The sequence below is a fragment of the Natrix helvetica genome (genome assembly GCF_964273705.1).
Source record: "Natrix helvetica genome assembly, chromosome: 2".
NCBI classification, from domain to species: Eukaryota; Metazoa; Chordata; class Lepidosauria; order Squamata; family Natricidae; genus Natrix; species Natrix helvetica.
Genome location: NC_138552.1, coordinates 57,470,480 through 57,732,781, shown reverse-complemented (window position 1 = coordinate 57,732,781; position 262,302 = coordinate 57,470,480). Strand labels below are relative to the sequence as shown.

The following is a 262,302-nucleotide window of genomic DNA, read 5'->3' as shown; positions in this document are numbered from 1 at the left end:
GAATGTTGTAGGTCCCATCCCTGAGGGAGATATACCTGGTGGGACCCAGCCTTCTCCGTGGTGGCTCCCTCTCTCTGGAACATCATTCCCTCAGAGATTAGAATGCCCACCACTCTAATATTCTTCTGGAAGGCGCCAAAGACCTGGTTCTGCTAGCGGGTCTGGGGAACCCAGAGTGGGATGGAGCCTATTAAATGGCTTGTGTGATCTGCGATCACCGGGGTGGGAGGTGGGGGTGATTTTGTTATGCTATTGTTACTATATTAATTTATTTGATATTTTTTTGTTAGTTATATTATTTTTAATGTGGTTTTATATTCTGCAAGTCTCATTGGGTTTCCATGGCTGAATAGGCATTAATACCAATTCAATAAATAAATAAATGCTACTACAATATCCCATCATAAATCTTCATGATGTCTCTCATATCAAAATGTACTTTTTAAAAGCTGCATTTCCATGTCAATTTCAGTTTATTATTTAACATGCTCACAAGCTCTGGAACCAAAACCTATTTGTTGAAGATGATTAGAAAATGGCCACCATCCAGTATGTTGTTAAGCACATTAACTCCCATTGTGTTCTTTTTATTTCAAAGGAACTTAAGCATCCTTAATTGTACATTGGATCGTTGCCTCTTCCTGGGCCCTGTTCAAAAAATGTAATAAACATTTTACTTGCACACTGCACACTAAAATGAAGAGCAAATAGAAATCTTGGTTTGCATAGTCTTCAGTTAACCCCATTTCTTTAGATAAATAATGCATGATAAATCCTGAGATCAAAATTAATAAAATTACGATGCTATGTACTGAGTTTGAATCATCAATTGGAATCAGTGCAAGTGTTACAGTGAAATATACTATTTATCATGGCAATCTATAGGAGTGGTGCAATGGCCTAGAGGCGGAGCTCTCACCTCACAAACAGGACGCTGTGCGTTCGATCCTAGGTAGAAGCAGATATTTCTCTCTGGGCACACTGAGAATATTTCTGCTGAACAAAACTCTGTATTGGAAGGCCATCCGACCATTAAAACACTCTGCTAGCTCCATTCAGTTACCCTGAGTCCACCCCAAAAGGGATTATGGGGTCGTTAAATGAAGATGATGATCATGATAATCTGTATAAAGTTGGCTAATATTTCCTTCTCTGCAATATTTTGGCTATCATTAAAATAAGTACTTGGCATCTTGTAACTATCTCCAAACAAATCACTTTGTTCCACATTTCAATTTAATACTAGTTCACTTCATGGTAGAGGCAACAGGCATGAATGTTGACAAGCAATTCCCAAAGAGATGATATTTTCCTTTGCATCAGTAGCAGACATCTAGTTTCTCATTGTTTTCTTTGGTATCCTTCATAATAAAATGATGTCTCTTCAACCAATGGGTCCCAACCTTGGCAGTTTGGAGGACCAGCAAGGGGAGGGGGGAACCCTGGCCACATGAGCCAGGGTCAACAAACATATGCCTGTGCAGAGCTCGACTTGCTGTGGGCGGGCCGGGTCTGTTTATTCTTGTCTGGTTGTATTTTACTCCTTTGATTTTATCTGTTATGGTGTATGAGTGTATGTATGCCCTGTTTCCCTGAAAGTAAGACCTGCCCAGATAATAAGTCCAATCGAGCTTTTGAGCACATGCGCTAAAATAAGCCCTGCTCCAAAAATAAGCCGTCTCCGAAAATATTGCAACACAGCAGCAGCCATGAGGTGACCATGCTCACAGCCTTCTGCACCTCAAAAATAATAAGACCTCCTTGAAAATAAGTGCTTATTTTGGGGAAACACGGTACCTAAATATACATTTTTTAAATATTTTTTTAAGTTGTAAATCACTCAAAATTGTTGGGAGTCAGGCAGTATATAAGTTTAATAAATATTTTAAATATATCAGGATCTTTATGAAAAAGTAAAATTAGACACAGTATAAATTTTATAACTATCCTTTCCTACTTTGCATGATTATACTGAAAAACTCTTCCATTTGGTTTACTCCTCTGAAATTAAGAGAACCCAACTATAAGGCGTGTACTACAAAGTCAGACTATACAGGGCTATATGAGCCATGGTGGAGCAGTGGTTAGAAGGCAGTACTGCAGACTACTGCTGATTGCCGGCTGCAGTTCAGCAGTTCAATTCTCACCAGCTCAAGGTTGACTTAGCCTTCCATCCTTCAGAGATGGGTAAAATGAGGACCCCCCCAAAAATATTTTTCTTCTTGCACAAAAGTCCTTGAAACATATCTGATTTAAACATGTTAAGAACAAACCAGCTTGAAATGCAGCAAAAATATTACAAGAACCTCACAGGGCCTCTAGTGAATATCCAACACCCACGCCCACCCCCGAGTTCAAACGATGCAGACTACACAGTCCATAACGTAACTTCTCTTTGGATTTATTGCACTAAATAAACCTTGCAGAGACACGTGGTAAAGCATCTGCAGAAAACCTGATAGGCATCTTAGTATTAATACTGCAAAGTCTGGAGAACCTTATCACAAAGCATGTAGAAGGATGAATAGGTTTCTATAAGCTACAGAAAAGTCAAAATAACTGATAAGACCAAGTTCTTCAGCAAGATCATCTAAAGTGACCAAATTAATCTCAGTCCCATATCTCACCTGAAAGTTGCTTGAAATAAGTCTACATAATCAGTAATATCCAGATGTAGCCTAGAATTTTTTTTTAATAAAAAGTGTATTGATTTTTTTTAAAGAAAGAACAACTTCATCCCATAAAATAGTATTTCTCACTTCAGTGGGATAACTCCTCTGGGATAATGCAGGGATCAGCAACCTGTGGCTCTGGAGCCACATGTGGCTCTTTCAACCCTCTGCTGTGGCTCCCTGTCGCATATCTGCTCCACAATTGATAGGACTTTCAGTTAGGACAGGTAGAGGAAAAGGGGTGCCGCGCTAGGTGGTGTCTATGGTGGGGGAACCGGACTTCTGGTCGGCTCAAGAATTGAACGGGAAGCTTCCAGTTAGGACCTTGGTGGCTCTTTGAGTGTTTAAGGTTGCCGACCCCTGGGATAGTGTTATGGAACAAGAAAGGCAGAGGAAAACAGCCTGATCATCTTTACCGATTCAGATACCTATCAATATCCTCAAGGTTTCCAAGTCAAAGAGAATCCTAAACCACCTCCAAATGACTTCTCCTGATACTGGAGCCAAAATAATTGTGGATCATTGTCCTCCAAAAATTAAGCATCTCTCTCCCCCTTTCTATTTATATGCAACACATGGAAGCTATCTTAAGAATAACAATCCTTTGAAATAGGTTGTGCTTAGAGACTGAATCAACAGAATGATTTGCATGGCTGAACATGGTTTTTGAGGCTGAGCCTCCTTGTTTCTAATCTTACTCTTCTGTGATTACATTAGACTGATTTACAGAAGAACATCAGTGATCTAATCTGAGAATAATGACAAAACACCATTGGTTTTGAATTTTCTTCATTGCTGTAGGTTATATATCTTCTTTTTCTTTTTTTTACTGGTCCTCCTTTTATTAACAACATTCATTTTTTTTCTAAATTAATCTATGGTGCCCTGAATCCACTGAAAATTGCCAAATAATGAATATCTGCAGTTCTTCCCAGCACAACACTTATTTTATTCAGCTGGAATTCACATCAGACTAAACTGATCAGATTAAATCGTAGAACTGCAAGCACAAATGGATTGGATTTTTTAATTATTATTTCTTGAGGATATGTTTCCATGCACTATTACTGAGAGTAAAGCCCAGTAACTTGTTTTCTAGGCAATAGGTGCATAATTATAGCATTAATGTTGCTATAGCAATATCATGTATAAGCACTATCTTGGTTTTTATTAGTGTGTTGATATTCGTGCTTCATTTTTTTTTGTTACATACAAAACATTATAGTTAGGGTAAATTGCCCATCTGACAAACTCTAGTTTTCCACATTTCTGTTGAAAATGTCTAGCTGTAAAGAGCCTATTTTATTTTTGCGAACAATCCAAAGTTCATAAGTGACTGTGCTTCATAAATCACTATACAAATCGTCATCAGAACACTTCTTATTGTATTTCCTTCCTAGAATGAAATACTTCCAATTATACATAATTTGGCATCTCTCATTTCTGCTACTGCTGATTTTTAAAACGCTCCATAGAGAAAAATTCCTGACTGCAATATTTTAAAACAGGTATAAGAGTTTACAAATGTAGTTCAAACAATATATTCACTATTTCTACTTAGAAAAATATTTCTGTTATAAAATATTAATATAATTTCAAAATGACAACCAGATTTGACTTAAAACTGTCTCTAAATGTAATTCTTCTGAGCTTTTTGTTGTTCTGTTTACTGTATTTTAAACTTGCAGTTTCTAGCAGATAACAATAAGAACGTCATTGATTTCTTATGCTACACCGGTTTATAAAGCTGACCATTAAACCAATAGCAGAATTACAAATGATAAGAGAGAGATTTTCACAATTTCCTAAAACTTTTATCAGAACAAATAACCAAATGAGCATGCTCTCCAAAAATGGGTTATACAACTCCCCCAACACAATGAAGGAAGAATGCAGTTTTGAAATGCAACTTTATAAGAATGTAATGCTATATTTTATGTTTAATTCTTTGATGACTTGCCAAAATAGATTTTAAAAGAATTTATGCCACAAAGAATTTTAAGTAGATGATCCAGTCTCAAAGTATTTTTCCAGAAGGTTTGAGCCCATCATGTTTGAAATTAAGTAGTAATACATTTTCCTCATACTATACTTTGATGTCGGAAGCACCAAAGAGCTTCCTGTGGTGAAAGGATTAACTGGTGATATCTCCGTAGCCCAGGGGACACCCAGTTGGGGGCTCCTTTCATGTTCACCGTTAGTGAGCCCACCAAAGTGGTACCTATTTATCTCCTCACTTCCTCACCACTATCATCACCAGTGGCCCCTCCCGCAGAAGTCATGAGAAGCGATGTTCAGGTAAGTATTAACGTTCGTTTGCATGCTTTTGAACTGCTAGATGGGCAGGAGCTGAAGCAAATCACGAAGCAGCACTCAGGCTTCGAACACGGGCTTGCAGATTATCAACCCAGTAGGCTAACCATGTGATCCACTGTACTCCTATAAAATTTCCATAATATTGGAGACGACTTCCGGCAGCCGAAGGTGACGGATGCGTGCGTCCGCCTTTTCGCTGCTTCGGTGGGTTCCCCTGAAGTCTAGGGGGAGCACAGGATGCCTTGGAGGGGTGCCCTGCCGTAGGGGCGGCTTGCTGGGACCCCCTGGAACGGCGGCAGCTGCGGGGGGGTCTCCAGCTTTGCCCCAGGAGCCGGAGAGCGTAGGGAGCGCGCGGAATGCCACCGCACGCTTTGCCGAACGCAGCCTGGAAGGAAACAATTAATTTGAACGAAACAGCTGAAGCGCTGTGAGGTGAGGCGTCTCCCCAGGTCTTTTAGTGTCTTTGCTCTTTTGACTATTCTGCAGGGTTTTTTGGGGACTTTGTTTCAACCTCTGGAGGAGTTCAGATTGGAGGGGGGGAAATTCCACCCCCCTTGGAAAAGCGGCACTTGGAAAATCTCTCCCTTTTATGAGGGAGAGAGAAAGTTTAAAAATTTCCAAAATATTACATGAAGTAGATCTGTATAATTCTGATGTTATAAATTGTTAATATTTATCTGGTAATCTTAATTTTAAAAAGTTGTAACTTGGCTTATGAAATCATTGAAACAGGGATAGATAAAATCTTCAATATATTCTATTGAAGATTTTTCATTACTGTAATAAAAACTAATGCAAGTTGTATTCAGAAAAATAAGGGAAAAGAAAAAGAAGAAAGAAAAAGCTCAAAATAGGTTGAAGAAAAAAGAAAAGAAAAAGATAAAGAAAATACAGTGACTTCCACTTGACAACAAATATAAACAAGAAAATAAATATATTGTCTTCCCATAATCTATCCCTTATCCAACCTCTTCAAGATTGAAAACTCTTCAGAATTTGGAAGCTTTGTATTCACTGAGTGAGCCTTTCTTTTATCAATTTAAGAAGAAAAATAGTCGTTGCTAGTTTTGTTACATTTTATTTTAAATAAAAATTGCAAAAGAGGATGATAATGTGGTTTTAGTTTTTAAGTACTAGGAATTTAGATGAAATTGATTTTAAAAAAGATGTAGAAGTCAACTAAAAATATCCTTTCCTGTGGGAAGAGTGACTGCTTATAAATTGCTCATAAGAAGGCTTTGAAGACTTCTTCTAATGTCTTCTAATGAAGACATTAGAAAACACCAGATGGCCTCCTTAAATAAAATTTACAACTGATGGGCTCAAGAATTATGTGAGTTAGTTAACTCTATTGTAACCAAAAAATGTTTAAAAGAATCAAGGTCCTTTGAATAACATTGAATGTTTCTCTTTATTTCTCTTGAAGCCTGCTAAAGCTCCAAAGTCATTTAATTGCTTCATCAAGTATTCTATACTAGTTTTGGTGTCTCACAGAAATGTAACTAACTCATCAGCAAAAGCCCTCAATTTATAAACTTCCTTTTTAATTTTTGTTATTTTCTTATCATGTCTAATATCTCTTGCCAACATTTCCAACATTGATATAAACAACAAAGGAGATATGGAACATCCTAGTCTCATGCTCTTTTGAATTTCACATGGTTTATTTAAGTCTCCATTAATAATATTTGCTTTTATGAAGTTTAAATCACTGTAACTGCTTGAATAAATTTCTTCCTGAAGTTCATATCTTCCAAGATTTTAAATATAAAGACCCAATTTAACTTTTTAGAGGCTTTCTCCACATCCAGAAATATTAGAGCTGTTTTTCTCATTGTTGTACTGTAAATATTCTATATCATTCAAAACAGTTCTCACATTATAGTATCTCTTAGTTGTCCTTTTAGCAAAAAGCCAGATTGATCTTCATGAATACAAGACTAAAACCTTCTTCAATCTTTCTGCCAATATTTCAGTAAAAAGTTTGTGTTCATTATTTAATAATGAAATTGGTCAATAGTTTTTTTTTATTCTCAAGGCATCCTGATCCTCCTTTCATAATAGTGCTATGTTGGCTCCTTTCCAAGTTTGAGACATCTTTGCTCCCTGTAGTACACCATCCATTATATCTTTAATGTATGTAGGAATTGGTCGTCAAAACATTTATAGTATTGACTTGTGGTTATCTGAACCCTAAGCTTTGCCTGTTTTGCTTGTTTAATAGTATCTGATACAGGGAATCCTTGACTTATAATCATTTGTTTAGTCATTGTTCAAAGTTAACAACGGCACTGAAAAATAATGACTTACAACAATTGCAGCACGGCCATGGTCGCATGGTCAAAATTCAGGCTCTTGGCTCCTGATATTTATGACCATTGCAGTGCCCCAGGGTCATGTGCTCCCCTCATGACAAGCAAAGTCAATAGAGAAGCCAGATTCACTTAACAGCCATGTTACTAACTTAACAATGGGAGTGATTCGCTTAACAAATGTGTCAAGAAAGTTCATAAAATGGGGCAAAACACACAACAAACGTCTTAGCAACAGAAATTTTGGGCTCAGTTGAGGTGATAAGCTGAGGACTAGCTGTATTTTAAAGGTAGTTTACTGGTTCATTCACAAGTTGTCTCTAAGCTTGTAGGGAAGTAGGTAAATGGTGTCTTTGTAGATAATCATCTATTTTTGTGTGTGTCTAGTTCCTGATTCTTATAAAGATTGGCATAAAAGTTATGAAGATTTTTAATGAGGTCATTTTTATTAACATGTCACTTTCTTGGAAGTTCTCTATCACTTTCTTTTCTATTTCTTTTCTCAATTTGTGAGCCAGCCATCTTCCTGATTAATTGCAAATTCAAAATGCTTCTGTTTCACATAATTCATGTTAGTTTCTCTTTGTCAGACTGTTAAGATACATAATCGTTGGTAGAACAATTTAATTTGATGTAAGATTTTAGAATCCATTGGTATCTTTTGCAGTTTGATTTCTTTATTACTAATTTCATCCACTATTTATATATTTTCCAGGATTTCTTGTTCTCTAAATGGTTATATTGTATAATCTCTTGTGACTGCTTTATTAGCATCCCAAACAGTCATTAGATTTGTTCCTTTGTCCAAACTATTACCAAAATATTCATTTATTTTTTTTATAATTGATTCCTATTGTAAAATAGATTCACTTACTCTCAATCTGCAATTCAAAATATTTTCTGTCTATCAAAGAACTAGATTATGTTATGAAAAAATTTAGGCAAAATATTGACAAACATTTTATTTGTGAGGTTTTTAGAAAATCATATCATATCAATTCTTGAGAATAATTTATATCCTTCTGAAAAGAAAGTATATTTTCCGACAAAGCCATTTTAGGCCTCCATTTCATTAAAAACAATTGCAAGGATTGTTTCAGGAAATCAGGCAAAAAATAATTTGATGTTTCTGAATGATGCAAAATCAAAAAGATATTCAAATATTAAATATTCACATATTTAATCAATATCCCTATCAAGGAACTACAAACTCAGATGAACTATCTAACAATAAACAGCCTAATCATGAGACTACCAAGACCACTCCCACCAACACTGACAGGGCAAACCACTAATATATATATAAAATGAGAGCATATCCCACTACCTTCTAGCAGTGATGACATTACCTAGTTTGGTAATGCAAGGTTTCCTTAAAGACATTTGAGCTTGGATGTCTGCAAGGAAACATCCAAGCTCAGAAAGCATCAAAGAACCCCACAAATCTGAGATTTTACACTACGGTAATCTTTCATGGTAATCTTTGACCTTCTTTAGCATATATTTTAAGTGCAAAAATTTGCAATAAATATGGAATTAAACGCAAAAATATTCATCAACAAGATGCATACAAATGCCCCCTATTCAATTTTGATGATGCTCAATCTTAGAATTGAGCATTGACAAGATTTCTGTTTCCTTTATGACCATGTCTAAAAAACAGATACCAGAGAATATGAAAGGGTATATTTGAAGGATTCACCCAGGCCCTTACTAGATGCTTTTGAAAATTTATCACTGATCAAATGAAACCAAACCATTAAACAGCTTACTCAAACATATGATGGATAGGATCATGCCATTATAGGGTCTGTATTTATTTAAAAGAAAAGTTACACTCTTTTGTCTATTGTAGAAGAAATATAATTTTCTCTGAGCAGTGTTTCCATACCACCCAAATAATTTGTGCATATTATAATCAGAGAAGTGATTACTTCACTTTTAAGCTACAGTATACTTCATCAGAGACATAATAAATAGGCCTTGTTTAATTCAAAAATTACTGCTTTACCTCCTTATCACTGGAATACCTATAGATCATGGTTTCTTTGCTATGACGCCTAGAGAAACATAACTTCAGATAAGCCAAATAAGTTTTTTAACCAAAATACCGTGAAAAAAGTACCATCCACAGATTCCACCCTTGAATTTTTTAAAACATTAACACAAATGTTTTAATTTGTACAACTGGATTATCCATGAGTAATCAGTGGATTTTCCATTTTTCAGGATATTTAGTTGAAACTTCATAATCAGTTTATGTTAGTTTCAGTTGCTGACATCACCTCCCCTTTTAACTATTATGAGCTCAGTAAAATCATTTACATTCATTGTTTTGATTATAAAGAATCATTAAGTATGCCAGATGACAATTTTATCTATATAATGAACTTAATTAAGTTGTTATTACTTTCAACTAAAGTGTTATCTGTCTAGTTGAAACTATTAGTAATTTAACCCCCAATTTTAATTACAGTTATCAACTTTTTGCAATCCTGCTATTTTAATAATTATTTTACATGAATTAGGACAGTTTGTATATTTGTTTCACTATCTTCCCTATTCTGAAAAATTCTGTGCTTTTTTTTTCAAAATCAATTTTTACAATAGATTTTTCTACTATATGAACTTCATTAAAGGAATAATTAGTAATTCTGGCACAACTATTTCACTTTCATATAGTCTATATTTTGCCTTAGCTACACACTTAAAAGACCTCTTTCTTAGTTCCCTCCACGGTTGAGAAACTCAAATCCATCTTGGCAACGAGATCAAAGTAGTCAGTTGTTTGTTTCCACGATCTTGATCTGTCAGTTTATGCCATGACTAAATGGATTGATAGTTCAAGGCTTTCAACAAATGACAAAAGCAGAGTCATTCCATCACAACATAAGCTCCTCCTCATTTTAGTAAACCCAACATAGCACAACCAACACAATCTATAAAAAGGATAACACTGCCATGCATCAAAAATGTCTCTGAAACGACCAACACACTATTATAACCACATGGAATTAGTATAGCACACAAATCAACTAAAGATGTCCAAAACATACTAAATAAACCAAAACACCCAGCCGCCTTAGAATAAAAACCAGAGGTCATCTACAACATACAGTGTAAAGACTGCAAAGCCACTACGTAAAACAAACAGGCAGAATACTAGCAGAACGTATCTATGAACACCAACTAGTAGTTAGAAGACAGCAGCAGTAGTTCACAGCATATGAGAGACCATAGTTTCAAATGAAAAACACTGACCATGCTAAACCAAGGCAAGTCCAAAACTGCTAGAGAATTCCTGATCACCTGGCAATCTGAAAAATTGGCCATCAATTAACCAAATAGACATAAACAACATCTACATCCTCTACAAAAGAGACAATAAACTAAAAAGGGAACCAAAAAACCCAAAACACCTTCCCACCAGCAATCAACACCCAGAAGGCCATAGATTAACAAGATTAATATCAGACCAACAATCAAGAAGTAAACAATACCCAAACAAGCTAAAAGTAAACAGCCCCCCAAGACCATTTGCACCAACAGTGACAGGATAAGCCACTAAAATATAAAATATAGAGAGTAAACCCATTCCTAACTAGCAATGATAAGGTTAGCCAGTTTGGGTAATGAAACTTCTGAAGAAAACAACCAAGCTCAGACAGCACCAAGGATCCTCTCAGTATTTATCATATGATTTTTAAATGACTTTTCTGCTCTCAGTGGCTGTGTTCACATAACAGGCTGTTAATTGAATCATGACTTATCTGATTCTTTAGATTCATATAATACATTGAACAAATTAGTCACAAGGGATGGGTTTATATAAGATTAATGTAAAATATTCTGTAGTTTGTGGTTCACTGTATTGGACAACGAACCGCAGATCTTTAAGAGCATTTTATAACTTTCTGTTATGGTAACTAGTTTTAGCTCTTAGAATAACAAAGAGAGAAAACAAATGAACTGTATCTCTTTTGAATAACTGTCCTTTTAAAACCAGTTTTCTCCAGGTCTTAAACCTTCTGTTGATCCACAGTGATAGGTGTGTAATAACAGAATTAGGTCAACTGCTGAGCTAATCCCATGAGTGACTGGAAAAAGCCTCCTGTAGGGACTATTTCCATATGATGGTTAGCTCACATAATACTTAAAACACATAGCACTGTAATTTGTAATCTGTAGCTTCAGATGAATAAATTTAAGTAAAACTAAAAATGCTTTATGTGACATATGCACTATTAATCAAAATGCAATATAAAATCAATCCTTATGTCCCAGGACATGAGCTCTAACACAATGACTTTTTTCTAAGCAATTTATATTCCCTTGTTTTGTGGAAGTTGTAGGCTGAAACTGTGTGACAAACAAATACACAGTAACGTAATCATAGATTTAACCTATAATATTTCTCAAGCAAATCCTCTTGCAAATTCTGGTTAAGAATAAACATCTGTTGTCAGATACCACTTCACATACAACTCGAAAGCTTTTGAGAGGGAATGCTGTTGGGCAAAGAGCCAGGAAAAAAACAGCACCAGTTCTGCAAGATGGGAAAGTCAGAGCAATACACTTCCATCTACTGACAGAATGTGCCTCCTAGGAATTCTTGGCAAGTAAATTAAAATCCCTGATTTATTCACAGCAGCAACTGGAGAAGCTCTTATTTCTTATCATAAACAACCAAAGCCAGTTGCTGAGTTTTCTTTAGTGTATTTCAGGTATGAGGACAATAACTCAGGTAAAAATAATCACTTATAACAATCCACATGACAGTTAAATATAGGCTCATGAAGAGCATGGCTCATGTGGTTAGGATGCTGAGTTGACAATCAGTAACCCGCATTGGAGACCCAAGTGTTGCTAGGTGGTGGGTGAGTTCCTGTTATTTGTTCCAGCTCATTCTGATCTAGCAGTTCAAAAGTGAATAATCACGAGTAGATCGATAGGTACCACTTCAACGAGCACATTAATGGGGACATGAAAGGACACGCCCCTAACTGGTCCCTGGTCAACAGTAGTATCATCAGCTAATCCTTTCACTGTGGAAGTACCTTGGTGCTTCTGACATGAAAGCAGCCGCAATATATGGTCATTGGTGGAAGAATCAGTGATGGGATTCAAAAAAAATGTATTACCGGTTCTGTGGGTGTGGTTGGTGGGCATGGCATGGCTTGGTGGGTGTAGCTTGGTGGGCATGGTAGGGGAAGGATACTGTAAAATCTCCATTCTCTCCCCACTCCAGGTGAAGGATACTGCAAAATCCCCATTTCCTCCCGATTAGCTAGGACTCGGGAGGCAGAGACTAGATGGGGGCAGGGCCAGTCAGAAATGGTATTTACCAGTTTCTCAAATTTCCGCTACTGGTTCTCCAGAACTGGTAAGAACCTGCTGAATACCACCTCTGGGAAGAATGATTTTTGTACTTTTTAAATGAGAAGAGAATCCAACTTTATTTAATTTTCTGTATTACACTCTCTTTCATTTTTGCTCAGCCGTGTCCCCAAGAAAAAGATCCTTTTGAGTGTATTCTGATATGTGAAAATGGGTTCTCTAAAAGTCTGCATTCTTTATCTTTGGGTTCTCTTCCTTTTATTACACCAATATAGTCTAGGTTTGTGTGCCACGTTACGACTCAAAGTTATTTGCTTTATGATTTAACATTTTACTTGAATTATGGTAAACCTTTGCGCCTCAGTCAATAAACCATGATTTAAAGAAATATGTGATAAACCGAATGTGTTCTTGTAGTTTCTTGAAGCCCAATTCAAGTATTTTAAAATGTTTAACTCAATATCGTGAAAGGGAATAGGGCTCTGCCAAGTTTGATATATCACACACATCAAAGTTCAAATCCTGGAATAAAAGTGAAATAAATATCCTACTGTAGAGATTTTCATCCCTTCTGGAGCTGAACTCCTGCAGCTCATTTGCCTGGATTTTTCAGCACTCACTTTTAGCAGAATATGACTAACTGTTCATTCTCTTTTGACTTTTGAACCACATTTTGTGTTTAGACCAGTAATTTCCAACTTTTTTGACTTTATGTTTAATGTCAGACTGCGGTATGAAATGTGCTCAATTCTTTTTTAACTATATGAGTTCATTCTCATTTGCTCTATCTTTTCATTTCACTACATTGTCCTATTTCTTCTACAAAATTTCCCACAATATGTGAATTCTGCTGTGTGACTCAGCTCATACTCAATATGACCCAGGAATGAATCATACTTTTTCCACCCAGCGGTTTTAGACAAATGTGTTAGACAAAGCAAAATTCTCCAATTAAGAAATAGCTTGGTCCATCTTAAGTGTTTTCCCAGCTGTTTCTAATGTTTGCCATTTTATGTTGTACAAGTTCAGGTTTTCATCTTTTTTCTGACATTTTAAAAAAATCTATTTCATATTCTGTTTGTGAAATTTTATAATGAGTATGCCAAATGTATAATTTAGATTAGTCTGCAACATGGCTATAGAACAACTTGTGATACTGGTATCTACCTTTCTGCTTTGATTAGATAATTGTATACCATCTGGGATAAATTGGTTTTATGGTTGTATAACTATCTCAGCTGGTACAGTATGATACAGCTTTATTATTCACTCCTTATTTCCGTGCACAGTGGAAAATTGGCAAAGAGAGATTGCCTGAAGACTGAAAAATACTCTGGCAAGCTATTAACTTTAGCAAGTATTAGATCAGGTCCAAAATGAGCACACACTGTAATGTTATTACTAAAATGCTGAAATGTAACCTTTTGGAATACTGTATCAAAGTCTATTTATTGGATGGTACTTATAAAAGATGAATTGGACTAAAGATCAAAGCCACAGAACAGCATAACCATGGCATCATCAGAACTATGATGACAGAAGTGCATCTGCACAGCTGACCAAATTTTTTTTTCCTATTCAGTGGTAATTCTTCCAAAGCAATGTAGCTAAAAAGGAGCATTTAACCATGAACAAAGAAAAATATTGTATATGATCAGACCAAAGACTAAAGTGTACTTACTCTTATGTTTTGCTTACAGACCAAAGACTTTCTCATCCTGCCCATAGTAACTAATATTTAAGGGGTGGGGGGGTGGGCATAAAGGTGCTTTTTTTTTTTCCAAAAGGCAACTGGACTGTTTTTTCCTTAAGGAAGAACAAGAAAATATTTTTCTTCTCATCCAAGAAGCTTGATCAGTTCTGATGGATCATTGAGACTCGATGGTCAGGTGATGGAAGGATATGTTTTGAGATAGGATGGTGAGGGGGATGGGAGGACTTTATTTCTTGCAGTCATCTAGTCATTAGCATTCTCTGAAGGCTGTTGAGGCCACTTGGGAGTGTATTTGTCCTCTCAGGTTCAGCTAAATAAGGGTGCAATTGGTTGTGGAATCTTATTGGAACTAATGCAAGGACTGCATTGTAAAGTGGAGATAAATGGTGTCTTATTCCTCTGCCCCCCCCCCATGTTGAGGGAGGGGTGTTCAATTCTAACATAGATGGTCCTCTCTATCCAAAATGTGGACTTTTCTGTCTTCAAAAGCGTGACCTTTGGCCTTAGTGTATTCTTGGGTTTAAAGTGTACATGTATGTTGTGTTGGTTTTATCCTTGAGGTGGACAAGCTCCTGCCTTAATGTATTCTTGTACTTTCTTCAACCCCAAAAATACACTAAGGCAGAAGTTGTCCACCCCAAGGATAAAACACCCAGATGCAAAATGAGCAATGTGATACATGCAATACAATGCAGTGAAAGATGTGCAGATCTGTACATTGGTGAAACAAAACAACCACTTCACAAGCACATGGCACAACATAGGAGATCAAACCCATCAGGAGAAGTTTCATTGGTTCGTCTGCATTTGAAAGACAAAGGCCCCTCTTGAAGGCAGCGAAGTCCAATTCTTAAGAGCAGCTGTGCTTAGTGGAGATGTTTTTCAGCATTAAAGAGGTTCGGAACTGATAAATGAAACAAAATATTTGCCAGCAGGAGGATTGTGCCAGTTTTGAAACTAGCAAGCAGAAAGCTAAAAATATAATTCTTTTTACCATGTATTTCTAGAAAGGGGATTTTTAAAAAAAAATTTATAGTGTGAAACTGAAGAGGCAGAATGATGTACTCATTACTGGCTAGCAGAAACACCAATTAGAAACAGTACTTGTCTGTTGGCAAGAAGGACAAGTTGTTACCAACCATTGATTATGAGTGAAATAAACTCAGTAAACAAGCCCATTCTGATTATTTAAACAATCAGGAAGGCTTGCTGAAGTTATATTTTATTTCACAGGACTGAAAAGACTGGCCTGAATTCACCTGGTGAGTTTCAGGGACTGAAGCTTGACTTGGGACTGAGTCTCTGTGGTTCCTAACATATGCCATGGTGAATCAGCTGTTACCTCTTTTCAAACAAACAGGTAAAATCTTTTAGTGAACTGCAATGTTATGGGTTGCAGGAGTAACCCAAACCTTATAATAACTTTACAGATGTCTCAGGTAGCTAAAGGAGTCTGGTATAGAGCATTTCACTACTTTTGCAAGTGAGACATAAGAGAGGATATGATCAGGGGTGGGCTGCTGCAGGTTCACACAGGTTCGGGTGACCTTCTAGCTAAGGATCTGCCCAGTTCGGAAAACCCATAAATCCCACCCTGGCTGGCCCCAGGCATTCTGCCCCTCCCACCCCACCCTGCCCCACCCAGAAGTCCACGTGGCCCATTTGGGATGCCAGGTAAGTTGGGGAGGGGGAAAAACACACACACATATACAGACACACACACACACACACACACACACACACATTCATATTTGTAGACATAGAGAAAGAGAGTGTACAGGTTTTTATAGTTTACTGGCTACTCTGGTTTAATCAATAAATCATGATTAAAAATGAATTGCTTGTTATTCTTAGAGTTTCACATAACAAGCATTTTTAACAACCCTGTAACCCCTTGCATTGGGACAGAATCAGTGTGACTGAGTGGAACTGAGCATTTGCTGACAAGTTGCCCTTCCTGACACCTATGCAGAGTTCACAGCAGACAATTATTCATTGCACTCAGAGAGAGAAATATATGCCGCTACCTGATTGTAGGCAGAGGTGGGCTGCACTTACCTTAACAACCGGTTCGCTGGTTGTGAGCAGGCGCAGGGCAGAAACGGAGCTTCAAACATGCAGCTAATCAACTCAGGCAGTTCCAGTGAGTACAGCAGGTAAGGCGTGGAACTCAGCTGGGCAGCATGGGCAGGAGGAACGAGCCAGTAAGTTAGTTATAAATGGAGAGGATAGCGCAGCGGCGGGTGGGCAAGCCCAGCCAGTGATCACAACTACTGGTTCGCCCGAACCGGTCCGACCAGGCAGCAGCCCACCATTGCCTCCAGGCCACCATGCTGTTCACATAGGCATCATTAATGCCAACTGAACAGTGCTGAACAACTCAAGAAGAGCTACAGTACAGTGTGTAGGATTCATCTTTAATATGAGAAGGAGAAATGATGCTGCCCATCATTTCCCATATAGTCCCATATAGTAAATAGTTGTGATTTATCAGGTTTAAAGCAGCAGTAAATCAGTCGGGCCTATTTCAACATCATAAATTCAGTCCACATTTCAGGCACACCCTATCAGGCTCACCAGATAGAATAAATTTGAAGGAGGAGCAAGGGAAACTAAATGAGGGAAATGGTATCTAGGAATTCTACAGCAGGAATTAGTAAGGTTTTCATAGAACAGCATTCCCGATTCCAGGTTGTTTTCTAAATAATTGCTTATTCTGCCTGATCACAGTTGGCTCAGACCTGGCTCCAATCAGCAACTTACTGCAATGGAGCCTTGCCAGGTTTGCTTGAAGAATAAACATCCCTGTGCCACCTTTTGATGACTTCTCTTCAGTGCTGGCAGTATTGAGGGCTGGGAAAAGGAGATAACGGTTCCTGGCCTGGATCAATTTCCACTGAGTCCAGAGCCAGAACAGTGAAGCTAATTGCTGATTCAACATTTGCATGACCTCAATTTTCACACTGAACAGAGTGGCAGGTGTTCCTACTCCCCAAATAGCACATTCTGTGTCTACTTGCCTATTGTTTTTCGGAAGCCCTACCGAGAAGCTTCCTAGGATAAAGCAGCAATTAGAAATTCCTTTGGAGGGAGAACTCAAAAGGCTGCTTTTCCTCACACAGAAGAGTGCATGGAACAAGAAAAAGCTGAATTGTCACCAAAGGAGGCAAAATGTCTACTATAAATAAACTAAGAGCCTTATTACTCAATCTGTATTTCAGTAATTGGACCCTGAAACAAAAAGATGGAAATACACTTTTGTTTCCTTGTAAAATGAAATAAAGATGTTTTGTTGTGGGCAACAAATTGGCCTCATCTAGATATTTATTTATTTGCTAAAAGCATTAACATCTATAATATCTAAATATTTAAACCAGTGGGCAATTATCCCAATGTTACTTAAGTGTATGTAGCTGGCATTTTACAAATGCTTGGATGACATGCCACAGAATAATAATGCAGGGCTTATATTTGAGTCCTGTTTCCACTAAGAAAAAAAATAATTGAAGCAACTTCAATTTAAAAATGCACAGATATATGGCTTTGAATATACATCTCAAATTACATGATGAAAAAGAGTTTGGGGGGGTGCATAAAAAAAATGGAACTCAAATCATCTTCTTCAGCACTAATTCAATAACTAGAATGGGAAGAAAACTAGGAATAATATAAAAATAGCCACAAACATATAGTAGAAATCACCTAGTTAGCCCTTGAGGCAATTTTTTAAAGGTAGACATCCTTGAGCTGACTTTGATTTCCTTGACTGCATGAATTACAACAATATGAAGATATTTTGCCATTCAATTTTTTTAAATGTCACTGTCTCATGTAAAATACTAAAAAGCATGAAATAGGAAATCACAGGCAAAATAGTCTTCTATAATAGGCATTTAATCATAACAAACATACATAAGTTATGGGGAAAAAACGCAAAGAATTTACTTCTTTGAGTTAATGCTGCTAATGCTGATACTATACTAAAATGGCAAATAATATTTTTTGTTCCCTTCGTTGGCATTGAGTCATTACCTGACTGTTTTCCAGCTTTTCTCATAATGAGACAATGCTAACTTTTCTGCAGGACCGGATATACTGAGGATGTCCTTGTGGACCTGCACCATTACAATGTTATAGAATTCAACTGGCATGCAAAGATCTTTCTTGGCTCCCTGCTTTCTCTGACCTTTAACCAGATAGATAATGTTACATTTTAAAAGTGGAATTCTGGCATGCTTTAAAGCAAAATGCCAGCTTTCTGTATCATTAAAGCACTCTTCTAAGGGGGAGGGGGGGGAGTGATGAGTATAGGTACTCTAGTGTTACCTTTGGAAGAGTATAGCCCTCCCTCCCCAAAAAATGCCCCCAAACAAAACAATAAAAACTAGGAGGCAATGTATTTTTGGTAACCGTGAACCATAAACTCTCAATCAAGATTAACCCATTATGTGGGTTAAATGCATCCCGGGTTGTTTGGATGCATACTCATGCAAAGCTATGTAACTGATTTGAGTAAAATATGGTTATAGAAAAATATTATCCTATAGTAGTAATAAAAGCACAGTTAAAAGTATGTTGAATGTAGGATGAAGTATTCTGAAGAACATGGAAATGTTAGTAGGAATCAGATTGTGATTGGTTATAACCATTGCAGAAGACGTTTCAAATCCCAGCTGTCTCAGAGGTCCATATGACAGGTTTTCCCAGCATGGAAATATAAGAAAAATTTAATGTTACATAACTATCATTAAGTTGCTGAAAATAGGCTAGAATTGAAATTGAAGCTTTGAACTCTTCAATAGTTTTTCCCATACTAAGGTCATGTCAGGTATTGTAAATAACAGGAAGAGGCAAATAATACAGATATAGATTTCAGATGTCCCAGAAGACATTCTATACATCTCAAAATTGCTCAATATATTTATTTCAGTGAAAATTCTGGTTCTCAATTTATAAGTTTAAAGATATAGATAGCTCATCCCAAGGAGGGTTTCTCTGCAATAAGGCCACGGAAGATCTACAACGCTAGATAGAAAGATAATGTAAACATATTGGAGACTGAGCAAGGCATTTGACTCCACTTCTGAAGATCACTGAAGTTAAAATTAAAGGTAAAGGTTCCCCTCGCACATATGTGCTAGTTGTTCCCGACTCTAGGGAGAAGTGCTCATCTCCGTTTCAAAGCCGAAGAGCCAGCGCTGTCCGAAGACGTCTGCGTGGTCATGTGGCCAGCATGACTAAACGCCGAAGGCATACGGAATGCTGTTACCTTCCCCCCATAGAAAGGTGGTTCCTATTTTTCTACTTGCATTTTTACATGTTTTCAAACTGGTACAAGTAAGGGGAGCTCACTCCATTACGGAGTGCTAGGGATTCGAACTGCTGAACTGCCAACCTTTCTGATCGACAACCTCAGCGTCTTAGCCACCGAACCACTGCGCCCCTACCAAGCTAAAATTAGTTTCCCAGCAATCTTCATAAAGGAAAATGAAGATTGAAAACCAAGAGGAAGGATTATTCTCCTCACCCCCTCAAGAATTGTATAGCGTGATGTAATGTGACTTGTCTGAGGTGAGACCAAACTTGAAAAAAAAAAGGAAAAAAAGAAAAGACTTTCGGAAGACTGAGAGTTGTATCTGTACATACAGTATGTTGGTGAAAAACAGATGATTTATCTGAGAGAGTCCAAACTAAGTCTTATCACCCACAAATGACACATCTGAAAATGGAAAAGCAGCTGAAAGGGAGACAATTTGGAGTAAAAAAATTGGAGGGAGGGTGGATCCGATTACAGCTAGTTCGGATGACCAAGGGATCTTCTGCAGAAAGTAAGCAGATCCCTTAAGGGATTTCAAGAAAGCCTGGGGAAACACCCTCACCGCCCGCTTGCAAGGGCGATCGTCATTTGCACACCTCTGTCTGCGCAGATGAGAAGGTCCTTAATGGAGCGCAATGACGGGAAGCTCACTTGCGCTGGCTAATCTTTTTGTTTAAACCCTTCCTTCCCCACCCCAGTAGCCGTTTGGGCCATCTGGTTTTGGATGGCCGAGTAGCTTCTTTGTTCACTTTCGTTAGCTGTGCGGGGAGTCCGGTTGCTAATTCGCCTGTAAAGTGAGGATACCCACAGCTGTTCAAAACTGAAACTTATCCCTCCCTGCGCGGAGACCGAATCGCACCTGCTGCTGCTGCTTTTAAGGGCAGGGCTCCCTTTCTTGAACTTTCCCGCCGCGCCAGTAAGGGGCGCTGTGGCTCCTTCGCTCCGAAAACGACGAACGAGAGACGGAAGTGAAGCCATAGGGTGGAGGCAAACGCTGCGCCTTCCCTCGGCGGCTGGTTCTTGCGTTCCGGCATGCCCTCTCCTTACGCCTCCCGGTTGCTAAGCGGCGGCTGAATTGAAAACGAGTCGGAAGCGCGAAAGAGCTGCGGGCCGGCGGGACTGGGAGGAGGAAAACCTGCCTCCTGGCGTGGCTCTTTGGGTCCGATAAAGGAAGGCGGCTTCGGACGTTACCAGTTGTGCTTGCTGCTTCTGGAGCGGATAAAGCCAGACTTTTGGGCTCGGTAGCCGCTGCCCCGAATTAAAATGGGCGCTAAGTCTGACCAGCTCCTCATTGTGGTTTCTATCTTGGAAGGTAATGTTTGAAGCAGTTCCCTCGGAATATGATCGATTCACCGAGGACGAGTATCTGGAGAGGAATTGGTGGGAAAGCGATCGCACCCCTTCTCCTGCATGCGAATGCCGCCTAAAAACCAACCCTGTCGCTTCCAGATTTTGAGATTTTAATAGATTAACAGAGTTGGAAGGGACCTTACAGGTCATCTAGTCCAACCCCTCGCCCAAGCAGGAGACCCTACATCTGCCTCTACCTAGGATCGAACTCACAACCTCCTGATTGTGAGGCGAGAGCTCCTGCGGTTGGAGAAGACTTTTGAAGGCAATGGTGGACCATCTTGGGTTTGGGTAACGTTCAGGCATTAAATCTGCCCTAAGGGTAGTGGCAGAAACCACAATGGGTGCTGCTGTAGTGTGGCAGTAAATAATTAGGTTTTTATTTTCTGAGGTTTATAGAAAGAAGTCTTCCAGTGCCGTGAAATACTTTGAGGAAGCATCTGTACCATCTGCAAATATTCCACATTTTTGCATAGATCTTATGGGTACCTCATCTGAATAAGCCAAGCACATTCTAAAAAATTAATTCTTCGGCTTGGAACTGTCCTGAAATATGTGTTATGTGAGGTAATGAGAGGGAACACTCTGAGGAAATCTTTATTTTACCCAGAGTTATTGCAGGGTTGGGCAGTTTTGTATATTTAATAAAATAATTTCCTACATAGCATCTATAAGCAATAATCTTTCCTTTCTCATATTTGATCTAGATGTTGTTCAGTGGTTTCCAATGGTTAAAATTTCCAATGGTTAAAATTTCCAATGGTTAAAATTGTCCTCACATTTTTCTTGTTAATGGCAGATTTCTGGTTAGTGGGTTTCTGGCCAAAATAATTTGTACTATAAAAATAAACCCAGAGTAGGCTCTATTGGAAAAAAAAAACCTATGAAAACACGATAAAGATGGAAAAATACATATAGTGGTGTTTTTTGTTACATTTTCCCACTGTAATTCAGACTTTACTATTTCAGAGCTGATATAATTGATGTGTCCAATGTATGGGAGATCATTTTGGAACAAACATTACTCAAAGCAATACATTGATTCTTGTCACTCTACAAATTGGTAAATAAGCATGATCTGAGGTCACATTATTTAAACTTTTAGGCAGGTATTGATTTGTTCATTTTTCGTTTAGTTACTACCCTAGAGTTAAGCATCAGGAATTCTTGTTATATTATGGGTTTCCACAATCTGGTAAACTCATGCTTCACATGATAGTTTTTGTAATGGCAAATGCTTTACTAAAACTTTATTTTGTGGTTATATATTACTCAAATTTTGTTGGTAGGTTGATCTATAGTGCATTTATTTACAGCAGAGATGAATCTGACTTTACATTGCAGTGGAATTTAAAATAGTATTTAAAATCTGAAATGTAACTATTGAAAAAAAATTAAAACACAACTACAAATTCTTCATACTATATGAAGATTATGAAATATATTTGATGTTAACTATATTTCTCCTTGGCTTTAATTTCCTTTGCTAGCAGGTCAGAATAAACAATCTATCCATGTTTATTCACAAATAATTTTTGAGTCCTAAATATACAAAAGATTGCAGCCATAATATGTGTACATGATCGTATCATTTCAGAATTTTATAGATTATGAAACTTGGGCTTGGCAGATGGTTTGGATTTTCGCTCATGGGGATGCTAGAAGAATCTGTCTGATACGTTTTTGTACATGTGCTCTATAGAATGAGGGCTGATGAATAAAATAGCTGCAGCAAAAGAGAGTTCCTCTTCCCTCTGCTCCATAGATTATCTGCTTGATTTGTGTGCAGCCCGAAGATGTGCTGACTTGCTTCCTAGCTTCATTTGGCAGCTGTTAAAATAGGAGAGACATTTTTAACCATTTTCTTGATTGACACATTGGAAGCCCCATACAAATAGATAGAATGCCATGTTTACATTGGTTATTCTTATAGTTCTTTGCTGTCCTAGAGTACGTTATCAGGCAAGACTTATATTCCAGAGGAAGCAAAAATAGACTGACACTTTTCTCCTGCAGGAACCTTTAAGAAATTGTAGGACAGTGATGGTGAACCTTTTCGGCACCGAGTGCCCAAACCGGAACGTGTGTGCATGTGTGCGCGCTGGAGTGCCGGAAACCCAAAGACCAGCTGGCTGGCGACACATGCCTGTTTTTTGGGCATTTTGGCCAGTTTTTAGGCTGTTTTCAGGTCATTTTGGAGGTTGTTTTCCAGCACTCTGGCACTGTGAAGACCAGCTGGTGATGGTGCGTGTGCCCACAGAGAGAGCTCTGTGTTCCACAGGTTCGCCATCACGGTATAGGACAATAATGGTGAGCTTTTTGGGCTCAGAATATCAAAAATTTGGCAAATGCATAACTTGACTCTGCTGACATATCACACCCAGAGGCACCTTAGGCTAGGTCTAAAGTAGATGGCTTGTGTGTGTATTGATGAACACTGATACATCACCCCCAAACATTGTGGCATATTACTACTGGCATGTGTCATTACTGCCGTAGAATATGAGTATGGGCTAGTCTAGGGGTCAGCAACCTGCAGCTCTGGAGCCGCATGTAGCTCTTTCATCCCTCTGCTGCAGCTCCTTGTCGCTGGTCGGCTCTACAATTGATAGGGCTTTTGGTTAGGACAGGTAGAGGAAAAAGGATGCTGCACTAGGAGGAGGTTCTATGGTGGGGAAACTGACTTTCGGTCAGCACATGAAAAAGGACATCATGCTAGGAGGAGACTGATGGGAGAACCGGACTTCCAGTCGGCTCCAGAATTGAACAGGGGGGCTTCCAGTTAGGACCTTTGTAGCTCTTTGAGTGTTTAAGGTTGCCGACCCCTGGGCTAGTCTATCTGAGGGATTGGGAGTACAGCCACATACATGCATTAGTTTTGATATATTGTGAAGCAGTCCATGCTGCAAATTCTGTCAATGTTTTCCTTAACATTGTATTTCCCATTTCTCTTTAAAGAGTGTAATCTGGAGCATTTAAATATGTGAGTGCTATAAACCTGGTCCCTAATTGTATTTGTACTTCATTCTTAATTAGAATTCTGGCTTAGTATGAATGAATTTGATCTCTCCCACTTCTGCAAGCGTAAGTAAAGAAATGACCCATGGAAGCTTTGTGGTTTGTAGCAATATGCACAAACTGGAAAGTTGAAATCCAGGAACTCCTTTTATTTGATAAAACAAATAAAGCAGCATTTCCTGTTAACATTTTATGCTAAACAAAATACATGAGTTTTTCTGTTAGCTCAAGAGTAACAGAGAAATGGATTATTTATGCTGTATGCTACAGCATGCTACCTATTCCTTTTAAACTAGAATTTGGCTTGCCAGAATATGTAAACACAAACATTACATTTTTGAACCAGTCATCCATCTGAGTTATTCTCTGTTGCAGACACAATCAAGTTTTGCTATAATTGGGATAAGCTGTTTGTAATTTATTTGAAACCAATCCACGGAAGATATAATTATGCAGTGGTTAAAGAATAGTTTTTAAATATTTGAATTATATTTCACAATACAATTTTTTGTTTAACAGCTTCTTACATGTATTTTTCTTTTCTTTTTTCTAGGGCGTTATTTCCCCAAACGTCCAAAGCGTATGTTGGTGGTAGAAGCAAAGTTTGATGGCGAACATTTAGCTACAGATCCTGTAGAACATACTGATCAACCAGAATTTGCCACGGAATTAGCTTGGGAGCTTGATAGGAAAGCACTTCACCAACACAGGTTATTTCTCAAAAAGTTGTGAATAGGTTAATTACATGGACCTGCTTTAGGTTTTTTTAAAATAATAATTATAGTGTGTTGATCTGTGATAATGCTGTAAAATTCAGAGACACAAAAGATAAAGATCAGTTGTTTCCCATGTTTGTTATTTTTTTTTAAATGTCTTTTCAATGAAGGAAATAAATGTAGTAATGGAATATGTTAACTATCACCATATATCTAAAATAAAGATAAATATTTTATGTTTCCAGTTTTATTTTTCTTTTAATGTGAAGGTTATCATAGATTTGCTTAGAACAAACCAATAGATCTGTTTTCTTCTATCCATTCATCCTTTGGGGAAAGATTATTTTAAATACTAGATTGTATTTCTTGTGAATAAAAATGGTAGTAAACTCTCTTTGTTCTTGTGAGAGAATACTTTTTATTAGTATAGTTGTTTCTGAAATTATATGTAAAATATTAAGATAATTGTATTCAAACTCACAGAAGAAGAAAAATATATATGCTAACAATTCTTACATGGGATTCATATTTTGTGCAGATTACAGCGTACGCCTGTCAAGTTGCTGTGCTTTGCTTTGGACTCTCTATCTTCAGTTAAAGAGACGATAGGTTATATTGTGCTAGATTTAAGAACTGCTCAAGAGAAAAAGCAGGTATTCGTAATTCTGTATCTGTCTCATGATAAAATAGGTTCCCTTTCTGGTATTCCAGATTTAAGTTGTTTTGATTTGGATTAAGTAATAATGCATTACCAGACCTAACTTTGCACAGAGTTGAATGTATATGTTTGGATTAACACCATTTCAGAGTATTGTTGAGCTTTCAAATAACTGATAATTTTCCATAAAGGAAAAAAAAAATCACGTAGATACAGGAAAGAATGTGATTTGGCTTTCTATCATTTAGCTTTTTGAATGGTAGAAACTTTCCTAGTACAGGAGTTTGGGATTCCACCTGCAATAAAGCAGCATAGAAAAGATATTGCTTTATTCTTCAGTGAACCCAGGCTTTAGATTCACTAAATTACACAATGTGCATACTCATACAGTATGCTACACAGTAATTTAACCAGAGTTTATTGAAGCCCATAGTTATGTTGCATAATATACTTAACTAGTAACCATAGAATTCAAACTATACTGGATTTACAGACTGAAATACAAACAAATATGGATAATCATAGTTTAGTGTGGTACATTGTATGATTTCTGAGCCATATTTATGGCTTCGTTTAGCAGGTAAGCTCAGGCATATGTGGCTTATTTTACAAAGCAAAGCATACAGAGTATGCTATATAAGTATGGTCATAGACCAGCTTTACTAAATCTTTTTCCTATAACAGAACCTTAAGATCTAATGTACTAATACTCTGTGCTATTTTGGAAGAAACTGTCTGTTCTTAGAAAATTTTCAGTATTAATGGAAATAAAAGCTGATGAAATATTAAGCTTATGCAAAAATGGAGTAAACCACGATAAAACATTTTTAGGTCTTTCCTCTCCACTAATAAATTCAATTGATTCGTAGCATGCCTTGATAACCGTACCAATATGGAAAAACATTTCAATTTTCATAGATCTTTAATTTAAGACCATAATAATAATATATTCATGTTGCGTAATTGTTTTTGGTTTTTAGAAATTGAACTAAAATCTGATACCCGTAGCACAAAGAATAGATTAATAAATGCCTGTACACTGATGTTTTTTGTCATGTAGTTATTGTAATGAAAAGGATATAACCACTTATAATTATTTGTTAATTTTATTTTTTGAACTCTTAATATATTCCTGCTTAACTGCTTAATTTATCTTGCTGCATTGCAAATGTATCATTTTATTGGCTCTTCCTTATTGCTTCTTTATTGTAAGCATATTATTTATCTTTTTCAATAAAATTGCTACAGCCATCAAAATGGTATCCTTTACTGAGCAACAGATATACAAAATTTAAGCCTGAATTGCAACTAAATCTGATGTTAGAAACTGACACCAAAGCATCCATCGATGGTTTTAAAGCAAGGGAAGCACCTCCCAGAGAAATGGCAGGTTAGTAGTAAAATAAATGCTTTTTTTTCATAGAAAACAGCAAAAATTCTGTGACTTGTGATAAATCTATGAATATTCTAGGTCCAGAAATGGTTGGAAAATTTGTCATAAAAATGTCTTATAAACTTGTTTTTATTTATTATTTCTATTGAATATGTTATTTTGTGCCTAAAACAACTTGTCAGCTTCATGTATTTACACTAGTTTATTAATTTTAAATATGTCTGTACAATTTTATTATTTATTTGATTTTACTTAAATTCAGGTGGTAGATCTCCAGATTAGGTTAAGTAAAGTAAAACCATTAAGTCAACAGTCTGCTCTGTCCAATTGGAAAAGTTTTAGACCTGATTTCTGACTGTTTATAAGTGCACAGCATTATATATCCAGAAAATGAAGCAATCTTGGTTAATAATTGTTATTTAAAAGTTTATATAGAGTTATATTTCTTTTCTGGCTAAACTGATATATTTATCTTGTGAATTCATTTCATTTTTAATGTTTCTTCAAAGTCAGAAGAGATTCCTTTGCATTTCTCTTAATGGTAGTTCTAATTGTCTCTTCCTATATGTCAATATCATATTCAGACTAACTTACTTTAAAAATTAAGATCTTAGAATTATAAACTGGTCGCATATCTACTATTTTTGTCTGTATTGAAATTTTAATTTTTTTGTCTTTATAACATTTTGTAATATTTCTTCTTTGTCTAAATTAATCATTCTTACTGCTATTTTTAAAATCATTTTTCAGCATGTGTAAAGTTACTCTACTTAAACTTGATTCAACAGTTTTACTCTTCATACTTTTATATTATTCTCTGTCCTAAATATTTTTTATATTCTGTTGTAAATTTTAGCAAAGTATAATCTTAATGTGTACTGTATTTCATATGGTGGAATTTCTTTTCATCAATATGCTTCATAACATTTTCTTGCACTCTTTGTATTAAGTTTGTTTGATTTATAGTTAGTTTGTGTAACCTAGTAAAGACAGTTTATAAAACCCAGGCATTGTGCCCACTGTATATGAACAGAGCTATAACTTCTGTTTGCACTCATGACCTTCAGTTAAACTGATAGGATACTTCATTGCAGTCTTCCTTGGTCGTTCATGGGAATGAATAAATGGAAATGCTTTACAATATAAAAACTCAGATTTTTAGGAATCATTTTCAACACCAAATTATGCTAAATTATTCCAATTTGATAAAGAACTGACCGATTATGAATTATTAAAAGGAAGTCTTTAAAAACGTTATGGGTGTGTGTAAGTGTGTGTGTTTATGTACTGTATGTAGACAAAATGTTTAAATCTATCTATCTATCTATCTATCTATCTATCTATCTATCTATCTATCTATCTATCTATCTATCATCTATCATCTATCTATCTATCTATCATCTATCTATCTATCTATCTATCATCTACCTACCTACCTACCTACCTACCTACCTACCTACCTACCTACACATCTATCTATCTATATGTCACCCTGAAAGACCGAAATTGGTGAATGTCGACATTCACCGGTGAATGTTGGTGAATGTCGACATTCACCGGTGAATGTCGACACATACCAATTTCGGTCTTTCACGGTGACATATATAACGAGTCAGCGTAACGCTTTACTTTTGCTTTTCAATTCGCGGTCCTGGAAACTACTCGTTCTAATCGCGCAGGATCGCAGGTTTTTTTTTAAAAAAAGTCCGCGAATAGAAGACGCTTAAAAGGAAGCGAGGAGCCGAGGTATTAGGGTAAGGGTATTAGGGTAAGGGTGTCAAGAGGATAAGGACATACACCAAGCGACTATGTGAATGTCGACATTCACCAGATTTCGGACTTTCATTCACCGGTGAATGTCGACATTCACCAGATTTCGGACTTTCACAGTAACATATACATCTATCTATACATCTATCTGTTTATCTACCTACCTATCAAACAATAAATAGTATGCATGCACACACATAAACGCATACACTTGTGTAATAAATTTATACAGTTTTTTTATATCTACTAGGAAATGTTTTAGCTTCCTTGAGGCACAACTTTTGTAAACTGCAGTGACCAAATTGGTATTGGGTGTGTTCACAGGATAAAAATCTATTAATACTTCTGTTATCTAACTTTCAGATCAATTTTTTTCAGAAAGTCCAAGTCAAATTTCTTCTTGTTTAAAGTATCTTTTCAGTTTCCTGGATTGGACCCCAAAAATCTTATACCTGTGCTAAATGAAGAGGAAGGATATCATCAAATTGGACCAGCAGAATATTGTCGTGACTATTTTGTTTTGTCAGTTACTATTGCATTTGCTACACAGTTGGAACAGGTAATACTATTGATTTTTGTTTTTAAATGGGTTGTTGTAGTGAATGCATATTCTTATTTGGTTACCATCTAGACGATGTTATAAAGCATGATCTTCAGAGTGCATAATGATTTTGTAATATTGTCAAACTTGGGATTCCATATATTCTAATATAAAATTATTAGAAAGAAATATTTTGGGCCTTCTTATGTAACACACAGCTGTGCTCATTAAAGCTGCCCATATTTTTTTTCAGCTGTCCATGTAACTGAAGAAAAGTTGTGACTGCTTTGTGTTTCATTAACATAAATTGCTTCTTTCAATGGGTCATATTGCTTGCTCAGAATTAGACAAGCTGCTTTAATGAGCATTAATGAGGGACTGGGTTATGCAAATTGTGAATCACTTCAAATCATATTGGCAGTATGCATGGTCCTATTATCTGTCTATCTCTTTCTCTTTCTTGCTCTAAAATCTAAAAATATAAATTAACTGTATTCTGTCCTGATGGGAGTAGCTTAAAAATTTATGAGCAGGAGCTAATAGTTACTCTTATCTTTGAGTCCTCCAATTTTATATTGGCTAAATGCAAAAATGTCTAAATAAATTTAGTTAAATGTGGAAGAGTCTTTATAGTGGAAGTGCAGATGAATGCTCATAGTTCCAAATAATCAGTCTCATGATGCATAATCTATTTTGTGTTTCTCTCTACAATCACAATAGTTAATACCTACCACAGTGAAAATTCCAGAACGAAAGCCTGAGTTCTTCTTTTATTATTCACTACTTGGTAATGACGTTACCAATGAACCATTTTCCGACCTGATGAATCCAAACTTTGAACCAGAAAGAGCATCTGTTAGAATACGGAGCAGCATTGAAATTCTAAGAGCTTATTTTTTTGCTCACTCAAAGTTGCAGGTAAGCATTTTTACAATGTTTGTGACAATTTAAACCTTAATAGTTCTAGAATCTGAAATAATCCTGTGGACTAATCACAATCCAGTCTGGCATGCATGCAAAAGTTTTGGCCCTACAGAAAAGCAACATTATAATTCAATAGGCTCATGCATCAGCAGAATTAGAGATATTCTTGTTATACTTTAATGTCAGGCAGCATTTCCCTCTACTTGAGGGGTGTTTAAGTAGAAATGATCCAGCATCTACATGTCTCTGCCTGGTTTAGTAGTACCATTGATCTCTGGATCAGTTTTGTTGTCCTTGTATGGGTTGGGAGTTGTGATTCATGTCCTATAACAGCGATGGTGAACCTTTTTTGGCTCGCGTGCCATAAGTGGGGGAGCGCAGGGGGGTAGTGTGCAGGCGTGCTGCACCCATAAAGCAATGCGCGACCTCCCCAGTGCACATGCACGCACTACAAGTGCTCCACCCCATTTTTTGCATGCTTTTTTTGCTCTACCCAGGCTCCAGAGGCTTTATAGGAGCCTGGGGAGGGCGAAAACAGCCTCCCCCACCCCGCCGGAAGCCCTCTGGAGGCTTGAGGGACCTTCAGGATGCTTCCCTGAAGCCTCCAGAGCAGTCAAAACGAAGCTCCGAGCAAACTGGAAGTGACTTCCGGTTTGCTCAGAGGGTCGTTTTGAGCGCTCCGAAGGCGTGAGGGATCTTCAGCTCCGGAGCAGTCAAAATGAACCTCTGAGCAAACCGGAAGTGACTTGAGGGACCTTCAGGATGCTCCCTGAAGCCTCCATAGCAGTCAAAACGATCCTCCGAGCAAACCAGAAGTCCGTTCCTGAATTTCTGGTTTGCCCGTAGGGTGGTTTTTTGCGCTCCGGAGGCTTCAGGGAAGCACATGAAGCATCCAGAGGGCCTCGGGGGGGGGGGTGTCTTTTCGCCGTCCCCAGGCTCCTATAAAGGCTCTGGAGCCAGGGGGGGGGGGAAATGGCTTTAAAAAAGGGTGAATTCAGTTGGCCAGTGCGCACATGTGCACTGATCAGCTGACAGGGCAGCACCTTGCGTGCCTTGACAAATGACGTGCCATAGGTTCACCATCACTGTCCTATAATATGATTATTTGAAGCTATTGCTAAATTGTGACTTGAAACATTCGGGATTTTAGAAAATAAGACACTCTGAGGAACATTAAATTCTAGGGAATTTGCTTCCATAAGAAGTTAATCTAAGATTCATTACGAATACATGTGCATTATATTTAAGGAATAGTGTTTGCATTTGGAGGTGATTGTGTAAATTCTTTAAATATGACTAATTAGTATGATCTATTTGTCTACTTTTTCTCCTCATAATACTTTTTTGACTTCTAGATTCATATCTGCTGTGGGGACCAATCTCTTGGAAGTACTGAAATTCTTTTAACTAGCTTATTAAAGAAAGGAAGCGCTGAAATTTGCCAGCATCCAGTAGCTATAGAAGGAGCATTTATTCTTGTTCCACCTAATAGAGCTCGGCAAAAACTGCCACCCATGCCTTTGGATATGGCACCTACTGTCGGGGTATCAGTTTCACTTCAAAAGGATGGCAAAGTTTGTCAGGTGCAGCTCATTTTTTTGTTACTTACTTTGTGTTACTACTTAAAGTGTAGAATACAATAAAAATATACTGATGATCACTGTTACATGAAAATGAAATTAAGGCTAATCATAAATCTTGCTTTTGGTTTGTTCAGCCTCTAATCCAACCAGCTGCAAATGCTGAGACTGAAAATGTGAAAAGAGACTTGTCTCCAACACATGATAAAGAAAGGAGACCGGAAAATGGCTCTCAAGATATCCTACCTCAGACACAGCATTCTCCTCCCATAAAAGAAGATGCTACAGAAAGTGAAGTAGAAAGTATTCAGTATGACAAAAATCCAAAATTACAGAAAAAAGGTAATAATTGTACAGATCCTATTTCTTGTAACTTAATTATTTTCTCTACCGCAAAGTTATTCTTGTATTGTATCTTGTTTTATAGCAGTCTCATAGAAAAAAAAGTTACTCTGCATAATGATTTAATCTAATTTAAAACATTGTAAAAGCGCTGAGTAGTTGAAAAGAGTCAGCAGGTGATTATAATCTACTTATGGAAGCACTTTATGTTTAGTTTGAGAGCATCATTTGCTTATGGTTGTAGGTTTCATGTTTCATTTTAAAGTAGTTTGTTAGTATAAAAACACCAGTTTTTTATGTGTAAACAGAATACAGTAACTGTGATTTATATGATTTTTGCCCTTACATGGAAACCTTTTGAAATCTCGAAATATATTTTGTAAATACTAGTCTTCCAGAAATTTCAGCCTTAATCACACAAATTGTCTTCAAGATGCCACATGGAATATTTTGTGTGAACATCTCCCACCGGAGTGGTACCTATTTATCTACTTGCATTTGTATCCTTTCCTACTGTCATGCGGCACTCAGGTGTCAAACGCGACTGTCTGATTTCCAGCTGACAAGTTCAGGGTCTCTAACTGCTGAGCCATTGCACCTTAGACTAATAGTAACTTACACTTATTTAAAACGGTTGCAACAGTATATCAAAGATTGAGAAGTCTTTATTGGAAGAAAAGCTAAGACTTTTAAAAAAAGTTAAGACTTTTAAAAAAGTTAACTTTGTGTTTATATTTGCAGCTTTGAAAAGTAAAATGCCTGCTTCTCAGACTCAACATCCCAGTACTTCTGAATCCACTACAGGACAAAAAATTGCTGTTCCTGCATCATCCCATCATTTTTGTTTTTCGGTAGATTTACGAGCTGTCCATAATCTGGATGCTGGATTTCCTGTTAATTGTATGTTAAGGTATGAAAGCGTTACACTGTAATTCATTGGGAATGAATGATTTATGGGCATGATTTATTTTTGTTATATAAAACAATGTAAAATCTTAGGATATAGATCTAGATCTTAAGTAAACACTGTATGAAAAAAAACTATTTTATTGGAGTTCCTTTGTTTGGAGAATATTTTTTTGTTAATAAATTCTAAAACCTTAAGTATATTGTTCTCTTCGAGAAATTTGAGATTGTTTGCATTCATCCCTTTCTGATATATTGTAAGAAACAATTATTTTTCGATAAGTGTGTCTTTGCTGGGATTCCAGACATTTTGAGATTAAAATGAAGTAAATTGGCCAGTCAGGATAATTGGAGATGTGGTTTAACAATGGAATGATATATAAGGAAAATACAATAACAATGTTTTAGTCATCGCTAATTGCATTTTTCTTTAACCAAACATTATTTTGGTTTGGATTTCTCATACTGTGGCTGAGTTTAATTAAGCTAAATCATGATATTCTTTGCTAGATTCTGTTGTAGAATATTATATGAGGCATTACTAGTAGTAAAATATAATTTATAACTTAGCAACTGACATCATCGTTGCCCAGGGAATGCCCAGTTGGGGGTTCCTTTCATATCCTCGTTAATGAGCCTCACTGAATTGGTACCTGTTTATCTACTCAGGTTTGCACACTTCCAAACTGCTAGGTGGACAGAAGTTGGAGATTTTTTAGGAGTGACCGGCTTTAATCCTACCCCATTTATAGGGAGATAACATCCCTTCAAAATGGTGCAAAAGATCACTTTTATGTAGACTGATTTTATATGTCTGACTGCACCATGGCTTGTTGAATAAACCACAATTGGTTAATTTCATCAATGTCATAAAGCTTGCTATATTTGATTGACAGATCACATTAGGCCAGAATCAAATAAACTGCGTGGCTATATCAAGGAATCCCCATTTCAAAAATAGAATTCTGTTCAATCTTCTCTAAATGTATTGCAATAAAACAAGACTTACATGTACAGATGTCTAGTGAGGTTACTATTACTTCAGTCTCCCTGACAAATTTTGTAATTAATATTGAATATTTCAATTTTCAAGTGCAGAGATTTTATTAAGCTATTAGTACTTTGAATTTATAATATATTTCCTGAAATTTGCTTAAAATTACTGGTCAGGTTGATTTGATAATAATTTTGTCTTCTTCCATAGGTATTCATACCCATTTTTTGGCAGTGCTGCACCCATTATGACAAATCCTCCTGTGGAAGTAAGAAAAAACATGGAAGTATTTCTTCCACAGTCTTACTGTGCGTTTGATTTTGCAACTATGCCCTATCAGCTTCAAGATACCTTTTGCAGGTAACTTATGTACTGAGATATTGTTTTAATAATAGATACATTAATATATTCTTTTTTATGCAAACTAAGTTTCCCATACTAAGATGTTTACCATTTAAAATTTGTTCTAAATCACTTGTTTGTCAGATAGCATATGTATCTTGTCCCTACGTTTGTGCGATGTGTTTTTAAAAAGAAATTATGGTTCTTTTAAAAGTATGTGATCCTACCTTTTTATGGGGAGCAGAATGTACAACTTTATGCCAATCATAGAATTTACAACATAATTTATACCAATCATAAATTAACTAGCAGAAAAAAAATAGATCAAATTGTCATCATAGACTCAGCCAGGTGGCAGATAAGAAACTGGGACCCTAATTGCCTCACAGAAGTTTGTGATATTACTTTCAGAGATAAGAATATGTATACCGTTGCAGAAACTAATAGAGGTTTTTAGTTTTGTAATGTTACAATGAAAATGCAGAGAAAGTATTGAATTTAATTATTTTATTTAGTTGTTAAATTTATGCACCACCCATCTAATCTAAGTGACTCTGGACAGTTTACACCATTATAATAAAACCATTTAAAGACATGAATAACAGCATAAATTAAAAACAATGAAAAACAGGTGAAAACTTCCCAAGTACAGATCAAATTAAGTTACAAAATTCAATTGCACCAGCTGAAGCTACTGAAGGGCAGCCGCCCATAGTGAGTGTATGAGTGACTGTAAGTAGAGCTTTGCATTCCAGGAAGGGACACAAGTGATACACAATACGAAGCTGTGCAAAGTAGGAGTTGTGAATCTAGAAGAAACCCATATTGCACAATGGGTCTGTCTGAGGCAGTACCACTTCATCAAGCACCAAGGATGGTAAAGTCCCAAAACCAGAAGGTCTCCAAATTCAGAACCAAACAGTCTGGCCAGAGTTCAGCTGAAGCTTCCCATACAAACTCCTGCAACTTCCTACACTATGACAAAATGTCAACCACATATCTCTGCCAGGGATAGAGATATACTGTATAACTGAATATCATCAGCATTCCTCACCTCATGGCAACAAATTATTTCACTCAGCAGCTTCATTTAGATATTAAAAAGGATTAGAGAGACTACTATCAAGCCCAGCAGAACTCTACATAGGTCAAGGGCAGGACCTTCTCACTCCCAATTAACATCAATTGATACCTTCCCCACAGAAAGCACATAAGCAGCTCAATACTGTGCTGCCCACTGCCAGCTCCAGAGCCCAGGTAGTATTTAATAGTGTCTTCATTACTGATTGAAATAGTATGCATATCTTACCATTGCTCTAGTCGGCAAGATCAAATAATTTTCTTTTGTATCACTTAGATAGCAATGTCCCACCCAGTTTTTACTCTTCACTAAATGTACACTTTACTTTACAATTTATTTTTTTACATCCATATTTTAAAATCTCAATTTCTCTTTTCTGTCTGGACCTCTGACAAGCCAGGAAATCCCTGACTTATATCAGAAGAATCTTAAATGGCTAGAGTTGCTATTTCAGTTAAGTTCTTCAAGCACACCCTTATTGGGAAACATTATTCAGTCTATTTCTCCTACTCATACCACGTATTTTTGTCAGTTGCATAGGAGAAGGCCCGGGCTACTACTTTTGGCTGTAATGTTGGTTAATCCTTTTTTTGAAGCCAGATGAATTGGAGCAGCATAGTGGAGAATATTTCCCTCACCATGAGATTGGTGGGACCACCCTCCATCTGGATTTCTGTTGCTAGATCGAGTTGCTACATGAGTAATCTTCCTTGAATCTCCCTCTGATCCCAGTATTCTTTCCCCGGGGATCTGAAAGGCAATTCCTTCTTTTTCTCTGGAAACCGTACATGTCAGGCAGATGATTGTACAGGACATTGGCTCAATCTATTCAACATGAATCTTGGAGAACAGATCCTCCAACACTACTGAGATCACCATGAGGTTTGTCAAGCTTTAAATAGACTTCTTTGCATTGCTAGTCAGCTGCAAGTTGTACCAATTCATTTCCCGATTCTTCATAGAAGAAACAGCCTAAGGAAAAGGTAAAGGTTCCATCATGAATAAATGCCGAAGGCACACGGAACATTGTTACTGTCCCACCAAAGTGGTCCCTATTTTTCTACTTGCATTTTTACATGCTTTTGAACTGCTAGGTTGGCAGAAGCTGAGACAAGTAACAGAGGCTCACTCCATTACAGAGTACTATGGATTCAAACTGCCAGACTGCTGACTTTTCTGATCGACAAGCTCTTAGCCACTGAGCCACCTTCAACATTAGCCTAGGATGCTCTAAAAACAAATTATCAAAATTATCTACTATGTATCTTCTCATCACTCCCCTTTCTACAATATCTGGAGAAGGTAGAAATCATCCTGGTGACTTCCAAGTGACCCAGAAGACTTTTACATTTACAGCTGTGCATGGGCTCTCCACATCAGGCTGAGCCTTCTCAATTGGGGATACTGTTTCACCTAAATCAAGTTTCGTTTTAGCAGTCATGTTGTAGGTTGATTACAAACACTGTCGACCATAGATTGCAGTGCAGCCCCCATTCAAACTGTTTTAGCCTCTTGTTTATAGTCCAATTGTCTGGATTTTCAAAACCATTAAGCTCACATTTTGTTGTGCTTTTTGCCCATTGTCGTTGCAATTTCTCAAATATTGGCTTTTTAAAAGCGAGCCTGATGATTCAAGTAACTATTCCTATTTGCATAGAGGTATTTAAGAATAACATTAAGGCTAACCTAAACACATTCACTCATCAAGGGATTCTTACACGGAGTTTCATGCTCCATACCAGAAGCTTCCAGGGCATGCCATCCAGAGCAGGATTCTGTATTTTATCATGTTGTGACTCAGGTTAAACAATTGAAGGCTATAAAACTAGTAATGCTTATTTTAAACTGAATGTACTTTTAGGAAATAATACTTGTTAATTGAAAAAGTAAATATATCAGAGTGTGTTTATGAACCCTGACAGCTGTTGTGACAATGCAAATATGTTACAATGAGCTTTCAAATGTCAATAGTTAAACATTTTGGAATGGAAAAATTCAAATAACAACTACATTGAAATTCCAATCTAGAATTGCCTCCTATTTTTAGAATTGTAAAACGTAAAATGGCAGATGAAGTCTAAAAATATATTATAGTACTAGGATTTCTTTTAGAACAAATTGCCATAGCAATTGGGTAAATCACAAATATGAGTATCTTTAAATTTCAAGTGATTGTACTTTTAAAGCATTTTTGCATTTACTTGTGGTTCTTTGTTTATATTTAAACAATTTAATTAAAATGCTTTAACTTGTGGAAAAATATAATTGTTTACTGCATTCTTGTGTTCTTCTGTATAACTGGTTTAAACTACTTATAGCTTTCGTCATAATTCCATACAAAGTGGCATTTGAAAAATAAAAGATGCATACTTCCACTGAGACAAGTAGGGGAAGACATACAAAAAGTGGTAAATTACCTATTTTCTTCCTGCATTTCAGGTTACCATTGCTGGTGGAACTGTGGCATAAAGATAAAACAACTAAAGACTTGCTTCTAGGAGTTGCAAGACTCCAGCTTTCAAAGGTTTTGTCCATGGAAAAAACACGTTTTCTAGGAGGAAATGGCGAGCAGTGTTGGCGTCAGACCTTCAGTGAAACTATTCCTTTTACAGCAGCACAAGGGTAATATTTTGAAAAATTGGGGTTCCTGCAATAAAGCCAATTCTTTATAATAGCGTGGATCAATGTTTCTCATCCTCAACAAATATGATGTATGAACTTCAGTTCTCAGCTTGGCTGGAGGAATTCTGGGAGTTGAACTCCATATATCAACCAACACTGCCAACAACCTATTCTGCATTATACAGTTAGTGCTTGTTTAACAATCTTCCTTGCTTAGCAGCAGCTTCAGTTTTGATGGTATTGAAAAATAACTTCATCACCGATCACACTTAAGGCTATTGCAACCTTCCTCAGGTCATATGATCAGGATTTGAGCAGTTTGCAATTGGAAGGCATTTATAGCTCTCAAAGCATCGTCCCCAGTTACATGATTGCCATTTGTGTTCTTTCACAATTGGCTTCTGACCAGGGGCAGATATGGTGGGGGCCAAGGGCCAAATTATGCCTGGGGGACATGGGGACGCTGTTTAAGAGCGATTGCGCATTCCGACCCTCATTGCCCCTCTCGCACCCCTGGGTGCTCGAGATTATAGGACCCTGGTCTCCGGCTGGTGTTGCTTAACGCCAGGTCCGTGATACATAAGGCTCCCCTCATTTATAATCTCATACAAGAGGGGAGAGCGGACCTGGTGTGTATTACGGAAACCTGGTTGGGCCATGAGGGGGTGTTCCCCTCATGGAATTATGCCCCCCCCCGGCTTCCGGGCGTTCCACCGGCCGAGAGCCCAGGGCAGGGGCGGGTGGTGGCTGCGGCGGTTATTAGGGAAAGTCTTGGACCTCAGGAGGTCACTGTACCTCAGATAGGTTGGTGTGAGTCCCTTTTTGTGAAGTGGGGCCTTGGAGCTCAGGTGGGCCTTTTTGTCACGTACCTGTCTCTCTGCTGTGTTTCATCGGCCCTGCCTGAGCTGCTGGATGTGTTAGCCGGGCTGGCGATTGATTTCCCCAGGCTTATGGTCCTGGGGGATTTCAATCTGCGTCCGAGACATCCGATTCAGCTCGGGAGTTCATGGCTTCCATGACGGCTATGGACCTAACTCAGTTAATTCGAGACCCCCACCCATAACAAGGGACACACACTCGACCTGATTTTTGTCTCTGGACAGTGGATGAATGATCTAATTTTAGGGCATATTGTTATTCAACCCTTATCATGGTCTGATCATTTCCTCCTCATGCTTGATTTCTATACTGCTATCCCCTGCTGCGGGGAGGCAGAACTGATTAGATGGTTCCGCCCCAGGCACCTGATGGACCCTGAAAGGTTCCTGATGGAGTTTTGACCTTTTCCTGAATCCCTTGCTCACAGCTTGACCGAGGTCCTAGTGGAAGCCTGGGATAGGGGGGCCACTGGGGCCTTGGACCACGTTGTGCCTTTGCGGCCTCTGACTCGGTGCCGATCCCGGGTAGCTCCTTAGTTTACTGTGGAGCTCCAGGAGATGAAGCGCCGGAGAAGACGCCTAGAGAGTGGTTGGAGGATCTGGGTGGGGATGAACAGGCTCAAGTTTAATCCCTCCAAGACTGAGTGGCTGTGGTTCCCGTCATCCTGATTTGTGCATCACGTACCATCTTTGATGATTGGGGGATAAATTTTAGCCCCCTCAGAGAGGGCCTGTAATCTGGGAGTCCTCCTGGATACACAATTTAATTTAGAAGAACATCTTACGGCCGTGACCAGGGGGGCCTTTTACCAGGTTCGCCTGGTACGCCAGTTGCGCCCCTTCCTGGATTGGGATGCCCTATGCACAGTCACTAACGCCCTCGTCCTTTCTCGTCTGGACTACTGTAATACTCTCTACATGGGGCTGCCCTTGAAGAGCACCCAGAGGCTCCAGCTGGTCCAGAATGTGGCTGCGCAGGCTGTCATGGGGATACCTATGTGCTCCCATGTTACACCCCTTTTAGGCGGCCTGCACTGGTTGCCGGTTGTTTTCCGGGTGCGATTCAAGGTGTTAATTATGATCTTTTAAGTGCTTCATGGCTTAGGCCCAGGGTACTTGTAAGATCGCCTACTGCCACCGGTAGCCTCCCACCGTCCAGTACGATCCAACAGAGTTGGCCTCCTCAGGGTGCCATCGGCCAGGCAGTGTCGGCTGGCAACTCCCAGGGGGAGAGCCTTCTCTGTGGGAGCGCCTTTCCTTTGGAATGAGCTGCCCCTGGAGCTTTGCATAACCCCCAACCTCCGCTCCTTCTGGCGCGCCCTAAAAAGTTGGCTTTTTCAGCAAGCCAGCCTGACCTGAATAAAATAAAATAAATTATTAATTTTAAATTGTCAATTTCAATGTAATCCTAAATTTGATGTAAATTGTCAATTGAAGGTTATTGGATTTCCTATTTAATCTTTTTAAACTTTTGTCATATGTGTTTTTATGTTGTACGCCGCCCTGAGTCCTTTGGGAGAAGGGCGGCATATAAGTCCAATAAAACCAAACCAAACCAAACCAAACCAAACCAAGAGTCAATGGAGAAGCCAGCAGTAAAATTGTAAGTTGCTTTCATGTGATGACTTCCTTAACAACTGCGGGTGATCTGTTTAACCATCATGGAAGTGAGGTCGTAAGCCCATTACTGTCACACGATGTCTCGCTTAATGACTGTAGTGCTTAGCAATGAAATTGGTGAAAGTTATGGTCATTAAGCAAGGAGTACAGTAGCTTTAATTAAAATGCAGTGTTTAGTTTTATGTAGGATTATACTGAACCTTTTACTTTGTTTTTCAAGCTTACAAATCTGTTTTTAAGGATGTAATATTTATTAAATTATTTCATTGTTTAATATTCATTTAATAACTTAATACAATGCATTAGTACTTTGCACACGTTTTTCATTTTAAAATATGTTTGAATTACAAATTTAACGTAGTTGATCATTCAGATTTGATATTCTTGTATTGCTAGTAAGATAAATCATGAATCGCAGTGTAGCTGAATATAATAGCCACTAGATGGCACTGCTTCAGATCTAATTAGCTTTATAGCCACTGAACAGAGAAATAATTATTTTCTTTAATTTTCTAATGCAATGAAGTGAGTATAATTCTCTGCTTAGGTTGGACTATTTATATTTATAATTTTTCTTATATTTAGATACTCAATATTTTATTGTACTTGCATTATTAGGTATTAATGAAAATGAGTGGGGAACGTAAACTGCAAATAAAGATTTTGCTGAGTGAGGATTTCATTGTTTTACTCAACCAAAACAATTAAAAGAGCCTATTATTCATCAAGATTTGCCAACCTACATCCATACTTGACAGATTTTACAATTGGTTTGGATTTTTAAACTGGTTTTCCTAATTGTTCAGGAAAAGAAATAGTATCTTTAAAAGGCTAAAACTTTTGTTCTTAAAACATTAGTACTCTTATATGGACTGATTAAATTAGGATGTGTGGCTATATACAAGTGAAATATATATGGACATATCTAAGATAAAGAAATATTAGTAGAATTAGAGGATATTTGATACATTATTAAAATACTAGCTAATATAGAAGATTAATAGTCATCATCTCAGTTTCCTAATGAAGCATGGACAGGAAATGTGATGCAAAATAATTCGCTACTTTTTGTTTAAATGTAACACATCTTGCAAATACTATTGGTCTTTCAGCATGTACCAAGTTATCTCAATTTTTTTAAAAATCAGGTCAAGATATAAAAACCTGAACTTTTAGAAGACTCTGGGTAATTCTTAAGAACAACAATATAAAAGAATGAAATTAAGAAACAACATACTTCCATGATTAAGAGGGAAATCCTGCGTAATGATAGCTATGTAGTTTTATCATTGAAAAATGTTTCTGTTTCTCTTTATTGTGAAATTTCAAGAACTTTATTTCATAGCTGAATGAAAAAAGAAATGTGTTATTGCTTTACAGGCCAAGCAACAAGATTGCAGATCTTTCATATATAGTGACTCTAGAAGATTATGGACTGGTGAAAATGCACGAAGTACTGGTGTCTGATTCTTCTCGGGTAAATAAATATGTATCATTTTAAGTTAAGAGAGAAAGCATTTCATTATAAATCATTTGAAAATATTTATTTTATCCCATGTTTAGTGTTTAGGTGCTGATGAGCTACTAGGTGTTCCTAAAGTACAGCCTGAAGTCCATACTGAACCAAGAGAAACTCTGGAATATAAAGCAGCACTTGAGCTAGAAATGTGGAAGGAACTACAGGAAGATCTTTTTGAGAATCAGGTTATTTCTTAATTTTTACAGCTGTTAACTGTGGATGTACTTAAGTCGATGGAAAGAAATAATAAACTCCTGTCCTTTAGCTACATCATACAACTGAGTTTGCTATAACGTTGGGCAAGCACAGTGAATGAAGACTTCCCGAGGTTTGGAATTCTATAATATATATTAAAAAAAATCAGGCTGCTACATAAAAGATAGCAAAGTATCACAAGCAAAGAGGAAAAAAAAAACATTAGTTGTGATAACACCCAATGCAGAAGGCAAGCCTAGAAGCAGAAGGCTCTTAATGCAATGTGCCTATAAAGAAACATCAGAAATATCAGATTATTCACAAAGGCTGTCAATAAATGTAGAGTAATTTACAAAGTAGAGATAAAAAGCACAGAGGAGAGCCAGTGTGGTGTTTTGGTTAAAGTATTGGATTAGGATCTAGGAGACAGAAAGGTTTAAGGCCCGTCTTCAGGCATTGTAATTCACCGGGTGATACCACACATACCAAAGCAGCAGATTGCTTTCATACCGGAAAAAGCATACTGAAAAAAGCAGTAGGATCCCGCAGATTCTATTACCAGATACTATCCCTTGTCCTCCAGGATTTGTTATGGGAAAAATAGAAGATATTCACGCATGCCATGAATATATCTTTACCGCTTAGAATGTAAAGCAGGATACAAATCTAACGGTTAAATGAACTTAGACATAACCAAGGTGTGCTAAAACAAAGATCCATGATTCAGCTCTAGAGTACAAATAAGAGCTTTTGAAGACACTGACCACTTGATTAATGTGGGGTAAAATTACCAAAGCTATTCTTCCAAGAGATAAATAGGCAGAATACATAAAACAAAATGACCACGATAGATATCCAAGAAATGTTTATTTGCTGTTGCTTCAGGATTTGACCTTCTGATTTAAATTATCTAATTTAAGATATTATCATAAATTGCTTAACCAGAGTAGCGATTTAGATGGGCAATTTCTCTTACAGATCATGGATTTTCATTATTATACAATGTACATTAACAGTAATATTCTGGAACACTCAACGTACACATTGAAGGTCCAGAATACAACTGTTGATGTTTTGAACTAACTGCTCAGAATCTCCTATTCATGGGCTTGCTTATTATGAAACAATATAAGCTACATATTAAACAAAGTAGCAGAATGAAATCCAGAAAAATACAAATTATACAGTGTGTGTGCACATGTATGTGTCAGTAATGATCTCATGTCAGTAATGATCTCATTAGTTTTAGTTTTTCACCTAGAGCAGGGGTGTCCAAACTTGGGAACTTTAAGACTTGTGGACTTCAACTCCCAGAATTCCCCAGCCAGCATGCTGGCTGGGGAATTCTGGGAGTTGAAGTCCACAAGTCTTAAAGTTCCCAAGTTTGGACACCCCTGACCTAGAGGAACTATCCATTGGTAATGTATTTTCAAATATAACATAAATATTTTTTGTTATATCAGATAACTTGGACTGTACATGATATCATAAGTAGAAACAACAATCCAGAGATTAATGATAGAACTGTGTGTCTTCCTCCCTCCCCCCCCAAAAAAAATAAAACCCACTTCTTGTAGTTGAAGAAGAAGGAGTTGGCTCATATGCAGGCACTGGCAGAAGAGTGGAAAAAAAGGGATAGAGAAAGAGAAGCCTTGGTAAAGAAAAAAGTAAGTGCTTTCACTTTAGAATTCTCATATGTCATTGTCTTCTGAGACCATTTACCATGATAAACTTTAAATAGAAGCAGTGCCAAGAATTTTCTGTAACTGATAAATTGCATAAAAATCTCATTTTGAATCAGAACAGACTTTATTACTATTCACATGTTAAGCTGCATTATTCTTTATTCCTCTTAAGTGTGTAAAAATGACAGCTGACATGTATATTTTCTCTAAACCATAACAAAGATGCAGGGAATCTATTTCTGTTGTCCAGTCATCCATTTCTTTGTAGTATATATCAGGTTTAACATTCAAGTAATAAATGTTAAATATTAAAATATTTTTAATGTTGAATGTTAAAACGTGTCTCAAAGTCTAATATGTGTGAACTCTTCTTCCCAGAATATAGCAAATTCAGGATATGGCAACATACGCTTCAATGAAGCATTATTCTCATTGTAACAACAGAATTATTTATTCATTCATTTTATACAAATGCAAAGGGTTCACCAAGTCTGAAAGACTGTTAAATAAATCATACGTAGAATTATAGTCTAGGATCCTTTGATTTATTTTTTTTTTGATACAGAAATTAAGGTAGTCTGCCATTGTTAGAAAAACAGTATTGACACTTCAGAATTCAGTATGTATGGAAGACCCTAATTGTGCATCTTTGCACAATTGGCTCGCTGTTGATATTATTAGTTTTCCTCAACAAAGTTCAAAAGCATAAATCCTCTTTCTGTATTGCTTCTTCAAACTCCAGCATTCATTAAAGTATCAAAATTATGAGACATACAAACTAAAATAGTCAAGTAAAAGGGCAATATTTAGGTTATATTTTTAGAAATATTTCAATATTTTCCATTTTGTCCATTTTACTTTCTTCTATATATCCCTTAGGTTGCAGAGTATACAGTTTTGGAAGAAAAACTTCAGAAAACTTTAACTGACTTAGAAAAACGTGAAAAACAGCTGGTCAGTGCTGAAGCTGAGGTAAATGGATGCCAAACTATGCTATCCATTGTACAGTAGTTTTTTTAAAAACCAATATTTTTGTCACAATGATTTCCAGTCATTTTAGGTTTTTTATTACTATAATTTTTGCCAGCAATATGAATTTGGGTTTTTGTCTTCGCACATCCTTTGAAAATTGGCATAAAATACAATGTTTTATTTTCTATGTGTAACTTTTGCTGATTGACAAAGGTATAGCTTTTTATTAAATGTTCTAAAACCTATTTCAAGCTCTCTGAATGAAGATAACTGGATAAAGTGATATTGTAGTTTATTAAAAAGTTAAAATTAGCTACATGCAGTGATTTTGAGAGCACAAAGAAACAAATGGACACATTTATAAGGTAATGCCAAATGTTAAGTTGTTCAGATGTGAATGCGTGTTTTCAAATTGCTTCTATAAAAACTCATGTTAAGCTCCAGCGGTTAAAGAAGGAAGTCCAAGCAGAACATGAACGAAATCAGCAGGAAGTTCAGGATACAATACGACGAGTCAGACAAGAATGTGCACACCAGATTGAGCTGGAAAGGGCGAGAACTAGGCAATTTGAAGAGGACAAGATCCGTGCACAAGAACAAGTACGGGTTGTTTATATTTTCCGACATAGCTAAATTATTAATATTAGAAATGGATGTAAAATTTAAAAGTAAATGTATTAGTGCTATCCGTTTGATTAATGGATGTCTAAATCAGCAGTCACCAACCGGTGGTCCCCGGGTGACAATTTTGGTGGTCCGCAGAAAAATGATTTGCATTTTTTATATTGCACTAAATACTATTTACCTTTTTAAAAGATATTAGTGGTCCATGGGATTTAAAATTATGAATGTAATGGTCCCTGAGGTCCGAAAGTTGGCGACCCCTAGCCTAAATTGTCTAAGAATTGTATCGCTTACTGAAACATCTTTCTTTAATTCTGAAGATCAACTATATATTTAACACTGGTTTCTCAATTGGTCAGCATCAAACTCTGAGGGGACTTGACATTAAAAACCTCATGGAGCAGCATTTTTGTATCTATTACATTTTTGTTTCTTGTGGTCATGTGAATTGTATCCACATTTTTCATTTGCTACAGCTTTTCCATCTGTGTGTGTGCACATGCATGTGTATAATGGGGGTAGCCTTGTAGGCATTATTTTTTTTTTCCTAGTCCTATGTTGTTTTAATCTTCATTGCAGCCATTCATAATCAAAGCCATGCATTGTTTTCATAGTCAGTAATTAAATTATTAATATAAAATGTAAGGATAAGACATACAATGTCAGCTGATGGTAACAAAAAGATAAAAGTCAAGCAAAAAGCAGTACATGTTTTCCTCCACTTGAAACAAGAGCAGAAATCCTTCATATTTTCTGAGAAAAAACTTCCACGCAAAGACAACGTTAAAAATTGTTTTTAGCGGTCAAGCCAAACATCTGGCTACACTATCCATAATACAGACATTAAGTTAACTCCCACATTCTCACCATAACATTTTTATCTTCAAATATTTGCTTCCTTTTTTACACACTAAAGAAGTTTTGAAATTCTCTGATTTGACTTCAGATATCTCCCCCTCCTCCCCCCTCTCACTCTGTTTTCTAAGTTGTATCATGAAGCTAGTGTCTTCTTGTGCATTTGGAGACAAAAGATATGCTTCATATGCAAGTAAGAAGCCTTACTACTACTGCAGAAACTAAACTATAATGCTGTAAGTTAATCAGAACTGAGATTGATGAATTAAAGCCTTTTTGTATTTAATTATCAGTGTTGTTTTGTGGCAGAAAGTCCAACAGCATGTATACACATCAGCCACAATATATCAAGATTCTGTTGAGTTTAACTTGCAGTTAAGTAACTTTTCTAAGCAAGGTATATGTACTGTTCCCAAGAATGGTTTTATTCCACCCAGTGATGAGGAAATAATGGAGCTAAATCCATGTTACCAGAGGACTTTTGACGCACTATAATTTTCACTTTCTGTTTTTCCTCTAAATCTGTTCTTCTGGAGGACTTCATAAGGTTTGGAGACTATAAGCATATATTATAAATGTAATATGTGTTGTGTTGGCCAGAAAAATGTTTCTCTCAGCTCTGTGTTATCCAAGTGTTAAATACATTCAGGTTATTTGTTTTTGAAAACAGCTATATGAGACAGAAAACAAGCATAAGGCTCTGGAGAAAGAATTTCAGCAATATAAGGAACAACAGAGTAACCGACCGGAAATCCGACTGCAATCAGAAATAGGCATTCTAACTTTAGAGAAGGTACAGCTATCAACTTCTAATCCCACCTCCTTTTCAATTGTATTCATTCTAAAGCACATCATGCATTAACTGCATTGTAACTCACTTAAGAAAATCAGCAAATCAATTTTACATTTGACGGCAGCCAAAATGTGGACAAAGCAAAGTAATACTTACTGTACAGAGAAACTGCCAGTGATAGTATCCTTCTGTAAGCTGTGATTTATTTATTAATTTATTGGTGTATTTTTCAAATTATTTTATTACTGATAACTACAAAATCATGATTCATTCTATGTCAAAGCTTTGTTTTGATGACTTAGGACATTAGTTTTCTAACTTATTAACCTAATATTAGGGTCTATAAGCTACGAATAGTATAATTCAGTTTTTCATAGCTAAAGCAGAAGTATGTTTAAGAATGGACTATTTTAGAAGTTCAAATGTCAGTATTACTATAAGAAAGAAATCAAAGGGAGTACCACTTTCTGTTAATTTTGAAGGCAGGTAGTCATTTATTACAGAAATGTAATCTTTCATATTGAGGATTTAACCTTACAGTCTGAACAAATGGAAAACAAACATTAACTGCAATTCACTGATAATACATAGAAAGACATTTCGTACTCAATTAAGCTAAAAAATGAATAGCTGGTGTGTATTTTACAAAAATAAATGTTATCTAACCCCTTTGAAATATTTAAAAACTGTTTATATGAACTGTCTTGGAATGCAAATCAATCTAGTTTTGCTTTGTTTGACAATAAAAATAAGGTTCTTGCTTAAACAAGAATATTATTTTATGTCACAATATTTATATCAAGTTGCATAACAGTTTAATGGTGCATATTGTGCTAAGCAGCTTTTGGAATCCAAATTCTGCGTATCTGATTGTGTAAAGATTATTTCAGGTTTTTTTTTACTGTACTGTATATTAATAAAATTATTTTTTACTAGGGGGATCTTGAAAGAAAGTTGGAATCGGCTACTAAAGCAAAGCTACATTACAAGCAACAATGGGCACGAGCTTTGAAGGAACTAGCAAGACTAAAACAGGTGTGTAATAAAAGTAAAGTAAATAAATGCACAAGGGATTTCTCCATAAGGGAGGTAGGGATTGCTGGATAAATCTAATAATTGATTTAGTCAAGCATCCATGATTATTCTTTTCATCAGCTTTTAATTTTCACATGCTATGGAATGAAAAGTTTTATTAGATTGTACTTCACTCTACTTTTCTGAAATTGCACATTTGATTATACTCCTATACTCCTATACTTCAAATGTATCCATTTCCTTCTAATTTCTGTTGTAGAGAAATTATAAGTGGTAGGATGTAAAATGTGGTGTCTAAAGAAAAGATGGCTTGCCATCTTTGAATTTGTGACAAGAAATTTATCCTTTCAGAGGATAAATTTCAGATATCTTTCAGAGATCCTGAAGCATTGGGGAACTGCCAGAGGACTGGAAAAGAGCTGATGTGGTTCCTATCTTCAAAAAAGGGAAACAAAATACACCCAGGAAACTACAGACCTATCAGCCTGACCTCAATACCAGGGAAGATTCTGGAAAAGATAATCAAGCAATGAATTAGCTATCACTTAGAAGTAAACAAAGTGCCAAAAGTCAACATGAGTTTGTCAAAAACAGATCATGCCAGACTAATCTTATTGCATTCTTTGACAAAGTGACAAAATTAGTGGACCAGAGGAATGCCGTTGATATAATTATCTTGGACTTCAGTAAAGCATTTAATAAAGTAGATCATAACCTACTACTAGATAAAGTAGAAAAATGTGGGTTAGACAGCATCACCACCAGATGGATTTATAACTAGCTGACCAACCGCACTCAACATGTAGTCTTCAATGGAACTGCATCTACATGGAGGGAAGTATGCAGTGGAGTACCCCAAGGCTCTGTTTTAGGCCCAGTACTCTTCAAAATCTTCATCAATGATTTGGATGAGGAGATAAATGGGGAACTCATCAAATTTGCAGATGATACCAAGCTGGCAGGAATAGCCAACACTCCAGAAGATAGGCTTAAGATACAGAAGGATCTTGACAAATTTGAACATTGGGCACTATCTAACAAAATGAAATTCAATGGTGAAAAAAGTAAGGTTCTACATTTAGGCAAGAAAAACAAAATGCACAGGTACAGTATATGGTACCTTGCTCAATAGTAGTAACTGTGAGAGGGATCTTGGAATCCTGGTGGACAACCATTTAAATATGAGCCAGCAATGTGCAGCAGCTGCCAAAAAGTCAACACAATTCTAGGCTGCATAAACAGGGATAGAATCAAGATCAACGTGAAGTGTTAATACCACTTTATAATGTCTTGGTAAGGCCACACTTGGAATACTGCATCCAGTTTTGGTTACCACGGTGTAAAAAAAGATGTGGAGACTCTAGAAATAGTTCAGAGAAGAGCAACAGGGATGATTAGGTGACTGGAGGCTAAAACATATGAAGAACAGTTGCAGAAACTGGGTATGTCTAGTTTAATGAAAAGAAGGACTAGGGAGACATGATAGCAGTGTTCTGATATCTCAGGGGCTGCCACAAAGAAGAGGGAGTCAAACTATTCTCCAAGGCACCTGAGTGTAGAACAAGAAGCAATGGGTAGAAACTAATCAAGGAGAGAAGCAACTTAGAACTGAGGAGAAATTTCCTGACAGAACAATTAATCAGTGAAACAACTTGCCAACAAAAGTTGTGAATGAAGTTAAGATGATGTTGGATAACAATTTGTCTGAAGTGGTATAGGGTTTCCTGCCTAGGCAGTGGGTTGGACTAGAAGACCTCCAAGATCCCTTCCAACTCTGCCATTCTAAATTTTCTAAATTCTAAATTTTTCTAAATTTTCTAATTTTTTTTCTAAATTTTCTATTCTTTTTTCTATCCAAGAATAGATATAGTTGTGCCTTTCAAAACATAAAATTCTAAACTTTAAAGAAAAAATATAGACAGTAGTCTTGATAACATAACAGTAGCAAGAACATGCTTTCCTTTATATTGGTGGAACCAAAGCTACAATCCACAAAATTACTTTATTGAACAACCTATTGGAGGTACTAGCAAAATAATGTTTAAAGTGTTACAATAGATTTCATGGTTGGAGAGAAGAGCAGTGCCTACTGACATCCTGTCTGTGCCAAAACTCAATATAGAATGGTGTATTTTTATGAGGCAAACTGTAATCTGGAATATTGTGTCACTATTGAGTTTTTTTGGTTAAAATTCATATTAAACTCAATTGATATTTCCAGGACTGTGAAATATGGAAATTGAAATTCAAAACATTTGAAGAATCTTATGTTATTAATCTGTCTTAAAATGGTAATTTGATAATGTAATTCTGATGTGCAAGTAGATTTGTTACCTGCAATTTCATTTATTGCATTTATTGCAGACTTAAACAAATCAGACTTTGTTATCTGTGGTAAATGTATTTACCATTTTGGATGTCATTTTATAGCAAAATAGTGAACTGAATTTTGCATATACAGTAGTATTTCAGTACTAATTATTAATTGATTCCGGGAGGCATACTGAGTACCAAAAACAATGAATATCAAACAAATTTTCCCATAAGAAATAATGTAATGAGTCACAAGGCAGCTGAAACCAACAACTTGTTGCTTATGCATTGAGTACCAAATAAATAATGAGTACCGGGACAAAATGTTCATGTCAAAATACATTGAGTATCAAATTCAATGAATTTCAAAGTAGTTGAGCATCAGCTACCACTGTATATAAAGTATATTATTAACTATATTTTATTTATGGTCTTGCCATTCATGGTTGTTTGGCTGGACTAGAACTGCAAATAATGAAGGCCGCTTGTTAAAAATATTGCAACACTAATTGTCATTGGGTGTGTTTTTGAAGTACAATCTGGACACAGTACTTACATATGTAAACTACTGCATTTTAGAAAATGAAGCTTTCAGCTACTGTCTTTCTTAATTATTTGAAGCATTATAGTACACAGAGATCAAATGAAGTACTGCATGTTTGTTAGTGTTTTCTCTGCAATAATGTGTACGGATAATTAAGGTTTTTTTTTAACTGCAGAGCAGATTTTCTGGTTCCAGTAAGCTTGTTAGCTTTATTTCGGCCATCAGTTCCTGAAAATTGCATTGTATGGGCTGTTATACTTAAAGTTTATTTTTTCTGGATCTAGTAGTATGCCTAATACTAAGACTCCCAACCCCAGCCCCGCAAACCGGTACCGATCCATAGCCTGTTAGGAACCGGGCCATGGAAGCAGCGAGTGAATGAAGCAAAGCTTCATCTGCACATGTGCAGGATGCAGGTTGTGTGCAAAACCATGCCCCTTCCCTTCCCCATCCGTGGAAGACATTTTTTCTTCCATAACTAAACCTTCGTGCCAGAAAAGCTGGAGGCCACTGCCTAGCACAATTATAGTTAACCTATTTGATGTAATTTTAACATACAACGGAAAGTATAAATTATATAAATATTTGTACGCTTAACCAATTAAAATAAGTTTTTTAAAAAATTTCTGAGCATACCTTTTTCTTTTCTTTTGAGTTTAGGCTAAAGTTAAGCTTAAAGATTCTTCTATTATTGAAATTCAAATTTTGTGGATCTTAAGGAATATTAAGCCTGCTTAAAGTTTTGTTATTTGTGTCTGTGTGTTAGTGTTTAATTTGGGTTAATATCATTAATTTCACATTGATTCCCATGAATAGCCAGCAATTTTTGCCAAAAATGTGTCACTCCAGAACTCTCTGGAGATCTGCATAAAACATTTGTATAGTAAGAATTAGACACAGAAAACAGTATCTTGGATTGTTAATAAATATTAATGATAAAACCTAGCTGACAAAATTTTGGAAAGGGGATGAAATGCTTTGTGGCTACTGCCAAAGAACTGTTTAGAAAGATTTCTAATAATAAATGAAAGGCATAATAAAGATATGAGTTACAGGATATCATGTAAAATATGCAAGTATTTTGCATAATACTCTTCTATATAATTACTAGCTTCTACTCTCAATTTTCTATGCTGAGGGCAATAACAGTCCTTTCTACTTGGAGTTATTAAAATATAAATATAAAAATTAAAATTTACATATTTACACTGCAGAAATATGTAACATAATGCTAGTGTTAATTTAGGCAGAATTACAGCAATTAGTTTTAAAAGTAGGTGTCAATTAAATAACTATAGTCATCTGTAATACTGAGACAAGATTTTAAACCTTGATTTACCGAATAAGCCAAAAACAAACAACATTATGTAGGAGTCAGAGATAACTGATGTACAGGTAAGTCTGCATTTTCTGGCAGGAAAACTTAGATCCCTACTATAGGAGGAGAGCCATGTAAATTTATAGCATCTTTTCCAACTAACGAATGTTATTAAAATGCGTAAGCTTTTGAGAGTTACAACTTATTGAAATGGATCTGATGAAATGACCTGAAACTCATGAAAGTTTATGTCTTAATTTTTTTAAAAAGTTGAAAATGGAGGCACTAGGCTCCTGATAGATTGCTACAGAATTGAAGCTATTGTATCCTTAGGGATGGGAATGACATCACAGAATGCATACAGAATACTTCCAATATTTGTTTTCTCAAATTGAAGCCTTCTAGATGCATTGTGGTGGCAACTCTTAGAATTCTCAACCAACATTAGGCAAGAGAAGTTGGAAAAAGCCTAGATGTTCATGAAATTGCTCTCACAAATTGTCATGGCTTACATGATTTGAGAATGGGGATTGGAATTTGTATAGGCTCATGCAGAGTTTTTAAGGATATGGAATACGATGGGTCTTGAGGTTCTGATCTAGGGCTTGCCATTTCCTGGTGTATCCTGGCTTGATCCTTGTAATTGTAATAGCGTATTAATAAAATATAGTGGATAACTGACATGGTTCTTATTTAACAACTACGGCCTGCCCTGCACCAACGTTGGGCAAAATTATAAGATAATAAATCAACAGTAGTTGGCCAGCAGAGTAAGGCTGGAGAATACAAAAACATATTGCAGAAAAGTTGGTATTTAAGACAATTGTGCCAGATACATTCTGGAGAAAATGGCAACCATTCCCTTTCAAAATTTATATGTTCACACTGCTTAATACTGAGGCAAGGTGATTAGATTTACATTTTGAATCTGTACTCTTTATAGCAGTTGCAGAAATTACTATTTTTCATTATATGATGTTCCTGTTTGTCTAGTGCAAGTGAACTCATGACTAAAAAGGGGGACTTCCACTTGGGACATAAAAAGAAATCCTCAGATAATCAAAGCGTGTATGTCAATACGTAAAATTAAATTTATTGCAGAATGTACATAATCAAAATATAATGGATTCTCATATGCATATTAATATTCCAGTTTGAGTTTTTGTCAAGAAAGTTACTTTTGTTAATATAAGAAACCTTAAAATTAGAAAACTTACAGCATATGGCTTTTGAAGTTATAGCTAGAAAGAATGTTGCAATCCAGCTTGGTGATTACAGAAGGATCTGTCTGGATTTTGAATGTTTCTGTAAAAACTCAAAAGTATGTACATTTGAGATAAGTGGTTATTAAAGAGTTTAAGTCTTACCATTTTTGTACTATATGGGGGATTTGTCTGCAGCACAAGCAGCACATTTGTTTTAAACAAACACAGACTTTATTGGCTGACACTGTCTCTATCTTGTCCAGCCTCCTGCTTATCCTCTCAAAGTAATTAATGTGATTAATTTACAAGTAATTTAGCCAAGAAGAGGATGTAAATCTTTCCTTAAAAAAACAGTTAGAAGTCCAACTCTTAGTTAAAAACTGTGTCTTGAAACCATCCAGACCCTCCTACTAACTTGTCAGCTTTAGGTTATTTTCAGAAAACTTGAGTTGAGTTGCTGCGACTTATTTGTACAGGTTTTTTTCCCACAGATTTTCTTTTTTGGTATGTGCAAATGGGAGACAGAATAGTCACTGCTATTTAGCCATTGTTTAGTCTAGTGTATGTATGTTTACATCTTCCCTCTGGATTTATAAGCTGCTATGAAAAAATAAAGATTGTTCTCAATTGATTATAGAATTTTTTAACTAGGGCACCTGGTAGCGTGCAAGGATGTTTCTAGAACTGTTTTTTTTAACATTAGTAATTTTATTATATGTTTAATTTGTTGTTGTTGACATAGAGTCTAGAGGTCCAAATGAGACAGATGAGACAACATAAAATATCTTACTTTGTAATTTTGTAAATTTACTGCTAGTTAAATAGAGAAAACATTAGAAATATAACAGAAGTATAACTAAAAATATTATTCTGCTTCTTTCTATAGAAATAAAGAACCAGTGTCTAGTTAGTGTACTGCATACTTGCCTTCAGATTTTATTTTATTCTAACACAGTAGGCTAGAATATATAGGAAATAATGGAGAGAGAGAGAGAGAGAGAGAGAGAGAGAGAGAGAGAGAGAGAGAGAGAGAGAGAGAGAGAGAGAGACTGTGTTGTTTAGATATTCAAATGAAAATTCATCTGATTACAAAACTTCCTTTTTCTGTTCAATCCTTTTGCAACTGACATGTGCCATTATTGAGAGTTTCTTCTGTAATATTTTCTATCAGGTGATGCAAGTTGCTGGAATGAGAAGTGTTTAAATATGTGTAACACCGTGCTTCTGCAACCAAAGAATTTATCTGGTGTTTCTGGTGTTACTACATGTTGATAATGCCACTCAACAGTCTTGAATCAACAATTATTTCCATTCTTCAAGTTCCATTCTTCTTCATGTAATGAAAATGGAAATAATTTCTTAGTCTTTTAAGAATTACAGAAGAATCATGGATTATAGCTCTGCGGGGCAATAAAGATACTTCTGGAAAGCTGCTAGATCAGATTTGATAGCTTTTAATGTTTGCGGACAGCTCTAAAACATTGAAACAGCAAGTTTTGGGAAATTAGCATAGTCAGTAACTATTTTCTATCAATATGTGATAAATAAATAAATTTTTAAAAATACACATATTCATTATTTTTTATCCTGCTTTTATTATTTTTACAATAACTCAAGGCAGTAAACATACGCAATACTTCTTCTTCCTGTTATTTTCTTCACAACAATTATGTGAGGTGGGTTGTTTGAGAGAGACTGATTAACTCAAAGTCACTCAGCTGGTTTTCTTAAGATGAGACTAGAACTCACAGTCTCCTGATTTTGAGCTTGCTGCCTTAACCACTAAAGCAAACTGGCTCTCCTGAGATCACTGAAATGGCTTTCCAGAAGTCATTAGTTTGAACACTAATGTGTGTATAATAAATACACTGCACACATAAGAGTGTACTCAAAATTTGCAATATTCCAATTGGGCACCATGCTAGCATAGGGGACAGTGGCAACTTGACACAAGAGTCTTCCTTTTTTCCTTAGGATCTCAAAAATAGATGAAGTGGTAATCCATATCTGACATTCCCTCTACATAAAATTGGCCCAAAGAGCAACGTTTTTAGAAAAATTCAAATAGGAAATACTTTAATATTTATACTCCCATTTGCAAACAATGGGAAGAGATTTTTAAAAAAAATCATTGCTCCGATTGCCTGGACCAAGAAACTGAACCCAGCATGGCTTCACTTCAAAAAAACCTTGAACAGCTTAACAGAAAAATAAACTTAATTGGCTATTAGTTTGAGGTTTATTCCTAACGCACAGTGGGCATTTTTGATATTTGGAAGCCTCCTTGCCAGATTAACAGACAAAGCAACATTACTTTATAGTATACTGTGCAGTTTGAAAGTTGAATATCATAAGGGCACATGTTTGCATTTGACAATGGAAACAAAATCCTAGCATACATAAAATGACAACAATATTATGTAATAACCCATGAAGTCTTAATTTCCCCATACAAGAACTTTAAAAGCAGCAATAAAATATATGCACCCAGAAATGCTGTAGTAGCTGCTCAATGTTTCCTAATGAACTTTTTGCTTAACTCACATTCCCTTGAGCAGTCTGCCTCAACTAATATTGGATGGTGCACATTCTAAATCTCTATGACTTAATTTTTTAAACAGCTAGTTGCAAGATATCAAAACAATTGAAATGGCAACAAACTAGCCTGCTTTTGTCCCAAGAGAGAAGACAGGGACATGATGTTTTGTCCAAGTTTGAAATAAAATAGGCTTTCTATACTTTGTACATATGCTTTGCACATCCTTGCCATAAATATGTGGAAAAAAAATAAACCATATGTGCTTTCGCAGTTAGATTGTTAAGACCTTCATTATTGTATAACCTTATTGTGAAAATGTATACGTTATTGTTTACAGCAAATTTGAAGTGGAGTTCAAGTGACTTTGAATTGTTGTCCATATAATTAGGACACTTGGCTAGCGTGGCTGCAAGCCTCTAAGAATACCTGGAAGGGAAACAAAAGTTGTACCGTATGCAGAGGCAGCCTGGAATCACAGTTTGGTTGGTGCAGTTTTCAGTGATTTAAATAGTAATTGAAACAAACTTCGGGTGTTTGTTTTCTGTAGTACATTGTGTGAAACAAAGGTATCCGGAAAAAATTCTCTGCTGTAATGGCTCTCATTTCAGTACCAAACATGGATAAAAATCTTTTCAACCAAAAATCTTTCTTACAGACAGTTCATTCTTTTTATAAACCTCTACTCTAATCATCATAAATCATCTACTTCAGACATAGTCTGGGAAGTTTAGAATGATTTGGATCCTACAGTCCTATCAGACATGTAGAACTCTAAAGTTGAAAGCTGGCTAATTACTTTTGCTGTTTTAACAAGAATATAGCATGTGCCTAATATCATGTATCACATGCTTTCTAAGAAAATTATTTTAGTCCTTATAAGGGCTTACAGGGCAGACAATTTGTATTTGGCTTATTCAAGCTTTGAGCAGACATAATATCTCAGATTCAAAAAAACAAAATTTTTGTTTGGATTATTGAAAGAAAGAAGACCAGCAACACATGTTTTTAATCCAAAACCAGATACTTTTGCAATGGTTTCAGCAATGCAAAACTATTCAGCACTAAATCCTATTGAGTTCAATGGAATTTGCTCTTATTAATGTATCCATAAATTTGTAGCCAAAGTGTGTGTATTGTGTATCAGGCAACACATGACCTGTTGTATCATTTCAGAGACATTTCCTTACCAGATTCCCCAGTGCCTTCAACAGTGAGAGGGTTTCTAATGTACTTGAAAAGTTCTTAAAAATTCAGAGGAATGTATCTACCTTGAAAGTTGAATACTTACACCATCTTCAAACATCAGAATTGGCCATTGAAATGTTTTATGACACTTTACCTTATGTCATAAAATGCTTTATAATAATTTTATATTGTGATTTCTAAAAAATGAAAGTTGCCATATGTGAATTCCACAGGAGTCATGGGCCCTAGATTTTGGACACACTGTAAGATAGCTCATTTCAAGGTATCTTGGTAGAAAATATTTTGCCGTATGATGCATGAGTTAAAAGTTTGCAGACATGAGAATTTTAGTAGAGTATCAACAATTTAATAAAACTTTTTTTCCAATACAATTAGTCCTTATGTAGCAACTGTAATTGGAAACAGCAATTTGGTCATTGAATAATGCTTGTCATTAAGTGAAACTACAACTACTAGTGGGTAGCCCTACAAATTAATTAAATTGTCATGTATACCTTTTAATAAATGATTAAAAGGAAGAAATGTACAATTACATGGATTTTAAGTCTCTTTCTATGGTATCCCTATTTCTGTATGTAACTCATATAAATGGTTTCAACTCTTTAAAAACAAATGTAGATCGTAGCTTTTATTATGCTTTCAAAGCATTTCCTTATTTCCTATCTCACTTGCAATGCACAAACCAAATCCATAGTTCCTGATTAAATAATATAAGCTGTCAAATACGGTGGAAATATTTCTGTAAAATTAAATGTAGTTGGCTTTTCCTTAGCGTGAGCAAGAGAATGCTATGGCCCGTCTTAAAAAGCAGCAGCAAGAACTTGAACACATGAGACTTCGGTACCTTGCAGCAGAAGAGAAAGAATTAGGGAAGACACAACGGCAAGAGCTAGAGGATATCAGAAACGAACTGAACAGGTATTGTACCATTTGCTGGATTTTTACTTCTGCTGCTGAATAGGTGAAGGTTCAGCTAAGTCAAATTTAATTGGCTGTCAGTCCTGTAAAAGAACACAGCTTTTTGTCCCTTAGGTAATATTTGCCCATTTATAAAATGTAGCAACCTTGTTTTATAGGAAATCTATGCCAAAGGCCACCAGACCTAGTTTTTTATCTTGACTGTAGCAAATAATACAGCAAGATTTTTTTTTACCTCTGTTCTAAGCAAACCTTTTTGCTAGATAAAAAGACATATTAATAGTTCTCACATGTCTCGTGAGCATAACACTTGCTATTTTAAATGGCTATTTCCAGTACTTTTAAACTATATATTTTTGAATGTTTTCAAACTCTTTAATTCTTAATCAAGATCACTCAAATTTGTACTCTTGAGAAAAGCACTTGTGTCTTCCAGCAGAGGGGTTATGCAATAAAATTTGCATTGAGACTCTTCTAATTAGATAATAGTGTCTGTTTCTTTTCACTTTGACTAATTTCAATAGAAAGCTGGCTTTGAAAAGCAAAAGAGCAGGATGTAGAGTACAACTCAGTGTAATTTTTCCTCTTAGATTGAAACAAGAAGAAGACAAGAAAAAGTCACAAGATGGCCAAGAGTTGTTGGGAGTCCAATTGCAAAATGCTCACACTGGGAAAGAAGACGAGGCTTTAGATGACTACCTTGCACGTCTAATAGAGGAGAGAGATACCTTGTTGAGAACAGGTGTTTATAATCATGAAGATCACATCGTAAGTGAGCTTGATCGTCAAATCAGTGAAGTGCTTATAAAAAGAAATAGAAGCAAGTAGCAGGACTCAGAGAATTGGTCATATATATATGTGTGTGTGTGTGCGCATTTTTTACTTCCAAGATTCAAGTTTCAGCAAATGGTAGATTGAATCAGATTTTGAAGGATTTGTGTATATACTCTTCTGTCTCCCAAGACTTACTGCTGTATTAAAACATCACTACACTACTTTTAAGAAATGAGAAGAAGCACTGACTACTTCAATTATTTTATTATTTTTTAACCTATTTATTTATGTCAATTGGTCAGTATTGCAAAAGCTTTTATTTACACAGTGGAAATATTTCTTGTCAGAATTTTTTGCTTGCTTATTTTATTACATGCCTGCTTTTTTAATACATTTATACGTAATATTTATAATAAAATTCCACTTCAATAAAACTGCATTTAGGAAAATGTCCTACAGTAATTTGTAGTAACTTTTAAGCAAAATTGAGATTACATCGCACCTTGACATTTAATACTTTTCTTCATACCACAGATTTTGCTTTAAACAAACTACTATACTTATTCAGATGATTGGTTGTTTAACAATAGGTTGTATGAATAAGCCCTTATTTAGATTGAAAAGCACAATTCTTACTGACAAGTAGCTGGATCTTAACCAAGTTATGTTGATCTCAGTTTTCTGTATTAATCACAATTCAGTTAAGATCCATCAAGCAATGGCACCTGGTTTATCTGGTCCATATTTGTACTGAAGTAAATGGTGGAAGAGTATTTGGAAAATTTGGTAGCAGATGGCCAAATTTGTAAGTCCATTTCTCTGATCTGTAAAAGGAGATGGGTTACTTAATATTACATCGTTTATAAACACTGCATATCAAATAGTTGTCAGGATAGATTAATGTTTTCCTTACACCAATATTATTTTCATCCATATATTAAAATTTATATACGGAATTAAGTGTAGGGTTATCTGTATATCTGGAAGCTACTGCCTATATCAGTTGTCCAATCTAAACAAGCGTGCAGTTGTTTGGATATTACTATGTATACATCTCATTACACAGTGATTTTACATGTGTAGGATTATTCAAGACAGATTTTGTGATATAAATAATCCAACATAGCAAACTATGGCTCCATGCTTAAAATTGGAGATGAACCGGAGATGAACGAGGACGGCCCTTCCTCTTCCCTCCTCAAAATTTAAAAGAAAAAAGAAAAAAAAGAAAAAAATGGAAAATAAAATGGTTAATTCAACAGTGTAATTATCCATATAGTGGATTTAATTATTTAATTAAATTTAATGATTAAATATCCATCTCTTTAAAGGATATTTTAAAAGATGTTGGTAATTTAGGCTATAGAAAAATGTATCTCCTATGTGATATGTAATATACACATACATACATACGCTAATCCTAAATTTTACTTTATCGTGCTTGCCATCTTTTATTTATATTTTATTGATATTTCTGCTTGATTGTTGTGCGATGCCCAGAGTAATTGTAAGTTGGGCAACATACAAATTTAATAATAATATATTCACCACCAGGTAAAAAGTAACAATGGAGGAAAGTTTCAACACAGAATTGATTTTGGACTCAAAATCATATCATGCCATTTGTTTCTGCCTGAGTTAGCCATATCAACTTTGGTAATGCATAATTCTCAGCAATATGTTCAGTGCTTGTTATGGATGGAGTGTCAAATGTGCATGTGAAGTATGGGATTGTTTTATTCTGTGGTTTGGATGGGAATCTACATCTTAATTCTTTCCTAGATACTAGTCTGAATGTTGCCTGACCTCACCATTTCTTTGTGCATACAAGTGAAAACATTCACAAGGCATTTTTCCTCTCACTAATTAATAAGAAACTTGGTTTATCTTTTATTTTACATCCATAGTTTAAAATAACTGAGACTGCAGCGTAGTCTTAATCAGGATGGTGCCAGAAGTGATAGAATTCTGAACGTGATGATGGGCAGAAAGAAAATGGGAAAATATCACCTTAACGCTGAGCAGTGTGTCTTCAATAATAGACCCCTTTCTTTTTCCAGTTTCTTATCTAATGAGGAATTCAAAATAATTTAAAGATTTGTAACTTTAAATGTTGTAATATAAACATTGGGTTTTTTTCTGATGACAAATTATTTTTTTTTGTAAACTTAAAATATTTTATATTCAATATTGAATATATGAAAGTAATGTGAAAGTTTACTTAAAAATTGGTCTTAAAATGGGATTTTTTAAGTTAAAAAAAATCATCTACTACATGCTGGTGATGAAAGGAACTCAATTTTTTCCGCATTTTGAGACAAAATAGATTTGTATTTTCCACACATATTCTGTTAGAATATTTTCATTACACTTCAAATCTCGCTTCTACACTGAAAACCATATATTTTACGTTATTTGTGGCTTTGTTTATGTTAAGGATTTTAAAAGGTATTTAAAACTATATTTACATTGTAAATCTAGTCACACTGTAATTCATTTTAAGTAACCACATTTGTGCTGATTATTCTTTTGAAGGACTGAAAGGGGAAAAAATTATTCAGTTAATTTTCATTAACTGCCATTTGCATTTAAAGATTTTGTAATGTTGAACAGTTTACTGCTATATGTGATATATTTGCAATAAATCACTTTCATAATTATTATCCTAGAATTTAAATAATGCAACAGTGAGCAATTATAATTTGTAAATAATTTAATTTATTGCATTGCTAACATGTCATAAAAGAAAATGCCAATAAACCTGAAATATTCTTTTATGTTTCGTGCAGTTACATTGTATAGGTCTAAAATGTAAATCAAATATTGAGTTTGCAACTAACTCTCAAACACTAGAGGGGGCCTTAACATTAAATAAAGGCCATTTTTTCAATCTAAAATGTATTTTAAGGTTTGGTGAGCATGAATTCAACATAAACCTTGAAATACGTGTTATTTAACTCCTTTTAAAATAGCATTAAACATAATTTCACATACATTCCTTTAAAGATAAAAATACCCAAATGGAGTCCATTACACTTTCTAAGTATCTTCTTAAGTATATCTGTGAAGCTTATGCAGCACTTGATGCTTTGCAGCTCCAAAGATGCCTTTTCACAAGGAACCGGATAGCAAATCAAGTTTAACCAAGTCAGTTATCACAGGAGAAAGTGAGCTAGTGTCTATTGGTTTCCAATTTTTCTCCACAAACCAGGTGATGAATATGGATATATTTGGTTCCATTGTAAATTTTTATTTGGTGTGGAAGGGATCCCTATGTGTGCAGGATGGAACATTATTTAACACTTGCAACATTCCACTTCGACACTTCCTAATAATCTGTAGGAGAGCCAGTTTGGTGTAGTGGTTAAGGCATCATGACGGAAACCAGGAGACCATGAGTTCTAGTCCACCTTAAGTACAAAGCCAGCTGGTTGACCTTGGCTTAGTCACTTTCTCTCAGTCCTAGTAAGGAGGTAAGGGCAAATCACCTCTGAAAAACCTTGCCCAAACTGCAGGGACTTGTCCAGGTAGTCTTCTTAAAAATGCAACACAATTAAACAGAAGGAAGCAAATAGTCTGTAATGAAACAATAAGTATTCATGAATATGTTCTTGCTATTTATAAAATTGCTTTGCGTCCTTTATTGACTTGATTTTCACTCCAAACAGCAAAACAGCACTTAACTCAGCATTATCTGATTCACTTTTTCCACCTTCATTGTTAACAGCTACACACATAGACAAATAGTAAGAGAGATTAAGTAGTGTAAATAGAGGCAATAGAATTTATTTTTAGAAAAGAAATGTATTCTGGGGTAGTCAAATAAGAAATCCCTGCTTAAAGTATAATTATTTGATTATGCATGTTGTATCAAATAACGCCTATTCCCTAGCAGAAGATATTATAGGCAAAATAATTTATATTTCATTTTATTTTGCTACTGCTATTTCAAAATAATCATGACCTATCTTTAGAATGGGAAGTCCCAAACATGCTATTGTTCAAGGAAAACCTAGAAAATGATGGCTCCATATGCTTAGATCTTATTTCATTTACTTCTCTGGAGGGTTGCATTTCTGTTTTCATTAGAAATGTTTTTACAGATGTTGGCTCTCCAGATATGAACTCTCTGGTGGAGAGGTGGTCGGATATTTGGCATCTAGAACAAAAAAGAAAAGAAAAGAAATCCGCTCTTGAGAGCCTAATAGAGAGAGAAATAATTTACTGTCTTTATGATGTATAAATGTATAACAGCTCTACAGAGGCTTTAAGACTGAGTAATTGAATTTGAGCTAATACAGAAATATTTGCAATTAGTCTTTTAAAACGAAATATATCATTCATCATGATAAAGGACTAAAAAAGCAGCCATAAATAACACTTCTGGAAAAGTTGCACCCACTAATTTATATTATTTTCTTTTTCATTTGAAATAATTATATTAATTTGAATATATATGGTGTATATATATATATATATATATGTATATATATTATACATACACACATACAGGTTGTAATACACATAATATATATATAACCTGCCATCTTCAAGCTTGGGCTTAAAAGCTTAAATTTATACATACATACATATATACATACAAATTAGTACTTTGACCTATGTTACCAGTGTGGCAATGTTGATACACGTCAAATATTTGAATCCAGCATACGCATCCTGAGAATACCTTTTTTTGGTGGCAGTGTTTAATTTTACTAAATAATCAAATTGGAACAAACATCTCAAACAGTGAAGGCATTCAAACTAATTTGCGCTCCAGAAAAAAAAAGCATGTTTTGAAAGGCTGAGCAGGAGGATTTTGACTTCTTTTGTGTATTCTGTGAAGTGATGACATCTATTATTCAAATTTCACTTGTCTTATTTCTAACTGAAGCAGAAAACTTACATTTCCTTTGGATAGAATAATGTTTACCATTTCAGATTCCAAAACTATTAGTGATACCCAATATTGTGTGAACATACTAACTCACCATCAGCTTTCCAACTCTCTGGAGCCAATTTGTAATTAAAGGAAGTTTCAGAGATGAGAAGATGGAATATATATACCAACAGGATCTCTTCCGCTGGCCAAAAGAAACTGAATTTATTGCTTAAAATAATAGAAATGAGTTAAATATAACTCTTAAAAACATATCCAGGCCATTGTCATTGTACTTTTATGGAAGTGACTTGCTATTGACTTCTGCTAATACAATTCTCAACATTCTAGGCTACTAGCAACTATGGAATTCTCATGTCTTAACTATATACCATACTTAAACAGAAGTTGATTATAGTTTTATTCCCTATTTATGCTTATTTGGGATTTGGGTTGTGCAAGGATTGCTTAATATATTTGTGGCCAGCTAGGAACAATTTGTTTCTGTTTCTAGTGTTCACTGCTTTTCCAGAATCTAATGTGCAAAATATAAATGTTTAATAGCTTCTATAAGTTTATTAAAAAAAGGATGATATTTTCAGGAAAGTTAATGATAGGCTGATTATCTGAGCAACAATTCTATGTAATAAAATTTAAACCACAATTATTTGACCATAGCATGTGCTTATTTCTGTAAGACTCCCATTCCAACATGAGGATACATGTAAGGACTTGGACAATCTCTCAAGGGTAATTCCCTAATATACTGTTAATATAGTCAGAGCTATAAGAGGGAGAATTTTTTTAAGAATAAACCATAGGTATGGTTATTATATTAATTACATTATTATTTACAATTAAAAATAAAAGTTAATAAATAATGATTAGCAGAAAAGATGAATTAGGAGAACTAGGTAAAAGAAACTACTACAATTTAAGTGTTTATATATGTAAATCAAATGCATAAGTCATCTAACTCAATGGTTATATAAAAACATGACCAGTACAATGAAAACAAAGAAGATGATTATATCTGCCTTTAAATAAAACTAAGCTATGTAAGGAAAGGGAAGGGATGAGAAAAGAGAAAGGAAAAGCTACATCAACTTAACTGAAAAAAGGATTAGATGAGAGTGGAAATGAGGATAAAAATATGGATATGATTTGCAAGTAATATTGCTGGGAATACAACTATATGAATGAAAAAATTGAGTGTGAAGGCAAGCATGAATATGCAACTTTCTTTTAGCCGTGCTCCTCTCCACAAAGCAGAGTCACAGTGACATCAGATCAATCTGAATTCACTACTACTTACTTCCACTTAGAAAATACGTGATTGGGCTTCTGGAGGAAGAAATGGTGGACTGAAGACAGCTCCATGAAAAGTGGAGCTGACAACTGCAGCAGAGAACGAAGAGCCAATGGTAGACTGGCTTTTCAAACTTCTCCAGACAAAGAAGGGATGGGAGATCGCCCAGAAGTGCTCCGGACAGTTGCTTCTCATGAAGTAACTGCAAACAACAGCAACAGTTTGCATGGATTTTAAACATGGGGGACAAGGGAATAGTCATCAGTCAGAAAGCACTGGGCGAGTCTGTCTTCAAACCTTAATGAGATAAAATTTTAATTACGAGCTTAACAACTAAAATAAAAAAGACTAATCAGGAAAAAGCTAATTAAGACTTTGATTCTAAAAGTTATAAATGGATTAAGGGTCCAGTTAAATTTGAAAAAAGGCTTTGAAATTATTTTTATATACTGTATATCACATTTTCATGCCACACAGATTTGGAACAAGCACATGCTTTTCTCTCCTCTTCATCCACATGAAAAAAATTCATAATTTTGACTCTGAGGCAACAAATTATCTCACTGAACTTACATGTTAGTACTCTTCCACTTTCTTCACATTCACTGACTCCTGACATTTCTGTGTGGGAAAAACAAAGCTTTTACCTTCTGAACAGAACCAAATAAATACTTTTATTTGGAAAAATGGTCAAGAATGTGTGGGGTAGCTTTATTTATTTTTAAACCTTCAGCAGCTTTTTCTTACTGAAGTGATGCTGGTCACTTTAGCAGGAAATTATTGTGATAAACTTAGGGAAAAATGATTCCCAATGTTCTTTCATGTTTCAGTTTTTCATTATAGAACTGTCTAATTGAAAATAGAGAAAAGGGTATTTAGGTTTTTCATTCCAATCAAGCTTATTGTTTTATGGATATAGTTACAGTTTCTAAATGAATTTAGTATCCACAGATGTTGCGGACCTTTGTTTTGTACTGAAATGTAGACTTATTTTTTTTCTAAATATTCTGAGAAAGGATTATTCCAAAATGCTGAGGACACTGGATGTTTGGATGGACCAATATTGCTTTTCTTATTGTGAGGGGCAACCTATTGGCTGAATATAATTTGTTTACATCCCAAAATTGTGTGGCTGAAATTCAGTGATAAAACTACTGATTTGGGGCTATGCAACTTTGGTTTGACTTGTGTTTTTGTGACAGAAGGACAGGGAAGCTGGAGGCCTCTGGAACAAATATCCAACTTTAATTCACTCTCATACAGCCCATGATCTGAATGTTGGTGAACAGTTCCAGAGACTTTTTCAAGGTGGGAATAGAAGCAAGTTGACCTCTGACCTATCCCAGGCTCATCTACACCCAGTGATGTCAAGTGTGGTCAGAAAAATGAGTTCCTGCCCCCCAATCCTGGGAAAGTTGCCTTTCCCTGGCCTAGATATTTAACAAATGACACAATGGCTGGTATTTAGTTTTTCTCTGAAAGATGTTTCTGACCTGATAAAGCAAACAAATATATACAAATCTGCAATTGCTAGGGAAGGATAGGCAGTTATGGTTGGTGGAGTGAAGGGAGCTCTGTTAAGTAGTAATGCCTGAGACAACTTAATATTAAAAACCCAAAATAATAACCACTACAATATTAAACAGTATATATATAACTACATATTTACTACATACTACATAGGCAAAAAGAATAAATAAATATTGAAGTTGTTTATCTTACCTGTTTCTCATTTTGTTATTAGCAGATAATAGAAGCCACATTTTACAAAGTTTATAAATCCACAATATACAAAGTCAGGTTGGTAAAATAGTCGTAACATTGTGAATGGCATGTCTATTTTAATTTCTGACATTCTATAACATGCCCCTAAAACCACACAAATAACTTTCATACCCCACAATTCATGATCCAAGAGAGAGAAATGTATGCACAGGGTCATCTCCTTCCAATTGTCCCAAATGTATGCAACCTGCTCCTGCCTCACCAATAAGCCAATGAAGCAACGATGTCAATTAATTTTTTTAAGTAATGTATTGTTCATTCTCAACAAAAATACCAAAGTAGAAACTCATCATGGATAATGCAGATCAGGAGGCAAAGGATCATCATCACTATTAGTAGTAGTTGACCATCAGGAGATCAGCTATATGGCCAGTTTTGCCCTACTTGGGGCTTTATCTGGCATGGGTAGCCAGATACTATTCTGGGCTTCAAATCTTCTATCAGGAACTGAATTTATTGACATTTGCATTTTATATGACTTTATACAGTGCATTAGCTTTAGGACCTATCAAGGTTCTGGTGCTTAGTGGTTGCAGGAACTGATATAGAATCTATCAAAATTGTGGTCTGCTTTCCATTAAGTACTTAGGGCAAAGAAATACAGATGTTATTTTACATTATATAGTATTTACAAGAGTTACACCACCCTACTGGAATGTGGTCCATTCCAATAGATATTATTACTAATGAAGACTGAAAAGGTTTTCAAACTATATACCAGGGATGTCAAACTCTATTTCATTGAAGGCCATATCAGGGTTGTGTTTGACCTCGGAGGAGGGAGAGGGCGTAGATGGGGTAGGTGTGGTCGGGGGGCATGATAAGCTCGATGTCACTCATGTCAGGGGCACCTGTGGTGGCCAAGGAGGGACTGGGGGAACCCATTGTCTCCAGCAGAGGAAAGCGAGACCAGGTAGATTGCCAAACTCTTGTCCTCCAGAGGAGCCTCGCCGTCCCTCTCAGGCCACATGGACCCCTGGATGGTGGCACAGGCTGTCCAGAGCCCTAGGCAGTGGAGTACAAATTTCCAGCCTGGCCCCCGAGCTCCCGGGGCACTGGGACCCCACAGCTCAACCCAGCCCTGCTTCCCCAAGGGGGCACGCATCCCCCCCTGAGTTCTGTTTTCACTGGCAGAGGCACCACGGGCCAGTCCTTTGCTGTTTCTAAGGCGGCCACTTGGGCCAGATCTAAGCACCCTGCAGGCGGGATCCAGCCTGTGGACCTTGAGTTGGACACCCCTGCTACACATAATATAATAACACATTACCATATGAAAAAATAGCAAAGCTTTTAACCAACAACAGTATCGCACAGATATGTCAATGAAAGATACATACTTATTTTTTTAAGATGAGAAACATGCGTGAAAATTCAAGTTGTCCTTTACCAAGATGTCCCTGTCTATAATCCGTGCCAATGTCACAAATCCTAATGATAAACCGCGAAGTAAACTTTGAACTGATCATGTAATAATTTATTGAACTGTTCCATTACAGAACAGATTGCATAGATTTGGAATAAAGGCGCTACTACCCATCACTGTTTTATGTAGTCTCAAAACATGTGACCTTTTCTCCCCTTTACAGTTTCTTAGAGTATTTGATACAGTGAGATTAAAAAGGATTCTGTATTCCATATTCATTTGTTCTCATCAATAAATTTTAAGGAAACAATTTGAACTAATTTTCTTCCATTCCATTTTTGCTATCATAATAACTATTGTAACGACTATTAGGCTACAACATTCATGCCTTATCTTTGTCAGTTAATGTATTTAATTCCACCATTCCTGGAGGGAATAAACCCTGAAACTAAAGCCTGCAATATATTACAGAATCAAAAACCGCTTAGGCAGAACAAACAGGGGATTTGGCTTGGATAAACAGCAGAAGGCCCTGGTCTTTTATGTCCAGAGCTCAGAACACAAAGTAGAAAATGACTATAAATCATTCTGGTCAAGCAACATAACATGAATGTATGTTTATTTAAATCTCCATACTATCATTTATCTGGCTATTGTTGAGTTTCAAAAAATACTCTGCTACAGTGAAGCAAGCAGTGCATAATGCAAACCATTTTACTGTAATAAAATTAGCTTATGAGAAATGAAATCATTTAAATGGATTCAACATAGCTTGAATCAAAGCATCAAGCAGTGCAATAATTCAGTAATAACAAACTTAAAAGATTAAACAAACTTTAAAAGTTCCTTTTAAATATCACAATTACATTGGTCTGGAATCTAAAGAAGCAGCGCTATAAGCTCAAAACGTACAAGGAGTATAATGCTGTTTTCTAAAACTGAAATGTCAACTTTAAAAGACTTCTTTAATTTATTTTTTAATTAGCAACTGTAAAATAATTTAAACTGGATAATAAATCTAATGTTATTTATATTTTCTTGGCATGAGGTGTGAGCTTAGATGGACTCCAGAGGGTGGAAGAGGACAGGAAGGCCTGGAGGAACGTTGTCCACGGGGTCGTGATAGTCGGACACGCCTTCGCAACTAACCAACAATATTTTATTGTTTACACTATTTGTGTTTCCTTCTAGAAGCTAAAGGTGTAGCTTCTTCCAATGAGATGAAATAGGCAAAATGATAATAATTAAGTTTACTACATAACAGCAATAACTTTACTGTCCAAATAATAAATCATTATATAATAGTCATAACAGATTAGCAAACTTATCAGAGAGACAAAATACATTCTACCATTTCACCAACTTTCAGAGACATAGCTAATGTGTTTATCTGCATAATTTTTTAAACAATAAATGTCATAATATAATGGAGCCAAGCACATGTTTACTCATTCTATTTCAGCACATTAACCACTGCCCTGCAGTGGTTCCCACTTCAACAGCAGAGTTCATTTGAAATCAGACTTACAAGTTTTGCCTTGTCAAAAGTGATGGCAAGCAGGTGAGTAGAATTTCTACTACTTATGAATTGCTGTGGCAGGAAGGTAATATTACACAACGTCAAATCTGGATACCTCTCAATGAAAATGCTGATGAAAATGCAACCCTCGGATTGGTCCCTGGGACAGAGTTTTCAGCAGGATTAGCTCAAGGCACTTTCAGGCCTGAAGGGAAGAAAAAGACAGAGAAGTCTCCTATTTTGATACGCAGACTTTGGTTTGGCTAGCAACTGAAATTCATTTCAGCGTTGGCTTGCACTGCTTTTCACCATTACATTAAAGATAGCCTTCTTTTTCAAGCCTTGTTATATATTAGGTATGTCAATTGCACTGGTTTGCAAACCAAATTTAGGTATCAATAATCTTCTATAATGCCATAAATAGATGAGGATCTAAAATCCATTTGTCCCTTAGGTAGTTGCTTCTGGATTAAAATCTCATTAACTATCTTCTTGTATTTTCTTACCAAAAATGTTAGGAAAATGACTTAAAGACTTTTGAAAGGCAGCGTCCCACTTCTGGAAGTTCCCATGTAAAGCAATGAAAATATTTCTGTTTCACCTATATTTTAATAGTTGAAATGAAAATTAATATGAAATTAAAAACAAAAGTACTCAGTTGGTGGTTTAATTGGATAAATCATGGAGGTGGGTTTTGGAGTAACATGCAGGAACTAAATTGTAAGGTAAAAGTAAAGGTTCCCCTCACACATATGTGCTAGTTGTTCCAAACTCTAGGGGGCGGTGCTCATCTCCATTTCAAAGCCGAAGAGCCACCGCTGTCCGAAGACATCTCCGTGCTTGTGCGGCTGCCATGACTAAATGCTGAAGGTGCAAGGAACACTGTTACCTTCCCATGAAAGGTGGTTTCTATTTTTCTACTTGCATTTTTACATGCTTTCGAACTGCTAGGTTGGCAGAAGCTGGGACAAGTAACGTGAGCTCACTCTGTTACACGGCGCTAGGGATTCGAGCCACCAAACTGCCGACCTTTCTTATCGACAAGCTCGGCATCTTAGCCACTGAGCCACTGCGTTCCTCTACTAAATTGTAGTTAATGTTTATTGATAAAAGTTATGCTGTCCTTAAACTCTATGCTGAAAGCCTCTGTCCATTTGCTCAGTGCTTGATTTGCACAGACCGTGTAGATAACATTTGTCTCTGTACTAATGCTTTTAAGTTACAGTTGGAACGCAGATAAGGTCACACACCAAGCCTAAACCTGAAATTCAGCTTCCCTTCCAATCCTTTTTTGACCCAGAAATCTCTCCTCACACAAATGCTTGCTACCCTTTATTAAATCTTAGCCTGGTTCACTCCTACCAAGTATGGTAAATTCTGGACATTTTTTTTCTCTTTTACCAAGTGCAGCTTGATTGTAAATACTACCTAGTTGAGAAACCACATTTTCAAAGAGGAAGCGAAAAATAACTGAGCAATGTGTGTGCTGGAGAAGGCAGGAATAGCACACACGTAGCTATCAGTAGACTTAAGAATGGTGTCTGGAAAGCTTCAGAGGATGCTAATCTCAATTCAGGTTTTACTTTTAAGGAATAGCAATAAAAGAGGCTGGTGAGATAGGAGAACTGTTTACATCCATTTTGTGCACATCACTAACGGACTTTCCTTTAAAACGTCCAACTATGTAATCTCATTGAAACTCGTGCAGGGAAGAAAAACCTGACATTCTGAGCAAGGTGTCTTACTTTGTTGTTGTGAAGAAATAATTCTGTTACATCTCAACAGTCTCCATGTCTTGCTAGATTTTTAGAAGAGGATGTATTAGTAGTTCTGATGCTATTGAGGGTGGTCTGTTCTTGCTGGATTGTTTTCTGTTTTCTTCTCAAGGGAAAATGGGCTTTCCAAGTATAGCACTTGGTAAAATACTTTCAGCCAAACTGGAGTGTAAAATCTGCAACTGATAGCATTGTGGGCTACCGCTAGCTCTACCAAATATATTTCTTCAATGTATTTATTTAGCTGGCCTAACAAAGCAATTGCAGATGAAGCGTCCATTAAGCTTAACAACAATTAACTATGCACTCAAAAAAAAACCCCAACCCTTGTGTTGTTAATGCTGTAACTAACACTTAGATAAAGATGAGCCAAAGGAAAAGCTTCAACCCTGAAGATTAGGAAGGTTGAAATGGGTTAAAGCAGTCCTTAAATTAACACAGGCTGTTTCTGCAGTGACCTTAATTTATATCATATCTTAGATAATGCCAGCACTTAAGAAGTGAAAGTTTTGTTTCCTCCAAAGCGCTATTTGCATAGGAAGATTTCAGCTTTCTTGCCTTCCTTCTTCCATTCTTATTTTCAATGAATTTCTGGCCCCATTCCCTCCCTCCATCAGATATCTTTCTATGACCAAATATATGAGTTTGCTAAATTGCATCAGTTAAAGAGCCAGGATAAAGCACCCAATTCAAAAAAAAAAAATCTCCCTAAGTCCTATTATTGCAGTACATTAGGGTGTTTAAAAATATCATGATGAATGCAATCCTGAATGTACAAAACACTGTAATAAACTGTGGGAGCCTTGATATGATCTCAAAGAACAAGAACAAAGAACTTTAAGTGAAGGTCCAAGAAATCTAAAGAAGGAAGAGGTATGGATAATTATCCCAATAGAGCAGGATAATGCCAGCAGGAAATTGAAAATGGTGCCTGGTGACTCACGTTTTTCTTCCATCCTTGCATTTACAATGTTTTCTGGTACGTGACCAAGATCAGCAATTATATACTGGTGAAATTTTACACAGTGCATCCAGTACAATTCAAATGACAAACAACATGCATTCCCTCAAGTTAATCGCTTAAGAAGTATTTGTGATAGGCACTGAAATGTTTGGCTAGAAAGAGGACAGCTCATCACAGGCAGCTTTGTTTCTAATGTATACAAATGCTGGAATGCCTTTGGTTTCATCATGAAAGCCGGCGAACATGCATTGGTTGCAACCTAAATAAATGTACTATTTTGTCCCAGAGCTTGGATAAATTCATCATGCTTTAGATATCTCAGAAAAACACTCCAGGAAAAAAAAAAAGATTTTTACGATCTGAAAAGTATGTGCGTGAGAGAAAGAACTTCATATTCTGAAGATTCCCAGGAAGAGACTTATTATGGATTAGGTCCGAAGAGTGAATCGGGAATTAGATGGCTTTTTTCCCCTTCTGAAGCTAGAATTTCATAAGATTTACATTAGATCCTTTATTTCAATTTCTCACTTCTGCCATTAACAATAATGAGAGGTATAGATTTCATAATATGTATTACAGCAAGTTCAGATTGTCTATGTCTAGAGTTCACTGTTTTAGATTAATGGAGTGGCCCACAAATGGTGGCCAACGTGACCAATCATTTTTTGACAACTGCCATGTGTACTGGTAACCTACAAATGGATTTCCCATGGTGTGTAAGTGTATTTCACTTCTGTCAAAATCTATGGGAAAAAAATTCAATTTTCTGATATGTCATGGGAAGCCATTTTACAGAATCCCACATCTGTACGGATGTATCATTTCCTGTGGGTTGCTTTGTGAATCATTAGGATCATTGGGATTCATTTTTTTTACTACCAGTTCTGTGGCCATGGCTTGGTGGGCATAGTGTGGCTTGGTGGGCAAGACTTGGTGGGCATGGCAGGGGAAGGATACTGTAAAATCTCCATTTCCTCCCCACTCCAGGGGAAGGATCCTGCAAAATCCCAATTGCCTCCCAATCAGCTGGGACTCAGGAGACAGAGAATAGATGGGGCGGGGCCAGTCAAAGGTGATATTTACCGGTTCTCCGAACTACTCAAAATTTTCGCTACCGGTTCTCCAGAACTGGTCAGAACCTGCTGAATACTTCTGCTTTCACTGAATACCAATGTTGTAAGCAACTAGATTCAGAATGAAGGATATGATTTATTCCACTTTTTCCATCGAATCTCCACTACTCAATGCCACTTACATGGACACTTTTTTTTTTTTTAAAAGACTGTTGGGCTACAATTACCATTGTTACTACTACCGATCTCCCAGATTATAGGTAATGGGTGGGTGCCTCTACTATAATAGTCCATTCCTATATGTACACATACACCCCATCCAAGTAGCCCTGTAACACAATTGCTATATATTTCCATCAAGAAACAAGTAATGTTTCTCTAAAATAAACCATCCTCCTAAGTTAGGGTAGAAAGTGGCAATTGAAGAGTTTGGTATTACTCCCATTTCTTTTCACTTGTCACACGGGCCGCAATTATTTCACTAAACAAAATCCATCATGGTCTTCTAAGGGTGTCCTGTTAGATGTTCATAGCCTTTTGACTGACATGAGTACAACCTTTGCATATTGCCTCAGACTCTTTGTTCAGATGAACAATATACAAGGAAGAAAAATAACCTTATAACTAAGAGCAAGAACTGTATTAAGTTTCTGTTTAATTTCCAATTAGATGTTCCAGAATCTGCAGAGCAACTTTTTTTTTTAGTAGAAAGGGTATGTATGTGGAGGGGAACCCAAATGCTATAATGAAGACTCAGCTGTGCAACAAAAAAAATCTACCTTTCTTCTAAGCCCTTTCTCCTTTACAAAAAAACTTTTAGCTCCCTTTAAATGCATTAATGCAAGCACTCATGTTTGGCTGTGAGTTCAGTAATGCCAGAGTTGCTAGAAGGGCATTTACTGTATATTATACTCTGTCTTCTGTATCTTTCATAAGGGAGTTATTATGTGTCACTTGGAAATAGTGGATAACACTCTTTATTAGCCTCATGATACTGAAGCCCATCAATACCTGTCTAAACCTGATGAGATCATGCTATGATTGTTAATCAGACTGAAAGAAAAAAAAAGTGAGAGGATAAAAAATACCTTTAAGGGGAAAAATCAATTAAAAATGGTAGAATACAGGTAAATATACTGAATTTCCTGCATAAAGTAAAAGACAACTGGTCTTTATGGTTAAAATGAAGCAGAGTTTTAGCACTGGAGCTACAGCATTAATTCAGTGCTGGTGGCAGAACATGTGATTTTGCAACAGTGTTTTATTTCCATTAAAAAAATACTGTTGAGTCAGGGAAATATTTCTAGTTGAGCAGTGGCATTAAAATATAGTTGTGCTCTGGTTATTACTGTCTTTAATTTAATGGATATTTATAAAACTTTGTGATATAAACATTCCTATGTAAATGTCCCCCACTTTTCATCTCTGTGCAATTCCTTTCTGTTCTCTGGATCTGCTGTACCAGTTTTCATCTCCATACAAATTCAAGAGAAGGTAAGATCCCCTCGCACATGCGTGCTAGTCGTTCCAGGCTCTAGGGGACAGTGTTCATCTCTGTTTCAAAGCCAAAGAGTCAGCATTGTCCAAAAATGTCTCTGTGGTCATGTGGCCAGCATGAGAAGGAGCATGAGAAGGTATATAGCTTTAAACTTTACTTTTCTGGAAGAGTCCAAAGCTCAGTTCACACAGCATGTACTGGGCACACCAAAGGAGACCTGAGTTCTATATTCAAGTAGCTGATAACCCAGCATTGCCCATGTGTTTATTTATAGGGGGAAAATATCTGGACCAAACATAATTTCTAATGTTGGATTTTCCCCCTTACCAGATGGATCCCCTTGTGGAGTACTGTAAAGTCATTACCATGGCAACTCCACTGTGCTGCACAGTAGTAGCCATTTTACGGCAGTACAGTAAAAGCCATTTTAAGGCACAACAGGCTGTATCTTAACAGAACATAAACCCCAAGAGGTTTTAGGGATGTCTTATACCCACAATACTTTTTTTCCAGAGGGTAAATCAACTGTGTACCAAGTTTGATTGAAATTGCTTGAGGCGTTCCAGAGTTATGCTGGAACACACACACACACACACACACAGGCTCAAATGCAGGAAGAAACACTTTTGCGGGAGGATCTGTGCTATCTAGAGATGAACCGTATGGATTGCAGTGTGTGCCTTTCCTTACCATATTCAAACTTCTGCTAATACTTGAACTTCTACATCCATTCCCACCATAGCAGCTATTCTGTGAACAAACACTTTTTATGATAGCCATTTGGAAACAGTATTACTATATTACCCTCAAATTAATCTACTGGCAATCCTTGTAATCAGAACCCTCTAGGCAAGTTAAATCAATCAATAAATCAGAATTCAACTTTAAGTTGATAAACATATACAGTAAATATAATACTAAAAATGAATGGCAGGAGTGTTAATGTAAATAAAATCAATACAATTGGATTTCACAGCAGAATCAGATCTTGATGTCTTCTAAATATCAGAATCTTCTGATCTTTATACATTTACAGAAATATAAAAAATCCCCCAATATCATTTTAAGGCACAACAGTTCCTGAGTGCTTAGACAGTAAGCATTCAGGAACCTCTCCAAAGCAGACATCCAATCACTGAAAAGTCCCATTCCTTCTAAACAACTTTTCCACCTTTTAGCAATTCAGTTAATAGTGGTAGAAAATGAGCAAATTCAAATGGGATGAAGCCACACTGATTCCTCTTGATCATTCACACTTATCCAGCCACAAATCACGATAACTCCTACAGCAAGAAAATCTTACATTTTCAACAACAATAAAGGATAGAAGTCAAAGCCTACTGCAGGGGAATAATTAATAATATAAAATAATTTCCCAGATAAATGTATTCATCTGTCTATGAGATTGTCCAACTACATTCCAAATTAATGAATATGCTTTCTCAACAGTCATAATGGTGCAGTGGTTAGAGTGCAGTATTGCAGATTAACTCACTGCTCACTGTCAGGAGTTGGATCCTGACCATCTCAAGGTTGACTCAGCCTTACATCCTCTTGAGGTCAATGTCAGGGATCCAAGTAACACTCTCAATGAAAGAAGACTCTGAGGCTTGAAGTTCCTCAAAGTTCCATTTTATTAGAGATGTCATATTGGCACATCTGGAAAAACCTGAATCTAAAAGCTTCCAGGTTTTCCCCACCCAAATGAAAGTCCAAGTCCCTGCCCAGCGCCCACATATCCATCACATGGCCCAATCAAGCATCCTCCAAACTGGAGATGCCTCCCAGTCATACCCTTCCAGGTTCAGGGCAAGATGTCCTTGACTCTCTGAGAAAGGAATATTATTTTGACTATATATCTCTCAAACTCCATATAAACCCCTTCCCATTTTCCCACAGCATTAAAAGTGGCAGGCTGGAAGGCCCAATGCAAAAGATGGCTTCCTGGCATACAATCTGTAAAATTATTATCCACATTGTTAGAGAAAATATGCTTTGTCTATAAACCGCTTAGAGAGGACTGTAAAGTACTATGAAGGAGTATTTAAGTACTAGTGCTCTTGTTGTTGATATTATTAGTACTTTGGAATATAAATGTATTGTGAACTCTATTTCATGAGTATTGTTTCACTTAGGTGGTTTAACTTAAACCAATATGATTTTAAGGTTCTACAGCATGGATTTTAAGGACAAATTGTCATTGTACATCATATATACAACAAAATCGGTTTAGCTTCTACTGGTGCAATCCATAACAGAAAATACAAGACAAGATGAATAGTATATACTAGAAAATAATCCTTATACAAGTAATTTTGCGGGGGCGGGGGGGGGGGAACTAGTCACACGTTTCCATATGTATGTGGAATGATTGTGATTGTGTTTAAGAGTCTGACAGCCCATGGGTAGAAGCTATTTTTAAACCTGTTTGTCCAACTGGCTATACTTCAATGACTTCTGCCCAATGGTAAAAGTGAAAAAGACACTGGCCAAGGTGTGAATCATCCCTAAGTATCGTCCTTACTCTGCTGAAACAGCTGGACCTGCTGATGTCATCCATTGGTGTTAAAGGGCAACCAATGGTTTCTTATATCAATTGATCACTCTCTGTAGTGCCTTTCAGCATACCAGTAGTGGGTTACTCCCGGTTCGGCCTGGATTGGGTGAACCGGTAGTAGCAGCAACAGGAGGCTCCGCCTACCTATCCAGATGCTTCTGCGCATGCTTCTGTGAAGAAGTGTTGTGCGACCGAGCGTGTGTGCACACACGAGCAAACTGGTAGTAAAAAAAATGGAAACCCACCACTTCAGCATAACATACTATTATACATTATGTGAGGACACTTTCTATTGTGGACTGTTTCAAGAGTGCAAGGGAGGGCCCTGGGCCTTATTTCCACAGGTCCCACAATGCCGAAGAACTTTAAGCATGTTAATGTGGTACAGATTCAAACTTCCCATCTCCTTATAACACTGTCCCCCCCCCCCACACACACACAAAAGGCCAATAGATGTATTATATAGTATTATGAGGCATACCTATATTGGGCCAGTAATTTATTTAATTAGCGCTTCTAGACCACCCCCTCTCCCAAACGGGACTCGGGGCGGTGTACAGTCCATATCAAAAACATCATAAATAAAATTTAAACAATTAAAATTATTAAATGGATAAATACATAAATAAGAGGAGGATAAAAATAGACAGAACTGTAATTGCTAAGTAAATAATTTAAAATATACAGAATTTAAAACCCCAGTGTCCTATAAAATTAAGTCCCTTAAAAAACCAGTAGGAAATATATATGCCAGGAGGTAGACGTTAAAAATTATGCCAGGCCAGCCAGTCGGAACAGGTGTGTCTTCAGTTTCTGCCGGAAGGAGCGGAAGTCAGTGGTGATTCTAATGTCGGGGGGGAGGTCATTCCAGAGGGTTGGGCCCATCACAGAGAAGGCCGTACTCCTTGGTGTTGCCCGTTGGCATTGCCTAGTGGACGGCACCAGGAGAAGCCCCTCCCTGTGAGAGCGAATTGGCCGCAGGGATGTGTGTGGGAGGATGCGATCCCGCAGGTAACTAGGCCCTATGCCATGGAGCGCTTTAAAGATGGTGGTCAAAACCTTGAAACGCACCCGAAAGACCACAGGTAGCCAGTGCAGCTCGCGCAGGAGCGGTGTTACATGGGAGTACCTAGTACTCCCCATGACTGCCCGCGCGGCTGCGTTCTGGACTAGCTGCAGTCTTCGTGCGCATCCCAAGGGAAGCCCCATGTAGAGAGCATTACAGTAGTCCAGGCGAGACATCATCAGTGCATGAGTGACCGTGCGTAGGGCATCCCGGTCCAGAAGGGGGCGCAATTGGCGCACCAGGCGAACCTGGTGGAACGCCCCCCTTGCCACGGCTGCCACATGGTCATCCATTGACAGCCGGGCATCTAGGAGGACGCCCAAATTGCGCGTCCGTTCCACAGGGGGCAGTTGTTCGCCCCCTATGGCCAGCGTTGGAGTCAGCTGACTGAACCGAGGTGCCGGTAGCCACAGCCACTCAGTCTTGGAGGGGTTGAGTTTGAGTCTGTTGTCCCCCATCCAGACCCCGACGGCTTCCAAACACTGGGACATCACTTCGACAGCCTCGCTGGGGTGATTTGGGGTTGAAACGTACAGCTGAGTATCATCAGCGTACAGATGGTATTCAACCCCAAAACCACGGATGATCTCCCCCAGCGGCTTCACATATGTGTTGAACAGGAGGGGCGAGAGGACCGACCCCTGCGGCACCCCACAAGTGAGTGACCTCAGGGTCGACCTCTGCCCCCCTGTCAACACACATTGCGACCGGTCGGAGAGGTAGGAGCCGAACCACCGTAAAACGGTGCCTCCGACTCCCATCCCCTCCAGCCGGCGCAATAGGATACCATGGTCGATGGTATCAAAAGCCGCTGAGAGGTCTAATAGGACCAGGATAGAGGAACAACCTCTATCTCTGGCCCTCCAGAGATCATCAACCAGCGCGACCAAGGCTGTCTCTGTGCTGTGCCCGGGTCGGAAGCCGGACTGGCGTGGGTCTAGATATTCGGATTCGTCAAGGTGTCGTGGAAATTGCTGTGCCACCACATTCTCAACAACCTTCGCTAAAAAGGGAAGGTTGGAGACTGGACGATAATTAGCCAGCTCCATTGGGTCCAGTGAAGGCCTCTTGAGTAAGGGCCTCACCACTGCCTCTTTCAAGGCAGTTGGTAAGAAGCCCTCACCCAATGAGGCGTTCACCAGGACCAGAAGCCAGCCTCGTGTCACCTCCCAGGATGCCAGTACCAGCCAGGAGGGACACGGGTCCATTAAACATGTGGTGGGTCGCAGCCGTCCACGCAACCTGTCCAAATCTTCGGGGGCAACAGAGTCAAACTCCTCCCAGAATGGTCTCACAAGACTCACTGTTGACGGCTCGTCCGGCCCACTGGAGGGGGCCCATCCGCTCCGGATCTGAGCGACTTTGTCCTGCAGATATTCCCCAAACTCCTCTGCTCTATCCTGCAAGGGTGCCCCCCGCGTCCCCTGTGACAGGAGAGAGCGGGTCACCCTAAACAGGGCGGCAGGGCGGTTATCCGCGGACGCAATAAGAGCGGCACAATGTCTACGTTTGGCCGCTCTCAATACCACAAGGTAGGTCCGTAAATAGGCTCTTACCTGTGTTCGATCAGACTCGGAGCGTGAGGATCTCCACCTGCTCTCTAGACGTCTCCTATGGCACTTCATCACCCTCAGCTCCTCGGTGTACCAAGGAGCTCGGGTGGATCGCTGCCGCAGGAGAGGTCGCAAAGGCGCAACCCGGTCCAAGGCCCCAGCCACCACCGTATTCCAGGCGGCCACTAGGTCCTCCGACCGAGCGCGGGTCAGGGCTACAGGTAGTGGCCCAAGCTCCGTCTGGAACCTATCCGGTTCCATCAGGTGCTTGGGGCGGTACCAACTTGGACAGGCTAGCTCCGCCTCCTCGCGGTGGGGGGTAGCAGCAGGGAAGTCGAGCCGGAGACATGAGTGATCTGACCATGACAGGGGAGTAATAACTAAATCCCCTATTCCCAGATCACTCGTCCACTGTTCAGATACAAAAATAAGGTCCAGTGTGTGACCGCCCTCGTGTGTGGGGCCCTGAATTAATTGGGTCAGGCCCATGGCTGTCATGGAAGCCATGAACTCCCAAGCCACCTCAGATGCTGCTCCCGTCGATGGCAGGTTGAAGTCCCCCATGACCAAGAGCCTGGGGATCTCAACCGCCGTCTCTGAGATCAGCTCGAGGAGCTCGGGCAGGGCCGCTGATGTATAGCGAGGAGCCAAGTATACAATCAGCAGGCCCAACTGCTTCCCTGGGCCCCATTTCACACCTAGGGATTCACAACCGGGTATCTGAGGAACAGTGAACTCTCTCGGTTCCAGACCATCCCATATAACTACCGCCACCCCACCACCCTTACCCAGGGCCCGAGGCTGATGGAATGCACGGAAACCCGGTGGGCACATTTCCACGAGGGGTAAACCACCCTCGTGGCCCAACCAGGTCTCCGTTATCCCTGCAAGGTCCAGCTCCCCCTCGGAGATCAACTCGCTAATGAAGGGGGCCTTGTTGGTTATGGACCTTGCATTGCAAAGCATCAGCCGCAGGCCCTGGCTCTGTAGTTCCTGACCACCTAGGCTGCGGGGGTTGGTACAAACGACTGGGCGTAGCCAACAGCCACGGTCTCCCAACCGACCTTGTGATCTTCTCTTGTCCTCGCATCCCCCCTCCCCGCGATCGATGTAATAAAACAACCCTCTACCGGAATAATTTGTTCCCTGTCCCCCCCCCAACCCGCTCACTTCCCTCCTGGACTCACCTGTTCGTCTGGCGCTGGCTTCCCTCCCGGCCTGGTTAACCCACCCCCCATCCCTGGAACCCCCTAAAAACAATGTAAAACATTTGGCTAAAAATCCCCTCAGCTTCCGTTTCTTCCACCTCTCGGGGTTCACAAACCCGTCATCAAGGCAGGCCCTTGTAAGAGCCAAGGGCCATACCTGCGAGAGAGGGGCCTCCCGCAGGCGGAGCAGGTCTAACCTTGAATAAATTGATAGAATATTGAAGCCCAATTGGGTAAGGGTGCTGGTGGTAAAAGTCAATAGCCGGAGGGCTAAGGTCTTAATAGGGAGCTGGAGGCTTTAGTATCCAGATAGTACTTGGAAAGAAGGCGGGGGGGAAATGTTCAAATATTCCCAAATAGTGAAGCAAGGCAGAGATGTCATAAAAATGGGAGACAATCTAAGGTGGTTGAAGATAGATATAATTACACATGTGGGATCCTTAGTGGGTAGGGGGGGGCATTCTGGGCCCAGCTGTTCTTAATCTAGGCAGTCAGGCCCATCCATAGCCCTGAAACGGGCCTCCAGTGGCCTCTAAAGTTCTAGGCCATCCCCAGCCGTTGTTTTAATTCTTCTCCTCACTTCTGGTTCCCCAACACATTCAGCTTGGTCCCCCATCCGGCGCCTCAGTGTTCAATGCAGTTTGGGTAAAGCTCTCAAAAATTATAAGAACATTCTCCAGGTTCCCGGGAGCATGGGAGCAGCCAGGCTACGGCCAAATGTCATAGAGGAGTCCCTGGCTGCAGCTCTTTCCACACCTCCGACACTGCAGCCATCTCCCTTTGCCGTTCCCGACTGCCTCCCTGATCTGCTCACCTCTCCGGTGCCTCCAGTGCCTCGTTGTCTTCTCTGGTGTCGTAGGGTGGCTCTGGTACCTCCAGTGCCACCTTGTTCTCTCTGGTGCCATTTTCTTGCTTTTTCCCGGTTTTTTTCGCAACGCAGTTTAAACTTCGTGCCGTGCTGCGCGCGCCGCCGCCATTGCCTCATGGCTTCCTCCTCAGCCGCTTACAACTGCTCCGCTCCTTTTACTCTCCGATCTTCTCCGACCAACCCTGGTGGGCTAAAACGAGCCCAAAGCAAGCCAGGGTGGTCGGGCTGCCCAATTCTCGGCCCTCCGATGACATGAGTAATCACTGATACATCTATCTTCTTCTTTTCAAAATATCCAATTCCTGCTTACAGTTTTTATTTATCAACAAGTCTTAAAGGAACCTTTGCTGTGGGCAATGTAGAGCTGCTAACATAAGTACTGTATATGTTACCACAAAAATAACTTGTTCTGCGAATCATTAGTCTTGCCTTGAATGGATTGTCTTAATCAGACTGACTTAACTGTGAAAAGGTTTATTTCACTATTTCTATTTTCTTAAATAGTTTAATCACAAAGTTTTAGAAGTAGACCCTTAATGTGGCCGGCTATATAATTTTATGTGGGACTTGTCAAGAGTGCATTTTTTCGGTGTCCAACTGTATGAGATGCTTTATCACAACTAGAGGGTTCTTTTGGTTTCTGCTGTGTTAAAAGATACATTTGGTGAGTCAGCGTCTTCTGGGATGTTCATATTTTCCAAAGCATTCCTCAAGCCTTGAACAACTGAAGCAAACTAAAATGGAACAAATGAAAGCTGAAGCATTGGCTTTAAAGAAAAATAACCAAGATTGATAGTTTAAGCACAGTTTTGTTGAAAACTATGTGCTAAGTTAAATGTAGTTAGTATTAATTATAGAACATTGAAATAATCTATGTATATATTCTGTCAAATGCTGTAGTCTTTAATTATGTTGGCTATCTACCTGGGAAGACTATTTTTCATGGCCTTCATCCTTCAACCCCAAATATCCAAATCACACTTCCTCGAAGAAAAGCATTTCAGAATCTCAGATTAGGATAAATCTACATTCCTTTGGGCATCCATAATTCTATGTGTTGGAAATATTAATGAATAATCTGGAAAATAAACTATTTTTGCCAGTCTGTTCCTTCCATTTGCTCACCTCCCAATGTGAAGTTCACACTGCAGAAAATCTAAGGGGACAGCTAGCAATTCATGCATGTTAAGTCAAGATGACATCAGACTAATATATTCATAATATGCAACACCAGGCAGGAAAGCAGCATCTAAAATAAATAAGATTGATAGGCTGCTTTGGGGCTCTTTTAGAGAGAAACTGTTCATGTCTCCTTTAACCTTTAAAGCAATTTAACCCCTAAATGAACAACAGGTAGAAATATGAGACATATTTCTGTTTACTAATTGCCTTTATAGATTCCATTCTTGCAGTTTATTAGGTCAGTGTTCACAGAGGAGGGGGCAAAGTCACTAGATTTTGAAAGCTGTCTGTAAGAATTCTGCTTAGAACTAATGGGGCAATTGATTTCACCCTTGATTTTATTTTCTCAGTGTGTCTTCTACACAAGTTCCTTTCTCAGTCAATGTTTTCTTTGTTTTATATCTCCTTTCCTTTGGCAGCTTAAGGTACTTCATTTTATCTTTCAACACAGCCCTATGCTTTTGACTGAACTGAGATAGACAGTTCAGGGTTTCAACATGTCACTAAGCTAAAAGAAATTGGTTTGTTTATGTGGATCTAGTCATTCTGGTTTGTCAACCATAGTTTATAGCATCATGTGATATGTGACAAACCTTGATGAAAGGAGCAGACACTAGATATAATTGCAATAGTTGCATTAGTTATTGAAAATTTGCTTCATAACAATGTAAACATTTAAATGACCAAATTTAGCAAAGTGCAAAGCTCCTCAAACCAAGGATCAATCCTCACTATCTAAAAAGAGTCCTGAAAGATCAGATCTAAAGGCCAGTTTTATTGAGTATTTTCTGTCAGAGTTGCCCTCTACCTACAAGCCTGCAGTGTATGCTAAAGGATGATGGGTCTTATGAGATTCATTATTCACCATAGTCCTCCCCATCTCTGCTGCCCTATAGCCAAAAGAGTTTCTTGTATTATTCTTGGAGATGTACACAATTAATGGATTGATTAAGTCATTCCTGTTTATACTGTACAATGCTGTATAAGTATGTTTTAATTGTGAAAAGTAGCACTTGGATTCTCCTTAAATGGCTGCTGATGGGTGTACCTCAAGTAAAGCTGCACAGCACTTCCGATTCAGAGCTAAAATGTTGTTTAGAACATGTGAGGATGTTCAAATAGCATTGATCTGCAACTTTTTAAAGCAGCTGTATTATTGACAACTCTATGCTTCTTAGAAAGTTAATTGTAAAGCAGGTTATTGTGTTACAGACAGCCAATTTGATACAATGTTTAAGGCACCAGGCTACGAACTGAAAAAGAGGGAGTTCTAGTCCCATCTTAAGCACAAAGCCAGCTGGGTGACCTTGGGCCAGTCCCTTTCTTTTAGTCCTTGGAAAGCGGTAATGACAAACCACTTCTGAAAACTTGCCAGAAAAAAACCCCTGCAGGGACCTATTTAGGCAGTAAATTGGAGTCAACACTGACTTGAAGACACCTTTTCGCAAAGTACTATAAGCAACTAATGCACTGGTTTAATATGTTTATCTCCATGTCCTTTCCTGCCTGTCTTTTGTGACTTCTGTAGTGATATGAAAAGATCTCTGCCTACACATGAACTTCCTAGGAAGGAAATTCTAATCTTTGTCCTATAAAAATCACCAAGCTGTTTTATGCAATAGACAAAGAAGGTCATGCAGACCCTGCAAAAATAAATATACCAGCAACAACAATTTATTTATTATTTTACTATTTCTCACACTTATATGCAGCCTGACTCTCAATGACTCTGGGTGTTCATAACAAACAAAAAAATTACAATAAAATTAATAAAAAAATTAAAAAACCACAACATGGTAAGCACAACAAACATGAGAGAATGAAGCAAGAGGCGTCACTGTAGCAGCACAGAAACAGAGGCAAGATGAACAATATTTTCTCATCATTTTTCATATGTAAATTCCATTCAGAGTTTTATAATTTGAATTGAATTCAGAATTTGAATTCTAAGTCTCAGTGGGAGAAAGTTGCCCCACACATGACTCTATTAGGTGAGCTTCTTTCTTATTGATATGTAGCCCAGGACCCAGAGGCAACCACAAAGGATGTCAAAAAAGTCAAGATTTTGGCTGCAATCATACAACTATGGTTTCCAACTGGACTTTTTTTTAACCCTCCCTCCACATGCATACCCATCAGACGGGTGCCTTATCAGAACTATCTGCACCTTATGAGGTGTGTCTGTTTTGCTGCTAAGTGACTTTCTCAGACTGGTAACTGTCTCTGATGAATGTTCACTAACAGGGAAAATCCATTATAACTTTCCATTATTGTGTAGAAAACTATCACTTAAGAATCATCCAACTGCTCCTGCTGTTTCTCTCTCTCTCTCTCTCTCTCTCTCTCTCTCTCTCTCTCTGTGTGTGTGTGTGTGTGTGTGTGTATGAGAGAGAGAGAGAGAGAGAGAGAGAGAGAGAGAGAGAGAGAGAGAGAGAGAGAGAGAGAGAGAGGGAGATCCACCCACAAGACAGAGATATAGAATTGTTGATCCTTCAGTCATTGCTGAATTATAATTCCTAAGACTCCTATCTAACATGATCAATGAGAAGAGATGATGAGGATCATAATTCAGCAGCCTCTGGGAGACCATTAGCCTTCTGGATGGCAATAGAAACTAACAGAGGATCCTAGGCAGTAGGAAACCAGGGAAATGACTTAAAAAATAGTTGAGACCACCCAGAAACAAAATCACTTTATATGACGATGGAAAAACAAACAAATTATTTTCCATTGTATTTATGTACAATACAGATGCTCAATCTCGTTGTGTTCCATATTAAAATAAGTAAAAGAGAAAGGTGCTTTCAGTTAACACTTGCAACATTTCCAGATTCTATTTCTTCTTCCTTCCCTGCTTTGTTTGCAATTATTATGCTACCTAGTTGGGTAACAAAACACTTCAAGCACACAATCAGAGCTTCAGAGAGCTCCAAAAACTCCACAGTTCAACCCTGAGGTGTAGATGTACTCTTGTATTGTTTGTCTTTTTTGTACTGTACAGCCTAGGTTGCCTGTTTACATATTGGTGTTACTTTGCAATGAAGAAAACACATTTAGAAGCCCCATATTTGCTGTCTTCCTTCATATTAATTTGTTCTAAGCCCTTTGGTTTGGTTCTGAATTGATACAAAATTTGAGCTACAATATTGAGGCTGCTAACCACCACTTTCTCCTAGGTTAAGACTTTTACTTCCTGAACGTAAAGTTGCACTTAAATATCCAGTATTTCCATATGGAGTGTAGAAAGTGAATGGGTAAGATATTTCTCTCCACTCTGATTAGTTTTCCTGTGTAAAGGCTCTTCTTACCATTTAACAACTACACTGCCTTGCAAGAAAGTTAATAAAAGGATGATAAACAAGAAGAGTTAAGTAAATTGTGGCTCCCTATTGTTTCCAAAGCCATTTTTGTGGGCCCTGGTACATCTTCTAATCCCTGTTGTTAATTTAGATGTCCTGCCATTTTTATGTAACAATTCCCTGAAAATAGAGTGGCCCTTACAATAATCTTAAAAGGGAGAAGTAAAGAAAGAACAATGAGGAAGAATACCGTTTCTAACAACCAATGCTTCTCCAATTAAAAAATAAACCTGTAACAATAAAGAATCATGTTAAATGTGTGCCCACAAGCCTATTCATCCTACTGATAGAAAAGAAAATTTACAGCTCAGGGTTGAGCAATGGAGTCCTTGATGCTCTCTGAACCTGGTTTTTGTTTTGCAAACATTTCATTACCAAACTAGATAACATCATCAGTACTAGAAGGGAATTCAACCTTTTCAACCTTTACATTGCAGTCCACGTTTTTATACCCCCCGCCCCATGTTAATGGCGATGATCCACAGTAATACAGACATTACGAAGTACAGCTTCATCTAGCAGTAGCGGGGAGGTGGGTGGGTTCCTACCCAGATGTGGTAGCTGTAACAAAATAACCCCATAAATCATGTTTCAATTTGTCTCCAAGTTATTTCAATATACATATTTGGTGTTAAGTATGTAACAGTATATTATTTCAGTGTTTTGTTCTTGTAATTCATTCTCAAGTAAATATTTAAAGTGTAACTTTATTATACTTTATGGGTGAACGATCAAACCTTAGCACATAAAAATTAAAAGGTCTGTAACACAGCCCAGGCCAAGAATGTAATAATAAAGGATTGTTCAGTTTATTTATGTTTTTCAAGAGAAGGGAAAAAAAACTGGTAACAAACTCTGTTTATATTCTCTGTCACATCCTGTTTTACCTTTCTCCTGACCCATGCAATACCAATTAATGTCAGTTTAAGGACACACAGTTTCTCTGGGGAAAAATTCCACACCTTAAAAACATGGGAGACTGGGAAGAAGAAAAGATAACTGACATTTCAGCCACTGTTATCACCACTAGTGCCCAGGGAGTTTAATGTGTGGTCACTGTCAGTCGATCATCCTCACGCACCAGACAAGCAACCATTACTTTGTTGCTCAGCAATTTTACACGCAGGGCATGTTTGTGTTTCTCATTAATTTGTCAGCTTCCATTTTAGAGACATTCTTGTTTAATCAGTGAAAGTCAGAAGGTAAACCAAAATATTTTTGCAGACTCTATCTAATGAGACTATTTAGTTAGCTGTTGACAGCAAATGTCATGAATGACAGGAATAGAAGTAGATGCTAGAGAAGTTTTATACCAATTTATACAACCACATGCTGTGTAACCCATTCTAGCTACCTCCTCGGTGAAACTCCAGGCAGAAAATGCCACCACTTCTACAATTTAGACTATACCTACTTTGTTCTCAGAAAGTCGCGGGCTATGTAAGTGGAGCTGGAAGAATTATTTCCTGGTCTTCTGTTGTGGACTTCTATTATCATACTGCCAGTCAGGATGAGTAACATTATGTCAGATGTACCAATGGTCTAACTCAGTATTAAGGTGGCTTCTTTATGTTCCTGTATCCTTTTTTGAGCTTGTGATTAAATAATGAATTGATGCTTCCAATACACAGCAGTACCTGTCATTTACCTTTGAAATGATTATTAGGTGTTCAAGGTTGCCATACTCCCATGGCGCAATTACAATAAAGATAATGTCACAAGATATGGATACATGGCAGGGAAATTGTGACAAGCTACCTCATATACATCTAAAATTGTACGTACATCATCACCTCAATGGGACAGAAAGACTGTGGACTAAACAGGATTGAATTCTCTGCCCCATTGCAGAAGAAGTGGAGAAAAAAACTGTGCACAAAAAACTGCATATGAATTGCTTTTATATGATAACGGAGTTTTGTGCTTTTAAGACATTTAACTAAGTGGAAACTTAAGCATGTACAGTAATTGTTTTTTCTGGCTATAGAAAGGATGTAAGGAAATGACAAGAACAATAGCCAGCATATAATTGTGGGGTGTGTTGTGTCTCATCCATCCATCCATCCATCCATCCAGGACAACAGGAGTGATGCAGTTATTATTTTCACCTGGCATGATTGCCACCATATAGCTTTACATTTTAATTTTGACCTTTTAATCAGCAATTAGGAGCAAGGCCAAAAGAATGAAAATGTTTTTCTCTTTGTGAATAATTGAAACCAAAAAAGAAGAAGAAGAAGAAAAAAATGACAGTATCTTGATAATCAATCTGAAGAGGCCTATGATTTCTGAAACATATAACCAGATTATAACCCATAAACTGGATTAAAATAGTATTTGGAGTTTAATAGTATCTTGAATATGTAGCGAGGAGAAGAAAAAAGGATTCCAGGGGTCTTGCTTAAAGAAAGTAACAGTAGGCAGGCCCATCCAAACTATATCAAGAAAATAAAAATTGGAGAAAGTTTGAGCATAGCCAAACATTTCAATCTGCAATCAGAAATCTGGAGGCATTTGATTTTCTTTCTAAATCTTGAAATATTTAATAGATGGTTGTGGGCTCAAAAATATTTCCTTTCTCTCAGCTAGATATAAGGAACAAAAGTATTGAGTAAACTCTTCCCTGGCTATTTAACCTTGGAGTGGAATTGTATTTGCTCAGAAATGTAGTGTTTTCTTTTGTAAAAAAAGTTTTTATTTTTAAACAAACATAGACAAACAAGACATATATAGCATAAAAACATCATTATGTACAGTGTGTCGATTGGCTAGAAAATTTTTGTGCATCCTTTCCATAATCATCGCTTAAACTTTATATAAAGTCACATGTTATCAATCAGATATATTTATATACATTATTATTATAGTGCTTCATTTATTTAACTTTCACTATTATTTCTTCGTTTTAAACGAGGTATTCTAAATATGAGATGTAGTGTTTTCTTAAGTGGTAGTAGATGTGATAAATGCAGAAGGTATAATAGATGTAAAAGGGATTAGGTTACATGTCAGTTATGTATACATTCTCTAATAGGGAATTAACTCTGGAAACTTGCCGTAAGAGCCTGTTATGTAAGTTAACTGAGATCTGTATATTTTCAGACACATTATTTATCATATGGTGATTGGGAACAAAATCTTACATGTAGGCAATGAGAATCAAAATAAACACTTTGCATTTTCCTGAGCATAAATAAATGTGTGCAGCACGCACGCACTAATCTCTCTCAAGGATTACAAATGCAATGTCAGGAAGCGAGGATTCCTCTAGGCAACTTAATCCAGGCTTAAAGACGTCACTTTGGTACAACTTCACATTTGTTTATTTTTATTGCCATCCTTGGGACTCCAATCATCCTGTAAGTAACAGATAACTAAATAGACTAGTATTTTGAATATAAAAGAAAGCTCTAGATCTTCCCAATTAGGTATTCTGTAGCTGTGTTGGGACTGCAATTCCCATCATAATAGGAAGTGGTAGTCTAAGACATCAGCAAGGTGGGGAAGTGGTAGCTTAACACATCAGGCTTGGAGAAATTCCATCTATTCTAAAATCCTTGGAATTTGGATCTCCAGCTCAGGTCATGATCTAAATTCAGGAATGTCAGTTCTGATGCAAGATTACACATATAGCTTGTTGCTGAAGTTTTTCCAATATAACAGCTCTGTTTTAGCAGTAAAGGCCATGAAAAGCAATGTTTTTAAAAGATTAATGCTGTACTAACTGTCTAATGTAAAACCTTGTTCTGAAAAAAATTGATATGTCATTTTGTGAGCCTTAGGGTAAAATTTCATTTCAAGGCTGTCTTTTTCCCAGACCACGTACAAAAGAGATTAATGTCTGAAATTTTAACTGTATTTGTTTTACAAATTTGTCCAACTCCCTTGAGAAGAATTGTCTTGTGTAATTTGAATACTAGTAATTCCATTGCAATGACCTCTGGTGTTATAATTATAGAAAGCAAACTTGCATAAAATCAGGCAAAGTGAAAATTAATAGTTTCCCTCCTCTTTCTCCCCACCCTCTGTGTGTGTGTGTGTGTGTGTGTGTGCGCGCGTGAGAGAGAGAGAGGGGGGGGAGAGAGAGAGGGAGAGAGGGAGAAGGAGTCCCTGTGCTGCTATTGCTATGCTGAAATGTTTGCCAAAAAATGCAATGTATTGTGCAGTTATAAGCATTAGAGATATTCTTGAACAGTCGCTTCTTTCCTGGAGCTTAAAAACTACTATTTTATCATACCATTCTTTTTTATGACCATACAGTAGTATAATAGTCAGTCGTTGTGATCTGGCCTTTACCAGCTTCATGAATAGTTTATTAATCATGTTTGTATAATATAAGCAAATGAAATAGTACTGCCATTGGATACTAGAAAAGATAAACAAGAGCAAGTCTGCACCATAAATTGCTATTTTCCCTTTTCCTCTTTGCAGATTATAATTTCATCACACGCCAGAACCAAACCTGTTTCCAAAACATTATTCAACACGTTAACATATTGCTTTAGATAGGCACTCAAAATTTACCAGATTTCTTTCAGATGAAATAGATGGAAATGTCTGCTATAGTCTTGCAGAAGGTTAGTAAATGGTTAGGCCTTCCCCCAACCCCCTTATTTCAACAACTGTATTCTTTCCCAAAGCTCCCTTAGAATAAAGACTTCCTGAACTAGGAAATTCTTGATTTTAGGTACCAATATTTCTAAAAGTATGATAAACAGAGGAAGTCATATATTAACATCACGGGGCATACAGTTTTTCTACTATCATACTACTTAAACATTATATTAAAAAGAACAATATTAGTATTCTGGCCTAAATGGTACAGAATAAAGTATGAATGCAATGGATATAAAATTGAACATAGAACATCATGGTCTAAAAGTGTTATCAATTTATTTTGAATGAATCCCAGATAGGTGGAAACAAAATCTTTAATGGATCCCTTATTCTAGGTTTTGATGAAACAAAAACAGAAGGATCTCAAAAGACTTCTAGGGCAAGTAGGGCAGCCATTTCCTCAACTTTTCCCTCCCATATTCCTCAAGTGATGTAGGTGACGTCTTGCCCAATATTCAATGGTGACATATCTGCCCCCTATTCCTCTCTTCCCTTTCTCACTTCAGCCACCATGGCTGCAACTTCCAACTAGCAATAGAGCGATATACCACAGCCTCACTTTTGAAGTTTGAGATGTCATAGTAGCATTCTGGTTGCTTGCTCTTTCTTAATAATTAGCTATGCGATGTCATGCTTATTCATATTGCATTGCAGATTATAGAGTTTAGATACTTGCCTTCTCTTCTCATCCATGCTTTATCAATCACAGCATTATATATGTTCTTCAATGTCATGTTTTCTGTCCTTTTTAACCAGATCTGGAGCCTCAACAAGTACCCCAAAATACCAAACCAGAAAGCACTGAATATAGGGGGGGAAAGATTTGCAAAGCATCCACATTATCCAGTCATTGATCTATACTTAATGCATAAGAGCTGTGTCTTAGTGGTTAACTATTGAGATAAATTCATGGTGTCAGTAAGCACACCCATTCAAGGTCATTGCTTTCCCTATCACTGATCTAAAAGAAGCAAAAGCGTTAGTCAACTAGAACACATATCATGCACTTCTCCAGATAACCTCTTGTTGATAGTAGCTCTCCTGTCAGCTTTCCTGCAGGCATTTACATATTTAACATTAATGTATGTGGGACAGAAGCCACACTGATTTCCACATGAGCCAGGACTAAGTTCTGCTTACAAGAAAGCCAATGTATTGTCTCACTGTGATTATTCTGGATTATTAAAACCTGAATTGGGCTTCTATAATCCAATACAATCTTTTTTTTTTCTTTGGCAATTTAGATGAACAATACCCAGGGCCGGATTTAGATGAAAAGAGGCCCTAGGCTATTCCACTTATGGGGCCCTTTTACCTCCCATTTTTAAGTTTGTAAATTACATGAGAGATAATAAAATACATCATTACGGTGATATATATCAATATATTAAATGAAACATGTTGTAATTGGTACTAACCTTTATAAAAAACGTGGCATGGATAATAAATAAAAATAAAAGGCCCCTCTTGATCTTGAGGCCCTAGGCTGAAGCCTAGTTAGCCTATAGGAAAATCCGGCCCTGACAATACCCCTTCAAGTACTGTTGAATTTCAAGTGGCACAGTCAATTGTCAGAAGTGTTTGACATTTGGACCACCATATATTTTCCAGTAAAGCAGTTTTAGGTTCATTTCTGCTACAGAAAACGTTTGTTTTTGTTTTATGGAAAACCTCACATGGATCCACATAGTGCTACATTAAATGAAAACACTTTGCATACACTTTATGATATTTTGTGAAAAATTTAAATCGAGTCCAATGAGCAGAGAAAAAGAAGACCATCTCCATGACGTTTGTATTGAGTACAATACGCTCATAGGAAGAGCCCTGCTGAATTAGACCAAAGATTAATATACTCCAATATCCTGTTCTTTACAGTGGTTAACTGGTTAATTAGATACCTATGGAAAGTTCACAATAATTTGATAAATGGGGCCCATGGTTGAATGTACTAATGAAATTAAGAAAGCCATACCATCACAGGAATTTTATTAATACCAATTAAGTTGATATATTCTGTTCCAGTTTTTAAATAGCATTTATTTTAGATGCTGTTCTAAATTTGTGTGACTGCTGCTGCTATGGGTATTTTGATTCCTGCAAATGCCAACCATTCAGAGCTTGGTGGTTTTGAGAATTGTATGCCATGACCCCACACAGACATTCTCAATACTAGAACTTGGAAAATCAAAAATTCTCCAGGAGATCATGAAGAAAGAATGTTTTTACTTGATGTATATGTTGGAAAAAGTATGTAAAGTCTTGGCTGTGTTAACATATTTGACCTAACAATTGTTCCCATAGCTTGATACTCCTGAATTCTCACACAAAGCAGTAGGAAGTTTGAGCAAGGCCAAAGAATTTAAGGTTTGGCAGGAAAGAAAAGAAATATAAAAAATAATACTTTCGTATTTGGTCAAATTCTTTGTTGTTTCAAAAAACCGAAAATTGAGATGTTAAGAAGAAGACATCATATTAAGAGAAGCCAAGCAGGAAGAGAAATCTTAAAAACTATAATAAATGCAAACCCCTGAAGAATCTTTGCTTAATAGCCCCACTGTTGCTGGAGAATTCGGTATCTCTTCATATTACTGTTGATGCTATACAATCTAGGGCACAAAACCTAAATATTATATTGTGCAAGTTAGAAGCTGAACAATGTTTTTGAAGTTATGCCCAAAGGGGAAAATGTTAAAGGAACTTTCTCAGCCGTATCACTACAGAGGAAGCAAACAGTCCATTAAGAATAGCAGGTGAATAGCTATTGCAATGGAACTTGTGCAAAGGTTGCAGCAGAGGTGGATTTCTACCAGTTTGCATCGGTTTGGGCAAACTGGTAGTGGTAATTTGGCCTTGGTCGCAGAACTGGCAGCGATCCAGTAGCAAAGCATGCATGAAGCAGCCCGGTACCAACGCCAGTAGTAACCCACTCCTAAGTTGCAGCTAGTGTGTTCACCTATAAATTAAGCAGGGGTGGGTTCGGGCAGGCACTACTGCCAGTTTGCTCATGAGTGTGCTGCACGCCATAAAAATTGTTCTGCGCATGTGCAGAAAACAAGAGAACCAGGTTGGGGGCATGGCTGGCCTGGGTCGCTGCTGGTTCTAGCGACCCAGGCTGCCAAACCACTACTGGTTCAGCCAAAGCGGTCTGAACTGGTAGGAACCCACCACTGAGATGAAGAGACCAGAAGTGAGGACTGGTAACTGCCAGCAGAACATATGAGCCAGAACAACAAAAATTTAAAGTAATACCTCTTTATCTCTCTACAATCCCAGTTGTGAAGATCTGCTCTGTCTCTCTCAACCTAATGTTCCATTTTCATGTTCATACAAGGCGCCTATGAAGATTATGTAGTTAATATATCATTGACATTATTTAAGTGATACTTTTGCATCTCTTTTCTTTTTATCTTCACCCTACTCCTCACTAATGGCAAGAATTCCAATTTCTAATAAACAATGTATTGTAAAAATTGAAAAGTAAAATAACAATCAGGGTTTTTATCATGCAACCTAGTAACTCATCATGCCAGTTTTGAGAGCTTGAGGAATATTATTGACGATACTTTATTCGTGGAGTCTAAATATTCATAGCATATGTACTATAGATTGCTGTAGCCAATGAGCATGACGGGGAGCATTTTGGACATGTTCATTTTTTTCCCCTACTTTGCACAAAAGTGGCAAATCCTTTTTCTGGCAGTTCTTTCTTTCTTTTACTTACTTCAACTGCTTCTTGCCACATTTTGGATTATCTAGAATCTGATCATACAAGTACCCCCACAGATAATCTTGTGTGATTGGCATATCAGGAGGGGATAGGACCATCCTATTTTTTTCAGGTGGCCATGCTTAGATATAAGCATGTTCTCACAGTACCTTATTTTGTTTTAGTTGTTGTCTAACCCTCCCAATAAGTGGGACAAGAGACGGAACAATAAAGCTTATCCTGGGCCATGGAGTGCTGTTATGAATTTCTTCTTTTCTTAAATGATTCAGAATGAAGCAGGTTTTCCCTTATTATGTATGAGTTAATCAGAAAAAACACGCTTTCATTAGCAATGGAAATCATAACTGATTCATAAACTGGAATTTAAAATAAGGCTCCATATTAACTTAAAAGTCAGCCTCATTAGAATCCAAGGGATGTAATTTCAAAGAAAATATTTTGAAATGAGAACATTAATATGAAATACAAAGTTATTTCTTTTGGAGAAATCCATCATGAGACACAAACCATGCTCCCTCAATATAGTGTCACGATCCAATATTAGGACATAAACGTGATTCCGAATCTGTCCTTTGCATCATTAATTTAAAATCTGATCTAAATGTATTTACCATAAGTCTTCAATTGTCTTGAATCAAGGGTCATACATGTCTTAACGAATAATTTATCTTCAGAAATCATTTTAGTTGAAATAATGCTTCTGCATAATCTATGAGTGGGCTTTGTTTAAATAAAGTACATTAAGTGGAGTTTAATATTGGTTTGTAAAGAAAAAAATATGTGAGCCAAATTAATCTGATAATTTATTTGCAATGAATATGCAACACAGCCAGCACAGTTCCTCTCAATGTCCAGCCACAGTCATTGAGAGTAACGATGACAGGAAAATGATCAACCCTGAACAGTATTGTCCTCTGCCCATAATTCAAGTGTTTATATCGTAATGGAAATGGAACCTTAAATTATGGCTGGATGGCTGATTGGAAGTTGCTGTACCTGTTTTCAAAAAATGTTGTAAGTAAAAATTGATGGAATTTTGAAAATGGAAAACTATTGTATGGGAGTCTATAGCACTGAAAGAGCTCATTGGAATAGGGCCATAAACTGCATTTATTTGAGTCAATTTTGCATTAATCAGTGTGTGTTGAAGATTACGTTCTCTCTTTTTATATTTAGTGGTTCATATATTATCAAAAGTGCCTTTAAGTGTTTTGAAGAAACACATTAAAATACACTGTAGTGCTTTGGCAGCTGACAATTTTAATGTATAACAGGTACAACTTGCCTTTGAAATCTGAGTTATCTGAGAGATTGTATTATTATTTTAATTTTTTTAAAAAAAATCAGGAAACAAGGAATTCATTACACTCTAAAATAATAATAACTTTTTTCAGTAAAGTCACTAATAAAAATAGGATCTGAACTATGTCATATAAACCATATTTGTCTCCAAGAAGTAAGAAATAGAAGTTTGTCATGTTTGGGATAATATGTAAAAAAATTGCAAAGACTGAAAAGATGTGAAACACATATAAAGCTATATCAATTCTCTAAAGCATATATTTTCCTTGGTAACTCAATAAAATAAATCTAACATGTCAGAAAACTGAATGTACCCAAACAGTCATACATCTGCAGTTTTGTCTACAGCATTTTCTACAAGAAGAAAAGCTGTTCCCAGATCACAATAGTAAGAAAAAGCTGTAATTTATGTTATTTAAAAACAGGTACATTACTCTGCTATTGTTGAACCTATTTATAAAGATGATTCCCATTTCTCTTATATTTCCAGATTGTTTAAACATACACTATATTGCCAAAAGTATTTGCTCACCTGCTTTTACTCGCATATGAACTTATATTGGCTCCCAATAGATGTTCAGGTGCAATTCAAGTTTCCTGGTTATTGCCTTTAAAGCTTTAGATAGCATAGAACTGAGCTACTTGCCGGACTACCTGCTCTTCTCAACCTCTGCCTGCCCCATGCATTCCCTTATGGACATGCCTCATGTTCCAGATTTCTGCTGACTGATGTCTAATGGATGTTGGTACAAATTCTCAACCCAATACTCATATTAATACAGAACAGATAAATGAAAATCAGTCTGATAAAATCCAGACTAACTATAATTAGCACAAAGCATAATGAAAAAAGTCATTAAGTTGGAGAAGTCATGTTATAACTGATATGCATCTGTAGGATAATAAAAATGAATGGAGTATGGAGTAGACTAAGGAAATAACTAGCCACATTATGGGCACTAATGCAGTGACAGTGACTCAACAATGAATCCAAAGGGGGAAAAATACTAACAGCAATTCAGTCGGGAAGACATAATCACAGGTTAAATACTGTAAGTTCATATGTGAGTAAAGGCAGGTGAGCGAATACTTTTGGCAATATAGTGTATAAGTAGAATTGAAATTCTGCTTCTGGGTAGGGTAACACTCCCTCGGACAGATCTCTTGTGCTATGTGGCGGTCTTCTTGGACTTGCAGCTTTTGATAGAAAAAAATAGGTGACAGCTGTGTCCAGGGGAGCCTTTACATAAATCCATCCTGTATGCCAATTGTACCCATTTCTGGACCACGTGGTTTTGTTCATAATCACTCCTGGCTTTAGTCACCTACTACTTAGAGTGCCATGTGCTCTACACCATCAGAAGCTGCATCTAGTTCAATATACAGCAGCTCACGGTTTTGTGCACCCTGTGGTTCACCCAAATAACATCACTGTTGCATGAATTGCACTGGCTCCCCGTTGCTTTCTTGGTGCATTTCAAGGTGCTAATTAGCACCTTTAAAGACTAGAGGCACAGAGCCAGGTTACTTGTACTCCCCAAGAGTATCTGCTCATCCTGCTAGGTTAGAAAGGGGGTGTTGCCACCTGATGAGACCTCTGAGATGTGCCTTTTTGGTGGTCACTCCAACCGTTTGAAACAGCCTCATATTTCAGATCCAAGAGAGCCCACCCTTTCAGCCTTTAGGAGGCCCATGAAGACTCTTTCCCCAAGTGTTGGACTAGGATGGGAGTTGAGTTGGGGTGCTAGTTAGCACCTTGAAGGAAGGGTACTTTTGATTTTAGCTATGTTTCAGTGGATTATTGTGAGCTACCTAGAATCTTTATTGAAGTAAGCAGCCATATAAACACTGTAAGTAAGTAAATACTCAAAGATGCTTCTGGTGCTCATTCCACCACTACTATTAGTGCTAGTCTTGTGAAGATTGCCAATGATATTAAATCAAGAGTGTATGATTGCCTCATTTCAACGCTATTTGTTTAGCTAAGTTTTCTGGTGTTCTAATTGGTTTTTCTTTATTATTTCATCTAAGCAGGTTTTGTTCACTTTAGGTTTTATGCCCCATGGATCATGTCCTAGGGCTTCCAGTCTTTATTCAGGCAAAATGCCCATCAGGGTTTCAAGACAGATTTTGCCAAAACATAGTCTGAATAAGAAGTTACATTCACAGATGAAATTATCTTTGATCTCGCCTGAAACAATCGCTGATAGATCATAATTTGGAAGAAACCAAAAACAAAAATTGCTTCACAAGTATGTTTGTTCTACACCAAATGGATTTTTACATCATGAATACAGAGTGAAGAAATATGGCATGTGTAATATATTAGGACAAGGCAGTAGGTAAACATGATCAGTCTGGGAATAGGTTTGTGTGAACAGACCAAGACCACACAAATTCATGCCAGTGACAATTCTGTGCAAGTGCATTACTATAATAATTCATTACATGAAGTCAAAGTTATCAGTATTTGGCTGGGTTCCTGACCCATAAAAATAGTGTGAAAATAAAGTGTATTTCTTTAAAAAACAATCACATGGACATGGACAGACAGAATTTTTCACTCAACTTTGGGCTGCCACAAAACAATGTTGGCATTAATTTGCTGTTCCTGTTGCCGGTCCTTATTGCACTTCTGCCTCTGTTCCAAAACCCTGTTGAATGGTGTCCTGATTGTGAAGGTGCCAGTCATTAAAAGGACTTTGATTTTCTGTATCAGCAATGCATGGACAAATGACACCACCTGCATAATGATGTAATCATAAAAATGTCACAGTGTACTTTTATTAGATATTCCAATACTACTAAGCTCAATTACATCCTGATGCAAATATGTAATATCAGCCTTTGTATAATTACATCATGATGGCCTATGATTTTGGCATCAATGATTTGCCATGCTAATCCTCTCCTTTGCTTAACCATTTTAATACATCTCCAATCAGTGAAGGAAAGATCAATCAATGAAGGCCCTGAAGCATGAATAAGGAGGGTCCAACTCTAGGGTTCACTTGGCTGGTTTGACTGCCCTTCCTCCCATATCCATTTGGGCATCTCCCAAACAATAATTACATATAAAATAAAGAAAAAATATGGAAAAATACTGAAACAAATATAGAGGAAAGGAGAATAAAATATAGAGGAAAGGAGAAGGAGGAAAACAGCTTCTGGCATGATTGTGCAGACAATTAAATCCTGAAAAGAATGATAATTAAAACTCATTAGCAGCTTGACCACCACATCTCTTTCTTAAGGAGATGGAGGGTGATCAAAACCAATGGAGATTGGCAAATGAGCAACAATAATCCAGTTTTTTTTAATCAAAGGTAAAAAATAAAAGGTACAGATAAATATTTTCACGAATAACATTTAGAATGCTCTTAAATTTGAACTTTGCAAATACTGTATTTCTTCTCCAGATAAAATAGTAGATTTCTCCCCCCCCCTTCGTCTATTTTGTTGATGGCTTGGACAGTTGGGATCTAAAAGAGAAGGGGGGAGACAAGTGACTACAGGAATAAGGGGTTGGCATAGCTCACAAAGTCTAGGGATGCAAGAGCATCACTACTAAAAGTGGAGTTAGGGGCAGAGAAATAAATAGGCAGGTGATATCACTTTATTTGCAACTTTACAGAGAATTAAGATTTTAATTTCTACGCTAATTTGCACAAGTTTTCCTGCAGAGAAATTCTGATGGGTAGAGGTGGGCAGAGAGCAATGAAGGAAGTCTGGAATCCACATACCTTTTTTGCTCTGACATAAGCCAGAAGTGGCGCAGTGGTTAGAGTGCAGTACTGCAGGCTATTTCAGCTGACTGCTAGCTGCAGTTCAGCAGTTCAGCAGTTCAAATCTCACCGGCTCAAGGTTGACTCAGCCTCCCATCTTTCTGAGGTGGGTAAAATGAGGAGCCAGATTGTTGGGGGCAATATCCTGGCTCTGTAAACAGCTTAGAGAGGGCTGTAAAGCACTGTGAAGTGGTCTAAGTGCCATTGCTATAAGAAGAGAACATAGGAAGGTTTCAGTTGGAACATGATAACATCAGCATGCTCCCCTCTCCACATAAGTAAGATAATAAAGTTCTTCAAAATAAATAAATAAGTGAATGGTGCCTAGTTTATTCTCAGGTGGTTTAAAAAAATAGAATTGTTACTAAATGACTCAGAGTTATATAAAACTTAAGTGTGTGTACACACATGCACAAACATGTCTGTTTAATTTTCTTAGCATTCTATTCCCCTGGATTATATTTTCTTAATTTATTGCTACTCTCTTTTCACAACTAATATCCTTCCCGTGCTCCATATATTTCTATTTTCAATTCTGGTCCATGATCCTAATCAAATCCTTCTTAACTTTAAACATTGAATTATGCATGTTAAATACACTTAGCAAAAAAAAAATGCATGATTTACATAATTTATTCTGATCACATAATTGAGCCCTAATAGCATGGAATTCTAGATCTCCACCTGTCCCAGAGTTCTAAAATATGTTCTCTGTTGCAGTAAGTCCTAGTGAAGTCTCATGCCATTCTGTCTTTCGAAGAACAACTGCAAAATTTAAGCTGCCAAATGTTAAACATTTGGTTTTGTGCAATTGATTACTAATTTCAGCAGGAGAGTTGGCAACCATGATAGAATGGGATAAGAAGAAGCAGACTGACTAAAGAAAAACATGAAAATCAATTTTATGGAATTCTCAGAGCAGTTCTGTTTTGGCTTTCATTCTCAGACTGCTCTATACATAGGAAGAATGTGACTATTTCGATCTACATTAATTCTCTCCCCCTCTCCCTCCCTCTCCCTCTGAGTGTGTTTGTGTCTGTGTAAAAAAAAATAAGAGCATTGCAATTTATAGTACATTACATAAATAGCAATATACTGTGAGTTATAAAATAATGTATAAGAGTGCCCCCAAAAGGGAGAATTTGCCAAATATCTCTTTCTGTTTCAATGCTCCATTCCCAAGGTGTAATTGAGGCAGGGGTTACATCATAACATAAGATCCTTGTGGAGGGGGAGCAGCAAGTGCTGTGAAAACCTGGAATCCCTTCTTTCCCTGACATACTTTTCCCATCTCTCTTTTCACTCTCTTTTTATTTTTATTTTTATGAATATCCAAGACCATTGGAAACCATTGGGATACTTGTTGAACTGTTTCCAGAGTTTTGAGTCATTGGGTTTTTTGATATTAGGCCAACGATCATATGAAATCAAGGTCGCCCACTTCTCTCTCACCCTACATGTTTCTCCCCATCTATCCTACTAGCTCTCCTCAGGCCTTTTACCTGCTCCCAACCCAGCCATTCATCCAACAAAGGTGGCCGAAGGCAGCAGAAACTACCAGCATGCGCAGGACTGATACAGTTTGCAGGCCAAGGCAGGGGTGGCTGCTATGGGTTCGCCTGGGTTCAGGAGAACCCGTAGCTAATGTTGTGGCTGGTTCAGAGAACCTCCAAATCTCACTCCAGGCTAGCCCCCCCCACCCCACCCTGCCCCTCCCAGGAGTCTCCACACAGCCTTCTTTGGATGCGAGGTAAGTGCAGGACCCGCATGGAGGCTCGAGGAGGTGGAAAAATGGGACCTCCCAAAAGTTCCGGAAGGCCAAAAAACGGCATGTTTCTGGCCTCCAGAGGGCTTCCGGTGCTCTGGAAGGCAGTTTTTGCTCTCCCAGAGGTTCGAGGAAAGCCTCCAAAGCCTGGGGAAGGCGAAAATGGCTGCTTCCACCATGGTGCAGGAGGCCGACTAGGCCACACCCACCATAGCAACCCCTCACCCAGCAACCGGGCAGAGAACCCATAGCTGAAATTTTTGAAGCCCACCCTTGGGCCAAGGCATACTTCCCACCCAACTATCCAAGGAAGCCTAAAGTCACCCTAGTTTGTTGTTGTGACTCAGAGCAATGTGATGCATGCTATTCTCACAAACCTGTAAAGTGTCCTTGTTTAATGAGGCTCCATAATAGCATGTGGTTGCCACAAGGAAGCTTCTTTGGAAAACTAGGCTTCACATTGCATCAGTTGGGCACCTCTCTGCAAAAAAACAAAAACAAAAATAGAAAGGTAAGTTGGGTGCAGTTGTATTCTGGAGCTGGCTAAGGAATAGACCAAATCCTGCAAATCCCTGGTTGGTTTCTGCTGTCAGCTTTAGTCTCTCTTAGGTGACTGAGTGTTGGGGAGGATGACTGCATCAGGAAAAGAAAAGCAGGGGTGTCATTAAGTAAGGTGATCCCACTTAATGACCATCAGAATTTGTGACCTCAATGGGCAGGGTCCATTAGAGTCGTAACTTTAGGACTACCTTCATTTTATTCTAAGCTGCCCAGAGTCACCTACATGAGACGGGCAGCTGTATAATCAAATAAATAAATAGTCCAGCTTCAGTTTGCTTTGGCTGGATAAATAACCTGTCATCTAAATGAAGTCAAATAAAATACTTTGTTTGTTTCCCATCCCAGGCCTAGATCATCCTAAATTAGTGGCTCCCCTTCTATTAAAGCTTCAGCAGGTGACAGCGCATTGCTGACCTTGTCAAGGCTTAGAAGCTAAGCAGGCTCTGGCTTGGTTAGTATTTGGCAGGAGACCGCTATGAAATACCTCAACTGAAGGCTAAACTAGGAATCAAAAACATATTTCAAACTGTGGCCAATTAATGTTTCTGTGAAATCAGTAGGTGGAGTTAATAACAAAGGACACATACTTAACCTTTATTATTTTTTAGGGGCTTGAAATATATATAAGGAAAAATCTGAAAAATAGCAGGTAATGCTTTTTTTGCTGTTATGAGCATTAACAATCAGAAGAGTGACAGTAGATGAAACAATGAAGGAGGAGGAGCCAAGAAGACCCTGGGAGAGAAAGACAGGTGACTCAACAAGATGGATGAAAGGGTGACCCCTAAATTCTGCAGTTTGGGGACGTGTTTCCATAATATAAAGAATGGAAAGTAGGTATTTATACTTCCTTTCCCCAAAAATTACATAGAAAAGAAAAAAGGATTCTATTTAGGATTAAACCATTGCATTGGAATAACAAGTCAGTTCCAGAGGAATTTGGACTTTACTGTATCCAGATTCTGAAAACATTCATAGAAATTATTTTCTTTTCTTTTTTCTTTTGCAAACAGAATACCGTATTTGAATTACTTAAGGCAATGACCTCCAATTGACCTTTAAGCCAATGCTCAAATACTGACATTCAGTTCAAAAGTCACCCCTATGACAATTTGTGTGCAATTTCTGAACATATGAACTCATCACATCTCTCTATTATCTGTTTTGTTATTAAAACAAAAAATTTAGTCAGTTTATTTAATTAAAAGCAAACAGGAAAATAGAACTTTGTATATACGATCCAAATTTTTAGAGTTTCCCAGCTGAGATTATTCAGTGATTTCTAACAAGGTTTTTAATTCTGTCTTGATTCTAGACAGAGAAATGAAATTTCTCTAGCATATTCTAACACTTATCTGTTTATGGCTAGCTTGAAAGAAAATAAGAGCATAAAAATGTCAATAGCAGTTAGAATTAATTTCTGTTCCACATCTGGTACCAGTTAAATTTATGTACAGCGGAATCATTTACTTTTCTAAAGAATCAAATTAAGCATATCTAATTAAAAGTACATTTGTTAGTGATTCTAACAACCAAGAGAAATACTTTAAAAATATTGTCGATGATTTTAAAGTATTGTAACAAGTTCTCAAGAATCACAACAAGAAGAAGAGATAGTAGGCTCTGAACTGCTTCTTCCCGTCAATATTCCAGAACTTGAGTTTCACAGGTAAAAAAGACCCTGATAGGGGTGACATTTTCCCCATCTGTTATATTTCTGAAAAGAAATTGGACCTCAAAAATGGAACAACTTTATTAAATGGGCTAATGAAGAAAAAGGAGAATTTCTATCTTAAAAATAAATAAGTAAGTAATTAATAGAAATTGAATAATGCCAGCTCTGCTAATCTGTTGAAACTGTCTTTTTTATTTTAGCTGTTCTGGAAATTCTATTGTGTTTCATCTCAGTTCTTTGAAAGCCAATTTATTCGTATTTTTCTATGCTATTTAACCTTTTCCTTTTGCATTTTCTGATTATGATTAGTACACACAAGCACACAACACTGAATTCTATGATTTACCAGCGTGAACTCAGGTTTAAGAAAAAATTCATGTTTATTTATTGTTTCAAATCTGGGGGAAAAAACCTTGTACTTATATTTTTATGAGTTCTGAATGGTTGAACGATAACAATTATTAATACCAATTTCATATCCAATATAAATTAGGCTGTTGGTTCTTACCAAATATTACTAACGATTTCCTTTCCTTTCCTGAATTTTAAGAATAACATTAGAATAACCTTCACTGGGAGCTTTCTTATTGGAAAACAATGTCGTTGACAGAGATAAAGTGCACTATTGGGATCCACGCAGCCCATTCTGGGTTTCATGGCTGAGTGATTTAATGTTTGTAGCAAAGTATCCAAAACTTGGTTATTTTCATTGCCAATTTGCTGGAAAGGACAATCGGGGAAAGCAAATAATTCTATTAACTGATCCTTAGTCAGATCCATTTATTTATATTTTAAGTCTCAGCTTTATTGCAGTTTTTTTTAAAAAAAGTTTTAATGTACTTGCTGAAGAAGTATTAAGCTGCTGTAGGATTGCGGCTTACTTTTATGAAGTTAAATCTGTCCTCCCTGAATCTTTTACTTTCTATCCTGGGTTATATGTGCACCTTTTTGAGGCATGTGAAGTTAGAAAGCAAGGTTTTGGGATCCTGGAAATGAATGAGGACAAACATTGGCCTTCAACTCACAAACTGGCAATGCATAGCTCTGTTAATTATACTACCAACTTGCATAGTGTTTCTCAATCTCACAAACTTTAAGCAGTCTGGACTTCAACTCCCAGAATTTCTCAGCCAGCAAACTGAAGTCCACACATCTTAAATTTGCTAAGGTTGAGGAACACCAACATAGACTGCTGTACCCACAAATACAGTACAGTTGTACTTTTCGATTTTTCCCCATCACAAAAACATTGTATCCATTCAAGCTCTAAAACATGTAAATATATCCATATCCATATGTATATTTCCCAATGCTGCTACTGCAGTGATGGCATGATGATTTGGTTCTGACTTGAAGTGGGTTGCATTGAGTACTGTTAGCAATTCATTTTTTTAAAAAGGAGGGTGAGAATAAGAGAATTAATGAGAAGAAGAAAGGATAAAAGAGCAATAAAAGACCAGTTTAAAAAATTGCCTATCATACTGTGCACCCAGAGCTCTGTTAATTATACTACCAACTTGCTCATTAAATGCAAAAAAAATCAGTTCAAGATTTTTTTGGAAGTAGGGAATCTTTGTGTCCATGTATAACAATATCAAGCAAGAGTAGTAGATTTAGTATATTTAACACTATTATTTTAAGGGTTAATCTTTTTACGTCAATATTTTTTTTTAAACAAAGTTTTATTGTTTTTTTTTAAATTTACAGGGAAAAAGGTAGTGGAAAAGGTATACAAATTTTGGCAGTTGCGAGGTGCGGTAGGTGCCCCCTCCCTCCATACTCATAATATACATCTAAACAAAAATCATTAATACATAGTAGTATATAGTCAGCATATTAATTCAATTGGTAATTTCGATCAGTTTATGTCAAGAAGATTTTCTTGTTCATTTTTGTGATCTGAGCTTTCTTGGTATTGCCCCATCTCCCTCGCCGACAGAGCTCCGGCCCCTCCCATGTCCTGCGTGTCTGTTGTAGGATCATCTGTTTTTTCTAGGTGTGCTTTGTTTTTTTCCATAAAGGCCTGTGCCTCTATGGGTGTATTAATTCTAACTCTTGTCTTCTCCCAGAATATTAACATACCTTCAGGCATCAACCATCTGAACCACACCCCCTTCTGGTATAATTTATTCGCTAATTGCAAATAACTTTTTCTTTTTCCCCTCACTTTCTTGGGGATCTGCTTCAGAATGGTTATTTCCCTATCTTGGTATGTCAAAGCTTGCCCCCTTTGTGCACTCAGAATTTCATCTCTTGTACTTTTTCTAAGAAATTTAATGTGTACCTCCCTGGGTACGTTGTGTGTTCTAGCATAGGCTGAATTCACTCTATAAACCAGGTCTATCTCCCACCCCATCTGTTGTTTTTCTTTCTGAATGTATTCAGCCAAAATACTTGTCATGATGTCCCTTATATTTTCATCATCTGCCTCCATCACGTTTTGGAATCTAAGGTAAAAGGACATTCTCTCAAACTCTATTTTCATCTCTGGGTATCAAGTTCTTTGTTTCCCTTCTGCACCCCTTCCACCCCCTCCCTCATCTCAGCCATCCCACCCTCCAAAAGATCCAGTCTCTGTGAGTTCTTATTGATTTGAGCCTGATTCTCTTTAATTTCTTCTTTCATCTCCTTTAGTTGTTTCTTGATTTCCTCTTGTCCCTGTAAAAGTTGCTGGAACATTTGTTGAAACTCCGTCTCTGTACTTTTAGGTTGCATCAAAGCTCTTATCGTTGATTGTGTACTAGGACTGAAGGTTGCAGATGTCGGGGCAGAGGTAGCAGAGCCAGGCTTTCCAGGAGGTGGTCTTTTAGGAGACATTGTTTATGGAATAAAGAGTTCAGTCAGTGTAGAGAATGGTCAGTAAGAGCGGCAGAGCAGCCAGATGAGTCCAGGGGGCAGAAGGTCCAGGCAGAAGAGAGTTTCTCTAATCACCCTGGCAATAGAGCAAAGTTTTTCACTCCAGGGAGTTCAAAAGGTAGCAATCCACAAGAGATTTGTCTGAGTAGCACGGAGACAAAGACCGGAAGCCTGACATTTTAAAGGTGGAGTCAGGTTTCACAGTTCATAAAGACAATGGAAGTGTGCCATCTTGCCCTGCCAGCTTCGGGTTTAGTGGCATAACAAAGTTTTCAAAGTTCAAAGTTCCCAAAGTTCCCAGATCATCAATATATTATGAGGTTAAGTCCGAAAAAATCACTTTTAGCAAGGGCGTGACATCATTGGTTGACTCTCCCCCCTCCTCCTTCCCCTGGGGCTGAGAGAAAAATTGTTCCAAGCCGCCTGTCTGAGGGAGGGGGGAAATCCCCCTCCCTCCAGCCGCGCCTCTCCAAATCAGCCAAAAGGAAAAGTTTTGAGCTGCTGGCAGTTTCTCCAAGTTAGTAAGGGGAATGGAAAGGAGTCTATGCCTCACCGCACCGCAGCCGCGTCCTTCTGCTTGCTCATTCTCCGCACAGCCTCGCAGCGAAGATGCCGGAGTGTCTCCCCATCATGCTCCCCAGTGCCTGGAGCGAGGTGGGGGGGCCCCCACCGGCCGCCGCCGATCCCGGGGGTCCCCCATGGTGCCGCCCCTCCGGCAGGAGCCTCTACGGGGCATCCTGTGCCCCCCAAGGAGTGGGGAGCCCACCGGGGAAGCGCGGGGCGAGCAATGCTTGCCCGTCACCATCAGCCGCCGGAACCGGAAGTCCCTTTTTACGTCAATATTTATGTGGCTTATGTGTATGCAGTATAGTAATCTAGTTGTAAAAAGGCTGCCCATGTCTGGCATGAAGTGGTGAGTGATCCTGAATTCACAAAGCAGAAGTAAAATGTAAAATAAAAATGCCCAATGAATACTTCATTCTTTTGGGTTGGGTTAGAACTCCAACTTCCAGAATTCCCACCCAACGGTGGTTAATATTCTGCTGCTAAACATTTGAGGAGTTGCACTTTCAATGAATTTATTGGACATCAGGTTGGGAAAGTTGTTGTGGCTATCTTGTATTTACAGTGAAATCCTAAATTGCATTAACAGAGATATACAATCAAGATCAAGTGAGGTACTAATACCACTCTATAAAGCCCTAGTAAGACCACATCTAGAGTACTGCATCCAGTTTTGGTCATCACACTATAAAAAAGATGTTGAGACTCTAGAAAAAGTGCAGAGGAGAGCAACCAGGTTGATTAGGGGACTGGAGACTAAAACATATGAAGAACGGTTATAGGAACTGGACATGGCTAGTGAAGGGAAGGACCAGGGGAGACATGATACCAGTGTTCCAATATTTGAGGGGCTACCACACAGAGAAAGGGGGTTAAGCTATTTTCCAAAGCACCTTAAGGCCAGACAAGGAATAACAGATGGAAACAGGCCAAGGAGAGATTCAACCTAGAAATAAGGAGGAACTTTATGACAGTGAGAACAATCAACCAATGGAGCAGCTTGCCCTTGGAAGTTGTGGGAGCTTCATCACTTGAGACTTTCAAGAAGAGATTGGACTGTCATTTGTCAGAAATGGTGTAGGGACTCCTGCTTGAGTGGGGTGTTGGACTATAAGGTCCCTTCCAATTCTGTTAATCTGTTAGTCTTCAGTAGACATGCAAATAACTACACTCGGGGAGTATAAGGACCCCAGAGCTATCATTTTAAGACACTTAAAAAACTTGTCCTAATTTAATTTTCCTTTGATGGCTGCAAACAGATTCTGTTCAGAACTGAAATAAAAAACACATCTGGAACCAAAGTGGAGATTTGCTGAATTAGAGTGTTATATTCCTTGGCAGCAATCCTCTCTACAAAGTGGTAGGATGGCATAGCAAGCTGGGGACAGAATATGATACCAAAACACAATATCAAGATTCCAGAATTTAATATCTTTATAGTAGAACACTTTTTAAAATAAAAAATTGCCAAGTCTATGAGGCCTTCTTAAATTCCCAAATGAAAAGTTCAAGAATTTATGGCAGCACTGTTAGATGTGGAGTCCAAGTAAACTCTGAATGTTGATCTTAGTTATGTTTAAATTTCTCCTGCCTTCTGGCAATATGAGCCATAGTGGAAAGAAATAATTTACTCATGATGCTTGGATCATTTAAAGACTCAAGAGTACCTAGCTAGAATGTGAAGGAGTAATTTATGTCATTGGTATGGACTTTGGCTAGTAAAGGTTAGCTGTGTTTTCTCTCTACTTTCTTATGGTGATGTTGGTAGCAGAGAATCCAAATATCACTCAAAGAGAAAGAGTGGAATGTAGTATTATGCCAGCTCCCCATGCTATCAGACTTTAATATAATTATAAACAAAGAATTTTGACATGAAAGCCATATTTGCCAGTTGGAACCCATGCTTTTTCATTGTTGTAGAAGTCACATTTGTAGCCATATCTGACTCCTTTCGTTATTGTTTTAACTGTACATGGCTATTTTTATGTGGCTTATTTTGGCAAGAGGATATTATATACAGAAAATAGATACATCATCCATCTTCGGTCTAAACAAAGTACAAAATTAAAAAGTTCCCCATATAAATAATGTCACCTACATTTATAAATCATCAGACTAGGTTTGATTATTTGAAACTATCAGGGCCTCAAATGAATAGTTCTGATATTTTCAAAAGTTATATCTCAAATGTGGGATGAAGGTCTTTGATCAGATATTGCTTGGACACATAATTTTATAAATATGCATCCTAGGTTGCCATAGTAACATTTTTATGACAACTCATAACAATATCAGTTCATTTAAAACTAAACATAAGAGCAATCAATAAAACTTCAATTCAAAGCAAGATCTACCAACAGAAATAAAGCTCAGCAAAATCTAAAGCAAAAAAAATTAAAACCCGTTATTATTCTAAAAAAAAGTTTGATTAAAGAAGAAAGCCATTTTACTTTCTCTCTTTGCTCTGAACTGATTTTGTGACTTCATGACCTAATTACATTTCAACAACTGCATGTTTCATCTCATACATTCTTTGAAATGGATACTAATTAATGTAACCAGATGTTGTAGTGTCATCAAATAGTCTTGTGATCCTCATTGCGTGGGCTCATACAGTCAGAAAGAAGATGCAGGCAGAACTCTTAAACCGTTTTGTATATTTGTTTGATTTGTTTGTTCTGAATTTTGTCAAAACAGTTTGATTGGGCTGCTACAAGTTGCAAATGCAATCAAGAAAATGAGTGAAATTTTGCTGGTGGACTTATGGACAAAAGTGCTTTTTAATCAAGGTGAACCTATCCAAAAATCCAAAGAAGAGTTGGAATCAGAAGGATGTGTCTGTCACTGGTTTACATATTTACAATTGAAAGAAATTGTATGAATTATATTTTAAAAGTTATGGATTTGACTTTGCAAAAATGAATTGGAAACTATACTGTATAGTAACAATAAACATATTATTTCTAAGTTTTATAAACTGTTATTGAAATTGAATCTAGATAATGACTATATGAAACATAATATGATCCAATGTCAAGGAACTTTAGGTACAATATAATGCTTGAACAATGGGAAAATATGTGGATGAAGGGTTTTAATTTTACATTGTTATAACTTGAAAGAATTTTTTAATAAAATGGTATACCATTCGTATTTAACACCTGATAAATGTCAAAAAAGTATAAAGGTGGTTCAAATGTATGTTGGAAATGCAAATGTAAAGAAGAATTTTTTAATCATCTCTGGTTAACTTGCAACAAAACAAAAAATATTGGAGTAGGATTCTCCTCTTAATACAGAAGATTCTTAAGTGAATGTAAAGATAAAACCAGATACTTTTCTTCTAGGTTTAATGTACAAAGAATTTGAAAACAAATTTGGATTTTTTAATATATGCTGGTAGCAGCAAGAATACTCTATGCACAAAATTGGAAATATACTTTACTTCTCACAATGGATGACTGGCTGGAAAAATTGATAGAATTAGCCGAGCTGACTAAATTGATAGACTTAATCAGAGAAAATACAGCTAACGTTGTTTCTACTTGGAAACCACTTCTGTACTTTTGCTTGAGATGGGGAAAAATGAAAATTTGACTTTGGGTTGGTTATATGGGTTTGCTATAGAAATGGCTAGTATATAGTATTATTTAAAGGTAAAAAGTTGAGGCTATATGTTATTATCGTATTTTCTATGCTTAAAAAAGTCAGAAGTCAATGCTTTTTCCCCCCTCTCCTTTCCCTTACACTTTTTCCTCTTTCCTCCCCTACTCTCCCTATATTTTTATATGTATTTTGATAAACTAATAAAAAACTTGGAACTTGAACAAAATGAGTGAGATTATAACATATATGTCAATTTGAACTAATCGTAAATGACTTCATTTCAAGAAAATTTCAAATTTCATCAGGCATCAAGCATTTTATTTTCACAAGAATTAAGATGAAATTGCAATAAACTAGATATTTTAAGATCATTAATTGAACCTATTTTTTTAAAGGCCCCCAAAATCATTCCTTATAGTCCAACAGACATATAAATAGTAATTCTGTAAAAAACTCTATATATACACGATAATCATTTTGGAGCCGGTACTGTACATTTGTTTAAATGTTAAGATGTAAAGAAAGAATTAATTGATCCAAATTAGAAATTTTTTATATCCAAATTCAATTGTTTAACTCAAAATGTAAGTATTTTATTTCAGTCTGTAACTATCCGATGCCCTCCGGCTATGTTCATAATCAAACATTATATAATGAAATTGAAATATTGTAGATTCCTGTAGATTCCATTATATATGGCTACATGGGGATGCTTCTTATTTAACGGATTTAGCTGCTTTTATATCAGTTCCCTTACTGAGAATGCTATAGAAGTAACTGTTTGTTATAAACATAATTAGGATTTAAGGTATTAGACCTGACTCTTGGTTATTTTGACAGTATGGCTGGACATTCTTTTAAAGTTCAATGCACACATCCTTTGAAGAAGAGGATGATGCTTGCAGAAATAAGGCTGGTGTGACAAGAAAAAGAGAGACTATGTTTATTGATCAATAAATCACATTCACCAAAACTGACCTGCTGACTTTAAGTTCTGTAGGTCAAGGAATTCTGTGCTGTTTTGCAACTTCACCTCTTGGGTGAGTCTTTTAATCAATACTATAAAGCTAGATAGCACATCAAACAATAAAGTTTGGGATGTTTCTGTAGCTTGTTTTAAATGAGTAAATTGCTCTGTAACAGGTTCTGAGGAAGAGATATGTCTAGTAAGATGTTCAGCATTTTCTGTACCATATCGCAGTTCTCAGAAGGGAACACTGGAGAATGGGACAGGAAATCCATTTTGCGATCAACAATTTCTCCTGTCAAGCACTCTTATAATGTAGCCTTTCTGTCAGCTTTGATTTTAGTAGAATTTATGACTAAGAAACTAAATGAAGAATTGCTGCCACATGAGACAGCCCTGAACTATTAATGTATATTTAGATTTTGCTACTGACTTTGATTTAGAAAAAATTAATCAGGGAATCATATTTTAGTGATTTAGTGAATGTGATTATACCACATTCATACATACATATGCAAATATATAGTGTGTGTATGTATGTATGTATGTAATGTACACACGGGGTGGGGGGAGAGATACTCATTTACTATAAATACAAGTAATCAGTGTAGAATAAAATGTTACAACTCATCATTAACCAAACAGATGCCAAACACACATGCACACATGCACCAAAAGATACAGAAATAAAAAACTGGAATAAAAAGTTAGAGAACCATTGTAATAAACTGAAGAGGTTATAAAATGTTGTTAAACATTAACAATAATTACTAGGCACCTAATGCAAATTTTCATCAATTCGTATTGTATACTTCAGTGGTGTCAAACTCGATTTCCTTGAGAACCACATCAGGGTTGTGTTTGATCTTGGGGGCAGGGGTGTATAGCCAGAGTAGGTGTGGCCGGGCTCAATGTCACTCATGTCAAGAGCACTATGGTGGCCTGGGTGCTCTGCCAGCAAAAATGGGCTCCCAAGCTCCATTTTTGGCTGCAATGGCCTTCTGCAAGTCTCGGCCAGTGAAAATGGAGCTTGGGAGTGCTGTCTGCGGCCTTTGCAAACTCTGTTTTGACTGCAGTGGACTCCTGCAAAACTCTGCCAGTGAAAATGGAGCTTGCATGCAGCCCTCCCAAGCTCCGTTTTCACTGGCAGAGGCATGGCAGGCTGGCCCTTTACTGTTTCCAGGGCGGTCCTGCAGGCCATATCTAAACATCCAATGGGTCAGATCCAGCCCCCTGGCCTTGAGTTTGACACCCAGGTATACTTTTTAAATGATAATGAGATATTATGAGAATGTTGATATGAGAGGAGCACCTTGGACCAAATCATTTTGAGTTTTGTTTTTGGGGAAAGAGGGGTTGAATTTGTTAAGTCAAATAACAGCCTAAATCCTGGAGATGAAAGTTGGTGCCCATTGCATTACTATTTCTAAGTAGTTTGTTGACAAAATTTAGATGCAGAATTTCCAGGAAGTTTGGACTATAGCAAAAAATTAGATTGGTATAAAACCAATCGCTTTTGTTATACCTCAGGGCAACTAGGATGTAAAATATAAATGTCAGGTGTTACCCTTTTCAGATGATGTAATTCCAAAAGAGAAAAAAAATAGAGGAGATGCATTTATAATTTTGAAAGATCTTTTTTTCTCAACAAAAGAATGCTTGAAATAAGTTCTTATCTTTGTTTTTATGATTTAATAGACCTTAATTCTAACTTACTTAATTTGGCTATGCCTAAAACAATATTTGGTAGTTAAACAGCACAAGTAAATATTTGCAGCGCACAATTACTGTAAAAATCTTTCATCACTACCACGCTCAAGAAAATAAATCATGACCAACCTATCTTCAAATAACATTTGTGACTCCCCCGTTGGCAACCATTTGTTAACTGCCTAAGATAAAAGTGGAAAAAAAAGCCAGACAATAGTTTACATTCCAAAGTATTTATGTATGGCCCAGTACTGTTAGACTTGCTCTCAAAAGTATAATTTATTTGTACTGTTTTTGGCTATCAGTCCCTTTCAGAAATTGGTTTGAGAAGACTTAGCCGAATCATTCATCTTTTCTTTAAAAGGTGATCAAAGTTTTATCAAAGAAAAAAGTCTGTTTAGTTATAGAACAATCTAACATTTTATAATTGCAGTACAAAATTAAACTTTAGAAGGTGCACAGTATGTTAGTGACAACTCTTCTTTCAGTCTTAGAAAGAAGAATTTCAGTTCCCCCAATTCAGCAGCCTATGCTGGGGGCATTCAGGACCTGGAGCTATTCACACAAGGACATGGACTCACAAGCAACAATATTTTCAGGAAAACATAACATAGTTTCCATAATGCCGAACTACAACCATTGCTAACTGACTATTATTTTAAGTAATCTGTTGAGTTAGGTATGGATTGCATCACTGTACATCACAACTTCTTTTTTTAAATGACTTATGAACCCCTCCAGTAGATTTATGCTTACAGTGTAGTAGATGAGGCACTGGAGATCATAAAGGTGTGAATAACAGAAACACGACACAATGTTTTGAGATACATTGACTCTTCCTCCAAACTGGAGAAAGACTTTCTTCTGAATTAGCATGGGAAAATTTTAGTGGAAGCTGTGGGAAAAGAAAAGGTGGTACTCTGGCATCCTGTTTGGAAAATGTTGGCCCCTGACCTGTGCCCAAATTGAGCATCTTGTACCAAACTCATGCTTGCTCTGATACTAGTTGGAAGGATAGGATGTCTCTGTCTTTTGACAAAGCTTTAGAAATCTTGGAGAGCTGTATCAGTGCATTGAAAGAAAATAGGATATTTTGTCATGCTATTTTTCATGGTTTCTTTAATTAACTAGTCTTTGCACTTAATCTTCTGACATTTAGCATATTCTTGCCTTGACTTTACAACATCTATTATTCTTCTCTCCCCAAAAAATCATTTTCCTCAATATCATTGTATTTAAATTTCTGAAATGTTGCAGGATTCTGCAACAGAACAGTAACTCTGCTATATGCCAATTACATCATAATTGAATAATACTAATAAATACATTTTTAAAACCTGCAAGCTCATGCTTTTGAAGTGAATTATCTGTATGGAATGGGACACCAAATAAATTTAATATCATTTCTTCAAGAAATATTAAATTATTGATAAATTTAAAAACTCTTGCATCTATCCATCTGGAATGTGGCTATTATATCTGCAAATGTACCCAGTGCCATCCACAAGAATAAGTTATAGCCATTTTCATCACTAAGGTGACAGGAGATAGAAGAATTAGAATTTTCTGAATTGACATTCAGACTTGTACCGCTGATCATCCAAAATCAAGTGGGCTACTAGCACAGCCCTAATTTTGTTTCTAGAAATACTAGAAAGTTTATTAGCATTTCAGTTGAGACTGAAAAGACCTAAATCAAGAAAAAATATAACAGAAATCTAACTATCTTAAATACTATACAAATAGATGCAGATATGTACACATGATTAAATACTATTTGAAAAGAAAATGTATATTTTCCTTTAAACATAGCTGAAACTAAGGATTTAATAATCTGAACCAAATAAATTGGTTTAGTATTTAACAGTAGCTGAGGGAACCTTCAAATACTAAGGGACTTTAGTATGGTGATTGGGGAACATGGGAACAAGAGCTTAAGAATATAGATGCAAGAAATGTGGAAGAAGATATGGGTGTTGGATCAAAAAAGTAACTTTGCAAACCTTTAAGAGCAGGTCTCAGGAAACAGACGTTCCAAAGAAATTCTGCTTGTCATTAAAAAAGTGAAAAATTATCCTGTGTGTGTTTGTCTGTCTGTCTATCCATCTTTCTGTCTTCAAGCAACAGCTGCTGTGAAACTATTGTTCATTCATGTAATAATAAGAGTGTTTTAGAACTATTCCTCATCTTTATGCCTTACAGATTGGCCGTGCTGGCTGTGGATTGCATACTTGGAGGACATGTGTTTAGGGAAGGTGACTACAGAGTAAGAGACCTGCAAATTTAAGTTGATGGTTTATATTAATTTAAGCAGAGTTATGTTATTTCACATCTAAAACATGAATGTTGGAAATATAATATAGAAGGTGGATAAATGCCACAGCAAAGCTTGCTCAATAACTATAGCTGTGTGTTCCCATACTTTTCATTATACAGACTAAGTGGGACATTAATTTTGTATTTCCTGTCTTTTGAGCGGTTTCGCTATTGATTTTTTTTTCAAACCACACACCAAGAGGGAAAAAACCCCCCAAAATTCCTCACTACAAATAATTTCCACTTCTTAAGAGAAAGGCACTCTTAAATAGATTTCGCATGACAGCGCCATCACTTTGGTAACCTAAGGTGGCCAAATCACACTGTGCTCCTATTTTTTTTTAAAAAGGCCTGAGTTCAGGTTTTAGTTGAATGTTATAATATGAGTCATGTCCATGAATGCCTAGATTATGGAAAGAAAATGTATTCCACTGATATCCCATGCCAATGCAAACAAAAAGGAGTTCTTTTCTTAGAAAATTGACTTGATGTAACTAAATGAGGAGGGATATTGTGTAGTGAGATCATGACTGAGATGTGTGAGAGTCAAATGGAAAATTAAAGAAAAATGGATAGCTATGGAGAGATTAGAGTGATTAAAAGCATGGGGTGGGGGACCCCTAACTTTAACTGCAGGTGGTTTACAGCCACTTATGAGCCAACAGTTCTGACCTAGAATCATAGAAGAATTGGAAGGGACTTAAGAGTTCATCTAACCCCCCAAACACTTCACTATAGATGACTATCTACTGGAAAACCTCCAGTAAAGGGTAAGAAACTACTCTATGCTGTAGTTCTAGAGAGTGGCAGCTTTTATTAGCAACAAGTTCTTCCTAATGTCTAATGCATATCAATATCCTTAAAATTTTGATCCCATTAATTCTAGCCCTCTCTGAGAATCAGTCTGAACCCTCTACAATGGGGTAGGCAACCCTTCAGATGTTTGAAGACAGCTATCAATTTCCCTCTCAACTTTATCGAATGTCTTTTAACCAGGTCTCCAGTCCTTCCACATCTTGGTAACCCTTCTCTGGATTGTTCCAGGTCATCAATGTACTTCTAAACTGGGAATTGGGGTGTGCAGAACTGAACACAATATTCCAAGTGCTTCCTGACCTGGGCAGAATAGAAAGGGATAATTACTTTATGTGACCTGGACTTTATATGCCTCTCAATGCTCCTTAAGATACCATTGGTCTTCCTTGCAGCTGCATAAAACTGTTGGGACATGTTGGGCTTAGTACACCTAAATCCAGAATGATATCAATGTCAACTTGAGACTCATGGCTGAATTAGGGCATCCATCATAATCCTAACAACCAAGATATTTCTCCCTGCTAGTTTTTCATTTTTAAAAATTTCTTTTCCTGAAAAAAATATAACTAGAAAGAATTAGAAGCCAAATAAACACTTTTTCAGAGTAATGAATTCAATAAGACAAGGTCTTTTATACACTGCATTTTTCGGAGTATAAGACGGACCTTTTTCCCTCAAAAAAGAGGGTGAAAATCTGGGTGCATCTTATACACAAAATACAGCATTTTTGGCCTCCCGAAACCTCACTCCCTTTGCAAAAATGGCCATGCACAGCCTTTAGGAGAATTGTAGAGTGCTGCTGGGGGCTGGGGGGGGGGGGGGCAGAAATGAGCGAAAAATAGAGTGTTTTTGCTCATTTTTGCCCCCCCAGCCCCCAGGAGCTCTCTATAAAGCTCTCTATAAAGGCTATGCATGCCCTTTTTGACAAAAAAACAGGCCCATTTTCACAAAAAATGGGCCGTTTTGGGGAAGTCTGCAGAGTGCAAAAACTTTTTTATACTTTGGTGTGTCTTATACTCTGAAAAATATGGTATATCCTTTATTCTTCTCTAAATATGTTTCAAGAAGATTAACAGAAATATTTTTATTTATGGTAATAAAAATAAATTTATGCTGATAGGCTTACAAAAATGCAGACCACTGGTAAAAGACATCAAAAAGAAAATAATAAAAATGGATATTCCTTATATTAGTATTTTTCCTTAAAATATCTCTTAAAAATGACAGAAAAGGTAGATTTTTCCATGGCTTCAAAATTTCCAGAAACGATCTCTCTGGTAATAGTAATATATTGTATATTATATATTATTGTTAGTTGTCATTAAATTTTATTTGCATAGATTCTAGAACACTAAGGAGCAATTTAGTTTTATAAATATCATGAAGAACCAGCAGAAATTTCAATTCCATAAAGCTAGTAGTTTACCATAAGCAAAGTAATACAAATAATAAAACAACCTCAAACAAAAGAACAAGAAATTGTCATATTCCACTTACCCTAACATACAAGTACTATTGGCATGTAAGTATGTGTTTTGCTTATTTACTGTGCTACTTTCAGTAGAACTGAGATTGCAATACTAAAACTCATTGCTTTTGAATACTCCTCTTGGTGTGCTTGGAAAATTAGCAAAAATTACTGTAAAAATTTCATCCTAAACCAGTTTCAGTCAACCTGTTCCAGGTTAGCTGCCTGTGGTTCCGAAATCTGTGATTAGCTCTTGTTGTCATTTCCTTTGCTGCCTTTTAAAGGTGAGAAGGTGAATTCAAGAATGGAGGTTCTTCTGAAACTCCTGAAGCACGGATTTAATTCTTACCTCCCGTGTGAACCATTTGTGTCTCATTAGTTTATGACTGATTGCCCAGTTGAGCGAGAAGGCTGAGATATAATCTCCTGCAGCCTGAATCCATACAATTTCTTGCTTTCAAGAACTCTGCTAACATAATGAAACCTGCCTAACTTTGGATGATTGACTAGCCAGGCCACTTGTAAACCAGCAGGCTGTCTGTTGGCCAATTACCTGGTTATTTTCTCAAGTTCAGTAGTTTTATACAATTATTCTGCCGTGGTGGCTCTGGTGCTTATGCAAAAGGTCATATAACACAAGGAACAAAACGAAACAAAACAAAAATGACATACTGTTCGCAGACTGAAGGAGTGTTTTTTCAAGTGGCATAAGCGGTGAGTTAATGCACTAATCATTACTTCTTGACATATATGGCTGCAATGAAAGCAGGTTCTACAAGGCAGGAAAGGTCCCTCAGAGGGGAGCATGGCTAGAGCACTGAGATTTGGTTTCCTTCAAAATGTGAGATCAGGTAACAAGCACAGCTTGAATTTCGGCCTTGAGCCACTAGATGGTGATCCTTTTAAATTAGGATCACTCAAGAGGTGAAAGAATTGTAAGATGTTGAATTAAAAACACCTTCGTTTCAAGAAAGGCTAAACACATGGACCTCTTTTTGCTTTGGTACATCAGAATCCAGCTTTTAGTCTTTTCTAAAATGTAGTCCAGGACCTTCTGGGCACTTTCAAACAGCAGACGAGTAGAACCTGCAAGTTCCACATTAGCACCGCAACATTTGCACTGCTGTGGTCGATCAATTGCTAACACTATCTAGGGTTCTAGCTGGCCAATGGAAGTGGGCAAAAAAGTCACACCGCCATCACTACCTTCCTTCCTTTGATCTCCACCAATGGGGAGGATAACTACTGCTGTGGAGATGGGGTGAAAAGCTACCGCTTTGAGAAACTGACATTGGGTGTGTGAGATAGTGGCATAGTGCTCTGGCAGAAGGAAAAAAAAGAAGCATAGGACAAAGGAACTAGGTGGTATAATGAAGTTCCCACCAATGGAAATCTCCTGAGCTGCAGCTCATTGAATACTTCTTGATATTTTTGGTTCTGGAGCACAAGAGTTCACCCAAGCAATACTGCGGTCTTTAGCTTACATATTACAATAATATTGTGGGATATTGTTATGCAAGTGTTAGATCAAATCTAATCCTACCTATGGAATCTGGGAAGGAGAGTATTTAATGTTTAGAGTACATTTAGAACACATTTGAATGGCTTCATTACAAATGAAGCAATATTGCTCTGGATGAATAGAAGTAACATTTAGACTTATATACCACCCATAGCACTTTATAGCACTCTTTGGGTGGTTTATAATGTCAGCCTATTGCTCCCAACAGTCTGGTTCCTCATTTTACTGACCTTGGAAGGATGGAAGGCTGAGTCAACATTGAGCTCCGTCAGGATTGAACTCCAAGCTGTGGGCAAAGTGTGCACCTGCAATATTGTACTTCAACCACCAGGACTTGAAAGTTGTGTCGTAATCTTTGGTATGTGGTACAAATAAAGAAAAAGAAGAATATCTACCTTCTTATGTATGCTGGTCTTGTTGTATTTAAGACTTTTCCCATGTAAGATTAAGATTGTCTTGGCAACATTTTAGCGAGGTTTCACTCACCATCTTCATGCTGGGTTTTGGGTTTAAAGTGTGATCGGAGCTGTCATCTTTCTATAAATCTTGGTGGGGTTGTGTGGAGTGCTGGCTTTGTTTCAGTAAGTGGAATGATTGGTTGTGTGGTTGTATCATGATTGGTAGATTGGGGCTGATTGGGGCTGGCCGTGTGTCTATTGTTGTTTCGTGTTGTAACAGCCTGGGTGGTGGGTGGGGCTTGTTTGTTGACTAGGGCGGGTTTCCAGATATCTGGTAGGTGGGAGGTATCATCACGTTTATTCATGTTGTGGGGGTGTTTCTCTATTTCGATGGCTTCCATAATTATTCTCATGTTGAAGTGTTCTGTTTTGGAGATTAACCTGGCTCTTTCAAAATTGATTTCATGTCCTGTAGCTTTAAGGTGCTGAAAAAGGGAGGAAGTGTTTTCTTTTTTTCTTACTGTGTTCTTGTGTTCTGTGATGCGTGCATTTATTCTCCTGTTTGTTTGTCCTATATATGTTGCCGGGCAGATTTTGCATGGTATTTTGTAGACTCCTTGGTTTTCTAGCTGGATTTTGTCTTTGGGGTTTCTTAAGATGTTGGCTATTTTTTGGTCAGTGGTGAAGGCTGTCTTGATATTGTGCTTGTGGAGAATGACACTTTCGTGATTTGGCTACACGGGAAAGAAAAACTGGACAAAACCAGCATACCTACACCCGTGAAAATCTACAAAAACAAATATATATATATATATTCCATTCCTGATTCCAATAGGATTTTTTTCATCCTCTATGCTTCTCTCTCTCCATCCCTCTATCCCTCCCTCCCACCATGTGTGTGTGTGTGTGTGTGTGTGTGTGTGTCTTGTGTGTGATTTTTACAGTAAAATATTCTGAGGAATATTTCTCCACTACCTTCTCCCCAATAACCCTAAATTCTCTCCAGGAGCATTATTTGTTGTGCACTGGGCAGTCATTTTTGTATTATAATTACTTTATAATTGATTAAAAATTGAGTTAATGGTAATTGTCAGCATGGACCACTGACCTACAGTAATCTGGTTGCAGTGACAATTTGGAAGAGTTCTAAATTTCAAAGGAATTCTTTATTTTTCATCATTTCATCACACAAAGAAGAAAACGACAGCAGTTCTTCTCAGGTCAAAGATACATTAATAGCTTATTTTCAGATAGCTAGGGAGGTGTTTTTTTTTAACAAGAGAAATGATGCAGAAAGTAGTTTTTCCAGGACACAATGATTAATGAATTTCTAAGTGCTCAGTTTTGAACATTGATATGTTATGAGTTTTTCTTAGTTTCTCTTCATTACAAATTTAAATGATAGCTAAGAAAGAGAAATATTTTATTAACCAAATAGAATAGAACAGAATTCCTTATTGGCCAAGTGTGATTGGACACACAAGGAATTTGTCTTTGGTGCAAATAAAAGAGTGTACATAAAAGAAAAGAACAAAAATACATTCATCAAGAATCTTAAGATACAACACTTAGTAATAGTCATAGGTTACTAAATAAGCAATCAAATCATACTAGGAAACAAATAAAACAATATAAATCATAGAGATACAAACAACAAGGTTATAGTCATAAGTGGGAGGAGAAGGATGAGAAGAATAATAGTAATACAGTCTTAGTAAATAGTTTGACACTGTTGTTGGAATTAGTTGTTTAGCAGAGTAATGGCATTCAGGAAAAAACTGTCCATGTTCCCAGTTGTTCTGGTGTGCAGTGCCCTATAGCCGAGATGGTGAACCTATGGCATGCGTGCCACCTGTGGCACGCAGAGCCATTTGTCAGGGCATGCGAGGCGATGCCCTGTCAGCTGGCCAGTGCACACGGCCTTCCCTGTGGGCAAACTGGAAATTTGGGAATTAAGGTGACCAACCATCCTCCTTTAGGGAGAACAGTCCTTCTTTTGTAAGTTCTGTCCTCCCTCGAAAAGTGTCCTCCTACATGTCCTCCTTTTCGATATTTGAAGACTAATCTGTTGCGCGTTATGTGACGTATTTGTATTTGACATGACAATTCGTCAAGACTCAAGAATTTTTATTTAAAGAAATGCTAGACATTAAAATAGACGACAATTGTCTCTTTGAAGAAATTAGAAGACTGAATGTATATTTAAATTCTGAAAAATTAATACAATGGGAAAATCAACATGTTGAAATTGATAAAAGATGGGTGGATATTTTCAGCCATTTCAAAAATGAACATATTCCATGTGAACATTTATTTATACTTGTTCAATTTACGTTGTGCTGCCCTGGAACTAATGCAGCAGTTGAAAGAGTTTTTTTCAATTGCCAATGATTTTTTGACAAGTGAGAAATCGAGATTGAATGTTGATACTCTAGCTGCAGCATTTGTCGTAAAATTCAATATGAAGGATATTTCTTGTTCAGATATTTCCAATATATTGTTAGAAGATGATACATTGAGAAAAAATATTAATTCAATGGAAAAGTACTCATTTAAATAATAATTAACAGGCATGTAAGCATAATTACAATATAAAATGTTGCAAATGTTTTTATTATGCATATATCATATTTTAGTGTATTATTGTTGCAGTGAATAAAATATTTCTTTTATTTACGATATATTTTTTCCAATTTATTTGTGCTCCTTTTCATTGTAAAAAAGTTGGTCACCTTAGGGAATGGACTTCCGGTTTGCTCATAGGACCGGTTTTTGCTATCTGGAGCCTTCAGGGAAGCCTCCTGAAGGCCCCTGAAGGCTCCGGAGGTCGAAAATTGTCCCTACAGGTAACCTGGAAGTCACTTCTGGTTTACTTGTAGGGCCATTTTTTGCCCTATGGAGCCTTCAGGGAAGCCTCCTGAAGGCCCCTGAAGGCTCTGGAAGTCGGAAATCGACCCTAAAGGGAACCCAGAAGTTTGGGAATGGTGACTTCCGGTTTGTCCGTAGGGCTGATTTTTGACCTCAGGAGCCTTAAGGGGCCTTCAGGAGGCTTCCCTGAAGGCTTTAGAGGTCAAAAATTGGCCCTATGGACAAACTGGAAGTCACCATTTCCGAACTTCCGAGTTCCCTATAGGTCCGTTGTTTGCCCTCCAGAGGCTTCAGGGAAGCTCCTGAGACCTCTGGAGGGCATCTGGGGGTTATAGGGGGGCTGTTTTTGCCCTCCCGGGCTCCTAGAAAGCCTCTGGAGGCTGGGGAACGCAAAAAAAATGTGGCAAAATGGGGGGAGTGTCGCTGTTCACGTGCATGCACACACTGGGGGGCATGCGCATAGAATTATGGGTGTGGCACGCTGGCGCATGACCTTCCTATGGCCCTCCCCGCTTTTGGCATGGCAGCCAAAAAAGGTTTGCTATCACTGCCCTATAGCATTGTTTTGAGGGTAGAAGTTGAAACAATTTATATCCAGGATGTGAGAGGACTGTAGATAGCCCTCTTTTTGACTCGTGCAATATGCAGGTCCTCAATGGAAGGCAAGTTGGTAGCAATTGTTTTTTCTGCTGTTCTAATTATCCTCTGAAGTCTGTGTCTCTCTTGTTGGGTTGCAGAGCCAAACCAGACAGCTATAGAGGTGCAGATGACAGACTCAATAATTCCTCTGTAGAACTGAACCAGCAGCTCTTTGGGCAGTTTGAGCTTTCTCAGTTGGTGCAGAAAGAACATTCTTTGCTGTGCTTTTTTGATGACGTTTTTGGTATTAGGTGTCCATTTTAACTCTTCAGACATGATAGAACCCAGAAACTTCTACTTTTGACACTGTGTTGTCTAGTATTGTTAGAGGCAGTAGAATAGGAGGGTTTATTCTAAAACCTAACACCATTTCTATGGTTTTGAGTGTGTTTAATTCTAGATTGTTCTGGCTAGTTGTTCAACTTCCCATCTGTATGCAGATTCATTGTTGTCTCGAATGAGACTTATCACCTGCAAACTTCAGTACTTTAACAGAGGGATCTTTTGAGATGCAGTCATTGGTATACAGAGAGAAGAGAAGTGGAGAGAGCACACAGCCCTGGAGGGGCTCTCTGCTAATTGTCCAGGTATCTGATGTGATTTTGCCTAGCTTCATTTGCTGCTTCCTGTCTGTTAGGAAGCTTATGAATCATTTACAAGTGTGGTCAGGTACAGCTATCTGATTTAGTTTAGTTAGAAGAATATCTGGAACGATGATATTGAATGCTGAACTGAAGTCTACAAAGAAGACCCTTGCATAGGTCTTTGGAGATTCAAGATGGTGTAGTGCAGAGTCATATTAACACTGCATTTACACTTTCTTTTCCTCAAAAATGAGTGGGTGTATTTAAAAAATGGTATGATCTCATAGCTTCTAACACAAAATGCCACTATGTGCATATATAAATTATTTACAATTATAAAAGAACATATTTGAAATATTACTTCTGCCACACAATTCCAGGGAAAAAAATGCATTTGATTAAAGGAGTTGTAGGCCGATGCTATGTACGTGTCCTCAGATGATTCAAATCACCCTTTAATTTTTCAAGACACTGCATAATCCTAGTAAAGATGGCTCATAAATATTTCAATGTTTTTTTAAAAAAATATTAATGTACCATTTTAAGAAGCAGATAATTACATAGCACTCTCTTAATTTCATATTTATTGCTTTGATGCCTATAGAACCCTTGGATATCCAGAGGATGCACTTATTAAGAATAAGCTCCATACATTCCATTACTAAGATGTATGGGGCCTTTCAATAAGTAAAAAACATAGGCTGAATGGAGCAAGCTTTCATATAGTAAAAGATTAGGAAGCTTCCATAGATTAAAAATAGGTGTTTCCTATTCAGACTCACTGGCTATGCATAATATGAAGTAGTATTAAGCCTTTCAAGGTAAACTTAGATATACTAAATGTATTGGGTGCAATACTGTTATTGCTTGTGGGAACAATCATCTGGTGACAACTACTATTTATTTTATTAAGTGGAATTCCTACACTCAGTTATTCTTCCAAATTATGGAGAGAAATAATGGGTCTAGAAATATATGAGGTAAAAGCAAATATGTGTTTTCCCCTTCTCTAAAAATACCTTTCTTGAGACTGCAGTGTCACTGTATTTTAGTATTGAGGGACATACATTTAGGATCAGTATAATGGATTACTCATACTCTTTGTTACCTGCGGAAAACATTTTAATTGAATACAACTGCTGTCATTTCATTTTAAAAATGACCAGCTTTTTGCGTGCTGAAATCTTTCATGAATTTGCACAGATTCTCATAGAGCTTTTTCTACAAGATTGGTTATCACAGCTGCTACAATGAAAGAAAAGAAAAACATAGACACTGACTTCCTCAGTAACTGTACTATGTACTGTCAAGTACTTCGATAAGATATGAAAGGCACATGGCTATAAATGACTAGCCGTCTCTTTTAATGCTTTTGGAATAGAACAACAAAAAGCTATCAAAGGGAAGGCATTGTCAATATCTCTCAAAGCATGCACTACCTCAATGACCATATTCATATTATTATCCATGAATTATTTGATTAGATTTAATGGCTACCCAACTCCTTTCGAACTGAACATCTTACAATATTAAAAGTAATAAAACACCAACATGATTTTAAAAGATCCATATTTGAGTCAGTCCCTACCTTTTGCACATCTTTCCCTTTTCTGTTCTGTATTGCTGTGGAAATCCTGATTGATCAATTTCTAAATGATTTAGCTATTCTAAAACCAGGCAATCTGATATGTATTCTAGAGTAGTCTTTCTCAACCTTGCTGGCTCAGGAATTCTGGGAGTTCAAGTTGCCAAAGTTGAGAAATACTGTTCTACAGGGTTTAACTAATAATAATAATACTTTATTTACAGTCACAGACCAAAACACGAACAGTACAAAGAGACACAGCAGTCAGTCACCAAAAGCCCAACTAAGGGAGGTTACAGCTCTCTCCTCTAATGGTCACAGCTCTCAAGAAAAACCTGGAAACCTGAGAGGTGATGTACGAGGAGACATCCCCAAGGCAATGCACAAACAAATTATGGCCATCAGGACCAGAAGGGACGATTTCAGGAAGAGACAGTAACCTAGATCTGTCCGCGCTATACATAGGGCAAAATAGAAGGACATGCTCCGCTGTCTCAACCTCGGCTCTGTCACAAGGGCACAGCCGCTTATTAATCGGGAGCCTCTTGTACAACCATCCAGAAGTGCTGAGGGCAAGACATTGAAGCGAGCTAGGGAAAAAGCTCTTCTATACTTGGGAATGGTTAGGGTATAAAAATAGGAAGCCATCCTCAATCCATAGTTATTAACTTGGTTGAGAGTCAGGGGGGAGCAAGTTTTATTGGCTCTGGCTCGTAGATATTGTAAATCAATGTCCACGAGCCGTTGGACTATCCTAAATTGGACATCCTTGAGGTCGTAGTTTCCCAAGGCATCCTCCGTGAAACCTGTTCTACAGGGTTTAACTAATAACTCTTATGCTTCCCTGCCACTGGCTCTTTTGGTTTGGGCTGATGAAAACTAAAATAAAAAATGCCTATAGGGCAGTGGATTGCAAATGTCCACTTGCAGCTGCAGAGCAGAAAGACCAAGTCACATCACTTGACCAATGATATTATCATCCTGGCACCATAATGCCAAGACACAAATTATATAATGATACCATTACACACAGAATTTACATCATTGTGACATGCCAAATCCCTATGTTTAAGCTGTTTTAGAGCTTAATTAAACTAGTCTCTTCAACTTTGGCACACTCCAAATTCCACATTGGAATTGTCTGTGCTGACTGAAGAACTCTGGGAAATACAGTTTTAATTTATGAGGAGATTCAGATTTCCTTCAAATTTAATTTCCTTCAAATCCTAAAATGTTTCAGAATAGTGCTATTTATTGTGCACAGCATTTCATTAGTATCATTGAATTAAGTAAGTGTTAACCCCCCCCCCCCAGCATATTTTACAGTCATATAGTTTTACCACAAAAACAAGTTAATAGTGGAATCAGTTGCTTATTTATAGCCTTTTGATTCTAATACAATCAAAATGGAAGAAAATAGCATCTGCGGTATATGCTGGTGGTGTTTATTGATGCCCACCAATGAGGCAGAACCAGCAGAAATTTAAATTGTGATTTGTCCTAGAAATCAGTAAAATCAAGTTTCTTAACTATCCTAAATACTTTGGATTCCTTTTCTTAAGTATGAGTCATTATGAGCTATTTTGAATAGATGGCTCCTCTAAAGCCTGTAAGAGGTGACTGCCTTATCTTAGCACAAAAACATGCCAGGAGACACATTACTCAGAAGGAGTGTTCTTGATCATGCTGCTGTCACTCATTCCACAACCAACTTTCTAGAAGTGGCTCTGACTTTTTTCCTTGAAAATTTAATCTGATGCAAGTTACAGCTGAGGAAAAAATATACATGTTTTTTGTGGTACAGTATAGTTTAGATGATTTTGAAATCAATGAAGTTTATCTCCAGAGTATATATTTGGCATGAAACGATGAAAAGTATAGAATTTCATTATCGTTATTATTCTCAGATTACTAATTACCTTGACTTAAATCCAAAGGTTATCTTCTTTCTCATTGAGGAAGAAAATAGGTTTTTATATTTATACAAGGCTTTGTACAAGTTTATAAAGGCTTTTGTCAACCTTTGAAGCCCTCAAGGAGTTTGAACATTTGGTGACTTCCTACTTGTGTGCATGTAGGTGACTTCCTAGTTGTGGTGCTTGTACAGTTAGTTTCCAATTAAGTCAACAAAGCTTACTTTTGAATTGAAATGTATAGAATTGTTTTGTTAAAATATATATGCTGAAAGCCATAACTTCTTTATTCCCCTGATTTCGGTATTTTAATCTTCTTTGCATTAATTAAAACAATGGAAAATCTGGTGTCAAAAATAGCAATCCTATTATAACACAAAGCTTAGGCAACTTTATTAATCTGAAAGAGAAGATTTGGTTGAACAATAAATTATATCCAATAAATAGGTGCTGCTGTTATGGTTATGAAATAGTGCTCTAATGCCTTTTTTCTGCAACAGATTACTAATAGATTACTAATAGGATCTAATTTTGAATGTTGAACTTGGAAAGAGGACAGTAAACATTACACTGAAAGTGAGAAACAAGTAAAACTTGCTTACTTTCCCAGGTTGAAACACAACTCACATTTATTAAAACATGTTAAAGATAGACCATTTTTAAAGGGAAGTTCAACCCTGATATTTTTGGTTATGGAGTTTGGCTAAACCCAAGTATTAAAAGTTCCGAAAAGACTTGTTGATCTAAAAAAAAAAAAATTCAGATTCTAAAAAGGACTTAGAGAGATGTCCTGATACTTCTACTAATCATTATGGGTTCCACAAGTTAAGCACACTAGTTGATTTGGAATGATCTTATTCAGGTGGGAGCAAAGTACAAAATAAGAAGCAAAGATTATCTAGTGCACTGAGCAAATTCTCGACCAATCCCTCAGGCCTCTTATTGTTAACAAAGCACTGCTAAATACTATAGCATGCAGTAGTACTACTGTGAAACTTCCAACTCACCTTCCAGAACAGAAAATCCATTGATATTCTTGGGTATCAACAGTGCCATTTCCTTTAAGACCATCAAAGTTGACAAATAAAGACACCAACCATTTCCTAGATATATGCAGGGCCAGGCAAGAGTTTCTTCTAGGTCCTTTATTATTGTTACTTTGTTGTTTCAATTTTATAATGTTTATTCATATTTATATATTTTGTCTGCTACTCTTGTAATAGAAAAATGTGATTAAAAAGGTATGAAATACACACATTTCAACTCTTTAATACTACATGTTTAATGAGACAAAGGTGCCTGGTTACTTTTTCTAAATGAGCCAATACATTAACTCAAGAGGTTTATGAATTATATAGTGATGCTTCAGCCATGAGGTAATGAGGTAAGGTTCTAAAGGCAAAAATGGCAATTACAGGTTATGCCTGATAAATACAACTGAGGCTGCGACCATATCAGTGATGACTTTCAGAATTGGTAGAATTGGTTTGTACAAAGGAATCAATGACCAGATGATGTTGATGATAATCTTTTATAGCACAGGCCATCCTGAGAATTAGAATAAAGGACATTTTTATCCACACACCAGCAATACATCTTGTATATGATTTCATTAATTTGTTGATTTGATTAAATATATGTGCATCTATATCATCAACACCAAAAATGAACCTCATAAATCGTTTGCTTTGTTTTTGTTACTAGTTTTTAATTCAGTATTGTAAATTTAATCTTTAACATTGGGCTTACCCCCTAAATCGCAAAAACAAAGGAAGGAAATGGAGCCAATTGTGAACAGGGTAGGAAGGTCACCTTACCTGGTGTTAGATTAATTTTTGCTACATTTGCTACAGCATTCAACTTATTCATTTATAGTGCCTTTCACAATTAATTAATTATCATATTTATATTGCCTCCCATCTCACACAACACAACAATTTTCATGTGTTTTAGTTTTAAAGGAGTTAAAAATTGGAAGTGGCCCAAGACAACTTTCAAGGAATAAATATTACTCTGAAGTGATGGGAATAACTGTGAATTTAATTTACTATAAAGTCCTGCCAGCATGGTCAACTGAGATTAAAAAATATAAAATGCTTCAACATCAATTTAAAATTGATGATCTAATGCACATTTGCCCCACATAACCACTTAATATGGTAGGACTTTATTTCATGTAAAAAATACATACTTATTGACTGTGCATCCTTACTCCATCATTTTATGCTCAGACGTTATGCTCACCATTCCAAGACATGGGAAAAGGACTTGAGAATATTATACGCACATAGAATGGAATAAATTCAGATAAGTCTTAAACTTTTTGTACATCAGGAGATATTACAATCATATCAAATGAGTGGGTTCAGGAATGACTTCAGCTTTCTGTTCATGTAGTAATCGACATCTAGACTGCCTGTATTTTTCTATGTTGTACAATAGAAAGTTGGAACTGAATTTATCATGTGTGGTAGCTATATATGAACCTATTTTTGTGGATGATTGTAAAAAATTTAAACATGGACAAATTGTATTGATTTTTCTTCTTCATAATTAAAGTAAAGAATGCCTCTTGCTATACCATTTTTAATGTTTATGATTTCAAGCATGGTAACTTTAGATAAGAGAGTGTCACTATTTCACTTGAAATTATTCATCAGTTATGAATAATATGTCTCATTCATTAAAGAGGACAGTTTTCAAAAACTCTACATATTTCAAATGCTTTCCTTATGGATATTTTACAACATATATATCTACAGATTTATTTAACATTTCTGGGATCTCCTTGGCCAATGCAACACTGGCTAATGAAAACATTTATACAAAAAAAGTGCACAAAATGTGAATTTTGAATCCATGGGAATGAAATGTGCATTAGTCAGAGGAGGGCAACGATGGTCCTGGATCACCTTCTGTCTCTTGTCCTTTAGTCCTTTTAAATTAACGTCAAGTAAAAAGAATGGCAATCCAACTGAATCTTATTAGGAACACATATTTGGGTCCATTGAGTCGTGCTGAAGAAAAAGGTGCAACAATAAACAAGTCCCTGTGCATTTGCAGTCATAGTTATAGGCGGAAAAGCCCTTGACATTTGTTGCTTTGGTATTAAATAGCAATTATGAAAGCTTTTAGAAATAAAGCAATACATGATGAGGAAGGGGCTGGAAATCCTACAAGGCTTGGATTTCTTGTCCATTGAAATCAGTCTCATTCTTAGTCATAAATAAATAATCTCTTTCCTGGTTTCGCTTCCATGCCAGGATCAATATCTCTTAACATCTTACTTATTTTATTACTGCTCTTGGTTTTCTGGGACTGATTGAAAGTTGCTCAGAGGAAATCTTTGGTTTTGCTTAAGTGTCCGTGACATTTAATCATGACTTTCCTTGCAGTTTAATTCCAACCAGTCAATCAGTTAATCCACTTCAATTGATTCTGTGCTCTCTGTTATTGGCTTGCACTCATTGGGCATCCTCTGGTGTCGACTCAGCTGGGTGGCTTGGGTGAAGCTCCTCTCACACCTCTCACACCTGGAAAAGGCAAGAGAGAAAATTGAGAGTGGGAAGCTGCTCCTGGGGGGCACGGGGCTTCGTTTTATCATGCCTAATCAGAACAGACACTCAAAAGTAGCTTCAGATTTTACTGGCTCAAGAGGTTTAATTGGTGGCTACTTCCAAGGCCTTGATGCCTATGATGGGACAAGGCCTGTCTGATTCAGAACAAGGGAATCTGTCAATAGACAGGGGAAGGTGATTTCTCTAGAGAGGCTTGTCCTACTGTAGCTCTGATCACTGTCAGTTCAAATAGATAAAGAACAAAAAGAGATTTTTAGGAGTGAGCCATCAAAGAAGCAGCTTGTCTGCAGTTTTCTGCTCTGTAATCCCTCGGAGAAATTGATGACAAATAGAATTTCACCTCCTGCTAATTTAAAACCAGGAATCTTACCTATTGGAACAATCATGAAACTGGGAAACAATAATCACTTTCTGTATTTCTCTGAAGTTACTGTTTAGCCAGCATGATACAAAGGAGTGTTATCGTGTTTAAAAAGAGACTTTTAAAAATATTATTATAGAATCAGTATATTGCTGAAATGACCACTGCCATCTCCTCGTAGATTTAAATGATGTACCAAAATAATGAATACATTTAAGATGCAGGCTTTCTGGATGAACATCTGAGGAATGTGCATAATTCAAACAAAAACAACTTCATCTCTTTTAGAGAAGAATTGATTTTCCAAACTTTGGTCCTTCAATAATTTGACTTAATCTTCAGCATAGAGTGCTTAACTTGAGATCTATGAGATGTAAACATTCTTTTCAATAACTTCCATCTAAGCAACTATCCTGCTACCTACTGCCCTCTCAATAATTCAGCTCTTACAATTTTACCCCCAGGTTTATAACCAACAACACCAACAAAAACGCAGCAAAAAATCTGTTCTAGATCACTTAGTTCAATTAAATGCTCTCCAAATATGTTGAACTATATGCTGTCTGTGGAATTAAGCATAAGATTTAAGCCAGTAAAGTTGTTATAGGTAGACTATTGGAATGAATAAAGCCTGCATAAGAACTTCTTGAGCACATAAATTTAAACTGAGTTGACAAAGGAAATTACTTGTGAACTACAAACTACAGTTATAACATAATGTTGATGGAATCATACATAATAATTGATCAACAATGATTTAAGAAGCATGCTTATAATCCAAGATATCCTTATGTAAAAAAATATCTAAATGAAATGTAAGGAGACTGTTCAGGTGCATCTTTCTATTGTAAAGATTATATATATAATGAATTGATTCATTATGGATACATCAAGAGCCATTTATAAATATATATAATTTCAGAATGAGATAAAGTATGTGTCATTAAAGAAAAAGAAAATTATGGCTTGAGAAACCTATGGCCTGAAGGTTACAAATTCATTCAACTTATCTCTACTTCCAGTCTAACATGTCAAGATCTTTAAGTTATGTTTCTTTGATTGTTTCTTTTAGAATATTTTAGCAGCCTGTTCTACTGCTAAAAACTGCACTGTGATCTTGACAAATGTAAAATGTCAGCTCTAATGTATCAGACCTATCAGTTCAATGAAAATAACTCAGAAGTATTGATCACCTAATGATTTCTGGTGTATTCATTAATGTCTATGTGCAGATATCCCTCTCTCCAGAGTTTCTGAAATGCTGATGACACATTAGTGTGTTGCTGATTGTTTATTAGAAAACTGATTAGTTACTGGATTAGTGTGTCAAAATGTACTACCTTTCATTGCTTGATAAACTTGCAAATTATGAATTTGTTTTTCATTATGAACACCTTGAAATCAATTCATTTTAGGCTTAATTTCTCTAGCACAATGCAGTGATCTCTACTTAGGTTTGATTTTTTTTCCTTTCTCTTTTCTATACCAACAAAACTATTATACATATATTTCACGTGTATATGTATAATGTCTGTTTGTCTCTCTGTCTCTTATATCTCTCCTCCAAGTCAGGGTGGACTTCTACTTATTTCATGGACAAATCCCCGCAACTTTCTTAAGATTTTTCAACCATAGTTTGCTATTGCCTTCTTCTAAGGGCAGAGAGAGTGACTTGCTTAAGGTTATCCAGCTGGTTTCATCAGATTTCCATAGTTTAACCATTATACCAAACTGGTTCTCACCTTCTCACTACTGAATTAATAAACAAATTATAATGTGTGTATAAATCAAAGGCACAGGTGAAAACTGAAAACTTATGAAATGAGCAACAAATTCTCCTGGATCATAACGTGAAACTTGCTCCTACATTAGTGTCACAATACCAAACCTATTTCAAGTAATTTCCATGTGCCATTCATAAAATATCCAAATTTAAAAGGCATGACCATCATTAGTCTAAGTCTACTTCCTGATACAAGATAAATTAACACTTGAGGATTTAGGATTATTCATGATGCAACAAATAAATAAATCCTCCATACAGCTATAATTCACAGTGACAATTCTATAGCTGTAGAGGAAGTGTGCATAAGTGCACTAAAGTGCCAATCATCACTGTCATTGTATTTTTATTCTCTTATTCTCATTTTTTGTTTGACAAATTCCAACAAATAGATAGATGATAGATAGATGATAGATAGATAGATAGATAGATAGATAGATGATAGATAGATAGATAGATAGATAGATGATAGATAGATAGATAGATAGATAGATAGATAGATAGATAGATAGATAGAATAGCCAACAGTTGGGTCATTTTTCCTTCTGTTCAAATGTATGTTTTCATTTGCTTGTTTTATGATAGACTATATAATACATATTTATATTTAGATATGAAAACACATATATTGAAAATACAGAACTTGTGGGAAGGTACAGTAACACACTATTGAATTAAATTATTCCAGTGCATTACTTTGTAAATTATAAATTCTTACATATGCTATTCCGTAAATTTTAATGCAATATATCGGTTGAGTAAAGATATCGGTCTTACACAAAACACTATTATCATTTCAATATGCATTAAAAATGGATTTCACTGTTACTTTTTTCATTACATAAATGTTTTAAGGTTAACGGAAATACATATATCAAATATTGGCAAATTCTTTATGTAAAAATCTTGCATTCAAATAGTCCTAGAACACATAAAATTAATGTATTCACGTGCATCTAATGGAATTGGTTCCTAAGAAGTTTATTTCATGGATGGAACTAAACTGAAACCACTCCATATTAATTCAAATATTTTAGGAAATAAAGAAGAGAAAGAAAATATAAAGAAAAAAATGTAGCATTGGCTCTTAGTGGTGCAAATAGTAGATTTATTGGAAACATGACAAAAACAGAATGTTATGGGGGTGGAAATTAAATGGAGTCAACAAGGTTACATATAAGTAACATCTTAACATTAAAAGAAATCTATTTTCCATTTTGACCCGGAAGCCTGTACAATTAATTACTAAAATCTATTTACACAGCAACTACATAAAATCAATCTGAACTGCTAGTTTTTGGCTTCCTTTTCCATTGGCTGTATTAATCCAATGTAATGGTTCAGTAGCTGCCATTTGTTGACACGGCACTCTTATGTCATTCTAGATTGAAGATGAACACTGATTGAGTTGCATTTTGGCAAACATGGCACTTGACTCCTCATCTTTGCACTCTTGGCATCCCAGTGAGATGGCCAATCATAATTTTTATGAAGCTTAAGTAACTTGGTATTTAATTGTTTACATTTTTATATGGTTTACAAGACAGAGTAACCAAATAAAGTGGTTATTATAATATAATATCAGCGAACACATGGTTTTGGCATTATTTGGGCTGCAAGTTAAAAAAAAAAAGTAATGGAATATTGCTAGTATTTCATCTGAATATAACAATGGCTGTCAAAAGTTATACAACAAAACTATTCCACAAACAGAATCTGAAAAAGTATCTCTAGTCTAGGTTCCTTTATGTGATATGGTTTCTCAAATGATACTTTGCTGTTACTATCAACATTTAGTGGCTAATGGCCTTTGCAATTAGTGTGTATATCTGTGTGGAAAACTTTGAGTCAGTTTTTTAAATTATTATTATTATTTCTGGCAACTGCCTGGACTGGTCCCTGCAGTTTCCTTGGCAAGTCTTTTCAGTTGTTTGCCATTTGCTCATTCCCAGAACTGAGAGAAAGCTGTGACTAGCTCAAGGTCCACCTTTGTGCTTAACGCAGAACTAGAACTCATGGTTTCCTGGTTTCTAGCCTGATTCTTTAACTATTGTACCAGGGGTGGTATTTACTTACTTTCCCTACCGGTTCGCAAATGTGAGTGCGTGCCCACCTCCGTGCATTCGATAAGCATCTCACACATGCGTTTTTCGCTTAAAAAGGGCGTAAATGGGATGCTATAGAGCAGGGGCAAGTGGGTGGGGACACCCACTATTTCTGCTACTGGTTCGGGTGAACTGATCCAAACCGGTAGAATACCACCTCTGTATTACACCAACTAGCTATTCCACAATTAGAAGCGGAATCAATTGCAAGCATGTTGATAATTTTAAAAATATGTTATTTCAAACTTACTTGATTTATCTGAACTACTTAAAACATAAATAATCAACAACAAACCTTGTTTTCCCATGCACCCCTAACCTAAGATGTCTACCTCAACCACATCTTGCAAAGCAACCAAATCTCAGTATGGAATTCAATTCAGCTATAGTAATGATGAAATAGAGGACAGACTCTCTAACCCCTTTCTGTGACTTTTATTTTTTTTTCATATTGATAGCTGCTCTGTTTTGACTAGTTCTGGGAATTAACATACTAAAGGTTCATAAGGGGAACACCTGAACCAGAATTGATTGGCCTTCGAATATTGTTGGGTTACAACTCTTATCAGTCCTGGTGAGCATAACTGTAAGCCAAAACTAACATAATTTGTAGTTCAGTATACACAACTATGTTTTCCACTCCCAAATTCCACTCTAAAATATTAGTTGTACTTATATAAAATGATATAATCATACACCTGTGTAGGTTTTTTCCCTATTTAAAATACTTCTGTCTTAAAAGTATGCAATCACTGTTGCTTTAATGCTCACCGATTGTTCCCTACTTGATGTTCCTGAATATACTGTGCATGACACATGCCTGGAAATTTATTCACTTTGGCTTTCTTAGATACTATTATTGGAGAGATTGTTACAGATTTTTTTTTAAAAAAAAACAACTACCATTTTCTGGTAAAATTACAAGATTATGTAGCTGAGATAAAGAGAGACAAAGGATGCAGAGGTAAAATAAAGATATAGGTAGAAATAAAAAATATGTAAATATATGAATGCTATCATAGCCCTTAAGGACTCAACTAACAAGCTGACTCCTGTCCACATATTTTTCTCCTAAATAAGTGCCACTGAAATAAAGAAGGAACATGGCCAGGTTCACACATCTGTTTAGTATTCGGAACTGAATTCAAAAAGGACATCTCAGAAAGGGTGAAATTTAAATCTGGATTATTTTAGTGTTTCCTTCCTGCTCCACTGAGTCTTTGATTACTTACTTAAATGGTTTCTCCCCTGTATGTGTCCGGATATGATTGTTGAGGGTAGTAGCACCAGCAAAGGCACGACCGCAATAGCCACACTTGAAAGGTCTGTCACTGGAGTGAGTGACTACGTGGTTCCGGAGCTCTGAAGGTTGGGAGAAGGATTGGGAGCAGTGTCCACACTGATAGGGCCTGCAGAAAATAAGAAACACCCAATGTGATCACTACTTGTTTTGTTTTTTAACTGCAGCACATGGAAAATCATTTGGGTGGTGCCGCCAAGCTTGGATTGCTTACTTCAAAAGGGAATGTAATAGTGAACTTAAAATTTGAAATGTTCTCCTTCTCATCTTCCCTAATGATGTCCTCCACATGTGATGAATATCATATCCTATAAGCCTAGCAGGCATTGCTATGCTTGCTAGATATTGCAAAGCCCAATACATTTAGGGACGTGTTATCTATAGTCTTTTTTTTTAAATAGTAGGGAATTTCAGTTTCATATAAGGTCTTCATGAAAAAAACATTTTCCCTCCTCTCCTCACAAAATATCAAGTGCATTACCAACTACAAACAATAGTATCTTTGATTCTTTGAGAATGTGTAATATAGTTGTTACATATACTCAAAGAATCCAACAAGCTTGCTCCAATCATTTTTCTGTTTAAAATCTCTAAGGCAGGTCATCTTTAATAAATGAGGGACTTGGAGGATGGTCAGAGCCTGAAATTCAATCTTTCATTTGAAAGCTTGTACTGCTGAAGCAGAGGTGGTATTCAGTAGGTTCTCACCAGTTCTGGAGAACCAGTAGTAGATATTTTGAGTGGTTCGGAGAACCGGTAAATATCACCTCTGACTGGCTCCGCCCCCATCTATTCTCTGCCTCCCAAGTCCCAGCTGATCGGGAGGAAATTGGGATTTTGCAATAACCTTCTCCTGGAGTGGGGAGGGAATGGATATTTTACAGTATCCTTCACCTGCCATACCCACCAAGCCATGCCCACAGAACCAGTATTTTAAAAAAAAATTGAATTCCACCACTGTGCTGAATATAATGACCCTTCTACACTAAGCATTATCAATGCCTATGGAATCTAAATACAGGCTTTACTCATTAATTCTAGAAGACTCTTAGAAAAGCTTGGAGTTATTTAATGCAGTGAAAGCTACACTGGGCATTGATTGACTTCACTATGCTACATATGTGTTACTTATTCAATAGTGCCACTGTCACACAAAGGATTCGTGTATATGGCTTGGATGTGTCATCAATAATACCCCCCCACAGCCCTGTACTCAGTAGGTAAAAATACCATTAGAACAAGGACAAAAATGAATGAAATAAGTCTGTTACTTCTAATGTTACACATTAAAAATGTATTGGTGGTGTAGAGATCTTTCTGGATAGAGAAACATCTCAACAATATAAAGGTTGAAGCATTGTTTTGCATGTGATTATGCCAACTGAAGGGAGATATATAAAAGCATCAGGTTTATTAAAATGCTATTAATATCCACAAAAGCAATGCAATGAAAATATAAATATTTTTATTTAAATCTTCTACAGACTGTAGTCTTAAAGGCAGAAATTCAGTTCAAGGTAATAATTAATATTTATGAAGACCTCCATGAATTGAAACCAACATTCCTTATGTGTTCCTGTCATCTGTAATCATGTGACTATCAAAAAATATTTGCTTGGCATCAAGAGAAAAACATGACACCTTGGTTTTATAATTCCCTTCCACAGCAAGTTCAATGGGCCCATTCTTTCAGAGTTTGCTATTAGAATGAAATCAATTAGTGGTGCTAAGATTTATTTTTCAATCTACACTCTTTTAAAATCTCTTTGTTTCAAAAAAAACCTTCAGGTTCAGAAAGAAAACATTGTCATGAAAATAGTTCTTATTATGACAAACACCCATACCAAATTTTAGACTCTTACACTGAAGGTATGTACTCTTTCCAGAATGGGATTGCAGCTGAAGCCCTAGTTGAAGGAATAGTATAGTCTAAAATGTACTGATATTTTTCTCAAAAGAAAATAAGCACCAAACGAACCATCTAGTTAAAACAGTTCAGTTTGTTGTATAACTGTCATGGATGAAATACTAAGAGTTAGTAAAATGAATAGGAAAAACTACAGCTCTCTGTTCCCAAATCTCTTAACCAATTCCCAAAACGCTCAGATTAAGAAAGTCATTCTTATCTAATCCTCTTTCTTCTCCTTCCCACCATAGTATTTTGCCCAATGCAGTTATGGGTTCTTTGTTGACATAGCTCCATCAGGATGAGTGAAGTTTTAAGATTATAAAATAGGTTATACTGATCTACTGCCCCAAATTATCCCATATATCTGAGAGTTCGGTCTTTATCTCAGTGTGATACACAACTCTGGTTTAATTGTAAAGAACTCAAAGCATGGTATTTAAAGAAAATTAAAAAGTTGGACATAGTTGGGACCCCATAATATACCAGGGACGTGCGGTCAGGGGAGGCAAGGGAGGCAGAGCCTCACCTCTCTTCATGAAATAATAGTATATAATATTATATACTATATATATAATATTATATACATCCGCCCAGCCGCGCCCGGGAGCTGCGGAGGCAGAAATGTTGTCGGCACTCCTGGATGACGAAGCCACAAAAGTGACTGGGGAACGACGAGAACCTTCCTGCCTCTGCTGGACTGCAAAGTCCAGCAGAGGCAGGAAGGTTCTCGTCGTTCCCGTCGCTTTCGAGGACTGCGGAGTGCAAGCCGACGGAGCACGCTCAGAAAGGCGGGGAATGGGATCACGTGTGCTGGAGGATGAGGCAGCCTCAGCCTCCAGCACACATGGTCCCATTCCCCGCCTTCCTGATGATGTCACCAGCCTCACCAGCCGTAAACCTTACCGCACGTCACTGTAATATACAATACATGAAATTCTGATGTGTCCTTCCTACAGCAGATTTGGGATGTTCTAACTCAGAGTTATACTTTATTCTGATGCTGCAGTATAGAAAATGATTTGTTCCGCTTCAGCATTCAGGTAGTTCTTGATATCCATAACAGCTCCTCACTATTATCTGCTGCCATCCCCAGATTTCCACCATTATGTCCACCTTAAATGCTAGAATTCCTTGAACACCCCACTACTTACTTGTTACCTATCTTAAATATCAGAGTGTGTAACTGAAATACATACATATTCTATTTTTTGTACTGCCTTCCCCTTGTCATATTTCAGAATGAACTGTACATGTACATGGATAGTGCTGTAGAAATCTAGAACATATTGAACATCCAATAACATTTAGACCTTTCAGGAGAGAAAATGAATTATAAGAAAGTTCATTGGAGAAGATGATGCATGATAGCACTTTTCAAGTATCTGAAGAACTCTCATATAAAACTATTACCGTAGACCTGAAGTCATATATAAATAATTTAAGTTACAGGCTGGTTTTCCACTGAACATTGCAAAACTTTTTTTCAGCGATAAGAACTAGACAGCAAAAGAATTGAACTTTTAGAAAGAGATAAGTTCTTCCCTGCTGCAGATGAGCAAGATGAAATTGGGCCTGTCTAGCAGTATGATGTGTGGGATTGTTTTAGAATGCCAATTTAAAGGGATTATACAAATTCTGCAGCCCTCTTCAATGCAAATAATCTGTTTTGCCTCAAAGAAGGGTCAGGTAGCTATATTGCTATTTCAAAGCTAGAAGAAATATCACTTTAGACTTGTGGAAAAACTTGGGCTAGATCGTCCTGTACACATCTTGGAAGTCCTATTTCATAGTTACAATTTTTTAATTTTGCTTTCCAAAATTAGAAAAAAGAATTCATTTTGCCTTTAGCTAGACAGCTCCAGATTGTAGCTTCCTTTTGTTGAAAATGCTTTATGTTGCCAATGGAAACTTCAAAGCTTTAAGCATATTTACTCAACTGGCTGTTTTATTTATTTAGATTTAGCTCTACTAACTTCTTTTATTTATTTTTTTAAAAAAATAAGGATATATCTTTAGGTGTCTCAATGATTTTAGTCCTGAGGGCAAGCAGCTTAAGCTACAATTCGTAAAACCTGTAATGTTAATGTACACTGATGTCTTACCAGCGTTTTGTTCTGAATAAATATGTATTGCTGAAGAGCTAAAACAAAAGAACAAAGGAAAGAGACAATGGTGACCAGGCATACAGAACAATTCAATTAAGTGTACAATAAAATGTTATCCCTCATTCGTCAGCTGGACTGCTTAATTGTGACTACTTGCATCACTGATCACCAATACTATTATTTTACAGGGCTTCAGAGCACTGATCACAGAATTTTTCTGCTTGATTAATGGCCTAGCTTTGGTCAATAGTTCAATACTATATTATTTTAATTACATTATAAAATCTACAACAAGTTTCATTTGTAAAGTTCTATAGCTTTAAGATATCAGTTGAACTGAGATTATTTAGGAATTTAAATTTTCTTTACATTAATAATAATCATATTTCTGAACATTATTTGATCATTTCTTATGTAAATATGTGTAGGAAGGGTGGGGGGTGAGAGAGAATTTTTTTTCCTGCCGAACTACCATAAAGAACTTTCAGTAAACCTTAATGGTAATGCTACTAATTAAAGGATTTATGCATGCATAGATTAGATAGACATAGACAGACAGATAGCTAATAAACAGACAGATTCATGCCAGTAAATGAAAAAGAACTGTCATGCAGAAGCCAGAACTATATACTGAGAAGGCTGATGTAATATACTTCTAGATGATACTGTATCTTTATTGTACTAAATTTATTTAGCACTCTGGAATTAAATTTGGTTTATTATTGGATCATTTTCGTACGGATGATAGATAATAGATAGAGATAGATAGATAGATAGATAGATAGATAGATAGATAGATAGGTAGGTAGGTAGGTAGGTAGGTAGGTAGGTAGGTAGGTAGATGATAGATAGATAGATAGATGATAGATAGATAGATAGATAGATAGATAGATAGATAGATAGATAGATATAGATAGATAGATGATAGATAGATAGATAGATAGATAGATAGATATGATATGATAAATAGACAGATAGAGATAGAGAGATAGAGGGAGAGAGATAGACACAGAGAATCATAATAGGTAGATAGATGATTGATAGATGATATACATAGACAGACAGACAGACAGACACAGACAGACAGACAGAGACAGGAAAGGGAAAGAGACAGAGACAGAGACAGAGACAGAGACAAGAGATGGAGAGATGATATAGACAGATATGATTTCTCAATTCTTTTTTCTAGTATCTATTTACAGGACATTATTGCCCTTTACGTGGTCTGAGGACACTTCATTAGGACATACTATCTCTGAGCTCTGCAAATCCTATGGCTTTTAGTACACTCAGTTGTTTTATTCTTTCTTTTATATAATTAATAATGAAACCTTTATATATCCTTGTTTCTTCATTTTCCTCCTTGTCCTGCCATTCAGACTTCATGTAGAAAATTTGCCATGTATATAACATTTTTGGATGTTGAAGTAGCTGCCTTTCATACAAAGCTCAATGTACATAAATTTCAGGCTTTCAAAAAAATCAGATATTGCATTAATCCTACATATTAAAAGTTATATTCTGATGCTTACTCTTATGATTGGAAAGAAAATTCGGTATTTGTTCAAAGGAACTATTCATTTTTATATAGAAAATGAAGGTGATAAGTCAAACATACAAAAATCTAGTAAGGATTAAATATTTTACTATAGTGTATTCTTTTTTCTTGGAGCACTTAATAATAATAATGTACTGTAATAAGATATTTTTAGTATTAGATTCTTTTAGTAAAACGATAAACCAAGATGTGCTGTAATCATCATGAATTGATTTTCTGAGAATGAGTGGGATCATTAACATTTATTAGCCCCTGGTTATCTATTTTTTAACTGGTACCAAAATAAACAAATAAGTCACTAAATAAAATCAATTAATTCCTTATTTCAAGGTGATTAATTTTTTTCTGCAAAATCAAATCATTCTTTGTTTATAAACAATAATATCTCTAAAACAATTGCAACTGAATGATATATATACTAAGCCCTTAACATTTGTCAGAAAACCTGCGGTTACTATACTTTCAAGACTATCATTTTCCATAAAAGAAATGTATAGTGATTGCTCAGTGATTTACTCAATAAATAGTAATAATTTTCTGTAAGAGAGGCTATATTATGATGAAATCACTCCATGAGATGAAGGGTGAAATGAAGGGATGAAGGTTTTTTTTCCCCCCAAACAAAGTCCCTTCCAGGTATTCTGCTCATATTTCTTAAATCTAAGCTTTAATGTAAAATAAAAAATATTATTGCCATAAGCAAATAATATTCAGCTGTATCATAGTAATATTAGACAGAAATACCTCACTTATCTAGAATATTAAACTACAAACAAGTAACTCTACAAGCTTTTTAGAAGCAATTATGCAAGAAGAATTTAAATTTAAGTTAAATTTAATTTATTGTCAGTTCTTTGATTCTATAGTCAGAGGACCAAATCCTGGCAAAGTGTCCATCATTATTTTACATTCTCTTCAAAAAATGTGATGGTAACAAAGAAGATAACCTACAGTGACTAAAGCTACTGTTATGGCTAATGCAGAACTGGGGTAGTGATTGGTGTAACAATGCTTTTGGTGATAACATATATAACTTGTAACATTTTAGATATATCTTCATAAATATCTAAATATAATGGGAAATCTAAACAGGAGGATGCTGTTGTTCTCATGTGCTGCTTGTGAAAGGCAGGTAGATTTCTGGATAGCAATAACAATAGCACTTAGCCTTACATTCTGCTTTATAGGGCTTTACAGCCTTCTCTAAGCAGTTTACAGAGTCAGCATACTGCCCCCAACAATTTGGGTCCTCATTTTACCCACCTCGGAAGGATGGAAGGCTGAGTCAACCTTGAGCCTGTTGAGATTTGAACTGCCAAACTGCAGTCAGCAGAAGTAGCCTGCAGTACTGCACTCTAACCACTGCGCCACAGTGGCTCATGGTTACTATCAAGCAGAAATGATAGGCACGATTGAATTGCTCTTAAAATCAAACAAGATACTCCAAAGAATATATCTGAAGAAAATTCAACATATTACCACACTAAAAACACACGCCTACAAGACACTGTTTTTCAACCACTGTGCTATGGCCCATTTGTGTGCTGTAAAAAATCCAAATCAGTGAACCAAAATAAATGATAGGAAGTAGTGCACAGCCAGCACAGCGCCTCTGTGGCATCACCAAGGGCCAGCTGCCTCCATTTCTCCTCCCAGGTCCCAGCAATTTGTGGCATCATGATGTGGCTTCATCAGATGTGTGATGAAACATATTTGATCTGATGTGCTCATCAGTAGATGACAGGAAGTGATGCACATTCAGATGGACTTTGACTTACGACCACAATTGAACTCATAACCTCGGTTGCTAAGCGAAACATTTGCTAAGCGAGTCTTGACGCATTTTGCGACGTCTCTTGCCACAATTGTTAAGTGGATGCCTGCAGTTCTTAAGTTAGTAGCAGGGTTGTTAAATGAATCTGGCTTCCCCATTGACTTTGATTGTCAGAAGGTCGCAAAAAAAGGATCATGGTTGCCAAGCATCGGAATTTGGATCACATGACCAAGGGGATGATGCAATGGCCAGAAGTGTGAAAATGGTCATAGGTCACCTTTTCCAGTGCCGTTGTAACTTCAAATGATCATTAAATGAATTGTAAATCAAGAGTTACCTGTATTAGCACATAGCTCATGATATAAGCTTGAACATGCTGTATTTATTAATCAATCAATATATTATACATGTAACATTTAATTTATCAAATTAAAATTTGCTACAAATGTTTTTTTAAATTATTTAAGAAACTGTCAGGAGCAATATCAATATATGTATATTAAATCATATATATTTATCATTGAAAATGCATGGTAGACTGTGCATGACATTAAAAAAATAATGATGCGTATTGTAAGAACTGCTTTTTTAATTAAAATGCATTATGAAAAGGTTATTTTTTTAAAAAAATCACTTTGATTGAAGGCTTCTGCTTACCCCTTTCTGGAGCCCCCCAAATGGGATTGTTGGGAATTTCTGCAGCAGAAAAACAGAAGAGAAAAGGGATTTCTAATCCTGGTTCATGGAATAATGGGTACGATTATTAATGGGTCAAGAACCAGGCAAAACAATCAAACAAGCAAACCAAATCTTGGAAACCGCTTGGCCAATTACTTCTAGAGGTGCTTCTAAATTTTAGACTAAGTTGATTTCAGGAGAAGCGTTAAATTAATTAGCAATTTAAAAATGCATTTTAATGCAAGAGGAACAGCATCTAAGGAGAGAAGGGGATGTAAAAAAAATGAAGATGGCAGCCAGAATGGCTTTCTACCCCATTTTTATATGAGACAGAACCTTTGTTCCTTTTTTTTAATTCTTCCTCTCCCACACCTGGCAAGAGACAATGTAACCAAAATGGTGAAAACTGTTTCCAGAAATCCAGTTGCTATAAAACTCAACATTGCCTACATACAAAACTTGAACATACTTAATTTCTGCCCTGGGGATGTTATTGTCTACCATACATTTTTAAAAGCTGAAGCTGCTGCCTTTAAAATAATATAACATATATTATATCATATAATTGATCAATTATTAATTAATATAAATAAACATTATACATTTTTCTCATATCATTATTCTGAAAAAATAATTCTATTGATTTTTCTCTTATAATACGTTTTCCAAAATTAAAATCATATCATAAAGAACGTGAGACCCCTTTACTGCATTATTATTAAAAGGGATTGGCTTCAGATTTCTGGAGAGTTAAGGAAGGCTTTTGTAGAATCCTATAGAAGAGCTATTAAAAAGAGCACACAATGTGTAATTATCTCCTGGGAGTAACTAGAAATAATCAGTCATAGTAAACCACCTCAGACGATTTCTTATTTTTTTTCTAATTAGAAAAATATTAGGTTTAAATTAAAATAGATACTTATCACCTAGAATGGGAATAGAAAATCCAAATGAAATATCCATGCAATATATACTGTAAAATGAGACAGAAGTTACTACTAACTATACTAATACTGTACTATACTATACTGTACTACTACTGTTACTGCTGAAAACAGGCTAAAACACTGTGCGCTTTGTGAATATATTTCTTCTGTTTTAGTAGAAATAAAAGTGCAAAACAATCCCCCCCTTTTGAAATGACATTCTCTATGCAGAAAAGCATTTGCACTCTGCCACTATAATCATGCTACAGGCACGTAATGTCTCTATCCTTGTCACAAATCACTCACAGTTATTTTACTGTCAAATCTACTTGAGCAACCAGCCATAATATCCACAAACCAGTTCAAGTTAGTGAATTACACAGGAGAAAAGTAACCAGGCATGACTTGGGGGAAGAACTAACTTTGGACCTGCAAACCTATCTCTGCTACTGTTGAAAAGAAGAGAAAGGTTTATCATACCCATGTTCAGAAACAATGGCAAAAGGAATGGGTCAAAGCATGGGCAGGTCAAGGGTGTTACTATCAAAGCAAGTGGATTTTTAATCTGTTGTGGTGTTGGACACTCTGCTTAGGGGAACATGACTAGAAAGTCCTTTTATTGGCAATTTAAGAAGAGTTACATAAGGTTCATATTCCACTCTTTAGTAATAGTCACAACAGTGACTATCCTTTGAATGATTTGAACAATTTCTATGAAGCATTTTGCTTCAGTGCAACATGGAATGAATGCTTCGGCATGAGCTTCTACTGTTTTGCAAACTAAAGACATTGCATCTATAAGAGCAAAGTGACAGTAGTGTTTTACCTCACTCTGCTCTGGAACCTCTTTCAGGCTTTTTCTGCAGAGCTCAGTTGATGTGCTGCCACACTAGATTAGGTTTGACAATGCACAAAGCCACAATGCAAGCCAGAAATGTAACATGTGCTGAAGGTCTTTCAGGCTGCAAGGATTCTGAAAACTTCCTATTCCCTAAGCACTTTTATAATGTTGGGTCAGAAGTCTGAGACAAGCCTTTTCTCACAGTATTAGCCCAGTGCTGACGGCTGAACAAATGGCTTTATTAAGATGAAGAAGATGTCCTCTTTATCTCCATGCAGTGAATCACTTTGCTAGAAGTGAAGATGTATGCTTTGTATGGGACTAATAACTATGTAGTAAGGTAAAGGTAAAGGTTCCCCTCCCACATATGTGCTAGTCATTCCCAACTCTAAGGGGCAGTGCTCATCTCTGTTTCAAAGCCGAAAAGCCAGCACTGTCCAAATACTTCTCCGTGGTCATGTGGCTGGCATGACTAAATGCCGAAGGTGCATGGAACGCTGTTACATTCCCACCAAAGGTGGTTCCTATTTTTCTACTTGCATTTTTACATGCTTTTGAACTGCTAGGTTGGCAGAAGCTGGGACAAGTAACAGGAGCTCCCTCTACTACGCAGCACTAGGGATTCGAACTGCTGAACTGCCGACCTCTCTGATCGACAAGCTCAGCGTCTAAGCCACTAACCAACCATGTCCCTTTATACACCGTGTCCCTTTTAATACATAGTTTTAAATGCTAATTAAATTATTAATCATACATGACAACAGTATTAAAATGCACATTATTATCAAGAGCTACAAGTATTCCCCTAGAATTATAAATACATGCACTGGGAAAATTTCTTGATTGTCCCCAAATCTGGCTCCAACATTCTCCACTGAATAGCAGCTATAACCTAGATAGGAAAGTCTTATTCACTTCATCCATTACAAGATATTTTCCACTGAAACCACAAATAATTTTCCAGAAAATCCATAAACTAGTTCTTAATTAATCCAGAAAATTTTTTTTAAGTGTATCTTCGAAATGAAATTCTTATCATATATTACAAGATAGAGGACTAGTTGACCAAAGGACATTGTTTCTTAAGAAGGATTTAAGGATAATCTGTATTCTTCTGATACAGAATTGTGATAATCTCAATTTCCAAATTGTCCTTATTCCCCTAGCAGTCTCTACTCTCAACAAACAAACACTACTCTTGTAAAATAATGTTAATATTGCATTCACTTTTTGTATGCAGAAAGCAAATCCAGAAAGCTGCTTATAATGAGATTTTATCCAGCTCTGTCTTGTGTAAGGTAACTGTTTAAAGAAGAGTTTTGCCACCTAATCCCTTGAATTGCTGCTAGAGTTGACCTACTACTGATCTGACCCTTCCCCCAAGCAGTTGGGAGCACATAAGATAAGGCAAAACAAACCTTCACCTCCAAGAACATTGTGATAACCTTATATTAGCTCATGGATCTGTTGGTAGTAAAAAGTTGTGTATTCCAACCTAAATCTTCTGGGATGAACAATGACACTATAATGATGTTGACTAAGAGTCACACTTTATATAATTGCTTTACTCAACTACAAAAACATTGACAAAAAGTGCAAGCACAATATCCTCATGCATACAATCATATTCTTTATTTGGTGAGAAAAATATGATTGCTAATATTAATATACATCATTGGAAAACTGAAAAAAGTACAAGTACTCAATGCTAGATGTATTGATTGAAAAATGTATTTTCTACTACCCTTGCATGCTTTGGACTATTCATAGCTTACATTTACTAACCAGTTCCTTATTGTAATATCTGAAAATGGTTCCAGAATATATAAGTTGTGTGAGTACTAAAAGTAAAAATAACTGGTGTAGATTTTCATTAATACTAAGAGGCAGAGGTAAATGAGTTTCCATGTTTTTTTCTACCGTGTTTCCCTGAAAATAAGACATGGTCTTATTTTCTTTTGACCCCCTAAAATAAGCACATGGCCTTATTTTTGGGGAGGTCTTATTATTTTTGAGGTGCAGGAGGTGGTGAGCGTGGTCACCTCATGGCTGCTGCTGTGTTGCAATATTTTCAAGGAGGGCTTATTTTCGGGGAGGGCTTATTTTAGCACAAGGGCTCAAAAGCCTGATAGGGCTTATTATCTGGGGAGATCTTATTTTCTGGCAGAGTAATACGTGTGGAACCTCCAGTTAAATTCAAACGTGATTTGTAAAACATGATGAAAAACATCTTCCTTCATCTCACTTCAGACTATGCCCAATCTTATAGCAAAACAACCTAAATGGCTGCTATTTCAAGATTGTTTTGTGAGCTTCAGCATTAATACAAGGTTACATTTAAGATTCACTGATAGGTTGAGCCATGTTTAGGAACATTATTATAATTTAGTATGATTAAATGTTCAAATAAATTAATTGTGGGAAGCAATGGACATTTGAATTTTTAAAAATGTCATGCTTTCTTACTTTTTTAATCCTCAAAATTGTTATTGTAGATGCTTTAATTATTGGCTCAATGTTTTACACATTTTAATGCAGTGAGGATAGTAGCATGAATTTGACTTTAATCCAAAGATCTGATTTCTTACAGGCAAAGAGTTTTTGATGTACGCTACAGTACATGCATAAATATTTTGGAAAATTAGCTAATTTACTTCAGTGGAGATATTACCATTAAATACATATATCTCACCATACAGTCTATCACTTTATTGAAATGAACAAAAAATGAGAGACCTTTGCATCCATTCAAACATATTTAGATCTCTGGTTGAATAGTTTAAATTCCTTTGGAAATTTTCAAGCAATATTGAAAATGCCTTCTTCTCCTTCTTGAAAATGATGACCTATTAATTCAACACATTTATTAATTTATTCTAATGCAAATCCCATATAGAAGATTTACTGGGGAAAAAACCTGAGGTTCTATAGTAGTAAACATGATTAATGTATTTTGATGAGATTTCTATAAAATGATAGAAGATTTATACTCAGCAATGAAAACATATTAAATGTTTACTAAAATAGCACATCGGCTTTCAAAACTTCTCTCTAATCTGCTAAGGCTCCTTTTCATCACTGAAGTAGCATAAGAACAATATTTGTGAATTGTTTCTGAAAATACGTTCCAGGACATTCAATCATTTTGTTAAAGCACCTCTTTGTCACTAAATCCCAAACAATATATGTATTGGGTTAATTTGATTTTTGCCTTTTGTGCTGCCAGCTATCATGATTGTCAAATAAACCAGATTTGATTCATAAATAATAGTTCCATTATCTCTATCGGGCCACCGGTCAGGATACCTGAAATTTTAATTCACTTGTTCAGCTAAATTTCATCCTCAGTTCATGGCCATAAAATTCTGTATTGACAAACTTTCAACCAACTTTGACTCTGAGGTATCTAGTCAACATTTTTCTTCGGTGTGGATATTAGTTTATTGAATAAATGGCATCTGTTTTCCTCCACATCACTAGTGGAGTAGGTATTTCCTTTTGACAGCTTTGCACGATTTATGGCATTGCATGCTCTGAAGAAAAATAGTGCTAAGCAAAAAATTCCAATTCATTACCCCTTAGTACTTAATTAAGTTCACACACATTGCACACTATAGGGAACCCTGAAATGGCTATGACAGCTGCTGAGCCACAAGTTATATTATCTCTCAAAGATAAAATGACTTTTAATTATCTTGACCTGTTTTTCCCCATCTGGTATATCCATATATTTTCCTTCTATTTTGTCTCCCTCCTCCACTTTCCAAGAGATGCACCAAACTAAGATTATATTCTTAGCCATTTCCTCTTATCTGTCTCTTTAGGTGCCCAATATTTTTACAAATAATAACACTAACCTACAGCCATTATCTGTATGTTTCATACAGCTGCAGATGAATTGCCCTGCACAGGTTCCTCCTAATAACGCTCTGTTGCTGAAAAGAGTGTCAGCCTGATAAAGCAAAAGCAATGTTGTCTATATAAGCAGATAGAGAAGTAAAGAGTGCCCGTGTTTTTACCTGTCAGGATTTTGTGTACAAACATGCATTTGCAAGAGGATCCTCTGGGTGAAAGTCTTAAAGCATTGGCCACATTTCCAAAGATGCCAGTCACTAAACTCAGAATTTAATTGACTTGTTGATGTCGGACTTGCGAGGACTCGTTGGTTTTTTACATTGATCTGGTTAAATCCTGATTCGAGAGAACCCGATTTATCCAGAAGAGAGAAATTCCTGTTACATGGAGTCTGTGGAAAGACTATGGATCGCTGTGGAGGGGCAGAGGATGGTTTGCTACTTTTGCTGAATGGCTGGAGAGTGTCTTGTCTTGACATGGCTTCCATAACAGTTGAAGGAACGTTCACTAAGGTGGGGAGTGGGGGGAAAACAGAAAATTCCTGTCATTATAACACAGCCTTCAAAAATATGAAAAAACAATTCACATAAATACACACCATAATCTACTTATCTTTCATTGTATTTACAATAAAGCGCTGAATTCTAATAGTAGAGGTAAACAGATAAGCATTGCAATGATTTTTTTCCTGGTCTACACAAGCAGTCTTGTACATGGTGGTCAGGAAGTGTTAAAAAGGAACTCCAAAAGCAAATTTGACATTTCACTTCTGGGTGTTTCCTCATGCCATGAACATCATGTTAAGTGGAAAACAGCACTGCAAAAATAGACTATTTTAGCCATTGTGTTTTTTTTCTTTTGCAGATGCATTAGAAAAATGGAAAATCTTACTTGCAACCCATGATAACCAATTGTTTTCAGAATTTAATCATCATTTTCATAACAATGGCAACCAAATCTTATTCACTATAAGAATGCGAAATAATCTCGGACATACCTATCTAACATTTATACTTGATTTTTTTTTCATTATTTCTCTTTTGCAAATTTTAAACCTCATTCTGAAAAATTGATATACAATTAGTATCAAACAAACAATCTACACAAATATACATGAAGAAAAACAATTTATTAGGCAGGCAATTCAATTCAGATGAATAGATGAATAAATCTGGATGTTTTATATATTTTCTTCAAACAAGCACTTTTCAAAGCAGGTGGGATGGGCATAACCCACATCCCTTCACTTAAATTATTCTTTGTTTTTTAATTTGATTATTATACTTTTTAATTGCATGCCACCCAGAATCATTGTGCATGAGATGGAATTTATATCTGAATAGACAGGAATAAGAGCAATATACAAAATTGTACACAGAACGTGAGTAAATGAAATTCAATTTTTCAAGTGTAACAGATATCTAAAATAATTACAGTTGTTTGCAATTATGACATGTGTGTGTGTAATTGACATATTTCAGAAACCATAAAATTAATTATTTATCCAGCAAGCAATAATATCAATGACATCTCACACTTCATTTCATGCACTTCCTCATCTGGAACAGAAATGGCAATCCATTATATCCCCATTTAAATGCACTTGTGCTTTGCCATAATATCTATACTCCTCATAAAATCAAAATTTGGAGCTATCGTGGTTGTTTTTTCGTTTACAATGTGTCATCTATACCTATCGTAATTTCCATAAAACAAGAGAATAAGTTTGTTGACTTTCTAAATTTCATGTAAAATTTGACACATTGCAAAACAGAGGAAGATGGGATGGAAATGGATGCAGGATAAATAAAAACAATAAAAAACACAAGCTGTGTTCTGCCTTAAATAGGTTTCATGACAGGTCGAGTTATGTACAGAGCCTGGGAACAAATAAATTATATTAAATGTTTTACTGAGAAGGTGGACATATTGTTACATCAGTTTTTACTCTGTCTCCCCATTATATATCTGTGGTTGTTTGATCTAGCATCTGAGACTGTCGAGGATGCAGTGGCTAGAACATGTTACAACTGATGCAGATATATTTGGGCCAGGTCCCTCCCTTTTGAATGCAAACCACTCTCATTTAGGTTAAACATAGGAGAATATATTTCTTTTAAGAAATTTTTATTTTATTTTTAATTTTCAAAAGAAACACAACGCATAAAATCTTCCTTCTTTACATACTGTAGAAAGTGTATCAGTTGGTTACAAAAGACTTTCGTGCATCTCTTCCACAGTCATCAATCATAATTCATATTAACTCAAGTATTTTAAATCAGATATTTATACATGTTACCATCACCATACCTCCATTTTCATTTGACTATAATTGTTTAAACGTCCTTCATCATAAAATATATCAAGATTTAATACATAACGACATACTGGCATTTCATTTACTATTTCTAAAATCCTCCAATAACACTGAATCCTTATGTCCCATTCTAGCTAAACATCCATAATATTTAATAACAAAATTTTCTAATCCTCCTTTCCAAATCACTGTTTACAATTTGCATCCAGTCTCCTTATGATGTACCCATACATATATATATATATATATATATATATATGTTGTTCTCATTATCCCTACTTTATTTGACTATATCCTGTATCATAACATTTTCCCCCTAATAATCAAGACTTAACTGTATAAGTTAGTTCTTTTCATTAACTTTTATATGTAATCCAAAAGGATTTCTAATCTTCCTTTCATGGGTACCATTCAATATTCATATCCAATTATTACTTATCATAACACTACACATTGTATACATTATTATCATTATCAATTATTTATTTAACTTTATCTATTGTTACTAAATTTCACTAAGTTTAACTAGTTTTAAATTATACTCTTCCATCTATCAACCTGTATCTTTCCAGTAGCAAAACAGTCTCATAACTTCTGGCATTTGTGGTGTCAGTCCTCTAATCATCTCCTTAATCAAATTTGTATGGACTCCTCTTAGCAACGACTTGCTTATAAAATCTCTCATGTAATTTCAATGCCCTTCTTCTGTTTCCTTAATCAGCTTATCTCTGATTGTCGGTAGTGTTATCAATGATGTTGCTAATAACATTTCTCTCTTTAAATCCATAAATTCTTTTGTTTTTTCTTCTTCTGTGTCTTGCCATCTGGGGTAGATTTCCCCTCCATTTAATTCCTCTTTCAGTATTCCACTCTTTCCATTTTCAGAGACAAACCAATCACTATAAATATCAGCAATTTTAATTTCTTTATATTCATTTTCCTCTTCAATTTTTAGGATTTTAACCACCACTTTTTCCACTTGATAAACATCTCCAACTTCTTCATCATATTTTACTGTTAGATGCTTTAAGTCTTCCAACTTCTTCTCTATCCTCTCAAATGTGTTTGATAATTTCTTTATTTCTAAGAATATCTTTTGAAGACTTAAAGTTTCTTTCTGCTGTTGAAATTGTGCCATTATCTCCAGCTAACAAACACTGCTGCTCTAGCTTGGAAGGTTTTAACAAGATTAAGCATAGATTCACAATAAAGTTTTATTTTCACTTTTCTCTGGTTAAAGATATACTTCAAAGGGACATCTGTATGCTTTTCTTTTTATCACTTTCTATAAACAAGCAGTGAGACCTTGTAGGGCCAAGCCAGGATAATCAGTGAGAAAAGTAAGAGTGTTTCATTTCCAATACACAAACCTCCAGCCTCCAAGTAGCAGTGTTATTGTTGCAATTTTCTTTGTTTCTTTTTGTATCTTTTTTGTATTTCAAGTTAAAAAAAAAGTCCAATTCTTGAATGAGTTAGAAGAACACCCACAGTAATGAAAGAGGAGAATTTTAGTCCATAGGTTACAAAGAATAATAAAAGAAAAAAAATAGAAGAAGAAAACTTAATCCATTCGTTTTAAAAGACTTGCATAAATTCCATCCATGACCATAGCATTTAAAAAGTAAGATAACCCACTGTCCAAAACCATTCCAAACTTAATTCTGCCGCTTATTTTTTCTGTTCTCCAATTTAAATTAATTTTAAGTTTTTTATAGGCAGTCTCTTTTAAAACTGTAAAAATTCCTCACCAGCTGGAAACACTTTCCCTTTCCGTATCCTTCTGTTTTGAAGCCGCCCTGAGTTCATCAGCCTAATGGCTGGATTTTTTGTTGCTAGCTTGAAGAACTTATCTTGGATCGATCAGGGACTTTGCAATGTCCCTGAGATCATCAAGACGTATTCTTCTGTTCACCATCTCTGCGGGACGGTTTAGGTCCGATTGGACCACCCAGCGGCAAAAGTATTGGCTGCGATCTCAGAGCATCGAGACCGCACATCTGTATCATTGCGACGTTTCCTCCTCCTCCAGGAGAATGCATTTCTTTATATGCAACAACTGGGAGCAAGGTCAGTTTCTCCTTCCCTTTTTTTAACTTAAAAAGATACAGACTTGGTGTTTATCTAGTGTAGTGTATATGCACACAGTGGGGATGTGGCACTAGCTTTTGTGATGTACCAGGTGATAAATTTCACTGCTGATCTCATAATATCTATAAGATTAATATTGCTCCATAATGCTCACTAAGTTGATGGGTTTTCCATATCCTAACTAACATCTTAATGGAAAGAAAGGGTATAGCCTGTCTATTCTTACAGGCTTGATTCAGCCTTCCATCCTTCCGAGGTGGGTAAAATGAGGACCCAGATTGTTGGGGGCAATGTGCTGACTCTGTAAACCGCTTAGATAGGGCTGTAAAAGCACTAATAAAAGGTATATAAGTCTAAGTGCTATTGCTATTCTTAAAATTCTTTTTGATAATGAGCTGCTTCTCGCTGATTAGTGTTGCAGTACTTAAGTTAATAGTCTTGCAAACCCTCAAGTTAATAGTCTTCAAATACAACAAATATTTATTATAATCATAAGTAATAATTCTATATCTTGTACTATCATACTACTAGTTTCCATAGTTAGCACCTTCAAAAGAGTTTTTCATATCTAAGATGGAAAATTCATGTTTGTTTGTTGACATGATTCAGTTCATAAGTATAAGTATAATCTTTATTGTCATTGTACTTAAATACAACAAAATCATAGGATAAGGATCTACTTTAATCTAAATACAAAACATGGATGCAAATAAGATACTATTTTTTGATAATGCCACTTACAGTTCTCATCCTGTGCAATGCACTGCAAAGGGATCCCAAAGAAAGATGTGTAGCTGTCATTATACCACACCAACAACTCAGTGCCTCTGGGAATATCCATGCAAGCTCGGTAGAATATATTTGATCTAGTCATAGGACAAAAGAGAAAGAAAGAATGAATCAGAACCCCAAGATATTTTTTATTAAAGTGCATCCTCCTGATCACCTGAGTGAAAACTTTGTCTAGCAAAAGCAACGCATTCTGTTAGTCCCAGATATCATACGTCTACTTGACCTGATTCCATTAAAGCAACAATCTCAGGACATACACATTACTATCTTAAGAAATGATGGGGGAAAGCTAATAGATGGTGGGTACAGCTATTAGACTGTGATAAAGCGGCTACCATAAAAGAGCATTTTGAAGTTCAATACCATTTGTAGGTCTCAGCAAGTGGCTACATGTTGCTTGTAAAACAAGTCAGGTTCTGATTTGGCTAATATTAGAATGGAATACCACTAAGATATCAAAGTCTGTTGGGAAGCAAAATCCCAGAAAGCAGCAACAGCGAAACAGTTTGGTTTTGCTAACAAGGAAGCTGTAGGGATGTGTCTTATTGTCCCCAGAAATCAACTTCAATGTGAAGAAGTTCATCTTTTCTACTCTGCAGAGTAAAAGCGTGCTATGTATTTTTAAAAATTCAGTATTGCTTCACTTTTTTTAATTTACAGAAGTTGAGTTATAAATAAAGAACTAAATTGTGGCTAGTACCCCCCCCCCCAACAGCATACAAGCAAAGCAGACAGTTATGTGAAATCTAAGATTATTTAAAAGTGCCTGATACTACATAGTGCCCAACAACTTTTTAAGACAATTTAAAAACCCATACATTTCAAATATTTTTCAAGCTTGCAGCATTTTACTTACGAATATAATTTAAATATATCATGCCTAACTAGCATTACTTGTACAGTTTTTGAATGTAATCCTAATTCCCTGAAAATGTCTAATGGAGCAAAGTACCATCATGGAAACTGCCAGCTCGCCTGCTGATAAAGAGCTATCACCAATTGGTGATAGTTAATGTGACATTTCAAAATGAGATATTCTGGGCATAAAAAGGCACATATTTTATTTCTTAGCATTCAGTGACTTAAAACGGATATGTAGATAATTAATAAGTTATATGTCTTCTTTGACAGAGAATCCAGAATAATCTTGCAGGTTTTTAAAAGTCGCTAATATAGTCAAAAGTGAACAATGGATCCATACTTTCTCAGCAAAGTCACTTGTCTGGCATGTCAGAATGTTCCAAGTGTATTTTCACAAAACTAACAGAATCATAACAGAATAATACACTGGGAGGCTGAATATTTTGGAACATTTTGAAAATATAATTATTTTCAATGGATTTAATTTTAATAGAATTAACTCAATGGAATTCCTTAACACAACTTTTCTTTGTCTTCTTTGTAGCCTGAACAAAGTTGAACTGTTTTAAACAATAGCAAGGAGATGCTATATGTATTATAGGTTGAAGTTCTTTGGATTCATTTCAATTCTGCCCTGCTCTGTGTGTGTGCGCATACATACACACATACGTACCTACCAGTGGTGGGATTCAAATTTATATTTACTACCAGTTCTGTGGCCGTGGCTTTGTGGGCATGGTGTGGCTTGGTGGGTGTGGCTTGGTGGGCGTGACAGGGGAAGGATACTGTAAAATCTCTATTACACCCCACTCCAGGGGAAGGTTACTGCATAGATGGGGATGGAGTCAGTCAGAAGTGGTATTTACCAGTTCTCTGAACTACTCAAAATTTCTGCTACCGGTTCTCAAGGACTGGTCAGAACCTGCTGAATATCACCTCTGATACCTACTCAAGGGAAATCCATCTGCTTGCACCAAGGCATGCTACCACTTCATTGTGCTTAGCACAGCCTGAGATCTGTACAAGTCGGACGGAGTTGTACAGTCCGACTAAACTAGAGCTATACAAAGCAGGTCTCTCGGGTTAATCCATTTCTTTATTCATTCATACTTCCCTTTATGTATCATTTTATAATGTAGTTAATATAATATTTTCTTAGAAGGAAGCACGCAATCTGAAACAGTATCAGGGAAGGCTACAGACAGTCGTAAAACTAACTGAAAATAGTCATTTAGGAGCCAAAAGAGAAATTATTATATTGACACTGTAGTTTGTCACCTAAACCAGTTACAGTAACATAAAATATCCTTATATGTGATAGATAGCAATTCAATAAATACAAGATGAGCATTCTTTTCTACCTGGAATAGCACCCTGCAGAATGATATAGCCATAGAAGTAAGGACGGGCCATTTATAACACCACCTCATGTGAAGCATAGATATAAATGGAGTTTTGAAAAAGTTGTATCTGAACTGGTTCCTGCAGTGAAGAATTGCTAAAAGCTTGAAGTCTGAGATAAAAGCTTGTAGGATGGTAAGCCTTAAATTCAGTCCCTTTGTAAAAAAAATTGGCCAGAGTGGTGCAATTTGTTTCTGGTGTAACACTGCCGACATAAGGAGAATCTTTAACCACATTTTTCATGGCAGTGAGATATGCACTTGTCAACATATTTTGTCACCGCAAAGTGGCTCTTGGCAACAGGATCATAAAGATCAATAAAAAAGTGCAGATTCTCAATATTTTACGAGCAGCTGCAAAAATTTCATTTATCTTGTTATTTTCCTCGCTTACTGCCACCCCGTCTCAGGAGGGCACTGCTGGCTAAGCAGAATGCCTTTTCCCCAACCTTCTATGAATATCTGACAAAAACTCAAGTCTTGCTCTCTCTCTCCTGCCCTCACGCTCTACCCCTCCCACTATTTTCACCCAAGCTGCACATTTTATTAATTCTTTCCACCATTACATAAAAATCAAATTGGGGCAGAGTTATAAATCACCCGCATCTCCTGACTTTGGGAAAAAAAATACAGTCTACTCTGTACTTCACCCTTGTAACTTTTCGTCTCTCTGTTTGGCTTCACCTAACATAAACACAGCAGCCCAGCAAAAGAATGTGCTAAAACCCAATGACACACTTTGGTGCTGAAAGAACTGAACTGTTTTCGAGCAATGGGTGGTCTCTGAGGAGTAGGCCAGAAAAAGAGGGGGGGGCGGAGTGTAAGCATACACCATTCCTTACAAGCTCACAGAGCTTCCAAAACTTGCAGAAATCTCTGCATGTTGAAGTACATCAAAGGGATTTTTCCTCTTTCGGATAATATTTCCTTTGCTGACATGTATTTAGTATTGTGGTTGGATGACTCATAAAGATAGCTTCGTGGCGTCCCAACGCAGTTGAAGCAGAACACATGCCAACAAACATTATTGTCAGCTTCAAAATAAAAACAAAACGTTCAGCTAAGGGTCAATCAATCAAGGGCTCTTTGAAGAAAATTCCATTTAGATATTACAAATCATAACAGAATGAATTTAAACCATCTGACTTTCAGTGAGGAGGATGTCCATGTACAATAAAAATTAGATGGATTTTCAGGGTCCAACATTTTGTTTTTTATTTCTTTACACTTGGATGTAGTCCCTGGTGATAGATGCCAGGTTTTTTTTTAAAACTGTTTTTTTTTAAAGCAATGGAAAACAGATCAAGAGAGAAAACTCTACGCAACAATTACAGAATGAACAGGAGGCTATAAGATCTGTTTAATATTGACAGATGTTTAATGGTTTCCCATGGCTGGAGTTTGATTGAGAATGTGTATTTTTGCTTGCAAATATGCTCAGTTTAAGCCAGTGAATTTTGGGGGAACAGCAACTCTATCTGCTGACTAGGAGCAGCCTTCTACCCTCTTCTTGGAAGAGCAAGCAGAAGTATGACATCATTCCTCTCTCTTTCTCTTTCTCTCTTTCCTCTAAGAGTATATCAGATGTGACACAGCACTCTGCATAAGGACAACATATGTTCACAACTGTCTTAGTAGATCAGAAAATACCTCGATTACAAACACACCATCTACACTCTTGTTTAGGCAACTTGAGTGACAGACATGGAGGGAGGAGTTGGTTGCATCACACTAGCACCATACCTGATGTGGCACATGGTGCACTGCCATCTCCCACAACCTCTCCATTGTGCTTCAACAGTTGTAAATGGTGTACTCTTTATGACAACAATGTATTAATTTCCATTTTAATTTTGCTATGGATTAAATTATTTGTAATCTATCAAAGCAGGGGTCTGAACACAGTGAACAAAAAAGCCCATGTTAATAGAAAAGCTGACATTAAAACTTCAGTGAACTAAAAACTAAAAACCTCAGAGCCCCCCAAGAACTAAAACAATCCAGCCACAGGATAAAACTGTTCGACCTCTCTTCCCTAAGGAAGGAATTGCTCATAGACAAGTCCATGTTTCTATGAACATGCAGGATGAGCTTTTCATGAAGGGATCCACAACCTACTTTTACTAATAATATTATATTGAAAACCTTCTTCTAACACAAAATGTTTAGTGGCCCAAATTGGCAAGTTGTTTTCCTTTAATTTCCTATTATTTACTTTCATGTTTAAGTTGTAAAAATTAAAGGCATGATGATCATTGCATTCATGAAAGTTTTCTGGATTGTGAAGCTACTTTTATTCATCTTATTCTCTTATTCAACTGTAAAAATGATTTTTGTCAACTTAAAAGTATACGCATTTTTAATAAAACAAAACAAAGAAGCTAATATAGCAATTGCCAAATTAGCCGTGAAGTAGAATAGAATAGAATAGAATTCTTTATTGGCAAAGTGTGATTGGACACCCAAGGAATTTGTCTTTGGTGCATATGCTGTCAGTGTACATATTGCCATAATTCCTAATCGTGTCAAATCATTGTTTCTGAATTTAAAAGGATAATCAATAAATCTTTATTATGGTCACAGACTAGCAAATAAAAGCATTAAAGTAGCAATAACAGTAAAAAATAAAGCTAAAACACAATAATATATTGCGAATAGTAGACGATTAACAATGAACAATTAAAATTGGACTAATTTTACATACAAGATAGCAGAATTTGGTTACATTCAGAGAAATTTCTTTGTACTGATGTTATAACAATGGCTAGACAAAAAAAGATACGTATTTTTCAGAAATTTTATTAGATAAGATATTATAAATTGAGTCCCTGAGTCCTTATAGAAAATGCAGTACAGCAGGTGGTGACCTACACATTGTACTGTGGGGCAAAATCTCAGCTGATATGATAGTTTTTTGTATCAGCCCTCCAAAACTGCTGTGGGAAATGCATTGCAGCATGCTAAGGTTAATGTCCTTTGGATTTTCAGGACTGTTATTTGATATATATATCTTGCTGCTTTAAGGGCAGAGTTAAAAAGGGAAATATTGTTGACTGAAAGTTCACATAGCTATGTAGCACATTTACTAGGTGATTTTGTTTGCAAATGTGACTTCTACATCCAAATACAACCTCACATTTGTCATTTATTTCTTAGATAATTATAAATGGACAGATGCTAAGAGAAAGTGTTTCTCCAAAGCTTTCTGGTTTTTCCACAGAGAAACTGACATTTTTATGTCAGTAAAGTTCTAAACTTTCAAGCCTACATGCATCTGAATGATACATAAAGAACATGTGCTACACTATGCAAAGCAATGACCGTGTTCACCGAGCCTTTCTGCCCCGAAATGGATTAGGCTCACACAATTGCACAGAAGAAATACATCCAGTGGGAACTCAACTCAATGACCTTATAAGGGAATTAAACAATTTTCTGATTGATCAGTGAACCATACAGCTAAATTCAGATCTGCTTCTGAGGGACCAAGAGTAGGTTATGGAGAATATGGGCAACTGAATCTAATAGGGGTTACTTTCATCAATATAGATGCAGTATGAATATTATAGATAAACGAAGCATCAGTCTAATCCAACATAGTTCGTAGTCTGTTTTTAAGATTGCCTTAAAACTGAACTCTTCTTCCAAAAGGAAAGCAGAATAGTTCAATTATATGGATCAAATCATATTTTTGCACTGGCCTTGTTTTCTAAACAATGGCAAATAGAGCTATCAGGAATTTTTGCAGGATACAGCTTGATTGCAAGCATGAGTGTTAACATTTTCTGGAGTTTCTTATGCTGACTGATATTATGCACCCCCAGTTCAGGTAACTGATTGTTTTTATATTAACAGAAAATCATCGCATGGTTTTAGTGCAATTTTTTTTTGCTCACACTCATTTAAGAAAAGCACTTACCTCTAGACACAACCTGGTAAGCACAGCTTTTCCCCGTAAGAGCATTTACAAAGCCATCATTTATTTATTTTTTTGCTGCATTAAAATATGCTATTCATATGGCCTTTTTTGTTGCTTTCTGATACACATTTGTTTGACAAAATATTATTGCAAATACATTGAAATGTTTGTTGGATAAACTGAAATAGACCTTACCTGTATTGGACTACAGTTAAATTTTGTTCCCCACAGTGCCGTGCACATCGAATATATCTCATCCAACTTGACTTACTGGGTTCCCCACCATCAATAAAGTGCTGTAGTGTCCCATCTTGGTCATATATCTGTAAACAGGTCAGAAGTCAAGTCATTAGAATGAATCATCTGCAGTCATATTTGCTGTTGCTATGTGCTACTCTCAGAAATTTATTGCAGTAACATTTCACAGCTTATTAATGCTCTCAGAAATCAGAGGAAAGAAATGACAAAATATTTTTCATGGTAGCAGTCTGTCATGCTTTTCTTATCAGATTAGTCTTTCCTATATTTAGCATGATTTTCATGCACCAAAGATGCAGCCATAGTTCCCAAAGAATATTTAACCTATTTTGACAGAGTAAACTTAAATAATGAACTGTCATATAAACACACATGCATGCACATATGGAAACTGAATGGGAAAGGCTGAACAAGGGTCAGTACTCGCTGAACATTTTGTTGTTGCTGCTGCTGTACCAAAATCTTTCCCATATTTCCCAAAGCAAGTTACAAAATATTAAAGAACAAGGCAGAAAATGAGAAGAAGCCATCCTGGGAGAAATGTATGACACCATTCCTTCATACCATCCAACTGAAGAAATAATATCAATAACCGAAACACTGAGAATTCAAATTTAAACAGGGCACTTTGGGGGGGAAAAACCCTGTAGCCTTACACTGAACATTCATAAGCATTCATTCCTGAAGATGAATTTAGCAAAAATATTTTCCACTTCAATGATAGAAAGGAGTCATTGAACAAATGGATGTCATCTGAGAATTAGCTATATTGTTGCTAAAATGTAATTATGCTACATACTAGTATACATGAAATACAATATATGTATGCTTTTGTGGGCTTTTTTGTGGGTTTCCCCGTGTGTGTGTGTGTGTGTGTGTGTGTGTGTGAGAGAGAGAGAGAGAGAGAGAGAGAGAGAGAGAGAGAAAGCGAGTGTATGTGTGTGAGAGAGAGATGAAAAGTTGACTGATGAAAATTCCTAAGTTATCTTACACAGATTCACATATTGAATAAGCAAGTTCACAGAAAATGTGTAATTTTAAAAGAGAAATGTCATTTTATATGTTACAAACATCTTTGATATTATATGAATTATGATAATTATATGAAATACATCAGAAGCAAGGCCAATTTTAGGCATCAGTTAAACAATAGAACAAAACAAAAAGCAATCATTTAGTACCCATATGTTGAAAAACAAAGAATAGGTTTCCTCAGAGCCAGATTTTACATTCTTCCTTCAGCACTTTTCCAGGGCAAGTATAAGAGAACACCAATAGCAGAACGGATCTGTATATGTGGTAAATGAGAAGTTGAAGATATCTCACATGTCCTATTACATTGTGAGCTATACAGATCATGTAGGTCTGCCCATATTCTCCCCTTATTAGAGAGATTGCCAGGAAGGGCAGACAATTTTTATCTAGGCTTTCTCCACCAGGACACAAACCCGACTACCACGTATGCAGTGGCAAAGTTCTGTGCTGCTGCAATGTTCACAAGAAAAAAAATTGGTTACAGAGGTATAGTTGTCATCTTGTACCAATTATTTGGACATATCTATAACAATTTCTGGACCATTGTATTTACTCCCATACTTACTGGCTTTGCACCCAGGTAAACCAGGGAGTGACCCAAACAATTTGAGAACATGTATATTATTTTCCACTTTTAGCGTCAATACTTTTTAATTATATCTTAATGTCAGTGCTTTTTAACATATTGTAAAAAGTAATGCGTATTGCTGGTCTTTGACTGTAATAAAGATTTATACTTATACTCAAACATATATCATAGTCCCATTGGGGAAAAAATCTGACTTTCCTTTGTTTTAATTAATATATGTTGAATTTTCTTCCTGTTTGTATTCCAGCCATACTAGATAAATTTATGGCTTTGGCCCCTGTCCTGCACCATTTCTTTCCAGGTGGTATGCTTCAATATGATGATATTGCCTGAGAACTGAGAAAGTCTTCCTTTCAACAATTTCAACTTCTGTAGTTAAAACCTTCTATACAGTACTTACAGTAAACTCATACTGTAGCAATCAGAAAGTATAAGATAGGTACTCCTCGTTTAGTGACCACAATTGGGATTGACAACTCAGTCATTACTGTAAATAAAGTAACCACTAAGTTTAATGGTCTTATGATTTTATTTTAGCTTTCTTTTGCTTTAAAGGTCTGTGATGTCGTGATATTTTTTCATCACCACCATAACTGCAAACATTCACACTTTTTAAATGTGATTAGATATCTCTTCTACCCAGTAGCTAATCTTCCTTGTGGTTGTTAGTAAAACTGGACACTTAATAGCAAAATAATAGTTGAATGTATCTGTTCCACATCCTTTTTGCCAAAAAGTACTTCTGGTTGCAGACAGTGATATGTAAGAACAACTTTCCATCAATCACAGCTTTGGTGTGACTAATTTTTCCCTAAAGTAACACAAAAATGATGGACTAACTTGTCTAGACTGAGTGAATTTCATTTTCTCTCACTCAGCCATTCCAACTCCTTATTTCATTTTGGAGACAAGGAGAAGCTGAGAGGTTGAAGTCTGGAGAATGCCATTTTCATTCCCAGTTTCTCCAGACAAAGCAAAAGTGGATATGCTAGATCAGGGGTGTCCAAACTTGGGAACTTTAAGACTTGTGGACTTCAACTCCCAGAATTCCCCAGCCAGCATGGCTGGCTGGGGAATTCTGGGAGTTAAAGTCCACAAGTCTTAAAGTTCCCAAGTTTGGACACCCCTGTGCTAGATGCATTACCAAACAACAATGTCATTTACTCGAGGACAGACCTGTTTCGCCTGCGGGAGGCCCCTCTCTCGCAGGTATGGCCCTTGGCTCTCTCAAGGGCCAGCCTTGATGACGGGTTCGTGAACCCCGAGAGGTGGAAGAAGAGGAAGCTGAGGGGCTTTTTAGTAAAATGTTTTATACTGTTTTTAGGGGGTCCCAGGGTGGGGGGGAGGGTTAATCAGACCGGGAGGACGGCCAGAGCCGGACAGACGGGTGAGTCCAGGAAGGACGGGGATGCGGTGGAGGGGGGGAATATAAAGGTCACGATAGCAGAGGGTTGTCCTATTACAACGGTCGCGGGGAGGAGGGGATGCGAGGACAGGATAAGATCCCAAGGTCGGTTGGGAGACCGTGGCTGCTGGTTACGCCCGGTCGCTTGTACCAACCCCTGCAGCCTAGGTGGACAGGTGCTACAGAGCCAGGGCCTGCGGCTGATGCTTTGCAACGCAAGGTCTGTCATCAACAAGGCCCCCCTCATTAATGAGTTGATCTCAGAGGGGGAGCTAGACCTTGCAGGGATAACGGAGACCTGGTTGGGCCACGAAGGTGGTTTACCCCTCGTGGAAATGTGCCCACCGGGTTTTCGAGCATTCCATCAGCCTCGGGCCCTGGGTAAGGGTGGTGGGGTGGCGGTGGTTATGCGGGAATGTTTAGAGCCGAGGGAGTTCACTGTTCCTCAGATACCCGGGTGTGAGTCCCTTGGTGTGAGTTGGGGCCCAGGGAGGCAGTGGGGCTTGCTGATTGTATACTTGGCTCCTCGCTATGCATCAGCAGCCCTGCCCGAGCTCCTCGAGCTAATCTCAGCGACGGCAGTTGAGACTCCCAGACTTCTGGTCATGGGGGACTTCAACTTGCCGTCAACGGGAGCGGCTTCCGAGGTGGCTCGGGAGTTCATGGCTTCCATGACGGCCATGGACCTGACCCAATTAGTGCAGGGCCCCACTCACGAAGGGGGCCACACACTGGACCTCATTTTTGTATCTGAACAGTGGACGAGTGATCTGGGAATAGGGGATTTAGTTATCACGCCCCTGTCATGGTCAGACCACTCATCCCTCCGGCTGGACTTCCCTGGCGCTATCCCCCACCGCGAGGAGGCGGAACCAGACTCTATAAACTGGTACCGCCCCAGGCACCTGATGGAATCTGATAGATTCCTGACGGAGCTTGGGCCAATACCTGTAGCCTTGTCCCGCTCCCGTTCCGAGGACCTAGTGACTGCCTGGAATAGGGCGACGACTGGGGCCTTGGACCGGGTTGCGCCGTTGCGACCTCTCCTGCGGCATCGACCCACCCGGGCTCCTTGGTTCACTGAGGAGCTCAGGGTGATGAAGCGCCACAGGAGACGTCTAGAGAGCAGGTGGAGATCCTCGCGCTCCGAATCTGACCGAACACAGGTAAGAGCCTATTTGCGGACTTACCTTGTGGCAATAAGAGCGGCCAAACGTAGACATTGTGCTGCTCTTATTGCGTCCGTGGATAACCGCCCTGCCGCCCTGTTTAGGGTGACTCGCTCCCTCTTATCGCAGGGGGCGCGGGAGACACCCTTACAGGGTAGAGCAGAGGAGTTTGGGGAATATCTTCAGGACAAAATCGATCAGATCCGGAGCGGGTGGACCTCCGTCAGTGGACCAGACGAGCCGCCAACAGCGAGTCTTGAGGGACCATTCTGGGAGGAGTTTGACTCTGTTGCCCCCGAGGATTTGGACAGGCTGCGTGGACGGCTGCGACCCACCACTTGTTTAACGGACCCGTGCCCCTCCTGGCTGGTACTGGCAGCCTGGGAGGTGACACGAGGCTGGCTCCTGGGCCTGGTGAGCGCCTCACTGAGTGAGGGATACTTACCAACCGCCTTGAAAGAGGCGGTGGTGAGACCCTTGCTCAAGAGGCCTGCGCTCGACCCAATGGAGCTAGCTAACTATCGTCCAGTCTCCAACCTCCCCTTTCTGGCGAAGGTTGTCGAGAATGTGGTGGCGCAGCAGCTCCCGCGACACCTAGACGAATCCGACTATCTAGACCCACGCCAGTCCGGCTTCCGACCCGGGCACAGCACTGAGACAGCCTTGGTCGCGTTGGTCGATGATCTCTGGAGGGCCAGAGATAGGGGTTGCTCCTCTATCCTGGTCCTATTAGACCTCTCAGCGGCTTTTGATACCATCGACCATGGTATCCTATTGCGCCGGTTGGAGGGGATGGGAGTCGGAGGCACCGTTTTGCGGTGGTTCGGCTCCTACCTCTCCGACTGGAAGCAATGTGTGTTGACAGGGGGGCAGAGATCGTCCCTGAGGCCACTCACTTGTGGGGTGCCACAGGGGTCGGTCCTCTCGCCTCTCCTGTTCAACGCATATGTGAAGCCGCTGGGTGAGATCATCCGTGGTTTTGGGGTTGAGTACCATCTTTACGCTGATGATACTCAGCTGTATATTTCAACCCCAAACCACCCCAACGAGGCTGTCGAAGTGATGTCCCGGTGTTTGGAAGCCGTCGGGGTCTGGATGGGGGACAACAGACTTAAACTCAACCCCTCCAAGACCGAGTGGCTGTGGTTACCGGCGCCTCGGTTCAGCCAGCTGACTCCATCGCTGGCCATAGGGGGCGAACAATTGTCCCCTGTGGAGCGGGCGCGCAATTTGGGCGTCCTCCTTGATGCCCGGCTGTCAATGGAGGACCATGTGGCAGCCGTGGCAAGGGGGGCGTTCCACCAGGTTCGCCTGGTGCGCCAATTGCGCCCCCTACTGGACCGGAGTGCCCTGCGCACGGTCACTCATGCGCTGGTGACGTCTCGCCTGGACTACTGCAATGCTCTCTACATGGGGCTTCCCTTGGGACGCGTCCGGAGACTGCAGCTAGTTCAGAACGCAGCCGCGCGGGTTATTATGGGAAGTACACGTTACTCCCACGTAACACCTCTCCTGCGCGAGCTGCACTGGCTACCTGTGGCCTTTCGGGTGCGTTTCAAGGTATTGATCACCATCTTTAAAGCGCTCCATGGCAGTGGACCTAGTTACCTGCAGGATCGCATCCTACCACACACGTCCCTGCGACCTATCCGCTCACACAGAGAGGGGCTCCTCCTGGTGCCGTCTGCTAGTCAATGCCAGCGGGCGACACCTAGGAGTAGATCCTTCTCTGTGATGGGCCCAACCCTCTGGAATGACCTCCCCCCTGACATTCGAACTACCACCGACCTCCGTTCCTTCCGGCAAAAGTTAAAGACTCACCTATTTCAATCAGCTGGCCTGGCACTTTCTTAGTTCTACCTCCCGGGGATTTATTCATTTTAATTGGGTTTGGGGTTTTAAAAAGTTTTTAATACACTATATACTATATTTAATATTTATTATTCTATGTACAGTCTTGCAACCTCCTCCACCTACGTATTTAATTATTTAACTGTTTTGTATGTATTTTATAACGTATTTTAGTGACTGTACACCGCCCCGAGTCCCTTTCGGGAGAGGGGGCGGTCTATAAATATGAATAATAAATAAATAATAAATAAAATAAAATGTCAAGAACAATCCCAGAGCCTAATGAACCAATCAGATAATCAAAGGTCACCTGAAAAGAAGTTGAATCAATCCTCTGTCTAAGCTATTAACCAATCCTGAAGCCACAAACTATTCCTGTCTCCCATAACTATATAAAGAGAATTGAAATAATGGATATATCTCACTCCATAGTCTCAATCTGCACTAAAGACCTTTGTTTAATCACTTGCAGAAACAGAATAAATCATATCCCCACCTCAAGCACTTATAATGGGATGAACTTGCCAGGCTATTATGCCATAATGCCTTCTGTACTAAAATATATATATATACTGCAACAAAGCCTGAAATAGATGAAGGTGGCATGATATCATATCATCAGTTTTGCAACCAGACACTCTTCCTAAAATGTCTAATCATGGTTAAAGTCCATAGCAGTATCTGACCTAGAAGAGTGGGGCAACATGTTCTAAATAAAGTTCAATCATTTTAGGGTGGAAGGATTGGTACCCACTGCAAGGGACTTATAGTCCAGAACATTTTCACTCCACAGCGGTAAGCTAATCCTTTTCCTGCTATCCACGCTTTACACAAAAGAGAGAAAAGTAAGCAAAAGTTCTGAGCTGAAGAAAAAAGGGAAGCAGACCCTCCTCTCCTTCTCCTCTGTCAATTTTATTCTTGCTAAGGATAAGCATCAGCCCTCCTCCCTCTTAAAACCTCAAAGACAATTGGTAACAGACAATGACGCTCAGGAGCCATTCCTCTTAAAGGACCCATTAGGTTGGCTGAAATTCAAAACCTGACAGGTGGCAAGCAATTCCTCCAATGAAACAGAAGAGCTTTATCATTGCAAAATGAAATACTGCTTTGCACGAATGGTATTCCTAGAAATTTCAATCAGTTGCAGAATTCAACAAATGATCTCATATCAATTAATTTGAAGCTAATTTTGAACTGACACAGAGTCTTCGTTTAAGAACTCTCACTTAGTCTTCCTAACTAAATTGCCACACTGGTGAAGTATTTTTTGCCTTACATAAGGTATAAAGTTTCACAAAATTTAGTATACAATGCTTTTTCTGAATTCTCAAACACACTCAGTATTAAGTATCAACTAATATCAAAGCAGCAGCATTATGTCCTTGCAATGGAGAGCCAACCAAGAAAAGATAAAATTGTGCCAGAGTTAGGGCTGATGAAAAAGGTTTGGGTATCCCCCTGCCGGATATTCACTAAAAATTGTGAAAATTTGGAACTCCCTACCAAAAACTGAATAAAAATTTAAAGAGAGAATCCTGTATCTCACAGGTGTCAAACTTGCTGCGTCACGTTGCCTTCATGTGATGTTTTGTGACATTTTTCCCATTCACAGAGCTGGAGTGGGCATGGTCTGCATTTGACGCCTCCAGCCCACAGGCCACCAGTTTGACCTCCCTGCTGTATCTCATTCTTTATATTCATTATTTTAATTTTTAATTTTAATTTAATTTAATTTGTTAGCCGCTCCCTCTCCATAAGGGACTTGGGGCGGCGTACAATAAAAACATACATAAATACATATAAGCATACACATACACACATACACATACATATACATACACGTACACGTACACGGAGGAGGTAACAATTACATATATCATAATAATAATAATAAAATTAACCATTAAAATACCCCATAATAAAATTACAAATTTAAAAGGACTGTCAGGAGGAAAGAATAAACTACGGTTGAGCCAGGCCAGATAATTGAAAAAGGTGGGTCTTGAGCTTTACACGGAAGGAGCGGAGATCGGAAGTAATCCTGATGTCAAGGGGGAGGTCATTCCACAGGGCTGGGCCCATCACAGAGAAGGCTCTGCTCCTGGGTGTCGCCCCCCGACACTGTTTAGCGGACGGCACCCAGAGAAGTCCCTCTCTGTGTGAGCGGATTGGTCGTAGGGATGTGTGGGGCAGGATGCGATCCCGCAGGTAACTAGGTCCTGTGCCATTATAACTGCAACTCAAGATTTTATTGTGTGTACTAGCATCAGCTTTGGAGCTATATATGAAACTGTAAAAATGCTTATATAAAGCCTTATTTCTAATTTAATTAGAATTGTAAATTTCACTACGGAATAATTTGTCACTATAGAGAAACCCTTTCTCTGGCCCATCCACCTCATCTTGTTTCACTTTGGGGACAGAGAGAAACTAAGAAGCTCAATAACATTATCTCTGTAGGATACCCAATTTGACTTTCACATATTCTGATGATGGCATTTCTAGCACATTGTTGTACCTACCTGATCATTTAGATTTTTGGAGGACAGATCTAGTAGATCTACTTTGCTGAAAGTGTATATTTCAAACTAAAATAATTTTGAAAGACTTAGTCTTACAAAAAGACCTACATATAATAGTTATTATTTTAAGTTCTTTTGCAAAGATTCCAAAATGAAAACACTGTAAAAAATTTTGAATATTTTTAACAGATGAACTGTCAAGTTTCCAGGATGATGTTTAAAGTCCAAGTAATAAAATATATGCTAAACTATGTCTGAAATTCCCCCATAAAATAAATGAGCAATGGTTGTAAAAGCTGGAGCCATATTTTAATGCTGATAAAAGCCCATCATTCTGCCATTCCATACATTCATTAGATGGGAGCTTGAAAATCAGCACGTTTCGAAAAAGCCTATGTTCACATTGTGTAGTGAAACCAGTGGCCTCGGTGTGGATTTTGTTCAGTATTGTTCCACACTGTTTTTGTAGAGATTAGAATGTTTACATCAGAACATGTTCCTTTCCCAAGAGCCCTTCTGGGCTACTCAACATTTTCTCTGTCCTACTTATTTCTAAGAGTAGCAGAGGCCACAGTACAAAGTGGACCATCAATCAATCTGGGGGCTTCTTCAGGCATCTCTTGTCAGCTGAATCAGAGGAAAATGTTGGGGAATGAGCTATCCATTATCAGACTTTGGTCTATGATGTAGAATAAACCATAGGACCTTCTTTACTTCTTACTTGGCAAAGCTTTAGATACTAGAAAAAAGGCATGACAGTTCATTCATTTTGTTCCACCCTGGAGCCAGATGATGTTTGATCGAACAGACCCACCCTCTTTGATCTCGCAGTCTATTGAGACTGCCCTACTGTGGAAAAAAAAGATCCTTCCAAATTAAGGAGAAATATTTCTGCATCCAGCTGTTAAAATGTGGCATATTTGCCATTCTTCAATGTCCTGGCAAAGTGCCACATTTCAGGCTGTGTTTCAAGCCTATCTTTTTTCTCCTTTTCTCAGCAATCATAGCCGCAAATATGCTCAACATCGCTATGTAACATCAATACCAAATGGGGAAATAAAATACTACTTTATATCTCTGTGAACTTTATTACAAATATTTATACATATTTCTCTTATATGAATGTACATGTTTGGTTTTCTAAGAACTATCTAAATCAGAAATTGTTTTGAGTATTATATATATTACACATGAAATATCAAGATTTAAAATATCTTTTACCTAAGAAAAATGAATTTTGGGGTTAGTTCTGATTACAATAACCAAACCATGAAGTGAACCTTGTAGAGGTTTCGTTTACAAATGAAATGTTTTTGGATGTTATTAAGGCTGTTTCTCATGTGCACTTGAGCCCACATCAAAAAAGTGGCTCGGGTACAGCAGGACCTAGTTCTGTTTAAATTAAGACAAACTTCTCATGAAAGCTTGAATAAACATTTAGATTTAAGTAATCAAGAAAATCTGTATCTCCTCATATTTATTAAGTGCAATTTTTGGAGTTATAAAAACTTCTGTCACAAATTGTGTATACTGTAAATTAAGTATAGACTACATCATTACAGTTCTTCCCCATCTTCTGAGGTGAAATGAGACACAATAGGTCCTAAATTCACTTTTAGTTACTGACTCTCTTCCTTTTCACTTTTAGGTTTATTCAAATGAATAAAAATCACATTTAACTAGACACTGGCACATTCATAGGCTCCGGAACCTCCAGCCTACTATTTATTTTACAGAATAAATGATTTGTACTCAGTACACTAATAAAAAACTAAAGTTTTAAAAAGAAATCAAAACACAGTAAAGGTAAAGGTTCTCCTTGAACATATGTGCTAGTCATTCCCAACTCTAGGGAGTGGTGCTCATCTCCGTTTCAGAGCCGAAGAGCCAGAGCTGTCCGAAAACATCTCCGTGATCATGTGGCCGGCATGACTAAATGCCAAAGGCACACAGAATGCTGTTACCTTCCCACCAAAGATGGTTCCTATTTTTCTACTTGCATTTTTACATGCTTTCGAACTGCTAGGTTGGCAGAAGCTGGGACAAGTAATGGGAGCTCACTCTATTACATGGCACTAGGGATTCGAGCCACCAAACTACCAAACTTTCTGATTGACAAGCTCAGCATCTTAGCCATTATTTAAATTAAATTAGCACTTTATCAATTTCCAAACCAATGTTGATTCTTAACAGAACTAAAAAGAAAAGGACAGGAATCCTGATCTTCCTCTTCCTCCTCTTCATATCATCATGCTAATGCTTTCACAGATGTAACTTCAATAGGACAGCAATTATTATAGTAGTCCTTAGTTGAGGAACACTCTTAAGCAACTCTTTAAAGTTGTGACAAGTGAATAAGTAGTACTTAGGACCAGTTTTCAAAGTTCTGGCCATCACAGCACCCCCACGGTCACATGATTGTTATCTGGGTACTTGACAACTGGCTTATATTTATGACAGTTGCAGCACGCCAAAATCACATGGCTACCATTTGGGATCTTTTCTGCCAGCTTATCACAATCAAAGTCAATGGAGAAGCCAGCAAGGAAGATTCCAAAGCTTTTCCACTGTGTTTTCTCCATAGTCTTATGGACTATGAAATCACAGGAACCCTGCATTCTGTTGTGCTTTCATGCTGCGGAACTCAATTCCCAACCAGCACACACTCACCACAACAACTCCCCCACTTCCCCTCCCCCCACCTCACTCTGTAGTATTCACCCTAGAGAAAAATTCTGTTGGCTTGAAAAGGAGAACTGCTAAATATCGGTATTATGATACAACAATCTTGTCATAACTACCCTCTCTAAGCAATGTTTTAGATACAGGTAGAAAATGTTATTATTCAATCTAAAATTATTGGGGATTATTTTTGTCAGGACTGCGTAATGCTATAAAACCAGCTTTAATAATTTCCATGAGAATACATTCCAACTCGACGTTGCTCTCCGTATAAGATGTAACCCAGGTCTTTTTCAAGGCTGCAGCACAGATATTCTTTAATTTTAAGATCTGTCTTCCGTATTTGCAAGAAGACCAAAATAGATTCTTTTTTTAAACAAAACATCCAAGTATATTTGTAGTCATTTTGTGATCATAATTAAGAAGATGCCTTTGGTTCTTAAGTAATATTTAACAACTTTCAAAATGAAATGCTCCAGAGAATTTCCCCCCACTATTTTTTTCAAATCAGAAAGTGGGTTTTTTTTTTTTTACTAAAAATATTAGCCACAATGATTTCCAAGGTTCTCTTCTGTATTACCAAAAAACTTTATTTTCTTGTTGCAAAATGTCACTTTTTAACATAATGGTGTTTACCTAATTCTACTATACTCTGTTGATTACTATTTATTAAGGACACTAGGTAATCACCCTTCCAATAATTTGGTAACACTTGGTTTGTTTTTGTTACAATATCCTCATTTTTTCAACATATTCAATCCAGTAAAAGTAAACTAAATTTAAAGACATCTGTCAGGGCAAGAAGATACTGTGAAGACACAACAGCCCCAGGGAATCTCTGATTATTACAAGAGTCACAGCCAGCTTAGATAAGATACTTCTGTGATACAGAAATTACTGTGACCATCATTTCTAGACTTATCATTTTAGACAGCTAAGATTTGTTTAATGACAGCCTAAGAGATTTAGGTGCTAGTAGAAAAACAGATCAAGGTGCCCTGGTTTTTCCCTATATAGTCTAAAGATTATGGTAGTTTTTTTTCAAAACGATTGTCAAGTGGAGCACATTTGCTTCCTTTTCTGGAAAGGTTTATCATTGCTTCAATAAAACATCAAAAATTGCATCAAGCAATTTTTAGCATTTTATTTCTTTTAATAATTTCTAGTAATAATTCCCCATTTTAATATTCATTTTTCAAAGTCCTATAAAAGTATTATACTATTAGCACACAATTATATAGAAAAATAACCTACTCTGGGGAAAACAATCTAGAAGAATTATATAATTATAATTCTCAATAAGCAGGAAAAAAAGAAAGGAATTTCTCAATGTACTGTACCCCTTTGGATAACATGTGAATGGCATAAAAATCAACTCGATAATAAATAGTCTGATGTTATTCAATAAAAGCCAGCAAGAGAACAGTTAAAGTTCTCTTAAGAATAATTGTGTATGGCATAAAAGGAAGCTGTGGTGAATGTCACTGGAGAGCAAGACAAGCAAGGAATAGAACTTTTTTTCAAACTAAATTATAAAATGGTTAAGAAATTTATAAAAGAGGACATATAGTATTTAATGCTTTTTACATAGCCAATTGTTTGGCCAGAATAAATAAATAGACCACAATAAAAGTTAGCTAGAAATATTTTCATCTCTTCCTAAAATGAATATTAGAAATTGATAAAATTGGTTCCTGCAATGGTTTCTTGTGGACAATGAATTTTACTGGCTACAGAATTAATTTTCAATTTAATTTCTACTGATAGCCTGGAGTACAGTGCGATTTCTACCAACATGTCTTGCCATAGCAACCAATGATGAGTAGCTACAGAAGAAAAGATAATCAGTCAGATTTGGCTTTCCTGCTTTTTCCAGTAGGAACATTCTGAATAGCGTTTATTTAGGGAATTCTACCACTGGCTGAATGAAATGCTGAATCCAAACTAGTTTGCCTAATTTTTATTTCATTTAGCTGCATATCTGTAGCATTTATTTCCCAACTTTTTGCCCATTTAAGGAGCATTATAAAGGGGTAAAATATTAAAAATAAAGACAATAACTCAAAATTAAAATAACTCAAGCTACAAAGGCCCGGCTAAAGAATTGAACAGAATTCATTTCCTTTTATGATACGAATTAGATATTCTGTATGTTTTTATTCTTATTAGTGTAATTACCCATGTATTATTTCTGAACACACTTTTAAACAAAATCCTAAGTATTAACAATAACTACATATCAAACAATCTGAAACAATCACCACTGATTATATTCATATTGACTCATAAAAATCAGCAATGAGAGACCAATGGAGCTTATTTTTGAATGGTATAATTCTAAAACATAGTTAAAGTCAGCTTGATTGAACTGAATGGGAGTTACTTCAGATGAATTTAATACATTGCTGTAAATAAATGATCATAAAATTACGTGTTCAAGGTTTATGAAGCATATTAAAATATAAATTAATTCCTCTGTGTCAAGAGGAAGATTTAAAATCAGTTTGCACTTCATAAGCATTTAAATATAATATAAATTAACATTTAAAACATAAATGAGTAGATTTCTTTGAAATGCATTGTTTCTGTCACAGATACCATAATATGTATCCAAATGTACATTTAAAAATTTAACCAGTACCTACCTATAAAAGCTATTTATTAGATACTTGCTCTAACTACAGTGGTTTCCACTTAGGTCTTCTGTTCCGGCGGGAACAGAGGTTTAATCCTATTGGTTGAAGGGTCTAACAGCTCCTTATAAAAGGGCTGCTGTCAGACTCAACCTTCGTTGGATTGTTCTCACCTGTTGTACTTAATAAAGAGCTGTTGTTACCGTTAAGCCTGTGTGTGCCTATCCTGTGTGGGCCAGGGAATCCTTGAGTCGGTCGATCACGCACGCTGGGAGACCCCTGTAGTGACACCTGTCAAATCTGATGGGTCTGTCCACATCTGAGCGGACTACAAGTGCACAATAAATAAAACGCTACCACAAAGCGCCTACCTGTACCCATTGTACAGCACCTATTTCATTCATTAGGCCACAGAATTTTTTTTGCTCAATTGGACATGGCGCAGGCATACCAACAATTGCCTGTAGATGGCTCTATGGTGGAGGCCCAAACCATTGTGATGCACAGGGGTGCATTCAAATGTCACCGCCTGCAATTCGGCGTTAGTATCCTCCTGGACTGTTCCAAAGTATCATGGAATGGCTTTTGCAGGGGATTCCAGTCCCCCATTTCGACGACATCTTGGTATCAGCTGCGAGGCGCAACTTTTAAAACGTGCACGAACAGTTTTGGCTCGAATTAGAGACAAAGGCCTTCGTCTCAAAAAAGAGAAATGCCAAATTAATGTGCCAAGGGTTGAATTCTTAGGGTACCTAATCGACAGCTCTGGAATTCACCCGACCACACAAAAAATCAAAGCGATTCAGGGTGCCCCCACACCTCGCAATCAAACTGAGCTGCAGGCGTTCTTCAGGTTCCTTAATTTCTACAGCATCTTTCTGAAACAGACAGCCACCGTTGCTGAGCCCTTACACTGTCTCCTGGCTAAGAACACAAAGTGGTCCTTGGACAAAGACGAGGCTGCCGCATTTGCCATTGTAAAATGACTCCTGTTAGCGGATTCCTTCCTGGTACAGTACAACCAGACCATGCCATTGGTGCTGACCTGCAACGCTTCCCCATTTGGCGTTGGCACCATCCTCAGCCACCGCATGCCCAATGGAACAGAACCCCTATTGCATTTTACTCCAGGACCTTGTCTGCCACAGAGTGGTAGTACAACCAGCTGGACAGTGAGGCTTTGGCTGCAGTGGCCAGAGTAAAGAGGTTCCATGAGTACTTATATGGCTGGGACTTCGAACTGGTTACGGACCACAAGCTGTTGTTGGGCTTACTGGCTGGGGACTGACCTACCCCAGTGTCATTATCACCCCGCATGACCAGATGGACCATCTTCTTAGCTGCCTGCTCCTACCGTGTCATCCACCGACCAGGCTCCACTTTGGGGCATGCTGACGCTCTCAGCTGCTGCCCGCTGCCTGAACTTCGCACTGACCCAGCCCCGAGATGCCAGTCCTCCTCATTGACTGCCTGGAGACTGGGCCTGTCTCATCCAGTGACGCTGCCCATCACTCTGCAAAGGACTTCACCATCAAGCAAATTTTGAACTGGGTGTGGAGGGGGTGGCCCAAGGGGCTTGTTGGGGCTGATTCCAAAATGTATTTTGCCAAACGTGATGAGTTATCAGTTGCAAATGCTGTCTACTGTGGGGGGACTGGGTTGTTGTTCCACCAAACTGCGCATTGCAGTATTAGGGGCTTTACACGTAGGGCATCCTGGAATTGTCAGGGTGAAGTCTTTGGCTAGGAGTTACATGTGGTGGCCTAACATGGGCAGAGAGATCGAAGAATGGGTGGCTACCTGCACACCATGCCAGGAGTCCAGACCAGCTCCCCAAGAGGCGCCCGCTAAGGAGTGGGAGCGACCTCAAGCACCATGGTCTAGGGTGCACATTGACTTTGCTGGCCTAGTTCATGGCCAGACATTCCTCATAGTTCTGGACGCTTACTCGAAATGGTTAGAGGTAGTCCTGATGACTTCCACTATGGCAGACGCGGTCATCAAGGAGCTATGGAGACTTTTCTCCACGCACGGCCTGCCCGACATCTTGGTCTCAGACAACAGGCCCTAATTCATGGCCATGCAATTTGAGACCTTCCTAGCAGCTCAGGGAATCAGGCATGCCCTGGTCGCACCATTCCATCCGGCCTCCAATGGTCAGGTGGAGAGAATGGTGAGATTTGCGAAAGAGGCCCTATCTAGGATAGGCCCAGGAGATTGGCAAACACGGGTTGACCACTATTTGCTAATTCAGCACATCGCACCCAATGCCACTACAGGGAGAAGCCCCTCCGAGCTTCTCATGGGTCGCCAGATAAGGTCCCACTTAGACTGGCTACACTCCAATTATTCTACCTCATCGCCCCCAGACTCCACAAGCAAGATTCGGACATTTAGCATAGGGGATTTGGTATACGCCCACAACTACGCCAGGGGAACTCTGTGGATTCCTGCCACAGTGATAGGCATCACCAGCCCTCACTCTTACCTCCTAGAGCTTGAGGATGGTAGGAATTGGCATATTGACCAACTCCGTGGCCGCCTTTCCAACTCCACTCTTAGACAACCAGAGATAACTCCTGCACGAGTTAGCCAAAGCCCTACCCAAATGGAGCAAACACTCACTCCTTCCACGGCCAGCTCAAGCCCGAGGGTACCGGGAAACTTATCTGGTTTGGTTGCAGGCCCGCAGCGAGCTCCGAGCTGACCGGCTCTAGAAGCTCCAGCTGCAGCCTGTGAAAGTTTCCAGGAGCTTCCACCAAGCAGAGCTGCGGAGCAAACAGGTCCATCCGACCTGTCCAAGGAAACCCCTCCTACTGAATTGCACAAGTCAGGCAGAGCTACCCAAAAGCCCGCCTACCTGCGTGACTACGTAACTAGTAGGATTGTTCCATCCAAGAGGGGAGGGGTGTTAGATACTTGTTCTAACTATGGTGGTTTCCACCAAGGTCCTCTGTTCCAGTGGGAACAGAGGTTTAATCCTACTGGTCAAAGGGTCTGACAGCTTCCTATAAAAGGGCTGGTGTCAGACTCAACCTTCGCTGGATTGTTCTCACTTGTTGTACTTAATAAAGAGCTGTTGTTACCGTTAAGCCTATGCGTGCCTATCCATTACCCAATCTAACACTATTGACTTGGTTTATCAGTATTTCAACTGGTTTTCAAAGTCATATTCAACTTCTGGAGGTCAAACTATGAAATGCACAAGTAAAGACAATAATGCTAACCTGTTCCTGTTAATATAATGTTACCAATTTTAACATATAAAGAGTGATTGCAGGCTTCCGTAAACCTAGTGGATTAGCTTCTTGACTATGTGAGGGATTCAGTAGCTTTAGTACAGCAATGGCAATGCTGTCAGAAACATGACTAGTGAGTAAGAAGTCTGATCACTAATGGTTCAGTTTTGAAAGAGGATATATTCTATTTACAATTAGAATGTAGAAGCATGAAACTTGACATTCACAAAGCAAGAACGAAGTGATACAAAAGTGGCATTTTTTGAATATGTGACCAGACAGATATAGTGCTTCTCTATAATGCTACACACACACACAAACACGAACACACAAGCACACATATAGTATGTATGTCTGTGGGTGTATACACTATAAACAATAAATTCACAACATTGTCAATTGAAAAAACAATTACAGAGAAATCAAAGAAAATTTATAGTTAAGCTAAGAATACTCCATATTGTAGTAATCATGGGAGATATTTCATAGATGCAAATGAGGATAAGGAAATATGGCAATATTATACCCAAACTCTTTACAGATGAGATTACAGAATACAGAAATGTTTGGAGAAAGAGATTATGTTCAGGAACTGACTCCACTAGAAACTGAGATTCAACAGACAATAAATCAGTTGTCAAATTGGAAGCACCAGAGATAGATTAAATATCCACTGAACTGTTTAAAGCTTCATCAGAACAAGCAGTAAAAGTGATAACAGCTCTGTGTCAACAAATTTGGAACAATATGTGGCCGAGAGAATGGAAAATATTGTTGAATAAACCTACATTAGAGTCAGGAGATGCAAGAAAAATTAACAATAATTGAATGATTTCACTCATTCTTCACATGCGTGTCTTGCACAAGATCTTCCAAAAAGCCAAGGAGGTGGAAGGACAAATGTCTTACAAGTAGGCAGAAGCATCCAATGTTGAATGACTGATTTGAGGTGTACAATGGACAGAATAATAGAATATAAGTAATTTGGCTTTGCTTCATTGATTAGAGCAACATCTTAGATTGTATAGATAATGTCAGAATGTGGAATGTGGTAAGATAACAAAAAGAAGACCTGATTATTCTGAGAAATACTCGCAAAAAACAAGGAGCTACTGTGTTGCAGAAAATGACAAGCTTAGACTTCTCAGGATACAGAAGGAGTTTATTTGGCAACCAGGTTCAGAAAGTTAGCACATGGCTAACTTGCAATTTCTGAACGACCTTCATTATCGAAGCACACATTCTTATACATTCTCAAAGACAGTGTAACATGGAAACACTTAACTCATTTCTTATTGGTTACCTTGAGGAAAAAGCCTTATAAGGAGATGGGGGTCTTACTTCTCCTTTTGTTACAAGTATGGTCTACGTGTCATTAACGAACTTTAATTGTTCCTTGTGGTTTTGGACTTTTGACATAGGGACGTTTGCTGGAACATGTTGTGGTTGAAGGCTGATGACATTTCCCTGTCCCTTTAAGCAAGCTTCTAACTGTCCCTTTTATGCCACGTCTTCATTCTTATATTTTAATCCATATTTTATTCTACTTTAACTGCAAATAGAGAATCACAGTAGCTCAGAGAGAAAAGAAATGAACAAGGCTGCCCATTAACCCATGTCTTGTACCCTACGCAACACATTTAAGACTGAAGAATTGGAAAAAACTTACCTGTGGAATCAAATTAGGAGACCTAACAACTTGAAATATTAGGACAAAGCAATGTACAGCTGCAAAAGTTACATACTGAGAAAGAAATGAAAAATATATATAATGTAGAACTTTGTCCAAATCACCTTTTCCAAAACAAATTCAAACCTCTGTCCAGGACTAAATTCAAGAATTACTGTATATATCATCTAACAGGTCAAGGAACAATCCATCATATTTGGCCCAACCAGCTATGTTATTATTGACATCACTTTAAAAATCTATTTATTACAGTGATGTACATTTTAAAATAAGTGCTCCAATGACCTCAGTTTAGCACTTCCTTTCTATCCATTAAATAAGGATGAATTTGTTTTCAGGCTTCTGAGTCAGCCTGAAAACAAGATGCATGTTATCTTTAATGAGGCAATTCCTTAAAGCAGCAACATCAGGCTTGTACAGAAAGCAGGAAAAAAATGGGATTTTGTTTTTGATAAATAGTGCAGAGGTACTCTGCTCAGTGTGAGCTTCAAAGCATTTCATCCAAATCATTAAAAAAATATGCACAGACTATTTATTGCTGTAGATTTCAAGAGTGCTAAAATGTTAAACTTAAACATGGAACTTGTAGTTCAGCGTTCTATGGATACTTAAGAATATTATTGATATTAAATTGCGACAGACTATTTTTACTACATTGCTAGATCACTTTCCCAAGCCAATAGATATTTGCTGTGCCATAAAGTTGTTTTGAACTTGTTCTGACCATATTTAATAAGAAAATATTAAGAGCAAATGTTGTGTAAGAAAAACATTTGTCTTTAAATTTGCAAGCATTTAAAGTAAAAAAAAAAATAGTGAATATTTTGTACATATCATCAAAGGTAAATATTGTAGCCTATAATACCCTTGCATATGCTGCTATAAAATCAATGCTAATTATTACTTTATAATTTTATATTTTTATTCTGGATTTACACAAATATAAAATGAAAGCTGAATGGACTTTACACTGAGAATAGTACAATAACTGAGAAAATATGTTTAGTAAACCATAATTTAGTTCTAGGTCTGAGTGAGTAAGTACTGGAACTGGCAGGTACTAGAATATCACGTTCACTGATGATTTTTATAAAAGACAAAAATATATTAATCTAAAAACTGCCCTTTGCTCCTTCTATTTAGCAGCTGTAGCCGCAGAGGCAACAGGGTAACATGAATCTAAGAATGTCCAATAGTAGTGGAAAATGCATAATGCAAATAGATCAATAAATGATATGAAGTTGCTAATAGTAAATTCAGACCATAGTCGGTTTAGTCTAATAATGTCTGTGTTGACAGATTTCACTCAGACATCAAAACGTCATCCTGTTGTGACATACTACAATTAAAGGATCAAACCTGGAGATTTATGCAGGTCGTTATGTGCTTTATGATAGAACTCTGGTGGTTTCTTCAGTGTTTGTAAGGGGTCATGAGCATTGTTTTCACAGATATTTGCTTCATTAGGTGATAGGACAGAGAGCATGATTCTTAACTCCAGCCTACCCAAAATCTAGGATACATCAAAATGACATGGACCATACCACACATGTTCCATAATGATCCTCTCACTAAAAAGCAGAATTCACCATCCCACTCATTATCGAATATTGCAGAAGGGAATCCAGATGTGTTTATTCCACACAATGCACTAAATGAAAACATGATTGCTTTTTTTTAAAAAAAAAGTTAAAACACAATATCTAATCATTAAGTTGAAGAGACTCATGTCAGGGGGCTCACCTAGATATTTTTAATTTTTATTTAATTAATTTAATAGCCAAGTGACTCTGGATTGTGAATAATTCTATTCACTGCAGGATCTAATCTGGCTCGGTCACCTGGACCAGAGGTTTTGCCTTCTGAGATTTTGAACCCATCCTCAGAGAACCTCTCTACAGAGAGAATCTCTGGTCCTGGTGTCCAATCCCCATTGGATCCTGTAACATTACCCTGGGACACATACATTTGCCTTGATTTATTAACACTATTAAGGGTTTTCTATAGTGAAACAGATGCATAGCTGTAAAAGTTGCACGCTGAGAAAGAATTTAAAAATATAATATAGAACATAAACAAATGCCCTTTCATTGATTACAGCAAAACTTGAATTTTTTCATCGAAATTACATTACATGTATCATTAAATTGCATGTATCATTAAATTATATCTAAATTAATTTAGATGTATCATTTTATTTCAGAGTACTTTAGTGTTCTGGATGATGCATAGCCCTTACCAAAAAAATATGTATTCATAATCTGGGCCATGGCACTATATTATCATTATTTCTAACCAAGCACTGGATACTAAGTTGCCAAAAAAGATGAAGTATGGGAAAAATTGGGTGTACGTGAATATAATTTATATTAAAGTTTAATAAGTAATCTCTATTATAAGATTTTCTTCTTGGCTCAGGATTTAGATTTCTTCCACAACTCAGTTTTCTGTTTTATAGATAATTTCCACACACATTCCTTTTAATAATTACACGGTATTAAAAATACTGTTGCGGGCTTCTCTTTTAGGCCTGGGTAATATATCAATAGAAAAAGAAGAAACTATGAAGTTGAGTTAAATGATTTAGTGTACATACCACCAGAATCAGAAAATGATTCCTGGTGGTTTACATCATTTAAAAAAACATAATAAAAACTAATAAATCAATAAAAGCACAACCTAAAAACCTACCATAGTGCAATGGGACAACGATGATCATTCACTTCTCAAAGTTCCTCCGGAATATTTTTCTCTTTAACAGTTTCTTGAAGCCCAATAAAGAGGGTGTCTTAATTCTAAACAGGGATTAATATGGGTCTACAAGTGAAAACTTTGCCTGAGAACCCCATCCTTGTTCAATTCGCATAGCCAGGAGAAAAATGTATGGATCACTGGTTGTTTTGTATGCGTGTTAATCAAAAAAAATCCTCAAATGCCCATTAGACCCTCCTCGAGCTGCTTCTTAATACATGCATATCACAGCTTTTGAAAATGTTTCTTAGTTTGTAAAGGCAACTAATGAAAAAAAATGTAGGGATATACTGATAGAAATACATTTGATAAGCTGTTAAAAAGCCTCTGAGTTAGGCTGTGCTATTTCAGACTAATCTTTAGCTTTGTCTAGAGCTATTTAAACTCGGCTGATAAAGAGAAGGTATGCAAGTGACAAGACAGAATGGAAAGTTCTCTGTGATGCTGAGGAAACCACCCAAGTAGTTAAATCAATTGCCTTCTGTTTAATTTTGCGGTTTACTTTCACTCTCAGAACTGTCTATTGTCAAGCATATTACAAAAGTCTTTAGATTGACGACTATCACTTTGCCTTTTTTCTATAATTTTCCACTTAAGTGAATCAATCCCATAAAGGTTTTTGTTTTATAAACCAGAACATGGTAGGCTGCTATTATGCTGTTTTTGCTAGCTATTGTCCAAAAAGCAATTTGAATACTCTTTTTTTATTTATACATACATACATACATACATACATACATACATACATACATACATACATACATAGGATGCCTTGACAAGCATGCCATAACAATTCGTTTCACCCTTGACCTGCAGTATGTACATCATCTTGTCCACATATAAACAAACACGTGACAGGTCATATTTTAATAGATTTTGTAAATATCAGGATCCAATTTATCAAGTGGTTCACTAAAGTGACAGCTATGGCAGCCACTGAATAATAACTGAAGGCTTTATTCACAGTTATTTCAATTGAATTATCTGTTGAAGGAAACAATTAACTGTTGCTATACAATGTGCATAAGGTTTAAAATTCAGGTTCTAGTGCCAAAGATCAACAATTACAAGCCTATATATTCATACATACATACATACATACATACATACATACATACATACATACATAGCATTACCACTTGACCTAAGCTTGACTTAAATGAAGTAAAGCTAAAATAAACAAGACTGAGATAACTGTCAAGACCCACTCTAACTTTTCAGAACTCCCTGATCCACTTTTAGATCGCATAAACAAATGACTGAGACAACTAATTACTCATGATCGTGCTTGCAATAAATACCAGCATTACTTTAGTTTAGAACTCCAGAATCTATTTTATTTAGAAAAATACTTTGTGTTTAAAACTATTATTTTAGAATAATATATCTTAGTCATGCTCCAAAATGCCTGTTCCTCTAATAATCAGCATTATCTATAGGGACTGATTACTCTATAGCCATGGAGGTTTTATATTGCAACTAAAGGATAATCTTCTTAGCTGATAGTGACAGCACTATTTTATCTTTCCTGGAGTCTAAGCCACTGAAAGTATGACACAGACACACACACACAAGTTTACATTTACAATTTTATCATCATTTGTGCATTATCCCCTTTTTAAAAAGCTTTAACTATTTAAAATAAATATAATATAAATGTTTATATACAAATTGAAACTTTGGCGTATATCTTACTGCAACAAGCAATAGGTACGGTGAGAAAGATTTCAAATATTTACCATGTTTGTGATCCCTGCATTTATTTATTTCTGTAACCCATTCCCATTCCCTTGAATGTAATGCATTCCCAAGATATGGATCCGGATTTGCTGGCTATCATTATTATGTGAACAAACTAAGGCAACTGAGATCTTTTTCTAGGACGCAAGGAGAAACTGCAAAGAACAGCTGAGGAAAGCAAAGAGAATTTTAGTTAGGCAAGACTATATGAGAAACCTGTATCTCATTGAAACTGAACCACTTCTTCCTGATTTCTAGATTATTTAAATCAGACCAATTCAGGGTTCGGCCTTTTGGTTGCTGTTATTTCACTGCTACCATTGTAATAGAAAGAACCTCAGTTATTTGCTTAGGCCTGATTCAAGCATTGTAGTTAATGGCTTTCAAGCAAGCCAGGATTCAGAAACAAAACATTAAACTATGATTCAAACACAGATTAAATATAATGTAAGTATGAAAGATTTTTAGAAGGGGGGAATACTACTGTATAGTACGGTAATAATTAATTAATTCCAGTAGAAACATTAAGCATCTATTTCAGCTATGAGACATATATTAATGTTGCTACAAATATTTCAGTCTTGGCGATATCCCACTACACCTATTTTAAGTCGACACTTAAACAATACTTCTCATTTTAATTTAAATGTATTTATAATATTATATTCAATTATTAACAGTGCCAATTACAAAATTACCTAATTCTTTAAAAACCAAAGGAAAATAAGACATCAACACATTTCGTAAAAGCAACCAAATTGTTTCTAATCAAGAGTTCACGTTCATCTTTATTTTCCACAAAATTCAATAAGGATTCAATAAGTAAACCAAAACAAAAATAAAAACAAGAAATAGATTTCAGGTTTATCACAAATGAGATCTTATTCAGATTGGACTATATTACAATGAGCTTTTTCACATCTTAAAATAAATTGCATCTGTAAAAACTAATACATTTTCTCTGTATTAGACACAGTACTAGATTACCAGAAGAAAATGGAATATAGACAAATCATATATCCATCTATATCTGAGTATGCTATCAGTTGAATATATATTAAACAGCTTTAATTCCTTTAATTTAATACCTATCGCTCTCTAAAGATGTATGGGACTACATCCTTCAGAGCTGTAACCATTTTAACCTTGTTGCTTATGGAATTCTACCAAATGTAATCTTGTAATGTTTGGAGAGTCCATGGCTGGAGAAAGCTGAGAATATAGCAATATATTATAAGAACATCGTAGAGAGTGAAATATTTTATACACCTACTCAGAAATAAATTCTGTGATATCATTCATAGGAAAGTACAGTACATGAATGCAATCCACAGAAAGCATATTTGCAGAGTATTTTGTTTTAATCCATTTTCTCCCAATGGTACTATAAAGCATGACATTTTGAGTTACAATTCATATAAGCTACTACAGTACTAAACTCCATTAAGTCAAAAGAATTAAAAAGCTAAAGGTGCGGCACAAGGAAAAAGGAACTGATTACATATAATACCAGGTCATGTTTCTATACTATTTATAACTCACATACAGTGAGAGAACAGATTCCTATTGATCGTGATACTGTAATTGATTATTTCAAAATAGACTAGTTAATAGGACTTTTGACACCAGTTACTGGACACCCTATCCAGTGTTTATCTTTTATTAATCCTACTGATTTAAAGAGCAATCTTGTATCGCCTGAATTTCAGCATTTGTGCTTATCTCAAAGGTGCTTTTTCAAAAGCCAACCAGACTGGTTTTTCTTGAGGAGGAAGAAGAAAATGTTACACTTCTCATCCAAGAAACTTTGTCAGTTCTGATGAAAGAGAAACGAAAACTTTTCTTCTTCTCCCTCAAGGAAAAAGCAGTCCAGTTGCCTTTTGAAAAAGCATCTTTGAGACAACTATGACCTGAATAAGAATTTCCACTGGCATTTGTGCCTATGCGCAAGGATCATTCTTACTAGGAAAGGTACAAAACTGTGCAATGGCTAGATTAATTGATAACTGTATGCTAACATTCCTATTGATGTTGATACACCTGTCATGCAGCCAATGTGATTCACCCTGGCCTGATGTTATACAGCATCCTTTATAACCATAGATGGAAAAGGGTTATGTAGTTAAATGAAAAACATTGCAGGCCTCAAAGGAATACCTGGCATGTCAATCAGCTATTTGGTTGCTTGTACAGCAGTGGCTGTGCTGATGCCCGCAATCAATTGGAGGTGCTTGGCGAAGTGCCTTTAGAAGGGGTTGAAGTTAATTTCTCGACTTTAAAAAAAATCAGTGGGATTCACAAGCCTTCTTGGTAGACCAGGGGTGTAAAACTTGTGTCCTATGGCGTTGTCGCATGACATATCGTGATTTTCCCCCCTTTGCTAAACTGAGTGTGGGTGTGGCCAGAGTGTGACACATCCGGCCCATCAAGCCATGATCTTGACACCCCTGTGGTAGACCATGTATTGTTAAGGTTTGCTCCACTGCATTTCAATGTTTTTCAAACTTTGTAAATTTGACAAAAATTCATTCAATGACCACTGAAATTTGAATCCAAAACAAGTAACATCAAGGTCTGCTAAATTAAATTTTCACTATTCTTTGTTACAGATGCAGCAAGATATGGCCAAGATACAAAAGGATCCTTTTGTTTTGGAAACTTTTTATCATTATCAGAATTATCCATATATATCCATATAATTATCCATATATATCCATATAATTATCCATAATTAACCTTAGTATATACCAAGACAATGAAATCAAAAATCTAAGATAAAAGCAAATGCAGTTAACTCGTTTCTACCAACCCTATTCACTATACTTCTCCACTGCTTTCTAGCATTGCAAACTGTTCTTTAACGCGGGCAGTTTAGCATCATCTTTAAGAGTTTAGTATCATGCTGCCAATTCCTTTTAAATATGTATAAGCTAGATTCTAATGCATTTTTTCCAAGCATAAACTACCAAGTCTATCAAAAGCTAGGTTTGTGTTTTATATAATGGTGTTATGATCAGTACTTTATTTTTGTAATTCCATAACTGAAAATAACATTGTTAGAAAAAGATATAAGCAATAACAGGTATAAAGAAATGTGCCAAACTCTCCAAGATGGCAAACTCAGAAAATAAGAAACACTTGACTTTCTAGAAATATGTATAATATTGGTATACTGAAAGATTGTTAAAACAGTTTTCCTGCTTAATTTAGTAATGTAATTAAGGCAGAGTCAGTCGCAGTCTCTTTTCCCCAACTCCCCTCTTCCTGGCAATTTTTTTTTTTGCAATAGTCCTATATATAGGGCTGGCTAGAAATTCCATCACACTATCCCTTTCAGATACATTCCTAACTTGATAAAAAAATTTGTATGGCACTTTCTCTTTAGCTACAGCAAGCATTTTCATAAACACTAATAAGAACATTGAAAAATAATGCAGAGTAAGTTACTAAATAAAACATAGGCCCTAAATAAAAATTAATGTAAATTCACACCTAACTACAGTATAGTGATGGTGAACCTATGGTACACATGCCCAAAATTGACATGTCGCAAAGTCATGTCACCCGGCACACACAGCCTTCCCAGTTGTCTTCCGGGTTTCTGTCCCACATGTACGTGAGACAATCCGCTGTCCTTCACACAAGCGGTGCAGCAGCAGGCTGATCGTTGGGCATGCATGCGTGCTAGAACCTTGAAATTCAGCTTTTCCAGCGCATGATTCCCTTCGCGCGCATGGCATTGCCGAAAGCCAGCCTGCACATGTGCTCCAGCCAGCTGATTGTTGGGCATGTATGCACACTAGAACCCAGAAGATCAGCTTTTCTGGAGCGCGGCCCCAATGAGCATGCATGCACATAACATTTCTGCACGACCTTTTGGGCACTCAGTGCTGAAAAGGTTCACCATCACTGGTATATAGGAAAGATACTTAATCTTGATTATTTGTCTATGTAGCCAATATTATTTGTTCTGACAGTCAATGTTTGTTGGCTGCGCGGGTAAACCAGAGAGGAGTCACAACCAGATGAGCTACTGTATTTTTTGGATTATAAGATGCACCGGTGTATAAGATGCACCAAGATTTCGAAGTGGTAAGTAAGAAAAAAAAAGTTTTTCTCCTTCCCATCCCCCAGGAGCACTCTGCAGGTTTCAGCAAGGCTAGGGAAGGCAAAAACGCCCCTGTTTTTGTGGAAACGGGCAGAAAATGGGCCATTTCTTTGCAAAAATGGAGGCATTTTTGCCTTTCCCCAGCCCTGCGTAAGCCTGCAGAGTGCTGCTGAAGGCTGGGGAAAGGCAAAAATGCTTCCATTATTGCAAAAAATGGCCCATTTTTCCAAAAATGGGATGCAGGGGCGGGGCTTCGGGAGGCCAAAAATTGGTGTATTCAGTGTATAAGATGCACCAACATTTCCACATTCTTTTAGGGGGGGAAAGGTGCATCTTTTACTCCCAAAAGTACAGTAATTCTTCTTTATTGTAATTTTAGATTGACAGAATCTTTTAATGCTAAAGTACATTTCTCTCTCCTTTAGCTACTTTACTGCTGAAAAAACTAGAGAGAATCTATTCTGAGCATTTTGCCCCTCCCACTGTCCAGTTGTAGGCTATGCTCTCTCTTATCTGATGGTTCCCAAGGCAGCATCTTCTCTTGCTCCATCTTCCAAGGTTTTTTTCTACCTACCATCATATAACCCTCCCCTTCAGATGCATCTTCCCTCCTGAGTTCACAGGAGACAATGATTGTGGGTTGTGAGATACAAATGTAGCTGTGTCATTCCCCTTAATAATTCCCAGAGATCACATGAAATGTCCTGTAATTCAGCTGTGCTTATTGCTGTTATCGGGAATCTGATGCTCTCTCCCCATGTGGAAATGTGCCTGATGTGGAAGGAGCTGGGTCATTTTCCATGCCCACTATTTGATCTCTTGTTATACTCAAGGTGCCCTGTACCCCCTAGAAGTAGTCTTTATGCTCATTTTGACCAGAGCCAAACTTCTGAAAGACCAGTAGTTATTGAGGATTGGATTTGTTAGCTGTTGGACAGGAAAGCAGTGCCACAATTGTGGTACATGCACACCCATTTCTGCTTCCCATATCCTCTCTGGGTAGCCTTTCCAATGTATTAAGCATTCAACCTCCTTCCACCTCATCATTTTCCTTCCACCTATTGGGGGAGGGGTATTGTTTGTGAATACAGATTGCAGTGGGGTGAACTTGCCCTGCTGTAAGTGATGCTGCTGCCATTCAGGAGAAGGGAATGAGAATGTCCCCTTTGCTCAACTTATATCTGGATCACACAGCTGAAGTCACTCTATTCACAAGATGATGGGCACTTGCAAGGAGGCAGTTACATTGAGAATTACAAACTCTGTGTGATTTTGGTTACCTGAAAAGGAGCCAAGCAGTGCAAAATTGGTCCTGCTCTTACAGCCTGTCCGTCACTCATCTTGAATATCAAAGGGTGTTCTAGAGCTTGAATAGGCAACTTCAGTTTCTGTTTTGCTTCTATATCTATGAAATTAGTGATTACCCTGAGTATACAAAAGCAGAAAGTTTCATCTTCTGCCTGGAATCTAAAGTAACTATAACAAAAGTAATTAAATATGCTTGCCTAAAGTTGGTTGTCTGACTTTTCTTTAAATGGTGGTGTGCCCCCCTTCAGAGCTCCCGGGAGCTGAGCCAACAAAGTTTCCCTGCTGTGCTTCTTTGAAGTAAACTGGGCATTTGCTGGATACATGCTCAGTTGATTTACAGGTTCTGCATCTCACTGTGTCAGATGTTGGTGCTTTTACTAGGCATGGTCTGGCCATTTGTCCATGGGCCCTGCAGTAAAAATACAGCTCCTGATCCCTTCTTTATTGTTTCTATACTGATGATAGAGATTTCTTGGTTGCTCTGATTTGTATGAGTTCTCCTGCATCGGAATCCAAAATGCTATTAGGATGGGTGGTATTGTGGAAGTCAGGCTATAGGTTCTTTTCCCCTTATAGTTTCTTCCTTGCCTTAAATCCTCCAATTGGGCATCTATTTTGCATACCTCTGATATAATGCAGAATATTTGATGTGCTTGCCCCATCAGCTTGTCTCTTAGGTGGTCAGCCAAACCTTCTCTGAACTGGTCAGTCCAGACTAAGTCATTCCATCCTACATTACCATAAAATGTCAGAAATAAATGACTTTACTCTTCTTGTTTTTGGACCTCAAAACTAACACTGATTATCTAAATGGGACCCCAAAGTATCCTCTGAGTTTATGCATGAAGTCCTGATAGTTGTCCTACCATCAATGAATGGTAGTGCATACATAGTTACTTCTTTCTTCAGCAAACTCAGCACAAAAGTACGTTTGTGTGAACAGTAGGAAGCTCCACCAGTCTACATGCCATAAACATTTCACCTTGAGTGGCAAATGTCTGGAATTGAGCCTGGTCCCTCTGTTTTAGGCCCAGTACTCTTCAACATCTTCATCAAGATTTGGATAAGGGAATAAATGGGAAACTCATCAAATCTGTAGATGACATCAAGCTGGCAGGAATAGCCAACACTCCAGAAGACAGGCTAAAGATACAGAAGGATCTTGACAAACTTGAACATTGGGCACTATCTAATAAAATGAAATTCAATGGTAAAAAAAGTAAGATTCTACATTTAGGCAAGAAAAACGAAATGCACAGATACAGTAGAGGTGGTACCTTGCTCAATAGTAGTAACTGTGAGACGGATCTTGGAATCCTAGTGGACAACAATTTAAATATGAGCCAGCAGTGTGCAGCAGCTGCCAAAAAAGCTAACACAGTTCTAGGCTACATAAACAGAGGTATAGAATCAAGATCGCGTGAAGTGTTAATACCACTTTATAATGCCTTGGTAAGGCCACACTTGGAATACTGCATTCAGTTTTGGTCACCACGATGTAGAAAAGATGTGGAGACTCTAGAAAGAGTGCAAAGAAGAGCAACAAAGATGATTAGGGGACTGGAGACCTAAACATATGAAGAACGGTTGCAGGAACTGGGTATGTCTACTTTAATGAAAAGAAGGACTTGGGGAGACATGATAGCAATGTTCCAATATCTCAGGAGTTGCCACAAAGAAGAGGGAGTCAAACTATTCTCCAAGGCACCTGAGGGTAGAACAAAAAGCAATGGGTGGAAACTGATCAAGGAGAGAAGCAACTTAGAACTGAGGAGAAATTTCCTGACAGTTAGAGCAATTAATCAGTGGAGCAGCTTGCCTCCAGAAGTTGTGAATGCCCCAACACTGGAAGTCTTTAAGAAGATGTTGGATAGCCATTTGTCTGAAACTGTATAGGGTTTCCTGCCTAGGCAGGGCATTGGACTAGAAGACCTCCAAGGTCCCTTCCAACTCTGCTATTGTATTGTATTGTATTGTATTGTATTGTATTGTATTGTATTGTATTGTATTGTAAATTGACCAGCAAACTCCTATGGGAACACAAGAGTATTGACTGAGCTGCAGGCTATTGTGCTACTGCAGGTTGGGATAAATCCTGCCCCAGTCGTTGTGTTAGTCGTGTTAGTTGCATTCTACATTCATTTACTGCAAGTGCTCCAACAATTCTGTTGCTAAACACTCAGTAGCAAAATTCCTTGAAGATTGGCTTCCATTCCTGAAATTCTCCCCTTTGGTACGTAAGAGACTTTCAAGATTGATGTTGGCCTCATAAGGTAAGCCAGATAGGAATCACAACCAGATGAGCTAATTCTACTTTATTGTAATGCTACATTGAATGATTCTTGCAAGACTGAAAGTATAATTGACCCTCCTATCTCCTTTATTGTCCAAGAAATTAGGGAGGATCTCTTTGGAGCATCTTCATTCTCCCACTATCCAACTATGGAGTATGCTATCTCCTATCAGACCATCCCTTTGGCAATGTCTTTTTGCCCAGTCTTCCAAGACCTATCAAAGGTTCCATTACAATGACTCTCCAGGATCTCAACCAGAGCTCTTCCCATAATTCAGGAGTCTCCAAACTTGGTAACTTTAAGATTTGTGGAGTTAAATTTCCAAAATTCCTCAGCCAGCCTGGTAATTCTGAGGAATTCTGGTAATTGAAATCTAAAAGTCACAAAGTTGCCAAGTTTGGAGATCCCTGCCATAACTAACTTCAGGTCTTTAAAGACAGCTTTCTCCAACTTACCAACTTCAAGAGACCACCTCCATACCTAGTCAACATAAAAAGCAGGTTATGGAAAGAGGGGTCACATTTTAATCTCTGTGAACAGTACCAAATGGATTTCTGTTGACCAATCCTGGCATGGAAGTTCAGCATATGCTAAACAACTACGTTTAACATGATTCTATCATGTCCGTAAACAAAAACAAAGTTGTATGAAACTATAACAAAGCCAGCATCATAGTATAAATATAGAGCATGTCCAATGGAGTGCAGCCAATACAAGGGAAGTTGGAAAAAACAAAATAACGGAATGGAATAGAATAGAACAGAACAGAAAAGAACGGAACAGAACAGAATTCTTTATTGGCCAAGTGTGATTGGACACACATGGAATTTTCTCTGTTGCATAAGCTCTCAGTGTACATACAAGCAACAAGTGATAAATCATGATTATAATCATAAAATACACTCATTGTAAATCATAAGATATAACACTTAGTGATAGCCACATGATATTAAATAAGCAATCAACATAAATCATACTAGAATACTAAATAAAACAATTACCGTAATATAAATTGCAAGATACAAGCAACAAAGTTATAGTCATAAGAAGATAAGGAATAGGTAATAGAAAAGATTAGAAAGATAATAGTAATACAGCCCTACTAGATTGCTTGGCAGTCTTATGGGAATTAGCTTTTTAGCAGAGTGATGGGGGGGACGGGACTGTCCTTGTGTTTAGTTGTTTTGGCATGTAATGCCCTATAGAATTGTTTTGAGGGAAAAAGTTGAAACAATGAAGAACATAGTTGAGTATGTTTACTCCAGAACAGTTAAGCTTGTGGAGACAGTTCTCTTCAAATAGCCAAAGAGTGATCAATAGAATATGGGAAATAATTGTTCACCAGAAACAATGGTGAATGGTGATTTGAATTTTAGTGAACATGGGAAACATTTCTTACTGTAAAAGCTGTTCAACAATGGAACAAACTGTCTTAGAAGTTGGTGGTTACTATTTTTAAAATATTCTGGAGTAACAGTTTTCTGCACTATGCAAAGGGTTGAACCAGATGATCTCCAAGGTGAATTCTAACTCTAACATTCTAGGATGCTTTGTTCATCATGGTGACAAAAACAAAATTCAGCCGATATACATTCATCAAAATATGTTGACCAGTCACACATGCAGAGTTGTCTTTTTAAGAAGGCAACTGCTGGAAGAGATGAAATTGCCATCCTGATGATACTGTTACTGGTCTAAGCACAAAACCCTTTCCCCATCTCTCACGTAGAAGAGAGACAAGCCATTATAAACAAACCAAAAACTTGGCACCTTGTTTTATTTTTTTATCCTCCAAAGTAACCAGCAATTAGTCAACCCACAGAAGATTCTGCAGAGACTAAAGATCCCAATGACACCACTTCCTTTGAAATACAGGAGGATGAAGTGGATAAACAAGTGGACAGCCCTTCAACTGACTGTGTTGAAGGATACATACAGTCCCAGGAAGCCCATCTCAATCAGATTACTTGCCTATCTTCCTGATGTGGACCTGTAGCTGAAGAGAGATGTTGCAATAAATTTGCTAAATGTTAGCACTTTAGGTTTCAGTTCAAGTAAGTATTTGGACTATATCAGCTTGCATGGATCAGAATAAGCAACTGCACTTATTTAGAATACTTCCTCAGCATGAGATGCTGGTGATGACATGGCTCAAGCCCTTTCTGAACACTGCACACTATAAACCTGTTATTGCTGACTTCATGGGTTGCTGTTTAATGTCTGACTTTTGTGAGCTTGTGCATTTATAAAAAGAAAAGGTTTGTATCTTAGGCCTTTTCCTAATTGCATCTAACCATAGTACAAACATGCCCTGACAACATCATTTTTCAGCTGTGTCCCCAGGATGTTGCCTTCATCTTGTTCCAAGCCCAAGAGTGAAACAGACGTAAGTTGTCCTTAGCATTTCCCCCCCTTATTCTAACGCCAACCAAGCACAGTCTCAATATATACAAAAATTGTTAGGCTTTGTCAGCTATTACTTTGAAAAGAAATCAAGTGATGGGTTTCAGTACAGACAAGAAAGGCAGACGAGGGGCGGGGTGCAATTGGGAGAGAACTTTAGTTTCAGGGATTCAAGGGCGGCTGGAGAACATTTTACCTCAAGAGTATGAAAAAAACAAACTATGGTCTATTTCAATGTCATCCTTCCCTCAAATTTTAAAGATGTGCTTTCCAGTTCCAAGAACTGAATTATACTCTGCAAAATTGCACGTCTAATGCAGAGGTGGTATTCAGCAGGTTCTGACCAATTCTGGAGAAATGGGAGCAGAAATTTTGAGTAGTTCGGAAAACCGGTAAATGCCACCTCTGACTGGACCACCCCCATCCATTCTCTGCCTCCCAAGTCCCAGCTGATCAGGAGGGAATGGGGATTTTGCAGTAACCTTCCCCTGCCACACCCACCAAGCCACACCATGCCCACCAAATCATGCCCACAGAACTGGTAGTAAAAATTTTTGAATCCCACCACTGGTCTAATGTCACGCCCTGACATGCCCTACCTCAATAACCATTTTTGTCTGATGCACCTAGAACAATTTGTTATTTTCAGGTAGAAAAATAAGGAAAGTAATGAAAAGGCAAATGGGCTTCCTGGAAGAAGAAAAACCATAAGCATTCAGAAGCAAGTGACTCTTGACTTTTCAAAAGTTTTGATATATTTGGCAAGGGATGCGTCACTATTACTATAAATACGTACAACATTCAAAAATGCATACCATGCGAAGTCTTAATTTCTAATTCAGAGGTACAGAATTAGTTTGCCTAGAAATCATTCTTAGATCCTCTTCCATAAAAGACCACCCACAGCACTTAAGTGGGCAAAACTAACCAATGCTTTTCAATGAAAAATAATCATATACTACGCATGTTTAATTACACATATTTTGAAATATTATATCAGTCCTAGCGTTAAAAAAACCCAACAGTTCAAACAATTGTTAGTGACCGCTGATTATACAACCAGTTGCTTATAGTTTATAATATTATCCTACCCACCAGATAATGGGACTGCCAAATGAAGAATTAGCAGATACATAAACTTTGCCAAACCACAATTATGGTCCATATAATCACTATAAACAATATGTAACTTGGCTTCTTTTTTGCAGTAAAAACATTTGTTATGTCTAATATATTCTTTTTTTAAAAAATCAAGAATTCCAGAAAATATATGTTTGTTTATATTTATATTTGTTGATAATATCTAGGTAGTTAGAGGTACCTAGGTAATTATTGCTTCAGGAATGAAAAACTTAACTGAAGATATTATTTTATATTTTGGATTTTTCAGAGTGTAAAGTTTCCATATCATATGCTATCCATCCTGCACTTCAAAGGAGAATGTTTAAGGAAACCTGAAACAATTGCAGAAATCTAGCATGTTAAAGGCAATCCTAAAACTGTGGAAGAGGCAGGTTTATAAACTTCCCTAGTCTGTCTTTCTTTTTTCCCTTCCTTCCTCTCTCCCTTTTCTTCCTTCCTTTTTCTTCCTTCCCTTCCCTTCAATTCCCTTCCCTCCCTCCTTCCTTCCTTCCTTCCTTCCTTCCTTCTTTCTTTCTTTCTTTCTTTCTTTCTTTCTTTCCTTCCTTCCTTCCTTTTTTATTTTCCTTCTGCCTTCAAGTCAATACTGATTCCTGGTGACTGCTTGAACAATTCCCTGAAGTTTTGTGGTAAAATTTCTCAGCCTGGCTTGCTTCCTTAGGGCTGAGGAGGATTGTCTGACACAAGGTCATTCAGTTGAGTTTGTGTCTAAGGCAAAACTAGAACTCATCACGTCCAAGTTTCTAACTTTCCACGCTATTTGGAAACCTTGTGAGTGACTTAACAAAAACACTCCCCCAATGTGGATTTGGCATCTTTATTATAACTTCTGTGCAAAAAAATAATGGTTTGAGATCAAATTGTGTGATCAAGTAGGCCTCTTGAGTTATAATAAGTTTGCAAGAAACAAACATTTATTGACTTTCATATCTTCAATAAAGTAAATGTTTCCTGCCACAATGCATTGTATAAAAATATTTATCTCAATAGAAGTTCACAAAGAGAATATGCTGATAGAACCCAGTAAATGTCTAAGGCTATCAGGTCTTAAAAATAAGAGGCAAAGAAAAAAAGAGCTTCTGGTTATCATGAATAGTCTATAATTAGCATATGAATCTTCTTTAAACATAAGCCATCTCTTACATTAAGATACTTGGGTGCATAATTGATCTTGAGTGGACAGAAGCATCTTATTTTAGTGAACAGAGAATATAGATATTCAAGGGCATGCCTCTTGTCAATTATCATTGTTAGAATCTGCCTATGCCACACTTGGACAATCAATTTTGTAAATGGTTGCAATAATCAAGGAAATTGCCTAATTTATAAATCCTCACATATAGCATTTTAATGGATTCTTACATTTTCATGCTGATGCCTTCAAAATTAAATGGATTGTTGTCCAAACTGTCATTGCATAAAATGATAGAAACATTCAGTCTTGTAAGTTACTGTATCTCATGGATATTCAAACCCTCAAAACATAATCACTCATTAGTGAATTACACAATAGGCCTTCTATTACAGAACTGCAGTGTGACAAAAGAGCATGTTTCCTTCCAAACAAAGCTGTGAATAAAACTAGAGGAGCAAAGCATTGATGGTTGGAAAGTATTAAACTTTACTGAAGTGGAATAAAAAGTCAGATGATAACATTGCTAATATATTTTTTTTTATTTCCTTCTTCCTAAGCCTCAAATTGAATGAAATGGTATCTTTTCTTCACCATTAGCCCAACAGATGATATTGTTATCGTAAAGCAAATGTTGCTTTCCAGATAATCTAATAACATTAAAAAAGACACTTTGGATATTGTATATGGTAAAATATTTGCCCAATGGTGCAGAGAGCTTTCCTTCAAATGAAGGGAACCCCTCAAATTAAATTACAACTGGTACCCCTTTTTCTTACTGATCATTAAATCAGCACATTCTACATATTTAGACATGGTTATACAGAGATTGCTATTCTTCGTTAAATCTTAAGCAATTGATTTGAGTCAGTGTTGGGCTGTCAGTGTTTTACTTACTGCTCAATCTCACTAACCTGACATTTATGGTTTACTGATTGGCCTCTGTCAGTGATGGTGGCTGTAAATTCACTTTGAAAAGCTTTGTGTTAACAGCCTTCAGCCAGGCTCCGAGAAGGGTACGAGCAGGCAGCTGACAATTGCTCGACCTTCTGCCCTTATTACAGTGAGTAAATCAGGCTTTGAGCTATTAAGCTGGAGCCTGAGGCCTACACAAAAAGGATTGACATGACTAAAGGTCAACCTCTGTCACACATGTGTAACAATTTGGATAATGGAATTCTCTAAGTTATTGGGGAGGGGGAGGGGGAAAGATGGCCATGACTTAGAAATGGAGCAAATGCTGGCTGTAATTCTATGATTCTTTGCAGGAGAGGGAGACTGGAGTAATAGTTACTCCAAAGCAGCCATATTTAAATTCAAGGAGGAAAAAATCCTCAGGACACAAAACAACACTGGGTGAGAATGAGCAGTGGATTTGCAAGGCAAATATCTACCATATTTCTAGCACACAGATTCCATATGACAACTCAGCACAGGAATAGGATTTTTGAATCTGCTCATACTATCGTTATCATGCCAATATCAGATGTATTGTCAGCTTTGGCTATATGAATACTAATATCATAGAATGTAACTAAGTTGTGTTTGGTGTGGAAAAATGTACTAAGGCTTTTATAAGATCTGCTTCTAAATCAAGTCTGAGCTGATTCAGGCAAAACAGTTCACAAATTACAGTTATCAGTGAAGTGGAGGAGTAGAAATAAACTAGAGAGCTGTTGTTTTTGTATCTTTAAAAACTACTGGATTGGATTGGATTAAATTACATTACATTAGATAGATCATTATAACCTTTTAAAACGTTCATTAGTATGTATAACAGTATCTATGCAATTACAATATGAACCTAGCTGAAGTACAGAGATATAACAGGCCAATCCTAAAAATCTGTAATCAGAAGTTCCATTGTGTTGCATGATATTTATTTCCAAATAATTGTATGCATTGGAGTGACAAACATTCTAATTGGATGACTATTTTTGTAACCTGTTCTGACCCAATACATATGATGCAATTGCCATAGTTACATCAGGCAAAAGAAAGCTTATATGTAATGTATCATTTTAACATTTAAAATGAACTTCTTTTAATTCATATGAAACAAATGCAAATAAGAAGTAGTGCTTTTACTCCTTGTTTTGCCTGCTGCTAGTGATAACATCTCAGGTCTTTTTTTCAAGGATATATTGATGATTGTTATACTGACAGCAGATTAAATTTCTATCACCATGTTCCATGAATTTGTATGAATCAACAACTCAGTTACATCACTATTGCACAGAGATACATATTGAATGCATTCTAAGAGATCTTTGTTGTGATTTGGTGTTGGTACATATAATTGATTAGGGCACAAAAGTCGCTGGCACACAAAAACTTTCTGGGAGATAAGAATGCAGCAGGAGCCAGAAAATTTCCTCTCTGATATTAATGTTATTATTTTGTATGTAAATTTGTTGTTTTAAGTCTGGCTTACTCCTGATTATAGAGGTTTGCTTATTTCTGTAGTTGCTATGTATGTTATTCAATTAAACATTCAGGAATTGAATAGAAACTTGTGATGATGATGGTGATGATGATGATTTTATCTATTAAATTTGTTTGCTGCCCATCTCATTTCAAAGGGATTCATCAAAGATACAAATGATGTTGGCAATCAGTCAATTATCTAACATATTTATCATAAGAAAATTAATGCACCCTTCCAAGCAAGGTAAACACAGAATAGACATACATATGAACTGAATATATGAAATTTATTTTATCAAAACTCATTTTGTTGGCTTGTGGAGTAAGGAGATATGGTCCCCAACTCTTCCAAAACTAGTGATGAATGTCAGTGAATCTGACAGTGTTAAGCATTAAAAAACAAACTATTTGATCTAGAGGTAAAGGCTAGAAATTGAATTCTCGTCCTTCCTTAGGTATGAAAGTCATCTTGGTTGTTGCTTGAGTTATATATAAAAATATTAAAGGTGGAATAAAAGAGTACACACTTCATTACTGAATGCATGTACTGTATCTGGACTGGCACTTTCTAAATACATTTTAACAATGCTCATCTATTTGTATATATATATACACACACACAGACACAGACAGACACACACACGTGCACAAGAATTATAGCTGCAGTTTTGCTGACATTTACTTGGAATAAACCCTAGTGAAAACAATTGCCAACCAAAACAATGGAGGAATAACTTAGGACTCTTGCCAAGAAGACTTTTCTAAGTAAATATGCTTTTTAAGTCAGATGTGTTCCATTACATTTCACATAAGCAAGAGAATTAAGATGTTGAGATAGGGGTTTAATATCCTAATCCAATCCCTAAACTCGTTGAGAAGCAAATAGTTGTATATAATTCTTGTTTATTGCTAATTTCCTATAGTAACACCAATCATTTTAGCATTCCTTGTGCATTTTAATTATTTTTTCCATTCTATCATATTCAAATGAAATATTGAACCACATAACTCATTTAGCAAGATTATCTAAAGGTGAAAAATAGACTGATATTTAATTTAACATAATTTCTATACAGCCTACCAGAACTACTTTTACTAAATTCCCTAACAGTTACTAAAAAGATACCTAAGGAATTTAAAAAGAAGGTACATTATTCTGGCACATTCTGAACTTGCATTCAGTACCAGAATTTTGCACAAACTATTCCACTTCTGGTTACCTTATAACTTTCCTATCATACTAGTTATGGTAAATCATATAAACATAACTGTAAAACAATTGAGATTTTCTGATCTACAATGAATCACTAGAGCACACAAGCTCTTTTTCACTTGATATTGCAGGCTGAAATCCAACATTATTTCCAAGGCAAAATTGTCCAGATTTCATCAACATGATATATTGAAACAGTTGACAAGCAATCAAGAAATACAGAAGGATTATTGAGTCATATAATATTCATCTTAATATAGTTATAGTTTGAAATTAATTCATGCCATCCTTTACTGCATGCATCTAAAACTAGAAGGCAGTTCAGGTTTATCTATCTCTACATTTATAACTTAGTCTATATTGCAGGGAGAAGGTTAGGTATTCTATCTTTCCATAGTTTTCACAATTTTTAAACTACCTGTGAGATTCCAACTGTGTTAAGTATAACTAGACTATCTTGGAATTCCTGAAATATGCTGATTGCAGATTTCATAAAATGTAATTATAATCTCTTCTATTAGTTCAAGACGCAGACAACTAAGACCATGATAAAACTAATTTTGCATTAAACTAAATTAAATATAGCTAAATAGCTTCTCCCATTTGTCATATTAAAGACTATAATTTGATGCAAGTCCCAATTCAGATAATGGTTTCAAGTGTGGTGGAAGAAATGTGAAGACACATTTATTTTCAGATTAGCAAATGAGCGTCTGGACTATTTCCTTCCAGCATACTTAAAATGTTCTCTTTATCTTCAACTTACCTTTGTTGCATTTTAGTTTCCTTTGACATCAAAGGAATTTAACATAGTTCTAGCAGACAAGTACATTGATCTTAACAGGATTTAAGCACAAATAACTTTCTAAGAACTGAGAACATCCTTTCAAAGTTGTGATGTTAAACTTACATCCTTGAAATTTAACTGCTATTAAATCTTAAAGACAAATGTTATATCATTGCAGTAAAAGGATCTTGTTGGCTGTGTAATCATATATATATTTATACAGAAATAAAACCTATTGATGCTAACGAATCTCCTTCCCAGATAAATATAATAGGTTTGCAAATTCAATCTGTTTTAAAAGAATAAATACATTACTTTTTTCAGTCATGTTTTCAACATTTCTCAATAGCATAAGCATGCCTTTTATTTCTGATTATTAAATAAAACTTTAAAAGCAATATAATTACTGGAAATCTTTCAATCCAATAGAGTAATCCTCGCTAAATCAGTAAAGTCATAGTCATACAGAAGGAAACATTCATTTGTTATTTGTATGTAAAAGTGTGAGAAGAATTTGCAGACAGAACATGTAGGAATTAATCCTGTGATAGATCAGGTAAAGAGAAGTAGCATTTATTTTAGTTTTATGTCCCACATAGTTATACAGTTTCCACTACATGAAGAAGGGAGAGAAGATGGATAGGGGCATATTTTGCCATTCACAGGTCTTCAAATCTTAAACTCTGAAAAACTTCAGTAATGAGACTTTGCAAACCTTTTAAATGTCTATATTATACTCCCATGGAATTTAAAGTGTGCCTTCTATACATTCCTTGAGTCTGGTCTTATTACAATTTGATGTTAAACAGAAAGTAGAAATCTTGTGCAACTAAATTAATTTATCTCGGGAACAAAAACATTAATAACTGAGATAATGTTTTCATACATGTTGGAAGTTAGTAGAGATTTCTTTTTTACTAGAAACACTAAGAAAAATATCTCATCCTCATCTATAACATCAAATTTTTGGAAAAGTTTATTTACAAGAATACTAGAAAAGAATTGGTTCCATTAACTTAGAGCAAACACATTAGAAATAATAACTGACTTTCAAAGGAATCAATCCCTGTATGAAGATTTCTTTGTGGACTTCAGTGCTATTTTTTCTGTTAAATAAATAAATCAGAACTTATTGCCTTTGCATAAAATATATCAATTCTTTTTCCCAGCTAAAAATGGGCCAATGGAAAATTAAAAGAACCACAACAGAAATGAATCATATTCTTGGCTTCCTAAAGAAATTGTCTTCTCCCCATGCTATTTTTTTTAAAAAATCACTTGGCTGATTGATAAAAGACTGTACAATTTCCCAATGAACACCCATAGGTGTCAGGCCATCTTGTGAGGTAATGGAATGGTGTTTAATTTACTTCAAACTGCTGTATATTGAACTGTATGGACTACACACAAAGCAAACACTAAATGTGTGGCAGGAACTCTTGCACGGACAAGCCAAAAAAATGTGTCTACAGCGTCCAACTATACATCAAATGCAATAATCCTGATACTTGCCAAAGTAAAACAAATAAAAGAGTGCTACATCTGCACTAGAGCTTAATTGCCTCTGCACTAATCCTTCATTGGTTTTCTAATCATACTAAAAATTATTCGAAGACCATTAAGAATCAGAAGCTTCAGGACAAGTGAAAAAAAGGAAGAGTAAGAAACTGGATTCTCCATTTGTAAAACATGTTGCTGGTTTTAAAGTAGATGTTGCCTAAGTATAATTGACCATTTTTATGATGGCCGTAAATTGAATCATGCAGTTGAAAATCAAGTCACATAGTTGAATGTGCCAATCCAGGTTAATCAATGGTGGGTTCTACTAGACTGCTGTAAAAGTCTCAAATTGCAATCATGTGACCCAAAGATGATGCAATCTGTCATAAATGTGAGCCAGTTGTCGAGCACCTGAATTGCAATCATGTGACCATGGAGCGGGGCAAAGTTTGTAAGTTTGAATTTGAGTCATAATTTATTTTTTCCTGAGGCCCTTGCTAATTTGAACTATTGTTAAGCAATGGCTATTGGTCAAGGACAACCTATATTAATTGCAACAAATTACAATTATTTTGTCACCAATTTCTTGTATACTATATGCCTGTAGACTTTTACATTCCCATTATTTACCTGTCTTTTCTCCAAATCCTCTTTAGACCCATTACAATTCAATGTCTACAATTCACAAAATGTAGCCTTGATCATTCTTGGTCCTATATTATTTTCTTTCTAAACATGTTAAAATGGCAAATATTCTGACTCAATAATACTTCAATACTGATGTTATCTAGCTCTATCAATCCAAATTTACTACATAAATACATACATACATACATACATACATACATACATACATACATACATTCATACATAGATTCTTTTAAACAAAAATATTCAATATAAAGTAAGGAAATAAAAACAAATGAAGAAACAATGAAGAAAAAAAGAAAAAAGTGCAAGAAAAGAAAAAAGTTGAAAAAGAGAAAAGAAAATATATATACCAATCGGCTTCAAATATTCCTCACAGCAATTGCAAGTATAAATATATTTTAATCTCTCTCTAAATTTACATCATGTTAATCTTTCTTCTATAATCTATCCCATTCCATCATCAAAACCATGTCACAAGTTCATTTTTTCATGGTTTACCCCCAAAAATCCATGAGGCAACCAGTCACCAATAAAAATAAATAATGTCTTTTCTCTAACCAAAGAAGTCAATTTATCAATTTCTGCAAAATCTGTCAACTTCACCAACCATTCTTTCACAGTGCATAGTCGCAAATCCAAGCTTCTTTTCCTCCATCCAATACTACACTGCCTGATGGTTTGACTAATTCTTTTTGTTGAATGTTATATTGCTATAACAAATTAATCAAGACTAAACCCTTTACATTTCTTTCTAAGCCTTTATATTCAATTACTGCATCATATTGTATCCTTCTAACTGTATGTACAGCCCTAAATGTACCCATTTCCCCCTCTCTTTAGTTTATTTATGGTAAATCTATATTTAAAATATAGATTTCTTCCTACAGAGTGTAGCAAAGATGCAGTTCTTCTTCTTGTTCTCTCCACACAATTCTGATTCACCCATTGACCATCTCCCATGTCATTACCATGTTCTCTTGCTTTGATTGTCACACCTTATGTCTTTCAGTTTTATTAATTTCAAAAGACACTCATCTTTAATACTTGCACTAGCTTTTTCCTCTTCTAACCCAAATTTTTATTATATACAATGTAATGTGTTTGCCAATTAATGAACAGCAGAATACTCAGGGGTGGGTTTCAAAATTTTTAGCAAGGGGTTCTCTGCCTGGTTGCTGGGTGGGCGTGGCCATGGTGGGCATGGCCTAGTCGACCTCCTGCACCACAGCAGTGGGGGTGTTTTTGCCCTCCCCGGGCTCATAGGCTTTCTTTGAACCTCTGGACGGCGAAAACAGCCTCCCCAGGTTCCAAGGACCTCTGGAGGCTGGAAACAGGCCCATCTCTGGCCTTCCCAAACTTCCGGTAGGCCCGTTTTTCTCCCTCCCTGAGCTTCTGCGTGCTCCCTGCACTTACTTGCATCCAAAACAGGCTGCGTGGGGACTCCTGAGAGGGTCGGGGCCAGCCAGGAGTGTGATTTCGTAGTTCTCCAAACTGCACAGAATCTTAGCTAGAGGTTCTCTCGAACCCCTGCACACGCCCAACAGCCCACCCCGAGAATCCTTAACCCATAAGCTTCTTTGTTCCTTCCGTCAATTAATGAGCATTAATGATACTCTGAAAAAAACCACCTCTAATTGAAATTCCTACAGGGTTTTTTGGAAAACATGCCTAGAAAGTATACTGGCATTTTCCTGTGCTTTCAGTGATATGTAGTTTTGGTATGCTTTTATTGAATTTAGCCCAATCTTCACAGTGATATTATCATCATATGGAAAAGCTAAAATGTTCAGCTAGGAACACAAAGATTTTATTTTCACTACACTAGAAGCAGTGTTGTGATTATGCTCCCCAGGCTGGATGAAATTTAGTCCCAATCTAAAACAAAACCATGATCTAATTCCAATGAATTAACAGAGCCACGCATTCCCTTGCACCTTTTGAAACCTCCCTTCATAGGACAATTGTGGCTGCCTTGCTTCTTTAGACATTTTGTCTAGCAGGAGGATTTAATGTTGGTTTACTAGTCTACTAGAATCATATTTTGATTCTACTACTAGAATCAAAATATGATTTAACATAGAAGAGAACCAAAACTGTGGTTTAAAGCCCCAACACTAAAATTCCAGAATGCTACATCAAAATGCTACATCAAGACAAGAGGAAGAATTTCCAGCTTCCTAAAAGACAGTTTAAGAATTTGAAACTGTCATCTGAAAAAAAAAGCTTTTAAAAATCACAGTGCGTGTACACCAAATCAATATGCTTTTGTCAACCAGTAAAAGATTGTTTTTAGCAGTATCTGTAACAGCTAACATAGAAATTGCTTTAAAAAGTGTAGCTTTTATAGGATACCAGATTTAGCTCAAAATCCAGATTGCCAAATGGAACAGTGTTTTCTGTTACAGTGGGACCTCAGGTTCTGAATGGATAGACCACGAACAATTCAGGTGCAGACCAAAAAATCTGCTAAATGTTTCATTCAGTTCACAAACCTCTTCGGGTGCCAAATAAACACAGCCGTGGTGATTTTCCCTGCTATGGTGATTTCCCCTTCTGCACCATTTTGTGTGTGTGTGCGCGCATGAGCTATCAGTCTTGATTCTGGTCACAAACAAATCAGGTGATGACCGAAGTCCTGGAGTGGATTACGGTCGGCACCTGAGGTCCCTCTGTACCAGTCTGCTGCCATCTAGTGATTGTCCAGATTTTGCAGGACTTGCTTTCAGATATTTTTCACTTTTAGAAAAGACAATAAAAAGGCCTGTTTTCCCCCTGCTCAAAATATTTATGATAATAGCTTTACACAAAGTATTTTTTTTTAAAAAAAATTATGACAACAGTCAGAAGCTCACTTGTTTCCGAATCGTACTAACTTTACATTGGTTCCATTGGTCCCCTGTGACTGCTAACAATCTGAAAGATTGGACAGAAATGCCCCAGGAGCTGAAAGGGCTCAGATGTTCCATGCTAATACTGTTAGTGCACATACTGAAATCCACCGAGGATGGACAATCAAGACAAAAGAAACCAACATGAAACGAAACCCAAGCTCCCACTTGGATTTTAAACTGTGACTTACTTCCCAGAGGTGCTGAGTATTTCTGGATCCTCCTGTTTGTACCTTTTCCGGCAGAAGAAGAACTCCCTGGAAAGGCCCAATCCAAGTGCCCTGTTGAATCCTCTGGGCTGCACAGATGCCATAGGCCAAGCCAGGAACAGTGCTGGTGCACAGACATACTTCTCGTGGCAGATCCCGAAGCCACTCCGGAATCTCAGGGGGAGGAGCTGCCGCTGCTGCACTACTAGTTCCCACCAGGCGGCGCAAAGAGTGCAGAGGTCCATGCATGGGACATTCTCCATTTCGGTTATCGGCACACATGTCACACCCTGTGGAGAAAAAGAGAATGGCAAATGCTAAAGGGCAGTTCTGATTTCTAGGCTAGCAAATAAAAATTCATCCACTACATTTTAGAGGCACATATCATAGGAAATGCATAGGAATAGATTTGTGGGGCACTCTTGTTTGGAGCACTGATAAATAAAACACATGAAAAGAGTTTGGCCCAGTGGTGTATTAAGCATACTAAGCATGTGCTTAAGGCACCAGACCCAAAGGAGGGCACCAGAAAGTTGAGAAAGAAAGAAAAAAACAATGAAGATTTGTATAGTATGTACAAAGGAGGGGAGCACCAAGATTTATCAGTGCTTAGGGCACCAATGAACCCACTGGTTTGGCCAAACACCTTATCCCAAAATGTGGCAGAGACCACTGTTCAAAATGGGCCTGGACTGAGCAGAGCAAAAGGCAACTGAGTCCACAGTATTCATTCCCATATATAGTGCAGCATTTATCTAGGATGGCGTATGGCAAGAAGATGCATGGAGAAGTAATATACAATACAATACAATAGTAGAGTTGGAAGGGACCTTGGAGGTCTTCTAGTCCAACCCCCTGCCTAGGCAGGAAACCCTATACCATTTCAGACAGATGGCTATCCAACATCTTCTTAAAGACTTCCAGTGTTGGGGCATTCACAACTTCTGGAGGCAAACTGTTCCACTGATTAATTGTTCTAACTGTCAGGAAATTTCTCCTCAGTTCTAAGTTGCTTCTCTCCTTGATTAGTTTCCACCCATTGCTTCTTGTTCTACCCTCAGGTGCCTTGGAGAATAGTTTGACTCCCTCTTCTTTGTGGCAACCCCTGAGATATTGGAACACTGCTATCATGTCTCCCCTAGTCCTTCTTTCTCTTAAGCTAAACATACCCAGTTCCTGCAACCGTTCTTCATATGTTTTAGTTTCCAGTCCCCTAATCATCTTTGTTGCTCTTCTCTGCACTCTTTCTAGAGTCTCCACATTTTTTCTACATCGTGGCGACCAGAACTGAATGCAGTATTCCAAGTGTGGCCTTACCAAGGCACTATAAAGTGGTATTAACACTTCACGTGATCTTGATTCTATCCCTCTATTTATGCAGCCTATAACTGTGTTAGCTTTTTTGGCAGCTGCTGCACACTGCTGGCTCATATTTAAATGGTTGTCCACTAGGACGCCAAGATCCCTCTCACAGTTACTACTACTGAGCAAGGTATCATCTATACTGTACCTGTGCATTCCGTTTTTGTTGCCTAAATGTAGAATCTTACTCTTTTCACCATTGAATTTCATTTTATTAGATAGTGCCCAATGTTCAAGTTTGTCAAGATCCTTCTGTATCTTAAGCCTATCTTCTGGAATGTTGGCTATTCCTGCCAGCTTGGTGTCATCTGCAAATTTGATGAGTTCCCCATTTATTCCCTCATCCAAATCATTGATGAAGATGTTGACGAGTACTGGGCCTAAAACAGAGACTTGGGGTACTCCACTGCATACTTCCCTCCATGTAGATGCAGTTCCATTGAGGACTACACGTTGAGTGCGGTTGGTCAGCCAGTTACAAATCCATCTGGTGGTGATGCTGTCTAACCCACATTCTTCTACTTTATCTAGTAGTAGGTTATGATCTACCTTATCAAAAGCCTTACTGAAGTCCAAGTAAACTATATCGACGGCATTCCTCTGGTCCACTAATTTTGTCACATTATCAAAGAATGCAATAAGATTAGTCTGGCATGATCTGTTTTTGACAAATCCATGTTGGCTTTTGGCTATTACTTTGTTTGCTTCTAGGTGTTCGCGATATAAAGTAATATAGAAAGCTGTCCAAGGGCAGAAGCCTGCCATGCTTAAATATAATACAAAATATGGCTGTCTCTTGCAGTGGCAGAGGGGGCAATTGTCCCCCCTTTACTCAAAGAATAAAAATATTGGACTAGCTTTGCATCTAAACCAATTTATATGAAAGGTAGTTCTATTGACTGGAATAAGATTTATTTCTTAGGACGCATACACTGGACAGCATCTTACTATCTTCCAACTGATTTGTGGATTAAAACTGAAGAGGTTTATTTTAACGAAGTATTCAACATCAAGGCCTGGTTCACACATGTAAATCACGATTTATTGCATCCATTATAATACACAAACCATGATTTATTTGGGACAAAGAATCACCCAAATTAAAGCTTTTCACACCCTGGGTTGCTTTATCAATTTTTGTATTATCTTTGACTCTAAAATGTTGCATTACTAATTTGCATGTACGAATGAATGTAGGTATGAAATTACATTTCTCCCCATTACTATTTCAGTTATGTAGGATTACAGTTAATATATAATGAAGCATAAATATTATGCCACAAAACAAGGACTTTTTAATATTGGAGTGGTCTTCAAAATGATTGCTCCAAAAAGGGTAATGGTAAAGAATTTTTAAAAACCATATGAAACCTTTTTATAATTCTCTTAGGCACTATATCCAGCAAAGCTGGTAGAACTATAGTTTTGCTAATTTATTATATTATGATTTTACTGTATGTGCTGTCATTATTATTCCTATTATTGATTTTGTATTGGCTTTCCTAGAATAGATTTCTATTAATTTGCAAGCTACACAAAGAGCTATGGTTTATTGGATGTCTTGGAAAGCAACAACTTAATAATTTTATTAATACAAAACACTGCTGAAACAAATGGACAACATCTTTATGTTACATTAAAATTTTAACTGAAAGAGAACTTTATACGTTTTTTTTTTCTATTTCAAGTCAATCGTTTCCACGTTCTTTGTATATTTTAAGTTCTGGACTCCCAAGAACATTGCTTATTCACAGAAATATATTTTTCAAATAAAATAACAATGAACTTCTTTGAATTAACTACAGTCCCTAGCATATTTTGGACATTAAAATACAATGAAAGGTTTCAAATGCTGTTCCAGAAATATATTCAAAAAGTAATGCTTGTTCTTTATTATTTACACAGCAATTCCTTTCACTCCAATAATTTTGCATCATATATATCTTGCAGCTAAAAATAAAACAAAAATATTCACCAGTTGGTTGGGGATTTGGTGGTCTATACCATAAATTTGGAATAAGTATGCATCCTGGAACCACAAGTAATAAACCTAGCCGAATTGACACAGTTTTCTTTCCTCCTGTGTCAAATAAATTTTAGTCAAGTTTAATGTTTCAGACAGCACAAAAATCCTTTCTATCCAACACGGTTATCAATTATATAACTAAAATCTACCCTCTATTCTGCTGTTGCTAAACTAGCAGCTACTATTTAGATTCAAAATCATTTTCCAATAAATTCTTCAAAAGGTGAATATAAATTTCATTTTCTTTACACTCATCTACATCAGCTATCTACAAACTTGCATCTTCAAATCTGTCATATTACAATTCCATCATACCCAGCCAACCTTCAGTAACTGGGTTGGTTGGGAATAAACTTGCACATTTGCAAAGACCCAGGTTAAGGAGCATATTATAGATCTAGAAAAAACATATACATTTTACATTGCAATTTGAATAATCCTATAAAAATAGGTTGTTTGAAAGCAGTAATAAGTTCTTGGTTTTTTGATGTCATTTTAGTTTCATATCCCTAAAATCCTGGTGACCTCAAGTTGAAAAGTATGAATGCCGAATCTACTTAAGTATACAAAAATAGGTATGGAATGCTATGGATCCCAATAGAAAATTCATTTGAAGATGTTCATGTTTTTCAATCAATATATTCATGATCCAAGTATTGAGTCAGATCAATTTCAAATGCAACATTCTTGACCCCCAAGCTCTGAAACCATTTACATCTATCCATAGTGCAAACAAACTCTTGCAACATTTCCCCCCTCCACCCATCATGTCCTCATCAATGCTATCATCATGTTCCATTCCAAGAGGAAGACAGGTTTGATTCATCCTCACCTGCCAGCATTGAAGAAATGTTTTCTTCCTTCATTTGACATAGTCAAGGGCAAACTCAAAGTGTGTAAAACTTGTTAGTCTTTGGAAGGAATTCAGGTATTGGGCAGATACTACAAAGACAATAGGGAAAGGACAGGATTCAACAGTGGAGACAACTACTTCATTTTGGTACAGTTTTCTGCTGACTCAAGGATAAGTAGATAGCAGTATAACTTGGTGGTGAGAAAAGACCCATAAACCAGGGTACTTACAAAAGATGGGTTCTTAACTCTAGAATGCAAAATGTATTTTCTTGGCCATTCTGCCCTTTCCTGATTAACAGAATTCTTTAAACATCAAAATAAAATGAAGTGGTGGACTTTCATAAATTTCCATAACTGGGGCCCATGACTTCACAAAAAAAGCCTTGTTAAGCATTTAAACTACAGATTGGTGGGTCTGACATCCTACACATCCTGCAGCCAACTGGAGGACAGGAGGGACAGGGAAAGATTAAACAGTCAAGGTTGTTGATTGTTTCCATTCCAACTAATTTATTGCATTTATATGTAATGTAGGAAAATTTATGTAGGAAAGAAATTATGATTAAACAAGTATTTTACTTTGCTGTACCTAATAATTATCATTCCTCTTCACAAATAAGTTTCATGTATAACCCTCTTTACATGTTGAACTACTTCAAGTTAGTTTAATTGTTGGCTTTGATGAACTTTAAATCGATTTAAATTCCAGACCAAGAAAATATACTTCTATCCTCAAGGCCTTGTGCCATTTATTCTTCAGGACAATTTTCAATCCACATCGATCAAGGCCGATGTTCAATCTTTTGAATTTAGACGACTCTCCCTGAATGGACTATGAACAGGCAAAATAAGTCCTGAAGCAAATGATACACACAACAGCCAACAGATATATGGAAGACCCCAGGCTTCCTTTCACTAGTACACAGCAGCTATATTGTCACTGCTGCCTGCTACCTTACATAGCTAGAAACACTTAGCCATTGAAAAGCTTTCTCTCTTGCCTGATGCCATGTTCTCGTCTCTCACAGTATTCCATGCAACTGCATAAAACCTAGTTACATGCCCTGTATGTACGAAAGATAGTTTGTCTATGAGCAGCCTCTGAGGATAAACTTAATCTGGATAATCAGGATATCTAGTGACCAGAGGTAGTATGCCCTTGGCTTTGCACTTGTAATTCCAGAAAGGAAGAAACTACAAAACTGTTTTTATTTATTATTCCTTTTTCAGAGACATTTGAACCAGATTCATACTACCTCTGGTCAGTAGATATCCTGATTACCCAAATTCAGCTTATGCCCAGAGTCTGCTCATAGACAAACTACCTTTCGTACATACAGTGCATGTAACCAGGTTTTGTACAGCAGCATGGAAGATCCATCAAGATCCTGATGGGGCAATCTTCCTGCATGCAATTTTTATAATTATAATGTATGGATCTTTTAGATATTTTCACTTGTAATCATAGGTGCCCTTGTATCTAATGTTAATTGCAATTTATATTAAGTATGAGCCTCAGTAATAGATGTTAGTTAGTTTTATAAATGTATTCTAACTTTGTTCAAAATGATTCCATTATCTACTAAGATAAATATAATTGACCAAGATAATAACTGCAATATATGCAAGTAAATATATTCCCATATGCAACAGAATCTACACATCTATTCAGAAGCAGTATTGCAGGTTTTATTTTTTTAAAGAAAAAGAGCGAGCAACCGTTGGGCTTTATTCTTATTATTTAGTAATAAGTCAGATAATTCCGCTAGCTAACATTTCTTCTTATTTTTTTTCATAATAATTCATAATAATTATTTTCATAGAACTGTTAATTCAAATATGACCCACCCCGTGTGTTTTGTAATATTTTTGCATAAGATGTGACTTGGATTGAATTAGATTTTTTAATACAATTAAACGACGTTAAAATGACCAAAAACAGGATAGAAACTTGGTATGTCTCAAGATATAGAATACGTATGGTCAAGATTTCAGTAACATTTCAGGGCAGACCCTTGATTCTAGAATAATTTGTTCCCTGCTGACAATCTTTTAGATGTGTAACCTCCTCCCAGCTTCCTGATTATTAATGGCTCTCTTGGAGACACCATGTCTACCAAGCAGCTTCAATTAAACGAAGCCAAAGCATCTTTTTGTTTTTTACTCTAACCATATAGTTTCAGGATCAAACTCTTATATTTAACATATAGTATCGCTCACATTTATGCACATGTGGTCTTCAAAACATCATATAAACATACAGTTCTGAGAGGGTTATACATACTCGTTCTAAACACAGTTTTGGAAACTTTTTTCTGAAGTGCTGCCCAAAAAGTAAAGATCAGCATTACAAATTAGAGAGAACAAATTGTAGACTACATGCCAAGGAGTATTTTCCATTGCTAGGAATAGATTTTACCTGGACAATTATGGAACTAAACTATATTAAAAAATTATCTGCTTAACTACTCAGTACCATTCTTGCTTAATGTTTTCCACTATTCATAATAAGGTACCATAAACAGAAAGACATTATTGTTGTGGACAAATTTAATATTCTATTAATTATAAATTATTACAAATGTTTTGATCGTTTGCATTGAATGCTATCTACCGCTACAGCTCTTGCGTAAAATTTATACAAGTGCATCTTGATCGCTTGCTATATGTATTATATTCCAAAAAGTTTCTGAAACCAATTAACGCAATTATTGTCAGGGTACATTTCTAATTTGATTTAAGAATAAATCTATTAACACTTCAGAACTGCTTCATGTTTTGCATGTTTTTGGGACATTTAACTGTCATGATTTAAATAATGTTTAAATGAACCTAATGCACAAATTACTTTTTCACCTTTTAAAGTTTAGCTGCAATTCTAACATTATTCGATTAAATTCATACATATAATAGATCTAATAAAATCAATAAGTGCATGTTAGCAACTTGTCCCATTTATTTTAACAATACTCTAAGTAACACAGTTTACATTTAATCATTGTTTACAGCTAAATCTCATTCAGACAAATGGATTATGTTTCTACTGAAAAGATTAGGAGTCAAGATTTAAGATACACTGAAATCAATTTACATTCAAATCAGAGGCACTGGATTCCTTTGGCATCAACAGAACTTGAACCAGAGGATAACTAGGTGAAGTCTATGAATTGTATGCTTAGAAGCAAAAAGCACTCTAGCATATTCCATGGGGAATATGATTAGAAACAATGCAGCTTTATATATTACCCTTAAATACTTTAGGCGCAAGACTATTTCATTAAAGTAAGTGTACCTGATAAAACCACAAATTCAACCATTTGTTTTCTCTAATGTGGATATTTATTCCATTTCAGGATAAATAATGTGCATGGCTATGGTTTACTTTTTTTTCTTTTTGCTAACATTGCACACATATAAAGCATTATCAGTTTTCGGATCCATTTACTAGAAATAAAGTATTCACCTATTAATTAATGTATGTTCTGCCAATACAAAAATTAATTTTTCCACTGCAAGGGAAAGAAAAGTAATCATATTTTTTTAAGAAATAAAGAAAAAAATAATTTTACAGAAGCAAACAACTAAGCCATTTAAATATTATTGAATATAAGAAACATCAGGAGGAAAAGGAAATATAGTTTGCAGCTTAACTAGTCATATTTTAAAGGGGGAAAAAATAAGAGAGCAACCCCCAAATCCTGAAAATATTTATATTGCATTTCATTCTGGTACATATGGAAGAAGTACCATTATTAACAGAACAAGTCTTTTAGAACATTGTTATTAGCGGTATAAAATATCCATATATAAGACTGTGTCTCATCTTTCTCTCAGAATTTATTGTTAAACTATGTTTATTTCAAGTACATCTAGTTTCAAGGGAGCACTCTTCAGACCTCTATTCATCAGTTTCTGAAAAACGATTTAATCATTATCATCAGTCTGAAAAAAAAATTGTCACAACAAATCAGATATAAATAAAATAACCAAAAATATTGATGCAAATACAGCAAAAATAAAACACAATTCAAATTGTTTAATAAGGGCATGTAGAACATACAAGTATCTTCCCATGAGTTACAAACATCAAGCGATGTATTTCATGTAAAAATCCTTATATATGAATTGGCTGTCTCTAATGTAAGCTTTCTAACAATTTGAGATTTTGTCTAAGATTATTGGAAAGAAATATCTGAAAATATTTTGAAATAATTCATATGACTTTTCTTTGACTCATTTCCGGCAGGTGAAATTTTATCTTTCTGACTAATGGGCAATTATTAATAACATTTTTATAGCGATCTACTTAAAAGGGAGAAATAAAAAGCACAATTTAGTGGATTAGAGATATTAGTGGTGGAGGTTTTTTGTTGATCAAATGTTATGGTTGGTTCTCCCCCTCTCCCCATTAATCAATTAATTTCCTGGGTATAACAAGCATTAGGCTTTCTCAATTGTGAGGGTTTGTGAAGGGCAACCATTTTTTAAAATGCACACCGCTATACTGAATATTATTCTTCAAACGTAATAATGAACTCAACAAAAAGTGTATATTCAAGTATTTAGGCTTTTAAAAATCCTAAGGACACATAGCTGGAACTTTTACTGAACTCAGTTAAAACTTTTTCTAGTAACTTTTGCCATAGCTTTAAACATATAATACATACATTATCTTTCCTACAGAATAGCGCTCACAACAACCGTTTTACAATAAGAATATTCTCTCAATACTAGAAAACCTACACATGATAGTGTGTTTATATTCAAATCTAAATGCTTATTTATTAAATTTGATTTCAATAGAAAGTTTAGTTCTGTGTACTGTTTCTATTCTTGTCTGTACTGTCTACAGTATCTATTCCTCTTCTTCCTTGTCTCAAATACGGTAATTGGTGTTGTTTGAACATTCAACCTTACCCTCGTATAAATCTAAGTATATTGGTGCCAAAAGATTAAAAGTGAAAAACTAGAAGTCTTAATCTCTCAGTCTTAAGTAGATATATTACAGCCCAACAACCATTTAAAAGAAAGATCTATGTTGTTGCTATGCCAGGTGCCTACAACTCAGTAAATCTAAAAGAGTTTGATATGCAAACTTCTGCCTTGCAGCTGAGCTTCGGTGACAACCATACACTGATTTCACACGTGACACTAAAAACCAAGCCAGAGATTCTCTCATGTTATAACTGCTGTTAAAACCTTGCTAACACTAAATAGAAACGGCAAGCCAATAAGTTTTAAAGTATTACATTTTAAAATCTAACATATATTGTAGTCAGCGTAAATGTTATGCCCAGCGCATTAAACTAAAATAGTCCTAATCCAAAATTTAACATCCAACATATTTATTTCATTTTAAGTACATTTAATGAGGTAGAGAGATTTAACATCATCATAAATAAAGCAACATTTTTAGCTACTTAGATGAATTTCTATCTCACCAAATCTTTCAAAATGACACATAACAGGCAGCTTTGAAGTATCTAAACAGGTTGTTAACAAAAGATATCTATTTAATAGTAGGAAATATATGTAGCTTGGGCTTAGCTATATCTTACTTATACAAGAAGATACTAATGAAACAATCTCAAGTTGTTCAAAGTATTTCATATAAATTAGCTTTATACAATGTCTCCCAAATATTCAGTTAGATTATTTATCTGTGGGGGGAAGTGCTGTTAAAACTGAGGAGCTGCCATTTGGAATCCCTTCTGAAATTCCCAGTATTTTTAGGCAGAACAGCATTACAATCAAGAATATAGGTTTTAATGACTGAATGAAAGTATGGTATTTGCATTATACAAAGCAATATGTGGGCCATCCCAGAAAATGAATTTGTTGTGGATCTGCTCTCTGGATCAGCTCATCCCATCCTGGAACTCTTCAGATGTTTCAGCTGAAGTTCTTAGCAATGTCTTACTTAGCATGTAATGGATGGTATTAAAGAAGTTTAACTGGATTTAAGAATGGAAGCAAAGGGAGAGGGAGGGAAGGGAGAGGAGAAAAGAAATAGACAGAGAGAGAGAAGGAAGGAAGGAATGAAGAGAGAGAGAGAGAGAGATTGGGGCATAGATGTGGCAATTTAATCGCTAGAAGAACTACACTTTGGCCAAAAGTACTTAGCTGTAGTGTAGCATCTCATCTTCCAGGCAATGTTAATCCCCATCAGTAGCGTTGTTCTAGTCTCAAGGCTGATCTCACCCTTTTATCCATTCTAAAATATCATAAAATATTTTTGAAAGATGTAAAGAAGATGGTAAAAGGCAATTGCACATTTTCAGTTTGGCCCAAGCAGACATTTTTATTTCTTTTCGCTGAACGTATCTGTTTATTCATAGTTTCAGCTATTGCACGTAGACGTTTATTTATGAAATTAGAGTGGGGAAAGTATCCAAGCTACTTTTTAATAGTATGATCCTAAGAATGATATAGATAAAAAGGAATGCTAACATTTGCCAGGATTGGTCCAAAGAAATAAGAAAAATTAAACCAGCCCAAATCTGCAATTCTATATGGTCATTACCTACAGTAGACACCTGTTAGCCTTCTCTTTTGCCAGTTCCTTAAACTGATAATATGGAACATATTCCAGACAGTTTTGCCAAATCATTTTGGTAAGATGAATAAAGATGTCTCCTGCTCCATTTTAATAAAGTTGCTTGAAGAGAGCGCTAAAGAATGTCATATGAGATGCTATGCTCAAAGCTGCATCAATTTTAGCATTTTCAAACTCTTTTGGTATTGCACTTTTCTGTACAACCTAGATCCTCAGACATGGTTGCATTATAGTTATACAATTGCATTAATCTAATTTGTACCAACATATAATTGTACCTCGAGTATTTGCATCTTGGTTTGAATAGCAAAGAGATTTTGGTCCTTGGAGCAATTACTCAGAAAAAGTTTTAGAAATATCTTGTGAGATGCAATTAGATTTTCCTGCACATGAGTTAGTTATTTGAATCCTCTTCCTAAATATTAATACTAATATAGTTGCTACTAATCATGTTATAAATAAACCTTAATTATTAAATTTCAGGCCTATAACCTAAAATTTTATGTAAGATATGTAAGTTATATAAATCATTACATAATTCAAACCGACTTTGTGTTTTGGGGTCATATAGGCATCTCTTTCTCTCTCAACGATTTACAGGATTTTGTAGCAAAAACAGCCCTTGTTGTGGCAATATAAAAATGTATCAAAGCAGGTGTGGACTAACCCTTGAAAATATTAGCGACAAAACAGCTTTAGTGCAGTTTGAATCTGTAATCAACACATTGAGAAATAATAACAGCAATGGTGATTATTAATAAAAGCAGTAACCCCAAGTCACAAATCAACCTTGAATTTTCACTTGAAGCACAACTAATCAGGCTCAGGCTGAAGATAGCCTACTTCAGATACATTATGGGAAGACCCAGCTCAGCTCCCTGAGAAGGCTTTGAAGTTGTGAATGGTGGAAGGAAAGAGAAGAAGACAACTAGCAACAAGATGGACTCAGTTACAGTGGTGATGGGCACGGCATTGAAATACTGAAAGGCCATGTTAGGGATAGATGATAATGAAGAAAATGTATAGGTAAGAGTCAACAATGTATTGATGGCATGTTTTCATCACTACCATCACTGTTTCAAGTAAACTTATGTCTTTTTTTTTCCAGAGACAAAAACAGCCAAATGCATCTTAGTTACCCAACCCAATAAAGGTGACCCAGAAAGGCCTTCTTGCCATCTAATGGGAATCCCTGATGCCCTTGAATTCTGCAACTTTTTTCTCCAAGTGGAGCCCAAGTCCCCAAACTTTAAGACCAAGTGGAAAGTAAGCCACACTTTCACTTGCTTTTCCCCAAGTTCTCCCGCTCCAGCGGCCTTCATCCCAGAGAAGAGCAGGCAAGGAGGGGGCCGCCCTGCTCCTCTCTTCTCTTTGCTTGCCTGCCTCCCTCCACACTTGGATTTCCCACCTGGCGGCAGGTGACTACCCCCCCCAGCCTCGCCCCCTCTCTGGGGGCCTGACTGATGAGCCACAGACAGGCACATTAGAGTCACCTCCTGAGCCCAGTCTCCAGCCAGCCTCATTGATTGCCACCCAACTGAGGGGAGGGAGGAGGGCAGCCACGCGCATCTGCCTCGGAGTAAGGAAATGCGCAGAGATTGAGAAGGCGGAAAGCTCAGGGAATCGGCAGAAGAAGAAAGGAAGCGATCGACTGCCCGACAGGATCTGGAAGCTGTTTGATGAATCTTTTCCTCCACCGTGACCATTCCCTACATTTCTTCCACTCTAAGAGACCCCCCAATAAACCCAGTAGGACTTCTGCAAAAAAAACCACCCTGCATTAGCCTGGGGTTGGTTGCACCTTCGAATGTACACATCTTTCCATCCACACACTCATTAAATTGAGTGTCTGATTCGGTCAGATTAAGAGTAGAAAGAAAATAGGCACCTCTCTCTCTCTCTCTCTCCCTCCCTCTCTCTCTCTCTCTCTCTCTCTCTCTCACTCCTCCTCCTCCTCCTCCTCCTTCTCTCCCTCCCTCCCTCCCTCCTCCTTTCCTCCTCTCTCTCTCCATCTCTTGTTTTGCAAAGCAAATGATAAAATAAAATAAATCCAGGGTTTTGTGGGTAGAATAATTGAAAAGACAAGATTGTTCAGTCTGGGACAAGTTTGAACTGCTACAGGCTTTTGCATACATACATACATACATACATACATACATACATACATACATACACACACACACACACACACACACACACACAGAGTATATTCCTTCGATCGTGTGTAGGAAGGAATTAAATTTCAGTGTCAAGTATCAGAAGGTTAGGAGAATATTGTGTGTAGATAAACCTTGCCCCTGGGGAAGCCCCATACACAATGTGGAGATGATGAATGGGCATTGGGAGAAGAGATCGAAGCGAGGGCCGTCTTACCTCAACTCTCTCCTACAAAACTATAGGGCAATTAATTGTGCCTTGTCCCCTCATCCTTCATCTCCTTGTGGCACATATCGATGGAGATTACTGCTGATGGACCATTTTATCACCTTAAATAAACAGTCACCACCTCTTCTAACCTCAATCTAATATACGCGAGTCCTCCTCGTAAAAGGTGCCGCTCTTGATGGGGGAGAAAACAGAAGGCTGGAAAAAATAGCTACAGCACGTTGAAGATATGATGGCAATTGAGGGAAACATATGCACCGTAGAGAGATATATACGACGAGGTTTAACCCCAAGAGGCTCCTGTTCGCCCCCCCCCCCTTGCCCGCTAGGCTAGGAGTGTGGCAAAAGACGTTGGTCAGACAGACGGCTAAATGCGCGGAAGGGGGCGCGCTGTTGAACCTGCCGGCTCGTTTCACACGTTGCACAGCGCGGCGAGGGGCAGAAACGTCCCTTCTTTTGTTTTTCAACCTCCGGAGGGGAAGGGCAGGGAGGGAGCAAAGATGCGCTTGAAAACGACTTTCAAGAGCATCAAAGCAGGAATTGGGAGGCAGTTGTAAAGGCGCGTTGTCTCTTTAGCTCTGCCTTAATTAAGGAATTTCAACTCCATTCTCAGTTTAAGAACGGAAAGGTGGGTGGCTTTCTTGGACTTATAGTAATCAGTAAGCAACTTAAAGGTGGGGCAGAAATAATTGCGCTGGGTCAAAAATGTTTTTGTCTGAGTTTATTGCTTATTAGCAAATCTTAGGATAGGAAACCTTCCACTTCCTAAAAGCACCGAACTCGCGTAGACGCCGTGAAAGAGAAAAGGACCTGAATTCTGTTCATCTCCAGCAAAACCGCCCTTACTCAGAAACTTTGGGATGCATTGAACCTTTTGCAACGTCGTTTATTTCACCGAATCCATTCCACTCCCAATTCTCTCCATGGGCTGGGATCGCCGTGCTAGAATATTTCTGCTAGAAACAGCAAACCTTCGGTGTTTGAAAAAAATAAATAAATAAAAATCAATCTGTCCGAGCAATATCTTCTCCACGTTAACCTCAAATTAATTTATGTCAAGAACTGGAAATTCCTAAGTGCCCAAGGCAGCAGTCAAGTGTCTATTTATCTGGAAGTCGATGTATAAGTGAAGTAATGACGGTTTAGGTTTTTTCCTTTAAGTGTGAAATTGTAAATGAGCTGCTATTCGTGTTATGAAATCATTGCCACGCAGCAAAAACAAATGCCTCACAACAGAAACCTATGAAGTTACATGCCATCATGCCATTCTCAATTTCATATATTAATGTCAATAATAATAAATAGCATGATATTATAATGGATAGTGATGATATGGGTGATATAATGAGTATGTTAACTAGTATTAATCTAGAATGGAGAACTGCAACTTTTCCCTCTGCTTGCACTACAGACTTAATTAAAATTTAGCATCCCAGCTTGTATTTTGCCTGGAAAGCATTTAAGCTGAATAGTGTTACTGACAGCTGGATTTGTATCCTAATTAAGCGAAATATTGGAACTCAACTCAACTCATTAGGGCTTAGACTCCATCCATGGAGTAAAGAGCCACTAAAATTAGTAAATGTGTTTTGGGTAAGAGTGCTAAATGACAATCCAATAACTTGCTTTAACTGGGCTAAGGATGACCAAAAAAAGTGCTTTGCAACAGTCAGGACAAGATTAATGGTGGGGAATAGGGCAAGCAAATGAAGGCACCATCAACACGCAGAAGCCCTTGTGTTAGAGACTAGACTAGCCCCCCTCTCCCAAAATTTCTGACTTTTTGACCCAGGACTTCTAAATGCCTAACTAGGTTTTTATTTAGATACATTCTCCAGTCCCTGCTAGAAACCTGGGTAGTTTGAGAAGTATTCAATAGAACTCGTGTGTTGCGCTTGCTACTAAATGGAGCGATTGGCACCTACGTCCAAGCGTTTTTGTTCCGAGCAATGGGCACATTCGAACAGGACCGGACAGGACGCGAAATGGAGGAAACAAAACAGCGAAACAAAAAAAAAAGGAGCTTCATTCATTTGGGCACCGGAAGGACCGGTGGCGGGAGGAGGTGAAGGAGAAAGAGAGGGGAGCTCTCGGCTGTAGTACATCTACTCTAGCGCCCTTCGCGGCAAGGTGCCCCCTCCCCAAGTTAGGTTCCTTCAAAGAACAAGCGCCAGCTCCTTCGCAGCAGATCGCATTTTCAGCCACAGTAGAGACGGACCACACCGCCCAGTCTTGCTCCAGTCTTTTGACGGTGCCTAGACGCCCCAGTCTTTTGATGGGACACCCCCCCCCCAGTTTTTTGATGGTCCCTAGTCTCCAGCCGGAGAAAGGATTTGGGACCCTCTCGGACTACACGGAACAGACATACCCGGCGACAAAGTTGTGGTCGCGGAGAATGAGGAGTGGGGAGCTCGAGGTCCGAGTATCGACGGCCCGATCCGTCAGCAGCCTCAGCTCTAAGACTTGGCCCAATGATCTGAAGGAAGTCCTTTCGGCATACAGACATTTTCAGGGAGGGAAAGAGAAGGGCCGGGATGAAGCCGAGGTTCGGGTTCAAGGGACGGGGGAGGGCCGGAATGGGTTGGCGCGGACTGGGTCTGGAGCCTAAACCCGGCCCACGTGTGGTGCTGAGCTCCACTGCCTAGATCGAGCCACCCTTTGGAGCGACCGAAGGCCACCTGGCGGCTCTCTGGGAAGAATGGCGCGACTTTAGAAAAAAAAACAACCTTAATTCTGGACAAAAAGAGAAGAGAAGCCAGTTCGATCCCAGGGAGCGGCTTTTCTTTTCTTTTTTTTCTTTTAAATCCATCATCTTGCTCTTTAGAAGCCCCTTTCTCTCTCGAATTACCGATTTCGGTTTGCGAGAAGTAAAGCCACGGTATCTACGCTGGCAATTAAAAGCGCCTCTCGGAGTTTCTTAATTTATGACGCCAATAATTTATGGGGTCGCTTCCTCGCGCTAACCTCCCTGCACTTCTTGGGGGAAAGCACTCGCTGCACCATCAGGGGATACGCAACAAGCCAGGATCGGAAGATGAATCTCTGAGAAATGCTGGAAACGGATCCAAACTGACGCCTCGCTTTCAGAGGAGGCGTCAGTAAAAAGAGAAAGGCTAAGATTACAATATTCCATTGAGTGCGGGAGAAGAAAAAGATCTAGCACTGTGCTCTTCTCCTCTTCCTAAATTTAGAGTAAATATAGGTCGGATTTGGCTCACTCCGCACTGCGAAGCCCTATGCAACCTGGGGTTTACTTCCAAGTAGACTGTTTCAATTCTCTGACCTCGAAAGACATTTACTTTTATGTAAATTCAATTCTAATACAACTTTGTTAATACAATAAGCTATATAGGAAATGTATGTAACTTTGGAAATGAAGTTTTCGTTTCGAGTGCAAATATCTGTTTGAGTGATTGCTACTTTTCTGTCCCACCAACTTGGCTTTTAAACCATAATTTTAAAAACTAAATTGATTAGGTTTCTAATGCTGAAATTAAAGTATTCTTACTCAGGCTTTACATGGATTCTTCTGCCACACAGATCTATACCCATTCAAGCCCCAAATAAAATTAATTACTCTCCTAACATTTGCATTTGTTTCCATGGAAATACAGTGAAGGTGTAAATCGTACAGTTTGAAGCAAAATGTTTCACTGGACTGAAGAACAACTAACTTAAAATACTACAGATAAGAAGAAAGGAAACCTACAACTCGATTGCACTTTCTCTTGTATATTTTTTCACATATTATTTATAGGCTTTCATTATGTTGTCATTTAAGATAACTAAAAAGATTTTTAAATTTTTTAAAAAGCCATCCGTAGTGCAAGCAAATGCAGCACAAATCACAATTCTGGGGGGAAAAGGTGTTCTGTCAAAATCTGTATTTTAGGAGGTGGGGGAGAAAATCTATCAAAAAAGAATTCACCCTTGTTTTCTGCAAAATAAATACTACTCCTTTAATTTAAAATTTGAAATTCCTATTGAGTTTTGAGCCTCAATTATACTTTTGACATTTATACTTTTGAAAACTAACTGCCTATAAAACGGCTTGGACACTAAGTGAGGAAAACTCAGAAAACCTTGATGTTAAATGAAAGGAGCAACAGTGAAAGGTATATGATATTTCCAAACAAGACCATGAAAAAAGTAAAACTTCTTCCTCCTTGACTGTATTATCGATGTCTTTAGTCTTTCCAACTCTCTTGCTACACCATTAAGAAGAAAACCTTGAAAGTAAATAAAATTAAATTAAACCACTCATTTTCAAGAAAGTTACAGTAAGGTAAAGCTTTGATAAACAACCTACCAGGGGATAACTATGTTTTCCAGAGAACACTTGTGGCAAAAAAATGTTGTCCAAGATTTAATTTAAGCTTACTTCTTTAGTTCATGAAACTTTGGAACAGGGAGTCCCGCTGCTGCGGTGAACAGGGAGCCCTGCAAAATGCAAAGCTGGTAGCTTTTTTCGGACCCGCTCAATTTAAAATAAACCGTAGGCATATTTGAGATACCTGGGAGATTTAGTCCCATGCCTCTCATTTAAGAGGGGACTTGGGGTGGTCCTCTACGCTAGCGATTCTGATTGTGATCTTGCTGCCTGCAATTCCCTACCAGCCGATTCGCACAAAATCGGCAAATTGATTCCGGAGTAAAAACTTGTGCAAGTTTGCCACAGAGCTCGGTGTGTGGAGGAACAAATTCGGATGGGAGGAGGCCTCAAAGCACTTGAGAAAAGAAAGGGCCCCATCCATGCCTAGAGAAAACTCTGTGGGTACGTACGATTGTTGGGATCCCCGGTGTGCTGGTTGAGGGGAATGATCTCCATGCGCTGTTGCCCGTAGAGGTAATAGTCCAGTTCTTCGGCCGTGCAGCGAAACCTGGACGCCGCCCTCTCGCTGCACTTGGCCAGGCTGCCGCCGCCGCCCCCTCCCAAGTCCTTGGTCTGCAAGAGCGAGACCGGCGCTCCCGTCGTGGGATCGGAGCTTTGGATCGGTCCAAAGACAGGGATCTGCGCCATCGGCAGCGAAGTCAAGCTGGCCAGGGAGGCGACGGCGCACGAAGATGGGGCGGACGAAGGAGTGGAAGAAGAGGAGGACGAGGACGAGGACGACGAGGAGGACGAGGAGGCGGACGAAGAGAGAGAGGCCGGGAGCTGTCGGAGGTTGTCACAGGTTGGGTCGAGGACTCTTTCGGGCGCCTGGAGAGGGTGGCCCAGCAGCCCCGCGCCGCCTTTCAGTTGGCTGCTGGGTGGGAAAAGCTGCTGCCAGTGTTGGAGGTAAGCCGGGTCCACCTTGAGGAAAGCTGATCCGCCGGGGTCGCCGGACTTCAGCATCTCTGCGAGCCTAAGGGGGTGGGGGAGGGAAAGCTGAGAGGTTCTGCCGGGATTTTGGTCACCCAGGTGGGTCTCAGTCCACTAGGCAAGTGCGGGCAGGAGAGAAGCGTGGCTCTTTTACTGAGCGCCTACCCGAGATTTTCCCCAGGCGCAGAGCCTGACAGGGCAGAATCCCCCTTCCCAAATGTCACGGGGGGAGGAAAGGGGGGAGGAGCCCGGGGGCTTTGACCTCTCTCCTCTCCCCCACCTTCACCCCAAAACTTCCCCCTCCTCTGGGTTGCAGTTGTCCGCTTTATTCCCGCCGTCTTTTCCGCCGCCCTTCCGCGCATCCTACCTCATCCCTCGACCCGACCTCTTCCCTTCCAACCAAGAGAGGCCACCCTCGCTCCTCCCCCCCCCCATCCGAAAGGGGAAGAGGGGGAAGGCTCCGAACCAGCGAATCTCCAGGCAAGCAAGGAAACCCCTGGCCAGCTCCGCAGCGTCCAGGCGAGAAAGTTGCCTGGCGGGAAGCAAACTTCCTCCGATCGCGGTCAGGAAGTCCAGCGGCCGGATGGTCAAAGGCAACCCCCCACCCCGCCCCGCCTGGGGATGCCGGCTGCCGGGCCTCTCCTGCTGTACCTGAGCTGCGCGAAGGAGGAGGAGAAACTCTCCGAGGTCCAAAAGAGGCGAAAAGAAGGAAGGAGCTCGATTTCCGACCACCTGGGCCGGGAGGGAGACGAGAAGCAATGGAAGCTGGAGGGGGGGGCGGTTAACCCGGCAAGGGAGAGTCCGGCTGGGCTCTGGGCTGGCTCAGCGCGCTCTTGGCTGTGGTTGCTCGGCGGAGGCGGCAGGGCTCCGCGCAGTTCAGCCAGCTGCTGGCCGCCTTTGGGCGAGACACGTGGGTTTGACGACAGCACCAAACACGAACGCGGGGAGGGGGGACAGTGGAGGGGGGGAGGGAGAAAGTGCCGGATCTGGGATCGAGAAGCCCGCGATCCTTTCCCAGCCCTCCTCCCCTCTATCGACCCCCCCAAAAGGCCCGCACAAAGACGCGCGTGCGCGCGCATCCATCCCGCTTCGGGTGGGTTGGGGGAGGAGGGGGGGGGAAGCGGCTGAAGTTGCGAGCGTGCGGAGCCGAAAGGGAAAAGGCTGCCGCCGTTTTTCCTTCGCAAGTTCCCGAGGTGGAAGCCGGGGAGGCGGCCACGCGGACGGCACGCGGAGGTGCTGGAGGCCGTTCGGCCGCCGGCGGGGATTTTCTCGGCTCCGGAAAGAGAGCCAGATGTCCCGGCGCGAAGCCCTGCAAGAGCCCGCGATCCGCCCAAAAGAGGATCTCGTGGAGAACGAAATCGCCCCGAGTAGCAAAAGCGGATCCGTTGGGGCTTGTGAAAGGGCCGTTTCGCGGCTCGATGGGGCGTCAGAGAGGAGATGATGGCGCCTTTGGCCTTGGACTCCCCGCCTCCCCCCTGACCCCACTCCCGCTTTTAGACCTTCAGCTAAGGTCACGTTCCCCTTTGAAACCATTCAGACAATTTGCTTGTTTTCTCATATTCGGTTGCCCAATAAGAGCTGGAGATCCGCACCTCGGCCGAGCCTTCAAGTCGAGGTTGCCCCCCACCCCTCAGGCTAAGCTTTGGGCACGGCCACTTATTTTGCTCCAAAGAAACCTGGGTTACTTTTCCCAAATGGTGTGTGTGTGTGTGACTACCTCAGTGTTGTCTGTATGGACGCCCCCACCCCCCGTAATATTTCCCACCAGGAACCCAGGAATCTAAGAAAGGGAAGATTGGAAGCCCTTGGAGAAGCGCTTTCGCTCCTTTGCCCACGAATAAATGGGAACCCGACGGTCGTATCTAATTGGGCGTGGAGAAGGGGGCAATTGGATTATAAATAGGTTCGCGCCTTTCCCTTCGAGTCAGGTTGGTGAAATATAAGATTGGAGGCAATCGCTGGTAATCGGACTCAATTATCCAGCCTTATAATTCCAGCCGTACTGAATTCTGTTCTAGAAAATGGCCGGGCAGCTTCCACAAAACCGGGCAAGACTTTCCCTTGCAGGCAATTAATTGGTTTAACGATGGGCAGTAATTAACCAGAAGTAAATTAACCTTTCTCTCCTGCGCAATGCCGTTCTCACAGCCCTTCTCACCCTAGAATCCTCTTCATAAATCCATTTTTTTTTATTTTTTTGCGCGCAACTGGTTCTCTGCCTTTTGTCGACTTGGCTCTTTTGGAGGGAGCCTGGGAATTCTGACGTTGTTTAGTTTCTGCCTGTGTCTTAAGGAAGGGCATTTTCACACAAATCTGAACGGAACAGTTCGGGCTCAAAGCGAAAAGAAATGTTTTGACTTGAGATCTTGTGACAAGGTCATCCATCTTTTTTTCTTTCTTCCCCGGGATAGATTGATAACACCTCTAAGTTAAAGGCAAAACATCCGCCAAGGAGGCGGGCGAGGGAAAGGATCCACCAGGTCTCTTCTGGAGTGCCAAACCCATTCGGGAGAGATCAAAGGGATCTCTCTAGCCTTCTCATTGCCTTTGAGTCATTGGGGGTGTTCGGGATAACGATTCCTCACTGCTGCTTCTCCGGCTGTCGCCTTTTAAAGATACTGACTTCTAGTATCGCTGTTTGCAGCATCGGAGAATAGACCTTCTAAAGAAGTTTTAGATCAATGGGAAAAGGGACAAACTAGAGAGCGAAGCCGAAGGCGAGCTCTATTAAAGAACCCGACACGGTTCTTTCCTCGACGTCTGAGAGCTCACGATCCTAGAGGGTCGTGTGAATTAAAAATTAAATTGAGGCGTCAACTTCAACCCATTCGAAAGCAAGAGTCCAAGTCCACCTCTACGGTCCCTATTACAAACCTCTTGTTTTATTTATGCCCTCGCCCCGCCCCTTCCAATAGAACCACGATTTTTAAAAAAATACGCCAGGAAACCAACCCGAACTTGGAAGGGGTCCCGGAAAGAGGGTCAGGCGAGAGAAGAGAAGGCAATAGCTCCAATTTGGCTCCCAGGTTAAGCCCTAGAACCAGAGAATCGAAGCCGGATGTTGGTCGGCACCAAGTTCTTTGCAAGCGAAAGTCTCAATCGAACCGTTTAGGGGAAGGAAAAAGCGCTGGAAGAAAATCCGCGATCCAACCTGAACGTAGAAGGATAACTGCCAGATTTACCGGTGTGTCCCCTTTCCCTCCCCACCCCCAACTACGCTCAATTCTCCCCAACCCCCGGCCTGCAGAGGCGCGGATCTTTCTTCCCACCTTCTGATGGCTGTTGTTAAAAAAACAAAACAAAAAACTCCAAGGCCGTCTCTGAGCTACCAACTTTTCCCACACCCCTTACTCTGAGCCCTTCGTTAGGCAAGCTGGCGAGCGACCTCGAACGGAGAAAAAGCCGGGAAGGTCCTTCCTTTTTCCTATTCTACTTTCCCTTCAAAGCGGTCTGGATCTCGGCTTCAACAGAAGCTAAACAACGTCCGCTAAGAACTGGGGAGGCAATGGGTCAAGGCGTCTCAAGGGTCTGGGTGGAAGATGGAGCAACTGCTCTGGTCAAGCGTGACAGGGTGGCTGGGTGGGACACTGGACCTCCGGAAAAAAACAGTCGCCGGAGCCAAAGTGCGGCCCGGGAATGACTCCTTTCTTTGCTCCTGTCAAGTCAAGGCCACCCTCAGTTAAGTCTTACTTTTCTTTTTGGCTTTTCATGAGCCTCATTTTAAGCTTTTGGGCTTTATTCCTTTTTGCTGGTTTTCAGATAGCGGCTTCTGGGTTTACAGAGGTCGTGATGAAGACCTCTCTCCGTCCCTCTTTTCCCCCCCCCCATCCCCTCGCACCCCCCCCCCCCGGCTGCAGATTTAGTATTCCGGCCCAGGCACACTCCCACCCCTCCCCGCCCCTCGCGTTTTCATCGGGTTTTCTTTTTGTTTTCTTTTTTTAATGATTATTATTTATAGGGCGAACGGAGAAACAAATCACATCGACTCTCTCGAAAGCGATCGCACACTTTTGATTTAAAAAAAAATCCACTGCCCACACCAAATCGATTTGCGAATATTTGTTAGGAATCCATTCCCAGAGAAATAAATAAGGAAAGGCGAAGTGTATTACATGCAAAAAGGTGAAATGCGGTGGTGTTTTTCTTCATTGATTAATGACCTCTAAAATAAAACAAGCAGGAAGAGGAGCCAGAATCGATAAATTAACTGCCCAAATCCATCATTTTTTTTTCCATGGGAATATTGCATATCTTCTGGGGGGGGGCTTTTTCCTCTCTCTTAATGCTTGCTTCTTGAGAAAAGCAAGGAAACATAAGCTGGGCGAAACGAAGACGGTTAAAAAAGGAGTTGAATCGGGGAGGCCCTATCTGATTTCGTTTGACACGCAATTAAAAAAGTTTCTTTTCATATTAATTAATTCTCCCAATCTGATGGGAAAGACAAATGGTCGAGTGCCTCTGACAGGAGACCGATAAAGGCTTCAGCAGTTTCCTTTCCAGTCCTGGGCGCCTCTTCATCCTACTTTTAAGGTCAGGAGAGCGAACTTAATAATTCATTAATAGAGACATTTATCCAGAAGCCATTCCCACCCACTCCTGCAGAGCCTTTTGGAGATCTAGGGATTTGGGAGAGGGGCTCCCAACAAAGAGGGTGCGAAATGTAGGATGGCATGAGAGGAAAGTGACTGGTACCTGGACTTTGGGGGGGGGGGGAGAGTTTTGAACTAGAGAGAAAATAAAAACCCTGGAACAAAATAATCAGGAATGTCACTCTTTCCGGGAGCTCTTAACATCTCATAGGGGGCTTGGCTTGAAATGGGAGCTGCTTCTCTTGGGTTTGTCTCTTTGTTGGAACCTCAGTATGACGTGTTGGAGATCTGGGCATCCTTGAGGTTAGAAGGTGCAAGGGTGTAGGTACAGAAAATGGTGGGTAACTTGGTTTCAGCATCCAACAGCTGGTACGGAAAGAGCCTTAGCTCTTTCCAATCTGGAAAATTGGCTTATGGACCAAGTTTTGGATCAGTTCACCAGGGAGGTGTCACTGAAACCCAGTCAAAGAGAGGGAGTTTTCAAAGGGCCTAACCAAAGTCAAAAAGTAGGCATTGTTTTACTCTTTAATGGAAGAACAGAGTTGGAAGGGGCCTTTTAGTCATCTAGTTCAACTCCCCCCACCCCCGCCCCAAACTGAAGACCCTACACTATTTCTGACAAATGGCAGTCTAATCTCTTCTTGAAAGCCTCCAGTGATTAAGCTTCTGAAGACAATCTTAATCACTGGAGGCTGATTGTTCTGGTAGAAAATTTCTCCTTATTTCCAGGTTGAATGTCTCCTTGGTTAGTTTCCATCCACTATTCCTTGTCTGGCCTTCAGGTGCCTTGGAAAATAGTTTGACCCCTTCTTCTCTGTGGCAGCCCCTCAAATATTAGAACATGGCTGTCATGTCTCCTCTGGTCCTTCTCTTCACTAGACTAGCCATGTCCAGTTTCTGGAACCGTTCTTCATATGGTTTAGTCTCCAGTCCCCTAATCATCCTGGTTGCTATTCTCTGCTCATAACTCTTTCAGAGCTATGGAGAAGAGAGGAATTCTACTGGGAACTGGCTACTGTCTGACCACTGTCAACAGTTCTTTGCATCAACCGTTCCCTCAATGGTGAAATTCAATTTTTTTTACTATCGGTTCTGTGGGCATGGCTTGGTCAGCATGGTGTTGTTTGGTGGGCATGGCTTGGTGGGCATGGCAGGGGAATGATACTGCAAAATCTCCATTCCCACCTCACTCTGGGGCAGCCAGAGGTAGCATTTGCCGGTTCTCTGAACTACTCAAAATTTCCACTACCGATTCTCCAGTACCCATCAGAACCTGTTGGATTTCACCCCTGCATTCCCTCCACCTCAAGCTAGCCCTCCTCTTTTCTTTTCTTTTTTAAATACAAGAGGAGGCATGATCAATATCTTCAGATGAGTTCTTTAGAGAGCAGAGTCCTTGCCTCCTTGACAGGGCTTTTCCCCACCAACCCTTTTTCTTAACCAGAGGCTGTTCAGGTCTACCTCTCAGTGCTGATTGGCCAATGTTTATTGCTTGTTATGGAGCTATCCAGGAGACAGAATCAGGTAATCATCAGTGCATGGTTTATATTTTTGTACCTATATTTTCTCACATTCATGTTAGTTTTTTGTGAGTGTAATCTGTTGAGTTAGTTAGACTCATTACAGAAGCTCAGGTCTTGAAACGAGCTATGTTGGGCTTTAATCCTGTCTGGTTGGGGTTCCTTACACTAGACTTTTCTTCTTCTCCACCTTTCCCACAACAAATGCATCAATGGTTGTGAATGTCTCTGCAGCATTTTGAATACATTGTGCATGAACATTCTCCTCCTCTTCACTTTTTAAGTCATAATTCTTGGTTTTCATAAAGACAACAAGCTCAGATAATTCAAATTCAGACCCGACTTCTGCCTCTCCCTTTGTAGAGCATGTACATTGAGTAGGTAGCCCTCACATAGGGATTTGTCTCTTGGGAAAAAAATAATTTCTCCAGGCTTGTGAACAACACGGTGCTGTTCCGCTATTTTGCGATTCAACTCCCAAAGAACAAGGAACCAGAGCTTGTGAGCGTGATTCTGAGAATTTCAGCCCAAACATCTGGAAGGCAGGCAGTTGCCTATGACAACTCAGACTTTGAAGAAGGGAGAGATGGGCCTGAAACAACTGCCACCCCTCCAGCACAGGGGTACACAATCTCTGAGAGCCCTCTCTCTGATTTTTCACATACAGCTGAAGGCCCAACTCTCCTTTCAGGGGAGCTAGAAGATGTCAAGGAGTTTAATGAGTGCCTGAAGCCAAACATTTTGCTCTTTCAAACCCTAAATATTACTACCTACTCCGAGGGGGATGTAGGTGGACTTCATCAGATTCTCCCCAGCCAGACTTCTTGCCAGTGGTGGGTTTCAATTTATTTTACTACCGGTTCTCTCATGCAACACTTCTGCATTCGTGTAATGCATGCGCAAAAGCATCTGGGTGGGTTGGACGGAGCCTCCTGTTGCTGTCACTACTGGATCACTCAATCCAGGGTGGACCGGCAGAAACCCACCTCTCCTTCACGCCCCTCTGCTCTAATACTTATTGTCCAAAATATTTTTTATAATATTAATTCTTTTTCATGTAGTCTGTTTTTTTAATTTTTGTGGATCCTGTTAAAAAAATTAATAGCAATTAATGCATTCAATTCACCTTACAAAACATGCATTGATAAAATGCTAAGAATTAAGAAGAATTCCACAGCAGATAAACATTGCAATTCCAAGGGGGGTTATTAATTTGTAAAGGTAGTCCTTGAATTACAGCAGGACATTTTAGTTTATTGTACTGTTACCACAGCACTGAAAAAAGTGACCTATGACTGTTTTTTACACTTACAACCATTGCAGCATCCCTATGGTCAATGATAAAAAATTGGATGCTTGGCAAGTGGTTCATATTTATGACGGTTGCAGTGTCCCAGGATTCATGTGATCTTTTTGTGACTTTCTGGCAAGGAAATTCAATGGGGAAGCCAGATTCACTTAACAATTGTGCAACGGACTCAACAACTGCAGTGGTTCACTTAACAACGGTGGCAAGAAAGATTGTAAAATGGGGCAAAGCTCACATAACAAATGTCTCACTTAACAACATAAATTTTGGGCTCAATTGTGGTCGTAAGTGGAGGGCTACCTGTACTTTTGATGGTAACGTTACAGAGATATTTTGCCATTCTCTTCTTCCTAGGCAAGTTTAGGATTTTTTAGATACATTCCTAGATAGGTTTTCTTTAGGCTTTTTTTTTTGCTTACCTTGATTTTGTTGCGTAGATATATTTGCACTAAAGTTTACAGCAATTGCTGTGTTTGAAGCCATGAAGAGGGATCAACTGAGAAGGAAGAGGTAAAACTGCCATGTATCTGAATGCTATCCATCACTTGTATGGATGGATGCCACAGGTTTTATAAACCCAGCATATGGCAGGAATGAACCATGTGGTGGTAGGTGGTAAGCAATGAAGCATAAGCATTCTGTTAGCAATGAAACATAGACAAAAGATATCAGAAACACTAGAAAATCCATTCAGAAAAACGGGGTTAACTGTCTTCAATGCCTTTGACTGAAGCTCTTACCTAACAGCTTATAGCACTTAGACTTATATACCACTTCATAGTGGTATAGAGACTCCTCTAAGTGGTTTACAGAGTCAGCATATTGCCCCCAAAAATCTGGGTCCTCATTTTACTGACCTCAAGGATGGAATGCTGAGTCAACCTTGACTTGTGATGGTGAGAATTGAACCACTGGCAGTCAGCAGAATTAGCATGGAATACTGTATTCTAACCACTGCGCCATCACGGCTTTTAAGAGTGTCATGTAAAAGTGATCAGGCACCATGAACACCACCCATATACAACAGAACTTGCACCATAAAGTAATGCATTGCTATGCTAGGGTTACCAGATTTCATGTACAGAAATTCAAGTAATTACAAGCAATTGCGAGTGACTGCCAAAGCGATATTGCAAACACTACCCTTTGCTTTCGCCTAGTGGCCATGCAGAGTTTCTCAATCCAGAGCTGGCAACTCTGTTTTATGTCTTATAGCCAGGTGGCGTTTCTGAAGAGGATTACATATGAAGTACTCATGCCTGCTCAGTCAGTGAAAACTGAATTCCTTTGTCCCCTCATTGCATGCTTTTGAAAAAGACTGTCAAGCTCAGTTCTTGGAAAAGCTCTCAGTTTTATTGGTCCCTTAATATCTTCCATGAGTGTTTTTTTTACCTAGATTCGATGATTTGGTACAATGCACTTATGTATATTTTGGCAAATGTAGTTAATGTCAACTTGTAAAGCATTTCCATGGCTCAAGGCTCATAAGTTAATTAGGGCATCTTTCTGAAACTTGACAGTCAGTTTATGGTCCAGATAGACATCAGCATGTTCTCTGCCCAAACTGAGCTACAATTGCCTTGGGAAATGTCTCCCTTTTCTTCTTGGACACAAATTCTCCTTCAATTCATGCTTTGGAAAAGCTAATACCTTGAACACAGTAGAAATGACATGGGCAGAAACATCAGGAACAAATCTTAAACTAGTACTTACTTGAAATTAGGTAAAGATTCCCCTCGGACATATGTACTAGTCATTCCCGAATCTAGGGGGCAGTGCTCATCTCCGTTTCAAAGCCGAAGAGTCAGCATTGTCTGAAAACATCTCCATGATCATGTGGCCAGCATGACTAAATGCCAGAAATACATGTTACGCTGTTACCTTCCCACCAAAGGTGGTCCCTATTTTTCTACTTGAATTTTTAAATGCTTTCGAACTGCTAGGCTGGCAGAAGCTGGGAAAGTAATGGGAGCTCACTGTATTACGCGTCACTAGAGATTCGAACCGCCAAACTGCCTATCTTTCTGATCGACAAGCTCAGCATCTTAGCCAGAGCCACTGCATCCTGACATTACCAAGGTTTAATTTTGAGTAGAAATAAGACTTCATTGTTTTAGGAAAGGAGTTTTCTTTGAATTTCTTTAAAGTATACTTCTAAGCTTATAAAATACTGCTTGGAAAATATCGGTAGGGTTTTTTGGCTTGGTGGTCCCTAACACAGATCAGACTTATCACTTTCCACATATATTATGAGGAAAGGGCGACTTGCTTTTCTTTTTAAAATTCCACTGTAATCATTGTGCTAATAAATATCTGGTTAGTTTGCTAGCTGAGAAGTGTGTTAAATGATCTGGAAAACGCATTTCCAGACACATTATGGATTCAATATTATATTTCTAGGTCAGGTATATAGTAATATCTGACTTGAGAAGGGAAAATGTACTTGGAATAGATTACGTCTTACATCTTTAAATAGTAGAAAGAGTGGAGGTGCTACAACAATGGGGATGGAATTAATCTTCTAGAATTGCTCTTCTGAATGGCTTCTGGTCTAGAAAAATGTTTCCATATTATTTATCTGTTTTTGTTATTCGTGCATGATTTGAACATTGTACTTGACTTGTACTTAGACTGACAGCTCCTTTAGGAATTACTACCTCAGTCTGAGCATTTTAGAATCTAATGTAGGTTTCCTTGCCTTTGAAATTAAGGATTTGAGATAATGCAGCTTTTCTTAAAAATTAATGCAGTTTTTCTTAAAAATTAATGTGAGCAGGTGACAGCAAATGGGACAAAGAATAATAAATAAATCAGAAGTATCTTTGGAAGGCAAAATAATAAAATTCTGCCTTATTTCATCTGTGTCGTGTGATCAAATTCATTGGAAAAGGCAGTTATAAGGCAGATATTCAAAATGAGGCCATAAAAAATAGCAATAGCACTTAGATTTATATACCGCTTTACAGTGCTTTACAGCTCTCTCTAAGTGGTTGACAGAATCAGCATATTGCCCCCAACAATCTGAGTCCCCATTTTACCCACCTCGGAAGGATGGAAGGCTGAATCAACCTTGAGCCACTGAGATTTGAACTGCCAATTTGCAGGCAGAAGTAGCCTGCAGTACTGCACTCTAACTACCGTGGCTCAAAAAACATGGTTCCTAGAGACCATCAAAGCATAAAATAGCTGAAAGAAGCAATACAAGATCAGAAAATGTGGCGAGAGCTGGTCTATCCAATTGGATATGATTGAATGGAAAGTATATCCAATTGGATATGATTGAATGGAAAGTATAATTATCGCCAGCATGGTAAAAGAAACTTTCTTCAGTGGGACAGAAAGTGGCTATCTCATGTTTGAGATGAGCTGCCTGAAATAGTAGATTAAAAAATAATTAGTTTCTCTGCTGTACCACATTAAGATACCAGTAGGGGATCTTACAAAAGAAGAGTTATCAATGTTATGCAAAGGAGGCCTTGCATTTATCAAATTGGATACCAGGAAGAAAAATGCAGTTGGGACTCTTACGGATGATGCAAATTTTTGGGTGCAATTTCATTCATTTCATTGTAATGGATGGAAGAATATTTGAGCATGGGAATCTGTAATTGCAATCTAAAGGAGGTTAAAACCTTAAACACCAACTGACAGTCTGTGAGACGTAAACCATGGAGATTTAACAGGGAGAATATTTACTAAGTTACTAAAAGTGAATCACATCTTTTGCCTCTTTACAAAGCGCTGATCCTTTATTAACAAGAAGTGAACCCATCCATTCTTTCTTAGTTTTTAGGGAATTTCTAAAGCGAAAATGGAAATGTTATGTTAAAAGCACCTCCCCTTGGTGCCAGCCTAAATGTGTCACCTGATTCTACAAAGACAACCAAACAGATGCCAGACAAATAATGACTTTCTGCCACTATTGACCTAATACGGATATGTTCCAGTGACCTTAGAGGTGAAAGGTTATGAATCTTATTACCAATTCCCTTGGCTATCCCTTATCAGATTCAGATATTGGTTTTTCTCATTACAATAAATTTAATAATACGACTCATGGATCCCAATAAGAAGAAAAAAACTGGAAAATTAAGAGACAGAATCCATTCATGCATTACAAGAATTGAGACATCTAATCTGGTAGCTACAACAGGATTGAGGTAAAAGGGTGACAGTTGCTTTTCAAATTGTCTTATACATTGAAAGACTGCTCACTTAAAGTAATATTCCTTTCAAATGTTCAGTCCAACTTTCTACAGTTAGACTTTCCCTACCTTTTTAAATATAATATGTTAATCAAATCAATTCAACATAGGCTTCAGTGAAGAATCATTGTTATAATTGAAAACGTGTGAAACCCATCTCTGAGTTGGATAGCAAGCGTTAACACTTACATACATCAGACAGAACTGTTAAGACCTAATCTTCATAAACCATCCAGTTCTACCAATAATGCCCTAGCTTATACATTCGTTATTGTTACCTGGCTAGGAAATATTATGTGCATCATCGGATGGACTATGTTGGCATAGATATCATAATTTATGTTGGTTAAGTTGCTTCAATATGGGTGTCCTCATGGTATTGCCGAAAAGTGAGGTTGGCCGGCACAAATGTATGACTGAAGTGTCACCAGTTCTTTATGTGTATTTTTCATTTAAAACGTGGAGCTTCAGTTGCAACATTGATTTTTGTTCTTATCATATTTTGTGAACACTCTCCAGTGGCCTAGCAAGGCCTCAGCAATCTTTCTCTAAATTGGTTATTTTGCGACTTATGGTGTGGAATGTACAACAAAATAAAAATGATGATATTTTGCTAAACAACTGCATCTTTTAAGAAAAAAATAGTTGCGTGTTAAGCAAACTAGTGTTGCTATTTAAAGTCACTCTTTGATGAAGCTTCCACATTATAAAGAGCATCCAGCATAATTAGCATGCTGGATGCTAAGAAAGTTAGAGGGGAAAAGTGACATTAAGTATAAAATGGATAGCATCCTGGAGAGGATGTGTCTAATTTCAAAACTGTCTCATAATGAGACTTATGCCATTGTTATTTTTAAATTCAAATGCTCCTGTGTAGTCTAATTGCATCTACATTTAAATGGAGACAATTGTTACTTAGGTGTGTATATAAATTAGAACCTTAATACAACATACAAAATGAATTTTCAGTTTTCAGAAAATGAGAACTAATAACAAAATCAAAAGTTGCACTATTTCAAAACGAAGTCCTCAAACAAAGTGAAAAGAGATTTGTTCTCAGAAAAAAAAAATGAAGAAAAAGAGTCCTATTTTAAGAAGGGGAAAAAAATAAACAGAAGAATTGGGTAATAAATGAGATAAGAACAATTTGCCCTTATACAATGTTCCTCGAAAATCAAACAAAACAATTTGTTTTTTTTAAACAAGTTTTATTGGTTTTTGCAAATTTTTTCAGGGAAAAAGGGTTAAAAAGGATATAATAAATTTTGACAGCTACATCGTGTGGGGGAGAGCAGTCCCCCCAAGTCTCACAACTTTTACAAAAAAATAAAAATACATCAACATTTGAATAAAAATTAGCAGTTTTAGGTTTAACACTAAGTCATCAGTATGCTTCAATCATTTTTTTTGTATCACTTCTGTAAAGGTACATTATAACAACAATTGCAATAATGTTTCAAGTCACTTTTGTGATCTGAGTCTTCTGGTTGCTGCATCCTTCCCCCCGTCTATTGGCAGAGCCTCAGCCCCTCCCTCCCTCGTCTCTTGTGTATCATCCCCCATTTCATCTAGGAGAGCATTATGTTTTTTAGTGAAAGCCTCCACCTCCACAACTGTGTTAATTCTAATTCTGCTGCCCTCCAAAAAAATCAACATGCCTTCTGGTAATAACCACCTAAACCAGACCCCGTTATTATATATTTTTTTTGCTAAAGAGGAATATTTTTTCCTCTTATCTCTTACTTTCTTTGGGATCTGTTTAAGAATGGTTATTTCTTTATCTTTGTATTTTAGTGGTCCTCCCCTTTGAGCTCCTAGAACCTCATCTCTTGTAGTCTTTCTAAGAAATTTAACATGAACTTCCCTTGGAACATTGTGTGTTCTTGCATATGCTGAGTTAATCCTATAAATCAAGTCTATATCCCACCACAGCTGTTGTTTATCTCTATTAATATATTCTGCTAGTATTGTGGTCATAATCTCCTTAAGATCTTCATTCTCAACTTCTGGCAAGTTTTGGAACCTAAGGAAAAAGGACATCCTTTCAAATTCCGTTTCTATCATGTAGTTTTCAAATTCTACATTCCCCCTCTGGATTGTCTTAACGTCGTCCCTCATCCCGACCGCACCCTCCTCCAGTACATCTATTCTCTGTTCATTCCGTATGGCTTGTTGTTTCGTTTCCCTGAGCTGATGATTAAGGTCTTTCAGTTGTTTTTTCATTTCGTCCTGTCCCTTTAAGATAGATTGAAGCATCTGGTGGATAGATGGGTCCTTTGTACTCTCTTCAGAGGCTTTGGGTTGTAGAAATGACCCCAATTGTGACTGTTAAGTAACTGGACTCGATGTAGAAGATGTCGGGGCCAACGAGGCCTTACCAGGCGGTAATTTCTTTGGATCCATGATAAAGTTCAGAGTTAGTTATTAATCTGTGCAAAGAAATGGCATCTGTGGGAGAGCACAGCCAGTAGAGATCACAAGGCAGGCAGATCCAAGGGAGAATAAATCTTATAGTACAGCACTAGATCAAACAGGTAAATCAAAATATTCCAAATCCAAGGGAAAAGCATATTTAGAGAGGCTCCTGGAGGTCTCTGGGGTGGAAACTAGTTCAGAACCATAACATCTTCCAAAGGAGGAATTTCATTCATAAAAACAAAGAAGAAGGAGGAAGTGCCCATCTTACCTCAGCCTTTACAGGTGGTCAGGAAACAACAAGTCCAAAGTTCCCATAAGTAGTTTAAAAAAGAATCAGTTCAACCATCCTTTCTCTCGCAATTGTAGTCAAAAATTATTTTTCCATTGTTTAGAGGAAGTGAAAGTAGGTTTTAAACTCTCTCTCTCTCCTATGAGAGGGAAAGATTTTACAAGTGCCGCTTTTCTGAGGGGGGTGGAAATTCCCCCCCTCTCCAATCTTAACTCTTCCCAAGGTTGAAACAAAGTTCTGAGAAAAGAACTGCAGATAATCAATTGAATAAGCCAGTAAAAGACTTGGGGAGATCCCCCACCTCACCCACTTCAGCTGCATCTTTCAAATTAATTATTTCCTTCCAGGTCCGTTCGGCGAAGGCGCGCGGTGGCATTCCGCGCACCCCCCCACGCTTTCTGGCTCCTGGGGCAAAGCTGTAGATCCCCCCATGGCCGCTGCCATTCCAGGGGGTTCCAGCAAGCCGCCCCTACGGCAGGGCACCCCTCCAAGGCACCCTGTGCTCCCCCTAGACTTAAGGGGAGCCCACCGAAACAGCGAACGGCGGACGCACGCGTCCGTCGCCTTCGGCTACCAGAAGTCGTCTCCTCTAAAACAAAACAATTTGTTGTTACCACAGCTGGTGTGGTGAAAACACTGGATCAACTTTGATGAATGGAATAAGGCAAATAAAAATGTGATTCTCTTTTCCTACATATTTCTAGATTTGCCCCCTATGTATTTTTGGATTTTGGTTCTTTGTTTCATTATAGTACAGTGTTAGCATGATATCCAAATGTAATAGAAGACTTATAGTTGGGCTTTAATTTAGCTCAAAGTCAGTGAACTGTCACACTTAAGAGTAGATTAGAACTGGGTTTCCTCATTCCTTATCAAACAATTTCAATAATTTATCACAGAGTCATTTTCAGATATCGTGTGATTCTCTGTGAACATATGATAAATGCAATTTTGGAACATAGCTTTTGATAGTGTAAGGCAAAAATGTGCAACCCAGAGCTGCCATGTGACCCTCATTTGCATTTGTCTAAGTATCCTAAGAGAATATTAGCCCTTTGAGATCGTATGTCAAGCATGATAAACAGTTGTGTAATTTTCACTTGACATTTGTCGTTGTTTCTGTGGTGGGAATGCAGGAATATGGCTCTGATAAGGCAAAATGTTCCCCTACCATCATTAAACTCTCCCAACTTCCAAACAAAGCAGCCAAAATCTTATCCCCCAAAATATATTCCCTCCTTCCTTCCTGTATCTTTTCAGATGATGTAATCAAGTTCCTGGAAAATCTGTCGATGCTGGTCAGTAGATTAAAAAATGATGCCCGTCTATACCTGTGATGCGCTCAAAGTGGCACGCAAAGTCATATCACCCAGCACGTGCAGCCTTACCTGTTTGTCTTTAGGGTTTCGGGTGTGCATGTGCGTACGATGATCAGCTGTCCTTCACACGCACAGCAGTGCCGAAAACCAGAGTGCATGTGCACACCGACCAGCTGATTGTTGGGCTAGAACCCAGAAGTTCGGTTTTCCAGAGCATAACATTCCCGCATGACCTTTTGAGCACTCAGTACTGAAAAGGTTCGCCATCACTGGTCTATATCTAGAATTAATTGATTTCTGTATGAGCAAATCCTTCTGGGGCAAAAACCCTTATTTTTTTGCCCCAGAAGGATTTGCTGTTAAGGAGCAGGAAGAGTCACTCCGATGCACAAATTTGCATATGCTTAATCCTTTTTACATCTCCTCTTCTCTGAGCCCATCTTTATTCTAAACTTGAAGGATTTTCTTCTGAATTCTTCTTCCCCTGTTCCAAATCCAGCCATTTTAGAAATGGTTCATGTTATCATCTTCTTATTTAGTCTCCCACCTGTTAACCTGTGACTCATTGGGTCACCATTTCAGAGATATTTCTTTACCTGAAAAGAGAAGTAGAGCACCATGGGTGGGCAAACAATTAATGGGATTGGGTGTAACTTCAGACTTCCTGTCGGCATCTCCATCAATTTTTTTGTGGGAAGCTGGCATTGACTGATGGAGACCTCGCTCCCTCCCTCCCTCTCTTCCCTTCCTCTCACTTCCTAGCAGGCAGGTAAATGACTGATGCCATGGGGAATTGAGGAAGGGAGTGTATGAATGCCCAGCATGGCTGTATGTACAGATGACTGTTGCTCTTATGGACTGTGAGGGAACATCAAAAATGAAGATCACATGGCCGTAGCTGACCATGGCTGCACAACAGTTGTACTGAAGTAATAGCAGCCTGGCAAATTTTGTGTCCTTGGGAGTCATGGGTCTCAGAATTCTGTAAGTTAGCACATTTGAGGCACCTTTGTTACCATATGATGCATTGTTTGGCCCAATGGAAAGTCACAAAGTATCAAAAGGACACAAGAGTTTAAATAGTATATACTTAACAATCACAATTTGATGTATGCATTTTTGTAACATGCATGAAAATGTATACTATTAATAAAAATATATGTATGAAAATCAGCCTAGTTTCCAGACTCTGCTCTATACTTCTGAAAAGCTGGCAAGTTTCACCCTCTCAGAAGGATCTATTGTGTCTAGAATGTCATATAATTTCAACATGTAAAATGGTTAAATTGGTGGATTTTCTTGCTAGTTAATTGATGCATGAAGTTTTGTGGTTTTGGTCTTTGGGCTCTGAGTAAAATGGGACTGAACCACATCAGGATGTGGTTGATTCAAAGTCTAAATTTAACTTTAAAATGGGGCATGATAGGCAGTGGAGACCATCTCTCTTTTTAAATGCTAATGTCGGTTTAAGAAGAAGACACATAGCATGTCTTCACAAAAAAAGACAGAGAATACACAGAAAGCCATCATAAAATATTTGCTTGACAAGACATGGAAATCTCTGTTGATTCTTTCTAATTATGACCTGAATAATTGGAAACATTCTTTCCCCCTCCTTAGTTTATCTCCCCCACAATGGGTAACTGTTCTATATGGACAGGAATAAAATATAGATACGTAATGGCATGACGAACAAGAATAAACCTTGGAAACCCATATACCAATTGCTAAGGGACAAAACAAGCAGTGTTACCCCAGGGGAAAATGCATTGAGAAATATGTTTTGCTGATGCTAAGCCAAAAAATCTACAACTGACTGACTATTCTATCAAGTAGACCCAGAGAAAGCATGAGAGATGAAGAAATAGTCCAATAGTCTAATAGGTCGAACTCACACAAGTCAAACTCACAGTCAACAAAGAAAATAGGGATCCAAACCAGTCTTAGCCAAGAGCCAAGAACCATTGATATATTCTGGTAACTCCACAGCCTTTCAGGTGGCTCTTTAACACTGCAAGCAGCCATACTTCTCAGACTAACCAAAGCCTTCACTTATGTATGACTGACTATATTTCAGATCTTTTTTTTTCAACTTGGAGTTCAGGCCATAGATCTATAGGCATTAAAGAGACTGGGTCTCTTCCAGTTTTCAATTATGAACCTGGGCCTTCAGGCAAAGCAATAGCCTCAAGCTCAATTTACACACCTTTTACGCACCAAGCTTCAGAGCTGACCCATACCTGAAGGGAAAGCAAAATCTCAAGGTAGAATTTCCTTAAATAAAGCATGTGGAAATCGAATGCTAATAGTTCCATTTTAAACAGACTAAATAAGCAGATGCAAATTATGGAAGAGGGGAAGGTCTTACTACCCCATTTCCCTGAAAATAAGACCTCCCCGGATAATAAGCCCAAATGGGCTTTTGAGCACATGTGCTAAATATAAGCCTCATCCCAAAATAAGCCCTCCCCGAAAATATTACAACACAGCAATAGCCATAAGGGGACCATGCTTGCCACCTCCTGCACCTCAAAAGTAATAAGACCTCCCCCAAAATAAGGCCAAGCACTTATTTCAGGGGTCAAAAGAAAATAAGACCCTGTCTTATTTTCGGGAAAACATGATGACATTCCATCCTTAGCTGCTTCTGATTCTTAGTTCATTAAATATACTTTTTCCTGTTCAGATTTGGTTTCATCCCATTATTGATTGCAAGTAATCAGAGAAAGAAAAAAGTTCCTAAGTAGGGTAATGATCTCTCTCTCTTTCTTCCCCCCCCCCTCTCCATATTTGTATGATAACTGGGGACCAGAGGAGAATTGCAAAAACATAGTCTTTCAGACAGTTAAACCCAAGTACTGTGAAATCATTTTAAGAGACTTATGTCATGCCTAGGGATTACAGTAATTCCCTAAAATAGCTATTTAATAGAAGGGAAATGGCTCCTCAGCTCAAACAAAATGGCTCAAAGAAATGGTTGAATCATTGTTACTTTTTTATAGCTTTCCCCCATAGTATAATTGTCCCTAACAGAGGAATAATAACAGCATTCTGATAAAGCATTTTGATTCTCAGAAAGGAAAACAGTTCTTTCCATTCTCACGTGTTACTGTTTGATACAAATGTGCTACATTTGGTTGTGTGATTCTTCCTTGCTGGGGAAAAAAGAATTTAAAAATGGTTATTAGCCTGTGTTTCTTAAAGAAGCAGGAGAACTTGGACATTTTGAAAGAAAGATTCATTAAATTGCTAGCTTACTACTCAGTTTGTGATGATTGCATATGGGAAGAATTTTGTAATTGTAAAAATGTTGTAACTGTCGTATAAGTGGGTAATATAGCAACTCTATTTCCTGTTCTATTTGTCTGTGATGGCTGTTTTGTATTTTTGAGGAATATCCGGTGACAAAGATGCACATCCTCAAAGTCATCAAATCTTGGGCAGTTGTCAACTTGTGGCTCCCAATTGAACCCAGAATTTCCATTGCTAAGCAAGACAGCTGTTAAGAGGTTTTGCCCCATTTGAAGCTTTTTGCCACAGTTGTTAAGTGAATCACCACAGTTGTTAAGTCAGTAACAGAGTTGTTAAGTGAATCTGGCTTCCCCATTGACTTGGCTTGCCAGAAGATCACAAAAGGGGAGCACATGAGTCTGCAAACTTCATAAATATATGCCAATTGCCAAGGGTTCAAATTTTCATCCCATGACCACAGGAATGTTGCAGTGTTCATAAAGTGTGAAAACTGGTCTTAAGTTGCATTTTTCAGTGCCGTTGTAATTTCACATGGTCACTAAACAAATGATTGTAAGTCAAGGACTACTTCTATACAACCTTTTTGGGACCGAGTGCCGAAAGCAATAATGCAATGCACATGCATGTGTGACTCTCTTGTGTACCCACCCCCCATGCATGGGCATGTGACCCCCGTGTTCCCTTCCCCCATTCATAGGTGCGACCCATGGATGTGTTCCCCCACCACGCATGCGCCCCTCTCCCGCATGGACCCTGCTCGAACGCATGTGAGGCAGAGATCCAAAAATCAGTTGGCCAGCGGGAGACATGCGCATATGTGCGGTGGAACTGAGCTGGGGTGACAGGTCATGTGCCCACAGAGATCGCCATCACAGCTCTATACTCAAGTTCCTTTTCTTTCTTTGTTGAAAACAACCATAGCCAAAGATTTAGTTTACTGTACTGTATTTTCAACTTATCCTTGATTATGCTTGGCCCATAAAAAAGCTCTAAAGTTAAAGGTTATCCTCACACATATGTGCTAGTCGTTCTCAACTCCAGGGGGTGGTGCTCATCTCCGTTTCAAAGCCAAAGAGCCGGCACTGTCCAAAGATGTCTCTGTGGTCATGTGGCTGACATGACTAAATGCTGAAGGTGGTTCCTATTTTTCTACTTCCATTTTTACATACTTTCGAACTGCTAGGTTGGCAGAAGCTGGGACAAGTAATGGGAGCTCACTCTGTTAGGCGGCACTAGGGATTCGAATCACCGAACTGCCAACCTTTCTTATCGACCAGCTTGGCATCTTACCACATAAATAAAAGTTTTTGAGCCATTACAAAGGAAACCTTTTTATAGGCCATTCTTCACATCTAAATATTTCTTTAATATCTTCTTTTTTTTCAACTAATAACCTTTTATACCAATGAGACTTAACATCTCACCTATTAGAGTTCTGGAGGGAAGTTGCATTATTGAGATTCTCTGACTTTCACATTTAGATTGAAAGCATTTTCTTATCCCTTCATTAGCACAAATGTTCTCTTTTTTTAAAGTCCATAATTACCTAATTATTATAACTGAGTTTATTTCCTTGACTGATGACTACAAATAGAAACTTGTTTTATTTAGATAAACATTTTACATAAACTAACAGAAAAAGATAGTAATACACCTATTACTGCTAATGTTGTGATACACATTGCAAAAAATAGGAAACTGAAAATTTAACAAAAGGAAAATCATATTGCTGATAAAACAAAACTTCAGAAAGTTTTTTCTAATGTGAAAAATTCTATCACATCTTATTCTACCTGCTTAATGAAATATTTTCACTTCAATAGTTATATTTGAAACATATTTGAAACATCATTTAAATGATTGTCAACCAAAGCAATGACTGTCATCGGAGTGTGATCCAAAACATAGCATCTCTGCTGCATGAAATATGAAAAAAAAATTGATTAGGAGAAAACTGAAGAAAATACTGTATTTTCATGTTGGAAAATACACCTCTAGTGTACATTCTTGCACTTTCTCATGGATTTCACTGATATACATATAACTTATAAAATATAACAAACACAGTAGTATATCTCCATTTGTGTGTGAGAGAGAGAGGGAGGGAGGGAGAGAGGGAGGGAGGGAGGGAGGGACAGAGACACACAGAAAGAGAGCAGCCATCCAACCATTGATTGGTTTTATGAACACTGAAAGGAATTATGTGTTTGGTCTATAAAATCTGTAGTTTAATCCTATAAATTCAGCAATATTAAACATTGCTTTCCAATCTAAATACTAAATATATTTTCTTTCAACTGATATTTCTTCTACAACTATTGACTTTTAAAAAGGTATTAAATAAAATCATAACTTTGCTTACATGTGAAGAATTGACACCAACACAGCCCTTCTCCATTCAAGATTTTTATATTATGTTTTGGAAGAATATGACTTACCTTTAAAGCAACAATCTCTCAATTCCCATTTTCTTAAATTTGAAAACACACTCCTGGGTGTAGAGTTTGACTTGAGGGAGTTTCACCATTTTACTTTTCCTCTCTTTCTTTCAACAATGCTTGCTAGTTAACAAACTAAGATTCTGTTCACAATAAATTCTTTTTTTTTTTTTTTCAAAAAGTTTTATTGGTTTTTTTAAAAACATTTATGTGGAAAAGGGGTAGGTGGAATTACAAATTTTGGCAGTTGCAAATGTGGCAGACGCCCCCTCCCTCCAAACTCCTAGGTTACATCAAAATATCAAATCTTAATACATAATCATAAAAAGTCAGCATCTTAATTCTAGAAAAAATAATTTTCAATCAATTTATATAATTATAATATATAGTCTAGTTATAAATTCATATTTACTTTCGGTCTGTTTATAACATTGTGATTTCCTTATTTATTTTTGTGATCTGAGTTTTCTTGGTGTTGCCCCTTCACCCCCCGCTGGCAGAGCTCCGGCCCCTCCCGTGTCCTGTATGACCGTTGTAGTATCTTCTGTTTTTTCTAGGTTGGCTTTGTTTTTTTCCATAAAGGCCTGTGCCTCTATGGGTGTATTAATTCTGATTCTTGTCTCCTCCCAGAATATTAGCATACCTTCAGGCATCAACCATCTAAACCACACCCCCTTCTGGTATAATTTATTCGCCAATTGCGAATAATTTTTCCTTTTTTCCCTAATTTTTTTGGGAATCTGCTTTAGAATGGTTATCTCCCTATCACAGTATGTCAATGTTTGCCCCCTTTGCACACCCAGTATTTCATCTCTTGTGGTTTTCCTAAGAAATTTAATGTGAACCTCTCTGGGTACATTATGTGTTCTGGCATATGCTGAATTCACTCTATAAGCTAGGTCTATCTCCCAATCCATCTGTTGTTTATCTTTGTGTATGTATTCAGCTAAAATATTAGTCATAATGTCCCTTATGTTTTCCCCATCTGCTTCTATTACATTTTGAAATCTAAGATAAAAGGACATTCTCTCAAACTCTATTTTCATTTGTTGGATGTCAAGTTCTTTGTTCCCCTTCTGTAAAGCCTCTACCCCCCCCCTCGCCTCCGCCACCCCACCCTCCACAAGGTCCAGTCTCTGTGAGTTCTTAAAGATTTGGGCTTGGTTCTGTTTAATTTCATCTTTCATTTCCCTTAACTGTTTCTTAATTTCCTCCTGGCCCTGTAGAATTTGTTGAAGCATTTGTTGAAAGTCTATCTCTGTAGTCTTGGGTTGCATCAGTTCTGTTATCTTTGACTGTGTAGCTGGGCTAGACGTTGCAGACGTTGGGGCAGAAGTAGCAAATCCAGGCTTTCCAGGAGGTGGTCTTTTTGGAGGCATGGTTTTTAAAGCAAGGAAGTCTGTCAAAATAGAGACTGGGCAGCTGGAGAAGTAGAGCAGGCAGGCGAATCCAGAAGGCAGAGGATCCAAACAGATGGGGATTTCTTTAGTCAGTCTAGCAGTAGATGAAAGTTTTTTCCCCAAAGAGTTCAAAGAAGAACAATCCACAAAAGATTCCTCTGGGTGGCTCGGAGACAAAGACCGGAAGCCTGAATTTTACAGGTGGAGTCAGGTTTCACAGTTCATGAAGACAACGGAAGTGTGCCATCTTGCCCTGCCAGCTTTGGGCTCAGAGGCATAATAAAGTTTTAAAAATTCAAAAAGTTCTCAGTTCACCCATAGATTCTGGAGCTAAGTCCGATGAAAGTCACTTTTATAAGGGTGAGGCATCATTAGTTGGCTCTCCCCCCTCCTCCTTCCCCTGAGGGCGAAAGCAAAATTTTCTCAAGCCGCTTGTCCAAGGGAGGGGGGGAAATCCCCCTCCCTCTAGCCGCACCTCTGGCAAAAGTCCGAAAGTTTAACTTTTTTTTCTTAAAAAGATGCTGAAGGGTCCATAAATTTAAGATAGAGGGAATGGAGAAGGGCAGCCTCTCACCACATTGCCGCTGCTTCGTTCAATAGCGCGTTCTCCGATCGGCATGGGGCGAGGCGCGCGCACACAGGCGCCCTCCGATACTGCTCCCCGGTGCCTAGAACGAAGCGGAGGAGCCCCCGCCAGCCGCCGCCGATGCCAGGACCCTCCGCGAGCCGTTCCCTCGGCAGGACACCTCTCCGGGGCGTCCTGTGCCCCCCCAGAAGCGGGGGAAGCCCACCGGGAGAGCGGGAGCAGGCAAAGGCTTGCCTGTCGCCGTAGCCGCCGGAACCGGAAGTCCCTGTTCACAATAAATTCTTAATCAGGTCTTTATAAACCCAGCTGTTGTCATTATTTATTTGGCTTAGCATGTTTAATGAATTCAATCCATTTAGCTAATTTATGATTCACTATACTATAAACCAGGGATAATTAAGTAGCCAGGTGGAGCATGTTGTGTGAATGCAGCTGAACAATACAAAACGAAAGATACTTTAAAACAACTGTTAAAATAACTAGTCAGTACGGTACTAGAGCTCAGCCATTGTGGTTTGATTTATATCTAGCAGTACACTGAGCCATAGTTAGTGCATTTACACATTCCATAGTTATATAATTTTGGCTTGATGCAATGTTAGAAGGTTTTCTGCAAAATCAAATATCAGCAGGATTTGGAGCAATGATTGTACTGATAGTTCAAAATCAGAATATATTGCAAGTAAGACTACTTCTCTGATGCATGAATTGTGATATAATGGTGACACAATTGGGAGGGCAAGTGAAGAGGTTTCCATAGATACTTCATAAATTGTGTGGGTGTGGTTGCATTGAGGCAATTGGAGGAAGCAGGTGATGATAAAGTTTGCCAGTTTTAAAAAGAAGCCAATACATAGTTAAATTTTAAGACGAGGCAGCCGAGTAATGTCGGCCTACAAAACATGTCTGCGTGGCCTTATTTGGAGCATCTTGTCAAGATTTTTATGATTGCTTCTGCTAGTTTCAGCAAATGGAAAGGAACTCCTGGAACGGAATATAGTTACAATCTGTTTTTTGCTATGACAAAACACCTTTATGTTGCCAAGGCTCATATATTACCGATCTTTATGAATCAGGTCTTTATGGCACTAAGCATAGATATGACATGGGTGACAGCAAATCTAATCAAACTCCATAGGACTTATAGGCATGCATTGATATAGTACAGACAGACTTTCTGGACATTACCTGTTTTGAAGACGCAACCAAATGTAACCATTTTCCTGGTATCGTAGAGACAGCAGCCAGACTGGGTATGCTCCGTCCATTAACCAATCAGACTGAGTCTACACTTATGATGTCATAGGACCCTTGTGGCTCCTCCCCAGTTTCAGACTCAGTCCAACCTGGACTGGCTGTGAGAATTGATCTCTCCTCCAAATTATTTAATTATATCTTTAATTGGTGAATTTTTCCCAAAAAATTGTTCTTCTTTTAAATTGGTTCCTTAAATAATCCTTTATTCTACAAATTGGAGGGAAATTCGAAACTGATCTCTGGCTGCCTCTCCTCAGTAGTCTTATTGCCTGCGGCCATGAGTTCACTCAGGAAGCCTGCCTTGCAATCAGATCGGCCAGCTCACGAGCTATGGCTCCACGGCTGTTTCCCCGTGGCACTTCTTGATTCTGGGCACTCAGAGGGACTCGTGACCGGCCGTATTGCGTGCAGCGGTTCCAGGCGAGTCCGGTGGCCATTCTGCAGACTGCCTGGCCACACTTAGTATCAGCGGGCATTTTGTGGGTCAGAAAAGACCTCAGAGAAAAAATGTCAGCCATTTTGGATGCTTTAAAAAGGCACGAACTCTACAGCAGCCGTTTGGAGTGCCCAGCAACGCGGAATCGCCCCATGTGGACCAGATCAGGAGCACCTGGCCAGCAAATGGGTGAAACCGCTGCCTATTTTATTGGGGTGTTGATTTATGTTTGGGGAAATGGCTGATCCAGCCATGGATACGAATGCAGAATTAGAAGGGGCAGGGCCATGGCGATTGAGCCGCAAGCATTAACAGCCAATAACATCTCCCTCGACATCATTGCTACCATTCAGGCATCACGCAGAAGCTCTACTAACCGTGTTTATGATGCCACATGGTGGACCTTTGCTCTGTGGTGTTCCAACCAGACTGTTGAGCCACTTAGGGCATTCATTCTGCAGATATTGGACTTCCTGCAGAGGGGGCTTGATCAGGGACTTACCCCTAACACACTACGCCGACAGGTGGCGGCTCTGGCCTCTGTTCTGGACAGCCTGGCATCCGAACATCTGCCTTCTCACCCCTTGATCCGGAGATTTCTCCGTGGAGCGTCCAACCTGCATCCCCCTGCCATACATAGATATCCGACTTGGGTCTTGCCTCATGTCCTAGAGGCTTTGACTTCCGCGCCCTTTGAACCTATGAGATCCACTTCTTTGAAACTGTTGTCCTTTAAAACGCTGTTTTTGGTGGATGTAACCTCAGCCAGACATATTTCTGATTTGGCTGCTCTTTCTGTCAGGCATGACTTGTGCGTGTTCCATCCAGACCGAGTTGCCTTAAGACTGGACCTGACATTCATACCGAAGGTCAATAGCTGTTTCCACCGTGGTCAGGAGTTGACCTTACCTGATTTCTGTCCGTCTCCCCATCACGAGAGGGAGTGCAAGTGGCACACTCTTGATGTACGTCATGCCCTCAAGATTTAAATCAACTGCACCATCTCGTTCCGCCACTCGGAAGCTCTCTTCATCTCCTTTCGCCAGGCCTCCTTGGGTACCAAGGCTTCATCATCTATCTGGGGCGCTGGATAAGAGCCTGTATTAAACTGTCTTATGAACTTCAATCCATACAGGTCCCTGCAAAAATTACAGCTCACTCTACACGCAGTGCTGCAACATCTGCGGCTTGGTCAACTCAAGCCACCTTGGAAGAAGTCTGCCGGGTGGCCACCTGGGCATCTCACACAGTCTTCATACATCATTACAAGTTGGATGAATATGTATCGGCTGACACGGCTTTTGGGTGCAGGGTACTACAACAAGTGCTTGTGCCTAAACGGCCTTTTTTACAATTTCCCACCCTAGTGGACAGCCCAGTCTTTGGTACGTCCCAGTCTGGCTGCTGTCTCTACGATAACAGGAAAATGAGTGTTGGTTCTTACCTGATACACTCATTTTCTGGTAGAGTAGAGACAGCAGCCAGCCTCTCCCTGATATGGGTCACGGGAGGGAATTCCTTGCGCGGAGGAGAGAGAGATACAGTGACTATGGACTTTCACTTTTTGCTCAGAATTCTCACTTGAGTCTACAGTTTTCCATCACCTGAAACTGGGGAGGAGCCACAAGGGCCCGATGACATCATAAGTGTAGACTCAGTCCGTTTGGTTAATGAACGGAGCATACCCAGTCTGGCTACTGTCTCTACTCTACCAAAAAATGAGCGTATCAGGTAAGAACCAACGCCCATTCTAAAAACGATCTGTGCAATGAGGTTTCAAATTACCTCACCTATTTTCTTATAGAAAAGACTGTAGGCCTATTATTTAAAGCAGGATTTTGCTTTGTGCCATTGTGCCCATTGAATACCGTCTATTACTAAAACGTGGCTAATGTTTAGGGGAAAATACTGTGTTAGGAGACCAGCTTGTAGCAATTTCATTTTCTGCATGATTCAGATTATAAAGCAAAAGCATATTTTAAAGCAAATGTTTTAGATTAAGATTCATAATAGGCATTGTTTAGGTTTTGCTTTTAACTGCGGTTTCCTATCAATCAGCTTAATATCATTTTAAAAAGTGCTTAAATTGAACTTGTTCTGGAAAAAAGGCAGCTCAATTAAACATATTTGCTTTGATAAATCTGCCAGCAATGTCCATGTAATGTCACCTGTTGGGAGAAAGAACTCTTTATCCATTGTCTTATCTAAAATATTTTTGAACTGATGCAACAGATTCAACTATTCCCAGAGTGGTGCTCTAAATAGACTTGGAACCAGAGCTCCATCAGCCCTGGCACGTTATCTGGTATGATGGAAGCCATAAACCAAATATTTGGAGGGTGGCTGGCTGGGAAAGGTTGATCCCTGGATTAAATAACAAAAGCCAGAAGAAAAGATGTCCCGATAAAAGGTACAACCATGAGGTCTGTATATACAGCCTTGGAGGTCTGAAATACCAAATCTTTCCCACTTAACAACCTATGAACTGGCAGAGACCTATGAACCTGATTTATTCAATTGTGGCCATGCCCTGAAATGAATGGAATTCTGACCTGAAAAGATAAGGTAGGTATAACAAATGGTATAATTAAAATCATATAATCCTTATTCTTGAAACTGTTGTCAGCTACACATACAGTATATCTATGCATGCATCCAGCACATGAGCACACAAAGACACACACACACACACACACACACACACACACACACACACAGTGTTTAGTAACAAATAAATTTTGATACCTACAATTTATCTGGAATGCCTACAGTTCCAAGGAAGGGTTATGAATTGAACATAAACATGTTTTTAATTTAAGTCAAAAGGCTGAAAATCATCTGATAACAATAAATAGTGAGTTTTCAAAGGGTTCTAAAAGCCTTTGGAATTGGGATTGTCAGTGCATGTGGTATTGCAAAATACTCTTGGATATTTACCGCAGTATGTGTATTGTGTGGAACGACAGATCACTTTACAAAAAGAAGAACAAAACCTGAAGGTATACATTGGCAGGTTTAAACTTCTCTCCATGGGATGGTGCTTTTGGAGATGTACAGATGAAACTTCAGTTGAAACTGATTAGTTCCCTTAAATTACACTTAATTTGTGAAGGAGTTGTAGCACAGATGGAGGACACCTGCATAAATCAGGGCATGTGAGCATCAAGCTGCCATCTCAAGACTGCAATTACAATTTATAACTTTCTTCCAATAATGGGATTTACATGGAATTCTTTTGAGATGTGGGATTATCAAGTAAGATTAAAAGCAAATATCTTAAGATCAAAGTAGTCTATTATAATAATAGGGGTCAGGTGGCAACCATTTTTCTGCCCAAAAGAGTTGTGCTGCCTAGTATGAGTAAGAGACTCGTGAACTGAAGTTTATTTTACTGCTAATAGTGCTTGCATATTGTAGAAACTAGAATTTTGTTAAGAACTAGACTTATTAGCTCTTGCATAATCATATTTATCAGTATCCTTGAATGGTCATTGCATGATGTCAAGTTCTGCTATCAGGCAACAGCATCTTGAAAAGACCCTTTAAAAACTGCTGCCATGTTCATAAATGCAAGCTGGTTGCCAAGTACCCAAAGTTTGATCGTTTGATTGTGGGGAAGTGCAACAGTTGTATGTGCGAGGATCGATTGTTAGTCCATTTTTTCAGCACACCATTGTAACTTTGAATAGTCACTGAATGAATGGATGTAACACAGGACTGTATATTAACAAGCCAGTTTATGTAAGTAACTTACCCAGATATTACATCTCTCCCATACTGTAGATAGTCTGCTTCTGTTCTCATGAATCACAGCTCCCCAGATAATTTCTTGGATTGTTATTGTTGTCTAACAGGTCAGTCTGATAGGAAGTTCATCCTCATCTGGATAAACTCTATAGCAGAATTTAGAGTAGAAATTGGAGCTACGTAAATAGTCCCTGAAGATCAGACAGCTTTAAGACTTGCACGCTTCAAATGCCAGAGTTTCTGAGGCAACATTTTGGTTGCTAAGCAAGAGCGTTGTTAAGTGAGTTTCACCACATTTTACAAGTTGGCCACGCCCACCCAGTCACACGACTGCCAAGCCACTCCCACTTGGTCACATGGCTGGCAAGCCACTCCCACCCGGTTACATGGCTGGCAAGCCACTCCCACAAAGCAGGCCACACTTACAGAAGAGGTTCTAAAAAATTTTGAAACCCACCACTGGTTGGTTTTGAAACATTCCGTTTCCAGGCTAGGTAACATTTTCAGCAGAATTTAGAGGCACCAACCTTCAACCTGTTCTGACCGAGGCTTCCCAAGAGCATGAAGCAAACTCCTGAACCCAACAAAAAACCTTTTTTTTCATTTACTGTGAATTCTGCTCATTCACATCCAGCAAAGTCTTTCAAGGAAGGATGTACAGTCACAGACCTTATCTGGTTTGGAGAGCTGCCAGGCCGATATCTGCAAAACTTGGCAAGGAGTCTTGGAGAGTCACGAGGCAATCAAGTGAATCCTGCAAACTCCACTCCCCTTATGCTCCTTTTTTATTTTCTCTGGGAGTGGCCATTCATTGTCCACTTATGGCCTTATTCCCAAGTCGACCCCTGCTCTTTAGCTGTTCCTTTTGTCTGGCAACTCTGTGCATGCACATACTGGGAACAGACTCCCGCTGTTCATCTGCCTCACTGATGTCTGCCTCTGAAGGCAGCTGATAACTGGCATACATCTCTGCCCCCCTCTCTGCCTCCGACACAAAGCCCTCATCAGAGCCTTCCCCAGACTCCAGGATTGGCCCATGTTCCTCCCTAATATCCTCACTGTCCGAATCTGCTACCAGCTCTGCTGGCAGCAACACAACAAATCCACACAACCACCAACCAGCATCTCACCTTCCAAGACCTGCATCTAATTTGAGCTCCCCATCACAAGCCCTACCGACCATGCAAAGCCTTTATAAGCAGAACACCGACAATGATATCCACTGAAGATGTTACCTAGCCTGATGGTGAAATGTTCAGAAATCAGCCCACAAGTTTGGAGAATGAACCTCCACCCTCATAGTATCTTATATAGCTACATAAGGTATAGGTATATAACCCATGCAGAAGTATCACCATTCAATTGGATAGAAAGAAGAAAGGAAGAAGCAAGTCATATCTGAAAAACAATGAAGCACTCAGTATTAGCAATTAGAAACACAGGATGGAGACTTTGAGGGCCATTCTGCAAGTACCAGGAACCACATGGCATCTGAATGGCAACCTAACATAAGTTTTCCTAAATTAGTCTACTCAGATTTGAATAATTGGCCAAGAATCCAAATGCAACATAGTCGTCTAATCTATCTGGAAAATATGAAAAAATGAATGTTTTTATTTATTACCTTTCTAGATTGCCCATCTTATTCAAGTGACTGGGTGATTTACAATAAAAACATTAAAAGTGGCATAGTAAAACAAACTTAAAACAGAATTAAGAGCAAAGTAATAAGACATTACAAGTTTAATAAGGTGGAGGGAGCCCACACATCCCAGCCACCTTCAGGGTCACACATACCCTTTCAATTACTATACTTCTTTTGATCATGGACTTGCCTTCAGTGAGATGGGCAGCTATATAAAATTGATAAATAAATAAATCATTAGACCTTTAGTAGTATTATCATACCATGCTCAAGACAAATAATTAGATTAAAATTCTGGCTCAGTTTTCACTCAGTGTCTATATTGACTTGGCAGGCAGTGAGTTAAAATTGGGTCCCCCCAAAATGTCCTTGGCAATAAGTCCATTTAGGTTTTGAGTTTTATTATCTTTGAATATAATTAATGTTTTGGTATTTCTACAAATGAGTTGCCAAAGAAGGTTTATGCACAAACTAAATAAATACTTCTTAGATTTTATCACAATTCATACAAGGCAACCCCACCCCCCACCCCCACTTTCACCCCATATTGAGTTAAGTGGCTTAACTCATACTTTGGAAAAGGATAGAGAGCTTGAACAAGTGTAGATGCTTTGGAATCTTCTTGTTCAGTCCCCAAAGCTTTTCTTTTTATCCTCTGTCATGGTTTACAATAGCAAGAAAACTAAAACCAGAATTCACACATAAGAGCCAACAGTGAAATTAAAGCCAGCAAACCAATAAAATTAATAACAAGATAAGTCTTTGGTTGGTGAATCTATGTACTTTGTGATGTCTGTACAGAAATACCCATTCAACTTTCTTTCAATTGGACTTAATGACTACAGAAAGGCAGAGTGTCCAAGTTGAGATTGGCTGCAATAATGATCTGGCAGATATGATATAGAAGCATCCACAAACACCACCCAAACAAACTTCACATTATGTTGTCATTTATTTTGAATAATTCAGAATTGCATTTTCACATTGAATTTACAGTTTTTAAGATGTTTCCCTTGATGTCTCAGAAATAATAAGTGATGTCAATTGCTAGATGCAACATAATAGGCTTTTCATTGGGTCACAGATGATTAACTTTGTGTATTCAGTCTAAATGCCTGGCATGCATGGAAAACAATGAAACAACCGGACTGGAACTGTGATTTGATTTAAAAAACACACATACACACACCACAAAGAACACTGAAATGGCTCTACTTTGGTGATTTCATTTTTAGCTTGATGAAACTCAGATCACTTCTTGGAATGTCCCGGACAATTTCAAAATATTGTGACAAATTGATGATGACATAAAGAGGGCTTGAATTTATAAGACATTTAAAATAATCTAATCTACAAAGTGGAATGAATCAACATTTTGGCAACCCTTTAAAACACACAAACAGTACAAACTCATTCCAAAAGTTTAGTGTTGAACTTGCAGAAGAGGAAATTCAAATATTTTTCCTATCCTTAAACCATAACAATGAATTCTACAAAGTTGCTCTTTCTTTGTAAGGTCATATAAGTAAGAATGCAAATAAGGAAATTGGCTAAAATGTATCTGGAATCAATGCTGATATTTTTGCTTTTGGGGATTGTAATTCTCAATATAGAACATCTATTAGTACAGAACAGTTATTAAACACATTGTTGAGGAACTCCAAACTATTTTCTTAAAGACTGTGATACTTAAAATAGAGTCATTATGTAAAAACATACCAGGACTGTGGAACTGTGGAATTAATCTATATAGAGTCCCCATTCCTCCAATGTACTTTTTAAAAACAGCTGGATCAGTTCATAGAAGCTGTGGAGATCAGTGGCTAGGAGTATTAATTGCAATGCAACTGCCTCTGAAAGCCATTTTCTGAAAGATTGTTAGTTGGTCAGTTAGAACAAATTGCCAGATTACAATGGCCAGAAGGCCATCTCATCCAGTAGGACACTACTTAAGACCTTCTGTTTAGAAATCGGCAAGGGAAGCAAGTCTTAAATGCTTAATAAATTATGGTTCTAGATGCTTTCAAATTCAATTCAACTCCTCTTGACTGCATGGGCAAATGTTCACCCTTCCAATCTTGCTCCACCAATTCCAGTTATCTGTTGGATTTTGTCCATTGTCATCCTCATCTATTTGCCTCATTTTGCCAAGCATAGTCTTTTTTTTCTACCCCACTCTCCCCCAATACATGCCCAGAGTGAGTTTCCATTGTCTGATCTTTGCTCATCACCCATCTCCTGTTTGTCACACTTCATTTTATACAATACAATACAATACAATACAATACAATACAATACAATACAATACAATACAATACAATAGTAGAGTTGGAAGGGACCTTGGAGGTCTTCTATTCCAACCCCCTGCCTAGGCAGGAAACCCTATACCGTTTCAGACAGATGGCTATCCAACATCTTCTTAAAGACTTCCAGTTTTGGGGCATTCACAACTTCTGGAGGCAAGCTGTTCCACTGATTAATTGTCCTAACTGTCAGGAAATTTCTCCTCAGTTCTAAGTTGCTTCTCTCCTTGATTAGTTTCTACCCATTGCTTCTTGTTCTACCCTCAGGTGCCTTGGAGAATAGTTTGACTCCCTCTTCTTTGTGGCAACCCCTGAGATATTGGAACACAGCAATCATGTCTCCCCTAGTCCTTCTTTCTCTTAAGCTAAACATACCCAGTTCCTGCAACCGTTCTTCATATGTTTTAGTCTCCAGTCCCCTAATCATCTTTGTTGCTCTTCTCTGCACTCTCTCCAGAGTCTCCACATCTTTTTTACATCGTGGCGACCAGAACTGAATGCAATATTCCAAGTGTGGCCTTACCAAGGCATTATAAAGTGGTATTAACACTTCACGTGATCTTGATTCTTGATTCTTGATTTTCTAGTGATTGGTTCCTAAATATATATTTCTCCCTGCAAATGTTTCTGAACTTTTATAATATCACTTGTAAAAGATTTCAATATAGTGTTTTCATCTTCATTTAATTGCATTTGCCTGTATTGGAACTTTACCGTACTTCTTCTTCTACTACTACTTGCTGGATTTGTGTATTTGTATGTGAGTTTGTGTGTGCGTGTGTGTGCATGTGAGGGTGCAATATCTGACTTTCTTGAGCATAACAATCATTTTTATTTTCTTATTTAGAACTTCCACATATTGATATACATACAATTTACGATCACAATGGAGCCCCAAATTTCTGTTGTTAAGTGAGACATTTGTTAAGTGAGTTTTGCCTCATTTTATGACTTTTCTTGTCACAGTTGTTAAATGAATCACTGCAGTTGATAAGTTAGCAATGTGGTTATTAAGTGAATCTGGTTTCCCCATTGACTTTGCTTGCCAGATGGTCACAAAAGGGGATCATATGACCTTGGGACATAGCAATGGTCATAAATATGAACCAGTTGCCAAGTATCTGAATTTTGATCATGTGATTATGGGGATGCTGCAAAGTTTGTAACTGTGAAAAATGGTTGTCAATTTTTTAAGTGCCATTGTAACTTTAAATGGTCATTAAATGAACTGAGGACTATCTGTACTTGATATATTTTCTTTTCCTTTTTTGCTTAAGGTTGGAAATACATGTTCAATTATCTTATAACCTATTTCTTGGCTGAGGCTTTCATCTATCGTCTATCATTTGATGGCCACAGTAGCCTAAAATACTTTGCTAAAAGTCATTTGAATATTTTCCTCTGTTGGAAGAAATGTCCTTCTGGGTTCGGTTCCAAGTGGGGAAAAAGACACTGGAGACATGGAGGCTGCTTGGAAAGATGGTTTTAATGGTGGACAGGACCACATGGCTTGAGTCCTGAACAGAAAAGGTGATCACATGCTTCAATGTTGATGGAGAAAAAGAGAAGAAGGAAGAGAAGCTGAGTCCCTGGTTTTATGCCCTCTCTGGCCTTTGATCTTGATCTTGTCTTTTGATTGGTTGTCAGATTCCCATGGGGCCATGCAGGGGCAACTTTCTAGGCTGCGTTTTGAATCCAGGTTTGGTTGAGTTCTCAGATGCCATGTGGTGAGTTGGGTAAAGGGCCAATATTATCATGCCTTAATCCCATCCCCCTGGAGCTGAAGGGGAGAACTCTTTATTATGTAAAGGGACTGGCTTGGCCTTCTTAATGGCCCATTGACAAAGTGGGGATGGGCCGGAAGCAGCAGGGAGCTATTCTTTCTTTATACAGTAAAACATGTTTCTTCCTTTTCACATCCAGAGAAATATTCTGTCTTTTCAATATTTCCTAGGATATTTCATTTTTCTGGGAGACGGCTGGGTAATAGCTTCCTACACCTCTTTAAAAGTTGGGGGTTCCACTCCCATTTTTTAAAATAGTATTTCTTATCGCTTCTTATTGCTAAGCATACAAATCTGAAATGTGTAAAATATGCCTGTAAAGCACTATGCTGAAATATGTGAAATCTGTTTCTTACATTAATCTTATGTTGTGATTGCATGTTCATATCTTGCTGATATATCTACTCTTAGTTTTAAATTTATTTTAGTAACAATCAGTTCTCTTTATAAAACATCTGATTTTCTTAGTTTATATTGCTTTTAATTTCTGCTTCCATGGCTGTAAATTTCTTCTTTAAAAGTAACCAGATGTCATTGGATAAAAATATTTCAGTGGAGGTATTAATGATTTATTTTATTAATAGAATGTAAATGAACAAATGGGATATGAATAAGTAAGGAGTATTATTAATCTTCAGATATTTTGGTTCTAAAAGCAACTTCATAATATCTAATTTATTAAATCTTAACATTTTGCTCTACAAATAGTATATGGGTATGTTGATAAAAACACATATATCAAAAACTCCATCTTTCTATTTCTCTCACATAGGTGTACAAAGTGTTACACTCTTTTGGTTCATTTTAAAACTTTTTTTCACTCTGAAAAAATACTTTTAAAGATGCTACATATAAACAGAAGCAACAGAAAAATGGACCTTGCCTTTAGGCTTAGAATCTAATGGACACAACACAAATATATACCATGAAATCAGCAGTATATTTGTAAAAGTATCATATTTCTATACTGAAGAAATCATATTAAGTTGGCTTGTCAACAGCAGTCATAAAACTACTTTTCATCTGCTCTTCTAATACAACCTAAATTCCAGTACAGTTGCTTTTAAACTAGTGTTGAAATACATTTACCTACATTAGAAATAGTATAGGTTTAATATGGAATGTAGAAAAATGTATTCCAACACTAGTTTAAAAGCAACTGTACACTGCTGATTTTCATGTTCTATATTTGATAACACTCCATTATTATAAATCATAATTATTTTTTGTAAGCAATACAAACTCCTTAAAGCATTGTTTCATTTTATACCACAACCATAGTTGGATCCCTTCAAAATGAAATACATTTGCTTAGATGAATAGTTTTGTTTTATAATTAAAGATATGCCTCTATCTTTATTTATCTATCATAATCTATATCTATCTATATTCTACCATCTATCTCTACATCTCTCTATCTGTGAATGCTCCAACACTGGAAG

At 37.8% G+C, this 262,302-nt stretch overlaps 2 protein-coding genes across 7 annotated transcripts; one reads left to right on the top strand and one right to left on the bottom strand.

The window, feature by feature from the left end:
• The first annotated feature begins 20,569 nt into the window (after positions 1-20,569).
• CEP120 (centrosomal protein 120) lies at positions 20,570-61,670 on the top strand. Its single transcript, XM_081942724.1, has 20 exons — positions 20,570-20,980; positions 24,590-24,746; positions 25,291-25,405; positions 26,659-26,800; positions 28,984-29,132; positions 29,835-30,032; positions 31,394-31,621; positions 31,756-31,960; positions 32,702-32,870; positions 34,071-34,220; positions 37,723-37,905; positions 41,784-41,880; positions 41,967-42,107; positions 43,695-43,784; positions 44,682-44,774; positions 45,213-45,374; positions 46,924-47,046; positions 47,983-48,081; positions 57,979-58,124; positions 58,715-61,670. Exons 1-20 carry the CDS (start codon positions 20,932-20,934, stop codon positions 58,950-58,952), a joined length of 2,934 nt encoding a protein of 977 aa, XP_081798850.1. The 5' UTR covers positions 20,570-20,931; the 3' UTR covers positions 58,953-61,670.
• Positions 61,671-128,692: 67,022 nt separating this feature from the next.
• PRDM6 (PR/SET domain 6) lies at positions 128,693-247,813 on the bottom strand. Of its 6 annotated transcripts, none has more exons than XM_081944443.1 (9): positions 247,703-247,813; positions 225,844-226,406; positions 207,860-208,167; positions 162,449-162,576; positions 156,023-156,147; positions 151,041-151,383; positions 145,234-145,272; positions 137,163-137,339; positions 128,694-131,636 (listed from the first exon to the last, which is right to left on the bottom strand). In XM_081944443.1, exons 2-9 carry the CDS (start codon positions 226,394-226,396, stop codon positions 131,522-131,524), a joined length of 1,788 nt encoding a protein of 595 aa, XP_081800569.1. In that variant the 5' UTR covers positions 226,397-226,406; positions 247,703-247,813; the 3' UTR covers positions 128,694-131,521. The 6 variants fall into 6 exon arrangements, with proteins under 6 accessions (XP_081800570.1, XP_081800569.1, XP_081800567.1 ...); XM_081944441.1 differs by lacking the exon at positions 247,703-247,813 and adding an exon at positions 227,015-227,134; XM_081944439.1 differs by lacking the exon at positions 247,703-247,813 and adding an exon at positions 226,731-226,876.
• Positions 247,814-262,302: the final 14,489 nt, after the last annotated feature.

Excerpts from the sequence above, each read along its gene's own strand:
- CEP120 (XM_081942724.1), top strand. The coding sequence starts at position 20,932 with ATGGGCGCTAAGTCTGACCAGCTCCTCATTGTGGTTTCTATCTTGGAA. Across the intron at positions 44,775-45,212 it reads TGGTCAGTGCTGAAGCTGAG|CTCCAGCGGTTAAAGAAGGA; the intron begins GTAAATGGATGC and ends ACTCATGTTAAG. Across the intron at positions 48,082-57,978 it reads AACTAGCAAGACTAAAACAG|CGTGAGCAAGAGAATGCTAT; the intron begins GTGTGTAATAAA and ends GCTTTTCCTTAG.
- PRDM6 (XM_081944439.1), bottom strand. The coding sequence starts at position 226,798 with ATGGGGGGGGGGAGGAGCGAGGGTGGCCTCTCTTGGTTGGAAGGGAAG. Across the intron at positions 151,384-156,022 it reads CATTGCACAGGATGAGAACT|TGAACGTTCCTTCAACTGTT; the intron begins GTAAGTGGCATT and ends TCCCCACCTTAG. Across the intron at positions 145,273-151,040 it reads TGTACACAAAATCCTGACAG|AAATTCCCAACAATCCCATT; the intron begins GTAAAAACACGG and ends TTTCTGCTGCAG.